This window comes from Mauremys mutica, chromosome 1 (genome assembly GCF_020497125.1).
Source record: "Mauremys mutica isolate MM-2020 ecotype Southern chromosome 1, ASM2049712v1, whole genome shotgun sequence".
Taxonomy (NCBI): domain Eukaryota; kingdom Metazoa; phylum Chordata; order Testudines; family Geoemydidae; genus Mauremys; species Mauremys mutica.
In genome coordinates, this window is record NC_059072.1 from 241,242,549 (window position 1) to 241,501,584 (window position 259,036).

The 259,036-nt window shown below is 44.0% G+C and overlaps 5 protein-coding genes across 18 annotated transcripts; 1 reads left to right on the forward strand and 4 right to left on the reverse strand.

The window, feature by feature from the left end:
• Positions 1-6,845: 6,845 nt before the first annotated feature.
• LOC123363564 (cohesin subunit SA-2-like) lies at positions 6,846-110,316 on the reverse strand. The gene is made up of 33 exons (XM_045004689.1): positions 110,211-110,316; positions 108,779-109,470; positions 98,174-98,258; positions 97,186-97,335; positions 94,115-94,211; positions 91,388-91,464; positions 89,084-89,155; positions 87,173-87,377; positions 85,126-85,277; positions 83,613-83,686; positions 82,820-82,943; positions 71,600-71,698; positions 70,242-70,321; positions 55,769-55,876; positions 46,545-46,656; positions 45,522-45,633; positions 44,004-44,107; positions 43,396-43,488; positions 43,222-43,311; positions 41,112-41,315; positions 39,545-39,621; positions 37,550-37,637; positions 35,281-35,361; positions 34,367-34,459; positions 33,093-33,249; positions 30,087-30,238; positions 29,286-29,387; positions 27,858-28,003; positions 27,633-27,761; positions 21,308-21,498; positions 18,925-19,099; positions 17,708-17,795; positions 6,846-16,654 (listed from the first exon to the last, which is right to left on the reverse strand). Exons 2-33 carry the CDS (start codon positions 108,820-108,822, stop codon positions 16,415-16,417), a joined length of 3,801 nt encoding a protein of 1,266 aa, XP_044860624.1. The 5' UTR covers positions 108,823-109,470; positions 110,211-110,316; the 3' UTR covers positions 6,846-16,414.
• A 233-nt stretch (positions 110,317-110,549) lies between these two features.
• GTPBP6 (GTP binding protein 6 (putative)) lies at positions 110,550-123,883 on the forward strand. Of its 4 annotated transcripts, none has more exons than XM_045004710.1 (10): positions 110,550-110,969; positions 113,671-113,808; positions 116,101-116,171; positions 117,659-117,789; positions 118,583-118,653; positions 119,689-119,805; positions 120,359-120,567; positions 122,024-122,172; positions 122,587-122,739; positions 123,312-123,883. In XM_045004710.1, the coding sequence occupies exons 1-10, from the start codon at positions 110,645-110,647 to the stop codon at positions 123,433-123,435; spliced, it is 1,488 nt and encodes a 495-aa protein (XP_044860645.1). In that variant the 5' UTR covers positions 110,550-110,644; the 3' UTR covers positions 123,436-123,883. The 4 variants fall into 4 exon arrangements, with proteins under 4 accessions (XP_044860645.1, XP_044860664.1, XP_044860654.1 ...); XM_045004729.1 differs by having other exon boundaries at positions 110,551-110,969; positions 120,497-120,567; XM_045004719.1 differs by having other exon boundaries at positions 110,552-110,969; positions 119,689-119,847; positions 120,497-120,567.
• A 623-nt stretch (positions 123,884-124,506) lies between these two features.
• PLCXD1 (phosphatidylinositol specific phospholipase C X domain containing 1) lies at positions 124,507-163,199 on the reverse strand. Of its 6 annotated transcripts, none has more exons than XM_044984313.1 (9): positions 158,811-159,030; positions 156,767-156,846; positions 152,561-152,703; positions 146,601-146,737; positions 143,705-143,833; positions 142,511-142,666; positions 134,400-134,583; positions 126,565-126,864; positions 124,507-125,078 (listed from the first exon to the last, which is right to left on the reverse strand). In XM_044984313.1, the coding sequence occupies exons 3-8, from the start codon at positions 152,670-152,672 to the stop codon at positions 126,584-126,586; spliced, it is 999 nt and encodes a 332-aa protein (XP_044840248.1). In that variant the 5' UTR covers positions 152,673-152,703; positions 156,767-156,846; positions 158,811-159,030; the 3' UTR covers positions 124,507-125,078; positions 126,565-126,583. The 6 variants fall into 6 exon arrangements, with proteins under 6 accessions (XP_044840248.1, XP_044840241.1, XP_044840253.1 ...); XM_044984306.1 differs by lacking the exon at positions 124,507-125,078 and adding an exon at positions 157,206-157,397 and having other exon boundaries at positions 126,246-126,864; XM_044984318.1 differs by lacking the exons at positions 124,507-125,078; positions 158,811-159,030 and adding exons at positions 157,206-157,397; positions 158,228-158,240 and having other exon boundaries at positions 126,246-126,864.
• A 21,299-nt stretch (positions 163,200-184,498) lies between these two features.
• LOC123378848 (regucalcin-like) lies at positions 184,499-211,288 on the reverse strand. 5 transcript variants are annotated; one of them, XM_045033084.1, is made up of 12 exons: positions 210,968-211,288; positions 206,334-206,491; positions 205,725-205,827; positions 205,502-205,586; positions 204,833-204,883; positions 198,995-199,059; positions 198,541-198,706; positions 196,534-196,716; positions 194,554-194,769; positions 192,737-192,868; positions 187,174-187,328; positions 184,499-185,186 (listed from the first exon to the last, which is right to left on the reverse strand). In XM_045033084.1, exons 7-12 carry the CDS (start codon positions 198,701-198,703, stop codon positions 185,136-185,138), a joined length of 900 nt encoding a protein of 299 aa, XP_044889019.1. In that variant the 5' UTR covers positions 198,704-198,706; positions 198,995-199,059; positions 204,833-204,883; positions 205,502-205,586; positions 205,725-205,827; positions 206,334-206,491; positions 210,968-211,288; the 3' UTR covers positions 184,499-185,135. The 5 variants fall into 5 exon arrangements, with proteins under 5 accessions (XP_044889019.1, XP_044889005.1, XP_044889039.1 ...); XM_045033070.1 differs by lacking the exon at positions 198,995-199,059 and having other exon boundaries at positions 210,968-211,287; XM_045033104.1 differs by lacking the exons at positions 198,995-199,059; positions 206,334-206,491 and having other exon boundaries at positions 210,968-211,287.
• A 5,041-nt stretch (positions 211,289-216,329) lies between these two features.
• Positions 216,330-239,155, reverse strand: LOC123363586 (regucalcin). 2 transcript variants are annotated; one of them, XM_045004739.1, is made up of 7 exons: positions 238,981-239,155; positions 234,865-235,030; positions 230,566-230,748; positions 229,160-229,375; positions 226,275-226,406; positions 218,158-218,312; positions 216,330-216,663 (listed from the first exon to the last, which is right to left on the reverse strand). In XM_045004739.1, exons 2-7 carry the CDS (start codon positions 235,025-235,027, stop codon positions 216,613-216,615), a joined length of 900 nt encoding a protein of 299 aa, XP_044860674.1. In that variant the 5' UTR covers positions 235,028-235,030; positions 238,981-239,155; the 3' UTR covers positions 216,330-216,612. The 2 variants fall into 2 exon arrangements, with proteins under 2 accessions (XP_044860674.1, XP_044860679.1); XM_045004744.1 differs by having other exon boundaries at positions 238,859-238,993.
• Positions 239,156-259,036: the final 19,881 nt, after the last annotated feature.

Consider the following 259,036-nt stretch of genomic DNA (forward strand, 5'->3'; position numbering starts at 1 on the left):
AAAAGCATTTGTAAACATAGGCATGCTTCTAATGGCCTAGTTCTCCTCATGAGCTGCTATTCCTACACTTAAAGTGCAGCTCTAGTCTGAGAAGTGGCAAAGTATAGTAGTATGAGGTTCCTGTGTTAGACCTCACAGCAGTGGCTTTTTTATTTTTGTAAATGGCAAGTTTTACATAGAGAATCCGTCATTCTGGTAGTCTTTCACTGCCAGTAATCGAGGTTCTTTGAGTTTTTGGCTGTGTGCACACCTAATGTGGAGAACCCATAGGGACGTGCACTCTTGATTGGAGATTTTTTTCATCAGCAGTGTTCATTGATCCATGCCTGCACGCTATACAGCCTCAGACAGTGTGTATATAGGGTAAGGCAGATATACTGCTGCTCCAGTTCCTTCTTAACCACTTGCAGCTTAGCTGTCAGACACTACATCAGGGATCGGCAACCTTTGGCATGCAGCCCATCAGGAAAGCTGTTGGCCGGCCAGGACGATTTGTTTACCTGCAGTGTCCGCAGGTTTGGCCAATCGCAGCTCCCACTGGCTGTGGTTTGCCGTTCCAGGCCAATGGGGGCTACAGGAAGAGGTGGCCTGGTGACTAATTCTATAGAGGACTCATCAAGTGGAACAGTGAGTACCCCAGGACCCTTTTCTCCAGGAAGATGCTTCTGTAGAACAGGAGCTAAAGGCAGAGGAAGAGGCACCCCTTTCTAATGAATTCTCTCCTACTATGCAGTTGATTTTAGTCTTTCAAGAACTAAGGAAGAGTGGTTAAGACTTTACAGATCCTCCTAGAGAAGACACAGGAACCTCACCATTCATTAGTAGATACTGTGCATATCTTATTAAGGCAAGAGAGCAAATAGCAGAGTCCTGGGATCCGTATTTGGACCAATGCTATTAAAAATTATTCATGAATGATCTGGAAAAAGGGGTAAACAGTGAGATAGCAAAGTGGCAGATAACTATCTTGAGTGATTTTGTAAGTCCAAACCGAACTGTGAAGAGTTGCAAAGGAATCACAATACGTGGTGATTGAGAAAAAAGAATAAAAAAACAGATGAAATTCAATGTTGGTCAATGCAAAGTAATGCTCACTGGAAAACATAATCCCAACTATACATACACAATGATGGGGTATAAATTAGAGTTACCACTCAAGAAAGATCTTGCAGTCATTGTGGATAGTTCTCTGGAAACATCTGCTCACTCTCCAGTGGCAGTCAAAAAAGCAAACAGAATGCTAGGAAAGGGATAGAAAATAAGAGGAAAATATCATGACATTATATAGATCCATGGTATGCCCACACCTTTAATACCATGTGCAGTTCTGATCCCCTGAGATAAAAAAATATTACAAATGGAAAAGGTACAGGAAAGGGCAAAAAATTGATATGGCACAGCTTCCACGTGAGGAGAGATTAAAGAGACTGGGACTATTCATCTTGAAAGAGACAACCAAGGTAGGATATGATAGAGATCTATAAAATCATGAATGGATGGAGAAAGTAAATAAAGTGTTATTTACTCTTTCACGTAACTCAAGCCCCAGAGGTCACCCAATGAAATTAATAGGCAGAAGGTTTAAAACAAACAAAAGGTACTTCTTCACACAACACCCAAACTGTGGAACTTGTTGAAGGACAAAAGTATAACTGGTGTGATAGACCCAGGCCAGCTGGGTACAGCAGAATAGCAGAAGGCAGATATACTGGCCACTGGATTAACAGTTTTCTGTTCCATGACTGACCAGAGCAGGGGCTGCTCCAGGCTAATGTGACCACCTGACTCTAATTAAGGCCCTGCTGATACTATAAAAAGGGCTCACTCCAGTCAGGCAGGGGAGTCAGGGAACCAGAGGAGAGGAAGTGCGGCTGAAGGGCTGGTTACTGAAGACACCCTAAAACATTGTTAAAGGAGCCCTAAGGTAAGGGTGAAGAAGGGAGAAGCAGGAGAGCTGTGGGGAAGTGGCCCAGGGAAATGTAGCAACTCTGGCAGTGAAAGGTTGGCTGCCAATAACTGTTACCATTAGGGTCCCTGGGCTGGAACCCGGAGTAGAGGGCGGGCCCGAGTTCCCCCCCAACCCACCACTACAGGAACATCTCCTGGGAGGGGAAGTCAGGTCCCTGTCAGGACAGAAGGCTGAACAGAAACTGTGGGAGTTCTCTCACCAACCTCCTTGCAGGCCTATGATGAAAAGGGCTCAGTGGACTGTAACCCTGGCCCTAGAGAGAGAAGGGCTACATGGAGGGTCACAGTGAGCTACTGAGGCTAAGCATAAACCGCCTAGAAGCGCAGGACCCACAGGAGCAAGGTCAGAGCTCTGCCACACTGGGTTCAAAAAAGAATTATGTAAATTCATTGAGGACAGGTCCATCAATGGTTATTACCCAAGATTGTCAGGGATATGATCCCATGCTCTGGGTGTCCTAGGCTTTGACTGCCAGATGCTGGGACTAGATGACAAGGAATGGATCACTTGATTGCCATATTCTGTTCATTCTCTTTGAAGCATCTGGTATTAGCCACTGTTGGAAGACAGGATACTGGGCTAGATGGACCATTGGTTGCACTCAATATGGCCATTCTTATGTGCTTATGACTTAAGAGCACAAGGCAAGTGGACTTGCCAGTAGCTGTCACTTCACAGCAAACTCCTTGAGGTCAGGGCAGTTTGGTACACGTGTTCATTTCCTACCCAAGATCAAGGACCACTCAATAAGGGGCATGATGGACAGTAAGGAGAAGCAAGATCCCAATCTTTATGTGCAGAGGTAATAAAACTTGGGAATTACAGCATAACCCACCAAATCAGCATCTCAGCAATGTACATACCAGGTCTCCAGAACACCTGAGCAGATTTTTCAGTGAGGATCATGAGTGGGAGCTAAGCAATCCTACCTTTCAGGAGCTCTTTCACCTGGAGCTCCCCAAAAGATACACCTCTTTACGGTGCTACTCAACATGAAATGCTGATGTTTTCTTTGAGGGAAAGTCTCAGGCATAACTTTTTTTTTTAAGAGATACCTTCCCCAGACCTGGTCTCGAGCTCTACTAATATTTATCTTCTAACACTGTTGCTATGCTGGGTCCTGAACAAACTGGAACAGGAGAAAGCAGTAATTATCCTCATAGCATCAACCTGGCTAAGACAGGTATGGTTTCCAGATATCATTTCTGCAATGTGCAGATCATCAGACTATATCATGATGGTCCCTTCTGACCTTAAAGTCTACGATTTGCCTGTCTCTGAATCCATGCCTTTGCCTTCCTTTGGTGGTAGACCTGCTGACCCAAGAATCAGGCACCTTAGCCCACCTATCTTTCCTCCCCATCCTTCAAAGCCATGGCTCTTGGGTGTAGAACAGGAATTGTTCTATTGTTACCACAAGAAAAACTTACCTGCAAAAGAGGACTCATTTCCAGAAATCAATCTCCTTCTGAGTCTCACCTTTCTTATTTTCTTGACCAGCTGTTGAACTTAAAACCTGCATTTGTCATTAAACATAAAATCCACCTTGCTGCCATTACAGCCTTTCATCTACCAGTTGAAGTTTTTTCAGTATTTCTGCATCACACCACTGTAAGATTAACCAAGGGCTTATCCAACCTTTTTCCTCATGAAAGGGAGCCCACTCGACCATGTGAGCTTAACTTAGTTCTCAATGCCTTGAGGAAATCTCTCCTTGAACCCATGGGTTATTGTTCTCTGTGACACTTAGCATTCAAAACCCCATTTCTTGTAGCCATCACTTCAGCCAGGAACATGGGAATTGGGAGCAGTTATGGCTGATCCACCATACACATTATTCTACCATGACAAAGTGATTCTACATCTCCATCCTTCCTTCCTACTGTCACAGGGTATAGTCCTCATTGACAGACTGGTGCCTCCTCGTGGTCATGCTGGGGATTAGCTCGAGGCCAATGCCCACATCCACGGTCTGCACACCATCACTTAGTCTCTGCTCTCACCTATGGCATTTCTTTCAGCTCCCAAAACTGCAGCATCTGCTTCTTGACTCAGCCATCCAGGTAGGTCGACATCTGTATTCCCCCTTCCGGGGGAATCTGTCCAACAGTCTAACCACTTCCCCAGTGGCAAGTGGGGGGGACCTAGGACTGCCCACTCCTCCCTGCCCCAACACAGGGACCCTCTAAATCGCTGCCTCCTGCTGCTCCTCTGTAACCTTGGTCAATGCTGCTCTATTTCCCTGGGCCAGTTCCCCATGGCCCCAGGACCTTCTTTGCCCTTATCTCAGGGCACTCAGCTGCTCAGTTGCAAGAACCAGCCACTGCACTTTCCAAAGTGCTTACTGTTCTCTCAGCCCTCCTGGCAAACTGAGGCTAGGGACCCCTGAAGCTGGGGACGAGTGACAGGATGGATCACTTGATGATTACCTGTTCTGTTCATTCCCTCTGGGGCATCTGGCATTGGCCACCTGGGCTAGATGGACCTTTGGTCTGACCCAGTATGGCCATTCTTACGTTCTTTTGTCGCAGTCCTTACTCCCTGGACTCCCAGCAGGAACAGGCCCTGCTCTGCCCTATGGTTTTTTATGTAGGCCTGCTGGGCCCCGATTGGCTCTTCCTCACAACCCCTTTCCTACTGGCTGCTTCCCACACAGCATCTACAGCGCTCTATTAACTCCTTCTCTGCCAGTGTGGGGCAGACAGCCTATCACTCCTACCTAAAGTCTCATCTAACTTCCACATCAATGAAAACATTGGATTACCAGGTCTTTACCCCAAAACCATATGTGAAGGAAATAAGCCAGTCTCCATACTGTGGATGTGCCTTCTATCCTTGATAGGACTAAACCCTTTAGATCCTCCCCTAGAGTCTGTCTCCTTTGCAGGAAGAATGAAGGGAGCTTAGAAAATCTATGTGGAAATCAATCAGGATGCATCTTAACGTGTTACAAAGCTTCTGATAGCCCATCCCAAGAGGGTATAATCCACCTTTCTAGCCCTACTTAAGAACATAACAATTGCAGACATTTGCAAAGCTATCACCTCATCATCTGCATATCTTTTCCTAGCATTATGCTATCCTTCATGCTTCAGGAGCAGATACAGCCTCTCATGCAGATGTTCTCCAAATTCTGCTGAATGTCTCAACATTCACCTCCATAATTGGGGTGCTCCATTACCTGCCTTCCTTTCCCCTCTGCTTCTGAGTCCTCCTCTGTCTGGACTGCGTGGTTGAGAAGGAAATGGAGTGATAGTGGGTCCCCCCTTCCAATATACTGTCTGGCATGGACATGTGGATGCTACTAACTAAAAATCTCCAAGAAGGCACAGCCACAGTGAACATCCCTACGGACAACGTATTTTGAACTCCAACTACTGGATGGGTAAGTAACCTCTCCTCCTATAGGCCAAATCCTACTTTTAATTATATTTGTACACTCAGTTCCCATTCTCTTCAATGAGTCTATACAGATGTAACTGAAGGTAGAATTTGGTCTTACTGTTGGAACTTATTTCTAATAATATATGAACCAGAATAAAAGTCAGCATACTGTCCTATAGCTATGGAAACTTTGCAGGGCTACAATGAACAGTAGGGATAAGATACTGAGTCCACACAATGCAAATCTTTTCCGTAAGGATGCTTTTTAGTTTGCCAATTAATGTGTCTGAACATGTCTTGTGCAGGGTGGGCCTAGCAAGGATGCTATTTCTAGCTATAGTGAATTATCTAGTTCATCAGCTAGATTCTTGTGGTGAGGTCATGTTTCTTACTGAACTGAACCTGATCCACCAGCTCAGAATGGAAGACTGCCCCAGCACAAAAGGATGTTATGTAAATACTTGCCTCATAGTACTCACCTGTGTGTTTTCCTTAGGAAGGTAAATCTGTTTTGGGCTGATATTTTCATGTTTGTGAAAGCAAGTCCAGCATGGACTATGCAATCAGTGAGGTGACTATACCAAAATGCCTGCCAGATGTAATTAGGTGTATAGTGTAGTCTTGCCTTTGCTAAAGCATCAATTACAAAAACTCAACTTGTTAACAGGTGGCCTGAAAAAAAAATTTCTTTTTGGTTACATGTGTCACTTGTAGGGTAAAGTAGTATGCTGAGGTTGCTAATGTCTCATTTTCCAGATTTGTTGCAGAAATGGCTAATGGACTGTTCTGCACCCTGTCGTGCTATGTAAACTTAAATATATGCTCTAGAAACAGTGCCCCAAAGGGGACAGGCAAAACCACCAACCGGCTCATCTCCATAGCTGTATTTCTCCTCATACATACCTTGGAATAGCAACTGCTATCTCCTAAACTTACACAGCCTGAGCAGCTGTTTCACTACTTCAGAGGTTTGGCTGGAGTAGCCTTATCATAACAAATGCCATCCGTGGCCCACACCTCCTCTAACAATGGGGATTTGGACCCTGAAGGCTTCTACAGCTACATGTGTATCCAAGAAGAATAAAGTCCTGTTGCCCAAGAGAGTGTGGAAGAAGAGAATGTGACAGAAGTTAAATGTATAACTCACCCTATACTTGAACTAAGCTATTGGGCTATACGAAGGGCTATGCCCTTCTGTGTTCTAACCTGCTCTTGCTGAACATGGCAGCACCCTGGAAAGCCAGTGGCAGGTGCATTCAGCAATGGGCAGAGGGTTAAATTTCTATCTTACTGACCTTAAATTTTCCATTTTAAGGTGCTTGCATTGATTACAGAAGTATTCTGGGGGAAGGAGAAATAGGAGATGCAAGCCAGTGGGTTTTGGCAGTTGACTAGGAGAGCGGAGGCTTTGGGCACTGGTTCACTTAATTCTCCACTGCAAACATGCTTCATTTAAAGAGTATTGTAACTTAAAAAAAGAAACAGGGACCAGTTTGGTTTTGACACTGTTTATTTTTACTGTTAACAATCAAACAAGAAAAAAACAAATCTGAAATTAACAAAGCTGGTCAGAAAAACACAGTGCAATTTAGAGAGCACTGGAAAGATTATGAAGGTTCAAGAGCAACTGGATCTCCCAAACTGCCTTTTAGGGATAAGTTCACCTTTCCAATGAACAGATAAAAAATCTGATAGCATCAATGACCAAAACAATTTTAAATACTCAGTGGAAAAAAACTTACTCTTTAAAAGTCTATAGTCTATATTTACACTGTATTCACCTGTTTTTCTAGTACAAATCTGAGAAACAGCAAATTCCATTGCACATAAATGTTCTCCTGGCATCTTCCCTCTCTCTCCCCATCTCTCACATGCCTGTCCAACCCCCATGACTAGTTACCTTGTTCTTCTGGAACAGGAAGGCAGGATACAATCCCTAGGAGTAGGCATGTTGTGTTCCCTCTGTAGTAATTGCGCATTCTGCCACTTGTGGATAAAGGATTTTGGAATTGACTTGGGTGCCTCAAAACTCTGAGTTAATGCCCAGCAGAATGTTGCCCCACCCAAAATTTTGATGAAAATTGTCTTACAAGCTCTGCATTTAGTGACTATATTTAAACAAGCCTGATGTCTTATAACAATTCCCAAGTTAATAAGTAGAAAAGAGGAAATCAGTGAAGTTCAGTCAGAGTTCCTAACTCCCATGTTACCAGAAGCCTCACAGTAGCCATGTCAGAAGTAACACTAGAGCGATTTACCATAGTAACAACTGCTTCCAGTTGCATGGCTAAAGCTGGAGATTTGGCTTGGATGTCATTTGCTATTTAGCTATTAAGTATCCAAAGATCTTGGACCAGTTGACTTGGAGGCCAGTACCAGGAAGAGGAGGTACTTTTGAGATGTGTGGTCCCTATTTGTATTCCAAACATGGGGGATGCGCATATGTGCTTCACACCTGAGCCAGAAGGTTTTCTTAGTGTTCGTTGAACCACACATGCACTGTGCATCCCATCGTGCTCAGAGCCCAGGGTATAATAGGTCGTGTGGGTCGACACCTCTGTGTCCCTCTTACCACTGAGTAGTCCAGTCTGCAGTAGAAGTGATGGAGAGCGGGTATTGGAATACAAATAGGGACCACATCTCAAAGAACCCTGAGTTACAGGTAAGTAATCACTTCTTCTTTGAGTGATGGGCCCTACATGTGTTCCAAAAGTGGGTGAACAGCAAGCAGTGATCAGGGTGCGAGAATGAGGTAGGAAGTGCCATCTGCAGTACGGCATGGTGTACTTCCGCAGCCACTGCTTGGGTGATGGCATAGTGGGATGTGAATGTGTGGCTGGAGTGCCATGTTGCTGCGCAACAGATAGCTTGCCAGGAGACATCCACGAGGCAGGCCGATGTGGCTGCTTGTAGAGAGTGACTCTGTCTGGTGGCTGCACATTGGATTGTGTGTAGTATTTGCGGATGCACCTGGGGACCCCTTTGGAGATTCGTTGGGAAGAGAAGGGTTGGCCCTTGGAGTGATCAGCAGTAGCCAGAAACAGTTTCAGCAATGTGCGGAAGGAGTGAGTCCTGCATAGACAGAATGCTAGTGTGCGGCAGACATTGAGGGAATGCAGGACTCGGTCTGCATGGGAGATGTGTGGTTTGGGACAGAAAACAGGTAGGTGGATGGACTGATTGAGGTGGAACTCCAACACTACCTTTGGAGGAATTTAGGGTGTAGGCATAAGGAAACTTTATCCTTGTGGAACACTGTGTAAGGGGGGGAGGGGGTCAGTCATCATGGCCACCTGTCGAGCTGAGATGATGGCAACCAAGAACATCACCTTCATGGAGAGATGGAGCACGTTGCCAGCAGTTCAAAGGGAGGCTTTGTGAGGGCAGAGAGAACAGGATTAAGGTCCCACGGGGGAGTGGGCTTGAATACTGGCTGGAAAGTATTGAGGAGACCCTTCATGCAACGGACAGTGGTAGAGTGTGTAAACACAGAGGTGCCATCTACTGGGAGGTGGACCTGTATAGTGCCGAGGGCAAGGCCTCATGTTTTGAGATTGAGAAGGTAGTCAATGATAAGAGGTATGGATATTGCACTCAGTGGTGATGTAGGTTGCCCATGAGGTGAAGTGTTTCCATTTAGCTTGGTAGCATGCTCTGGTGAATACTCTCCTGCTCTGAGTAAGGATTTGCCAAACCAGGGTGGAGCACCCCCATCCAAATACCAGATTGTGAAGTGAAAAGGGCCCAGATTGGGATGGTGGATTGTCCTCCGATTTGTGAGAGTAGATCTGGCAGCAGACAAAGGCAGAGTGGTCTGCGGGTGGAGCGGTCTCTAAACAAAAATTGATGGGGCCAGAACAGGGATATGGATATTATGGAAGCTCAGTCCTGGTGGACCTTGTGTAGTACTTGCAGAAGGAGAGGAATGGGGGGAAAAGCGTAGCTGAGGTCATCTGACCAGGGGAGGAGAAGTGTATCACCCTGCAAGTCTTTCCCTAAGGCTTCCCTGGAATAATAAAGGGGCAGCTTGCAGTTCTTGTGAGTGGCAAAGAGATCCCAGCACAGGATGCCCCATTGGTGGAAGAGATATTGGAATATGCCATCATGTAGCTCCCAATCATCATTAAGGTAGAGAGTCCTGCTGAGCGTGTTGGCCAGGTAATTTTGAGTGCCCGAGAGATAGGTGGCTTGAAGTGTTATGTGGTGTTTGATGCACCAGTTCCACAGGTGGATGGACTCGGAGCAGAGGGAGAGAGACTTGATGCCACCCTGCTTTTTGATGTACACAACTGCTGCAATGTTGTCAGAGAGGAATTGAACGTGGCATAAGCGGAGGAGAGGAAGAAATGCCTGGCAAATCAAAAGGACTGCCCTCAGTTCTAGCATGTTTACATGAATCCTGACCTCTTGAGGCATCCAGACACCCTGGGCTGCGTGATGGTCCAGGTGTGCCCCTAACTCGCAAAGGAGGCATCTTTGGTGGTGATGGCATGTGGGGTAGAAGGGTGAAGGGGGTACCGACCATGACTTTGGAGGGGCTGGTCTACCAGGCGAGGGAAGCCAGCACTGCGGCACAAATGAGTCTGGCCTCCAAGCAGTCCCTGCTGGGACTGTAGATGGAGAGGAGCCACATCTGGAAGCAACGCAAGTGCAGATGTGCACACGGTGTCATGGAGGTACAGGCTGCTGTACCTCCAAGGAGGGAGAGAACAGCGAACCATGATGCATGCATTGTGGCGTAGGTCTGTAATTATGGCCCTCAGCATTGCAAAGTGTTCTGCCAGAAGGCAGGCTCGTGCTGTGATGGAGTCAAGCTGTGCCCGAATAAAGTTGATCGTCTATGTAGATATGAGCACCAACTTCTCCTTGTTGATGTAAATACCTAAAAACATCAGGACTGCGTGAAGGGCTAAGACGGCAGTGATAAGTTCTTGTCATGATAGCACAACAAGGAGCCAGTCATCCCGGTAGGGGTACACCAGTAACAGAGGCAGTGTATCTGTGCCACGACAACAGTGAGGACCTTTGCGAAGACCCAGCGAGCTGCCGCTATGCAGAAAGGGATGATCCAAAGTTGGTAATGGTGGTGTCCTACATGGAAACAGAGAAATTTCCAGTGGACTGGATGAATGTCAATATGGACGTAGGCATCCTTCATGTCGAGAGCCACGAACCAGGTCCCCTGAGGGAAAGAGGGGATAAACGATGTCAGCATCACCATGCGTATTTGGATTTCCTGATAAAGATGTTCAGTAGTCAAAAGTCAAGAATAAGGCAGTGTTTCTGCCCTTTGGGATGAGGAAGTATGGAGAACAGAAGCCTCTTCCCAGGTAGGGAGGTGGTATTTGCTCTATGGCTCCCTTCACGAGAAGGAAGTCTGCTTCTTGCTGGAGAATGCATTGCTGGGAAGGAGCCACTGGGGCAGGTGAGAGGAAGGGCTGATGTGGGCAAGAGAGAAATTCTAAGGCGTATTCGTGGTGGATGATCTCCAGTACCCAACAGTCCATGGTGATCTTGCCCAAATTGTGGGCAAATAGGGCAAGATGGCCCCCAAAAACATGGAACACCATGGGAAGAGGTTTGAGTCTCGACAGGTTAAAAAAATGGACATTAACCTGAAACTGTTCTCCTTCAAGATGTTGCACGAATCTATTCCACTGTAGATGTATACATGCCCCAAGCACCGTCGCTGGACATTTTTCCCTTAGCAGCACCCATTGGGGCAGCTCAAACACCCTCTTGTGCCATGCACTCATAGCACCAGTGTAAAGCATCCTGCTGACCCCACAATCCTTATTTCCTTCTTTCTGTCCAACTCTGATGTAGAGGAGTAAGAGGGCAGGCCATGGAATGGAGATGTGCAACCCATCTCAAAGAAAACAGTTACGGAAGGTTAGTAACTGTTTCTTCTTCTTCGAGTGATTGCACATGCGCATTCCACTGTAGGTGACTCCCAAGAAGTTGCATAGGTGGTGGGATTGGAACTCATGAACATGCTGACTGCAAAACAGCTCGACCAAATTTGGCATCGTCCCTGACTGTTGAGTGATGGCATAGTGAGAAGAGAATGTGTGTACTGAAGACCAAGTTGCTGCTTTGCAAATGTCCTGAATAGGGATCTGTGCTAGGAATGCCACTGATGGTGCTTGCGACCTCATGGAATGAGCAGTCAGGTTAACTGGTGGCGGAACACCAACCTGATCATAACATGTGCAAATGCCTGATGTAATCCAGGACAAAATTCTCTGAGCAGACATAGGGAGACCCTTCATCCTGTCAGCTATGAACAGTTGGGTGGATTTATGGAATAGTCTAGGGCTTTCTATGTAGATACTAGGGCTTGTTTAACATTCAATAAGTGAAAACACTGCTCTTCCCTAATTGCATGTGCCTTAGCTGTCCTTGTCCTTTGTATCCGGGACCCCAGCTGAGGGCTGATAGGCCAGATACTAAGGACAAGGATAACTGCGGTCTTGAGAAGCGTATCCCCGCACATACCATGTGCCTGTCCAGACACCATGTCAGTGAGCTGAAGACCTGGGCCGGAACCATGAGCACTGAATCCAGGTGTGGGGGAGTATACCATGGCTACCTAGGTTTGGAGAGGTCTGAGACATAGCCTTGCATGTTGCACTACATATGTGCATGATGCCATGTGACCAGGAGACTCAGACTCTTGTATAGTTATGATCAGATGCGCTTGCAGGGACCTTATCAGGGATGTAATTGAGCAGAACCAGTTTTACAGAATCAAGTACCACACCAATGAACTCTATCCTTTGGACCATGATAAGGGTGAATACCCTTTCTCAGTTGGCAGGATTGGTTCTTGAAATTTGGCACCGGGTTTAGTACTGGAGTTTGGATCAGGTGCTGGCCAATGGGGTAGTGGTCCTCTTCTTTTGGAGGCCACTGCACTGGAGTGTCTTTAAGACCCCAAAATTGGGGGGAAACCCTATGTGTTCCCACAGGGCCACTCCATTGGCATAGGTCCCCAATGACCTTTAGGCCAAGCACTCAATGGCACCCCTGTGCCTAGATCGAGTCGGAGTCTCTGGGAGAGTGGTGGGAGCAACTCCTTGGATGACAGGAGTATGATCCACTCTCCAACTCAGAAGATGAGTCTTGATCTAGTGACCCAGTGATCATTAATTGGCAAAAGCAAATGAGACAAATGCCCAGCTTTGCCAAAAAGGGATAGTGAGGCTCAGGCCAGCCCTGTTCGGGGGAGGATAGGCTCAAACCAGCTCTGTGGCAGGAAGGTGGGATAGGGTCCCACCACCACAGCTGGCTCTGGCTTCAAGCCTGGCCAGGGGACAGGGCCTCAGGGAGAAGAGGAGGCACAGGGCAGCAGGGCTCTGGGGGGGAGAGTGGGGGCAGGGCCACAGTTCTGGCACCAGGAACCCTTCCACTTCTATACAGGTTCCAATACTCCTGTGAGGTTCCAACTCGGGCCATGCTGTGATAAGTGAGAGCTGGAGACCCATCGACCTGCACAACCTATCATACCCTCAGCTGCCAGCACAAGGGGATGCACGACACATGGGCGGTTCTATGAACACTGCTAAGAAAACCTTCCAGCTCAGACACCTGGTGCACATGCGCACACCCACATTTGGAATACATGCAGGGACCATCATTCAAAGATGAAAAAACAAGTTTTTTCAGCTAACCAGATGTCCAGCTTGCATAGAAAATGGCAACATAGTCTTAATCTTTCATTTCTCCCATCTGCTGCTCCTCAACTCCATGTAAACAAAAATGTTCAAATAAGTCACGTTAGTAAGAAAACATTCTATAGAATGCAAGCTTGATGTTAGAACTATGTGGTGGTGGGTCAGATACGTCCATCCAGGGTGAGACAATAGAACAGCTGGGGAGGACTGGACTAAGTGTTGCAGCTGCTGCTGTTGCTCTCCACTAAACTCCCATCTGCTGGATATTGTTGTTGACTCGGGGGGGAGAGGGGTCAACAGTATTGGCCCCAATTCTGGTTTGGAGGGGTAGGGGACGATCAATAAGCCCTCTTGGGCCTTTCAGGCTCTTAAGAGGTTGACATGGTAGACTCGAGTGCTTTGTCATCACCTGGGTAAGAGAACTTCATAGTCTACCGGCCCAACTCTTTGGGTCACCTCAAATGTTCCCTGCCATTTGGCCCACAGCTTGGACTTGGAGAGCAACAATAGTACTCAGTTGCCAGGTTCTGAGGGCCAGAGATGGGTCCTTCAGTTGTATCATTGCTCCTCGGTCTGATGGGCTTTTATCAAGTTTTTGTGAGCCAATCCTCAGCCTTCTATAATATCTACAGGACCGACCCTCTGATCTGAGATGACGACTCCTCCGAGGGCTCTCAGAGGTGGTCCAGGATCCCTCTGAGTTGCCTCCCATATAGCAGTTCAAATGGAGAAAATCCTGTAGATACTTGGGGCACCTTCCACGAACTACAACACAGGTAGCAGTTTGTCCCGGTATCACAGGTCGTCATCGATGAACTTATGGAGAACGGATTTCAAAGTCCTGTTAAACCTTTCTACTAAACCATCAGTTTGTGGGTGGTAGACAGAGATCTTCAGGGAACGAATGTTCAACAGCTTGCACAAATCCACCATTTATTGCAGTGAAAAGTTGATTTCCTGGTATGTTAGTATCTCCCTCAATACCATGACCAAGGCAAATATTTTCAGAAGTTCCATTGCTATGGTGTGGTAGTTTACCCCAAAGCCATGCTGCTGCGGTCAAGAGTCACGAAGTCTACCACTACCAATATGTGGTGGAACCCTGACCCACTTTTCTCCAGAGGTCCCAGCAGGCCCATACTGATCCTCTCAAAAGGTACTCCCACCACTGGGAGCCGGAGTGGGGTGCCCTTGGGGATTCATTTAGGGCCAGCACATTGGCATTCCAGACACGAAGCATAAAAATCACTCACCTTCTTGTGAATGCCAGGCCAAAAGAATCTAAGGGCCATTCTGTGTTAAGTCTTCTCTCGTCCCAGATGTCTGGCCCAGGGCAATGAGTGGGCTAGCTGCAGCAGACCTCATCGGAACCTCTCAGATACCTGCAGCTGTTGGAGTAACTATTGGGTTTGTCGATCTCAGATTATCCAGTATAAATGGTCATTGTGGACCTCGAAGCAGAGCCCCTGGGGTAACTGTTGGTTGGTGCCCCCTCCTCCTCGGGGTTGGTCACTTGTTCCCATGCATGACTCAACGTGGGGTCTTCTCTCTACTCCCTCATAAAATCTCCTTCAACAATTAGCCATTGTCTCAACGGAGTATGATTCAGGGCCTTCCAATTGGTCAGGGGGCTCTCCCTCCAGTCTCCTTTTGGCCTAGGAGCCCCCTCAAATGTGGTCTCTGATTTGTTTCCGCTGACATTTGGTCTCCCCACTCATGCATGACCTTCCCAAACCATTGCCAGTCCCATCCCAGGATCATGGTTTATGCTACTGTCATGGCCAGACCGACCAGGCATGTTTCCTTGTGACAGTCAACCTCCGGCTTTACCTTAGTGGCAGGTATGACCGTACATCCCCATGCACTGGAGATATACAGGGGCCTCTGTCCAGTCCAGTGACTTCCCTAGGTTGGCCTGTATGATGTCTAGCTGTACCCTGAGTTGACCAGACCTGTTACTGGAGTGCTGTTGACCAGCACAATGATCAGAAGTTCGGGCAGGCTCTCTTCGGGTCCACGGGCCTGTGCTTTGGCCGTCGTTACAATCCATAAAAGAGCAATCGCATCTGAAGTGACCATCCTAGGCACACTCAGAACATCTGTCCCTCGTTGTCTCCATTGCAGAGTTGTGTCATGATGGTCCAGGCCTGCCGGGTGGGGTTTCCCCCTCCCAGGGTCTCATGCTCGGGTTCCGGGCAGCTCCAGGGTTTGGGGCTACTATACGCAGCCCAGATCTAATCCTTTTTTGGATTTGTACTGTCTCTTGTACGGGTCCCTCCTACAACTCCCAGATTTAGGTGCCTGTAGTCCAGGACCCTCTGCGGCTAAGTAATCGTCCATCAGAGATACTGCCTCCGCAAGAGTCGTCAGACGGGGTCGATGTATAAACTCCTTCCCCACAGGGGGAAGGATCTGCGTAAACTGTTCCAAGATGACAGCCTCTGACACTCACGTTCCCATCAGCTTCTCCGGGTCCAACCATAGCCAGCAGTAGTCCCCGAATCGCTGAGCCACTGCCTGAGTTCAAGCTCTGGGGAAGGTATCTCTCCCTTCGAAATTGCTGATGGACTGTCTTGGGGTTAACTCTGGTGTGGTCCAAGATGACTGCCTTCACTTTGGCTTAATCGAGTGCATCAGTAGGATTTAGGGTTCTGGTAGACGGTCTGTGCGGTCCCAGTCAAGTATGGGGCCACTAGGATAGCCCAGTGCTCAGGAGGCCAGCAAACCATGGTGGTGACTCACTCAAACATGACCAAGAAGGCCTCTGGGTCATCCCCGAGCCCAATGTTGGCAAGTCTCACGGTAACCCTGACAAGTGTTCTCTGTCCCTCGGCCTGACGCGGTGGCGCTGGGCAGCCCAGATAGTTGTAAGAGCACCACCATCTGCTGAACCAGGCACTTCTGTTGGACTTGGTGCTGTGCTGCTAACTCCTTGAACTGCTGTTCTTGGTGCTGGGCCATCTGCTGCAGCAGCTGGGCCTGTTAGGTTGCCTACTGCTGCTGGTTTTCCAGCACCCATTTTGGTATCCATACTGGCCATGGACTTTTATCATCGAGTGCTCTCCTTCTTGGTCCTCTTAACAGGACTCAACTGTTAAGGACAGTCAGAGGCTCTGGCCCTCTGGGCAGGACAGAGTGAACAATCAGTCTAAATCAGGAGTCCCTGGTAGCCACTCCTACTGGTCAGTGCGGGGCTAGGGAAACCCAGGCCCATCCTACTCCACCAGGTTCCAACCCGGGGCCCTGTGAAGCCAGTAAACTCCATATTAAGGGTTCAAACCACGGCTCCTAACACATTCCTTGGGTCACTTTCCACCATAAAGTCCATCTCGAGCATATCCTCAGCTGGCAGCGGCTCAGCATCCTGGTCAGGCTCCATGGCCAGCTAGTCAGCAGCATAGTCTGAGCCCACGGTCCCAACAGCCTGGTAAGTCAACAGTTCCTCTGCAGCAGCCAGCAGCACACGTCCTTCCTTCTCTTCCGCCAGCCCCGACTGACCTGCCCTGCCTCCTTTTATCTGTCCCTTCCACCTGGAGCCTGTGTAACAGGGGTGAGGGTGTGTGGTCTCCAGTGATTGGTCAGCACCTGTTGGCCATGTGCAGGGTTGATACACCCCATCACGTACCTGAAAGTCAAAAAGTCCCATAATGAACATATCTGTGAAGACTGGAAAGAACCACAATGGAAAAAAGCCATTTACAAATCAATTCTGCCTGAACCACCTCCAAAAATGGGGTCCAATACAGCATCTAAAAGGAGCCCCAGAAGGGTGAAGAGGGTTATAATGATGACAGCCTAAAGGAAATGCACATCTTCTACACCTGCTGACCTCACTAACCCTTAAAGCAGAAGTCGCCAAACTGTGGGGCACCCTCCCCCAGGAGCGTGCAGAGGAACGTTCAGGGGGGCCTGGCGGGCCCAGGCCAGCCCCCACAGGGGGAGGGAAGGGAGCATCTCCCGGCCCCCTTGCCCCTGTCCACATCCCCCCCACTCAGACCTGCAGCCCCGCTCCCAGCCCTGGAGGGCAGGGGGGCACAGACAGGGGTAAGGGGGGGGGATGCAACCTTCACAAGTTTGGGGACCACTGCCTTATAGCAAGGCAGGGAAGGTAGTTTTCTGACCTGCTTCAAGAGGTTAGTGAGGTTAGCAGCTGCAGCATGGGAAACTTGATAGTCTCAATTCATCTTGATAAAGAAATAGGATTAAATGGGATTTTCTGAAAGGCAATGTTTATATTTAGGGGGCTTGGTTGGACATTACTCTGCTGCCCTAAAGGGTAAAATGTGTCCCTTTTGTAGACCAGGAAGAACCATCTGCTCATAAGCAAGTGCCTTCCAAGTATGTAGGCAGGGAATGAGTGCCTTCTCTTGCAAGATCTTTGACAGCTGTTAATGTATGTAACAGGGCCTAGATGCTACCAGGAGAGGCTCCATAGACAAGCAAGAGAAGGAAGGACCCATGTCAAGCTAGGGTTGGGGGGAAAATGCAAAGTCTTCCCTCCCCCCCCCCACTGCCCTTCTAGCAGCTGTAAAGGGGAGTAGGGTACACAGTAGAGCGAAGACATGAGCTTGACAGACAGGCTTGTTGGGTTATGTACCATCACTTTTCTCCCTATCCACACATCAGCCCCTGAGTACAACTGGCCAAATTGGATAAGCCCAAACTAAATGACCATTACCTGGTCTGCGCCAACAACATCCACTTCTTCGCCTAAGTCTTCTGCTCCACCCTCAGCTGAGAAGTCTTCTGCCTTGATCACATCTTCACTGGAATGAAAAGCCGAGCAGTTTAGTTCCTGGCCTGGAAACACACTTCCCTTTGACGGAGGTTCTACTTAGGAGGTGTTTTGCTTGCGGTGCTAAAAGGGAGGGCAGATTTTAAAGACTGCATGCACATGATACAAGTTGCTTTTAGGATTCTTGCATACAGTCTTTGGCCCAAAGTGGGGGAAGAGTTTCATTATATTCTGATAAAAATGAATTTTGATTCATGCAACTTGGCATCAAACAACCAAAAAGTGTAAAAAAAAAAATAAATAAATAAAACAAACCACCTCTGAGTGTGTCCAGTAAATCCACTTAAAGAGAGTGGGCACTGTCACCCTGAAAATTGCATTTCTGGCTGGAGTTTGTTTTTTCCCTTTTAACCTGGCAAGTGACATCTCAGATTTCTGTACCCGAGATATTACAGAGAAGATGTTGCTTTATTTGTCTGTTTCCTTGGTGCACTGGATGGCACATAGAGTCTAGCCAGAAGCCTTGTTCTGTTGACTGTGTTGGGCACTTCCTCCATTATGTCATGTTCTGTGTGGAGCTCTCCCACACCTGGCCTCAGACCCTGCAGGAAGGAATTCACCAGTAACACAGCAGCCAAGCTGCTGAGGCCAAAATGGTGTCTCCTTCTCCAATTCCTCTCCTAGGAGTAAAGAGGAGCTGGTGGCGGGTGGTGTAGAGAAACACCCTTCTTCATTCCCAAACCCAGAGCTGGGTAGTAACTGGTACCTGGGAAGCCCCCTTTGCTCCCCACAAAGGGGTGGAGAGTGATTCAAATCTGAGGTGAGGGAGCTGGAAAGCCCCATTCTTCCCTCTGCAGTCCTTTCAATGGGACCGGGAACTATAGAAATCAGACTGGAAGCCTCCTCTTCCTTCTCCAGCTGCCTATAGGATGAGGGAAGTCTGGGTGGGTAGGGGGGAGGGTTGTTCACTCTCTGTAGGTCCAAGAGGTGAACACAGAAGTTGGAAGATAGAATCGGGAGGAGTGAATCGCCCCAGACAACTGCTCTGTGGCAGCACTGAGAACACAAGGAGTTTCCCAAGGCGGGAACTGTAAGACACTGCAGCAACTACACGCAGTTTTGCAGCTCTCGTAGGGGTTTGTAAACCATTTTTCCCTCACCTATGTCTTCTGCTCAGTCCAACTGGACAAAAGAATGGCAGGCATTCTTGGAGACTTGTATCTTGAGACTTTAACTTCTTTCTGCTTTTGCCTGCTGCAGCAGTGAGTTCTGGAGTGCAAAGGAAGTCTGGAGTCTTGTTTGTTGTCTCAGTGTGGCTGGTTTCAGGCAGGGACCCTGTAACAGACAATCGTAAGAATGGCCGTACTGGGTCAGACCAAAGGTCCATCTAGACCAGTATCCTGTCTACCAACAGTGGCAAATGCCAGGTGCCCCAGAGGGAGTGAACCTAACAGGTAATGATCAAGTGATCTCTCTCCTGCCATCCATCTCCACCCTCTGACAAACAGAGGCTAGGGACACCATTCTTTACCCATCCTGGCTAATAGCCATTTATGGACTTAGCCACCATGAATTTATCCAGTTCTCTTTTAAACGCTGTTATAGTCTTAGCCTTCACAACCTCCTCAGGTAAGGAGTTCCACAAGTTGACTGTGCGCTGTGTGAAGAACTTCCTTGTATTTATTTTAAACCTGCTGCCTATTAATTTCATTTGGTGACCCCTAGTTCTTGTATTATGGGAATAAGTAACTTTTCCTTATCTACTTTCTCCATCACTCATGATTTTATATCCCCCCTTAGTCTCCTCTTTTCCAGGCTGAAGAGTCCTAGCCTCTTTAATCTCACCTCATATGGGACCCATTCCAAACCCCTAATCATTTTAGTTGTCCTTCTCTGAACCTTTCCTAGTACTAGTATATCTTTTTTGAGATGAGGAGCCCACATCTGTACACAGTATTCAAGATGTGGGCGTACCATGGATTTATGTAAGGGCAATAATATATTCTCCGTCTTAGTCTCTATCCCCTTTTTAATGATTCCTAACATCCTGTTTGCTTTTATGACCGCCTCTGCACACTGCATGGACATCTTCAAAGAACTATCCACGATGACTCCAAGATCTTTTTCCTGACTCGTTGTAGCTAAATTAGCCCCCATCATATTGTATGTATAGTTGGGGTTATTTTTTCCAATGTGCATTACTTTACATTTATCCACATTAAATTTCATTTGCCATTTTGTTGCCCAATCACTTAGTTTTGTGAGATTTTTTTGAAGTTCTTCACAGTCTGTTTTGGTCTTGATACTAAACTGCTCAAGATAGTTGTCCGCAAACTTTGCCACCTCACTTTCTACCCCTTTCTCCAGATCATTTATGAATAAATTGAATAGGATTGGTCCTAGGACTGACCCTTGGGGAACACCACTAGTTACCCCTCTCCATTCTGAGAATTGACCATTTATTCCTACCCTTTGTTCCCGGTCTTTTAACCAGTTCTCAATCCATGAAAGGACCTTCCCTTTTATCCCATGACAACTTAATTTACGTAAGACCTTTGGTGAGGGACCTTGTTAAAGGCTTTCAATAGCACTATTCCTCATCCTCACTCTCCAAGACATTGAGAGAAGAATACTTCAAACAGCCCAAGAGAGAGGAAAAAGCAGCATTCGTTACAATGGGTGCAGTCGTGGAAGCTAAAGTCATGGAGACAAAGCATTCATTTTAAAATTCCACTGTGTTGAATGACCCAGCTAAAATCTAAACAAAAATAACGGCCAGATCAGTGTCTGATTTTGCACAGCGTGCATGAGACCTCCATCTTAGATTTTGGCCCTGACTCTTCCTTCTCCACACCAGTGGGCACTGTCAGTGCTGCACAAACTGTGCACATAGCCCCTCTGGAAAGGCAGACCACCTTTTTGACATGCTGCTGCAACACCCGATGTCCCCATAGATACTGGGCTCTGCAGTGAGTCCCATCAACTCCTCAGATGAAGGAAGGTGTGCAAAGCACAGCCCTGAGAATGGCTGTAAGCCAGAAAGGAGGAATTAAAGGATGCTCTGGAGAGGATTCCCTTTGTTTCTCCTAACAGAATACATCCCAAAAATGGCAACACTAAGAATCTATCCTTAGCACTTCTATAAATAACTTTTCATTATCATAGGGCTTCATAAAATGTATCTAATCCTCACAATACCACTGTGTGGAGTCAAGTAATAATATCCCCATGTAGACATGGAGAAACTGATGCAGGGAGGTTAAGTGACTGGCTCAAGGCTACAGAACGCGTGAATGACAGCAGGGACTAGAACAGAACTCGAGAGTTTCTGGCTCCCATGTCTTGGAGCCAGATCACAGGACCAAGCCTCTCTCTAGTGAATGACGGGGAAAAAAAACAACTCTGAAGGGAAAAATATAGGGTTTAGAATGGCAAGTCTACAACAGCCCATGCACCGCAGTATATTAATGCGATATGTTAAGAAATCCATTTTTACTGAGGACACAACCAATCAGATTTAACAAGCTGGTGGAACTTTCATACCATTCGACAGTTTTCTTTTAAAAGAAGATGTCTTAGATCTGCTTGTGGGTGACCATTCTCTTAAACTGCTGATAACAGAATTCTCCTCATCTTCATTTGCCAGCAAAGAGTTCCTGTACCAAACCAAGGGGTGCCATTCATCTCCTCTGCAAGATGCTGGCTCTGTTATATACCTCTGCAGGTAACTGTACCTGGAGAAAAATGAGAAGTATAAGAAAAATCAAGTCTCTTCTGTAGCTATCTAGGCTAGGCTAGCCCTTCCTACACTTGTGCAACCCCCAAGGAGATTACCTAGATTCCTGGAGCTGTGTCTGCTAGCAGCTCAGGGAGGGGGAGCCAAGGCAAACTCAGAGTCTGCCCGGCAACCAATAGGGAGTGAGATGCCCCTCCCAGGGAGTTCAGGAAAGAGGAGAAGCCATTTTGGAGTCAGTCTGGAGCCAACCAGGGTAAGGGCAGGACTGGCTGTGTGGGGAGCTGGGGAGTCCCAGGCCTGCATGCACGGTTCCCCCTGAGAACAGGCCTTTAGGGACCTGACAGCAGATCCCTCAGCTGGGTCTAACCTTCCCCACTGATGATTCCCAATTTGTAGCATTTGCTGGGAAATTTTCCCCGCCAGGCTGACTTCACCCTCCAGCTCCCTAGGGGAGACCAATCACCACCTGGTCAGCTCTGCTCTGGCTGCTAGTCCAGGGAAGCTGCCTGCTGAGTGTGTGACTGGAGGCTGGGCTAGGAGGCTACAGTTTGGATGTTAGTTTAGTTGTATAACCTACACCTTGAGCCCTGCACCCCTTTGTGGTGAGGGGAAATCCTGGGACTGACGCAGCCTGATTCCTGCCTGAGGAGGATCCCTGCCAGCAGACTGCAGCCCCTGTGCAGTGACTGAGTCATCCAATGTCATCTTCGAACCTGAGGATCATTCATGGAGTTTGTGAGTGCACCAGCTTTTAGTTAGCTAGTCAGGAAATTTGTTTTGGCGACCCCGACCTCCTACTCCCTGAACTGTGACCTCAAGCCAGGGAGTAAGGGTTTGAGGATTTTATAACCTAATGCATATTACACCTGTGGAGGGAGTTACCACCTCCTCCCACTTGTGAGTCCTTTGGGCTGTACTGAACCCAGTCAGCCACACGGCTAAACCACTGCAGAGAAGAATTGTATAGGTCATCAAGGGCCCCAGCAAAGTACGCGTACCAGCAGGACACTAATTTTACATTTGCTACATCAAGTCACGGGTATTTTCAATGTGGGCACCGGTGACCCTAAAAATAGTGTTTCACCCTGTTATGTTGTATTTGTCTCCTGTTTAATATAATGATTGTGTTTGTGTTATTTCTTGGAAGTCTCCACTATCTGGCGAGCAAGTGGGGATTATTCTGTTGTTAGAATTTTCCGCCCAAGCTGCCCTGGTGAGCCTGCCAGGAAGGAGCGAGGGGGGTGGAGGCACCGCCAAATAATTTCATAGGGAAAAAGAAAGAAGATACACCCTGTTGAGTGGGTGGCGGGATCCAAAAGAACCCAGACCTGTCTATCAAAACCTGTAAGCAGATTGGCATTAAAGGAGGTAACCAGATGGAGAGGGGTGCTACACTCAGGGCCAGCTCCAGGCACCAGCGCAGCAAGCAGGTGCTTGGGGCGGCCAACAGAAAGGGGCGGCACATCCGGCTCTTCGGCGGCAATTTGGCGGCGGGTCCCTCAGTCCCTCTTGGAGGGAAGGACCTGCTGCCGAATTGCCGCCAAAGAATGAAGCAGCGGCGGTTGAGCTCCCACCAAAGTGCCACCGATCGCGGGGGGGGGGGTTCTGTTTTTTCCCGCCGCTTGGGGCAGCAAAATGCTGGAGCTGGCCCTGGCTACACTTGGGTTTGTTTTGCTCTGCTCTGCAATTGGGGAGGCAGAACCAGATCCATCAAGCAACGGAAAGAGGGAGGGCCTGGCTCCCCCTTCCGGGAAAACAAATCAGTGCAAGTGCTTCCGAAGCTGAAAGATTGCTCAGAACATTACAAACAACTTTTGATTCCCAATAATTAAAGAGCCACATCCATCTTTTAGTACAATTTCCTACACTCTAGCACAGGGAGAGTAACTGCTTATTGCTGCTGCCAGGAAGCAATTTACTGGATTGTTCTCTTGCAAGATGACCTCTCCCCAGCAACTGAAAGGTCTAGTCCTGCCTCCTCAACGGCAGAATGGAGGGAAACCCAAAGAGGCATTCCCTTTGATTTTTCAGCAACACAAAATGTTGCATCAGAACTCAGAATTGGCCGGGGGGGCTCGATCCCTTCAAGCTACAGCTCATCACTTCCAATCCACCCAGCCTTGTGTGACGTTATGAGTCTGATCTAATATCTCATTGAAGGATGACAGGGCCAGAAAGAGTTAATTAACTCACAGACTGACTTGAACCATGGCCAAACTTTAGAGACTTGTTAGGAAAATATGTAAATGAATAGAGCTTTGAAATGCAAGTCTGCATTGTTAGAGGTAGAAGGGGAGATGTTTGCTCAGGACTTGTGATGTAAGCAAATAAGTCTTGTCTATACTATGGCTTTAATTCAAAGATCAAAAAGGAATATTAACATTTAGGAAGATACTTGAGTGAAATAATATTATTGTCTATGTGTCTCTTTGAAGGTTGTGGTAACTTGTATCTGAACTGTTTAATGGATAAATTATCCTGTGCTAATTGCCAGGATGTTTGGGAGAAAACAAAATTAAGCCTATTGTTTTCTCAAGCCAAAAGGCTGCTGGAAATGTATAAGAACCCTGGGACATGATCCTACTTCATCTCAGATCTGCTTTGAGTTTCAAGAAGGGGAAACCTTAAGCCATAAGGATTGAGATCCCCAGTCATTGACTGGAGTCAGCCTGAATATGGACATTGGACTATAACCTATGGACTATTTCTAAAAGGACTTTTGGAAACTACAAGCTCATCTCTACTTGAGGTATCTGAACCTCAAGAATTGAATTCACGTCTGTATGTATACTGATCTTTTAACCAACACACTCTCTCTTTTCTAATACATTTTAGCTTAGTTAATAAGAATTGACTAAGTGCATATTTTGGGTAAGATCTAGGTTATAATTGGACCTGGGTATGGGGCTGGTCCTTTGGGATTGGAAGAACCTTTTCTTTTATATGAGGAGATGATATGATGCTGATTACTGAAAATCCTATCTGACGTGTGCGTCTGGACAGAGGTCTAAGGCTGGGCACTTTACAGAAACTGTGGTGTTTGAACTTCAAAGTAACCTGTGAGGTACTGTAGAAGCTGTTCTGTGCTGGCTGGTAAATCTAAGCACTGGAATAACCACCAGCTTCTGGGGTTTGTCTGCCCCATTTTGTTTGCAGTTCACCCTAACTGAGAGACCTCAGCTGGCTCCCATGGGCAGCACCGTCACACCTTGTTAAACCAGATCTCACCTTAGAACACACACACACAGTGAACATTTTATAAATTTTAATATAAGTAATTATATAATAATTATATTAATTATAATTTTATATTGTTATTACTACTCTAATTCGGAAGGCAGCCTGGAAAATATCAGAGCTTTCATCAAAACAAGAAAAAGACAGTTCTGGGAGGACAACTCATATGATTAGAGTCATGCATCCTGGAGGCAATGGAGACTCAACATGCTGATTATGTAATATGTTGGTTTCAAATAAGTGTGTATTGTAATTAATATTTTAGGGTCTAATTCAACTCCCATTGATGTCAATGGAAACACTCCTATTTTCAGGGATCAAGACCTTAGCACTGTTTTTTATGTAATAAATTGTTTCTAGGTATATTTTGTGGCAAACACCAACTGACAAGTAAAATATTTTACCACTAAACTCCATATACTTAGAACATGTTGGCTATACTCCTTTCTAACAAATGTCCTTATTCTCTATATCATGCGTTATAGGTGCATTCACAAATGTTATGCAGGTCTGTACACCAGTCCTGTGCCTGATTAATAATAAAAATGAAAATAACCAGATGTTTATTTTCAAAAGTTCATGTTGACTTAAAACATTCCATCCTGTAATTTATGGTGCAACTAAACCTAAATATTTCTAAAAGGAAATATAATCTCCAGATCTTGCAAGGCATTTTGAGCCTCCCAGAATAGAAACTGTTACTTTACAAACATGGCTTGAATGTAGAGTTATAGATAAAATTGCAATTTCCCCTCCTTACGAACTTTGTTTTTCATTTAATTCCAACATAGGTGGGCAAGTCAAACAGTTGAAGGTAAATTCTAGGAATGTTTCTTGCTTGGTTCCTCACAAGAGTGGTCAAAAGATGAGCAAACCAGTAGTAGGGATATTCCTGCTTTCTTGGAATATATTCACTGGAAAAAAATTAGACACAGCCTTGGAAAATCATCATGAAAATTTACCAGCCTGTCCATTCTGCTGATGAAATATTTTCCTTTATCATTTAAAAAAAAAGTTACTCTCCTAATACAAATTGGGAAATGGATTAACAGGAATCCACCTGGGGGTGGGAAAGATCACCACATGGAAGAGAACAATTGCTTAAACCAAGTCCACATTGTGATGGCGGAGTTAAACAGAAGTTTGTGGAAGGTTCAATCTAGTGGTACACACAAGAGATTCTAGCTGGCAAAAATAGAAAGGGTAATTACTACTAATTATAGACTGATCTAAATCACACAATCAGAGGTCAGAAAAGGGAATCTGCACACTGCACATTTTTCTCCTGCACATTGCATTTTTATATCTTATTCATTTCTCAATATGCATTCTATGTGTAACTGAATCCTGAATACATTCTGTTTGTCACGGACTAAGAGTAGCATGAGGTTAAACATCTTACCACTCTTAATCTTTGGCATACATGAGTCATTTGAAGCGCTCCATGAAAGATCAGTTCTAATTGAACCCAGGCTGATGCTATAACCAGTAAACTTAAGAATCCAGTAGTGAGCAAGTTACACAGGGCATGGCAGGATGCAGGCAGCATGCTTTTTTTCCTACTTTCTGCCTGGTTTCTTCTCTGTCATGAAACTTTATCTATTGGCACTATTGTAAATTGCCCAGAAATTCACCATCGTTTATTCATATTTAACCATAAGCATCCAAGTCTTACAAGATACTTGCTTCTTTGAAAGTGCAAGAGGGGTTTCTTTTATTTTTACTGATTTTACAAGTCAGATACATAAACTGCAGCTGCAGAAGTCAAAGTTGGAGTTCCACTGACTAAGGAAGAAAAGAGTTCCTTCTATTCCATTCCTTCTTCTAAGGGACAAAAAAGGAGAAAGGAGCTCCTACGGTACTAGAGATAGAGAAGAGCAGAGACTGAGGAAGCAGAGTCTATGGGTTTGTCTACACTTAAAACGCTGCAACAGTGCTGCTGTAGCATTTAGTGAAGAGATTACCTATGTCGACAGGAGAGTTTCTCCCGTGTAGGTACTCCACCTCCCGAAAGGAGAGATGCCCTCTTGTCAACATAGCGCTGTTTACACTGGGGTTAGATCAGTCCAACTATGTTGCTCAAGGGTGTTCTGATTGGATTTTCCACACCCCTGAACAACGTAGTTATACAGACAAGTTGATTGTGTCCATTAGGCTTGGTATACACTATCATGTTCCTCTGTACTAGGATACAAAATAGCCAGAGCCACAAGAATAAATGGCCTGGTGTTATTATTATTTTTTAATATTTACTTTACAATAGCATCCAGAGGTGCCAATCAGAACCAGAATCCCACGCTGTCAGGGACTCTACAAAGATACACCGAGACATTGTTCCTGCAGTGAAGAGCTCCATGCGACACATTTTGTACCAGAATCCTCAGAGAAGCTAGTCTGCCCCAGTCATATGGATTGTGGTTTTGGCTTCTTCCAGTCCATTGTCACAGTATTAGCTCGATCTCAACCTCTTCTGCTTTGCTCGAGTACAGAACTGAAAATAACACTTGAGACCACCCTTAAAAAAATGTTCTATTTGCCTGCCAGCAAATGTACCTCCTTCCCTCATACATAATGTTAACACCATTTTCCCTCAGGGCCTTTTGTTTTTTATTCAGTTGTAATTATGGCTAAAAACTAGATTTGGTATGTAGATGCATGACCCCAAAAAACTGCTAGCATAGACTGAAATAGAGAAGAAATCAAAACTGAAAAAGTGTCCAATCATCCACACTTCTGATGGGAAACCAAACGGATTTCCAAAGTCGACCAGACAGAGAAGTGCTTGAGCAATTCTTCCAACAATGCAGATCAAGCGATCCATTATTCAAAGATACACTGTACAAAAACTATCATCTAAGTTCACTTGTCTGGCAATAAGCAATGAAGGTAACTTACACTAATCTTTTGTCAGGCTTTAGTAGCTTATTGGAGAATTCACTGATGATTAACAGAAAGTTTAAATTTGGAGGCAGGCATTTCCCTTCCACTCCAGCAGCTCCTTGAAAGGCAAATTCAATCCCTTCTCTATTAGAGGGGAAAAAATAAGAGAGACAAGGTAATTTCACAGAGAAAACAAACAAAGGCAATGCCATGGACCATATATGGTTATGTGGCACATACTTGTGTATCATGGCTACTGATTCTCTGGATTTCACCTGATCCCAGCCAAATGTCAGTGAAAAGCGACGAGCAAGTTCTTTAATGTTCGTGAAAGAAGAATCCATGCTGTTGGTACTACCATGGGTTTCTGTATGTTTCTGAAACAGCTGCAAAACCACAAACACCAATGTAAACTTCCAGGCAACAAAAGCACAAGAAGAACACAGCAGCCATACAATACTTACCTCATGTAGAGAGAAGCTTTGCAAAGGAAACAGACAAGCGCAAAACACACTCACTTGGAACAAACCTCAGAGGTCTGAGCACTGCACAGGGAAATATCGGCAAAGGATGTCACTCTGTTTAGCAGGTCGGATGCCCTCCCTACACCCATAGGCCTCTAGTCCTGCAAAGTGATGAGTGCCTTCAATTCCCACTGAGATCAGTGGATCTGGTCAGAGGGCTTAATCTCACCCTGAGGGTTAGAGAAAATCAGCATAGATACACAGCGGCTAGTTTTGAAAGAGAGGCAGCAATGCTTGCCCATGTAGTTGAGGGCAGGACTGAGCCAACAGAGAGATGCAGACTTTATTACTAATTTTTTTTCTAATAGAACATGTAGGTAGTTTGTTCCCTTCAACCTGCAAATTTTGAAGGTCAACGAAAGACCAACCTGGGCCAGTTGTCTATGTGATATGTAACAGGCTTTCTGACTATGTGGGCAGAATATATGTGGCCAAATGCAGCTCACCCTCACTTTATCTCGTATTTCAGGGGTTGGGTTGTGGATCTAAGCTCCGGGCGAAGAGTGTGAAGTCAGCAGAGCTCATGTATCAGCCACTCTAGGAGGAGTCTGTTCTGCAACTTAAGAGTATGACACGGATGCTGGGAGAACAGATGTCCATGAGGAAACCAGGCTAGAGCAGTTTCTAAAACAGATTATCAGGCTCGATGCTGCTATAGCTATAGCAAAGTTGGTGTAACTAGAGGAGCAGGGGGCATCATCACGTGTGTCCAATTTCTTCAGAAAACATCTAATTTAAATTCTCTAGTCAAGCATGGAAACAATGGGGGCCAGATCCCAGAAGGCACTGCCCACCTCTGGAGAAATGCCAACCACCCCCAATTTCAGTGGGAGTTGTGGCTGCTCAGCACCATGTAGACAGAGGCCCTTAATCTGAGTCTTGCAACACAAGACATTTGCCATAGTCCATGAATATTAACAATCCTAAAAGATCAGGTATTTGGCAAAAAAATAATTACATTTTTACTCTTAGGCCAAAGGGCTCATAAGGTGCTCTGACAATGAAAAGCACTTACATGAATTCAAGAAAGTGACTTTTTCACTACCTATTTAAATTAGTTTGAATAACTATGACAAGGTACATGGAAAAGTATAGTGTGGGGATGGCTTTCATTAGAGTCCCTTTCCTTCTGCATTACTCTTACCTGCTGCAGGCAGAGAATCAACGTCCTGGCACTCTGGATTTTGTTGTTATGCCTCGTCCTGCTCAGGGTTTCTTTAATTATATCTCCAAAATCATTGTAGGTCTATTCATGCAAAAAATACGTAAGAGAAACATCACTACCTTACTACAGCTTTATGAATACACAATACCTGGGGTACACATCTGATACACAGGAAAAACAGAAACTGCTAAGGAAAACTGAACAATTCATAAAATATACCAGATCCTAGGTATCTTGCTAAACAGAACTTTTAGTACATGTTTTCACAAGAATAATTTTATGTATGCTCCTTTGTAAAGTACTGTGAGATCTATGGATGAAAAACAGTTAAGTATTATTCTGACAGGAGGACTGAATCTGTGAGTTGGAAACAGAATATGTAGCTTTTCACACCTAACCACTGATTCACACCCAGCCCTGGCCACATGGAGACCAAGTGTCATCACCAGCTGATGGCTGTTGAAACCACTCATTTCACTCAAGTTTAGAGTGATCCTAGTGACCAAGTGTCACCGTCACAAATGGCACCTCTCTGGCAGTCTGTACAGAAGCCAAAGAGTTAATGAATGGGGAACTAAATTATCCTCTTAGTAATCATTCATTCTACTCTGAGATACATTAGCAGAGCACTGAGGAGAAGCCTGCACTGCTACTGTTCATTTCTGCAATCATTTTGTGCATAAACAGATGACTCTGGCCTCCAAGGCTGCTAATCCAGCATCTTCACAAGCACTAGAGTCACTTTAATGTCGTAAATGCATTTTCAAGGCTAAGTGTTACCTTCATATAGTGCTTATAGATCTCAGCAGCCGCAGACATCTCCACCACGGTAAACACAATTAGCTTGCAATAGACTGCAAGAAGACTCCGCCTCCTGTGCAAATCATTCAATTTGTAGCTCTCCTTTTCCCTCTCCTCCTCTTCTGTCAAGTCTAGGGAAATAAGCATGCTAAGGCTTTGTTCTAACGTTTTACTCAATGTATTTTATTTTTAAGGCCAACTTTAACCTGAATAACACAAACTCAGCTGTTCAGCCAACTCTCTAAATAACAGACACTATCCTTTCCAAAGGATATAGGTTTATTTCCATTTAAAAGCTCACAGCTGATGATAGTGCAAGCTACTCATCTGCATATCCTTTCTATTCTGATCTTTGTAGGGATTTCACATTTCTACCAGTCAGAATTTCCCTGTAAGATCCTGGCTATAGCCGTAGGACAGGACCAAAACACGGAACACAGAACAAAAACCAAACACATATGACAGAAAAAGACCAGCGAACCATATCAACATATTTTCCTTAAAATAAATCAATGCCAGCGCCCAGCACTCAATGCATGAGTAACTCCACATAAACAAACCAGTACGCACAGCCTGTGAGAGAAGAATTCAGTTGCAAGTTTCCAAGTGGTTATCAACACTGACATTTGACATTTACTTAGCGTGTAAACTCTCTAGGGCAGGTCATTTTGTTCTTTGCGTGTATAGTGCCCAACACAATGGGGTTCTGGTCCATAACTGGGGGCCCCAGGATTACTTCAGTACAAATAATAATAAATTTGGGAACCAATTGCTTTTACGGTTTTTGCCAGCCTGGTTGCTGGAGGTGCTTGGAGAGAGTTACCTGCAGAAGGAAAGCCTGGGAGGGTTAGACTCTTGCCTGGAGTGAATTCTCCCTCCTCGCTGCCAGAAAGCTTCCCTGATCTCTGGCCTAGGAATCCCACATGACCTGTTTCTGCCACTCAAACCCAGCCTTTGGCCTAGGAACCAATGAGAGGCAGGTAGGCTGACCAGGAGTAAATGACTGTCAGGGTCAGAACTGACATTGGGCAGCTGCCAGATAACACAGGCAGATGGGCTCATGGGAGAGAAAAGACAAGGAATCGCTCCTGGATGAAGGAGTTTGTTGAGTTTATTGTAGGGGAGACAGTAAGACAGTGAGTTTGGAGGGGGAAGTTGGGATCCTTTGTTGGGAGGACTGAGGAATTGAAAATATGTTTCTCCGCATGTTCAATTCCTCAGAGCAAGTTGCTGGATGAGTATCATAGAACTGTAGGCCTGGAAGGGACCTCAAAAGGTCAGCTAGTCCAGCCCTCTGCACTGAGGCAGACCAAGTAAACCTAGACCATCCCTGAGAGGTGTTTGTCTAACCTATTCCTAAAATCCTCCAATAAGGGGGTTCCACAACCTCCCTTAGAAGCCTATTCCAGACCTTAACTACCCTTATAGTTAGGAAGATTTTCCTATTAGCTAACCTAAATCTACCTTGCTGCAGATTAAGCCAATTACTTCTTGTCCTACCTTCATGGAGAACAACTGATCACAGTCCTCTTTTTAACAGCCCTTAATGTATCTGAAGACTGTTATTAGTCTTCTTTTCTCAAGACTAAACATGCCCCGTTTTTTCAACCTTTCCTCAGAGGTCAGGATGTCTAAACCTTTCATCATTTTTGTTGCTCTCCTCTGGATTCTCTCCAGTTTGTCCGCATGTTTCTTAAAGTGTGGTGCCCAAAGATGGACGCAGTACTCCAGCTGAGGCCTCCCCAGTGCCGAGCAAAGCGGGACAGTTACCTCCTATGTCTTAGGTACAACACTCCTGTTAATACACCTTGGAATGATATTAGCCTTTTTCACAACTCTTACTCAATTTGTGATCCACTATCATCAGTGACCAGGGCGTGGGTGGGCATGCTTAGTGGTCCAACCAGGAGTCTGGCCTAATGGATAGAACAGCTGTCGGTGCCTAGGGTCAGAGGTCAGACACTACAGTAAGAAATCGGATCAGAGGAGTTAGAACCGGGTTACCTGGAGTGAGGCAAGGCTGGGTCCAAGGCAGGGTCCCAGGCAAAAGCAGGGCTGGAATAAGGCTGCGAACAAGGCGGGAGCAGGACTGAAATCAAGATGGGAGCAGGAGCTATATATCGCAGTTGTGGGCAAATGGTTTGAGCAGCTACTGAACTGTTGCTTAAGAGCTCGTCTGCTGACCCTTCCAACTGATCAAGTGGTGTAGCCAACAAGGCAGCCTACGACAGGCCGGCTGCATTCAGTACGGTGCCCAGAGACTGGCCCTGTTGCAGGCCCCAATGCCTGATCCACTATAATCCCCAGATCCTTTTCAGCAGTACTACAACCTAGCCATTTATAACCCATTTCGTAGTTGTGCATTTGATTTTTCCTTCCTAAGTGAATTTAATCTTGTTGATTTCTGACCAATTCTCCAATTTGTCAAGGTCCTATCGCCGCATTCTTGGTGCCATAAAGAATTAGCAGCATCTTTTCAAAACCATTCACAACATAACCTAATATTTGCATTACTGTTCTAAATCTGTTTGAAAATGATAGAAGAGCAGCAAATACCATAATATTTTCTGCAAAATCAAACTCATTCAAATAATATATACTAACCCCTAGTTTGATGGCTTGGAACTATTATACATCAACTAATCCACAGTTCCTCACCTAAAATCCCTCCAGGAGCATGGTTAACAGAATAATTCTAAGCCATTAAAATCTATCTCAGGGTTTTACAGTGCTACCTATTAATGTACTATGTACCTCAGCCCCTTCCATATAAAAATCAATTAGCAATACCTCCTCTGGTAAAGCCACAGCAGACATAAATCTGTGTATACTAAATGATCCATTTTGTTTGTATTTATATGCTACAGCTCTATTTGTAAAGAAATAAAAAAAATTAGCAGCCCCTCAGCCTGGCAATGTCAAATGCTGCAGATGAATGACATCAGAAAATGTTAGTTTACTTCCTTGCTGAGGACAGTGGCTGACCTTTGATTTCTTCTTTGTCCTCTGTGAAAACATGATCCTGGATAAACAAAAGCATTTTTGACTGAAGGGATGCGCTGGGAAGGACTCCTACAGCTTCATCGTCACGTGAAGATTGGTGACTCACAATCATCAGTAAATCACAGAGTATCATGAAGGCCTGTAACATACACACATGCCAAACGAGGATTTAGGAATTTGGGGAAAAGCTGTCAGAACAATGATATTTTTTCATCTCCATTATCAACTATTATTTCTACAAGACCAAAGTTACATTCTCAGCAATTAAACCCATTTTTTCAGGCATTTATAAACAAACGAGAGCCGTAAATACACTCATAACAACGGTGAGTGTAGTGATTGTTAAAAGAACTGCAAATGCAAATAGGAAAATTCAATTTACTTCAATAATATGTGCTGAAAGTGCCCTGCCAACTACCCATGGTAGAAGGAGCCTTCACAGCACATCAGCAACATAAAGAGCAACCTTTTGTTTCCTCTGCCACCACCCATTTAAGGTTCCTTGAGTCACAGATTGCCAACTCCCAATCCAGGGTGACACCACAGCACGTACCATGCTGTGACCTCAGTTTATATAATTAGGTTAATACATTTAGTCTTCAAATCACCTGACAAATATTAATCCATCCCAACAACACCTCTTCAAGGTAAATTTTGTTATCTCCGCTTTACAGATGGAAAGACTAAGGGAGTCAATGGCAGAACTGCAATTAGAACTCAGGAGTTCCTAGCATCCAGTCCTGTGCTCAAACCTCTAGACATCATCTGTTTCTTCCCTCCTCAGTGCCAGAGACCTACATTGTAGCCCAGAGGCTGGGAAAGTTGTGGGGGGAGGAGGAAAGTAATATTACATTGTGCATTTTAGTAGTCTTATCATTATTTTACATGTAAAAGTTAAGAATATTTTGCAAACCCTTACAATATATTTTATTAATGAAGAGCTGGCTACATCCGCTCAAGGATTTTACTAGTGGTAGCATTTAGCACAAGTTATTGTTGAGGAGAAAAAAATCTTATTTACATTTTCAGTTCAGTTTTAATTAACACTGCAACTCAGATTTAGCCCCCAGTCCTTCAACTGGCTCCATGCAGATGCATTCCAGTCCTTGCACAGCACGCCGTGGTAGTTCATTAACAAGGACACCACTTATTTTAAAATAAGACTTTTAGAAAGCAAAATAAATGAAGAAAAGGAGTTAAAGGAGGAGTGAGCAAAACACACCATTAAACAAACAAGCCCCTACAGAGCCACTCACCTTTTCACTTAAATCTTGATCTTTATGGCTGAGGTAGCACGCACAAATCTGGCAGAAAAATCTCAACTCTCTGTTCAATGCCAAAAGAGTCTCCTAAAAATTTATGAAGGAAAAAAAACAAAGATTAGACAAATGATGGGCATGGACACCTAGCCAAGGACAGGAGTAGAGCACCAAGACATGTATATCTATTGAATCAGTCTCTAAATGGTTAGCACCCTTCTATCACTTCTGAAACATCAAAAGATGCCAGTTCCATGTCAGTATCTTCTATATACAGGGACACAAAAGAGGAAGAGGACAGACTGAAGAAAGCAGCAATACTCAGTGTAACCAGAAATCTCTATATAGAGAAACTACACCGTTGTTTTTATTTGCATATGGATCAAAATGTAGGAGAGTTCTCATTCTTGTAATTTAAAACTAAAACACCCTATGAAATGGTTAGCATGCTTTTGGTGCTGTGTAAATAATAATTATAACAGAAAAGTGATGGTCAGATTGCCTAACACTTTCCCTGGGCATTCTTCATGCATACCATAGTGCACTAAACACAAACAAATATATGTAAAGACTGAATTCTAAGGGTTTTCATTGAATATTGTATTTTCACTGTTTTTTGTTTAGCAAGCAATCCTTGTCTCCACCATATGTCAGGATTCAGAAGCACGGAACTTTGCACTGAACACAGATGAGCACTTGTTTAATTTAATTATGCCCTTACGGAGATTTTAAAAAGTCTCCAATATTAAAACTCAGAAGAGATAAATGCCTAATCCTACTTTGGTTTCTCCAACAAAATGTTCACAGCATCATTTTGGGAAAGCTTGTCTCTCCCAGGCATCAAAGGACGCAAGTGAATGTGAACCTTTAAAGTGCACCACTTGGTTTCAGAATTATTTGCACTGGCCAACCTTGGAAGATGACCTCTCCACAACTGAAGCTAGCTGCCATAAGAGAGCAAAGTATGTGCACTGTAGAGCTGGTAGGATCATCTGCAAATAAAAGTACATATCTTTTAATAATGTGAAAGGCTTTGTAGTGAAAGCAAAGAATCAACATCTCATATTCTGTATGCTGCTTGTACAAGTATTTCTGCAGCATGAGACATTTAGATCCCAAAACCAGATTCAGGAGGTTTGCAGGCAACTAAGCATGACTTCCTCAGAACCTTTGTCTCTGGATTAAGTTCCTGATTCAGTAAAGCATTAAGGCTCATTGACTTCAATGCAGACTAAGCACACGCTTAAGTGCTTTGTTAAACTTGCACTAGGTAATCATGGCCAGTGGAGGCTATCAGCCTGTAATGCTGAGCAGTATTTCTACCTCCAGCAGCATTAAAGCTGAACAGACAGCTTGAGGTTTGTAGTTTAGACAATAGTTAAGGCCACCTTTTAGTCAGGGGTATTTTTAGTAAAGGTCATAGACCGGTCATGGGCAGTAAACAAAAATTCATGGCCGGTGATCTGTCCATGACTTGTACTATATCGCCCTGACTAAATCTTGCGAGGGAGGGGAACTGCGGGGGCGCCACGGGTGCTCGGGGGTGCAGCCCGGGACCCCCGCAAGTGCTGGGAGGGGCAGCCCGTAACCCCCTCAGGTATGGGGGGTGCAGCCCAGGACCCCCTCTGGTGCTGGGGGTGGGGGTTGGAGGCGCTGGCAGGCTCCCTACCTGGCTCCGCACCTCTCTGGAAGCAGCGACATCCCTCTCCCTCTGCTCCTAGGCAGAGACGTGCCAGGCAGCTCTGCACGCTGCCTCCGGCCTGAGCACTGGCACCGCTGTTCCCATTGGCTGGGAGCCACAGCCAATGAGAGGTTCATGGGTGATGCCTGCAGACAGAGGCAGCATGCAGAGCCCCCTGGCTGCACCTCTGCCAAGGACGGATGTTGTCACTTCTAGGGAGCCTCGCCGAGGTAAGCGCCACCCAGAGCCCTCACCCATGCCCCAATCCCCAGCCCTGAGCCCCCCCTCACACCCAAACTCCTGCTGCTGCTGGGGGAGAGGGGCGTGGTGGCCTGAGACTGCCCCAGCAGTGGCCAGTGCAGCTGGGCCAGGGACTGCCCCGACTGCTCAGGCAGCCCCCTGGCCAGCCGCACCAACCACTGCAGAAGTCACAGAGGTTCCGGAAAGTCACGGAATCCATGACCTCCATGACAAACTCGTAGCCTTAACTATAGTTAATAAGCAAATTGGCTTCACTATAGTAATTTTTGCAAGTAACAGGTCTGAAATAGTTTCACTTCTGGTTAAATTCAATCTGCGAGTGACAAGGAAATCCCTGGATTATTTGTTCTTTGTTCAGCGCGACATTGCACATTTGAGAAAGAGAAATCCTGTCTCTGATTCTAAGCAAACAGCTAATCCAGACTCAGACAATAACAGCATTGGACAATCTTTGCATTAAATTAATCCATGTCCTAATTCCACTGACTTCAACAGGGTTATACCAGAGATGAAGTTGGCTCTCTGTTTCTCAGTTTCCCAAGCTGTGGAATGGGAATAACTACATCCATCTCCCTCACAGGGTGCTGTTGTAAGATAGAACCCTGAAGCGGGACTGGGATCCCATGGGTCCCACAGGACCTGCTGCCACAATAACAGGAGCAGGTAAAATATATCTTGTTGTGGGTGGGATTGGGTGGGGAAAAAAACAGACTGCAGTAATTTGTGAGAAAATACTAAATCTCTTGTCAGTTTGTCATAAATGGAATTTCACCAATGTAAAGCAAGTTGTTTGTTTTGTTTTTTTTAAGTAAAGGTTTCAATACTTAAATTTAAGTGAGGGATAGAAAGATTTGGTGTCTATTATAACAGGAGTTAAAGTATTTTTACATGCTTTAAGCAAGATACTTTTAGTGGTAAAAACTGTGTCTGAATTCTGTTTATCTATACACAATATATTAACCGACCATTTTCTTTTGTTGTGTTGGGGGTTTATTTTAGTAGCATGGAGGAGTCTCTCTCTCTTGTGGGATTTGCAGGATCTAAGGCTTTTGCAGGTGTGAGCAGGATAAAAATGCAAGAAACAATGTGCGAGTGGGTGAAAGTGGATATTGTGGGGTGGGACAGGAGCAAGATTAAAAAATAGTCCCATGCAGGGCTCTAATGTAAGGTTCAGTAAATGATTGTAAAGTACTTGGATAGAATAAATGCTTTATTAGTGCTCAGTATCATCAATTTACCTGAACAGGTAAACTCCCATACTCCATCTCAAAAACCAGCAGCTTTGAAGTCTTCCCATAGAGATTCCATTTGGTGAGATTGTGAGCACTGCCAGTCAAAAAGGAAATGAAATACCACGCTAAAATAATCATAAAGAGAAGAGATAAAAGCTACTGTTTTTAACAGTCCCATTTCTCCCTACATGCAACCTGTTCCTAAAGAAATGATCACAGCTACCAAAAAGATTATACTTTTATTTGGTGAAGAGAGGCTGATTACCTTCACAGTGATACCTGAATTTATTAGGGGAAGTAAGAAAAATCTCACCTACAAATATAAAAAGTAAAATGTATAATCTTTTTGCCAGCATCTAATGGATATCAATGACTTTCAGTGAAAACTAATTGACAAACACTCCACACAAAAATTAAACCAGTTTTGCATGTGCTGGATCCATTTGTGCCCTATGATCCATATAGTTAATTTGGAAATAAACGACCTCCATCTATGCCGACTCTATGTTGGCAGGTAAAGCACAAGGATCTTCCTAATGTTTGATGATAAATGTTAAAGCTGGTCATGATTTGTTTCCTCTACAATGAAATATGCTAAGAAGAGATACCTGAAATCTTCCAGTATAGATAGAAAAAGGGAAATACAGTTTACTATGGCCTAATATTAGTTTTAGCCTTTAGCCTATTGTTTCAGTAGTTATCACAGAATCTTGTTCCTACTACAAAAAATGCAACTTGTGTGAGCCAAAGGAATGAGAATATGCAGAAGGAAACTGAACTTCGACACTTTTTCCACACAAACCAGGAATGCTCTCTCTAAACACTCATCCAGTAGAAGCTCAGAGTTATGAACTGACCAGTCAACCACACAACTCATTTGGAACTGGAAGTACACCCTCAGGCAGCAGCAGAGACAAAAGCCAAAAAGCAAATACAGTACAGTTCTGTGTTAAACATAAACTACTAAAGAAATAAAGGGAAAGCAGCATTCTTTTTCTGCATAATAAAGCTTCAGAGCTGTATTAGGTATCAGGGGGTAGCCATGTTAGTTAAATCTGTTAGTCTTTAAGGTGCCACCGGACTCCAAAGCTGTATTAAGTCAATGTTCAGTTGTAAACTTTTGAAAGAACCACCATAACATTTTGTTCAGAGTTATGAACATTTCAGAGTTATGAACAACCTCCATTCCTGAGGTGTTCGTAACTCTGAGGTTATATTGTACTTCCAAAAAGAGATCTCAGGATTCATGCCTTAAACAGTATTTGGAGCAACAGAGAATCTCAGCAATGCAAGATGAAGGGAAAGCTACTCCTAACCCATGGCCCTATTCTGCCACACTCAGTAGTATCTTACTTGATGAGGAGTCTCAATAAAGTCATTGGTAAGATCCTATTCAAGGTATGTAAGGGTTGCAGAACTGGGCCACTAGTGAGCAAGCAAGAGACTCTGCACTACATGAGAGCAGGGCTTCAGAGACTTGCTCTTTGAGAGATGGAGACCTGACAAATTAGAGTTAACATATTGTGCCTGCTATCAAACATAGTGCTCTTACCCTACACACTGATTGCCAGTCTCGACACTAAGGTGTCTCAAATAGTATCCAGCTAAGAGGGAGGACACAGAAACAGCCCAAAGAAAAGGGCCTATATGCAGACAGTGATATCCCAATCCCGTAAGCAGTCCATGTGCAGACCTCTGATTGACTTCATCACTGCCACTCAAGCCCTACTAGTAAGTTCAAAAAGAACTCTCTGCTCAGAAAGCCTGCCAACATTTAGGAGAGTCTAGAAACTGACAGGAAAAAGTACTTGTGATAAAAGGAATTCCACCGGACCGTTCTATGCACAAACATCACACCTAGTGACTATTTTGATTCTTTTATGTAAACTTGATTAGCCAGTCAACTAACAGCAATTCCTGCTTTTATAGCAGTTCAGTGAGGTTACAGTATGCTAACGGTATAGGAGAGGAAGGCAGTAATCATGTAAACAAACATCTCACTTATGAAAAGCTGCTATTCTTCTCAAAGTGGAATATATTCGGCAAACTCCTTCTTCATCTGTGCAAAGACCTTCTCCCTAAATCACATGAGTTAGGAAAGAGAACAGAATGAACAGAGGTGTTGTGGGCCAGCTGCTAGCTCCTCTACTAACCACAGGCTTGAATTAGACTTTGTCCCAGTTTCGGGAACCATTTACCCCTCGGCTATGTTCCCTAGACCCCTCTCTAAGATAAAGAATAATGTACATGGGATGGAAAGAAGTTATATGTCTGGGAAATGCCATGCTGCTGCTCTCACATTATAACATCCTCATAACTGAAGACCCCACAGCTGCCTCTAGCATCTTGGTAATAAAAACTACAAAGCAGTCTAATGCAGACGTTCTCACGTTGTGGTGTGTGGTCACTGTTGACCCATCAAGCACCTGCTTGTGGTCTGCAGAGAGCTAGCTGCTCACATGGTGCTGGCTTTTCTTGTTTTCAGCTGCCAAGTCACAAAGACAGCTAAAAATACATTAAATACTTTCCTAATATTACTTGCCCATATATGCAATTGCTGTAGTTTCCACAAGGATACAACAGAATCACAAATGGCAAATGAGGTACTCCTTCCAATAAAGAATTAGAAGAGAGGGGTTCCATGAGACAACCTCTTTATTTAGCTGTGGTCCACACTACACAAGTGTTCAAGAACCCCAGTCGACCTCTTAAAAGCTTATTTCTAATTTAAAAAAATACTCACACATGGGAATAGATGTCTATTTAAACTACCAAAATTAATCCAGTGTGGTTTTTTTTGGCCTGACACATTTACAGTATCCCAGCTCCCAATAAAAATCCACTTGTCTGAACTCCCATACTATGGGACACCTGTTAGCAACGGCACAGTTCATCAGCTACAGGCTCCTGTTGTTGAAATCAGCCAGCAAGCTATTCATATCTCCACCGGCTGTTTCTGCTTTTGAGAACTAATGAAAAACTTGGAGAGAGAGACAGCAGTCCTCCTTCCAAAAAGCAAAAGCTACTTTCAAGTCACAAAAGCTACTTTAATGTAATCTAATAATACCTACAGAATTATCTTTAAAAAGAACCTCAAAACAGTAGCAAAGTTATAAAGAGCTTTTTGATTACTGCCAATATGTACAAATGTAGAATTATACCTCCTCTAAAATACTCTATATCTAACAGATCCACCTAGTGCTTCTCATTAGCGCTTAGATGGGCATTTTCAAATAGCAACATTAACCCTCTGTAGCTCAGGGCTAGATTATCCATTGGTGCTCCGGACATAAGAATCCACATGATAGTGCATGCCCAGAAATCCCATTCCGTAGTGCCATAGACTATACCATCCCTTCTCTTCCCCTTCTTCCTGCCAGAACACAATTTTCACTCCTTTAAAATGTAAACAGACAGCCCTTTCAGAGTATTCAGACTGCCTCTGTAAGCTTTGCTCTCCCCAAGCAAAGAAAAACCAGTATATTACCAGTCTTCACATCTCTCCCTTGTATTTATTTCATTTTGATCTTGAAATGTTTCATGTATTTCTACTTCCAGTCATACGCACCTCATGCCAAGAGTCATCCAGCAGCTTATTAAGTTTGTCCACCAATTCATCTATCAGCTGAGTTCTGGCAAGATCCGCCGTCCTGTGGATGGCCAGTTCTTCATTGCAGAGGACATAATACATCCTGGAGCAAGCCTCGAGGACATCCATGTCAGAGTGTTCGGCTACAATGCCTTTCACCACGCTCAGCAAAGCATCCACGTGCTGCAAGTGATCATGATGATACAGTCAAGTCAAAGTTATGCCTATTTATGTTTATGCCTTTTTACTTTACACAACTGAAAACAAAATAAATGCCCGTTTGGGGAGGACAGGCAGGGATTACAGGACAAGATTTTGTTTGTTGCTCTAGGTCTTATAACAGACCTTTTTTTTACTGTCACATAAGAACGGCTATACCGAGTCAGACCAATGGTCCATCTAACCCAACAGTGGCCAGTGCCAGATGCTTCACAGGGAATGAATAGAACAGCAATTATTCAGCAATCCATCCCCTGTCATCCAGTCCAGCTTCTGGTAGTCAGAGGTTTAGGGACACCCAGAGCATGGGGTTGCGTCCCTGACCATCTTGGCTAAGAGCCAACAATGGACTATTCCTCCCTCACCTTATCTGTCTTTTTTTTTTAACCTAATTATACTTTTGGCCTTCACAACATCCCCTGGCCACAAATTCCATAGGTTGACTGTGTATTGTATGAAGAAGCACTTCCTTATGTTCGTTTTAAACCTGAGGCCTAGTAGTTTCATGAAGTGACCCCCCCCCCAGTGTAAATAACACTCCCTGTTAATTTTCTCCACACCAGTCAAGATTTTATAGACCATTATTATATCCCACCTCTGCACGTCATATCTTTTCTAAGCTAAACAATCCCAGTTTTTTTAATCTCTCCTCATATGGAAGCTGTTCCATCCCCCTAATCATTTTTGCTGCTCTTCTCCATACTTTTTCCAATTCTAATACATCTTTTTTGAGATGGGGTGACCAGAACTGCACATAGTATTAAAGATATGTGTGTATCCTGGACCTATATAGAGGCATTAAGGTATTTTCTGTCTTATTTTCGATCCCTTTCATTCCCCTAACATTCTATTAGCTTTGTTGACAGCTGCTGCACATTGAATGGATGTTTTCAGAGAACTATCCACAGTGACTCCAAGATCTCTTTCTTGAGTGGCAACAGCTAATTTAGATCCCATCATTTTGGATGTATAGTTATATATCTTAATATCTTCCTAAAACCTTAATTACCTATTTCAGCCCCAAGTCTAGCAATACACATGACTCTAAATAATAACAGTAGACGAGGCTGAGGGGGAAGAGGGCAAAGAAAGGGCCCTCTAGACCCAAGGCTGCCTGCTGCAGTAACAAAGATGCAGCATGTTTCAGAGCTCCCATCGTTCTGTGGTGGGCTTATTCCCATCACTGGGCCACTGACAGGATTGTTACACAAACAGAAACAGATAACAGCCCATTTCTGCCAAATTGCTACTGCTTTATCGCCCCCTCAGCTAATTTTTTGTGCTGGAAGTACATGGATATGATTTTTCCCTTGCCCTGTTATGGATATTTACAGGGGGGTTAATTTGAGCAATCCACTCCATTTACGTATGGGCTTTGCTATTTCAAGGATTTCATCCTTCCATTCCTGAATTCCCCTCCTCCACAAACAGATATACTATCCCCATTCTTCTCTTTGCAGTTACTACCCTCCCTCGGCAGCTGATAAGGGAGACAGTCTCCAATGAGAATGCAACTTCTTTCTGCAGTAAGCTGCTGGGAGATGCCAACTTAGATACATGTTGTAACTCCCCTCCTCTCAACCCAACAAGAGGTCAAGAAGCAAGAAGTAGTTTATTCCCAAAGCTGGGCCTCCTGCACGAAGCCATAAACCATTATCCACCATGGCCTTAGGCCAACCTTGCTATATCCATACAGACAAATGTTAAAGCATTTCCCTGGTGGCCTCAGTTCAAATATGAAGGGTTTAAACAGGGTATAAGTATTTCTTCATGTCCCAACAGTCTCCTGGCTGTAACAAGGTCTCACTGTAAATTGTCTCATAAATTTGTTATATTTCACACACATCCAACTGCCCCAATTCCTATTCACCTTCTCCAGACGTCCAGTACTGTAAACATCTAAATCATAATACTGGGGAATTTGCAGGAGGTTCGCCACTTTTTCAGCATCTGCTGAATACTGCAGAGGAAAACAGGATATGAGTGTGCTGCAGGAATTTTAATGAAATATTTAACAGGCGCTCATGGAACAGCTGCTAGTTACCTTTGCCAAGAGCTGAGGAAGCACCACAATAAAGTGCTCAGTAATTTTGGTACAATCTTCCAATTGTATTTTCTTCTCTTTCGCTGACAGGATCTACAGACAAAGCATTCTGCTTCAGTAATAAAATACTCTTGGAGTTGGTTGGAATTTTACACCTACCCCAAGGTTAACTTTGCATATTAATATACCTTTAACTAACACAAACCACCAGGCTAAGGCAAAGATTTTCCCCCCCCATGGGATTTCTCTCCCTTCCATCCCTTTTTTTTTTTTTTAAATAAAATACTTGAGTTAATGTTGAACAACCAGAGTACTGTTTGGATGTAGGCTGCTTTATAACGACATCTACTGATGGATAAAATGGTCGCTGTGTGTCGTTAGCATGCTTCCACAGAGCTGAGCTTCCTCTAAAAGCTCATCTCATTCAATATCCACTGATAAGATGTTTTGTCTGAAGGTCAAAAGGCATCGTGTTTGTCTTGTAAAAAAAAAATGCTGCTCTCTTTCTGCCGACGTACCTGTGGCTAGGAAAGTGCTTTTGGCAGAGCACGTAGGGAGGACCATTTTGATTGCAACATAATAAATATATCAGAATAAAACCCACTGACCTTCTTGGCTGCTCCTCTGCCCACAGGAGGGTGACCTTCAGCGGCTTCTCGAACGGTCACTAAGATTATTTCAATGAGGGCGCTTTCCTGGGCATCACTCAATGCTGTAAGCAAATCATCATCTCTTCAGTGTCTCACAAAAGAAAAGTGAAGATGCAGGGATGACTAATGAGGACAGTTGACTCATTCCTCTAAACAACTTTGAAGGGGCAGGGAGAGAGATACTGTTGAAACTAAAACTGCTGGAAGTTTGCTAAGTCCAACCTGAATGGGAACTGAAATTATTTTCTGTTATACAGAGTAAAAAAAGCAACTATTTCTTCTATGGCACCATTGGGAGATAGGTTCCTAAAAATGTCTTTAAAAATCTAGGCCTATGTGCTTTGATCCCACAGCAAAGAACTGCCTCTAGTTCTGCCACAATAAACAGTGTTCAAGGGATTTTCTACATAAAACTAAACCCTCTAACATATTTGATTTCTGAAAGTGGCATTAAATTCAATTCAGCATCTTCCTTTCCAGTGGTGAATATCAGCTCCACGCTACTCTGTTTCAATGAGATCGGCGCATTTAGGTTCCTTAACTCGGCCATGAAAACCAATATGCCCCTTGAAATGTAAAACATAGATTAAGATTTCTGAATACAAAGGAACCTTCGTGTAGTGAATTCTTTTTTCTTCTCACCTTGTAGTGAAGTTATTCGGTGTGATTCACTACAACCACAGCTACAATACACACATTGTGATTCACAGAAACTATTTGGAATTTTTAATTTACTTTAGAATAAAATTAATTTTCCTAAGTTTGTTATGAGTGGATCTCACTGCATTTGCCAAATAAAGCAACAGGTTCAGTGTCGCAGAAATGACATTTCCCCAGAAGAGAACAGGCCAAATTCAGACCTAACTCCAATGAAATTTCATCCTCTTCCACCAGACCTGAGGCTCATCTTCTGGGGAACCTTTAGCAGAATGTGACTCTAGAACCACATATAGCAACACAGGGCCCTATATGTGCCTCTTTTGCAATCCAGGGATGTTACTGGAGATTCTCTCCTCCAGCAAGTAGAGAACCATTCACCACAGTGCTCCCAAAGCTGCCTGACACACACCTGACTGTTGAGGCAGAAATAGTACAGAACAAACACACTGCGGCCCCTGGAATCCCTTCTTCACCCTCTGAGTAGCCGAGAGAGAAAGAGAAGAAACATTCTTCACCCTCTGGCCCCCAGCAGACAGGCAGGAAGGAGGGAGAAAGAAGATAGGAGGGAGGAGTCACTGAGAGGCATAAATATTTAGGGCATAAGTGGTGGATAGTGTTTCCCCAGGTTTTCATAGGAATACTGCATCAATATTTGAGGGCATTGAGTCATGGCAGGACACTGAGCCAAAACTGTTTGGTGGCTCTGTGCAACCAAGAGGCTCTCCAAGTGACCTTGCTATAGTTCAAAGTGAAGGAAGTTTCTTCTAGTAAATAAAATGAGTAATTTGGGCAACACTAAGGTTTTAGCTCACCTACCTTCTTCTTCAGCAGTTTCCAATAAAAGAGTGGTCATGCACTCCCAGTCCTTCAGCAAACTGCCTGCCCAATCCCACAGGCTGTCTACAAGGTACGTGACGTGTTTATGTAGCTAGGGATTAAAAACATAAGCCTACAGAATCAAACGTTTACTGAAATGTGAATACAGCTTATTACATATTTCACCCTCTTTCTCTCATTATAGAACCGTACATGTGTATATATTTTTTTCAATGTGTGTATTTTTTGACTAGACCCAAACTAAATAATAATTCTTCAGTTTGATATATGGGGAACATCATAAGAGAAAAAGATATCAGAGGGGTAGCCGTGTTAGTCTGGTTCTGTAAAAGCAGCAAAGAATCCTGTGGCACCTTATAGACTAACAGACGTTTTGCAGCATGAGCTTTCGTGGGTGAATGCCCACTTCGTCGGATGCAAGAGACAAAGTGGGCATTCACCCACGAAAGCTCATGCTGCAAAACGTCTGTTAGTCTATAAGGTGCCACAGGATTCTTTGCTGCTTTTAAGAGAAAAAGAGTTACTTAAAGGACAGAAGAAAGATTTCCTAAAAAGACTAGTCTCCCCAAAGCTGTCCTGAATATCGCTATTTGATTGCTGTTTGTAACACCTAAAATGCCCATTCCCATTCAAGAGCTTGAAAAGAGTTACACTTTAGTTGCTATCCCTGGCTGAGCAGTCCCAGTTTTTTCAGAAAGCCAGTTCAACACCCCCTCTCTGCACTGATACAGCTGTAGAATAAGAGGCGTGGTACAACCAAACACACGTGTACAGATTTACTTTACTGAAGCTCATCCTAGAGTTGAGAAAGTATCAAGTTCTAAGATCAACAGTTCTGAGCATGCAACCAAAGAGACCTTTCAAAAGGAAGTCTCCTTCCTACTCACCCACTTCTCCCTCCAACTTCCAGCAGCACCTCAATACCAACTCTCAGCCAGCTGCACTGGTTTGAAAAGGCTCCTCCCTCCTCTCTTTGTCTATCACAATCTACATTTTCCTTACCTCACTCTCCAAGAAAAAAGTTATTAATTTTCTTATGTAGCAGGTATCAGCCCCAAACTTCCCTCTTGTTTTGGGTGGGACTTCCTCTTCAGTTCCCTGATAACTAAGGAGCCTGCCAATGGAAAAAAGAAGTCAGTCCAATTCTGCTGTGCACCTTTAGATTACTCCGTGAAGCAGCACAGATTCTGTCAGGATTTCAGGCAGTTTTGCTTCTTTCTTTTAAAATCTATTCATCCATTCAGCAAACATCAAGTTCTACTGTCAGCCGGAAGGAGAGGCACTAGATTATTTTTAGCTAGAAGTTCTCTCTGTGAAAGCAGGGGCTCCCTGCAGCAGCTAATACTGGGGCCCTACCAGTTGTCTGGGCAACATACGTTGATCCCATGGCAGTGAGTACACCAAGCATTAGGCATTTATTTATCCTGTAAAGGTGCCCACTGTAATTTAGAGAAAATCATAAAAGAGAAATATCCTTCCTATAAAAATCTTACTGCCCAGCAATATTTCATAATATGGTACATCTAGTCTCTGAAAACCAAGCCAGGCTCTTAGGGTACGTCTACACTGTAATGTAAGCCCAGGGTTAGTGGGACTCGAGTAAACTGACCTGTGTTGGAAAACTCAGGGCTTGAGCATCCACACTAATTCTTTACCCTATGTTATAAATTTTCTAGCCCGTGCTCAAATCTGGGGCTCCACACTGCAGCATGCAAATCCAAGTCAAACCTATCATATCACAGACTCCCTAGCTCCCTCCCAAAATGTGGCCACTCTAGACCTTTAACCATGGTGCACTGTAGTGCACCCACCCTGCACGTTACAAGAAGTAAGAACAGCCTGCCAGCACAGCCTGCCAAGTAACATGAAGGAGACCCCTTTTCAAGAAGTTCTCTTGCTTCCGCTTTCACTCGTGTGTCAGAAAATGGGCAGAGCTTCCGCGAGGCGCTGGTGGACATTTCAGTGGCATTTTTTGACCCATCAAAGGAACTAAGAGAGCTTAAGATGGAGCAGGATAAGGCAGAGGAGGAGGAATACCCAGACATGGAAGACTCACACTCGCTGATGCTGCTTAGTACACTCAGAATAGCCGCTGGGGCCCCCTGTGTAGACCGGCACTTCTAGTGCAGGGCCACAAGCACAGACTGGGGGGAATCGCATCATCATGCAGACCTGGGATGACCAACAGTGGGTCCACAACTTTCACATGAAGAAAGGCACATTCCTGGAGCTTTGTGAGTAACTTGCCCTGACCTTCCAGCATAAAGACACATGTCTGAGGGCACCCAGGCAGACCCAGAAGCAGGCTGCTATAGCCATCTGTAAGCTAGATACCTCAGACTGCTACAGGTCCATTGCCAATCAGACTGGTGTTGGAAAGTCGACCATGGGTAAAGAGGTGGTGAGGTTTCTGAGGCAATCAGGCGTGTGGTTTACCCAAGTGTGGTGGGCATAAAAGATATTCCTGAGATAGTTGCTGGCTTTGCAAGGATGGGGTTTCCAAACTGCACAAGAGCCACTGATGGGTTCATAGTCTGCCTTCCTCAAGGAGCACGAGTACATAAACTGCAAAGGGCACTACTCCATTGTTATGCAGGCCCTTGTGAACCATAGAGGTCAATGTGGACTGCAGCGGAAAATGTCTTAATGCCAGAGTTTTTTACCGATTGGGAGTCTACATTCATGGACAGGCTGGGACACTAGTTGCACCAAATGATATTATCATAAACAGAGTTACTGTCCACACCATTATTCTGGGCATACCCACTTTTACCTTGGCTTATGAAACAGTACCTGATTTCAGAGGCCCTGGTAAAACCAGTTTCATTACATTCTCAGCAGGTGTAGAATGGTTGTTAAATTTGCTTTTGGCAGACTGAAGTCTTGTTGGAGATGGCTACAGACCCATTTGGATTTGTGTCATTAATGCTGTGCACATCACTGTGGCTGTGCTCTTCACAATCTTTGTGATGCCAAGATAAGCCATTTCCTCCTGAATGGACCTATGACAGTGAGGGACTGCCGAATCGGTACCCTCAGCCAGAAAGTGCAGCTACCACAGCTGGAGCTGGATGCACTTGGGCAACAGAAGTCAGGGATGCTTCGTGTTCCCACATTATGGACTTGCATGGCCCAATGGAGGGGGCGGGGAACAGTACCTCTATGAATGTGGTTGTAGGAGATGGGTGGGGATGGGGTTCTTTGATTTGGGGTGTGGGGGAGTGTTCAGCAGTTGGGGAGGAGTGATTGCCCTGTAATGTACTTATGAATAATATGATTTATGAAATGGGGGAGCTGATTCACAGCATGGATTCACATAAGGAAATGACTGAAGTGTGGATTGCTGTATCCAACTGTAGAAAGAAATAGCATTTGCTTACTATTTCCTAATTGTTTCTGATCATGTATTTAGTTTTATTATTTCAAAAACGGATTGCATGAAGAGATGCAGTGACCACAATAACCTTTCTTGATGATATAAAAAGCTTTATTTGTAAACATGTAAAAAACAGTACAACAGTCACCCAGTGCCAAGCAGGCCAGCTGCTATTACAACACCCAATCACCAGTTACTAAAGAACATTTCCAAAATGAAACAAAAACAAAGAGTGTAGCAAGAAGTGCAACCATGACAAAAATCCCTACTGCTGCATGTTGCCTAGCCCCCGTTCTCCTTTCCCGTCTTTCCCCGTTTTCTGCACACTTGGTGCCAGGGGAGGGGAATAGAGATAACCACAGAAGAGTGGGGTAAACACAGAGGGCTGCATGGGATTTAGTTACCTTGCCCAGCTGCTCCTGCAGCACAATTGCACTGACCACCCCGACATGGAGTTTTCCAAGCTGTTTCTGGCCTGAAGGTATGTTGCAGCTCATGGTGTGGGAGAGGCAGCAGGAGCTGGTAATCTAGCAACCATGATTGAGATGAGCCGATCAAACAGTTTTCTGCTGAGCTCTGTCCTCCTCTTCCCTTAGCCACTGTTCCTGTTCCTGGCAATGTATAACAAGTGCCTGCTCCTATGCTGAAACCCTGTCCTCAAGCTGTGTGGCCAGCCTCAGCCTTTCCCTGCCTCTCACTATGCCTCTTCTCCAATCTTACGTCCCTCTGCTTCTGGTACTGGACTTGCTTGTTGGTCCTCTCAAGAACTTCAACCATGACTTCATCACGGAATCACTTCCACTTGGAACAGTCCATGAAGGTACATTGGGCCAAGCTTACTGCAATAAGGTTGAGCTGTGGAAGTACAGCAGCCAGCAGAGGTAGAGGGGCCTGCAACAGGACAAGAAATAGAGCGTTACTGTCTCATATAGCTCAGTTGAGGAGCGCAGAAATAATTCTTGTGGAATTTCAAGGACATAAAATGTTACATTTAAAAAATGAACTGCAATATATTGTGAGAGGGATGCCTCAGTCCACAGAATCTCCCTGGACAAAGCCTGGTTAATCCCAGCTAAAGTCGTGCAGAGACAATGAAAAATTAAAAATTCCAGCTATTTCTGTTTTACCAAAATTGCATAACTACTTGGGTTTGGCATGAGGGGAAGGGCTGGTTAGTGGCCTTGCTACAAAAGCTTTTTCTATCATTTCAGGCTTTTCATGCTTTGGAGGACATAACTGTTCTTGCGATGCCCTATCGTCAGAAAGAGATATTATTCCAAGCTGCTGGTGGGAAACCTGCAGTGTATTCAGCCACAGTATTCAATCGTATAGTGACCGAACACACACCTATTGGTGGAGTGGGCTGGTCAGCTACTGAGCCCTGGGCAATACTTCCCCAAAATGTGACTACCTATGTGGAGCTCCTGCTTTAGGAAAAGTTTACAACTATCCACACCTGGGCTTGAGTCAGAATTCATGAGAGAATCAACAGGATACTGTGTTAGTTTTCACATGCTTACACTGTGTTATGGCTGCATGCAAAGATGCAGAACTCCACAACCAGCATCTTCCCTGCCTCCGGCACATTTTTGGACAAAAATTCTAACCCCAGTCATTCCTGGGAGAAATGCTTTTGTCACCTATGGACTGCATGAGTTGCCTCTAACTGAAATGGACTAGATTTGGAAATGGAACATATTTCCCCAATCACATGCAGAGAGTTCACTGTAGATGGCTTCATAGACTGTTCAGCAATTACAGAGCAGAAAACAGTCACAAGAATGTAATGTTGTTATTTTTAGGAAACAGGAATGGCACAAGCAAAAATCTGTGCCTTTCCAGTAAAAATATTCCTTACTGCTTGCATTTCCCGGTTGTCATTTTGAACTGCACCGGGGAGGGGGGAGATGCCAAGACGCTATCATACAATCCACCATTAATGGATACATGCTGCTATCCAGGGCCTCTGATTGCTTGTGTATTGGTTTATAGAGCAGAAAATCCTCCCATTACTGTATCAATAAATATTAAAATGGATCCAAAACTTACCAGACTCAGGTGATTTATGCCTCTTCTGTGTCTGCTGCAGGCTTGGCAGTGGGCTGTTCCTGAGAGAGGTACATCAAACAGCTCCTCTGAGCATGGACCCAGAATTTTCTGCTGATCCTTTTTAAAAGCCCGCTCCGGGACCAGTTTCAGCAACATAGTGATTTCATCATCCTCACTCAGTGCCTGCTGGTGGCTCCCATCAGTCCCCAGGCTGGATTCTGGGGCCAACAGGGTACCGTCGCACCTGACCAGGTCATTGTGCACCATAGTTGGACCTGAGGTGGGTGTGGTGCCCAGGAACCAGTCAAACTCCTCATAAGACAGACATGATGTTGGTGAAAGCATAGGATCATGCTCTTGCAACACGTGTTTTATTCAACTTGAAACATACATTGGATGAGGTGCTTTCCCTCCATTGCCTGATGTACGAGGCATATCATGATATTTCTTTGCAATTTCCACTTTCTCCCTCCACTCCAAAAAAATTTTAGTGTGAATTTATTGCTCATAGAATCGCAGGATTGGAAGCGACTTCGCAAGGTCATCTAGTCCAGTCCCCTGCACTCCTGGCAGGGCTAAGTATTGTCTAGAGCAGTGGTCTCCAAACTTTTTTGATCGTGCACCCCATCAGTAAAAAAATTTTGATCACGCACCCCCAATATATGTATATTTATTTATGTATAAATTATATACTCGTACTACTGTACTAATATATTATGTACATTATAAAACATACACAAAAAATAGAAATTAAAAAAGGATGAGATAAAGATTAAATAAAAAATATTTTTAAATAATTATTTTATTTATTAAAGGTGCAAAAAACCTTTTTTCTCTCACCAAAAAAAAATTATTAATATTTTTAGTGAAAGCAATGTGATTGAATATGCTTCATTATTTCTGAAAATCTTGGTTTAACACTTTGTGATACAGCGATTCGAAGGTCTGGATTAGGTTTAGGGTGTGGGAGAGCGCTCAGGGTGGGGGTGCAGGTCTGGGAGGGAGTTAGGGTGCGGGAAGGTGCTCAGGGTGGGGGTGCGGGAGGAGGCTCAGGGCTGGGGCAGGCAGGAGGGGCAGAGCACTTACCTGGGGCAGCTCCTGTTTCGTGCAGGGGGTGTGCAGGTGGCTCTGCACAGCGCGGCACCACCTCCATGGCCGCGATTCTGGGAGCTGCCCCTTCCCCCTTCCCTCCCCCGCCAGCAGGGCCACCCGGAACGCAGGGGCTTTAGGTGCTGCAGGCGCTTTCCCCTTCAAAGCCGCTTTCCCCTTCAAAACCCCGCTTTCCCCTTCGAAGCCCCGCTTCTCTCCCAGCCGGCTTTGAAGGGGAAAGCGCGGCTTCTTTCCCGCCGCTGGCTGTATGGCTGCCCCTGCTCCTCCAGGGGCCGGAGGACTCAGGGCCGCATTCCGAAAGGGGCTTTAGAGCTGCAGGCCAGGGCCCCGGGGCCCCATTAGCCCAGGGCCCTGCAGCCCTTAAAGCCCCTGCATTCCAGGTGGCCCTGCCTGGCTCCGGGGGGGGGGGGAGAGGCCTCCCCGCTCCCTCCCTCCTCGGGCCGCCCCTTTTTTTTTTTCCCTCGGCAACGCTCCTCCCGCCGCACCCCCGAATGGATCGTCTTGCGCACCCCACTTTGGAGACCACTGGTCTAGACCATCCCTGACAGGTGTTTGTCTAACCCATTCTTAAAAATCTCCAATGATGGAGATTCCACAATCTCGCTAGGCAATTTATTCCAGTGCTTAACCACCCTGACAGGAAGTTATTCCTAATGTCCAATTTAAACCACCTTTGCTGCAATTCAAACCCATTGCTTCTTGTCCTATCCTCAGAGGTCAAGGAGATCAATTTTTCTCCCTCCTTATAATAATCTTTTGTGTCTGAAAACTATCATGTCCCCTCTCACTCTTCTCTTCTCCAGATGAAATATACCCAATTTTTTCAATCTTCCATCATAGGGCGTGTTTTTTAAACCTTTTCTGTTGTTCTTCTCTGGACTTTCTCCAATTTGTCCACGTCTTTCCTGAATGTGGCGCCCAGAACTGGACACAATACTCCAATTGAGGCCTAATCAGCGGAGAGTAGAGCAGAAGAATTACTTCTCGTGTCTTGCTTATAACACTCCTGGCTAATACATCCCAGAATGATGTTCACTTTTTTTTGCAACAGTGTTACACTGTGATTCATATTTAGCTTGTGATCCACTATGATCTCCAGATTCCTTTCCGCAGTTCTCCGTCCTAGGCAGTCATTTCCCATTTTGTATGTGTGCAACTGATTGCTCCTTCCTAAGTGGAGTACTTTGCATTAGTCCTTATTGAATTTCATCCTGTTTACTTCAGACCATTTCTCCAGTTTGCCCAGATCATTTTGAATTTTAATTCTATCCTCCAAAGTGCTTGCAACCCCTCCCAACTTGGTATCATCCACAAACTTTATAAATGTACTCTCTATGCCGATATAAAAATCAGCGGCTCTCAACCTTTCCAGACTGCTGTAACCCTTTCAGGAGTCTGATTTGTCTTGCATACCCCCAAGTTTCACCTCATTTAAAAATTACTTGCTTATAAAATCAGACATAAAAATACAAAAGTGTCACATCACTATTACTGAAAAATTGCTTACTTTCTCATTTTTACCATATAATTATAAAATAAATCAATTGGGAAATAAATATTGTACTTATATTTCAGTGTATAGTATATAGGGAAGTATAAACAAGATATTTAATTTTTGGTCTGTACTGACTTTGCTAGTGCTTTTTATGTAGCCTGTTGTAAAACTAGGCAAATATCTAGAGGAGTTGATGTACCTCCTGGAAGACCTCTGAACACCCCAAGGGGTACACATATTCCTGGTTGAGAACCACTGATCTAAATCATTAATGAAGATATTGAACAGAACTGATCCCTGCGGTACCCCACTCAATATGCCCTTCCGGCTTGACTGTGAATCACTAATAACTACTCTCTGGGAACAGTTTTCCAACCAGTCATTCACCCACATTACAGTAGCTCCACCTAGGGTGTATTTCCTGAGTTTGTTTATGAGGACATCATGTGAGACAGTATCAAAAGCCTTACCAAGGTCAAGATACACCACGTCTACTGCTTCCCCCATAGCCTCAAGTAACCCCTGTCAAAGAAAGCTACCAGGTTGGCTTGACATGATTTGTTCTTGACAAATCCATGCTGCTACTTATCACCTTATTATCTTCTAGGTGTCTGCAAACTGATTGCTTAATTATTTGCTCCATTACCTTTCCGGGCACTGAAGTTAAGTTGACTGGTCTGTAATTCCCCAGTTGTGCTTATTTCCCTTTTTACAGTTTGGAACTAAATTTGCCCTTTTCCAGTCCTCTGGAATCTCTCCCAGCTTTCCATGACTTTTCAAAGATAATCATTAATGGCTTAGATATCTCCTTGAGTATTCTAGAATGTCTCTCCCATCAAGATTCCTCCTCCTGGAATGATGGTCAGCCATCTTGGCCAGTGCCAAGAAGAGATGGTCAAGGAGGTCTATCCACAGACACAGGTAAAGCATGGGATGCAGCAGTGAAATGTTTACCACACTCCCTGCCTATGTTCCTCAAACCTGACATGGAGAGGCCACTAGTAGCATGAGGGTAGGTTAGCCTCGGTGTAGATTTAAGCCTGTGCTTTTTCTGCCAACAAAGTTGTCAACTAGTTCCATGTGTGGTGGTGGTTTATGTGATGTAGACCCTTGTGCACTGATAACAGTACAAAGATCAGCAGCTCTTTTCACACTGACCCAGTCAGTCATTTGCTTGTATTCCAATGGAATATTAATGAGATGCTGATGCTACAAGTCCGATTTTTATCAAGACAGCACCACCAATAGATAAGAGTGACACTGTTCTGGGCATAAATCACTGATTTATGATAACATTAGTCCAGAGAGTTGGGGAGCTACAAAACAAAGCAAGATAGGGCTAGGAGGTGTGACTAGGGACACATCAGAGAAGGGATTTTTCTTTTTTTCCTCTATTTTGGGCCTGGATCCACAAATCCTAGGCCTTATATAATTTTTCTGGGTGAGTGTGGACAGCAACGGAGGAAGGTGACAAAGAGGTATGAATAATCATGGTCAGCTTTTAACATTGGCTCTCCAAAGCCTTGCCAAAAGTATTTTCACCCATTTTTGCTAAACACAATACAGAATTTCATCAAGCTGTAGATACAGAATATTTATTAATTCCCTTTGTAGCATGGCAGTGCCATTCATTGCCCACATCCATTGTCATAAAGGCCCATTTATAAAAGTTACTCCTGGGAAGTTAGATTGTATATTTCATTAACCTGACTGAAAACTGGGAGGATTTTTTAATCTGTGGGCTCTCTCATTATTCAAAAGCTTTTACAGTGTATAAGGCAACTTTCAAGGGGAGAAGAGGCCACTTTTGCAATTAATCATAAACAGCTACAAAAAAAATCCAACAGATGCCAGGTGATCAACTGGCTCATCGGAAGCAAAGCAACAGGGAAAAAGTAGAAAGGAAGGCTGCATGGTCCTTGGCATGATACAATACTGGTGGACTAGTCAGTTGTTTTATACTTTATTATAGTCTTGTACCTTTCTCATGCTTGTTTAACATGCCGGGGCTGGGAAGTTAAACAAACAGTTAGCCCCAGAGAGCAGCCCTCCACTTATTCAGCAGAAGAAAGGACATCTGGTATCCGCCAGAGACAAGCCACCAATTGGAAGATAAAGGTTTCATGTCCCTCTTAAACAAACCCATTTTCACTCTGAAACAATGAGAATATGCAAAAAGTAGCCAGGCAGAGATACCTTTTATAAAGGAATTCCCCAGCTGCTACTGCTAGAGGTCTGTGCGTGGTATAAACAAACTGGAATAAGGTTTCACAGTCTTCAGATGATAACGCGTCCTCACAGTTCCTAGGCAAAGATATAATACAAGTGATTATGCATATTTAGCTAGAAAGAATTATATGTATCCTAATATTGGACCTGATTCTATACCTAATATTGGACCTGATTCTCCACTGCCTTGCAGTTCATATAGTCAGTTACACCTCTGCAAATTGAGTCTTGATATGCTACCTAATCAGAGCAGTAGCATTTTTGTATTCACCTTGTAGAGATGGAACTGTCTACATAACATACAAGGAATGAAGAATTAGGCTCTTTTTGCGGGCATAAATATTCACATAAAAGTGTGGGTAAGGCTGTTTGGTTCTCAAGGCAAAAAAAAAAGAATTCCCAAATTAGTTACAAAAAAGGAAAGTCATAAACACAGTATTTTTAAACTTGGATTGTTTGCCACAGAAAATTATAATATAGATCAAATATCCTGTATTTTTCTAAATAAAATTGTTTAAAGCTATTTAATCAAGAGGTTAAAACGGATACTCAATTACAATGAGCTTATATAGAAACCCATTTTAAAAATCACGGCAAAAGCGTGCTCAATAGGAAGCTGACCAGCATGTCAAAGACCAGAACTATTTCTTGAAAAACCTGAAAGTCACAGTTTTTGCAACAAGTATACAGCCTCAATAATGACATTTCTCATCTACATAGCCCTTTACACCTTCAGAGCACCACGTCAATATTAATCAATCCTCCAACACACCATTATCACCATTTTACAGAGAAGAAAACTGAAGCACAGAAGGTTGAGTGACTTGCGCAAGGCTACAGAGGGAGTCAAGATCAAAGCTGAGATGAGAATTTAGAAATTCCAGGCTCCTACTCGTGCTTGCATGCCATTGGATAACACTATCAACAGAACAAAGAGCAATGAGACCCTTCTACTTCTGGCATAGTATGGGAGGGGAAAGGTGAGCTAACTATGATGGGGTAGAGATTATACTTGTAGGGGTTTTTATTTATTTATTTAATAGTTCTGCTATCAGCCCCTAAGTGGTTACATCCTTTAATGCACAGCTCTCTGTCTATATATGTGGCCTACTACAACTACTAAAAACAAGGCTCTCACTTTTGCAGCTGCTGGGACTGACAACCTAGTTGCACATTGCTCCTCTTCTATAATGGCTACCAGCTCTTTTGTCACCAGCACTGCCTTACCTCTTAGCATCTTGACAAGTCCCAAATTTAAAAATACAAAGCCTCTGGCACCCTCAAATCCTAGTCCCTCCCAGTTAAATATTAAGCAGGAGTGTCTCACTGACTACTTGAACTAACACTGGGTAAAGGTTTGTGGGAGATTATAACAAAAAAAAAAGACAAACAGCTCATAAACTAATCTACAAACTTTGGCTGTGGTTTAAAACAGTAGGACAGTAGTGGGTTGAAAGCCCCAGGGTACTTGAACAGAGGGCATGCTGTCTGTTGGCTTTTCACTTCTGCGAGCCAACAAGGTCTCAAAAGTCATAAATTGATCATTATGGATTATTTCCCTGTGCGCTCCTTGCTTATTTTTGCTGAAAAGTTCCCTGCTATTTTTAATGAAAGTTCTCTCTCCTGCTAGGTTGCACTCAGTAAACTTGCTTATAATGATCACTGGCACAGTAAACAGGTCTTTATAGTGAAAATGTTGATGATGTACCAAGTAAATATTGACTGGAACTAGTCTAATAGTAATTATGCACTACATAAATGTCATGCCAAGTGTGGGAGGGTGACACAGAGGGGGTGGCAAATAAATATTACATTATTATTCAGCTATCTTTAGGACTGGTGAAATAGTGAAAAAAATATATTTATGGATAAGTTACTCAGTGATTGATCTGAAACATTTAAAATGAACTACATACAAATATGATTTCAGCAGCTCCTGTGTGGAGTTCTGTACAGTATATGAGCACCCAGCTATGTAGCCTGTGGAGCCTGGACTAAAATTTTAATTACAAGGGCTGACGTAGTTGAGTGGTATTCACCTTCCATTTACTTTTGCATCCCATATTCATGCTGAGTAGTGTCAAATGAACATACCAAATGGCACTTACAGAAGTAAGGGTTACTCAACCAGCTTTGTATCAGTAAAGGTATGGAGAACTGAGTGAAATAAGCCAATTTTTATTCACTGTAATATCAATACAGCGTAAGTCCTCTATAAACACTTCTTTTCTAGGAAGCTGTCCCATGCACATTCTCTACCTATTTGCAACTCTTTCTCACCCTCTTTTTAAAAGCTGGGATCAAACTGAAATGGCAGTTCTAAGCGACGGTGTTGTAGGGTACGTCTACACTACGGGATTATTCCGAATTTACATAAACCGGTTTAACAAAACAGATTGTATAAAATCGAGTGTGCGCGGCCACACTAAACACATTAAATCGGTGGTGTGCGTCCACAGTCCGAGGCTAGCGTCGATTTCTGGAGCATTGCACTCTGGGTAGCTATTCCGTAGCTATCCCATAGTTCCCGCAGCCTCCCCCGCCCCTTTGAATTTCCGGGTTGAGATCCCAGTGCCTGATGCGGCAAAAATCATTGTCGCGGGTGGTTCTGGGTAAATGTCGTCAGTCACTCCTTCCGCTGGGAAAGCAACGGCAGACAAGCATTTTGTGCCTTTTTTTCCCTGGATTGCCCTGGAAGATGCCATAGCATGGCAATCATGGAGCCTGTTTCGCCTTTTGTGACTGTCACCGTATGTGTACTAGATGCCGCTCACAGAGGCGATTCAGCAGCGCTACACAGCAGCATGCTTTTGCATGATAGCAGAGATGGTTATCAGCCATATTGTACCATCTACCATACCATAAATTGGTAATAAGATGATCGTGGCTACCAGTCCTTTTGCACTGTTCCATTTGCTGCTGTCATAAGTGCCCCTGGCTGCTCTTAGCCAGGGGCACAAAAGCCAAAATTGGGAATGACTCCCTGAGTCAATCCCTCCTTTTTGGTATCTAAAAATAGAATCAGTCCTGCCTAGAATATGGGTAAGTGTACTAGAGAACCACTGTATCAGAGAACCAGAGAGCACAGCTGCTCTGTGTCAGATCCTGCAGAAATTATGAGCTGTATTCTATTCACAGGGGGTGCTCCTGCAACAACCCCACCTGTTGATTCCGTTCTTCCCTCAGCCTTCCTGGGCTACCGTAGCATTGTCCCCCCACTTGTGTGATGAAGTAATAAAGAATGCAGGAATAAGACACAGTGACTTGTTAGTGAGATATGAGTGGAAGGCAGCCTCCAGCTGCTATGATAGTCCAGACAGGACAGTAAGGAGTGTGTAGGAGAGGAGCCCAGCATCCCTCTGCTAGTCCAGGGGCAATTGAATCTTTTCTTTACACATGAAGGGTGGGAGCTGATGGAGCTCAGCCCCCTGTTGCTATGATGACGATGGTTATCAGCCATACTGTACCATCTACCAGGAAAAATTAGGACCAGGCGCCCTTGATCGACCTGACGGATGCTAGTCAGCATGGTTACCAGTCCTTTTGCACTGCCCCATGTGCCAATAGGCTGATGATGAGGACGGATACCAGTCGTTTTGTACCATCAGCCATCCATAGCGTGGGGGGAGCAAGGATGTTGGTGTTGAGTGCTGCACCATCGCGTCTATCTGCAGCATTCAGTAAAGATAGGGTGACATGTAAAAGAGTCAAGAGAGGATTGTTTTCCCTTTCACTTCTGGGGGTGGGTGGGGGTGTGCGTAAATTGCCTAGCTATGCCCTGACCCACCGCGGACACTGTTTTTGACCCTAGAAGCATTTGGAGCTCAGCCAAGAATGCAAATGCTTTTCAGAGACTGCAGGAACTGTGGGATAGCTTCAGTCCTCCAGTCCATGAGCGTCCATTTGATTCTTTGGCTTTCCGTTAGGCTTGTCACACAGCAGTGCGCTGAGTCCCTGCTATGGCATCTGTCTGGAGATATTTAAAAAATGATTTTGAATTTCGTCTTCTGTAACGGAGCGCTGATAGAACAGATTTGCCTGCCCTTACAGCGATCACGTCCGCATCGTCCATGCGGGAGCTCTTTCTTTATTTTGATTTTTAACTGCATCACCACCCGTGCTGATCGGAGCTCCACGCTGGGCAAACAGGAAATATTCAAAAGTTCGCGGGGCTTTTCCTGTCTACCTGGCCACTGCATCCGAGTTCAGATTGCTGTCCAGAGCGGTCAGTGGTGCACTGTGGGATACCGGCCGGAGGCCAATACCGTCGATCTGCGGCCACACTAACCCCAATCCGATATGGTAATACCGATATTAGCGCTACTCCTCTCGTTAGGGAGGAGTACAGAAACCGGTTTAAAGAGCCCTTTATACCGATATAAAGGGCCTCTTAGTGTGGACGGGTGTGGCGTTAAATCGGTTGTACGCTCCTAAAACCGGTTTAAACGCGTAGTGTAGACCAGGCTCCAGTCTGGGACACCTGTGGACGGAGATGTGCACAGTTTTTGAGACGGGGGCTATTTCTTGTTCTTTACATCAGTTCTCTCTCTTCACTATATTGCAAGGTGACAGACAGCGACAGGTATTACATTCACTGCAACACGTCTTTCTTTTTCTAAACCCCTTTGATAAGTGAAGTGCTTGGCAATATGTGAATAGTTATAAAAAGCCTCCCTTTGGGGACAAGTTACAAGATTTCATACAAACTATTTCTAACCATGGGAGGGAAAGGCTAAAAATGGGGTGAAATCCAGTTTTGTCACTGTCTTCAAAGGGACCAGAATCTCCCCCAGGTATTTTACCCTGTACTCAGTTTTCCCCTCATTAAGGAAGTGTTAGGTAAGGTGTGACCTCGGCTCCTTGTACAGAATGCTCTCTGGTGGCACAGGAGTTCAGCTGGGAAAAATGAGCCGCCTCTACCCGATATGAGCTGCCAGGCGGGCATAACATTCTTTTTTTAAAAAATCCATTAATTAAGCAGACAGAAGATCTGAATGTGCATATCTGTTCTCTCGTCTTTCACACAGTGGTCAGCAGTTACTCACTTACTGTAAGATGTCAAGGTTTCCACTTGAAAGACACCTGACCAGTTCAGAGACTACGTACCTCTACAGAGGGCAATACCTAGCTACACCTACTACAACGGCGATTTTAGAAGTATTTCCTCAATAAAAGGAGTTCCTTCTTTTGTACATATAAGCCAATAATCACACATTCAAAGAATACTTTATGTAGTGCAATACTACTGCTGCAAATTTACAGCCCTTCAAATGCCAAGTGACAGATAAAGGTTAAGCCAGAAGTGCCTGCCAGTATTTAGATGCCTAAAAATAAGCATGGCTTTCCACATACCAATGCCATGATATATCATTTTCTCCTCGCTTCAGTGTGAACAGGCAAGGAAGAAGGAAGATGGGGTATGCCAGGGAGAGAGCAAAGACTCCATTTGTTCTGGATGCCAAACATTAGCTGGGAAATCTCACGTCTTCTCTTTTGTTTTACATTTCATGAGATGACCTTGGAAGAAGAAGACCCACTGCCTTCTCAACATGAGAGGGGAGATTGAACAGGGGCTGCCTACACCATCTCATTTGTGTGCAATTTACTTATATTCCAAGATTTATAAAAACACTACATCTAAGCAGAATTAAAATATCAGTAACATAAGGGTAAAAAACCAAAAACAAAACAAAAAACACCCACCTTACAAGGATGTTGTAATTATCCCAAACCCAAACATTACATGCGAAGAAAATTCAGAGAAAATATCACACTTAAGAAATCCAAGCAAGAATGACAATGCAGAGTTAAGGTATATGAACAACCTTAATGCTGCCCCTTGGCATCACCATCCAATAAGCATGATTAAGGCACTTAAGGGTTTGTGATCTCAGATTAGATTAAACTGATTTTTGAGGCTATTAGGGCAGGTGTTTTTGTTTTCTTCATATGTTTCCTCTCTTGGTGTCAATACTGGCACGGCAGTAAAGTGTCATCTGCATACACAAGACAAGAGGTGAAATCCTGGCCCCACTGAAGTCGGTGGGAGTTTTGCCACTGACGTCAAATGGGACCAGGATTTCACCTAAGATCTATGATCTGACAGGACAGGGAAGATGTCAAATATTAGAGAGGTGCTAAAGGGCAAGGGCTTCAGCACTAAAAGCATGGGTTTGTTTTGGTTCCAGAGCACACACTGGAGCGGAAAGCAAGCTCTTTTCTCTTTTTAAGTGGTCTCAAGAAGGGAAAGAGACTAGGGCTGGCAGGCGTTTTGAAGCCAGATGTTAGCAGAGGTGCATGATGGCAGGAAGTTGGCTGCAGGATATAAGGGATAACAGAGGGAGTGATTAGCTTATGCCATCACCATCATGAAGGAGGAGAGGGGTCTTTGGCTTTTACATTGTTTTGGACAGGCTTGATTCTTTCTTCAGGGAATCTCAAAGCATTCTCATATCTCTACATTAATGGTGTCATGGGTGCTGACTCCGTGGGTATTCCGGGGCTGGAGCACCCATGGAAAAAAAACAGTGAGTGCTCAGCACCCACCAGCCACAGCTGTTCGCCGCCCCCACTCATCAGCTGCTGGGGAGCACAGCACACCCACCAAACAGCTGATGGGGGCGGCAGCAGCGCCAAACAGCTGTTTGGCAGCTCAGGGAGGTGCCTGGGAGCAGGGCCGGCTCCAGACACCAGCATTCCAAGCTGATGCTTGGGGCGGCAATCTGCAAGGGGCGGCAGTCCCTGCTGTTTTGCTCCCAAGCAGCATGCCGAATTGCCGCCGCGGACAGCGGGGGCAGTCTGTGTGCCCTTAGAGTGGCACACGCGTTTCCGCGGTGGCGGCAATTCGGCAGCAGCTTCTATGTTTAGCTGTCCGCGGTGGCTTCAGCTAAACAAAGAAGCTGCCGCGGAATTGCTGCCTCCGTGGAAACGTGCCTGCTGCCCTAAGGACACACGGACTGCGCCCGCCGCCCACGGCGGCAATTCGGCGCACTGCTTGGGGCGGCGAAAACTGTAGAGCCAGCCCTGCTGGGAGAGGGCAGAGAGCAGTGGTCAGGGGCCTTGGGGAGGGGACGGAGTGGGGGTGGGAAGAGGCAGAGCAATGGCAGGACCTTGAGGAGGAGGCGGAACGAGGGCATCGCCTCAGGAGAGGGGGGCATAGCAGAGGCAGGAAGAGGCAGAGCGAAGGCGGGACCTTGGGGGAAGGGGCAGAGTAGGAGCAGAGCCTCAGGGCAGAGCAGGGTGGAGCACCCCCGGGGAAAAGGAAAAGTTGGCACCTGTGACTGGTGGTGTCCCAACAGAATCACAGAGGCGCCATTAATTTGCATTGTACTCTGCTGCTCCTCTGTCCCCTTTCACTAGTGCAGGATAGGTTGTGAGTTCAATCCTTGAGGGGGCCATTTGGGGATTTAGTTGGGGATTGGTCCTGCTTTGAGCAGGTGGTTGGACTAGATCTCCTGAGGTCCCTTCCAACCCTAATAATCTATGATTCTATGATTTGCCACCAAACTGTAAGCCTCAGACATCATCCATTAGAAAGAATCCAAAATGTATTGGGCTAACTTATAGCAATAAGAAAGTTTTACAGACACGCACAACCCCTTCATCTAATTTTAGCAATTTAAAGAAAATCAAGTAAACTTCTGGGTTCACATATCCCTAAAGGAAAGAGTCTAAGGGCCACTAACTTAGAGGAAGGCAGATAATTTCCTTATTTGCATACAAGATGTCTCTCTCTTCCCCATCTCCTCTAAGTCACATGAAAATGTTTTTCACAATAGTATTTAAACAACAGATATAATCTAATAGGTATGCATAGGTTTGCTAGCAGGTGGCTTACCTGATCTTCTTGTTAGAAATAATGCATTCACCTATCAGATCTCAATTTCTTCAGAGCATAGGAGTGACATATGGAAAAGCCCTACTGAATTATCTAGTTCAGTTCCCGGCCAAGGTGACATTATTTGCTATGGTATATTTACTAGAGCTTTTCCAGTTCTAATTTTGAAGTGCCTTAAATACTGAGGCTTCTACTACTTCAGTTAGAGTCAATTTCACAGTCTAACAGAGAAACAGGAAGGACAGGAATGTTTTTAAAGCACAAGCCTAGGCAAGCCCAGCTCTAGGCACCAGCGCTCCAAGCATGTGCTTGGGATGGCACTTTCCAAGGGGCGGCACTCCGGCTCCTTTTTTTTTTTTTTTTTTTTGCTTGGGGCGCAAAAAGCTGGAAGCCGGCCCTGAGCGGAGGTGAGCTGCGGCGGTGGGGGGCGCGGGGAGGGCCGCAGGAAGTAACCCTGGGAGGGGAGGGACAGAGGACCCGGTTCCCCCCCACAGCTCACCTCCGCTCCACTGCCGCCTGCTCCCATGAGTGTGCCGCCGCTCCGCTTCTCCCCCATCCCTCCAAGGCTTGCCGCAACGGAGCGCAGCAAGCCTGGGAGGGAGGGGCGAGAAGCGGAGCGGCAGCAGCGCGCTCAGGGGAGCAGGCGGAGCAGAGGTGAGCTGCGGCAGTGGAGGGTGCAGGGAGGGCTGCAGGAAGTAACCCTGGGGGGGGCAGAGGAACAACTCCGCTCCTCAGCTCACCTCCGCCCCCCCTCGAGCACGCAGCCGCTCCGCTTCTCCCCTGTCCCTCCCAGAAGCGAGGGGTGCGGCGCGCCCAGGGGAGGAGGCGGGGCCGGAGATTTGGGGAAGGGGTTGGAATGGGGCGGGGAAGGGGCGGAGTTGGGGTGGGGCCGAGGGGGCCAGGGGAAAATTTTTTTGCTTGGGGCAGCAAAAAACTTGGAGCCGGCCCTGAGCGTAGGATCTCTCTACCTAATTTCTGGCTCCTGCCAAAGACTGAGTGTGAAACCAGGGATGCTTAACTTCTGAGCCTCAGCTTCCCTCTGTAAAACACTACTTACCTACCTCACAGGACTGTAGTGAGAATTACTTAATTTATTAAGCCAGTAAGGTATTTTAATTAGAGGGCACTAAGAATACAAAGTATTAATAGTTCACATTGACAAGCAGCTTTTCCTGATGCCAAACTTAAGTTTTCTCTCTGATCTTAGACCATGTCTACGATACACAGTTTTGTCGACACAAGACAGCTTACGTTGTCCTAATTACACACTGCAATTCTCCTCCCACCAGTTTAACTCGCCTGCTACTCTGACCTAATAAAACCACTTCCATGAGAGGCGTAGAGTTTAGGGCGACGTTAGAGTGATGCATTGCAGTGACACTGCATTGCTTACGTTGCCCTAAGTGGCCTTCAGGAGGTGTCCCACAATGCCCACCCTGGCCACCCTTTTGAATTCCACTGCCCTGCAGCCAGGTACACAAGTGAACGCTCCTCTCCTGTTAAAGCCCTGGGAAGTTTTGAACTTGCTCTTGCTGTTTGCTCAGCATGGAGAGCTCACATAGCAACTGCGCCCGGCTGAGTATGCCGCCTCCATGCAGCAAATACCCTCCTGCCTGGAGTACACCAGAACTGTTGGATCTCCTGGGTCTGTGGGGCGAGGAGGCTGTGCAGTCATAGCTCCACTCCAGCAGCAGGAACTTGCTCAGGGCATGGAGGAGAAGGGCTGTGATAGAGACACATAGCAATGCCATGTAAAAATCAAAGAGGTGCAGCAGGCATAGCAGGAGGCAAGGGAGGCAAATATTAGCCTCTGGTGCGGAGCCGCAAACATGCCACTTCTACAAGGAGGGGGCTGAGGTCAGGGTGGTGGTGAATAGTCCCTCCCCCCCAATGAGCTCCTTTTATAGCCTTGTGTTCATAACGCACAGCACTGAAGAGCAGTGCAGGATCCATGCTTTCTGACAGAGATGGCTGGCTTGCAGGTAACCAAGGCAGTTGAAAAGCGGCTGGAAACCTAGTAGGACGCCCATGGAATGATGAGATTGAGAAAACTGCATCATGAGACGCTGTACCTGCACCATGTGGCATTGCAAACCCTTCCCAAAACACCCTGCGGCCAGTTGCACAGTGGGATAGCTACCCACAATGCACTGCTCTCTGTGTTGATGCAAGAGCTGCTACTGTGGATGCGCTCCGCCAACACCAGGAGCATAGTGTGGGCATGCAACAGCAGTTTAATTACAGCAGTGGTTGGGTGTCAGTGTAACTTAAGTCAACTTAACTCTGTACTGTAGACATAGTCTTTGTCTCATCGTTTCTAATTATAACCAGATCTGTATGAGACAAAATAATTTTCCCCCTCCTTGTTATTTACATCCTCCAGCTACTTGTAGACTTGTGGACACCCCTTCTAACCTTTCCTCATCAGACATTTTTGTTCCTCTTCTCTGAACTCTCTCTACTCTTTCTGGTAGTGAAGAGGCCAGAAGTGAACACATTAATCCACTCTCACTGAAGCACTATAATGAGGGAGCATTGTATTCTGTTCCTTGGTCACTATACCGCTAAACAGAATGCCCCAAAGCCCTTTTTACTGACATCTCTCATTGCAATCTCATATCTATTTGCCATCCACTAGGATTCCCAAATCTCTTTCAGAATTACTGTTTTCTCACTTCTTCCTTCTACCAAATCTTTGTGGCTCACATTTTTCCTCACATTTTATTTCCTTTTGATTTCTAATGTAAGGAGCTTGGTATCACTGCTCTGTCCTCATTAATGCTGACAATTCCATGACATTTTGTAGCATCATTTATGTTACTATAGCACCTAGAGTCCAATCAAGCTCAGTGCTGTACAAACAGCAAAGGAAGTCCCTCACTCAGAGAGCTGACCATTTAATTAAGACAATATGCAAAAATGGATATATACATCTGAAGGAATAGGGAGGAGGATAATAAGAACATGCATTTACACAGGCCAGGTATGTGCACAGCTTGAGGGTTCTGCATTAGAGTAGAGAAAAGAAGCAGTAAAAAGCCTCATCTCAGAGGGGAGGGCTAGCTCAGTGGTTTGAGCATTGGCCTACTAAACCCAGGATTGTGAGTTCAATCCGTGAGGGGGGCCACTTAGGGATCTGGGGGAAAAATTGGTCCTGCTAGTGAAGGCAGGGGGCTGGACTCGATGACCTTTCAAGGTCCCTTCCAGTTCTAGGAGATTGGTATATCTCCTATTATTATTTATCTCATAGACCAGTGTGTGACCAGTTCAAGTTATACTCTAAAAAGGGCATTGTGAGGATTGGTGTTAACTTACTCTGTAATTCTATACTAAATGTATGTAGTTTAAAGGTTATGCAGAAGGCGGTTTACTGGCAGCACTGAAAACTCAAACTAGTATCTGAAAAGACTTTTAGGCCTCACCAGAAGTATATCCAGTTAGAACTTAGTTGAAAAATTCTGCTGATGAAGAAACCAGAGGAGACTCCTGCTCCCACAGAAAAGCTGGAACTGCCTGACGAAAGGAGGTGAAGATTTTTTGGCCAAGTAAGCAAGCAACTATGACTGAACACACAGAGGAAGCAGATCGGTTGAACAAATCTAATCTTTACAGTCGTTCTTTTGTTATTACTCGCTTTGAGGAATTTCACAATTCCCAACCCCACCTAGTGCGTTTCTACATGTATTAAGCTGCAGTGCTTAAGACCAGATACTGTCTATGAGCCAAGATATGCTTCCCATGCTATCCTAGGTACAACACCCTGGGTCTATGTCTATACAGTGAAGGTGTGACTGTAGCATGAGTAGGCATACCCGTGCCATCTTAAACCTAGCTAGCGTGGATAACAAGAGTAGTGTACATGTGGTGGCATGGGCTTCAGCAGAGGCTAGTGTCCAAGTATGTACCCAGGGTCCACAGCAGGGGTATGCTCAGGTTGTTAGCCCTTGCTGAGCCCATGTCACCACATCTACACTGCTACTGTTATCCAGGCTAGCATGGGTATGCCAACCTTTGCTACAATCACACCTTCACTTGCAGTGCAGACATCCATCCATCCGAGTGCTTCTCTGCTCCTGGAGTGACAGTAATCATTTCTGAAATGGCTCCCCTCCTGGAAAGGCATCTTTATACAGGCTCTTAAAGCAACCTGATCAGATATCAGAGGGGTAGCCGTGTTAGTCTGGTTCTGTAGAAGCAGCAAAGAATCCGAAGAAGTGGGTATTCATCCACAAAAGCTCCTGCTGCAAAACGTCTGTCAACCTTATCAGAGAGAGTTTAGCTCAATTCTTCACCCTAAATGTATAGACTGGCCAGTGCTAATTTTATAAGCAAAAGAGATAAGATTCTTGGTTGGCTTTGTGGATAATTCATTTCAGTCCCCAACTCCCATCTTCATCTTCCCAATAATTAAACCAAATCAGCAGGGCTCAGAGTGAATAGGAGCGCTGTTGGTTCTGCAACAGATGGAGCAGAAACAAAGACAACAAGTATGCGGTTGTTGGACCTCTGCCACGGCTTAATCAACAAAAACATGCACTCATTTTATTTACGAGGAAATATGTTTTAGGATGGACAAGTGTTGTTTGGAAAACTTCTTAGGAGGAACTGCGCAGTGCTGGAAATCTAATTTTAAACTTTGTTTAGACAAGGCTTTCCTAAAAAAACAGACAATCGATAAACTTTTTGACTATAGTTAGCATTCATGAGTTTAGTGAGAACATGAACCCAACAATACAGCCAGAGAAGCTAAACAGCTGCAGTGCCAATATAGCACTTGTTGGTTCAGATATAGAACAAGAGCAACCTTAACTGGTTTAAAGAGTCATTGTATTTTAACAATGGTGTGCTACTCTTCCTAGCACAAACACATGTTATGCACATAGATGCTATAACAAAGTACAATGCAATATCTATGCAATATGGAGAAGCAAATGTCATACAAAGTGGTTGTTGTGTTTATATTAGCAGTGGTAACCTACCTACTATTAGTGTTACTTAAACAATGATACTGCCTGTAAAAAAGCAAGTTATATCAACAATGAACATATACAATGGGCCCAATTCTGTTCCCATATATAGGCTGGTGTCCGCCTGAAGTAATACCACTTAAGTGTCAAGTAAGATAATAATCACTTCCTGTAATTATAAAGCAGCACCTCAATGCTCAAGAATATTCTGGTACTGTAATGCAAACAAAGGTTCAGAAATTAAACAGTTACTATCCGAGTTATGCAGATTTCACCTCTATGGCCTCATGTAATTGTGGATATGTCTATCCTCGAAGCTAGGGGTGTGATTCCTAGCTCGCACAGACATACTCATGCTAGCTCTCATCAAGTTAGCATGCTGAACATAGTGTAGCCAGGAAATCACAGGCAGTGACAAGGGGCAGCAGAGGCTAGCTGCCCCAAGTACAAACAGCCTGGACCCCATGCGTATGTACTCGGGTGGCTAGCCCATGCCCCTGCTCCCCACTGCCTATGCTACCACAGCCACACTACTATTTTTAATACACTAGCTCGATCAGAGCTGGCGCGAGTATGTCTACACAAGCTGCGAATCAAACCCATAGCTCCAAATGCAGACATACCCTAACCTAAAACTGCTTGCAGGTACCAGTGTCTGTAGATAGGCAGGAACAACAGTTACTTTCACACGAATGACAAGTGGAGGGGGGGGGAAGGAATACGGACAGTGGGCCTGGTCTACAGTTGTAATATAAATTTGCCTAATCACTGGACTAATGTGCCTATACAGAAGTGGTTTTAAGTATGAACAAATAAAATCCCTCTTGACTTTAAATTAATATAGATACAAAAGAGCCTTGATCACTTTATAGGGGAAAAAAGCGCAGTCCCTTTACCAGAATGGTATTCACTCCCTTGGGCAGAAGGCCGAGGCTTATACTGCTCTGATCAGAAACACAACAAACGGGGGAGCGGACATGAAGAAACAGGAAAAGCAGCTTTATAAGGACATATTTACACTTGCTATTTCAGTAAGTTTCCCAGTGCAGACAAACCCTATGGAACTTCTGCACACACTGCTCATTCTGAAGACTGACCTCAGCAAGTCACAAATTCAGTCAGTCAGTCATTCAGCACTCAGGATTTCATGTCACTGGTTCAGAGTAAGATTTACCATATCCAGGTCAGATTATTGGTTCATCAAGTTCTACATCCTTCCTCTAGCAGGAACCAATACCTTGTGCTTCAGAGGAAAAGCAAAGCCCACAAGGCACCTGGTCAGCTGTGCAATGTTGTATATGGATGGAAGCCATTTCCCCCTGGCCACATGCAGGACTCAGCTTATACCTTGAATCACCAAAGGCTTTGGCTCCTGCAGGATCTTAAAATTTGACCAGTATCTGCAATGGGACGCAGAATCTTAATACAAATTTTTAAAAAGTGCAAAACAAAAAGGGACAAAGAAATCTCCCTGTTCCCACGTTTAAAAAAATACCATTTATAAAATAAACATGATTCTCCAGAATGTGTTATAATGGTATAACCATACTTCTTAAGTACCACTTCACATGCACTTCACAACAGACTTTTAGCTTGCAGTTATCCTGTTTATAGAACATTAAAAAAAATTATTTACTGTGACATAAGCATCAAGAGTTTCATGGCTTGAACTGCTACTTCATGGTCCTTGTCCAGAGTCATGGACACAATTCGATCCTAATGGATGTAAAACGACAATAAAAAGGATGTAACACTTTTTGTTCTGGACAAATATTTATTTTGCTACAGTTAGATCCTCTCCACTAGTAACAAGAGACTTCTTTGTATTGCAATGACTATTTCCTAAGAGACGTAAGAATTTGCTTACCGCCAAGTTGTTCCATCATTATGTTACATTTTTCTTTGAGTTAATTGACTAATACGAAATTTGTGTAGATTCAAGTATGTCTCCACAAGAAACTGACTGCAGCTCACAAATTAAGAATGATTGGCCACTTGTTTGTAAATGAAGAACAATTAGTAACAATTTGCTAAATCAGGGTAAATTCTAAGCTACAATGTTACATAAATAATTTCTCTACTCAAATGTGAAAATATTCTGGAAGCCATAACCCTGCTAAAAAGGTAAGTAGATTTTGGATCACGTGGCTGTTGAACAACACACAGCAATACTACACAGATTAGGGCAGAAGTACAGAGGGCTGCTGTAAAACTGTTTAAAATATGGGTTGAGTTTAGATAGGCAGAATTTATTTACTAGATTGAAACTTGGCTAAAACATGAGAATTATGGGCCTCCTCTTTCAGAAAGTGCCATGGGATTTTTAGTTACTATGAAGAGCCAAATCCTTGGTTTTACATGACATCCAAAAAACTGTATCTGCAGGCCTCAACAGAAGAGTATGCACTAACTGGGGCATTGGTTCAGTCCTCCAAAGGAAGAGTGCCACCTATGGAGTCATAATACCACTTCCTGCAGCACCGTGGGTTTTCTTATCCAAGTACTGACAAGGCCCAACCCTGGCTAGCTAGTGACAGTTGCTGTCACTTGATGAAGGTAACTGTCAACCAAAGGTAACATTAAAAAGTAGAGTGCTGACTGCCTGCAAGATTCACAGAGTCATGCTGGTTCAACACAGAGTCATGCTGTACATTCTGATAGCAGTCTATGCAGAATCACCCAATTCAACATCTAACATACAAACCCAGCTTTGAGGGGGATAAAGGGGCTTTGGGATGCCCAATACTCCTTGCCAAAATAATGCTGGCCAAGAAGCTGGACATGGCTGTCTGCAGAGCCTGCCAACACCGCTTTGTTCGTTGGCCAAAGCAAAAACAGAATGTTCTCATGAATGAAGAGCAACATCCCACAAACTCCCCCACCCAACAATCCTAGCCCATATAAGGGACCAAGAGCCAACTCTGCTCAAAATATCAGATCCTGTGTGGCTAGCCAAACCAGATTTTAAAAATAGAGAATGGTATTTCCATTTACCTTGAATCTGCTAGTAAAGAGATCCATTTTGGATACCAGCTCTTTTCTGTCATAAATTCCTTGCAGTCCCAGAAGACACTTCAACCGCACTTCAGGTTGCTATAAAACAAAGTAGAATCTGCTAAGTGACAAATCTTTGGCACTGATGTTATTTACTGATGATCTGGTGGTCATCCTATGGTAATTGGAGCCCTATAAATGCCTACGATAGAAAAAGCAAAAACTGCCTCAATCTCCATTACCAGACAGATCTACAGTTATGTCACATATGCCTAATAGCATACAATGGGCCAAACTGAGAGGTGATCTCTAAGCTCATGTTACACTCCCACAGAATTTACAACCAATTACCAATGGGAGTGCAAGGAGTCCACGATCATGTAATTCCAATGCCCAGGGTGTCAGAAGGTAAAAGTTGGGGGTGGCCTTCTTATATCCTTCTGCTATTTGTTTTTCTTGCAACACTTTCCTCAGATATTAGTCAAACCAACTTACAGTCCCAAGACTAAGTGGGCCAAATTCAGAGATAAAATGTATGCATGTTATACAATACTAAACTAGTCTAAGTCTAAGTCAGTATGAGGGAGTTTGGGTTGACCCTGGGGCACCCAGTGAAAGTTTTATGTTACACCATCTAGACTCCCTCATGCCAAGTCTACACTGAGAAATTATTTCGGATAAGAACACTCACAGTAGCCATGGGCTGTCCTGTTTGGCACATCACATTGACTGGCTGTAACTAATCCTAGAATCCCCTCTATTCCCTCCTAGGGTATATTCCCACAACCTGCTGACATGTTGGTAAACACAACAGTCCTTACCTACCCTGAGTGCTGAAACACGTCTGAGCTCATGTTGGTTAAAATGTATCCTAACATGATACAATTTTCCAGTGTAGACAAGCCCTCAGGCTCCCTTCTGTGTTTGGCTAACAAATATAGTTGGTTTATACCAAAAATATTTATGGGTTTTATAAAGATTTACCTCATTTGTTTTTCTATAAGCCAATACTACTATTCACAATGGTTCTATAAAAAGAGTGCCCTTTTCCTAGACTTTGAAATGCCTCAAGTGTAATGCTGCAACTTTAAAAGGTCAAAACCTTTAAGAATATTAAAAGACAGTCATTCTGAGGCTCTAAAGCAGAACTCACTGAGCTCTACTGAACTCTTGTGGCAAGGGGTGTCTGCAGAGCCCCTGCAATAAATTACAGCCTTGTATCCACTATCATCTCCTTCATGCTCTTTATTTTTTTCATTCTCCCTCTAACATGGCAGAAAAATAAAAGAAACCCAAGCAGTGCAGATCTCCTACAAGGAGGCTATCCATTACTGCAAACTTCCCATTCTCCTACTTAAGACGGAACGCAAATGATGCCATGCAGCAGCAAGCGTTGACTAATGAGTCTGTGTAAGATGCTCTTTAGTTAGAAATATAAAATGAAAGATCACCAAAGAATACGGACACTGATTTTCAAATTGTCTAATTTATCCTTCTGTACCTTCACATTCATCAGGCACATTTCTTGAACTTTGCTCACCTCTGTAAAATTTTAAGGCCCTATTTCCACAGACTGCTGCACCTGTTGAAGCTTCTTGCAGGATGAGAGCCCAAATTTGTTACTTACTGCTGACTTCTACCTGGCATACCACAGACAAGAGCTGTGCAAACTTATAAAGACACTCAGAAAAACCATTGTACCTCAATACTGGCTTGTGCCACCCCACATATTCCATTCCTGGGGTGTAATGCTGAATAGACTACATCTGTGCTAAATTTAAGTAGTGCTGGTCGTGTCAAATGGTCAGATATCGACTGGAGCAGAGGAAAATCATTGTCATTTGCACTTGTCAGTCAGGCAATATTTGAGCATAGGTCTGCAGATAGGAAAAGTTAATTCCTAAAACCATACCACCTGCCTTTCCTAATCTCCCTTCCCACCTCAAATCTCTCAGTCTTAACCCTGTATGTATTTTATGTGTTAAGGAAACTACAGCTAGGAACTAGAAGTGAACAATCCATTTACCTTCACTACCTTTATTTTTATTGTCTTCTTTACATTTCTCTCCTTTGTTTTAAGCCACATTTCCTGCCCCATTTTCCTGTTCCTTCGAGTGAGTGTTTACTCATCCCCCACTGCTTTTTCCATTATTTAAAATTCTTCCCAAATGACCTCAGCAGCTTTTTGCTACAAATAAAGCCCCCTTTTCTTTTCCCTCACCAGAATCACCATTCTAGTCTCTCTGCTTCTGCAACAGGAACTTCCGGTAGTTTAAAATACTGCTGATCTGTGAAAAGAACCCAGCTCACTCTCCCCACAGCACTGCCAAAGTAAAACATAGTGAACACTTTTTTTTTTTTTTAGAGAAATCAGAGAATAGGACTCAGAATACATGCAGGGAGTAGATATGTTGAATAAGAAGATGGTACTTTTACAGAGACACTGTTGCAGGAGGTACATGTGAACTGTCATGACATCTGAGGGGCAGTTTCCATAGAAAGATGGTCAAATGTCCTGTCACGGACAACTTCTCAAACTTATTTGAAATTAGACAGGAGAAGGATGATCTTGTGGTTATCTCCCAGGACTTGATGTCAGGAGATCTGGGCTCTTTTCCCACCTCTGCCACGTTTCCCTTGAAAAGCTGCAAGAGAATCATTTCATCCCTGTGCTTCAGCTTCCTTCACAGTACAGGGGGATCTACCTACTTAGCACTTCTCTAGCGTCTTACAGTAGAGGATCTCAAATCAGTTTTGCAAGGCTCACAAGATTGGTTTTACTCTTGAATCTTTTCTTCTGCCATGTGAACACATTTTGTTCCAAGAGGGATTAGATTTTTGTAACATTTTTTTCTAATGAAAATGCTACATTCTAAAAATAAAAGCGTCACACAACTCCCTACACAACTCAAAAGCGAGGCTGACACATGTGGATGTCCCAAGCATGTGTGCATGTAGTACACCTTTTATTTTCTTTAGAAAATCAGTCATCCTTTCTACTCCCTTCACCTACCCCACCTCTGCTCATCTCTATTTTTCAGCCTCCGTCCCTCTCACCTCCCAGAGGAATTTTTTTTCCCTAACCCTTTCTTTTCTTCCACATCTAATTGCTCAGATCAATACGTAGGTAGCCAAACATCCACTGTAGGCATCAAAGTGCCACTCTGAGTGTCAAAAAGCCCTAAAATTATTTGGCAAATGTCTCTGGAACTATATTCCCAAATGACACTGATCTGGGTACACCCTCCCCGACAAAAATGGGAAGGAATAGCTTGCAGTAGGTTTTTTAAAGCCAGTACCGCAATGCAATATTGGTATTGTAAATAGTCAACTGGATGGAGATGAAATCAAGAGGCCTTCTCATTTTATCTCACTTGATTTTTGCTGCACGATTGCTTCCAGTTAACAAGCAAGCATTTTCTTTTTCTTTTTTTCTTCTTTTTTTTTAAAGCAGCTGTTTCCAGTCTCAAGTAAAAGACAGCAGATGGGTTGTATGCTCTAGCCAAAGACACCAAATTTCTATAATTTTCATATTGTACTGCACTGACCGCAATTCTAAGGAAAAAATGGAAATTCTATGTTTGTAATTTGAAAGATCTCTTAACTGGCCATACCTTAAAAAATTGCTGTGATCTGATCTAAGAAACTTCTCTAGATTATGGCTACACCTACACTACATACCACCTTCAGTGCCCTGTAGCACACATCTAGCTACACGCCGCAGTGGAAAATGTCCACACTGCAGTGTGTTGCTACACATGTCAGAGAAAGGATCCAGCAGAGGGGAGGCAGCAGGGAAAGGCTTCAGCTGCTTCCCGCTGCCAGAGCCTTTCACTACGGTGAGGAAAGGCTTTGGCAGGGGGAGACAATGAGGAAAGGCTGAGCCTTTTCTCCACTGCCCCCTGCCTCTCTGGGGAGCAGGGCTTCAGCAGCAGGGAGCTGACATAGCCTTTCCCCACTACCAGAGTCTTTTGCTGAGGAGGAGAAAGGCTGCAGCAGCAGGACACTACTCTGCTAAAAAAGCAGTGTAAATGGAAGGCAGAGCTTGGGCCAGTAGAGAACGTGTAGGGCACGTACTCAGCTTCATACCCACACCCTTCAGGCATATCTTTATTCTATTGACTTAATCCACGTCTCACCATTTACTCACTCTGCTGTGTATATCCAAGGGAGAGGCGTTATGTGGGTATGTATACTACATGCTGCCAAAAGAATCCTGCAATTTAAATGCGCCCTAAAAGTCTTTGTGGGAGAGGAGGTTGTTATTGGTAAGTTAGTTTCCTTTTAAAGACGTTTAACCACTGCTTGTATAGTTATAGCATGAAACACAAACAACGTGATTTGTGCGCCCTCTGCTGGCTTTGCAATTAACTAAAGTTCTGTTCAAAGAACTATGCGTCATCGTATATAATCCTGATGCAAAAGAAAAGACATCTTGGCATTTATACAGCAGCTATATAAACTCATTTTATTTATTTTAAAAGATGCCCTACAAAAGTAAAGTACCATTCCCAGTTATAAATCATTCACAGCAAATAGTGCCTTTGCCAGCTATTAAGCACACACTGGTAAATTTGAGAAAAATATGTTTACAGGTTAACTTTATAAAAAGTTGGACAGAATACGTTCATCTCTACTCTAAAACAGGAAAACTGCTAAACAGAAGAGGACAAAAGCCTTGAGGGTGCGGGGGAAAGAAAAGATTATTTGGAAGATTTTAAGAATATAAGAGGTAATTAAAAGAAACTGAACTATAACAAAATAGTTGAGATTTTAAATAATATTCTCCAAATGTTCTTATAGCTCCACTTGTTTTCCAGTTCAGAAATAAAGAGTATTATTGTCTCTCTCTATGAAATAATATAATTTAACAAATTGTCAATCTTAAGACAGTTTACCCTACCTCTAAAATTGTACATACTCATAGAGGATGTATTCCATGTCACCACTTAGCAAGGATAGGTTTCAAAGTCAATCTACCCAATAAAGTAAAACATTGCTCGAGGTCACATACATATACAACCAGCAAAGCTATATGGGGGGAGGGATAGCTCAGTGGTTTGAGCATTGGCCTACCAAACCCAGGGTTGTGAGTTCAATCCTTGAGGGGGCCACTTAGGGATCTGGGGCAAAAATCAGTACTTGGTCCTGCTAGTGAAGGCAGGGGGCTGGACTTGATGACCTTTCAAGGTCCCTTCCAGTTCTAGGAGATGGGTATATCTCCAAAGAGAAAGTTACTCACCTTGCAGTAACTGAGGTTCTTCGAGATGTGTGTCCCTGTGGGTGCTCCACTCTAGGTGACGGTGCGTCCCGGCGCTGTCGATCGGAGATTTTCGGTAGCAGTGCCTGGTTGGGGCGCACGCACCCAGATGGTATCTCCCGTCTAGTTGGAATCTTCCTGAGTGCGTGCGCCCCACACCCTCCTCAGTTCCTTCTCTACCGTGGAGAGTAATCTTAGTACTCCAAAGTAGAGGGGAGGAGGGCGGGGAGTGGAGCACCCACAGGGACACACATCTCGAAGAACCTCAGTTACTGCAAGGTGAGTAACTTTCTCTTCTTCTTCGAGTGCTGTCCCTGTGGGTGCTCCACTCTAGGTGAATGTATAGCAGTACCCACTACAGTTGGTGGGACTTTGGAGATACGGCAGGGAGTAATGAAGATAGTACTGTATGACCTACTATTGTGTCTGCCGTGGTGTTTTGCGTTAGAGCACAGTGTTTTGCAAACATGTGTTCAGATGACCATGTAGCCGCTTTGCAGATATCAGGAATGGGAACATTGTGTAAGAAGGCAATGGATGCCGACATGGCTCCAGTGGAATGAGTTCTAACACCTTCAGGCGGTTGAAGATTCATCGCACGGTAACAGGATCTGATGCAGTCAGAGATCCACTTGGACAGACGTTGTTTAGAGATAGTCATACCGTTTGATTTTCTTCAGTAATGGAAACAAAGAGTCGCGGAGACTTGCGAAATGGTTTAGTCCTGTCTAAATAAAAGGCAATTGCTCGCCTGACATCGAGAGTATGTAGGGTTGCCTCTTGTGGAGTCTTGTGAGGTTCGGGATAGAAAGTAGGTAAGTATATAGGTTGGTTGAGGTGGAAGGTAGATACCACTTTAGGAAGAAATTTAGGATGTGGTCTCAAAGTGACTTTGTCTTTGGAGAAGATTGTGTAGGGAGAGTGGGCCATCAGGGCACTCATTTCACCTACTCTCCTTGCCGATGTTATGGCAACTAAGAAAGCCACCTTCATGGATATATGGAGATGAGAGGAGGTAGCCAAGGGCTCGAATGGAGGCTTCATGAGAGCGTGTAGAACGAGGTTAAGATTCCATGAAGCAGCTATTGGGTGAATTTCAGGGTAGAGGTTTTGCAGGCCTGTGAGAAATCGTTTTAGGGTTGGGTGAGTAAAGAGTGAATAACCTGCTAAGAGGTCATGGAAGGTGGTAAGTGCCACCAGGTACACTTTGGTGGAGCTGAGCGAATGTCTGTCTTGTTTTAGTTCCAAGAGGTAGCGTAGAATGATAGGGAGGGTTACCATATTGGGCGCTAAGTGCTTACGTAAGCACCAGAGGGCAAAATTCTTCCACTTCTGCGGGTAGGTTTTATGAGTGGAGTCTTTCCTACTGTGCAGGAAGATATATCGGACTTGCTCAGAACAGGCTAGTTCATGGGTTTGGAACCATGAAGGAACCACGCTGTGAGGTGGAGCTTGAGGAGCTCAGGGTAAAGAGCCAGTCTATTGTTCTGGAAAAGGAGATCTGGCCTGTTGGGGAGAGCCTGTGGGTGACGGGAGGACATGCAGAGTAGGTAGGGATACCACGTCTGTCTCAGTCAAGCCGGGGCAATAAGTATGACCCGGTCCTTATGGTCCACAATCTTCCAAAGAACCCCGTGTAGCAGAGGGATTGGTGGAAGGCGTACAGGAGAGAGGTGTTCCGCGGGATGAGGAATGCGTCTCCTGGGGATGGAGTTCTGAGTCCCACTCTGGAGCAAAACTGGGGACATTTTCAGTTCTGGGTTGTGGCAGAGAGGTCTACTGACGGGGTGCCCCAGAGGGAGAAGAGCTGTTGAAGTATTGTGGGGTGCAGTTCCTATTCGTGTTCCGTCGAGAAGTGCCTGCCGAGTGCGTCGGCAATAGTGTTGTGGCAGTCTGGCAGGTAGGAAGCGGTGGTCTGTATTTGACGTTATATACATCAATTCCATAGACGGATGGTTTCCATGCAAAGAGAATGTGAGCGTGCTCCCCCTTGTCTGTTGATGTAGTAATACATGCTATGTTGTCTGTTAAGACTCGCAGGTATTTGTTCTTTATGAGGGGAAGAAAATGAAAGCACGCTCATCTCACAGCTCTGAACAATAAGAGATTTATGTGTAGGTGGGACTCTGATGCAGACCACTAGCTTTGTGCCCTGTGTCCCTCTAAATGCGCTCCGCAACCAATTAGGGAAGCGTTCGTGGTGAGCACGAGTGCTGGGGATCAGTTCTGGAAGGAAACCTTAGTGCAGAGGTTCTCTGGTCTTGTCCACCACTGTAGGGAAGCTAGAAAGTTGGGAGGCGGAGTTAACAGCATCCGTAAGGTGTGTCTGTTGGGTTTGAAATTGGAATTGAGCCAGCCCTGAAGACATCTCGTGTGCAGCCTGGCGTACTGGAGTATGAAGGTAGTGGCTGCCATATGACCAAGGAGCTGTAGGCAGAGTCTTGCCTGTGTCCTTGGATGAATAGAGAGCGTGCGTTTGAGCTGCGTGATAGCGGGGAATCTGTGATATGGGAGCAAGGCTCTGCTCTGGATTGAGTTGAGATGAGCTCCGAGGAACTCAATCTGTTGTGTAGGTGTCAGGTGGATTTTTGGGCATTTATTTGGAGGCCTAGGCTGTGAAAGAGGGCGATAGTGAAAGAGTAGCTTGGAGAGTCTCGCCATAGGAGTTGCCCTTGATGAGGCAATCGTCCAGGTAGGGGAACTGCGTGACCCCATGTTTGTGGAGGTGAGCCACGAGTACAGCTAGAATTTAGGAAAAAAACTCCTGGCGCTGTGGAGAGGCCGAAAGGAAGAACTCCATATTGGAGATGGTCGTGACCGATTGTGAAGCTTAGAAAGCGTCTGTGAGCTGGATGAATTGATATATGAAAAGAGACGTACTGTGGGTTGAGGGCTGAAAACCAGTCCCCTTGATCTAGTGCAGGAATTAATGTGCCCAGTGTGACCATTTTGAATTTTTGTATCCTCGCGAATTTGTTCAGTTGGCGTAAGTCTAGTATAGGCCTCCAGCCCCCAGTCCTTTTCTGGGTCAGGAAGTAATGGGAGTAGAAATCTTTCCCTGGATGTAGCATTGGCACAGGCTCCACTGCACCTAGCTGTAAAAGATAAGCAACTTCTGCGCGAAGCAGGTGCTCATGAGAGGGGTCCCTGAAGAGGGACGGGGAAGGGGAGGAGGATAGGATATGAATGGGCTAGAGTAACCGGACTGAACTATCTCGGGGACTCAGCGGTCCTGTGTAATTTGCTGACAGGCATGTTGGAAACTCTGGAGGCGGTGGCGAAATGGGCAAATAGGCTGTGGAATCAAGGAGTGGTCGCACAGATCCTGAACCAACCTTTTAAAATTGTTTATTCCCAGATGGATGGGAAGTGGTTGCTTGAGCTTGATCTTGTCTGCGCTTAGGGGGGGCTAGCGCGATTCCTATTTATGTGGTAAGGTTTGGGTTGATATCGTTGACCCCTGGGAAGAGATGGGTGAATGCCCAGGGTGCGCAGTGTCGCTCTAGAATCTTTCATCGTATGAAGTAGTTCATCAGGTGTGGTTTTTTTTTTTTTTTTTTTTTTTTTTTAAAGAAAACAGTTTATGTTTATCAAAGGGGAGGTCCTCCACTTTGTTCTGCAGGTCTTTAGGGATGCCAGATGCAGAAAGCCATGAAGATCTGCGCATAATCACAGCCGGTGCAGTTGTACGGCTGCTGTGTCTGTCGTGTCTACAGAGGCTTGTAGGGCTGTTCTGGAAATCAATTGGCGCTCGCTCAGAATTGATTTAAAGCCCGGTGTCCTGTCCTCTGGAATGTAAGAGGCAAATTCAAAAGTTTATTGTAGTCATCAAAGTCATGCCTGGCAAGGAGTGCAAGGTAGTTTGCGATCCAGAATTGTAGAGTGGAGGATGTGTGAACCTTGCGACACAATACGTCAAGGTGTTTACGGTCCATGTCCTGCGGGGTGGACTGATATTGTGGCTGTTTCGTTCTTTGTGCGACTGCATTGATAATGAAAGAGTTCAGTTGTGAAAAAAAAAATAGGAAGTCAGCGTCCTTAGCAGGAACATAGTATCTATGTTCGGCTTTTCTGCAGGTTGGTAATAAAGAAGCTGGAGTTTGCAGAGAGCGTCAGCTGGTTCCAAGAGTGCCTCATTTATAGGGAGCGAAGTAGGGAAACTGAGGCTGGAGGCTGCGGACCTTAGCCTGAGGTGGAAAAAGGCTCCAGTGGGGGAGGAGATGGAGGTGTGGCGAACTCTGCTTGCCGTTGTAGATCAGGTTCGCGCTCAGTGAAGGTAGCCAGTTCAGGTGGTGGGACTGCGCTGTCATGTTAAAAAGCGAAAGTGAAAGTGTGAGCGGTGCAGTGGGTCGGTTGTTGGTGCCCTGCAGGGGGTCTGTTGTTGGTGCAGGGGCAGAAGGCAGGCTCGGTGCCGACGTCCTACCTGGCACTGGGGCAGAGCACGCGGTCGGAGCCGCGGCTTTTTTTTTTTTTTTTTTTCCCCTTCCCTTCTTCCGCCCAGAGGCTTGCGGTGCCGACAGCTTTGTCGGCACCGTGGCAGAGCGCGCAGCCGGCTTCGCGGCTTTTTTTTTTTTTTTTTTTTTTCCACTGAGGCTTACGGTGCCGACGGGTTTGTCGGCACCGGGGAGAGCGCATAGCCGGCTCCGCGGCTATTTTTAGTCCTCAGGCTTGCGGTGCCGACGTCCTTGTCGGCACCGGGGCAGCGCGCGCAGCCGGCTTCGCGGCTATTTTTTGCCCTAAGGCTTGCGGTGCCGATGTCCTTGTCGGCACCGGGACAGAGCGCGCAGCCGGCTCCGCGGCTGTTTTTACGCTGAGACGCTTGGTGCCGCGGAATCCTTCTGTGTTCGCCTCTACGGTCTGTGGGAGCCGTTGTTGAGGCGTGATCCGGGGCTGAGGCGCCTAGCTTGGGCGCTGTCAGCACAGAGGGTAGGGATCTCCCAGGAGACCCCTTACCCTTGTTAGAGTCTCTCCTATGAGACTGCTCTGCTTCTTGCCTCCGCTCCAGGGAGGGTGAAGCAATGCTCCCCACCGGTTTCGATCTGGCTGGGGAGGATGTGGGAGTGGGTTTAACTTTCCCCATCTCCGAAAGCGGCTTCGGGGATTTCTCCATGAGAAGCATTTTAAGCCGGAGGTCCCTGTCGTGCCGAGCCCCCGACTCGAGGCTCATACAGTAGAGGCACTTTGCGGGGATGTAGGCTTCCGCGAGGTACTTCACACAATGTGAGTGCCCATCCAACCTTGGTATGGAGTCGTGCCAGAAAACACACCTCTTGAATCCTGAAGCCCCTGGCATTGTAAATTAGAAATGGCAGGGGAGAGTGTCTCAGTGAGAGACAAGTCTGAAGTGATTTTTTATTTTTTTTTAAACTAAGTAACTAACTATGTAACTATACTAAAGGAAGGGAAACAACTGGGAAGTAATTAATAATTATTTCTATGTTCTTTGTTACTGTTTCCTATAGATACCAGGGAAGAGAAGGCAGCACTGCTCCGAGTCCCGTCTTCAGCCGAGGACGGTTGAGAAGGAACTGAGGAGGGTGTGGGGCGCACGCACTCAGGAAGATTCCAACTAGACGGGAGATACCATCTGGGTGCGTGCGCCCCAACCAGGCACTGCTACCGAAAATCTCCGATCGACAGCGCCGGGACGCACCGTCACCTAGAGTGGAGCACCCACAGGGACAGCACTCGAAGAAGAAGCTATACATACACGCACCATGGATCAGTGCCACACACTTCCACACAGCTTTGTACTTAGGATGGCTAAAAGTAAGTGCTCTCTATTACTTAGTGCTGTAAGATGAGTTTTAAACAAAACATAGTATTGGAGAAGGGGAGACTTTTTGTCCATGTAAGAATATATAACTCTAAATTGTTTTAACTTTTAGAATAATGTTAAAAATCTTGAGCTAACTTTCCTTCTATGGGAGATAAAGGGAGGAGGAGGAGAAAATCCTCACCTTATCATACAGCATCCATCCAATATATTTCAAGTAACTATCATTTAAGAATGTATCAGGGTACATTTTCATCCAGCTGCCAAGTTCTTCAATGCAGATAGCCCTGATCTCAGGAATCACATCACTGTAAAATTACAAAACTGTGTTATAAACACATTTATAAATACCCAAAAGATATCAGGTTAATTATTTGCTTTTCTCAGCAAGAGATCAAGAGTTGCAGATATACATGCAATCCTGAGTAGCATCTTAAGTATCCATTCAGTAACTTTTAAACATGTCTTTAATCTACAAATCCCCTACAAAGAATTTGTTAGTGTGTTGAAAAAATCCTGTTAACTACACAAGTTCCATATTACAATTATTTTGAGGGTTTGGAAGGCCTTTCAACCATAAACGTATTACTCTGTAGCCAAGAGGAGGAAGCAAACAAAGCAGTGGAGAATGAGTGTACACAATGAAGGGGTTACTTTCTAAGCCTAGGTGGGTTCTTTCAAATAATTCAGTATGATGTGCTTTTTCAGAACAAATTTCACTGACCCTTGGATATTCATCTTGATTTTAACCTGGACACTTTGCATGAGATTTTCTTATGGGCTGCACGTACGCTGTACAGACTTATTTTTATTCCTTTCTATTCTTTTTTTCAGCGAGGGAAGTTAGATTGTCAACTCATCAGGGAAGGGACAGTGGGCTCCTATGGGTTAGTACAATATGCAGCACACCGGAGTCCAGTCTTGATTAAGACCTGTGGGTGCTATTTCAAAAGCAAATCAATGATAAATATTCTTACCGATATCTCTGTAAGAATGTCCCTTTGAAAATAGCATTCATCATATTCTCTATTTCCAGCGGTTTCTGTTCATACTGAAAATACCAAAAATATTGAACGTTCCAAGTACAGAATATGACAAGTCCCCTTTATATTACAGGAAATTCATACCAAGGTAACCACATTCACATTATTACACTGGGTGCAAACCCCTAATGTTTGCACAATTCATCAGTACAAAAAAAATGAGCCTGTCTACGTTAGGGATTTGATTTGGCGCAGCTACATCAAAAAGAAATGTCACTGGATTTCAACTATGAATCCAAGTACTAAGACACTACACATAATATATTGGTTGAGGAAAAGAACCTGGTTCTAGCAATACACAGAAGGAATAATACATGCCATTACACAACTGGTTTGCATGTGTAGGTCTAAGTTGTCTTTGTAATATACTTGGACATGTGGTAGAAGAAAAGTCAGAAGCTGGGAAACCCCCACAATACCTCTGGATGAAGTAGTCCAGTGTGCACCTTTACCAAGCCCTGAAAACTTGGTAGAGGTCTTCAGAGACAATAGATCATTTAGTCATAATCTATCATTTCTGTTTAAGAAAGATACCATGAAGGTGACAAGTAACTTCCCACCCCACCCCACCCTCCTTCCCTCTGATTTGCCCAAGAGACCGGGATCAGGAAGCTAACACTAGCCCTGGTCTGTCTCTCCTGTCCTACCCAGCCACCTTTCACCATTTGCCTCTTCTTACAAATACAACAATTGTACCCATGAGGGAGTTCAAAGATTACATCCGAGTCACTTGGTTGCAAGCTCAGTGGGGCAGGGACACTCTCTCACATTTGTGCAGCAAGAAACTATGCCAGCACCTAAAAGATAATTTTCCATGGTGCAGGATGCTGCATGGACAGTAGGAGAGTCACAAGAGGCTGTTTGGGTGACAGGGAAGGAATAATGGAGTCTGGGCAGCAGGGGAGAGATGAGCCATAGTTTAAATTGCCGTCACATGGCATTTTAAGAATCCTTTGTTCATACAGTAACAAATTCCAGTATCTTTGGTCAAATTCCAGAGTACAATCTGAGCAAAGACCAAAGAATTTGGCTCATGGTTTGTGGGAGCCCAGTTTTGTGTGTGCATGTATGTGTATGAATAGACACGAAAAAATTACCAGATGGGCACAAAAGAGATGCCAATTCACCAGCTAGCCACATCCCCAGTTTTGAGAGGCTATCATCAAAACAGAGACTTCAAAGAATACTACGCACTCTACTGCTGCATAATGGCTACAGCAAGTAGTAATACGCAGATCAGTTGTGTGCGGCATGTCTGGAGTGCTTGTCAGTGTAGCACCGAAACTGTAAGTGAGAACTGCTTTGCAATCTATCATTGATGATGCTTAGCAAATACCACCTCCCCCTATTTCAAAAGTGTCAGAAAAACATGTGTAAGTCAGCAGCCAGAAAAGAGTCACCTCTATTACTACATCTTCACCCAACCCAAATAACAAACCTGACCCACCTCTTTCCTTTTTCTCTCTAACTGGTCCAGTCTCTGATTGGTCCTCTTGACAGAAATCCTGTTCTTCTCCACTTGATACTGCCTTTGAGCGTTACATTTGCTGACATCAAGATTTAGATTTACTCTTACAAGTGCTGTCAGAAGCTTCACCGCTGAAAAGGAAGAGAAACCAAGTAAGTATATTCAACATGTTAAAACACACAAGTCTACTGGTCAACCCCAACCCCGCTTAGGTTGTAAGATCACAATCCAAGGTAGGAGCAGCAAAAAGACAGATGTTGGGGTAATATTTCATTGAAATTTACTACTTGGTTTTGAAACAAAAGGGTTTTCAGAAGGTGTTTTATTCTACTCCTGGTGATACACTTCTTTGGTCCAGGTGATGTTGCATGTTGCAGATTTCCTCCTTAATTTTGGACAACAATCTAGAGCTATGGGATAAGTGCCTTCCTCAGATGTGAAGAAATATAGCTAAATCAGTGCAAGAGTTCAAGACCACGTGAGCCAGAGTCTGATGGTCTTTATGAAACAGTATAAAGTGTGTCTACTTTTGTGGATTCAGACCAACAGCTAGATTTCCATTTGTCAGTGGGCAGGGATGGCAAAGGCAAAAAAAGGGGGGAGGGGCTGTGCTGTGACCAACTGTTGGCTTTTTAAAAAGTATAAAGTCACTTAGAGACTGTCATGCTGTGCGAAATAAGCAAGCTACAAAGGTATTTATTTTAGCAGGGGTATCATAAAAAACCTCTTAAATGACACGTTTCTTAGGACAGGCCTCATAAGTTTTAAGATCCTCCCTTTTATACTAATTATATTCACTCAGTGGGGGTGGAATGAAAATTAGTGACAGAAAACTAACAGTGAAAAGCAGCTACTGCTTATGCATAACTTCCAGTACACAGCAGAATTCTGAAATTAATTATCTCAGCTGTTACAAAAGATTTTGCTAAATATTAAAATGTAACTAATCTACTTAACCGATAATCTACATTCCAAGCTTCCTCTTCAAGCAAGAATTTTGGGGTGCCGGAGAAACTCTTGAACGTATTTTAAATATCTCTGCTTTTCTTAAAGCCAACAGGATACCTACCATGTCCAGTGCTTCCAAATTACATTCACACATGCTAGGATATAGGCTTGTTTGTTAGACTTGGATAGAATTTTGGGTTTGACCTTTAATACTTTTATATTTTATACTAATATGTGTACAACAAAGGACAAAGACTGTGTATGTTGCTTTCACCTAGTCAGATGGGTTTATTAGTACAATGGGAACAGATAAGAGCAGTTAAAGTGTTCCTCAAGAGCACACTTTAAGATTGTTTAAACCCCTATTTTAAGGCAAGGTTACACAACCAGTTGGGAGGGGCAAAGAGGGGTGGGGGGAAAGGTATAAAACACTAAAAGACAAAAGAAATGCCTGTCCCTGACCGTAGCACAATCTCACTCCTCACCCCTCCCATGGGATACAAAAGAGGTGGGTCGAAGACCACAGACCCACAACCCCCCCAAAAATGGCATATTACCATAACTTGTAAGGGGTGGACTGTGGGTGTGCACTGCAGGTATATTTGGGCCTGCTAAGGAGGAGGAGGTGGGAATAGGGAATGGGAATGAGACACAGGCAAGGATCTGCAGCGTCAGAGCTGGGAAGGGGGACACGGGGTAAATGTTCTGGGAATGGGACACTGGGAAACAGACTCTGCCAGCATGTAGAGCGATGGATATGCTTGCTTGGAACTAACCCCAATAAACATCGCACTGCCTGCACCTCAGACTTACCGTCTTCTGCTTTCTGTCTGTGTGACAAGAACCAAGGGAGAGGGTGAAGGGAAAGCCCTCTAACAACACATAAATGCAGAAGGAGATTATTAATACTACAGTAGCATCCATAACGTGCTAAGCACTGTTAATGTACAAAGGAAGACAATTCCTGCCTTGGAAAGCTTACAGTCCTTTTTACATTTGATCAGTTTTGTAAACACACGAGTCACCAAAACCCACAGTCTCTGATGCAAACTGTGACAGCAACGTGAGTTGGATTTACCTGCTAAAGTGCTGGTGTGCCTGAATGCTCTAACCCTGGAGTCTGCTAGCCCTGTAAGCAGTGAGATGACAGTGTCCATCAAGTAACTATCATAGAGGATGCTGTACTGGCACTGCTGGATTAGCACTGCAGTGAACTCGCAGAAATTGGCCTTGAACTTCTTCCAGTAGGGTCCCGGTTTGATGAGTGGATAGTCTCCATTGTCCTTTATTAGAGGAAAAAATAATTATAAAAACTGAATGTCTCGTTTATTTTTCATTTGTGCTGCTGGTTTACTACCTGTATTTCTCCCACCTGAAACAGTGAAGAAATGTCAATTTCACTTTGGTTTCAAGTGAGATTCTCATCAGTGCCACATGGAGATACTCATGCTCTAGAAAGTCCTGATGCTAACCTTTAACACCATCAATGGGCTGCAGCCTGACCATCTTAGAACTTACTGTGACATTCCCCAGAGTGCAATAATGCTTCTTTTGTCTTTCAAGTGATCTAGCTATCATCAGTAGAGATGGAGGGGAAGAGGTGATGTGGGGGTCATGGTCTCTTATTTTTATAGCCTCCTCTCTTTGAGGATTTACCTCCTCTCCCCCAGCCAGAGTGCAGACACACAGTCCCCGGTGTATATAAGATTTGTACCATCTCTGGGATGAAATGTAAGTTTCCTGTTTATACCTTCTCCCCAACTGGTGAATGTCCAGTTGAGTAGGTCATAGCTTTTTAACAGCTTGCTGGCGTGCCAGTGGGCCTTTGTCTCTGAGAAAATGGTTTGTGGGCATTACCCAGAACAACAACATATTTCAGTAACAATCATATAGCAAAATCTCATAATTTTACACACATTTCAATAGGATAATAATATTTAGCAGATTATAAATTTTTGAAATTATACCTTACAGGGCATACTTTGTACACAATATATCAGAACCCTATAAAAGTGGTGAATGTGGAGTACAGATTGTCACAGATTCTTCCCACAATCCAGTAGATAGTTGCAGTCAAGAGGGACACTGTGGTTAATAGAGAGTAAAACTCTCAGGGGCGAAGCAATCTATTATGGAACTCTACCATTGCAGAGCAGAGAAACACAAATCATGCCATGGTTAGGATACTATGTAAGACTTTATGCATACAGTGCATGCAAGTCTTTGCTGAACAACCATCTTTCCTGGAGACATAACAAGAAAACCAATTCTAAGAAAGAGGTACAGATGATGGAGGGCCTGGTCCTTTGGGATGGAATTGCTAATATCTGTGTACACGTCACTATGGCGATGGGCACATTACAACAACATATATAGCACAATGGTGCAAGCTATTTCTGATATCAAACATTGAAGATAAATAGTTTTTGTTTTTATACATCCTACTGCAATTTTCTTTTTAAAGTTGCAGAAATCTCTATTAGTCTTCAATTTTGTAAAAGATTATTTTAATGAAACCTAAGCTTTGAGCCAAATTTCACTTGACAGTGGCCCTTCCAAAATATTATCTAAAGAAAAGAATTTTTTAAAGGTGTGCATGGAAAGAACACACACATAAGTAAAGCCAAGTAGGCTAGTGGGGTGATGGAAGAAAGCACAGTTGGATACTGTTCTAGATCGACACATTCCATTCAAACAGATGTTTGAACATCATATGCCTACTGTATCTCACATAGGGCTCAATCCTGCAAGGTACTGAGCACTTTCAACTCTTGTAAAGCCATTGTGTGCTCAGGTTCTTGCTGAATGGGGTCCATCATACATCAAGAACATTTATTTATTTAAAGCAATGCTGCAGTCACACAGCCAACAACACTGCACTTGATTTTCACCACTGTACCATTGGACTGCACCATTAAGTACAATTTTCACATATATGCAGCATTTGAAATCTTTACTTCAAGGATATTCAAGAAATGCAGCTATTTACCATGTCCACTGGCCAAGTAACAGTCAGAATCCAGGGATAGGCCATAAATTTCTTGTATTGCAATCCTGTTTCCTAGAATGCAAGAGACAACATTATAAAAGCTTTTGATGAAACTGAATAAGTGATTCTGAAAGATTTTACATACATAAAAGTATCAATTGTGTATCATGTTTTAAGGTATCATTTAAACTTGAGACTATATACATCTCACACACATGCACACAATCTAATCCCCTTTTATCTGGCTTGGTTTTAGCTAAAACCAATGTGTACTTCAATAAAAGACAAATGCAGTTTTTATTTAAAAACTGGTACTCTTGTAATAACAAGTAGTCAGTGCCAAGTTTCATTTAAACATCATGCACCAAAGTATGCAAGCTATAATCTTTACTGTTTATTCTGAGAGACAGCATCTGCTTCTCCCTTAGAAATTTAAATATATATCTATCTGCAACATTCAATTATTTGCTATTGTGAAATAGCTGACCCCCAGGAAATGTCCCAATTCAAGGGTAGGCAAATATGCTCACGTTTTCAAGTCAGGGCAAGCCATATTTCAAAAACCTAACAGCTTTATCAGTCAATCCCAGTTTCACATGAATTTAGGCATTCTTTGGGGATTATCATCTTTAAAAATACAGCTAAATTAAATTTTGAAAATTCGCCACACTCTGGATTCCAATGTCCTTTACACAAGGCAAAATCCTCATTGACTATTGTGCATTTCAAATTGTGCTGAAAAGCACATCTGTGGTGGATCTGAAATGGTTTAAACTTGTTTTAATGTTCTCAATCACATTGTATTTTGAAGTTGCTGGGCAGCCCCCTGAGCACTTTGCTGGAAAGAGGAAGTGAGCATTTTGGCCCTAATCCTGCAAACACTTGCTCACATGCTTAACTTTACTACCATTAGTAGTCCCATCATTTCAGTGATTGAACAAATCGCTTAACATTGTCCTCGTCCTCAGACGTGTTATCACGTTGAAATATTTTCTCCATTTCAATGGGACTACTCAAGGTAGCAAAGATAAACATGTGTGTAATGCCATGGGTACACTACAGACTTCACATGGCATAGCTATGTCAGTCGGGGCATGAAGAAGTGTGATCCCCAATACAGCTGTGCCAGCAGAAGCCTCTGCCATGTGTCTGACGAAGTGGGTATTCACCCACGAAAGCTCATGCTCCAATACATCTGTTAGTCTTAAAGGTGCCACAGGACTCTTTGTCATTCTGTCATAGATGTTGCTATAAGGCAAAACTGTGCTTTTACTAGTATAGCATGTTTCACCCAAAGGGGTTTGGGGATTACTATATTAGTGCAAAGTGCAGCTTTGCTGGTATAACTGCACCAAACTAGGAGTGTTCTGACAGTACAGAATACTGGTATTCCTGTACTGGTGAATTGTTCCTCTTGTAGGCATGGCCTAGGTGTTTGCTAGATCAGGGTTATTATAAAGTAAAGCACAGTATTCACTCCAGGACAGTAAAAGGTCTCAAATCCAAGATGGATAAAGTCAGATTTTTCAATGTACTGGTATCTCAGAGCAGGGGCTTAAGGAGAGATACGAATAAGATGAGGGTGGCAAACTAACTCAGAGAGCAAGCATGGAAAAAGGCACTCGAGGACTGTGAGATAAGTGGCAAAAGAGAGTGGAGGTTGGCCTCATTAGCCAGGCAAGAGTGAGGGGTGAAAGTGGCACTTTAAAGATACAGTTTTTCTAATAAACTTCCGGGAATATAATATCCTCTCTGGACCACGATCGGACATCATTAATGCATGTTATTATTGCTCTCACATCAAAAGAACAGCAATGTAAATTGATATCAACAAAATGGGAAGGGAAAACAGTTTAAGTTCCAACTGACAACTAGTTTCAACAGCAGCTCCCCATCCATCCACATTATGTATTTTTAAAGGCACCTATCAATGAGGTACCAAAGCATCATGTTACCCACAGCCATGCCAGACTGTATTTATCATTAGTAGAACATCTAAAGAGGAAAAATACTATGCTATGCCCACAATTTATTTTATTTTTTTACTGAGAAAGAGCTAGATGCAAGACTTGGCAAGGACGCAGGGAAGTAGTATGAAAACACTGAAGACAGAAATACTCTGTTTCAGCGACTGCTTCTCATTCCAGATGTGCATAAAATCTTTCCTACAGGGGAAAAAAGAGGGAATGTAGGCTTCAATGAGCGAGAGAGAGGTACTAGACAACGTACTATCCAATTTTTATATTAATAGCTATTGCTTATTCAAATAAGCCATATGAAGTGATCGTTTCATGTTGCAATTACCTCATCAAATGTCTCCGTCATTTTTTGCATGACATCACTGTTGCACAAACTTTGGAACATCTCAGCTGTCACCATTCCTAGACAGATGAAATTGAAATATTTGGTAATTAAATGGAAATATTTTGCCATACCATACATTATTTTTGAAATACATTAAAATTTCAAAAATAATCAAGTCCGTACTATAGTAGTGGCTTTGACCTAAATCCGTAAGTGCCAAAAAAAGTAACCCAAACTGTTCTACTTGTTTTGGCATTAGTGCAGGTTCACAAATAAATAGGTTATTTGCAGCTGATAACAGTGCACCAACATTCAGCTTCAGCAGAGGGGCGGATTCAGTTTGGTGTCAAACTGACACCAATTTCTGTTTGTTCACCCACTTGTATACCTTACATTCCTGAGTTGGCAAGATTTTATGACAGAGGTGCTTAATAAACCATTTAACAGAACAGACTTTGTTCCGTTCACTGAAGCAGATAAAGTCGACAAGATTCCAACCTGTGTATCCAGAGGATATGGGAAACAGACTAAGTTGCCATTTGTTCTGTAGCCGTAGCACCAGAAACTAAGCACACAATTCAGTACTTGAAAGGGAGATCACTAAGGAACAACTGAGTGCTGCAGAAAGTAATGTTGGTGCTTCAATGGATGGCACCATTCTCTCCGAATCATGGCTGAAGAAACACCTCAATGTGGTATAAGGTGACACTGTGCTGTGGAAGGTGCTAGATTTCAGATGAGATGTGAAACTCTTATCCATTGATGATCATGGGTCCCATGTCACTTTTCATAAGAGCAGGGGTATTAGTCCCTGCTCAAGGAGAAATTTCAGCTGCAGAAGTTATATTCTACATTGCATTCTTCTTCACTTCCGATCTGTGACTCTGAAGCTTTCAGCTAGCTACCGAGTTGTCTCTAATAGCAGTTGGTGTCTCTATGTCTGCTTTGGAAATAATTATTACTTAGACTCACAATCACCCTGTAGCAAGTAGATAGAAGAAAGAGAGACACATTGTTCCTCAAACAACTGAAATGTGAGACTCAATTTGCAAGTACTTGTAAAGTACTTTCAGAGCCTCAGATGAAAATATTAGGTGAGTGCAAACTAGTATTCTGAAATCAACAAAAAATTTGAAGTCATGAAAAATATTTTTCTCAAAAATCAGTGATTCTGAATAGACGTGTGGACATGTTTCAGAGTATTAGAGTACTTGTTACACAAGAAGGTTGAATCTGCAGCCATTATATGCACATAACGTTCAATGAAGTTAAGAGGAGTTGTGTGCCCAAAGGCTGAAGAATTTGGCCATTGACATCCTCCATCATTAATCTTGATATGTCTAGAGCCCATTAAAACAAACAATCCACTTCTGTATAAGTGACCTTGGGGGGAGGGATAGCTCAGTGGTTTGAGCATTGGCCTGCTAAACCCAGGGTTGTGAGTTCAATCCTTAAGGAGGCCATTTAGGGAACTGAGGTTAAAAAAAACCAACAAAACAGGGGATTTGTCCTGCTTTGAGCAGGGGGTTGGACTAGATGACCTCCTGAGGTCCCTTCCAACCCTGATAGTCTATGATCTATTATCAAGGTAATAACTGTCCAGCAAAAGGATATGCCTATTATGACACTCTGTACCTCAGGGGAACACCCTGCACCCCCATGTTCATCCTTATAATATGATTGTGTGGTATCCAATGCAAAGTTTGTCATGTTGGGGGTCTTCAGAAGGCTCATGATGCACTGAGCATTGTTGTTATAATAATGTTATGTTACAGGTTGTAATTTCATGTATGTAGTTATGAGGCTGAAAATGTGTCCTCATGGCTTAAAACAAGCCCAGGCAAAACTCTCTAGGAACAAAAGGGCAGTTCACACCTCATCAGGGCAAGTATGGGACAAACCCAGCCCAGCCTCACAGGAACAAAGGACACTGGCCTAGGCAGCAAAAAAGGATCTGTTGAACTCTCGAGTGAGTCACCCCCGTTCCCTTGGTCAGTCAGGGACTACGATGAGGTAATGCTCACCTGGACCCTGAAGGGGGGAGCAAAGCCAAGAGGGAAGAAAGAACATGATAAAAGGGAGAGAGGTTTGCCATGCTCTTCCGCTCTCTTCCACCTCCATCTACAGACACCACCACCAAGCAACTGAAGCGCTGATCGAAGGGGAGAGCCTGGCTGAAGGGCAACCAGCCAGCCTGTGGTGAGAAGCATCTAAGTTTGTAAGGGCACTGAAAGTGTTAAGATCAGTTTATAATGTGTTTTGCTTTTATTTCATTTGACCAAATCTGACTTCTTGTTCTTTGACTTATAATCACTTTAAATCTATCTTTTGTAGTTAATACATTTGTTTGTTTAGTCTACCTGAAGCTGTGCATTTGGTTTGAGGCGTATCAGAGACTCCCCTGCGGATAACAAGCCTGGTGCATACCAATTTATTTGTTAAATTGGCAAACTCATAAGCTTGCAGTGTCCAGCAGGCATAACTGGACACTGCAAGACGGAAATACCTAGGGTTGTGTCTGGGACCGGAGATATCGGCTAGTGTCATTTGGTTGTACAATCCAAGCAGCTTACATGCCAGAGGCTGTGCGTAAACAGCCCAGGAGTGGAGGTTCTCACAGCAGAGCAGGGTAAGGCTGGCTCCCAGAGTCAATGATTGGAGTGACCTAGCAGATCGCCAGTCCAGATAACACATGGGGAACATCACACCTATATGATACCGAATTACCTTGACAGCCTGAGCACTGAATGTAGAAGTTGATCAGATCTAGAAGTGCCACATCTCGATCTTGGATATAAGCTTCAACCCAGTCATCTACCACAGACTAAAACAGATTACAGAAGAAAAAAAAAAGTGATCAAAGGCTAAACAAGGTGTGATATGCTCCAGCCTGGGAAATTCTTAATATAGTATGTCTTACACTATTCTGTCACTAATAGTTATAAAAAATAGATATCCAGAATAAGTTGTCCACCATTTGGTTATGGCCACAACATTATGTGTGCACGCATCTCCTTCTGAAGTAAACTGTTAGAACACTATTCCCAGAACTGCACACTCCCTTATATCCCAGCTAGAACAAACTGAGGGTATGGCTACACTTGCAGGTGTGCAGCGCTGGGAGTTACAGCTGTCTTCGTACAGCTGTGTAGGGAAAGCGTTGGTGTGTGGCCACACTCACAGCTACCAGCGCTGCAGTGTGGCCACATTTGCAGCGCTGTTGGGAGTGATGCATTATGGGCAGCTATCCCAGCGTTCAAGTGGCAGCAACGTGCTTTTCAAAAGAGGGGGGTGGGGTGGAGTGTGACAGGGAGCGGGGGAGAGAGAGAGAGTGGATTTTTGGAGCCGACACTGTGTATCAGCTCCCTGCCTAGCAAAATCTGAAAATTTCCCCGACCCCTCATTTACTCTTAACTGCAAACAGCCTGCAGACCAGATAAGCAGCTGCTCCAACGGACTCCCTTTCTCCCCCCCGCCCCCGCTGTTTCTCTCCTCAAGCAAACACTCATCCCCCTGCCTGCCTCATTCACAGCAAGGTAGTGGGTTATCTCAATTGATTGTTCACAGTCAGTTACAGATTGACCACAGCAAACAGGAGCTGTGTTTGTTTTTTAGATAAGCAGCTCCCGAAGCCCCGAGTTCACAACAAAACAAAGAGAGTAATTTAGTTAAAAGCATTCTGGGATATCTCCTAATACCCTGGAGGCCAATAACAGCGCTGGTGTGTGGCCACACTTTACGAGCAGCGCTGCAGCACCAGCGCTGCAATCGTTATACCCCAAGCAGACCCAGGTGTACAGCCAGCGCTGCAGCCAGGGAGTTGCAGCGCTGGATGTGCCCTGCAGGTGTGGACAGTTACTAATTGCAGCGCTGGAAAGCCTCCACCAGCGCTGCAACTCTCAAGTGTAGCCATACCCTCAGGCTATGCTAGAACAAAACAAAATAGCTGCTCTCAAAACAACAAAAACCCCAATGTTTATATCAAAATTCTTTCTTAGAGTTTCATAAACAAAAGAAAATAAAAAAGGCAGTTGGGCACCATCACTAATCAATATCATAAATATTTTACAAGATTCGTATCATACAAAAATGGTTACCAAAATGTATTTGAGTTTACATATACTGTATCAGCCATTAGAGACAGGGTATATTATAAACACTGGTATTAAAGAAAAAACATCAGCTTTTTAAAAAAACAAACAAAAAAAAAAACTTCTATCTAAAGTTTGCCACCTGTTGTTGTTACAGACAGCACCTAAGATGACTTTAACTTAAAGAGATGAGGAACGTTTTACTTTCATTTAATTTCATTCATTCCAAGGCCAGAAGGGACCATTGTGACCATCTAGTCTGACCTCCTGTGTAACACAGGACATAAAACTTCCCCAAAATAATTCCTTTTGAACTAGCGCTTACCTTAAAATAAATCCAATCTTGATTTTAAAATTGCCAATGATGGAGAATCCACCATCACCCTTGCTAAATTCTTCCAGTGGTTAAATTACTCTCACTGGTATGAATGACAATGAAGAGTCACTGGGCTAGGGAGAGTGAGAATGATGCTTTAGCCTGGTGGTCAGGACTCTCACTTAGGATGTGGAAGACTCAAGTCCAAACCCTATTCCTGGGACTGCATTCAGTGAAACAGCTTCAACAGAAGAGACTGAGACCCCCTTCCACACAGCTCTGTGGGTAGGGCCCTGATCTGAGAGGTGGGAGATCTAGGTTCAAATCCATTCTCCAAATCAGACAGGGGGGGAAACTGAACCCTGGTCTCTTACATCGTAGGTGAGTGACAAACACCGGGCTGAAAGTTATAAGGAAAGTAGCACCACCACCTTCCCACCCCATTTTGTGAATCTAGACCTCTAAGAAAAAGCTACAAACATGTCTTTCGATCCAAAATGGATTTTTTTTTTTGGATTTGCCAAAAAAAAATTCACAATTTTCAGATTTAGTTAAACCCAAACCAAAAATTTTTTCAAATTTTTTCTAAGGTCAATGAACAGAATGTAGTTTATTTGCCCAGTTCTAACTGTAAATTTAAAAAGTGGTGACCCTAAAGCCCTGATTCTGCAAGATTATTAACCTGTGTGGACCCTATGCCTGAAGCCGCCCACTGAAGTTAATGAGGCTCTTCATGGGAACAGAAGTTCACTTTCACAAAGCACCTTGCAAGACTGGGGCCTACAGTCCAGAATATATATTAATTAAAAAGGGTGTGGGGGAAGCACTTCTTTGATTTCATAAGGATTTCTTCAGCACAGAAGAAACTTACTGACTACACAGGGAAACTGACTACTTACAAAACACTGTCAAACTGGGAGGGCAGGGGAAATAGTAGCCAAGATTTCCTAAAAGGGATGCCTAAAGTTAGTCTCTTACAGCCACATTTAGGCACTTAAGTGGCTTGGTTTTCAAGAGCCCTGAGCTCCTAATAGCTTCCACTGAAGCCAATGGGAATCACTAGGTTTTGAAAAATCAGATGACTTTTTAGGTGCTTAAATATTGCTTTTGGGGCCTGGCTTTAGGCACCTTTTGTTGGAAATCCCTGCCCAAGTTTTCTCACTCACTTCTTTCACAATTACAGTAACCTTGTTACTTGTAAGTCTAGGAGTCAAAAAAAATTTCAGACAAGTGTCATTTTTCAAGTTGACTGGATAACAAAGACTACACAAAGACTCAACAGATTTCAAAATTAAACCAGAAATTCTTGAGATGTATTTAACAGAAATCATTGTGTGTCCATTTCCCCTCCCAGAGGTAGAATGTCAATTCAGTCCAGGAACTGAAAGTACCTGCATTGCCCTCTTGCCCATGCTGACCACTTCAAACAATGTAACTGCTTCAACCACTTCTCCATTCTGCGGCTGGCTTGGCCTTCTCCTGCTCCTGGAAGAATTTCTTCGTATGCGTGCACACTGTTCTTGGACCTTCCTTTTCCCTCTCTAAAATCATTCAAGAGAAGATGTGTAACCATAAGACAAGTAATGGCCATCCAGACAAATGCAGGCTCCCTAGACGTACAGTGTTCTGTCCTCTAGCAATATGTGCCTGTTACTCCCATTACAACATTTTCCCAGGATTTCATAGAAGATATGTGTAAATGTTGTCTGACTGCCAGTGTAGGGTGACCAGACAGCAAGTGTGAAAAATCGGAAGGGGGGGAATATGCGCCTATAGAAGAAAATGCCCCAAATATCGGGACTGCCCCTATAAAATAGGGACACCTGGTCACCCTATGCCAGTGGCAAGGAACTATCAAGTAGAGCAGAATGGGGATGGGATAAAGAAGAGGATATGCCAGGTGAAGATTCCTTTTGCAAGAACATCCTTAAGTAGGAGAGTGTAACTGGTGAGCAGCTGCCAAGTGGTTGCCTCTGAAAGGGCATGGGGCAACAATGATAGTTATTTCTGAATGGGGGTTTGGTAAACAAACATGGAGACTTGCCTATTTGCTTGCAGGATAAGCACTGCATTGGCATTAATGTCAGCTGCACATACTGTGCATTTAAGGAAGCTTATATCCCAAAGAGGGTTGCCAACCCTGCAGGATTGTCCTCTGATGAAACCTCCAGGAATATGTCCAACCACAGTTGGCAACCCTAATCCCAAAGTGACCTGATTGTGACTCCTGATGCCAACAGAATTTTGGATCAAACTAGCCAGGGAACGAGCGATGAGAGGCTCTTTATCCCCATTGTCAATGCCATGCAATATCCCACCTACTTTTCTCTTATTCAGTGTAACAGGCTACCAATTTGCATAATGAAAGCATGAACTCACTGGGGTTTGCAAGTTGCCATTCCTCAGACAGCTGCCACTCTGTACAGTGGACTCAGGCACAGTCTCATCATGGATAGCATTTTCTCTGGAGCACAATAAACAGAAAATATTGAAGGGTATATAGGACTTCTCCTGTGAACAAACTCATCTGCACCCAAATAACAGATTTTCAATGTCTCCACAATAGGCCAAGTGGCTTTCAGAGCTCAGGAAGTTAAATATTAGGGGTCAACATTTAGGAGGAAGATAAAGCATACTCATGGCCTATTTTACCTCTGCATAATCCTGAATTTTGAAGCCGTTTGATTAATCTGCTATGAAATGACATCTTTTCTCAGCATTTTCCACACTGAACAATATGCTTTAGCAAAGGCCATTTCTAAGCTGTCTTAAATGAATTCATTGCCTACCAGCAGACAAGAAAAGATGGGAGAAAAGTTAATAGGTATGGTAACCACTTTTCATTCTATAATTATGCCTAATTTGATATTCACTTTTAATCATAAAGAATAGGGAATCCAATTATTTTTCACAACTATCTACACAACAAAAAGGCGAACTAAGAAAAGTGACTACTTAATGGGAAACAACATTCATGGAGAATATCACATCAGTGACACAGTCACTATCAGTGATATGTGACAAGAGGCCCATCAAAAGTATCTGAAATTTTAAAGATTCATGGATTTTTAAGGCCAGACAGGACCATTAAATCATCTAGTCTAACTTCTTGCATAACATGGGCCACAGACTTTCATCCAGTTACTCCTGTATTAAGTGAAATAAAATACAACATTGAAGCTTACTGACTTATCAATTTCCTTAGAACCCTACATGGGGCAAATTTGCTCCCTGCTCCTTCAACTAAATCTGCAGTCTGCAGAGCAGACCCCTGTAACTGCATAGAGGCAGTTGAAGAATTGAGGGTCCAGTGTATTTTATTGGTGATAATAAATGGCAGGTTTTGTTGAAACACTTAAATTTACTTCTTTGGACCTACTGGGCTGCTCAGTATCAGCAGAATTAGGACCTCAATGGCTGTCACATAGTTTAAGTATCATTCTGCATAACACCCATGTCCTATAAACATTTTTGCACGGGCTTAAGTGTGTAGCTACATTGGTTTCTATGTGACGTCTCACCATACACTTCAACCCCGATATAACGCAACCCAATATAACACAAATTCGGATAGAACGCGGTAAAACAGCGCTCCGGAGGGGGGGCGGGCTGCGCACTCCGACGGATCAAAGCAAGTTCGATATAACGCGGTTTCACCTATAACGCAGTAAGATTTTTTGGCTCCCAAGGACAGCGTTATATCGGGGTAGAGGTGTAGTAAAATTAAAAATGTACATAAGCGTTTGAAGGATTGAGTGCTAAAACAGGAATCCAGGGTGAGTAAGATCTTAGGTAAATTTTACTAATTTAGAAGACGTTTGACTGTAGAGAGATGGATTATAGGTAATAGCTAAGTCAGGCTGCTACATGCAAAAATTATTAAATGTTTCTCTTTATTATTTTCTGAGCTGCAGACAGTAAGTGGCTCAGTCATATGCTGTTTAAACCATTCTAGTTCAAACCTGCAGAAGTTAAAAACATTTAGCTTGTTCTTCCAGCACATACTCTTTTCCTGATCCCAGACGGATCTTCCCAGACATTAATCTTTTGTAGCCCACTAATTAAAAAGATTCAGGATAGTGTACTTTGTTTTGTTCTTCTACATAATTAATTTCTGTCTCCCTTGGTTTTGAAGCTGGGTGTAACATTACATAGCTAGGCTAACACGTTCTTACCTGTGCTGTTTTACTAGAACACCACCACAGGGCATAGCCAATCACTTCACTACTTGCCCAACCCTACTGTCACAATTAAAATACTTGTTATAATGCTCACTACAATTTTGAACTCTTGCCCCCCAGTTCTTCCCATATAATGTACATCAATATATTTGTACCATTCTATGGTACAAAGATGCTAGGCACATTTCACAGCTGCTATAATCAAATCCACAAGTAATACAGTTCTTAAATTATGGGAAAAGTAAAGATCTCATTGTAGGACAACTCAGCCCAGGTCTTGTCTGAGCATGCAGATTACTACTTATAAGAACTGTTTAGTATTCAGTTCAACTAGAACTTTATATCATGCAGATCTTTCCCAGGCACCGCACGGAAGCCTGAAAGGTGATCTACAAATAAGGCTCATATGGGAAAATCATCTCTGAATTCAATAGTGTTACACAAGCGATGAATTTGGCCAATGGCATTTACTTGACAAAAGTGCCATAGGCGCCTTCCACTAACTAGGCCATGAGGAGCAGCCATGCAAAAAATACTGAAGCTCCAACATTTTAGATCACTTGAAATATTGGGTTGCCTCTGCACTGTGATGCCAATGAAAGCACCATGCTGTAACATAACCCCACCAACCTAGAAAGAGTCAGTAACGTATCTTTGGGCATATTGCTCTGTTTTTTAAAAAATAATTTGACAAGAGCAAATTACATGTTGCATACTTTTCCTTCCCTCCTCCTTTCTATTATCTGTAGGGTTTCTATTTAGATTAGAAATTCTTTGGGGCAAGGACCCATTATCTTGTATGTACAATAGGCTCCTTACAGATCTCAACGCATTATACAAATGATAAATTTTAAAAACACATCCAAAAAACACACAAGGAGAGTCTTACACATGAGTCATATTAGGAGAGTACCAACTGGCCACTGCAGAAGTCAGAAAGAATACACCTCAGGATGAGGTAGGAAAACACCCTCTCATTTAAACAGCAACAGTAAGTGTTCACCATCATACACCAGGTACAGATTGGTGTTAGTTCCAGAAAGATGATAGCTTATGTTCAAGCTCCTCTAATCTGTTTCCTGCCTTTCTTTATCCTTCAAGGAGGCCTGGAAAATCTCTCCCATTAAACACAATGCCAAGCAAATTCTTAAATATAGCACGATGAACTCTGCATCCTGGAAGACTATAAAGCAACCGAAGGACGCTGATCTAGGTGAAGCCCTTTATCAGTGGTGAGAGAGGAGAGCATTCCTATTAGTGATCCTTTACTATGTGAGAAGGCTAAGAGCTTTAATCAAGCTTTAGGAGGAGATGCTGGTTTCTCTGCTAGTCAGGGATGGCTCAGTCAGTTTAAAAAGCATGACAACACCCGGCAACTAACAGTCACCAGGGAAAAGCTGTCTGCCGATTTGGGAGTTATTTCTGACTATCAAAAAAAAATTGCAAGATATCTTAGCCAAGCACAACTTGTTACCAGAACAAGTTTATAATTGTGATGAGGCTCGCTTGTATTGGAAGATATTGCCATCAAAAACACTTAATACCAGAACGTAAAGATCTGTGCCTGGCTACAAGCAAAGCAAAGAATGTTTAACAATCCTGGCCTGTGCTAATGTCAGTGGCACATACATGCTCCCATTAACTGTCATTGGTAAAGCGAAGAATCCATGTGCACTTAAAAATGCACTCATGGATGCTTTGCCCGTCATCTACAAATCACAGGGAAAAGCACGGATGGACAGTTCTTTGTTTCGTGATTGTTTTTTTTTTAAACTTTTTGTACCAAGCATATGGGTTCATCTGAATGAAGAAAACATCCCACCAGTCTTACTGCTGGACAACACACCCGCTCACCCTGACAATGGAGGGCTTACCTCCCAAGATGACCCAATCTTCTGTTTTTTTCTCCTTCCAAACGTAACATCTCTTGTGCAGCCTATGGACCAAGGAGTGCTGGAGAGTCTAAAATGGCACTATAAATGGCATCTTCTTAATCAACCACTGATATCTGATGAAGCATCTGAGAATGAAGACAACATGTTGCAGCACTGGAAAAAAAATCAGTATCAAGAATGCTATATACGGGGTTGCAGAAGCCTGGAAAGACATCCCTGGGTCAAGCTTACAAAAATTGTGGGAAAATATGTGGCCTGCAGTTATTGCTAACACTTAGGACAGTGAACTTGCAGCTGCAACAGCAACATTAGCAGCTGAAAAAGAGACCAATGCATTTGTTGACCTCCTCCACAGACTTCCTGGCTGCACAGAAGTTGACAAAGATGATGTTACAGATTGGCTTGAAAATGATTGATGCTAATGACCCTGGCTATCAGTTACTGGATGATGCCAAAATCATGCAGACTGTACACTACAGGCAGACAGAGAGTATGAAGCTGAAGATTCTGCCAAGGAAGAATTGACAGAAAAAAATTCTCACTGCAATGCTACAAGAGCAGGAAACCTCTTCCTTCCGTACTTGACGCAACAGCCCGGTATCGACCCCACTGAACTGTGGTTAATGAAGCGACTTTGTGATTGCACAATGAAGAAGAGAACCTCTCATCTAAAAAACACTGTAAAGAAGGGGGCTGTATTTTAAAGCTTGAATTTATCATTTTTAAAAACGGGTAGTCTTCACTAGCAATAACTGCAGGCAGTAAATAAAGAAGGGAGCTATGTTTTAATGCTTTGTCATTATCATTTTTGCATTTTTTATAAATTGTACTGTTTGCGATGTTACGAGTAAACATGCAAAACAGAAATGGTGTCTGGTGTAACATTAGACAGACTTTGTAGACGGTCCCTATAATGTTCAAGATTAATGACTAAAGAGTGTAAAAATGATCAATACAACTTGTTAAAAATTCATGCCAGTTTTCCTGTTCATAAATTAACAAAACACTGTTTGTAAGAACTAACAGTTTGTATATTGTTAAATAGATTAAAAGGGGGGGCATGTTTTAATGCTTTTTCTGGCAGGGATCAGCTGGTTTAAAAACAACTCTGCATCTTAAAATAATGGCATGAAAGCTCTTTGCCCATTCTCCTGATTATCTGAATTTTTGATTCTCTGATTTGGTCCTGGTCCCAATTAGATAGTTACATTTTGCTGTTAGTTTTTGTGTCTTTTGCTAGTTACTTCTAAATGGATATCTGCTCTCAGATACACATGTGCAATCCCCATTGATTTCAATGAGGCTGCATAGGTGTAACTGTGGGCAGATTGTGGTATGACATATTATGAAAGTATAATATGTGCCATACCTTCTGAAGTGCCCACAATATCTATCATTCATTTCTACCTAGGTTTCTACTCCAGACAGGAATTTACTGGAAGGCAACAAGACCTCAAATTCTTATCAAGGAGAGGTAGAGATGAGTAGTGCATCTCCGAGCTCCTGTAGAACCCAAATGAGATGACAGCACCCTGGAGAAGACCTGTTTTGGAGGTGGGGAGATCAGCAAGTAACTGATTAAAATTTAGGTTCAGCTTAGTGAAGATGCAAAAAAACACATAAGAACTGCACAAAAGTTTTTCTTCTGAATTTAAACAATTTTGCCTGTTTTAGTCTTGTTGTTTCATGTATCCATTCCCTATATATTCCCTGACTAAGGTTTGTAATGGTTTTAAATATTGTTACAAATCTAGTCTGCATTTTCTCTTACACAGTAATAGTGTTGCTTGTAATATGAAACAACCTAAGAACTGCCATACTGGGTCAAACCAGTGGTCCATCTATCCCAATATCCTGTCTCCAACAGTGGCCAGGCAGAGCTTCAGGTGGAATATCAAGAACAGGGTAATTCTGGAAAAAGCCTCCCGTCTTCCCCTCCCAGCTTTTGGCAGTCAGATTTAGGCCACCCTGAGCATGGAGTCATTGATGGATCTATCCTCCATGAACTTATCTAGTTCTTTTTTTAACCCAGTTATACTTTTGGCCATCTTAACATTCTATGGCAATGAATTCCATAGGTTAGCTGTGCATTGTGTGAAAAAGTATTTCCTCTTGTTTGTATTGTATTTAATTCCTCTTCCTGTTTGTTCAGCACGGAGAGTTCACATAGCATCTTTCCAGCTGACCATGCTGGCTTTCCGCAGCAAACGCTCTCCCGCCTGAAGTACACCGCAGTTATTGGATCTGCTGAGTCTGTGAGGAGAGGCGGCTTTGCAATCACAGCTCTGCTCCAGCCATAGGAACTTTGATACCTATGGGCAGATTGCTCGTGGCATGGAGGAGAAGGGGCATGAAAGGGACATGCAGCAGTGCCATGCTAAGATCAAGGAGCTGAGGCAGGCATACCAGAAGGCAAAGGAGGCCAATTGTCGGTCTAGTGTATTGCCAAAGACATGCCATTTATTTACAAGGAGCTGCATGCCATCCTCAGAGGTGACCCCATCTTCACCACCAAGAGCCCCATGTATACATAGAGGGGCTGGACACAGCAGCCAGCAGGTTGAACCCTGAGGATGAAGTGGTGGATGATGAAGTGGAGTTGGAGGAGGAGATGGGACAGGCAACTGGGACATCCATTGGCGTGGGGAGCCAGGGCCTCTTTTTTAACTTTGGAGGGGTCTAGCCAGTCTCAGCACTCCAGCTCTGGTGTGCATAACACAGAAAAGGGAAGCTCCAGTAAGTATCCCTTGTGCTTTGATACTGCAGGGAGACATGATGTAGCCCTCTGCTTTTTTTCCCCAGAGTAGAAGAGGGATAGAAATAACCAATACAACTTTTCTGGAGGTACTTTGCAATCCTCTGCTGAAGGTTCCCTGGGAGGGCAGCCTTGTTTCTTCCCCCACAGTAGAAAAGTTGCTGCGCCAATCAGCAATTACCTGTGCAGGCATCAAAGCAGCACACAGGCAAGCAGCATACAGACCCAGTCTGCAGTTCCATGCATGCAGGAGCTGCATCCTTGGTTACCCTCAAGAGTGAGGTGTCAGCTGCTATCAACCTCGACTGTATAAAATGGTGCCAGTATTCATAATAGTGGCCCTAAGTGTTTGTTTTGATACCCTTGTGAACCCCACCCTTTCTCCCAGCTTGCCCCTTCCCCCTACCCCAGGCCAAACTCATCATTACGGCTCTTCCTGTGCTGTATACCTGCTAAGGGAAAGAAAGAAAGAAAGAAAGAAAGAAAGAGGTGTATTTAACTTGTATGAATCAAGGCTATGAGTGCACTCACAACAGTGCCTCTGTCTATCGTTTCTTTAGCTTTTGCAGATGTTCCCTTGAGAATCTCCTCCTGCACACTGGCTGAGCAGCTCTCTCTGATAAGACAAACCAGGAGGAGTAAGGAAAACATTCAGGGAGATGTTGCAATTATTTGATGCTACTTATAGCGAGCAGAGAGCATGGAGAGAGATTGAAAAACTGAAAATGGATAGCCAGGAGAGGAAACGGGCAGGAGCAGATGATACACCTGCCGGAGGACCAAACAGACATGCTGAGGTCCCTGATTACACTGCAGGCGGAACACATGTGCTCGCCTCCCCCTGCAGCCTATACTGAACTTCCTTCCATTCCCTCCCCAAACTCCACACACACATTCCTTGCATGTTCCTTGGCTGTCACAGTACCCCATGCATTCCACCATTTGGGACATGTTTCACAATGACAGCTGGACCTAAACCCAGTTGTGAGAGCTTTATTTCAAAAAGCGCTCTTCAGAATCATGTCCCTTGTGGAAAACAAATGTTTGTATAGCTGATGTATAAAAATGTACATATAAAAAGAAAATGAATATTTATTTGCCTATAACACGTGGTGGTTGCTGCTGAAATTCATACACAGTAGCAATCGGTGCATTAGCAGACTACAATTAATGCACCCACGGAAATCATTAAAAGGCTCATACTACAGTGAAAGAAAGCAATGCCTGGCTCAATGCATTAAAGAAAAACACATTACTGGGGCCCCTTCTCAAAATGCTCCTGCAAAGTCTCCCTGATTCAAATAGCCCCCCTGCTGAACCCCTCTACCAGCTCTGGTATTTGGCTGCTCAAAAGCAGCTGCCAGTTAATCTACCTCAACGCTCCACCCCTGCGGAAACTTTTCCCCCTTAGCTTCACAAATGTTATGCAGAGCACAGCAGGCTGCTATGACCATGTGTATTTTCCTGAGGTCTAAACTGCCAAAAAGGCAGCACCAGTGACCCTTTAATCTGCCAAAGGCACATTCAACAGCCATTCTGCACCTGCTGAGCATGTTGCTGAAGTGCTCCTTGCTGCAATCAAGGCTTCATGAGCCATTGGAAACAAGAGGTAGGCTGGGTCTCCCAGGATCACAACTGGCATTTCCACATCCCCAATTGGAATCTTCTGGTCTGGAAAGAAAGTTCCTGCTTTCAGCTTTCTACATAGGCCAGCAATCCTGAAGATGTGTGCACCATGCACCTTCCCTGACCCGCTGCGTTGATGTCAGTGAAATGACCTAGGTGACCCACCAACGCTTGCAATACCATAGGAAAGTAACCCTTTCTGTTAATATACTCCATCACAAGGTGGTCTAGGGCCAAAATGGGGATGTGTGTGCCATCTATCACCCCACCACAGTTAGAGAATCCCATTGATGCAAGGCCATCCACTATTTCCTGCACATTGTCCAGAATCACAGTCTTTCATAGCAGGAGACGATTAATGACCCTGCACACTTGCATGACTGCAACGCCCACGGTGGACTTTCCAACTCCAAATTGATTCGTGACTGATCAGTAGCAGTCTGGAGTTGCCAGCTTCCACACAGCGATAACCACTCACTTCTCCACCCTGAGGGCAGCTCTCATTTTAGCGTCCCTGTGCCGGAGGACAGGGGTGAGCGCCGCACACAGATCCAGGAAGGTGGCTTTGAGCATCTGAAAGTTCTGCAGCCACTGCTTGTCATCCCATACCTACATCACAATGCAATGCCACCACTCAGTGTTTGTTTCCCAAGCCCAGTACTGATGGTCCGTGTGCAGCTGCTCCATGAATGCCAACAGAAATCTTGATGGTTTCTTTCCATGGCACGCAGCAGGGCAGACACCACGGTGTCATTATCAGATTCACAGTTCATGAAATACTGCAGGATCAGCTGTGTTATGTTCATAACACTTATCACAAGACTGCAGAGCAGTATAGGATCCATGCTTTGAGACAGATGGCGGGCGTGCAGTTTACAGGAGTGGTTGAAAAGTGGCATGAAACATAGTCAGAAGCCCACAGAATGATGGGACAGAGAAAACTGCATCATGGGACAGTAAGCCTGCCCCCTTAAGGCACTGTGATCCCGTGCCAGGGCACCCAGGGGCAAATGGTGGCGAGTTGTACAGTGGGATAGGTACCCATGGTGCATTGCTGTCTCTGTCAATGCAAGAGCACCAACTGTGGACACACTCCACCATCACAAGGAGCATTGTGTGGATGTGTAAAAGTAGTTTAATTACAGCAGTAGATGATTGTTGACATAACTTAAGTTGACTTAACTTTGTAGGGTAGACATAGCCTAGCTCTTCAGACTTAACTATCTTGAATAATTTTGTATTATCTACAGACTTTGCCACTTTACTGTTCATTCCATTAATGATCTGGAAAAGGAATATGTTGAACAGCACAGGTCCCAGTGCAGATCCTTATTTCCCTTTCTCCATTCTGAAAATTAACCATTTATTCCTATCCTTTGTTTCCTATCTTTTAATCAGTTACTGATCCATTCAAGGACCTTTCCTGTTACCCCATGACTACTTCACTTCCTTAAGAGCCTTTGATAAAGGACCCTGACAAAGGTCTTCTGAAAATCCAAGTACATTATACCAACCAGATCACCCATGTCCACGTTTTTTAACCCCTTAAAGAATTCTAATAGATTGGTGATGCATGACTTCCCTTTACAAAAGCCATGTTGATTCTTCCCCCCAACATATTGTGTTCATCTATGTTTATGATAATTCTATTCTTTACTATAGTTCCTACCAATTATTTCATCTGGTGCTGAAATTACACCCAAAGGCCTGTAATTGCCAGGACTGCATTGGAGCCCTTTTTAAAAATCAGCATTACATTAGTTAACTTCCAGTCATCTGGCACAGAGGCTTGTTTCAGCGATAGGTTACATATTACAGTTAGTAACAATACAGTTCTGCAATTTCATATTTGAGTTCCTTCAGAACTCTGTTGAATACCCTCTGGTCCTGGTGATTTATTAATTTTTAATTTATCAATTTGTTCTAAAACCTCTTCTATTGACACATCAGATCTGTCACCCAAAAAGCATAGCTTTAATGTGAGTATTTCTCCCACCTCTTTTGCAGCAAACACTGTGCCAAAGAATTCATTTAGCTTCTCTGCAATGACTTTGTCTTCTTTGAGTACTCCCTTAATATCTCAGTTGTATAGTGGCCCCACTGCCTGTTTAACAGGCTTCCTGCTTCTGGTGTATTTTAAAAAACTCTTAATATTAGTGTGTGTATCTTATGCAAGTTGCTTCTCAAATTCTTTCTTGGCCTGCTTATTAGGGAACAATAAAGGGAACAAATCATTTAGCTCAAGATTCTGCAAATTTTCAGGGCAGGCAGACTCCGCCTGAAATCAGTGAGGGCAAAAAGTCACGGAATAACTTAGGCAGATCAAACTAGACTTTGAATCTTTCAAGGAAAGGAGGATGTAATCAATGAGGTAACAAAAGTAGGAGTTAGTACAGTATATAATCAGTAGAGAGAATCCCCCAAAGCTATGGATCATGGATCCACCCAGTGACTGCAGGAGTCATTAGACAAGGGCAATTCACCAAAATACCAATGTATTTTAGAAACTCCTCATTGTCAGACTTACTTTTGGCTGGGGAGGTTACTGGCTGTGTTGGGCTTGGCTATCATTTCCGTTACATCATTTCAGCAGAGTAAAAAGCAAGTTAACATGATCCACACCACTTTCAGGAAACTTCACCAGGAATGGGAAGAAAAGTAGGGTTACCATATTTCAAGTTCCCAACAAGCAGACACTGCAGGAGGTGGAGGCAATGGGAGGGAAGGGAAGCCGAAGGGGGAGTACCTGCAGTAGGGGTACTCACAGGAGATGGGGGGGGCAGTGTCACTCCCTGTCAACAGTGGCAGGGAAGCTGGCACAAGCCCAGGACACAGTGACAGTCGTCAGTCAGCACCTCCCCATGGGATCCCTTCCCCAGGGCTGAGCAGAGCAAGGGGGCATGGGTGGGCAGGATTCAGCAGCTGTGACTTGCAGGGGAAAGGACCAGTCAGCTGCGGATGCAGGGGAATGGCCCAATCAGCAGTGGATACAGTGGATAGCCCAATTGGGATTGGGAAGCTGATCAATTGTGGCTCTTTCTCAACTGCAGCTTCTCTGCTCTGCAAAATCCTGGACATTTGCTGTTATTTGAAAACCCCGCTGGGTCAGGGAAAGCAGGCTCAAAAAAGAGGCTTTGTCTGGGGAAACCAGGACTATGGTAACCCTAAATAAGAGCAGCAGAAACTAAACTTCACTTCCTTGGTTCTTGTCAGAGAAACCTGTCAAAGAAAAGAATGGCTAGAGGTTAGCAAGGCAAATCTTCTATAACCAAGTTAAAAAAGCAAGCCAAAAAAGCAAGCCATTTTAAGGGTAGTAACTTGGAAATAAAAGAATAATGGATTGTGAGGGTAAAGTGGAGATAGTAGCATCTAGCACCTATGAACAGGCCTACAGAGCAAGCGGGGTTTTAAAAGGTAACTAGAGGACATACTGAGGGTTCATATTTATCACTGCACCATTACAGAGAACACAGGAAATATGCAGGTATCCCCCCACTGAATGAGACACGATCCTTTGGCATTGCAGATAACATGACCAATTAGTCATTTTGGGGCTGCAATGATATAATACAAAGAAAAGGTTACAACTGACTGTAAAGGTGGACCTCAGTGCAGTGAGAAAGGGTGCAATACAGCATAGCAAAGCCGGGGTCAAAATGCATGACAGGGCGCAGTAGTAGTCTGCAGTGTAGAAGGTGCTCACTGTGCCACAGCTGGCTTGCAGTGCAAGACGGATATGGTAAAGGGTTGCACTGTACCGCAGGAGGGTGCAAGGCAGAAGGGGTCCAGCGCAGGACACTGCAGCACAGGGGCAATGCAAGCGGGGGTGCAGCGCAGAGTAGCACCGGGGGGTGGGATGCGAGAGAGGCGCCGCGCCGCGCAGGGGCAATGCATGGGCAGGAGGTACGAGCAGCCCCCCCCCGGGAGGGGGGGCGGGGAGCATTAAGGACAGGACTCACCCCTGACGCTCTAGGACACCCGCGCGCTCCCCAGACACTGCGCGACCCCGCGCGGCGCGCGCCCCGGCCTCAAACACGGCGGCGACCCCCTCACGGGGCCCCAAGCCACTGGTACCCGAGAGCGCGTGCGCCAAATCGGGCCTACCGGAGCGCGGCTGAGTATCACGTGACGCAGCCGAGCCGTCACTCACTACAATTAATAAGTTCCTCTTCCCGCGGGCCCCTCCCCGGCAGTCAAAACCCCGCCCACAGGAAGCCGGGAGGGGGCGGAGCTTGGGGCGCGGGCGCGCTGCGGAACGCGTCTGGCGGCGGCCGTGGTGGTTTCCTGTAGAACCTACGTGGGAGGCGGGCGCGAGCGCGTGCCCCTCGCGCAGGCCTAACGGCGCCCGAGCGCCGGGCTCTGCCCCGCCCCTCTCGCGGTACCGGGGCGGGCGATGGGGTCCGGGCTCCTGCTCCGAGGGGCCGCCGCGCTGTGCGCCCGGGGGCTCCGCGCCGCAGCGGCCGGGCGGCTCTGCCCGCTGCTCCCCCGGCCGCCCGCCCGGCCCCTCAGCACTGGGGGCTGCTGGTGCCTCCGCGCCGCGCCGGGGCCGCCGGGCCGGGGGGAGCCGCCCCGGAGCGTGGGGCGCGGCGCGGAGGAGGCGGTGGCTGAAGAGGAGCTGGAGGAGCTGCTGGCCCCGGGGCCGCCTCCCGGCGCCCAGCGGCTGCTCGTGGTGCACCCGGCCGTCAAGTGGGGGGCGAAAAAGCCCCAACTCACCACAGGTGAGGCGCGTGGGACTCCCCCACCCCCACGGTGCCCCGTGATCGGGGCACCAGCCTCGGGCCCCTAATCCTCTGGCTCCTCGCTCCTTTCCCTGCCGCCAGGTCCCGCGCAGGGAGCTGGCTGCTTCCTTGGGGGAACAGCCCGGTGCCGGGAAGGCACAGGCAGGGTTACCCGGGCGCCGCTGCCTGACCTGGGACCCCACTCCCCCACCTGGGATTTACCTTGAGTCCTTTCCTCAGGGTGCAACCTGCCTGTGCCTTGCCTTGGTGAGGCTTTTACGCTGAGGCAGCTCTCTTGAAATACAGCACACGCCTTTTTGTGCAGTGGAGACGGGAACCTCTCCCAAGCTAACTCCTCAAACACTCACACTTGACGGACACTAGCACCGTAGATTTACTAATTTAGCCGCTGTATAATCAGAAATGCTTGTGTGTCCCTCCTATCCCGTCAGTTGTTGCTCAGTTCACGCTTAAAGCTTCTTCAGGATCTTTATGAATTAAATAAATCTTCAAGTATGTTAAGTGTTGTTACAAAGAGAACAATGAGCAATTGTCCTCCATCTCTACTGGTGGTAGGACAAGAAGTAATGGCCTTAATCTGAGCCATGAGAGATTTAGGTTAGATAGTAGGAAAATCTAACTCTAAGGGTAGTTAAGCTCTGGCATGGGCTTTCAAGTGAGATTGTGAAATCTCCATCACTGGAGGTTTTTAAGAACAGGTTGGACAAACACTTGTCAGAGATGATCTAGGTTTACTTAGGCTTGCCTCAAGGTAAGGGGCTAGACATGATGAGCTCTCAAGGTCCCTTCTAGTCTTACATGTCCATGAGTCTATAATTCTAAATATAAACTTTAACTTGGGAGGCAAGCAGGAATGTTTGGCAAACAACCAGAGAACAATTTTATCTTTTTAAGAAGTTTGCTGTATGTTTCTTTCACATTATCAAGATACAAAGTCAAAATGGCCAACAGTTCTAGATCAATACATGTTCCCCCTTTTAAATACTTAATGCCACATTGACAATGATTTGTTGCAAACTTAGGTCTTGATTCTACTAACTCTTATGGGCATGATCAACTTTATTCAGGGCTTGTCTTCACTTCAGTGTTAGCTCTAGTTATCTGCACTCAAGTTGATTGAGATAGCCTAGCATGAGTTGAGTGGTTATGCTGCAATCTGCTGCAAAACAGCACTCAAGCCACACAGAGTAACTGAGTCCCCATTACATTATTAGCTCAACATCAGCGTCACTCGAGTTTCAAGACACATGTTCCAGCAGTCTAGTTAGTTCAAGTCTAAAGTCAACTCATGCTACAGATTTTTGTGTGTGCACAGGTGTCAAGTTAGGGGCAACACTCAAATTATACCTCAAGCTAACAGGGCACTGAAGATAAGCCCCTACATGAATAGTCTCATGGGGTCGCTAATGTGCTTAAAGTTAAGCAAATGCATGTTTCCAGGATTGGGGCCTTAATAAGGCATACTGAGTTGTCTCTAGTTCGTTTCTCCACCACTGCAGCTAATTATAGACATGTCAGTCTCTCTGGGATAGTAAGGAGTTTTGTCTTGGGTGACACCACTCCAAATGCTCCTGTCCTGCAGAAATCTGTAACAGAAATCACTAGAGATCATATAGTTTAGGGTATTTTACATTTGATTCCTTGTCCTCTTTTTTACCAGTCTTATTAATGGGACTGTTTCTAATATGGTCATAACAGCTGTTAGTGATTTTCAGATATCATCCCTTCAATGCCATTGTAGTAGACTTGTGCCTTAACCAATGCAGCCAATTTGATGAGGAAACTGTTTTGTCCAGTATAACTTTAAGGCACAAATTATGGGATTTCCACCACTTTCTTTGGGAGACTATTCTTCAGCCTGATTTTAATTTATCTCACTCATAGGAAGTTTATCTAAATTTAATTCTAGTTTGTCAGTGTTTCTGGCCACAACCTGTGTCGTGAATTGTTTTAGGAAGTGCTGTTTTCAAAACTACTAGCTGTACTAAGATACACATGAAACAAACTGGGACAGTGGTTCTCAACCATTTCTGTATCATCTCATGTTACAAACAAAAGAAAGTTTTGCACTCTCTTCCTTGTGTCTAGCCAGAAAGACAAAGAGGATGGTTGTGAACTGTTTGAAATCTATTTGTTTCTATTTATGTAAAGCAGAAGTCAGCATGGCTGCCTGTTGTTGGTCTGTCTATGAACCAGCATCACTGATGATGTCAGGAACAATGTGAACAACTCTAGAAGTTCTTTAAATATTTCTACAAAGCAGTAAGGAGTTAACATTGTTTTGCTGTCACAATTTTCCCACCATCTTTCTGTAAGTAGGGTTAAACAAAAAATATGATAGTAACTCTTTGAGGACTGAAATACAATGTTGATACAAATAACTATGTAATGTCCTTGTTAATTTGTGCAGATTTTTTGCCAATATAGTTTATACCAATTCCTCAAATGAAAAGGACTTTTTTGCTGGTATAACTACATCTAATCTAGGGCTTTTGCTGTCCTATCTATGTTGGTGAGGGCTATAATTTGTTCACATTGCTAACGAACAGAGCTATGCTGGCAAAACTTTTTTAAGTGTAGACCAGGCCTCACTGTTTATGTTCTTATTGCAAATGTTGGAAATCTGTGTGCAGCATTAGGACTGTATACTATAACCTTTTTTCTTTTTCCAATACTAAAGCTGAATTACAGATTGCTGAAGCTGTTGCTCTAATAAACACCCTTCATAATTGGACAGTTTTAGATAAAATAATTCTGTCTACAAAAACTCCTGACAAGAAGTTTATTTTTGGCAAAGGAAATTTTCAGATTCTGACAGGTAAGAAGAAAACCAAAGATTTCTTAATTCAATATATCATACTAAGTGAAATATTTTTACCCTTCTTAAGCTAATTAATGATTATTGCAGACAGGAGAGAGCTAAGGTTTTGTCTACTCCATAGGCAGGTTTACAAACAGGCTTCAGAAATGTTGATTAAAAACATGAAAGATGGAAGTAACCAATACTTGCTGTAAGGGCTTGTTTTCACTGCAACAGCTAACATGAGTTAGTACACTTAAGTTACTCTGCTGGACCTAGTCTAGCTGAGGTGAGAATGATCATGCTGTGAAACAACATTTGCACTACAGAATGATTGGATGAGCTATATAACTCCAGCCATTGAATCCCCACAGCACTGCTGGCTTGAGCATCAGTAGCACTTGATTTCCAAACCACCTCCCTGCCAGTCCAGCTAGCTGAAGCCTAAAGCACTTAGTCGAACTAGAGATTTGTGTGTGTGGATGAAAGTTGGGTATGGGTCAAAACTCGAATTTTAACTTGAGCTAGCAGTACAGTGAAGACAAGCCCTAAATGTGTGATATATAGTATGATTCTAAATAAATTACGTAAAGATATGCATAAAATAAAGTGGCTGACTTAAGTAAAGGTGACAGTTGCCTTTGACCCAGGTCAGTAGGGATCAACACCTGATGACTGTTCAATAAACTATGTGAAGTTCATAGTCTTAGGCCCAGATCCACAAAAGGATATAGGCATTGGAATGCCTAACTTTTAGGGGCCCAGCTACTCAGCAGAATCCACAAACTAGCCAGTAGCAGATGCCAACAAGAGGAATGCGTCCTGAGCCCTGCCTCTCAGGGAGTTAGGCACCTCAATCTAGGCTGGAGGGAGACAAACACCAATTTCTTCTCTACCCAGGGGGTGCTTGACTCCCCCCCTCCTCCCAGGCCTGCCCACACTCCATCCTTTCCTCCAAGCCCCGAGCCTGGGTCACACCCCCACTTCACCCCCTTCCCCTAAGCCCTGCCTCTTTCTGTCCCCACTCCACCCCTTCCCCTAAGGTCGCACTCCCACTTCTTCCCCTCTCCGTCCCACCACCTCCTGCACTGGAGGAAGGGGGGAAGATTGGCTGCTGATGAGTTCTAAGCACCCACTAATTTTTTCCATGGGTGCTCCAGCGAATTGGCACCTATGGAGACACGTATCTCTGCTTGGGATCCACAGCCGTGAACCCTCTCTTGAAGTCAGTCACCTAAGCTGTTTCTTGCAAGAATGATGGCTGTACATGCCTAACTCCACACAAAATTGCTGGTGCAAGTGGCTCTCCCTTACAACCTTTAGCCCAGTGGTTAGAGCACTCACCTAGGATGTGGGAGTCCTTGGTTCAGTTCCCACCCCCACCTGATGAAGTTAAGGGATGTAAATATGGGTTTCACACCTTTCAAGTGAATGCGCTAACCACTGGACTATAGAGTCATTCTCATGCTTTCTGGTCCAATGCATATTTAAGTAGTTCTACAAAGTTGACTTGCTTAGTAGGAGAGATTGAGAGAGACCAATGTCAGACTATCCTATAGCCCAGTGGTTAGGTGGGAGACATCTGTTCAGGAAGAGGGAGGACTTGAACCAGGATCTCCCATATCCTGGGTGAGTACCCTTTAGCCCACTGTCTAGAGAATCAGGGAGAGCTGCCCCCGCTGCCATTTTGTATGTACAAAGTAGGAGGGGGAACACCTATCTTCACCTGGTTGGAGGAGTGCATTGGGGCTTAGGTGTGATAAAGGTCCAGGCACTGCCTAAGGCAGCAATGTGCATGCCTAGAGGCAGAAATTTAGGCACATAAGGGACTTTCACAGGAAAAATGTACAGTGAGGGAGTTTGGGCCCCTACAGGGTAAGGTGACAGCTGAACAGCGATTTTGAGGATTTCATTTTCACCTACATTTTACACTTAGGCACCTAAATCCTTTTGTGGATCTGGGCCCTAGTACTCTTCTTAGTCTCCATGTGACAGCAAGAAGCATCCTAGCATGTTTGTTGACAGTCTCAACAGCCCATAATCCATGGACTGAATGGGCCTGGAAGCAGAACTTTATCCTCTCATCCCTTTTGGTAATCCTTTAGAATACAGTTGAAACACATAGTCGCACAATGTGAAAGCACGTGCTGCTGTGCCTGTTCTGTGAACTAAGAGTGTACTTTTGTGTGCTGTCAGTCTATTATTTCATGAACACTGCATTCACATTTTAACATACAATTAAAATAGCCTTTTTGCTCTACTTTGGCATGAACCATTACAAAATTAAACAGTGCAATCCTCTTTATTTAGAAAAGATTAAAGGATTACCGCACATAACGGCTGTTTTCGTGAATATAGAAAGGCTCTCTCCCCTGACAAAGGTAACTTTAAAAACAATATATGTGTATTTTTTATGTTCTACATCAGTGGTGGTCAATCCCATCAGGGTAATCCAGCCACTGAGAGCTGCAGGTGGCCGTGCAAATGTAAACAAACTGTCTGGCGGCCCACCAGCGGATTACACTGATGGGCCACGTGCAGGCCACAGGTTGCCCACTACTCTTCTACATCCAAAGACTGTTTGGAATGTACTGATGCTCTGAAAAGTAAAGACCTACTTTTGACTCAAAAGCTGCACATGACATTTTTTTAAGGCAATTTGGCCAAATTTATGCCTGGTGTAAGCAAACCTAGTTCCATTGACTTTATTAGTCATTATGCCTCTTATTTCATGGCTGAATTTGGCTCACCGACATCCTAGTAGTCTTTTAATCTGGGTTCTACTCCCAGCTCTGCCACTGATTCATTGGTATCTTGGACAAGTCACTTAACGTTTGTGCCTCAATATCTCCATCTGTAAAATGCGGGGAAACACAGCCTTCTTTGTAAAGCACTTCAGGATTTTGGGATGAAATGTGCTCTATGTAAAAATGCTAGGCATTAATATTTGACATGAAATTAGTTATAAATGCAAGCTACCCATATATTTGAATTTTCATGTACTACTTTTCTTTACCCTTATCAGTGTCCCTTTAAAACAGACTTTAAAAGTAACAATTTATAAATTTTAAAAAACCTTAACTTAATTACTAATGATTCCTTAGATGATGAAAACAGGAAAAAATTAAAAATGAATATGCTTTTCACTATTTATGCTGTGCTTTTATTTTTTGCATTTCATTTAGGGAAATAGAAACCACTGGTACTTGTGCTTTAGACAGTGTAGTGATAGGCAATTTTAGAAAAGCACTGAAAATAGTGTCACTTTCTAGTTCTCATGCATAAGCAGCATCCTGCACTGTTTTGGTTGCAAACTCTGCAATAGAATATTATTCTTTACAAGTTGGTTTTATTTAAAGTGTTTAGATGATTATGGATAGAGTTTGTGAAAAGATTTTAAGTTACATGTTTTTTGACAAAAAAGACACATTTTTCCCAAAAGTTTACCAGTTTATCATCCTCCTCTCATTTGTGGAAATCTTTCTATTCATATTAGGTTTTGTAAAAGCTTGTTTTACCAAACTTAAATCTTGGACATAATTTAACATGACAGTGACCATGATCCAACAAGGTATTTAAGAATGTGTGTAACTTTAAGCACATGAGCAGTCCAATGAACTTCAGTGGGACTACTCATACTTAAGCATCTTACTGAATCAGGGCCGAAGAACCAGCTTATAGCAGAAAAGGAACTCTATGTAAGATCGCAAGTTTGTCTCTCTCACCAACAGAAATTGGTCCAATAAAAGAGAGACCTCACTCACCTTGCCGCTCTGCAGTTTAATTTCTTCACCCTGCTGCATGCAAATTGACTTACCTACATTGTCCTAAAAAAACTCTCAGGTTGTCTTATCTTATGTTTTTAAAGAAAGAACTGGAAGATGCTTGGGGAGTGACGGTTTTTGACAGATACACAGTTGTACTTCATATTTTTCGTTGCAATGCTCGGACTAAGGAGGCAAAACTTCAGATCGCGTTGGCTGAAATCCCGCTTCTCAGGTACCTCCGATTGTGCAAATAGCAGATGTTAGTATTTCGATATAATATAAAGGCATTTTCTTCCCAATCACTAAAATGTTAGTAGTATTCTTGAGGGGGGCAAGTCAATGGTTCTTTTTTATATAATATGCTTTATAGCGTTTTATGCCATAAACTGACAAGAACTTTTCACCATTGACTAGCAAAAAACAAAACAAAAAAACTGTTCATGAGATATCCCTACCAAATAAATTTCTCATGTGAATTTCTAGTTCATCCCAATCCCGGTAATCTGCCAGGAACAGCAACAGCAATTTTATTCTTAGAAAATATATGGCAAATTTATAGTATATAGGATTAGAATTTTAGCTCTCAACAGAGGAGTTGAGAATACCAGATTAGAGTCTGGTTGATTTATGTGTGTATCCCACATCAAATACTGGCAAGTTTAATAAAGTATATGGTATATTTTGTATAATTACCATTCCTATACCTGACTGAAGTCAGTGGGAGTTATGTATGTGCATCTGAGAGTATGATTGACTCTCTGAAATTTTGGATCAGTCATTTTTTCTGCAGTTATTATTTGCTAACTGTGTTGTCTGTTGGGGAGCCAGGAAATTTGGATTCCCAACAATGCCACTTAGCCATCATATGGCCTTGGGCTAGTCACTTAACTTCTGTGTCCCCAGTTTTCCCAGCTGTAATATTAAGTTATTACTACTTAGCCATGTTTGTGAAGTAATTTTAAGATCCTTTAATTAAAGTCACTGTATTTACTTTGGTACAAATGTTACTCTTCTTCCATTGCCAGAACAAATCTGAAAAATGAGATGTCTCAGTTAGATCAGCAAAGAGGTGGATCAAGATACATCATGGGTTCAGGTAAAGTGTAAATATTGATGTAAACTGTTGGATTATCCTCTATAATCTACGATCAGGTTTAATTGCTCTTTGGAAGTCGTGGTAGTTGTGACCTGGATGGATTGATTTAAGAAAAGGCTATTTAAATCAATTAAAATAATTATTTAAATCACCAAGTGGAAAGTCTTGATTTAAATTATTGATTTTAGTCAGCTTTTCCATTTGTACTTCAGTTGTTTTCTAAAGAAAGGTGCATTCTCATTAGTTGATATAACCATTAAAATATGTTGATTTACAACTAAATAGAGCCTTTATACTAGATTTGGTACATCTGTTTGCTATCTAGTAAGGTACGCTGACTATAACTGTATACGTTTATTTAAGCAATTATATAGCTTAATATTTTCAGATTCTTATTGTATATTTTTAGTATGTTAGAAAATGGTGAAATGATATATTGCTTATTTACTAGATAATTTAACTGTTTGCTCGTGGCTTGTGTCAAACTGCATTAGGTTGGTAACAAGAATTTAATTAAACACATAAAACAGCCTATAAAATGTATTTTTATTAAACAAAACTACCTTAAATATTTTGGATTCATAAATTGCTGTATTTTTCCATGAGTAAGTTGCCCAGGTGGGTGGAGTCATAAATACTCATGATTTGAGAATTGAGCCAATCAGAGCTCAGGTAGGGAGAAGCTATAAAATGGGAGTATGAGACCACCCGGTGCGCTTAGTGGACCATCCTGATGACATACATGACGATATACATGTACACAGATCACATTATTAGTATTTTTAAAATGCCTAGTGTTAGTTGCCAGAAAGGGTAATGAGCAGCCTATATGGTTGCTCTGGTATGACACCTTTAAAAGTCAATTGTAACTTTGTCTTGGTTCTGTCTTAGTTAAGCAATTGATTTCATGTATTCTTAAGACTGCTTTGAATTTGTATTGTCAGTTCTCTATCACTGTTTTAAGTAGTTTCATAACACAGCTTGATTTCCATCTCTTACTGGTTGTTCAGCCACTTATTAGTTTATATTCTTTAGGTGAGACTTTCATGGAAATGCAGTATCGTCTCTTGAAAGAAAAAGAATTTAAAATTAGGAATGCCCTGGAAAAGCTGAGACGAAAGAGGTCTGTACTCAGAACTCAGCGTGAAAGGCGTGAGTTTCCAGTTATCTCAGTAATGGGCTACACTAATTGTGGTAAGAAAAAACTCCTGAAATTATAACACAGAAGAGCTTACATTTCTAATATTTAATTAGAAGCACTAGCTAAAATCCCATTTCAGCATGCATGGGCTTTGTGTTACAGAATTTTAATTAGTTTTCTGATTGACTAATGAATACATGTCAATGAGAATTTTGCTGTTTGTTAGTGAGATCTGCTGCAGTTCTACAGCCATGTTTTGCCCTGGATAATTTCTCATTTCCCATTATTGTCAGTAGGCATTCTGCATACTGTACAAAGGGAGATTATGCCTCTTAATATGTATCACTGGTCAAAATGGGTACTAGGTTAAGACTCCATTCTAACTTTATAACTTTCTGTAGACAGCCAGCAGATAGTAATTATTTTCAGTCAGTACCAACACGAGCTGGCTTTACACTGGTGATCTAGGGGTAAAAGTTCCTGTATCCCATTGAGCCATGTATGTTAATTTTACTTGAAGCAGTCTGTTTAAATTGTGTTTTATTCAGCTCTGATTTCTGTTAGGAAAAACCACTTTGATCAAGGCATTGACTGGAGATGAAGGACTGCAGCCCCAAGATCAACTGTTTGCCACTCTTGATATTACAGCTCATGCTGGCTATCTACCCTCACACCTGACAGTTATTTATGTTGACACTATAGGGTTTCTCTCTGAATTGCCTCATGATCTCATTGAGTCCTTTTCAGCTACATTAGATGATGTGGCTTACTCAGTAAGTAATTGATTCTAAAACATATCAATGTCTGGACTATTGTCTTTGGGACAGACTTCACCTTTGCAGAGGGGTGGGAGTTAACTGGCTTGCTGTTTATAGTGGCACATCTGACTAGTTTATTGCAACATTTGGTTGGTGGTGGATACTATTGTCACTATTGCACAATATCTTGTCATAAGCCAGTATTCCACTTTTATGTTTTGTGTATTTTTAAGTTTGACAAGATTTCAAAAATAAAATGTATACAAAGTATCCATGTCTGTTCCAATAGAATTGTATAAAAATCTAGATAGAGGTTTACAGGTCTTTGAGAATAGCTTTTTTAAAAGAAAGGTGTAGGGAGAAACTTTTTAGAAATTTGTTTTAAAATTAAATTTATTTCAGTACCATTAACAGCCCAGTAGGTGTGAATAATCATGAAATTAATTTAAATATACTTTCCAAAGACTTCGCTATTAAAATGAATTTCAAATATCATGAGAGCCATACAGTTCATATACACACCCACAGATGTGTAAACACCAAGTTAAGATATAAAACTCACAACAATGACATTTTGAAAGCTAAGACTCCAACTGTCTTTGTCCTTTTCTGCCTAGTTATTGCAGTTTATGCAAGATGTTACTTTTGGACCTCTGTGTTTAGAAATTTTTACAATAATGTGTAGACCCGAGATGCTTAACTATTTCGAGTCAGGTGCTAAAAATAAAAGGTTGCTATATTTTGGGTGCCTGTAGTGTGTCACTTGCAATATGCTTCTCGCCCACATCTTTGGTCATGGGTGCACTAAGGCCTAATACTGTTTTTACAGTTTGTGCCAACAGATTTATTGCATACCAGAGGTTCTCCATCACTGACACAGGTGTGCTAAAGGCTACGGGAAAGAATAAAGTTCTAGAGTGTTTTATAGCATTACAAAAAGCATGTGTTACCTAATATCCCAGTTTCTGGTGGCTAGGAGAAAAATCACTGCCTGTCTTACAAGCTTTTTGAAGTGGGGTCTGAGTTGTTCCTTCTTTACCTCCCCAAAATTACACAAGCAGTGTTTGGGGTTTTTTTGGTGTTGGATTTCTTCAGGGATATTACCTCTCTTTCCGCTGTATTTTTCAAGTCCCTGTCTTTGCTCAACCTTGGCTTGGAAGGATGAGCCAATTTCTCCTTGAAACCTAAGAAAATCATAACTAACTTGGTTGGGAGGGTTTGTTTTGAGGCCATATGAGGCAGTTGCAACCCTTTATGGACCAAGCTGCAGACCTGATACACCTCTAGCCTTCCACTTTGGAGTAAACATTTGTTCTTGATTTGAAATTTGTTCCAGAAATACAGCTTAATTTGTTAACCTGTCTGTGTACTCTCCACTACAAAGGAATGTGTCTCATGAAAAAAAATGCCAAATATTATTTTAAAACAGCCATTATCACCAGTAATCATATTGTGTACTTATATTTGCTAGGATTTAATAGTTCATGTGAGGGACATTAGTCATCCTGAAACTGTCCTCCAGAAAGCAAGTGTTTTGTCTGTTCTGAAGAATCTTAATCTTCCAAGCCATTTACTGGACTCAGTTGTAGAAGTTCATAACAAAGTGGATTTGATAGAACGGTAAGAGGAAAAGTACAGTTCTAAAACTGTTATTGCACTTTAACTCATGTTTCCTAGTTGCATTGTAGCATTTACAAGTATTTACAAAAACTTGCAAAGAATCTAGTTTTCCAGGCCTGCAAGGAGCTTCCAGCCACCTTTTGTATACACTACTAGGATACTGGTTCCTCAGTCCTTTCCTTATGTAAGGATCTGGAGAGCCTTGTCTTTAGAAGTAAAATAAGATCAGAGCTCATTATCATCTGCAGATAAAGATGTCTGTGTAGTCAGACACCTGAACCTAATATACAGCTAAATAGTCTTTTTGGAACACGTCCAGCCTTTACTCTTTTTAGAGGTACAACCCCTCATCTGCTGTTAAATTCCTGCATCTCAGTTAAGTCACATCTCTAGCTGACAGTTGTTGTCTTCCAGGTATCAGTCCCTTGAAACAAATGCTATAGCTGTTTCTGCTCTTCTTGGATATGGATTAGAAGAACTGAAAGAAGAGATTGAGAGAATAGTTTTGAAAACAACTGGGAAAAAGATTCTGACAATTAAAGTCAACTTAGCTGGACCTCAACTAAGGTAAATAATTGTGATTTCTACAGTTAGACTTTTTGAAAGCAGTGGTGGGTGTGTGTGTGTATAAACTTTATTTTCTGAGAAGTTGACAAATTGTATTAATTTTGGTTTCAATCTGTGATAAGAATGGGGAGACAACTTTTGAAGTTTTGTCTGACCAAACTCAGATGAAATATCGCCTCCCAAAGAAGTCTAGATTCTGCTTTTTAAAGTGTTCTTTTGTGGAGGACATACGAGAAGTGATTTTTCTTTATTGTTTTATTTACTATTTATATGCATACAAATATATATTTTTTCAAACGAACAACCTACTGGAGCTAGAGCCACAGTCGAATCCAATAAAAGATCACAAATCTTAGACGTTTTGTGAAGTATTATACCTCTTTTCAGAACAGGAGTAGCTTATTTTGGGAGCAAAAATAAGAATGTTTCCCTTTGTTAGGCTTATTTGTTTCAAAATGTGGACTTACTTGCATTTAAAATGTATATAAATGTCATGTACTTGATGTAAAATAAAGGCCTTGTTTTGTGCATTATTGAAAGCCTGTAAGATGCTGATGAGTTTTTCTTTTTAGTTGGCTGTATAAAGAAGCAACAGTCCAGGAAGTGGATGTTATGCCTGAAAATGGCACAGCCAATGTGAAGGTGATCATAAGTAATTCTGCCTTGGGCAAATACAAAAAACTTTTCCCACAATAACAAGTTAGTTATTCTGTGCAATACTCTTTGGAAAAAGAACTAATCAGCTGGCAGTAAGGCTATTTGAAATGAAGGTAATGATCTCTGTGTTCATATGCAGTAGAGATTGTGTCAGTCCTGCTCACTTGAGTTTTTTGGACACATGACATCGAGCTGGAGCTATGTGAAATGGTGTCAGTGCTTCCTAAATGCCTCTGCATGGAAACGTTACAGACTTCCAGCCTCTTTCCATTAACAAACACACACCAAGGAAAGCACTAATTTCAAACTATGAAGCATTCGTCAGTGTGTATTGGAACTGCACAAAACAACTGCTCTAAACTCTGGCCCTGGCAGATTTGTGAACCACTGTGTGGTAACCAAATTCAATTTCAGCAAATTGCCAAGTTTATTAAATCATGTATACTAGTTTTTATGTAACAGGTTTAAGAATAAATGTTGTTTATTACTGCTGGTCCTGGCCACTTTTATTTCATGATTGGAAATTAGAAACTGTAGAAGGAAAAGAGAGATTGCTGGCCACCACACAGTTGCTTAAGCATCTTGTAAATCATAGAGGTTGCTGTGTTCATTAAGCATTTTGTTTACTAAAAGGTTAGTACAAAGGATTTAGTTAATTATAGGAAGGTAAAAGTGCATGTTTCTTTGGAGTTTTAAGCAAGGAAATAGAAAAAACAAACTTTTCTACAACACAAATCTCCAAACAAAATAAGGAACTATTACCTATCCTTGAATACTGTGTTTTAAATATTATAGAAGATGTTAAGGGTGAAGTTAAATCTTTCCTGCTTAAGAATTGATATTGCAGCGTGGGCCAGAGCTATTGACAGAACTCAGCTGACTGTAAACATCAATAGGGATTTCTGCATCAGACCTGATGGCACAATATGTTGTAGGCCTATTATGAGCTAACCAGAGAATTCCAGTACAAGGAAGCCAAGGAAATTATATCTCAAATTTAAACTTAGAAGAATATAATATTTTTTTAAAAAAAGGAAAGGAAAAAAAGACTATGAATGAATAGGAAACAGAAAATGTAGCAACACGAGAGAGAACTGTGAGGCAAATAACTCTGTGTGTATCATAGAAGTGAAGAAAAGTTTACTAGGCAAGATAACACTGTGCAGAAAAATCATATCTAAATACATGTAATACAGCATTTTATGTAAATGACACACTGAAAAAAATTATTTACACTCTTATAAATCCAACAAAATACCTCACTGCTATATACTAACAGTAAACAGAGAGGACATGGATAAAAAATGCCATGACAGACTGACAGAATTGTTTTTAAACAATGTTTGGGTTTCCATTGACACACCACCCATAAATCAGTGTGAAGTTTCACAAAGAGGCAATTTCTTTGCCATTTATTTCTGGAATTCAAATATGATTTGGGGTCAAATAACATTTGAGTTCAGTCTTGTCTCTAGTGGATGTTTGTTCATCTTAACAACCCACCGCTGGCATAAAAAGTGTGTTGTGCATCTAAAGAATGAGGTATACTGACAGAGCTGCACAATAAAGCTTATGCTACATGATGAAGTTTACACAACACTTGCCTCCTCTCTTCCTGGCTCTTGCCAATGATTGGGCCTCACTTTCATGGTTAATAAAAATGCACCTACTTTATCCAAAAACTAAAACAGAAAAATAGTATTAACAATCCATGCATGGCATAAACCCCATGATTTGCAATGTACAAATAAGTCCAGATAACAAAATAGCAACTAAAGCAGATATTGAACAAGTAAGAGGGGGGGAAAGGCTGTTTTCAGTTATATAAATATTAATCTAGAGTATAATTTAGGCTGGAAATTGGAAGATTTCTAACCATCAAAGGAGTGAGGTTCTGGAACAGTCTTCTGCTAGGGGTAGTGGGGGAAATAACTAGTTTTAAAATGGCACATGATACATTTATGAAAGGGTTGCCTACAATAGTAGGGGACTGGACTTGATGACCCAGGTGGTCACTTCCAGTCCTATGAACTTGGAACTCTACTAAAGATGCTCTAGGTTTACATCAGTGTAAATTAAAGTAGACTTTAGTCCATAGCGTATTATAGTTCAGTTGAAGTGTGAAAAACATTTTAAAAAAATCTTGCTTGTATTTTACTGGGCACTACATAACAGCCCCTTAGTTGAAGACATTTCAAGCTAAATGGGCAAAAATCTACTCAGAGGGTCCAGTTGTGCTACCTTGAAGTCAGAATTGGAATGACTATAAAATGGGGGCAATTTCAGGCCTTAGGAATATGTAGTAAACAGTAGTATGTTAGCATAGAGACTGCTGATGAACATTGTAGTAATAAACTTACCAGGGTGTAAGACAGACACTAAATGATCAGTTCAGCACCCTCTTGGGTACAGTATTGCCATTTCCCTCCAAGATGCCAAAATGCCCACCTGATGACCAACTTGACATATTCCAGAATAATGCCAAGATTCTTTACGAACAGTCAGTTTTGATAAATTTACTTACAGGCATAGTAATAATGCCTTAGATTATCAAAACAATGTATTCTAAAAATCTAATTTTCCGTTTCTAATTATGTTGTGTACTTTTAACATTTCACCCACCTTGGCCCATGAAAACAAACTAATCAGTTTTACTGTCTGGTGCACATACTGAGATGTTTAGGTTGCAAACACACACAGACAAATATTTAAATCCATAACTAACATTTTTTATTGAAATAAAACTAAGAATATATTAAGAATATATTTAAAGAAAATGAAAATATAATATATTTAAAGAAAAAAATCAACAGTAAACAAATTTATTTTCTAAGTTTTGTGAAAGATGAGTAAGGTTCTTAGGATATTCTCCAACACCAGTTACTGCAATATTTATGCTCTTCCCAGCTAAATTGCACCTACGTGGCAAGGGCTCTAGAAAACTTAAGGAGAAGCCTTCTTGCTCTTCTCCCTCCCCTAGTTATAGGAAGTTTTGCTTGCCGTAAGCATTGTGTATTTTAAAGTCTGATTTTGGTACGACAGCGTCAACCAATGAATCTTCACAACATCCCTGGGAGGAAGAAATGTCATTTATATACACACGTGATGTATCTGAACCAGGAAAATTGCCTTCCCTGTGAGAACTGATCAAAAGCTATTCAATCATACCAAGTTATGAAGCTGAAAGTCATGAAACATGCTTTAATCCAGTCTCATTACCATGATAATGTAATGGAGGGATGATTTTCTTGTTAAGTTCTATCACGTCATTTACAAAATCATAATTTCCTATGAAGTCTCCAGCAATGATGTTGATACAGTCCCTCTTTGGTCCTGGATACTGTTGCTTTATCCAGAGTTTCAAGTATGGAAGGCTAGGAAGGGCCATTTTCTTCAAGGATCCAAATGGATGTGCCAGAATGTACTTTAAGTCTGAAGTAAGGTTAATCCCTGCAACAAAGAAACAGTCTGGGGGGGAAAAAAAGAAGGAAACATTAAATTGGTATCTGTCATTACTGAGCATTGATTCAGCCCCACATCTAGTGTTTTCTCTTGAATAATTAGCAGAGGAGCTTCCTCCAGAAAATTAGGTACCTTTCCAGTAACTGGAGTTGTCTCAACAGCTCACTTTCTCTTAGAGTTGTAAGCTATGCTATGCAGATATGGAGCAATTAAAACCAGTTAACCTATCTCAGGCCCACATGCTTCAATATATAGGCCTGGTCTACACTACGCATTTAAACCGGTTTTAGGAGCGTTAAACCGATTTAACGCCACACCCGTCCACACTAAGAGGCCCTTTATATCGATATAAAGGGCTCTTTAAACCGGTTTCTGTACTCCTCCCTAACAAGAGTAGCAGCGCTAATATCGGTATTACCATATCGGCTTAGGGTTAGTGTGGCTGCAAATCGACGGTATTGGCCTTCGGGCGGTATCCCACAGTGCACCACTGACCGCTCTGGACAGCAATCAGAACTCGGATGCAGTGGCCAGGTAGACAGGAAAAGCCCCGCGAACTTTTGAATATCATTTCCTGTTTGCCCAGCGTTTGATCAGCACAGGTGGCGATGCAGTCCGAAATCAAAATCCAAAAAGAGCTCCAGCATGGACCGTACGGATGTAACCGCTGTATGGTCAGGCAAATCTGTTCTATCAGAGCTCTGTTACAGAAGACGAAAGTCCAAAGCATTTTTAAAAAATCTCCAGACAGACGCCATAGCAGGGACTCAGCACGCTGCTGCGTGACAAGTGTAACAGAAACCCAAAGAATCAAATGGATGCTCATGGAGGGAGGGAGGAGGGACTGAGGACTCAAGCTATCCCACAGTTCCTGCAGTCTCCGAAAAGCATTTGCATTCTTGGCTGAGCTCCCAATACCTGTAGGGTCAAACACATTGTCCGCGGTGGTTCAGGGCATAGCTCGTCAATGTACCCCAACCCCCACCCCCGGAAGGAAAAGGGGAAAAAATTGTCTCTTGACTCTTTTAAATGTCACCCTATGTGTACTGAATGCTGCTGGTAGACACGATGCTGCGGCACTGAACTGGAGCATCTTTGCCCCCCCCCTCCTTGGTGGGTGATGGTACAATATGGCTGATATCTGTCGTCATCAGCCTTGTGGCAGATGGTATAGTGCGATAGGACTGGTATCCATCCTTGTCATCATCCCATAAGTGCTCCTGACTGGCCTCCCGGTCATTCCCAGTAGACGGTACAGAACGGCTGGTAACCGTCTTCATCATAGCAACAGGGGGCTGAGCTCCATCAGCCCCCGCCCTTCATGTGTAAAGAAAAGATTCTGTACTGCCTGGACTATCATAGCAGCTGGAGGCTGCCTTCCCCTCATTTTATTTCACTAACAAGTCACTGTTTCTTATTCCTGCATTCTTTATTACTTCAGCACACAAACAGGGGGACACTGCAACGGTAGCCCAGGAAGGCTGTGGGAGGAGGGAAGCAACAGGTGGGGTTGTTGCAGGAGCACCCCCTGTGAATGGCATGCAGCTCATCATTCCTGCAGGATCTGACACAGAGTGGCTGTGCTCTCTGGTTCTCTGATACACTGGATCTCTAGTACACTTGCCCATATTCTAGGCAGGACTGATTCTATTTTTAGATACTGTGGCAAGGCACCTTCTCAGTCTCCCCAGCCTCTGCTGCTTTTAGCCCTGGTGAGACAGGCTTGGGTAACGCGGTCCCCCTTAGGACACAGGGGAAGTCTGCTCCCCGTCTCTCCACCAGTCCTTTTTAAAGTATTTTTACTCCCTTGTGGAAGAGAGTACTGCCTCTCCTCCTGGTCTTGCTGCTCCAGCACTCCTGGCAGCAGGGCTCCTTCTCTCTCTGCTCTCTCTCCTCCTTCCTCCCAGGGAAGGGTTAAAAAGGTCTCAGGCAGCCCCAAGTTGGAATCAGCTGATCCTAATTACCCTCAGGTAGCTCCCCCTCAGCTGATTCTAATTTGCTACCTTGGTAACCCTTTCTCAGCTGAACCTGATTGACCTGTAGTTGTCTCCCAGTTGATAAGGGAGAGGGCCTTTTAACCCTCTGGGACTGACTCCTACCGCTCCCTTGCAGCTGTCTGTCCTGAGTTTATCACAATACCATAAAGGAGGGATTGACTCGGGGAGTCATTCCCATTTTTGTCTTTTGCGCCCCCGGCTGATCTCAGCCAGGGGCACCTATGACAGCAGCAGAAGGTATAATGCAATAGGACTGGTAACCATCATCTCATTGCCAATTTACAATGGCATGGTAGATGGTACAGAACAGCTGCTAACTATCTCTACTGTTATGCAAAAGCAAATGAATGCTGCTGTGTAGCGCTGCTGAATCGCCTCTGTCCGCGGCATCTAGTACACATACGGTGACAGTGACAAAAGGCAAAACAGGCTCCATGGTTGCCACGCTATGGCGTCTGCCAGGGCAATCCAGAGAAAAAGGGTGCAAAATGATTGTCTGCCGTTGCTTTCCCAGAGGAAGGAGTGACTGATGACATTTACCCAGAACCACCCGCGACAATGATTTTTGCCCCATCAGGCACTGGGATCTCAACCCAGAATTCCAAGGGGCGGGGGAGACTGCGGGAACTATGGGATAGCTACGGAATAGCTACCCACAGTGCAATGCTCCAGAAATCGACGCTAGCCTCGGACCGTGGACACACACCACTGAATTAATGTGCTTAGTGTGGCCACGTGCACTCGATTTTATACAATCTGTTTTACTAAACCAGTTTATGTAAATTTGGAATAATCCCATAGTGTAGACGTACCCATTGTCACTTAATTTACTCATCCTGTAAGAAAATGTTTCCTGCTTGCTAATCTCTATCAGTCAAGAAAAATTTTCATAAAGGTGAAACCTAGGGCCTGGTCTACGCTGGGGGGGGGGGAGGGCAATCGATCTAAGTTACGCAACTTCAGGTACATGACTAATGTTGCTGAAGTCGACGTACTTAGATCGACTTACCGTGGAGTCCTCACCATGGTGAGTCGACTGCTGCCGCTCCCCTGTCGACTCTGCCTGCGCCTCTCCCTCGAATACAGGAGTCGATGGGAGAGCGCTCAGGGGTCGATTTATCATGTCTAGACTAGATGTGATAAATTAACCCCTGCTGGATCGATCGCTGCCCGCTGATCCGGCGGGTAGTGAAGACATATCGTAGGTCACTTAACAGTAACTGGAGTTCCCTATATAGGTATAGGGCCATATTGTGCCTTGATTTGGCAATTTCTTTTTTATGAACAGTATTGCACAATATCTGTGGCAAGATCCAGTCATAGGGTTCTCCATAAGAGTTGCCTCAACTTCTACAGGCTAACAAGCAATGGCTTCATTGAGGAGTCCACTGTAAATATCAGTTATCTAATATGGCCCATTGTCCCCCCTCTCCCCCCCGCCCAGTCATCACTCACCATCCCTGCATATCTATTTGAGGAAGAAAATGAAGGGTTGACATGCCTCCTTTTACATCTGTATCAGTACTGAGGGTGTACAAGTTGAGGCATATAACAAGAGTTAACTGTTCTTTAATGGTTAATTGTCCCCATAATATATGGCATAATGCCCAACTCTAAAGGAAAGGTATCCATTTGAAGGCAATTTCCATGAAAGTAGTACATCACTAACAGGGAGGAGAAGCAGATCGATGCAGAAGATGAGCTGAGGCTTTTAAACCCCATTAATTACATGAAAGGCAAAAAGTGAGAAAAGAAAGAATGTGGAAGGCAGGGAGAGGGAAAGAGGGGCAGGTATACAATAGCTCTCTCCCTTTTACCCCCCTCACAATGCTTGGATACACCTTAATTTGTAGAGATCAACTGAATAGATAAAACACTTCTCTGTTGAGGCAGCAGCACTCCTGTGACACACCAAAGCATAAAGTCAAGCTGTAAAGCTTTCACTTTCACAATTCTTCCATCGTATGTTAATCACCCATTTATGCTACGCTCACTAATATCAGAGAGAGTTTACGCTTCAATATATATTCACTTAATTTGCTCATTGCTACACTTACGAACATGAAAGGCCTCTTTTTGTTAGTGGTAATGCACTGGCTTGCATACACATGGGTGCGTCACTGCCTGCTATTTGAAAAATCTTAGACCTGCTGAAGTGCTTACAGGTTTCACTTTACTGTCTGAGTTAATGGTGCTGGTGTAGGCTTGTGGGTTTGCAGTGAGAAGTGATCAGGAGTTTCAATGTCACAGGGTTGTGGTTAGCTGATGGTCATCATGTTTACATGTGGGTAGCCATGGACAATGAGAAAGTGAAATCAACTTCTGAGGGCTAGTTTTAGATGTGAGCTGAGTCTGAGAAAAGATAGTTTACTTTATAATGGGTTTGAAAAATCAGTGAAAACCTCTCCTGTCTTTTAATATCAGTCACCCATGTTTCTGTTTTTTCCCTGCCTTAGTTTCCTTCCCAAAATTTAGGTTCATGTCACAACTTTAAGCAAATAGCTGATATGTCAAAGAGAAGCAGAGAGCTGATCCATTTTTGGAGCCATCATGAGGGAAGATGAACTTCACACTGATCTAACCAGCCATGTAGAGTCACACCCATTCAGTATCATGGACATTTAAAGCAAGGTAACAGCTATTGCATACAGTATAACAAGCAGGACATTAAGGCCCAGATTTATAAAGGGACTTAAGCACTGTGATCCTGGGCCCAGCAACACCTAACTTTTAGGCACCTAGAAAATATCAATTGGATTGACAATGCCTGATTTATGCACTTAGAGTCCCAATGCAATGATGCATTGAGAGAAATAGGCACCTTACAATGTGATCCAAAAAGTCAGCATGCTATACAGGGAGCCACCTAAGCTAGCTAATGGGAGATGCTGATGAAAGGGATACATATATATATATATAAATTGGAGATATACCTATCTCCTAGAACTGGAAGGGACCTTGAAAGGTCATTGAGTCCAGCCCCCTGCCTTCACTAGCAGGACCAATTTTTGCCCCAGATCCCTAAGTGGCCCCCTCAAGGATTGAACTCACAACCCTGAGTTTAGCAGGCCAATGTTCAAACCACTGAGCTATCATCCCCCCCAGGGTGTAGCCTAAGCCTCCTTGTTCTGACAGAGATTGGTCCCTCCCTGCAGTCTGGATTTCAGCCTATCTCTGCTAGCCCTCCATGAATGGGAATCCCTCTCATGGAGTCAGGGGGGTTAGGTGTCTACATTGTTTCTGATGAGACTGAGTTAGGCATCTGCCTCTCTCCACACAGAAGAAGGGGGCACCATCTAACTTCTAGGGTACTCACCTGAGATGTGGGACACCCACGTTCAATTCCTCTTCTACCTGCAGCGGCAAAAGAATTTGAACAAGAGCATCCCAAACCTCAGGAGAGGGCTCTAATCACTGAGCTATGGAATATTCTGGTGTGGGGCTCCCTCAGTCTCTCTTGGTGAAGATGTTCCACTGTGAATAAAGAATGAAAGTGTGATTAGCGCAGGGGAGTTTGATCCTGGGTCTCCAAGGTGGGTATCCTAAGCACCCAGCTAGAGTCATTTTCACTCTCTCTGGTCTGGCCCAATGACTGTTCAGAAACCCACCCACCCCCCAATCCCCTGTTTAGAACAGTCATTGGGCCAAAGAGAGACAGACTGGTGGTTAGAGCACCCCCCTGAGAGGTGGGAGACCTAGAGTTCAATCCCCCTGCTCCCATTGCTCTCACTTCACCCACAGTAGAACAGCTTCAACAGGAGAAATTGAGAGCCTTCTTCAGACTATCCCATAGCCCAGTGGTTAGAGCTCCCTGCTGAGACACAGGATTCAAACAGAGGTCTCCTTTCTCCCCCTCTGGTAGAGATGGGGAAATTAAACCTGGGTCTCCCACATCCCAGGTGAGTGTTCTGACCACTCGGTTAAAAGTTGTAAGATGCACACCACCAGCCAGATTTTAAGTGGGACCTGATCTGGTAGGCAGCTTCAGAGCACACTTGCCAGATCAGGACTCATATGCAAGATAAGCATCCAGATGCCTAGGGAGAAGCAGCAGGGCACATGACCAGAGGCTGAAGTTAAGGCACCTACAAGGTTCAGCAGGAGTTTTGTGGATCACCATGGAGCCTAAAACTGGGACTCAGGCACTTACGTATCTTTGTGGATCAGGCCCAAATGCATATGTTGGCAATAAGTAGTTTGGGGGATTTACTCATTTCTTGTTCCTGGGTGTGTTCCTAGTTCCTGTAAGCAGTACTGGGTTTACCATGGTGCCGGGCCCAGAGTCAGAAGGGGCCCCGGCCAGCCTGATCCCCCGGACAACTGAGCCAGCCAGGAAATCTGCCCCCACTCCTGCTCCACCCCCACCCTGCCTCTTCCTGGAGTCCAGCATGCAGTGTCCCCTTGGCAAAAGCTGGGGCTCCCCTGTTAAGCAGGCCCATCAAACCCTCACCCTGACAAGCCCCACCTCCCCTGCATCTGTACCACCTCAATGACACACCCCCAGACACCCTCCCCACTGAGCCCCAACCACCTGCACCTGGACCCCCACCTAAATGAATCCCACCTCCCCTGCACCTAGACTGCCCCCTGCTGAGCCCCAAACACCGTCACCTGGATCCCCTGCAGAGTCCCATTGCCCCTGCGCCTGGAACCCACCAATGAGCTTCTGTGCATCCAGATCTCCCACTGAGCCACCCACACCAGATTGCCCCACAGAGATCTCTCATACCCCCACGCTAAGTCCCTCTGTACATGGATCCTGCTGCCGGGCTGGTGCGTTTGGCACAGAGCGGCAGGATCACAGGATGTTTCTGGAGCAGGCCTGGCCCTCGCACTGTGTCAGGGTCAGGTGCAGCCTCGCTGCTGAGTCCTTGTCCGGGGGGAGAGCTGCCCAGTGATCTCCCATCTCCATGCAACCAGTGGCCTGTGCTCCCCACTGCCATTTTGGAGCCTCCACATTTATTTATTGACAAAATTTCCAGAATTTTAAAATACTGTGCACAGAATTTTTAACTTTTTGGTGCAGAATGCCCTCAAGAATATGGGGTGCTGTGCAGCTGTGATGGTGGGACTGTGAGGAAGGTGGTGGATAGGTCTATGGGCAGGCGGGGGGCGCTAGGTGAGCGGTGTGGTGTGCAGGGTGCTGTGTAGTTGTAGTGGGAGGCCAGCAGGGGAGGTCTCTGGGAGGGGTGGGGGCTGGGCATAGAGATCTTAGTGGAGGTCTCTGGGCGAGGGGGCACTGGGCATAAGGGTGGGGCACTGGGCGGGGTGGGGGCCGGGCCTGCTCTCAAGGGGAAGGGACATGCTGGCAGCACAGGGCTGGGCAGGCCAGTGTGTGTCTGGCAGCTGCAGGTTTGTAAACAGTGCCCTCCTGCTGGGCTGCGCAGAGCGGGGCTGCTTCATTGCCCCCAGCCCGCCCTTCACTCTGGAGACTGACCATCCCACCCCCCCTGCACCTTGCCCCATGGGGGTCCACAAATATGTTTGGCACTGGGCCCACAAAAAGTTAATCCGGACCCGCCTGTAAGTGGGTGTGGTAGGTACCTGGGCGCCCATTCTTTTTCATACGTTCCAGATACTGGATAAGATCTCGGGCTGCAGTCTTGTTTCCCCACCAATATGGAATTGCAGGCCATAGTTCACGGTGATTCATCACTTCAGTCACATCCTCATAGGAGATGATAACCTGGTACCGATATGTCCACATGTTCCGTAGCGTTGGAACCACCTGAAAGGAATGACAGTTCTACTGTTAAAGTTGACAGGAGCTGGATGACTAGCTCCTGGGCAACTCTAAAAATTCAAATGCTGACACATGAACTTGCTCTAAAATGAAATAGATGCAGGCTCAATTCAGACAATGCTGCTAAACCTGCCAACAAAAAGGGCTGGCACCAGGTGAATTAGAAGCTGCTTCAAACGGAGAGAGCTCTGTGATGGTAATAATAACTTGAGATCTTTGGGGAATCAGGAAGTCTCCATCTTTTTGGCAGTTCTATTTAGAGCACACATTACAAGTTCTCCTTCCTCCTCTCTAACAGGAAAGCAACCACAATTCCCTGAATGCCTTCCGCAAACACACACCAGCTCTAGACAAGGGTGTTAATAGTACTGCAAGAGTGGGGGGCAGGGTCGGCAAACAACAACTCCCTCCCAGAGCCCTCAAGGAAGCATCCTCTCACCAGACCGACTCTCCTGGACCTGTCCAGGGAGAATCCTTGTCACCAGCCTGACCCTCTTCTTCCCCTCTCTCACAATCCCCATCATCCCAATCTCCAGTGCCTATGAATCGGAGCCAGTTCACCTATCCTTAAGAACAAGATGATTTGTGGGATGCTTCAGGCGATAAGGGATGTAATTTGAAACGTAAAAGTCACAGTTACTTAGAGATCATTTCAATGTATTGGTCCCTCTCTCTGATTCCTTGATAGACTAGATGTGATCCATCCATGTTCTTTAAGTAATGTTTACCTCATTTCTTATTCTCAAAGGCTATTTAGCCTGTGTCTGTTTCATGGCTCTACTGCACATGCACCTCAGACTGTTATGCTAAGAACCCTGAATGCTTAAAGAGTGTCACTCTTCTACCCTCGCCCTGATTTGCCAGTGTTTGCAACGTAATCCATTCCTGCTCTTCCCTGAAGCAACCTCAGTGTGGTGGGGCAGTGGGCAGAGCAAGGAAAACACCTTCCTATCTCCATACTTCTCTCCCCAGCTCTCCACAGAGAAAGGGAATATCTCCCCACTGCACCATCATTGAAATGGGAAGGGGCAGAGAATCCATTGGGGGGGCCTAAAGAAATGTGCAATTTTAAAGCAGGTTGAGATCGAACGCCGCACCTGCTATAATTACCTTGGTCACTCATCCCAAACTTGGCACCACAGTCCAGATTTTTGAAATCTTCCCCTCCAGTAGAACTAAAAGGAGTTTTATACCATTTTACCAGAACTAAGGGCTGGCAACATGTCAGGATCAGCACCATAAGTGGTAGAAGCAAGAATCCAGCACTGAAAGCTACAGCACAGTATGATAGCCCCATCACGCTCCAGTTCTTTTATTATTTTGTATCAAATATTCCTTTTGTGGTGAGGGCAGTTTAATTCATCCCACTCTGGCTGGCCATTCTGAATACAAGTAATCTATTCCATTACCTTCTCTAATATTGGTTCTGTTAATCCAGACTTTAGGTCAAAGAGTGCTTTGATTATGCATCCGATGAAGTGGGCTGTAGCCCACGAAAGCTTATACTCAAATAAATGTGTTAGTCTCTAAGGTGCCACAAGTACTCCTGTTCTTTTTGCGGATACAGACTAACACGACTGCTACTCTGAAATAAAACAATGTCACTCATGTTTTCAGCTGAGGCCTTGAATATTGAGGATCATCTAATTTTCCCCAGAATTGTTCTATTTTAACTCTGCTGCATAAACCTCTTTGAAATGGTAATCTTGAATGGTTACCACTACATACAGTAACTTCAAAGACTTAATTCAAATAGTAAACAGGGCCATCATTATTGTAGCCCTCCAGTCTCCAGAGAAGTCTCACTGTTCATGTGCCTCTTTGAAATGTTAATTGTTTAACTGCTCAAAGCTCTTGTACCTTGTAGCTGGTTTAAAAAAAAAATTGAAAATTGTAACTCTTAGAATTTAATCATTAAATAATCTCTGATTATTAAATCAAACCCTTTCTGGAGGGCTGATGGGTTCAAAGCAATGGAGTAGGATGGCAAGCCTCTCTCACCTCTAGGTTGGCAGGTCAAATCCAGCCTAAGTTCAATAGAGAACGTCATTACCACCTGCTGGCTGTTGTGTGAAGTCAGTATGTGGTCCCAGTCCAGTCCCTAGTGGAGAAGCCCACATCACAAAAGCACTAGCACTAATTGGTGTCTTGTTGGCAGTTGTAGCAGAGAGGTCCAGGATCAAAAAGACAAACCAGACTGCTGTGTCATTCCCTACTACTGTCCCTCTGGAACACAGCTGACATGCATTGGTGGAGCAGTGTGAGGAAGCCTGTACTGCTGCTGCCATTATGTATCAATTCTATCAGAGAACTTTAGGGCCAGAGTTGTCAGGAGAGCACTAGCACTAAAAGTTCACTAAAAAAACCACCTCCACAGACATTCCCAGTACTACCTTAAAAGTGCATTTAACATCATCACTCTGACTAGGCACGCTAGGGGAGTGAATTGTTTTGAATGCCATCAGTGGAACCAGGTATGAATCAATCTATTAGGTGCCAGTATAATTCACAGGTGCAATTACAAAGTTCACCTAATTATCAAACATCTTATGTACCCTCAGGATGACCAGATGTCCCGATTTTATAGGGACAGTCCCAATTTTGGGTCTTTTTCTTATATCGGCTCCTATTACTCCCCACCCCCGTCCCGATTTTTCACATTTGCTGTCTGGTCACCCTATGTACCCTTTACTGGACTGCAAAACAAGAGATTTTACATGGGGCCATTTTAGGCATGAAGAGAGGGGAGAGGAAAAGGAGATGTGTATATTTTTAAATCTGTATTTATAGACTCTATTGCCTTGTCCACATTAGCAAACTTTTAGCCATAGCAAAATGCAGCTCTGCTAGTGGTAGCAATGGTGGAGAATTACAGGTCTAAAGTTTGCTACTATAGATGCAGCCTATTTTCCATTTTGCAAAAATTTCTAGTGAACTGAACTAGGAGGAAACCAAACAAGAGTCTTCCAGAAATGTATCTAACTTACAGAAAGTAACAGAGAATGATACACTCTTTATAGTGTTTCTAAGCCATCCTATCAAATGTAAGAGTATGTCTACACTGCCCATGTTACAGTGCACCCACAGTAGCACTGTGACCTGGGCAGCGTAGACACACTATCGACAGCTCTCCTGGCGATAAAAAACAACCACCCTGAACCTTTCTCGCCAGGAGCACAGCTCATGGCAATAAAGTGCTGTCTATACTGGCGCTTTTCAGCACTAAAACTTTTGTCACTCAGGGGGGTGTTTTTTCACACCGCTGAACGACTAAAGTTTTAGTGCTGAAAGTGGCAGAGTATACACAGCCTGAAGCGATTTATGTGCCTGCTATGAAATCTAATAGTGTCTTAAAAATTAAAAATGTTAAATTCTATTAGGGTTTTTAATTAATATCTAGAGAATCTCATTTAATTTCTGTGGCCCAGATTGTGAGCTCCTTCCTCATGGTGATAAACAGTTACTCATACAATAATCCCATTGCCTTCAATGGAATTGTAACAGATATTGCAATCCCATGCAATATCTATGTGTGATTGTATTTTACTCCATGGGGGAGGGTTACCACAGCTCCTCCAGGAACTAAAAGCAGCAGGGGGTGATTACCCTGAGGATTGTAAACAACTCTAGATAAGCACCACCCAAGGAGTGTTTGTATGTGATGCTTTAAAATGGGTTTTCCCGAGACTCAAAGAAAGAAAGGGCTTTTGGTATAAAAAAACTCAGCTTGAACTGACACAGGTCACACAGGGCCTTCATTTTTATTCAGCAAACGGACAGAACCCTCTGTCCACTGGCAGCCCCAACCAGAAGCGGCACCAGGGTTTTTGCCGCCCTAGCCAGCAGTGCTCCTCCTCTGAGCATTCAGCGGCGGGGGTCCTTCCACTCTGTGTCTTCAGTCCGCCACTGAATTTCCGCCGAAGACCCGGAGCGGAAGGACTCCTCACCACCGAATTTCCGCTAAGGATGGCAAAAGGCCGCCCCCCAAATCCTGCCGCCCTAGGCAACCGCCTAGGGTCGCCTAGTGGAAGCGCCGGCCCTGCCTCAACCCTTGTGCAAGGGTAGGAAACACTTGGGCTTACTAGGTGCCTTAAGACTGATGGGTGGTGATCTCTGATAAGCTTTTAGCATGCATACAGGAACCTCTGTATGTTCTCTCTGTAGTGCTTTTAGCTCAAGAATAAATGTATTTTGCTTTCCTAGTGGTAGCCATGGTAGCCACAAGTACTCCTTGTATTTTGCTTCGTGAAGGCTGGTTGATAACTGGTATGTACCCATATAGCTAAGGCAGCAGTTCTCAACATGCAGCCTGTGGGCCACATGCAGCCCAATTAGCACACAGCCGAGGCCTGGCTGTGTGCTAGAGGCCGCAGGGGTCTGGAGTTACTGGGACTGCCATGCCCTGCCCTGCACAGCGAGGTCCGGAGCCACCGGGCGCAGCGGGATCCAGAGCCGCTGAGGCTGTGCTGCCCTGCCTTGCCCTACCCTGCCCCATACTTCGGGGTCCAGAGCTGACCTGCCCCAGGCGGTGGGGTCCGGGGCTGCCAGGGCTGACCTGTCCCACGCAGTGGGGTCTGGGGCCGCCAGGGCTCTGCTGTCTTGCCACATGGCAGCATCTGGAGCTGCCCTGCCACCCAGCCCTGCAGTGGGGTCCACTCCTGGCCCTATTCTGCGGAGAGGGCTCTGGGCAGGCACTGGGCATAGGGGTCTTGGCGGGGAGAGGGGCGCACAGTGATTCACAACCTGCAGCCCAAGTAACACGTTGTGGCCCACAATGATAAGTAGGTTGAGAACCACTGAGCTAGGATGACCACCTTTTTAAAAGGCAAAAGTGAGACACATGCAGAAGCCCTGCCCTCTCAGTGGCCCCACTCCTGTCCCTCCTCTTCTCCCGACCAGCTCCTCCTCTCCCCCCAAGACCTTGCTCCCTGACCAGGCCAGAAGCCAGTGCCAGGCCATGGTAAGAGCCACCCAGGGAGCCTGGGCTGCTGAGAGGAACCCTGGATCCTTCAGTTGCCCTGGGCAGTGGGCCTGGGGGCCTGAGAGCAGCCCCCGGCCTGTGTCCCCACCCTCCGGGGTGCCGCCCAGGGCAGGGGGAGGGTCTGGACCCCAGGATGAGGGAAAGAAGCCTGAGCCCGCCCAAGCCCCACCACCCTCAGCCGGGGAGGCTGAGGGGAAGCCAAAGCCCCACCTCCCTAGGCCAGGGGGCCAAAGCCCAAGGGCTTCAGCCCCAGGCAGGGGGCCTGTAACCTGAGCCCTGCCGCCCAGGCCTGAAGCCCTCAGGCTTGGGCCCCAGCAAGTCTATGCCAGCCCTGGCCACCCCATTAAAACAGAGTCATGACCCATTTTGGGGTCCCGAACCCACACCACTGTTCTAGTCCTTAATCAAGTAAAACTTCTATCACTACCAGCGCCTCCACTCACAGATATTAACATGTGCTTAATAACCGTATACTTCATACTTAAATATCCGAGCCATCTTATCCAGGGCTACACATTTCGTACACATTGGCTCAGGGACTACATTTTCTGAACAGTGCTGAGCACATAGATGGCGCCCAGTGAATAATACATATAATGACAATAATCGTCAACTTTATGGACTCTGTAGATGCAATTTCTGTTCTTTGTTCTGGTATTGGCCTGGATACAGCTGAAACCCTAAGAATTTGAGGCATAAACACATATGATACTTATATGACACTTTCTGATTCCTTCCTTTTCTCAAACTCAGAACCAAAAATGACGACAAAATTGTTTTCAGTTAAAATGTAAAATTGCACAGCAGCCATTGCTCTACAGCCCAGCATGTGGCAGAACCTGCCACCCCTTGGGAGTTAAATGATCTCCTCTCATCTGATTCTCATTCTCCATCCTTCCTGATCTCTGTGCTCTCACTATGACATCCGTCCCAACTTCCTGGGACTGTTTGCTGGAGTCTCATAGAACTGGCTACCTTGGTTTTGTTCCCATCTATCAGAGTCCTCTTTTTTTGCAGCATGTAGCAGAGCGAGAGACTGGTCTGCTGGATAGGGAGCTAGCCCTGAGGGACCTGCGATCTACTCCCCCGCCCCCCATGGACTTCCTGTCTGACCTCAGGCCAGTGCCTTACGGACAGAATTTCAAAACCTTTTAGGGACCCAAAGATGCAGCTTGGCATCTAGTGGTGTTTACAAAGCACCAAACCTTCTAGGCACTTTTGAAAATCCCACTAGGTGACTAAATACCTTTGAAAATCTGGCCTTTGGTCTGTGTGTGCCTCATGGCGTCATCTGTACAATGGGGATAACAGCACTGCTCTACCTCACTGAAGGGCTGTGAGGAGAAGTAGTTTAGACCTTGTGAGGTGGAACCACATAAGTACCACAGGTAGAGTGGGAAACTTTCTATATCACGACTAGCCCTTTCCTTGGTTTTGGCCCCTTATTTTCACCTACGCCCCCAAATCTCCCCCTTTTTCTGAATGTAACCTTGGCTCAGAGGGCTTGGCTGTATTTTTTCTGAGTCTCCTATGTTCTCTCTAAAACAACACACACACACAAGATTCCTGTTTTACAGGCTAGACTTCCAGATACTTAATTTAATCAGCAGCCCTTTCTTATCTGAATCACCCTGCCAAAATACTGACTCCCTGCCCCAAGGACACCTCTCCTCTGCAGAACTTACATTTCACACCATGCTGTGCTGTAGTTAAGAGCTCCACCTAGGAGCTCCCACACCTCCTGTACGAAACTCAGAGGTGGTCCCGCCCCCGCCCCCCGCCCCCCGCTGCCCTCAAATGGTGCCCTAGTCTGAGCATGCTTACCAGATGGGGCCCTGGATTGTGGATCATCCTGGGGCTTAGGCAGGGAATTTTTGCAGAGGAAATGTAGGTGTGGAGTGAGACTTGAGTTAAGACATGACACCATAGGGTTAGATTGGACCTGATTGGGCGCTTTGTAGATCCCAGTGGATCCTAAATCTGGGACTTAAGCTCTTAAATCTGGGGGTTAGGTGCCTGAGTACTTTTGTGGATCTGGGCCTAAGTGACTTGCCTAAGGTCACACAGGAAATCTGTAGCTCAGCAGGAAATTGAACCCAAGTCTCCCAAGCCTCCAGGCTAATGTCCTAAACCTTCCGTTAATTCTTGCCTCGGTTTCCCCTTCTTGGGCTTTTCAGTAACTGTCCCCACAGCTCTCACACAAGTCAAATAAACACCCCTTCTTGGGTTCTGGTTTATTAAGACAGCACATTTAAATGTCAAATTAAATCAAAACAAGTCTTTCCCCAACTCCGTAGTTTCTTCAGCGCCTTGCTGGACTCAACAGTATTTTCCCCCAAACCCAGGTCCTGCTGCCCAGCATATCCTCAAGCCTCTTCCGCTTAAGGCTTCTACCCTCATGCCAGGTAGCTCCAGTCAAGTCTTTCCATCTGGATGATATGGAAAGGCCTCCCCAGTCCTCTCTGGCCATGGGTCAGCAGCCTCCCCACCACCTCGCTCTTCAGTTATCCTTGTGTCAGGGCTGCAAGCCACAGCTCTCTCTTAGCTTGCCCTCCAACTCTGGGCTTCTTTAGAGTATTTCCCTGGTCTTCCCCTCTCTGACAGAGCAGGCTCATTCTTATAGGAAGCCCTGCTCCTGGGATACCATCATGGGATGCCTGGTCACCTGACCCAATCACAAGCCCAAATCCAAACCCATTACTTGGGATTGGATGACACAGCACAGGTGGAGCTGAGTCAGTTCCCTTAGAGGGCCACTCCACACTATGACATCACTTATGTGATAACTCTCTAATAACTGACTCCCACTTATGTTGTTTATAATAGAACAGGTGCGTTTCCATAGCTTTAAAGAACATAATGATAACGTAAAGCATATAACAAATCAAAGAACTACTGTATCATTCTAAAAGAAATTATGTCTGCACTTACATCTTTTGGACACAGTTTAGATTGAAAAATCTTTTTTATGCAGGAGATAAGATGATGATGAAGTTCCTTGGTCAATCCATCAAAATTCCTGCAGGCAAGGATAACGACCTCCTGAGGATGGGCCTGCAACCACTTTAAAATTTCCCGCAGAATATCCTACAAAAGTAAAGTCAAATCAACTTAGAAAAGCCTGTCTGATGGTAAGGGAGAATTAAATAAATCATAAACTAATGATTTATGATAGGCCAGACCCTCAGCTGGTGCAAATCAGCATAGCTTTATCATGAATGACAATATGGGACATTCTGCAGGAAGTTTCATAGTGGCTGGAAAGCCATCCTTTGGATTTTAATTCAGAAGAGCTATGCTGATTTCACCACCTGTGGCTCTACACCTTATATACCAATGTATATAAGGTATACAGTGGCTTTGCATCTTCAGTGTCTTTCATCTGAGGATCTCAAAGGTGGAAAGTAGAATCCCCATTTTTCTGGACTAGTTCAAGGTCAAAGAGTGAGTCAGTGGTAAAATCAGGGATACAACCCAGGTCTCCTGACTCCCATGGTCTTGCTATAACAAGACAGGCATTTATTATCCCATTCGTTGCTGACACATCTCATTGAAGTCATATGCAACTAACAGCATGGCCAGGCCCCATGCGTGCCAGTACAGGAATACACCAATCAAAATGTGACATTTTAAGACCAAAAGACTGAGTCATTATCTTTTCAATAAATATATTTTTTCTTGAAAAACATTGTACCTGTATTACACTTTAAATCGCATCTTATTTTTCTGTCACTTATTCCTCAAAGCAGTCAATTTGTGCCCACATCACAGAATGATGGGCTGGCTCAAGATGAGATACTGGGATCATCACAAAACACACCTTGGAAAACGGCAATCATTTTTTTACGGAGAACAGTGGATGAGAATTCCAACTCACAGGTGGCTGCATGGAGGTTAAGCCTCGTTGACAACTGTAGAAATTCATTTTAGTTCCAACAATCAACCCTGCAGTATATTTAATTCCTTATTTGGAAGTTCCCATGTTACTGAAGAAAGAATAACCTGTTCAGAAAATCTTGGGGTCAGTGTTCCTCACCGCAGTTCTTACTCAGAAGTAGTTGTTGGTTCCTTAAAAAAAAATTAAGCAGCACTCCTTTCTGAATGCTGCAGATTTAAGAACAATACCTCTACTACAGCCGTTGTGTATACCATGTGCACAAAGTACAAATTCATAGAAGAGTCATCAGGCTTGTGAGCAATCCTAAAATCCAAATATCTAATCCCGGCATCCAGTTGTTTTGACACATTTAGTACCTGAATGGTTAAAAACAACAAAAGAATCCTAAATTTTTGCAAGGGACATGTGTTCCTTTCTTTTAAGAAATCTAAAGAAGCTTATAAAATTGTCCAATCTTATTTATCATATTTTTAGGATTACAAAATCTATTACATCTTTCACCTCTAAAATAATGCTGAAAGGTTTGTGTGTGGTGCTGACAGTTTGCTCTGAAGTTACAGAAACATCTGACATGAAGAGTTTTTATTTCCTTATGAAGTGGACACTAAACCTATTAGTTTAAGATCTTTTAAAAAGGACTTCAAATTGTCTACATAATAAAAGCTTAGGAGCCAACCCAAGTTCAACCCCTACGCATGAGCAGTTCTGATTCATACTGAGTTCAATAATATTCCTATTGAAGTCATCTGGACTGCTTGTATGAGAAAAGGTTGCAGGATCAGCAACTTAAAATGTCTGCATTCATTTTCCTCAGATCAAAGACTTTACAGAGATTTTCTTTAGGGAGCTCCCTGATCATGTTCCCTCAACAGAAATAATAATCCCATGGATACTGGATTTTTATTTTATGTATTTATTTATAAAATTAAAGTCTTTAAGAAGGCTGAATCAGTTTCTGAATTCCTACAGACAGAGGCCTTCTCTACTCTTTCCCATAGCCTTGTCCTAATCACTCTGCTAGGACAGTTGGTGAATGTGGCTTTCTGGGGTGAAAGGCCTTAAAAAACACATATATTTTGATCTAGATCAGGGATCGGCAACCTTTGGCACATGGCCTGTCAGGGAAATCTGCTGGTGGGCCGGGACGGTTTGTCTACCTGCAGCGTCCGCAGGTTCAGCCAATCGCAGCTCCCACTGGCCACTATTTGCCGTTCCAGGACAAGGGGGGCTGCGGGAAGCTGTGTGGGCTGAGGGATCTGCTGGCCGCCACTTCCCGCCACCCCCATTGGCCTGGAACAGCGAACCGTGGTCAGTGGGAGCTGCGATCGGCCGAACCTGCGGACGCTGGAGGTAAACAAACCGGCCCAGCCCACCAGGGGCTTTCCCTGATGGGCTGCACACCAAAGCTTGCCGATCCCTCAGCTAGATAGAGGCCTTACCTATAATAAATGTCATACCTATCTAACTAAGCAGTCATGGGATAAGAGGGAAGGTCTTCTCATGGATCAGTAAATGGTAAAAAGGCAGAAAACAAAGGGTAGGAATACATGGGTCATTTTTCAGAACAGAGAGATGTAAATAGTGGTGTCCCCCAGGGGTCTGTGCTGGGACCAGTCCTATTCAACATATTCCTAAATGATCTTAAAAAACAGGTAAACAGGGAGGTGGCAAAATTTGAAGATGGTACAAAATTATTCAAGGTAGTTAAGTCCAGAGCGAACTGCAAAGAGTTACAAAGGGATCTCACAAAACTCAGTGACTGGGCAATAAAATGGCAGATAAAATTCAATGTTGATCAATGCAAAGTAATGTACATTGGAAAACATAATCCCAACTATACAAAATAATGGGGCCTAAATTAGCTGTTCCCTCTCAACAAAGAGATCTAGGAGTCATTATGAATAGTTCTCTGAAAATATCTGCCCAATGTGCGGCCCCAGTCAAAAAGCTAGTGGAATATTAAAAACCATTAGAAGAAGGATAGCTAATAAGACAGAAAATATCATAATGCCACTATACAAATCCCTTGTACTCCCACACCTTGAATACTGCATGCAATTCTGGCTGCCCTATCTCAAAAAAGATATATTAAAATTGGAAAAGGTACAGAGAAGAGCAACAAAAATGGTTAGGGGTGTGAAACAGCTTCCATATGAGGAGAGATTGAAAAGACTGGGACTATTCAGCTTGGAAAAGAGACATCTAAGAGGGAATATGATATGTCTATAAAATTATTACTGGTGTGGAGAAAGTGAATAAGGAAGTGTTGTTTACTCCTTCACATAACACAAGAACCAGGAGTTACCCAATGAAATTAATAGGCAGCAGATTTAAAACAAACAAAAGGAAGTACTTCTTCACACAACATACAGTCAACCTTTAGAACTCATTGCCAGGGGATGTTGTGAAAAGTATAACTGGGTTCAAAAAAGAATTAAATAAATTCATGGAGGATAGGTCCATCAGTGGCTATTAGTCAAGATTGTCAGAACCTGTGGACCTCACAGGTGCTAGGGGATGTTGTGAAGGCCAAAACTATAACGTGGTTCTAAAAAGAACTAGATAAATTCCTGGAGGATAGGTCTATCAATAGTTATTAGGCAAGATGGTCAGGGATTCAACCATATGCTCTGATTGCCAGAAGCTGTGATTGGATTACAGGGATGGATCACTTGGTGATTGCCTGTTCTGTTCATTCCCTCTGAAGTACCTGGCATTGGCCACTGTTGGAAGACAGGATACTGGGCTAGATGGGCCATTGTTCTGACACAGTTTGGTCATTCTTACATTCTTAACTAATTCAGATTAGAAAGTGGTATGTGGGGGTTTAGTTAACAGTGTCCCTTTAACTATTGTCTTTATTTATGAATCCTCTATCCCTAAAATATCAGCCTCTCCCACCAAAAATATCTTCCCCGTAAACAGAAACTTGGTACGTACACCATGTTTTTGTCTTACTTCTCTACCTATGGTATTTAGAATTTGCCAAAAAATGTTATTCACATATCTAGGCACCGATGTATTCCTTAATTGAATTGAAGAAAGTATGAACATTCAATACTATGTAACAAATTTCAAACAAGACAATTAATTCAAGTTTGAGAATGTTAGATAATTGGTTACCTGTGTTATAGACCACTTCATAATAATAGGATGTATGATGCAGGGCATACATTTATCTATCACCTGCAACAGCTTTGATTCATTGACACTTATATCAGAGTTTTTATCCAAACAGTAAGTCATAGTGTCATGGCTCCCTGTAGAATAAAAACAAAGGTTAAGTTTATTTCAATCATTTGTTAGTACCTCAAATACCATTTTCCTTTGTATTACACGATAGCAAATAATATCACATATGCACACCTAACCTTCTAACTCCCAACCTACCCCGAAAACATAAATGTGTATTGACAAAAGACATGTGTCTTCACTGCAAAACAGATGTGTTTTTACACCAAGATAGCTAATTTGAGATCACTATCTCAATGTACAATCCTAATGGAGAAAAGGCACTGTCATTTTTGTCTTGATGTAGCTAGGCAAGGCAAACCCTATTACAAAATAGTTAAATCGGTGCAACTGCTAGTGTGGACTTAGTCATATGGTGTCAGTACAAGTTCATAGATTTCAAGGCCAGAAGGGACCGTTGTGATCATCTAGTCTGATCCCCTGTCTAAGACAGGCCATCGAATTTCCCTAAAATAATTCCTAGAGCAGATCTTTTAGAAAAACATCCCATCCTGATTTAAAAATTGTCAGTGATGGAGAATCCAACACCACCATGGATAAATTGTTCCAAAGGTGAATGACTCTCACGGTTAAAAATGTATGCCTTATTTCCAGGCTGAGTTTGTCTAGCTCCAACTTCCAACCAATGGATTGTATTATACCTTTTTCTGCTCAATTGACGAGCCCATTATTAAATATTTATACCCCAGGTAGATACTTACAGAGTGTAATAAAGTCACCCCTTAACCTTCTTACACTATCACTGGCAAACCAGCATTAATACAAAATAGACTGAAATTTCTTCACCTACCATGAAGTGTAACCACCTCTCTGGTAAAAAGTTGCAATTCTTAAACTGTTGTGTAGTGTTGCTGAGTGTAGTTAATGGCATCAGTAAAGCATACTATATTCAAATGAAATGTAGAAAGACTGTGTTGCCAACTCTCATCATGAGTCTCATGATATTTGATGTTTTTCTTAAAGTCTCAGCACCTGGAGTTCCATGATTATATGAGAATTTCAACTTTTGTTTACAAAAAAAATGTTTTTAGCCATTATGGTCATGGAGAAAAACTTGAAAAATGTGACCCTTAAAGCTCAAAAACCAAAAGACTAATAAAAATATCCCAAATTTATTATTTTGTAAATGTCATTATTTGGGGGCCTGATTCATGATTTTTAAATGCTGGGGATTGGCAATACTGGGAGAATGTGTCAAGGTTACAGGGCTAGCTGAAGATTTGTCCCCTTGATGGTTTCTGTGAGAGCAGCCCTTCAGGAGTCTGGCTTGATGCATTTACCTCTCTTGGGGTGGAATTCTACTATTCGTCCAGTCTTACTGAGCTCTGGGATATAGCACCCTGTATATCAGCGTTGCTTTCCCAGAAAGTCTGAGTGGGTTTGTCACCTGCTCAGATGAACTTTGAGTATCTGTGACCAGTGCCATGCAGTGATCAGACAGCCTTTTTAAAACCAATGTATTGTTTATTTTAACAGTGGGAACAAAAGATCTAAAGAAAAGGGATTTGAAAACGGACTACTGCATGTCTATCTTACCTAATGGCTGTCCATCCCCAAGGATAACCTAGGCAGGGTATCATATGGCTCAAACACTCCCAGCTGGGTATTGTGTGGCTCAGTTTGGTTCTCTCAAACAACTTCCCTCTTCTCAAAAGACAGAGAACATTCTTTTTAAACCTGCCACAATTCTTTTGAGCTCCTGTGTTCACAGGCCTTTTCCTGTCTTGCCTCAAGCCAGTTTTGTAGGTTAGCTGGAGAGGAGGCAAAATCTTCAAAGCTAGTAGCTCTGGCATTGTCCCGTAAGAGCCCTCCAGTGTTTGCTGAGAGGCAGCTTGTCTTGAGTCTTTCTTTGCCTTCATGCATATTTTTTCAAACTATTGCCTGTTGGGCTAAACCAATATAGTGATATAAAATACATCCTAATAAGAGAAGCAGTGTGGCCTAGTGGATAGAGCACTGTACTGGGACTCAGGAAAGCTAGATTCTATTCCCAGCTCTGCCACTGGCCTGCTGGGTGAGTTTGGGCAGTCATCTCACCTGCCGCCGTTTCTCCATCTGTAAAACAGGGATGATACTGACCTCCTCTGAAACCTACTGAAAAGTGTTATATAATAGCTACTTATTATTACTGGAACAAACTGATAAATTAAAGAGTAATAAGTCACCAGAATCAGGTGGTATTCACCCAAGAGTTCTGAAGGAACTCAAATATGAAATTGCAAAACTACTAACTGTGGTGTGTAACCTATCACTTAAATCAGCTTCAGATGACTGGAGGATAGCTAATGTGACACCAATTTTTTTTAAAGTCTACAGAGGCAATCCTGGCAATTACAGGCCAGTAAGCCTAACTTCAGTACAAGGCAAATTGGTTGAAACTATAAAAAAGAAAAAATTATCACACACTTAGATGAACACAATATATTGGGGAAGAGTCAACATGGCTTTTGTAAAGGGAAATCATGCTTCACCAATCTACAAGAATTCTTTGAGGGGGACAACAAACATGTGGACAAGGGCGATCCAATACATATAGTGCATTTGGACTTAGAATCATAGAACCATAGAGTTTGAAGGGACTGAAATGGTCATCTAGTCTAACCCCTGCCAAGATACAGGATTTGTTGTGTCCAAGACAGATGACCATCCAGCCTCCTTTTGAAAACCTCCTGTGAAGGAGCTTCCACAGCCTCCCTAGGCAGTCTGTTCCATTGTCCTACTGTTCTTACAGTTAGGAAGTTTTTCCTGAGATTTAATCTAAATCTGCTATGCTGTAGTTTGAACCCCTTGCCTCTTGTCCTGCCCTTTGTGGCAAAATAGAACAACCTTTCTACATCTTTTTAATGGCAGCCTTTCAAGTATTTGAAGACTGCTATCATGTCCCCCCTTAATCTCCTCTATTCCAAACTAAACATACCCAGTTCCTTCAGCCTTTGCTCACATGGCTTGCATTCCATTACTTTGGTCATCTTTGTCACTCGTCTCTGGATCTTTTCCAGTTTCTCTACATCCTTGCTATACACTGGTGACCAAAATTGGACACAGTACTCCATCTGAGGCCTAACTTGTGACAAATAGAGCAGTACTAACACCTCCTATGATTTGCATGCTATGCCTCTGTTAAAGCAACCTAAAATTGCATTTGCACGTTTTGCAACAGCATCACACTGTTGACTCATGTTGAGGATGTGATCCACCACAACTACACAGATCATTCTCAGCAATGCTGCTGCCATTCCAGTGAGTCCCCATTCTGTATTTGTGCTTTTGGTTTTTCTTCCCTTAGTGTAGCACCTTACATTTGTCTTTGTTAAATTTCATTTTGTTGTCTATAGTGCAGTTCTCCAATTTATCAAGATCTCTCTGAATTTTAGCTTTATCCTCCAAAGTGTTTGCAATCTCTGATCCTTTTGGAACTCTACTCAAGACCTCCTTCCAATGTGACATCATTCCATTAATAGTTATTCATTGTTTGCAACTATTAATCAATTATGTATCCACTTAATGGTAGTTCCACTGATCCCACATTTCTCCAACCTACATATCAGAATGTCATGTTGGACTGTGTCAAAAGTCTTGCTGAAGTCCAGATATATTATGTCCACTGCATTCCCTCTATCCACCAAACCATAATGATAATCAGAAAGCCTTTGACAAGGTCCCTTACCAAAGATGCTTAAGCAAAGTAAGCAATCATGGGATAAAAGGGAAGGTCCTCTCACGAATCAATAATTGGTTAAAAGACAGAAAACAAAGGGTAGTGGTAGGAATAAATTGTCAGTTTTCAGAATGGAGATGAACACAATATATTGGGGAAGAGTCAATATGGCTTTTGTAAAGGGAAATCATGCTTCACCAATGTACTAGAATTCTTTGAGGGGATCAACAAACATGTGGACAAGGGTGATCCAATACATATAGTGCATTTGGACTTAGAATCATAGAACCATAGAGTTTGAAGGGACTGAAATGGTCATCTAGTCTAACCCCCACCAAGATGCAGGATTTGTTGTGTCCAAGACAGATGGCCATCCAGCCTCCTTTTGAAAACCTCCTGTGAAGGAGCTTCCACAACCGCCCTAGGCAGTCTGTTCCATTGTCCTACTGTTCTTACAGTTAGGAAGTTTTTCCTGAGATTTAATCTAAATCTGCTATGCTGTAATTTGAACCCCTTGCCTCTTGTCCTGCCCTTTGTGGATCTGTACTGGCACAAGTGCTGCTCAACAAATTCATAAATTATCTGGAAAAAGGGATGAGGTGGCAGCTGCAGATGATACAAGCTACTCAAGATAGTTAAGTCCAAAGCAGACTGCAAAAATCAAAGGGATCTCACAAAACTGGGTGACTGGGCAATAAAATGGCAGATGAAATTAAATGTTGATAAATGCAAAGTAATATATACTGGAAAACATAACCCCAACTATACATACAAAATGATGGGATCTAAATTAATTGTTCCCACTCAAAAAAGATCTTGGGGTCATCGTGAATAGTTCTCTGAAAACATCCCCTGAAAGTGCAGCAGCAGTAAAAAAAAAAAAAAGCTTAAAAAAGGGATAGATAATAAGACAGAAAATATCATAATGCTACTGTATAAATCTATCATACACCCACACCTTGAATACTGTGTGCAGTCCTGGTCTTCCCATCTCAAAAAAGAGATTTGAATTGGAAAAGATACAGAGAAGGGCAACAAAAATTATTATGGATCTGGAACAGCTTCCATATGAGGAGAGATTAAAAAGACTGGGACTATTCATCTTGGGGTAGGTCTATACTTACCCGCCGGGTCGACGCGTAGAGTTCGACTTCTCGGAGTTCGAACTATCGCGTCTAATCTAGACGCGATAGTTCGAACTCCGAACGTGCTCCCGTCGACTCCGGAACTCCACCACCGCGGCGTCTGGACAGGTAGGCAGTTCGAACTAAGGTAGTTCGACTTCAGCTACGCTATTTGCGTAGCTGAAGTCGCGTACCTTAGTTCGACCCCCCCCAAGTGTAGACCAGGCCTTGGAAAAGAGGTGACTAAGAGGGGGTATGATAGAGGTCTATAAAATCATGAATGGTATGGAGAAAGTGAATAAGGAAGTATTATTTACTCCTTCACATAATACAAGAACCAGGGGTCATCCAATTAAATTAACAGGCAGTAGGTGTAAAACAAAATAAAGGAAGTACTTCTTCATACAACATACAGTCAACCTGTGGAACTCATTGCCAGGGGATGTTGTGAAAAGTATAACTGGGTTAAAAAAAGAAGTAGATTAATTCATGGAGGATAGGTCCATCAGTGGCTATTAGTCAGGACTGTCAGGGATGCAATCCCATGCCCTGGGTCTCTCTATGCCTCTGACTGCCAAAGGCGGGGACTGGACAACTGGGGATGGATCACTTGATGATTGCCTGTTCTGTTTATTCCTTTTGAAGCCTCTGCCATTGACCACTGTTGGAAGACAGGATACTGGGCTAGATGGACCATTGGTCTGACCCAGTATGGCCATTCTTACGTAATCAGACTAATAAATCTGTCCCAGAGAGTAATCGCTCCCACTGTAATTCACCAGCACAGCAGGACTACCTTGGTGACTCTTGTAAAAAGAGTCATGCAATCATTAATAATCAAGTGATCAGGATCTTGGTTTACATTTGATCCAACAGATAGCACCTTCAGTTACTCCCACTCAATCTATTTAGACTATTAGCTCCTTGGAAAATAAATGGTATTTTCTTCTATCACACAAACGCTGACCACTCTGTTGGTACTCCAAGGATCTGATGCTTAAATGTTTTGACAACAAGATCAATATCTAGAGGAGAATGTTAATATTTACCTGGAAGGGATAAATTATGGAGAGGAACATCCCAGAGATTTTCTGGCAGGTGTGACATCCAGTCACCATTTTCATGGCACAGATGACTGGACCTTTTCGAAGTGGCTTCCATTAGTTGCAACAGTGTGTTCTCACAAGATGTTCTGAAAAGAGTTGAAGTATTTTGTACATTATAAATAGTTTGAGTGGTCCGTGCTCCCATTGTATAACTTACATTTGGTCTGCCTGATAAGCTGCAGTCCTAGGGCCTGATGTCAAGTGCACTGAAGTCAGTGGAGAGGCTCCCATTAACTTCAGTGAGCGTTGGCTGAGACCCCTATACTCTGGAAAAGGAGCCAATTTACTACTCAGCTGGAGGACATGTCTTAATGGTCTCTAAAGTTTAAGTTTGGCATCGTTATCCTCCTTGGAACCACATGTTCATAACCCAGCAGGGTCACCTCAGTCTTTCCTTCTGAGGTAAATAATCTAAGCACCATGCAACTTACTGTGTGTGGCCTTTCAGGCAAGGGCACAGGCTTGATAAGCTAATTAAAGATCCCACTGCACTATCCCTAGTCACATTTCTTTCCCCTTCACTATTGTTCTGTACATCAGTCAGCTGGTCCCCTCTTCTCCCAGCGTACCTGCATTTCAGTGATGCTGTGTGTACTGTATATTGAACAGAGGTGCTATGTAAGCTTAAAATAATATTTTTAAGTGCTAAACATTTGCAAGAAATTGGATAGTCTCTCTTTCCCTTTCTATACAGCCAGTGGAAGCTCCTAGGTGTGCGGCACTTCTGAATATCAGGCCACTTATGTAGGTACCTAAATTATGATTATGGGGCCTAACTTTAGGCACCCATTTTTGAAAATCTTTGTTTTGGACTCCACACCACTTTTCATAGGGGTTTCTTGGGCTAGTTTTTTCCACACACGTGTCACCCCACTGAGTTGCAGCCTCTGAACTTGAGGCCAGTCTCCAAATTAACCTTATTAGCTACGTTAACTAATGAAATCTGCCTGTGCAATTTACATTCAAGCTCTTTAGGATGATGCTGTAACATCACCAGTCAGTGTTCCTCCCTGACACATGGCTAAAACTCCGAGGGGCAGCTCCTCAGCTGGGGGAAATTGTCAGAGTTCTATTGAAGATAACAGAGCTATGACAATTTACATGAGCTAAGGATCTACCCTTTGTGTGGCAATGACTCTCCCTACTGCCAAGGAGGACTTGATGCAGCTCTCTCTCAAGACTGTGAAAGTCAGGCTTGTGATGGAAACTGAGATTCATCTGCTATAAATAATGCAATGAAATTTTGATCCTAAAAATAACTACAAATATTGACTATATGTGTAAGCAGAGTCAGGATGAGCTAACTAGTGAGGAGCCAATACATTTAGCACACAGGCTTGTGGAAGCTAAAATGGGCTACCTGAGGCCCTTTGGGGGGAACCAGTGAGTTGGTATAATAGGGAGTGTGATTTGTCTTGATGACAAATTTTCGGCTTGGGGGAGGATGTAAGCAGAGTCAGGATGAGCTGTGAATTGTGGAAAAGACCTTCAGTGGCTGATCTTGTTTGCATAGGCCCACCCACCCCACATGAGCCCACAGCAGCCACCTGGGCTGCTGTAGGATCCCCAGTTTCTCTGTTATTGGGACAGGAAGAATAAAGTGTTGTTACTCTGATTATGTGACTCAAGGACAATGAAACTGTTTTATGACAAAGGGACTCACCATCAACTAAGTAGCACTCGCTAGACCAGGGACATGGGTTCCAAAACCCAGTGAATTAAGAGAGGTTGGGGACAGGTATTTGTACCCAATAGTATGGGCCCAAAATACCAATTGCACCTCCTTGTCTCTCTACTGTGGAATATCAGTGCTAATTTTAATTCCATTAGGAGTCTAGTTACAGGCTGCTGAGCGGAATTCACTTTGGGCCAATGGTGCACCAGCACTGAGGCTCCCCTACTACAATCTGAAATCACTAAAGAGCTGAAATCACTGAATGGTGTGGGGGGGCCCTGAAGATATGTTACTGAGCAGCCGGCAGATCAGTTTGTGGGATGACTGGAGTGGCTTGCGGGACAGCTGGCAGAGCGGAGCAGTTCGTGGAACAGCTCTAACAGCTTATGGGACGGCTGGTGGAGTGGCTCATGGTGAAGGCTGCAGCAGAACCCCATGGAGAGGCGGGGCAGTCAGCCTCAGACCACTTAAGGTGCCCCTTAACACTGCTGTGTGCCCCACCCCCGCGCCCCCCGGGCTGGGAGGTAAAACTCTGTAGATAAACGTTTGAAGTCTGAGGCTGCACTGACCAGGGACAGAGACTTTTGGGTTGTTGGACTTTTGGGTGATTTTGGGGTTGCTGGACTTAAGACCCTGAGGGGAAAAGGATACTGCCAAACTTACTTGGGGGGCGGATCTTTTGCTCATGGTTTGTGTTATGAATCCTGTTTATGGTGTTTCCCCAACATAATGCTGCATTGTTTCCCTCCTTTATTAAAAAGATTTTGCTACACTCAGACTCTGTGCTTGCAAGAGGGGAAGTATTGTCTCTTAGAGGCGCCCGGTGGGTGGTATGTAATTGTCCCAGGTCACTGGGTGAGGGCTCAGGCCGGTTTTGCATTGTGTTATTGAAACGGAACCCCTAGATACTGAACCCAGCCCTTGTTGCTGCCAACTCAGATGGGCAGAAGAATTACATATGTTTTCACTCTTCCCCGCTTCCTCTGTTGCTTGTCTTCTTAGACCACGATCCTGCATAAGGGTCTAGCAGTACAGAGTCCCACTGAAGTCAGGGGAACTTTGCACAGGTGCAGGAGTTTGTCAGCCTATGAGCAACACATGGCAGAATCAGGGCCCTCCTCCATTGTAGGAACTTTGAGGCAGAGATTATGTCTTCCTGTAGATTTTAAGGCCAGAAGGGACATTATAATCTAGTCTGCCCTCCTATATAACACAGACCATAGAATCTAACCCAGTAATTTCTGCATTGAGCCCATATGCTCTGTTTGAGCTAGAGCAGGGGTGGCCAACCTGAGCCTGAGAAGGAGCCAGAATTTACCAATGTACATTGCCAAAGAGCCACAGTAATACATCAGCAGCCCCCCATCAGCTCCCCTGCCCTGCTCACAAGGCCTCCCACCCACCAGCAGCCCCACCGATCAGTGCCTCCCCACTCTCCCTGCACCTCCTGATCAGATGTTTTGTGGTGTCCAGGAGGCTGGCGGGGAGAAGCGAGGGCATGGCAGGCTCAGGGGAGGAGGCAGGAAGGGGTGGAGTGGGGGCAGGGCCTATGGCAGAGCCAGGGGTTGAGCTGTGAGCACACACACACTCCCCACATTGGAAAGTTGGCGCCTGTAGCTCCAGCCCCGGAGTCAGTGCCTATACAAGGAGCCGCATATTAACGTCTGTGGAGCTTCATGTGGCTCCGGAGACACAGGTTGGCCAGCCCTGAGCTAGAGCATATCTTTTATAAAGAGATCCAGTCTTGCTTAAAGACTGGAAAGCAATGGAGAATCCATCACACCACTAGATAAGTTGTTCCAATGGTTAGTTACCCTCACTGGTAAAAAAATGTCTTATTTCTAGTCTGACAGGAGAGGTGTGGACAGTGCCAACCAATTTGTGGATGTTACCATAGTAAAAATAATAAATATTAAACCCAGTGACTAGGTAGTATACAATTGCATAGACATAATGGACAGTTTCATTAATATTTTAATATCTGTATTAAACATCTGTAATATGCATGATACATTTCCAAAAACATCATAAATAATGCAAACATACCAAAATATAATACAGAGTATTATAATTTTAGCTCGTTGCCTTCTAAATTCAATAGGCCAAAAAAGATGGTGCGGCATTTCACTGGTGTGGGGTACTTTATATTGGAAGTACATATTATATGCTTTGACCTGTGAAATTCCTGATGAAACAATGAACATGAGTTCACCATTCCTCTTAGGAACAAACTAATACTGTAGTGATTGGGGAAAATATGTTTAAATAAACTAAGTGAACTGCCACTTAAGAATAAATTGTCTCTGGAACACGCAAGCAAAAGCATCCACATCTAGAAAGAATCTAAATAATTCAGAATCCAACTCACAGATTGCTTTTAAAAGAAGTATATATTCAAATAATTCCAGCTCTTTGATTTAGTTGCACTATACTTTTGTTCTCAAGGGGAAAGGGATTATTTTAGTTTTACTTACTCTTATGAAATCATTTGGTTTTCATTTCAGCTGTTCATTTCTTCAAAATGATTTCCGCTTTTCTAGCAGCTAGTCTTCCCCTGTGAAAAGACTGAACTGAATCTCAGAGACTACAGCAGAAAATAAATGCAAACAAGCACAGCACACTCCCTGCTATGGGATTGGTCAAAGTCTGCAGCACACTCTCAGATCAAGTGACACCCAGCTTTATGAGAGGAGGAAGAATAAAAGTTCCTCACGTTCGTGGAGCTGTCTAACATGTAAGAACGAGACACTGTATTGCTTCATGATTAATGTACATGCAAGGAATAGGGAAAGGAAGTCCAGAAGCACACAAAGTAATAATATTTAACAAAATTTTTGCAGCATTTTAAGATGTAAGGATGAAAAGGACTGAATAAGAGCTAAACTATATTATTTTTCTATTAATTATTATCACCTTTATCTTCCAACAGCATTTCCAGTCTCCATTTCAAGCAGAAGAACTAGATGACCTAATATTTCCTTTCCCATCTCCAACTTCTACAATGTCTACATTTAGGACGGACGTTATCATCATTTATCCAGGTATTGTACAGCCATAGGAAGTGAAGGTCCCATGCTCTAAGAGCTTACTGTCTAAATAGACAACCTATATACAGATAGTGGGTGAATGACATGTACTGACAACCAGTTTGATTCACCAGTAAAGTTTAGCAACCACCATGCTAGTTACAAATGTGTTTCTCACCATTTCTAGAGACACTGCGATATCAGCTGTATGCAATGGAGTGAATACAGTAGCAAGCTCCCCTATTCAAAAAATACATTTAATGTCTAGTCCCCAGATGAGGGAGGTGATCTTAACGAGTTATTCAGAGCTTTTGTTATTTTAATTTAGAAGCACATTTCTAAAAGTGCCTCTACTTCACTGTTCTAATACAATGACATTTCTTTTTATATAGCTTCCTTTCTACAGAGCATTACAAAATGCTCCAGAGGCATGGAACAGAGACATAGCCCTTTTCTAAAGCTGGGTAAGGAGACTATCAGCCAGGGGTGAAAGTAGGCTGATATGGGCCGGTACAGTGTACTAGTAAGAAGTGGCCACCAGTACCAGCCCATACGCAGCTGAAGTTAAAGTGCTACCACAGCAGCACTTTAATGTTGTTGCCCCTTTTGCCTCCCCCCACTCCCCAGGCCTCCGACAGAGTCCCGGGGGAGGGGCATGAACCAGGCAGCATTGATGGGCTGGCTGGGGGAGACTGACCCCCAGCCCCGCCTCTTCTGCTGAGGCCCCACCTCTTGCAGGGTCCCAGAGCCAGGCTCCCATACCGGTAAGTGCTTAATGTTACTTTCAGCCCTGCTATCAAAGGCAGAAAGTGGAAGTTAGAAGGGTAAGAGTTAAAAAAAATAAATGTTTAAAAGCAGTAAAGATACAAGTTAGTGTGTCACAGTTCTTGGGTTGCTTATGGGCACCACCTGCTGTCTGAGGCTGCAAAACCTATAGCCACCCCCCGCCCCCCCCCACACACACACACCAATCTGCATAAACAGGAGTCTCTGTGATGCAAAATTGAGGCAAACAGTTTGACTGCATTTGAAGAGGACCGGGCTCCTGGCTCTCACTCTCCAAGTCCTTTCAGTACAATCCAAGATTCCCTACCCCTGGAAGCAGGGCCAACTTTAGGCCTATTCCACCAATTCTCCCGAATTGGGCCCCGCGCGCAGTGCGAATCCCATCCTTGGCTAGAGGCGCCTTTTTAATTTTTACTCACCTGGCGGCACTTCGGGTCTTCAGCGGCACTTCGGCAGGTCCTTCGCTTGCTCTGGGTCTTCGGCGGCAGGTCCTTCAGTGCCGCCAAAGACCTGGAGCGAGTGAAGGACCCACTGCCAAAGTGCCACCGAAGACTCAGAGCACCGCCCGGTGACTACAAGCCCCACGTGTTTTTTTTTTACATGTGTGGGCCCCGTCAAAACTGTTTGAATTGGGCCCCGCACTTCCTAAAGCCGGCCCTGCCTGGAAGGAGTAGAGGAAAGTGGTACCGACTGCTTAACAGCTCACCTGAGGCTTGCTGAACCTATCCTGCCTGTCCAGTATATCAGCCTCTGTTGTCTGCTTGTAGACGCAGGGGAGATCAGTGGGTGAGCTTCTCAAGGGCAGTTTCTCTGAAGCCTTCCAGGAGCCCCTCTTCAGAGCTGCTGTTTGCTTTCTCCCAGAGCTGCCCAACAACTGTCTTGGGGCTTGGCTACACTTGAAAGTTACAGCGCTGGTCGTGCAGCTGTGCAGGGCCAGCGCTGGTGTGTGGCCACACTCACAGCTACCAGCGCTGGTGTGTGGCCACATTTGCAGCATTTACAGCGCTGTTGGGAGTGCTGCATTATGGGCAGCTATCCCAGCATTCAAGTGGCAACAACGTGCTTTTCAAAAGAGGGGGGTGGAGGGGGGTGTACTGTGACAGGGAGCGGGGAAGATAGAGAGAGTGGATTTTTGGAGCCAACACTGTGTGTTAGCTTCCCTGGATTGAAAAATCACAAAATGTTCGCGAACCCTTAGTCTTAATTGCAAACAGTCTGCATCCAACGCTGTTTCTCTGTCAAGCAAACTGCTTGCCTCTCATTTGATCGTTCACAGCCAGGTACAGATAGCTCCTGTTTGCTGTGATCAGTGTTTGTTTTTTAGATAAGCAGTTCAACGGAGCTCCGATCGGAGTTCACAACAAAACAAAGAGAGGCTGCATAACAAAACAAAGGAAGTAATTTAGTTAAAAGCATTCTGGGATATCTCCTTATTCCTGGAGGCCAATAAAAGCGCTGGTGTGTGTCCACACTTGATGAGCAGCGCTGGAGCAATCGCTACACCCCAACCTGGCCAGGTGTACAGCCAGCGCTGCAGCCAGGGAGTTGCAGCGCTGGATGTGCCTTGCAGGTGTGGACGGTTACTAATTGCAGCGCTGGAAAGCCTCTACCAGCGCTGCAACTTGCAAGTGTAGCCAAGCCCTTGAACAACGGCCTTTTAAACTGTTATTCCACCCCTGACATGACTGACAAGGCTAGAGAGGAGGGGCCAACCTTGCCCACAGTAGCCCGTTAACCAAATTTGTCACTAGTGGGGGGGTTTATACACCCTGTCACAGTATGATGGAAAGCAGATGAACCCAACAATCGGGAGGGTAGTGCAGGGTCCATCGAGCACAAAAGCAAACGGGAATTTTTTTAAAATAAGGTTTGAAACTCAGAAATCACTAGGGGAAGAGGAGACAGATGGGAAAGGAGGAGGTGAATGTATAGTGCGCAGAGAGATATGAAGTCAGCGATACAGGGGGAAGGAGAGTCCGTGGAGAGTTTTAATAATCAGGAAAAGAAAGTTAAATTTGATTCAGAGACTTCATAGGAAGGCACGTTGATGGAGGATGGGTGAGAAGAGAATTAGTTGGCTCTCAGACACAACTGTGATGAGTGCATTAGAAATAGACAGCTAGGTTCCTCCATGCTAGAGCAAATCTGGCTACAGCTGTCTGGACACTTTCAAATTTAAGAAGTAAAAGGCATGAATTCTCCTCTCTGGAGTGACACTGGTGATGTCAATGGAGATACTTCTATTTAAATTGCTATGAGTGAGATCACAAACTGGCCCTAAGGATTTAGAACAACCATAAAAGAAGGAATAATAGGAAACTAATCAGCAAGTGATTAAGCAATGACAAAGTATTTCAACAGAGCAAGGGTCAAGGTAAGGATGAATTCTGGTAATATTGCAGAGATAATGATAAGCAGATTTACAGATGAGGAAGCTTTGGGAGGAAAAAAGTCCAGATTCTTGGCTTTGGTTGCAAAAAATGTCTGACTTAAAGTGATTAATAGTGGAATTAGAAATACTGGACAAAAAGGAACTCAGGAGGAGTTGGTGACTTTTTGAAGCATTCAATAACAGGAAGTTATGGCGCTGACAGACAAGACAGGGAGCTACAAGGGGATCAAAGAATGAGTTGATGGACACAGAAAGATGCTTTATGTCTGTGTATCTGAGTGAAACGTTTCTATTTTGTTAGTTATGTAGGCATCCATCACGGCTCCATAGTTAAGGCTGATTTGAGTTTTGCACTTAGAGCAGGAATTCAACCATTTTATTGTGCGTGAAGAATACACTTTATTTTCCTCCCCATTGCACCACTTACTCTTTGAATTATGAATGGATTTTCTGAAATTTTACAAGTAAGTCTGTCCCAGTTAAAAATAATTTAAAAGGGTCCCTTAATAAAGTATGCTGCTGCGTGAGACCTTTTTTTGTCCTGAATGATCTTGTCTCGGACACTGTCAAGCTAAGCGAAAAGTGGCAAAGAAGCAACTTTTAATAGATGTGGTGCAATGGGTAGGTTTTTAAAAGAAATGTTTAGGATTGATGGTCCTTTTTCCATGCTATAAGGCAGGGTTGCTCAAACTTCCTTGCATCACGACCCCTGCCCCTTCTGCCAACGATTATTACTACCCAACCCCGGGAAGGAGGAGACCCCGAAGACCGAGCCCCTCTACCCTGGGCAGGGGGACCAAAGCTGAAGCCCGAGCCCCACCCCCCTGGGAGGGGGCACCAAGCCAAAGCTTAAGGCTTCATCCCTGGGCAAGTGGAGACTGTAACCTGAGCCCCACTGCCCAAGGCTGAAGCTGTCAGGCTTTGGCTACAGGCCTGGGCAGTGGACTTTTGACTTCATCCCCAGGCCCCAGCAAGTCTAACGCCAGCCCTGGTGACCCCATTAAAAAAGGGTCACAACCCACTGTGGGGTCCCCGACCCACAGTTTGAGAACCGCTGCTGTAAGGTATGGAAATGAAATATTAAAAAATCCAAACAGTCTTTAACTGTGAAGTTCTGGATTTTGCAAAGCTTGTGTTAGGTAATACGCTGTACCTCAGAGAACCACCCTGGAACCCATATTCACCACTGGCATACAAGTATGACATGTTTTGTACAAAGTGTGCCTTGTGAGGTATCTTTTTAGAAGTTTTGAGCTGTTGAACATTAATATCCTGTTAGATTGTATGTGCTACCCTTGTATGGGCAGTTATGACGTTTTGCAGTGTGTGTTACTGAAATATGTTTGGAGTGGGGAGACGCCCACAGCCAACCTTTTAATTGCAACAAAGGACCAGCCAGATGTGCTGATGGCCCATTAAAGGGAATCCACTCTCAAAACAACAGCCATCCCAGAAACTTCTCAGAGAGAGCACGTATATACAATGGAGACTGCTTGACCAGTGGGGACTGCCTGATCCCCACATCACAGCAAAAGATCTTTTCAGCAAGCTGGAAGAAAATATAAATTAGGGAAAGTGACATCATCATTTGGCCTCACTTCCCCCCCCCCCCCCCAACTCAACACCTGGAAGAAACGTCTGGAGGACAAACACTTTGAACTGGGGAAGGGTGGGCCCAGCCTGGAAGGCAAGTCCCAGCCCATATATTGAAGATCTGTAAGCTGTTTGTTCCATCTGTCAGGCTGAGACATTGCTTGATTCCAATCCTGCTTCGTTTGTAGAACTTAGACTGTGAATTTATTTTTATTTCTTTAGTAACCAACTTTGATCTCTGTGCTTGCGACTTATAATCACTTAAAATCTCTCTGTAGTTAATAAACCCTGTTTTATATTTTACCTAAAACAGTGTGTTTTGGTTCAAGTGCTTGGGAAATCTCAGCTCAGTTGACAAAGGCTGGTGCGTTGTCGTCTCCATACTGAGGGAGTGGTGAACGTACACGGGTCAGGCTTCTGTATAGTTCTGGGATGCAAGGCTGAGGAGTTGGGGGGAACTAGCTGGAGTCTCCCTATTGATGGTTCATGAGTGGCTGGGAGATCATTCATGTAACTCAGTTGGGTGTATCCCTGCCTGTGGATGTCTGTGCAAGTGCAGTGCCTGTCAGAGGATTGTAATTTGACAGCAACATCACAGTGTGAGAGGGATATCCCAGGTTGGTGGGACAGAGGGCTCAGTGCTCCCACAGTCCTGGTTGCACCCCAGGTACCCCATCACAGTGGCACAGCGAGCAGGGTGAAATGCACAGCTTGTTGATCTGAGTGAGATTTGCTCTTCATACGGTGGTGTAGAGATTTTAAGTGAGACTTTAAGTGTGCTGGCTGAGAACAGTCAAAGAGAAAGTTACCAGTTTGTTACTTTCTGTTTGCTTATTTTGGGAAAGGAACGTAGGAACAGAAAAAGCAGAAAGATGGGTTAGAGTGATGGAATTGCAAAACTAGAGATGTAGAGACTGCATGTGGCAGAACAAGAGAAACAACATCAGCGAATCTTGGAGTTAAAGGACCTGGTGATAAAAGAGAAAGAGAAAACTGATGAATTAGCGCATCAGTGAATCCTAGAACTGCAAGCCTAAGCAGCTGAGCATAGTTTGTTTGTCTGGGGATAAATGAATGGCTTAGTACTTCCGAGGTGAAGCAGTAACCCTAAGATGCTTAGCGTACTGGCTGCAATGAGTTTTGAAGGGGGAAGGTTCTGTGGCAGTTGGGAGGGTGGTTAGTGAGGAGTGGGTCACAGAGACAGAGCGTCTGGGGGCCAAGGGGAAAGGGTATTTGGAGGTAATTATTGGACTGTTTTGGGGGACCCATCGGTGCTAGAGCTCATTGGGCCCAGCAGTTGAAGCACCTTTAACACTTGCCTCTGAGTTGTAGGTACAGCTGGTGCCCTACCAATTCCAGTACTAGAAAACAGATTGATGACCAGAGCCCTCCAGCAATCACGGGGGAAGACAATTACACAAAAAGGGTTACTCATCTGTGTCATTATTGGGACAATGTTCTTTCAAGTAGCCAGACTTAGTAAAAGAGAGCTGCAGATGGTCCACTCATATAGCAGGGATCAATATCCATTGACAGCAGTGGCTATTGCTACATCATATCAGCAAATACATTGACTTTGACAGTTAACATTTGACTTGGCCTAGTTCTGGTAATTAAATTTTTCTGAGGCACTGGACTAAAGCTGATGGGCTCAGGTGAGGTCTACACTCAAAAGTCAAGTCGACCCAGCAACGTTGCTCAGGGATATGAAAAATCCACACCCGAGTGATGTTGTTAAGCCATCTTAATCCCCAGTGTACATAGGACTAGGTTGATGGAATAAGTCCTCCGTTGACCTAGCTACTGTCCCCCAGGCAAGTGGCTTAACTACACTGACAGGAGAACCCCTTCTTGTCGCTGTCTACACTGAAGTGCTTCAGTTGTGCCACTGTAGTGTTTCAAGTGTAGACAAGCCCTTGGAGGAGAGAACCAAACCGGGAGAGGAGGAGGGCAGGTCACTCACTCATAAGATAAAGTAATCACTAGGCCTAAGGGAATAGCATCAACTTGATCTTTTGTTTTCCAGAGCTTTGTAGCTTATCAAGGAGCTCTGAAGTCACAGTGAAGTGGGACTCTCCCTTCTTACACAGCAGCTCTGTTCTACTAGGGCTTGGCTACACTTGAGAGTTACAGCGCTGGTGGTGGCTTTACAGCGCTGTAACTTACTCCCCGTCCACACTGGCAAGGCACATACAGCGCCGTATCTCCCTGGCTACAGCGCTGGCTGTACTCCACCTCGGCCTGGGGAATAATGACTATAGCGCTGCTCTTGCAGCACTGGGGTGCCAGTGTAAACAGTGATTAATCTTACTACGCTGTAACTGACCTCTGGAACCTTCCCATAATGCTTTTTAAGTAAAGATAACACTCTTTGTTTTGTTGTGATGCCTCTCTTTGTATTGTTGTGAACTTGGGGCTCCCGGAGCTGCTTATCTAAAAAACACACACAGCTACTGTTTGCTCGAGCAGAGGCAGGCAGAGGGATCCCTTTGGAATGTCCACCGCTAGTGTTTGCTTGAGGAGAGAAGCAGCCCGGAGGGGGGGTCCGTTTTGGAGCAGCTGCTTATCTGGTCTGAAGGCTATTTGCATTTAATGAATGAGAGAGGGGTGGGGAAAGGGGTCGAAACTTTTAAAATGATTGAAGGTTGGTGCTGTGTATCTTCAAGTCCTTAGCACTTGCAAGGCAGGGAGCTGACACAGTGTCAGCTCCAAAAATCCACTCACTCTGTCTCCCCCACGCTCCCTGTCACACTCCACCCCACCCCACTCTTTTGAAAAGCACGTTGCAGCCACTTGAACGCTGGGATAGCTGCCCATAATGCACCGCTCCCAACACCGCTGCAAATGCTGCAAATGTGGCCACACTGCAGCGCTGGTAGCTGTCAGTGTGGCCACACTGCAGCGCTTTCCCTACACAGCTGTACGAAGACAGCTGTAACTCCCAGCGCGGCACACCTGCAAGTGTAACCAAGCCCCTAGTCTATACAGGTTTTTATACTGCCCTCATCACTTTAGTATCTGAACACCTTCAAGTAGTGCATTAAGCAACATGACTAACAACTGTCACAGGTGGGCTGCTCGCTTTCTCTAATCCCAGGGGAAGAGTTGTATGTGCAGCATAGTGTTGTGTTTTGGTAGGGTTTTGGTTTTAGGTTTGTTTTGTTTTTTAAAATACACACTGTTCTAGGTTTGATAGAGAAGGCAAGGTTGAAAAAGTGTGCCTCACACTTGAGGAGAAGGTGGGGAGGTCTGTAACAGTCCTTACTTCCTGAGGAAGCTCTTTCTACAGCCTCTGAGAAAGCTCTGTCTCATGCACAGCCAAGCTTTATTCTTATGGTAGAAAGCTCCATTGTGCCTGAGGAGCAGAGCTGTTGACCATGGTCTCTATCTGGAACTTTAGGCAATTGTTTAAATATCTTGGGCCCAGGGCTTTGAGTGCCTTGAAGATAAGGACTGGCTTGACTCAATATTTTCAGGGAAGCCAGTGTAGAGAATGAAGGACAGGTCTGATGTTCTTGCAGTAGCCTGTGTTGCTGTGGAGAAGCACTGCTGCATTCTGTACTAGCTGGAGTTTCCTAAAGGCTGGTGGCTTCATGCCCAGGTATATTGCATTGCCGTAGTTCCAGCCAAAAGGTGTAAATAACCACGGCCAGGTCATTGTTTGGGATGGAGTTTCCTAGCCAAACGGAAAGGGTAGAAAGCATTACTTGTGCATGCTACTATGTGAGAGCTTAGCATCAGTGAGGAACCCAGAAGCACTCCTAAACTCTGGAGTGAATTGACCAGTTGTGGGGGTGTATCTTCAACCAACAGCTGCAAGCTCTTCAAAGTACTTTCCTCTGCCCACCAACTGTACCTCTGTCTTCACTGGGCTCACCTTCACTTAGCTGTTCTTCATCCAAGAGCTGATCTCCTGCAAGCACTGGGTCATGGTGGTGGTAGCGGTGTGGACATACGTGGTGAAGGTCAGGTAAACCTGTGTGTCACCTGAATATTGCTGGTACTTAACCCCATGTCACCTGACCAGTTCACCTGCTTGTAGAAGTTAAATAGGACTGGAGAGAGAATTAGTTCTTGTGGATCTCCACAAATGAGGGCTCTAGTGGTGGAGGTACAGTTTCCCATCACTAGTCATTGATTGTGTCCTTCCAGGAAGGACTTAAACCATTCTGGCATAGTCCCTTGGACCTCTGCCACTCTCTCAGGTGGGACAGCAGTATCTCATAGTCAGCAATATTGAATGCTGCATAGAGGTCCAGGGGATGAGAATGAATGTCTGCCCTCTATCCATTCACAGCAGATCATCATCCATCAGCACGAATAAAGCCATTTTCATCCCATGTCCAGTTCTGAATCCAGGATGTGCTGAGTCTAGGATACTAGGTTATCCTTCAGAGAAACGCAGCATGAGAGAAGATCCTTTCCGTCTCTCAGAATAAAGGGCAAATCAGAGGAAAGAAAGTATCCACCAAAATCCACTCTGAATGCCACGAGGAGATTGAAAAAGTATCACTTGCTACACTGACATCCAGTGGTAGTTTACAATATATAACCACTTACAGGCTGCTGTGTTTATGTTACCTTGTATGTTCAGCAAAGGCACCAACTCCATGAGTGCTCTGGAGCTGGAGCACCCACGGGGAAAAATTGGTGGGTGCTCTGCACCCACCAGCAGCCAAGCTCCCAGCCCCACCCCAGCTCACCTCTGCCTCCTCCCCTGAGCGTGCCACATCCCCACTTCTCCCCCCAGCTCCCAGCGCTTGCTGCCACAAAACAGCTATTTCGCGGCGGCAAGTGCTGGGAGGGAGGAAGAATGCAGCGCACTCGAGGAAGAGGCTGGGCCGAGATTTGGGAAGAAGTCCAATGGGGCAAGGAGAGGGCGGAGTTGGGGCAGGGACTTTGGGGAAGCGGTTGGAATAGGGGCAGGAGGGGGCAGGAGTGGAGTTGGGGGTTGGGCCAGGGTGAGCAACCACTGACACCGGGAAAAGCTGGCGCCTATGTGTTTGGATGGTTATTGCTAAGAACAGCGTTTCTCAAATGCGGCCACTGTGGCCACATGTGACCACCCAGAGCTTTTCTTGCAGCCACAGCCTCCTGGGCAATGATTGAGGGGCAAGGCAGGGTTGGGCCTGCCCCCTTTTGGAGCCACAAGTGCCAGAGGAGCAGACAGCTGGAGCGAGTTCCCCACCTTCCCGGGGACAGTGGGGCTCAGACTTCCAGCTACAGGCCTGGGGTGGCGGGTGGCAGGTGGCAGGCTCCAGCCACAGGCTCTGACCATTGGGCTTGGGCTCTGGGTTTTGGCAGTGCAGTGGTGGGCTCTGTTTCCCCAGCATCTGGGCTCACCACTCCCTTCATCACCACTGGGCCCCACTGCTGCCCCCAGCCCCTCACTCATCCACCGCATCACCCTTGACCCCCACTGTCTCCCTACTCACCTCCTCCAGCTTGCCAAGGGGTGAGTAAGTCTGCTGTGAAAAGTGGTATGTGTATGTTTGTAAATATCACTCATCACTGCCTCAGCACTAGATAACAAGTCTGCTGCTGTGAAAAGTGATATTAACAAATATACAAATATCACTTGTCATAAGAGCAGACTTACAAGCTAGCAAGTCTAAAAACACCCCCAAAACCACAACCAAAAACGCAAAAAAAACACCACCAACAAAAAAAGACAAGAACATGCAAAACCCCTTATTTGTGTTTCTATTCTGTTTAGGTCCAGTAAAGAATAAAGACAACTGTACATTATTATTATCATTGAGTGTGCAAATAAAAACCCTACATAAATAACTTTTGACCATGTATATGTGCATATTTATTTGTTTTTCCTAAATTAATTATTTTAGGGGAAATTGTCATAGTGGTCACCAGCAAGATTTGGAGGCCGCACTCGGAGGACACCAAAAAAATTGTGGTGGAGAACCCCTGGCTTAGAACCAGTCAGTCTTTCTGTGCTGTTCTTGACATAGATGCTATTGATGTTCCCAATTAGTATTCATTATGTGTCGGAAAAGAACTGTAATTGGTATCCAGAATAATCCAGAAATCATTAATTTTTCACATCCCTAATACTTATTGAAAATTTATGGGCATGCAAAGTTGGGCAGAAAATTGAACAAGTACACAGGAACTCACATGCTATTTCCAGCTTCACTGCTTCCAGATACGGTGTTAAAAAAAATACAGTTGACATTTTTAAGCCATAAAACAGGTTCATTTCAAGTTTTGTTTGAAGTTTCAGGCTGGCTTTTATTTTGACTGTACTGATGCCTAGATGTGGCATAGTGTCTCTTGCACTAAGCAAAATTTATTAAATAAGCCATTAACAGTTCTCCCATTATTCAAGTACTATGGGGAAAAGTCCACTAAGAGAAGCTGCAGTTGTTCAATATACCAATTGGGGGTCATACAGGTGCTGGAACAAGGGTACCTGGCTTGAAGTAGTAATAACATGGTTTCTGCCATCAGAACCCCCACTATAAAAACTGTTCCAGCACCACCGGGGTCATAGCTAGGAGCAGACTCTTGTACTCTGGCTTGAACTCAGCCCAAGTGACTGGGAGATGAGCTAAGGGACAGAAATCAACGTGCACAGACATCTGACTGACTCATGCTCCGTCTCCTACATATACTATCTTGAGCTGATTTACTGTGTATTCAGCAACAGTCGTAAAAATGATACCACTGTTCTTTCAACGCAAACCCTAAATGCCCAATTCTGGTTGTGTGTGTTATTAGAAGAGGTCTTACAAAAACTGCTCATTGTCAGCATTTTGCACATTTTGCAAAACTTTGTAGCATAGCTCTAATGACTTAAGTATTTGCACATATATTAAAATTAGATAATGCATATAAGAAGTATGCATCTTAAATCTAGTGAGCCACAAGATTTTACAGATTTCCCCCTCACTTTTTCCCACATGCTCTCTCTTAACTTCATATCCATATCCCTGTACAGTGGATTTACACTCTAGTGTTCATTACACACAAATCTGCATAGGTTCAACAGACACCACCTGATTCTATCATATTTATTCACTCCAACAAATTAACTTTCCCAGACACTTGCCTTTTAATTGGACTGATCTGTACAATACAAAGGAGTTTCTGAGCATTCCATCCTTTTCCTGTAGTACCGGGAAGATTTCTTCACTGGACAGATTTCACCACATTCTGATAACGATGGGTATTGTTTATAAATAAATTTAATCCTAGATAATGATTAATATACACACGGTAGAATGATTTCATTTTCTATTCTGGAAAAACCTGATCACATTTTTCCTGACTTTTGAGTTATACTGGGGAAAGATCATTTGTTCATACATCTACATCTATTCAAAGTGCAAAGTGCCTTGGCAATATTCATTATAAAGTTTTAATTGGCAAAACTAAACGCAAACAATAAGCAAGCAACTGACAATTCAAAACATAGGCAATAATAATACTGATTTAAATGAACACGTCAGCACGTGTTATGCTTTTATACTGGCACATGTGAGGAGCTACAATAAGGCCAAGCATAACAAGCTGAAGGGCAAGTTTTTCTAGTTCCCTGGATATGAATAGAAGACGTGCTGATGGCACACCCATGTTTCACTGTTTTGCTTATAAAGTATTTTTGTATAATTAGTCCATTGGAATCAGAGTAGGTCAGTAATGTATTTCTCAGCTCAACTAATTAATTACCCCTAAACATTCAGAGCTCCCTGTAAATATACTACCACACTGATAGCCAGATCCTGAAGCCCTTACTCATGCGAGGAGAATCACTGACCTCAGTCACTGGCTCCATGAGTTTGAAAACTTGATGGGCATCTCAAAAATATATGACTGGTCAGTGGGGAATAGAGTCCAGGCATCTTCCAAGTGGGCTTCCTTTTTGCCCCTGTGAGGGTTCGGGATTGAGGGAATGGATTCTCCTCCCAAGAGCACTGGAAGGTATTTCTAGTCTTGCCCCAGTATCACTGGCTAGGGTAAGCAATCTGCAGCTCCCACCTGGAATCAGCCCTCCTGGTCCGCTACCTGGGAAGAGTTAGTAGATTCAAAGACCAGAAGGGACCATCCACTCTGACCTCCTGTATAACACAGGCCATAGAACATTCCCTAAATAATTCCTGGAGTAGATCTTTTAGAAAAACAGCCAATCTTTATTTTAAAATGGTCAGTGATGGAGACTCCACCACAACCCTTGGTCTCTTTGGGCCCGTGTCAGTGACAGCACCATGGAGTCTTAGGGAAGGCCTTCTCAGGGGTTGGATTTTGGCAAGGGACCCTCCCAGCAGCCCAGAGACCCTGGAAAAGTGCTGTGCCAACATGTACCACTGTGTTCACATCCTACCCACTATTCTAATAATCTTTGTGCAAAGTATGCCTTGTGAAATGTCATTTAAAAACTCATAATTTGCTGATCAGTAATATCATGGCAAAATGTACATAGCAGCGTCATATGTGACATTATAAACATAAGCTGAGATCATGACTAAAAGTCTGTTTTCAAGAGAATTCTGGGGAGTGACCAAACCAGATCCTCAGAGAGAAAGAGCAAGCTGGTGCCTCAGACAGGTGTAAACAAGGCTGATGGACCAGTCTTTGGCAGGAAAGGGGACAGGGGCAAAATATCTACATTTTAGCAAAGAAACAGCATGGCGTTCCCTTCCACATAGACTGCCTGTTGCCTTGCTCCCAGCTGGAAATGCTTCTCAAAGGGGGGACAGGACTATAAAAAGAAGGGACAGACATCCCATGGCACTCCCTTCTCCATCTCTCTCTGGCCATCGATTCAATGCACGAGAAGGGACAAAGAAAGCAGCCAGTGACCAGAAGAAGGGATCCTGGCCTAAGAAGTTTGGCCACTAAGACTGTTGAGAGCATGTGGTGAGAAAAACTTTGCTTTGAATTTAACATGGTTTGTTAAGTTAGGCACTAGTTGCATTTTATCCTTATTTTTCTTGTAACCATTTCTGAGTTTTATGCCTCACTACTTGTACTCACTTAAAATCCCTCTCTTTATAGCTAATAAACTTATTTTGCTGTTTCATATAATCCAGTATGTTTAAATTGAAGTGTTTGGTCAGTTCCATTTGGGGTAACAAGATGTGTGCATAGCATTTCTATTAGTAAAAACAGACTTTGTATAAGCTTGTATTGTCCACAAGAGGGAAGTACAGGACATATATTTCTAGGGGGAAATCTAGGACTGGGGGTGTGTTGGGGTTATCCTACAAGGCTAGTAAGAGCCACGGTGTGGCTGGCTGGCTGCAGCACACACACAGACAGAGCTGGGAGTAACTTACATGCTGGAGACTGTTTGTGAGCAGTCCAGACTGGCGCCTACAGCAGTAAAGCCCTGTAAAGGGCACCCCAGGTTAGAGAACAGGGGTGACATAGTGAATGGATGAAGATGTTGGGACATCCGGTGAGTGCCCAACAGGTCCACTCAAGATGGGGAGGTATGTGAAGGAGTGTACTACCCCTTTAAGGACCAGTCTGGATCTCACAAACAGAACAGCCTGGGTGAAATTACTTGTTCCACCCTAGTGGCCTATTTAAACAGAAAGAAGAAGCAGAGCAAGGTTGGTCAATATTCAGGGCCTTGCCAGGTTGTTTACATTAGGAGGAGAAATTGATTATAATGAGTCTGGTATTTCTTTGGAGCCTGTTTATTTACAAAGAAATGTACACAAAGTCCTGTTTCCCCAAACACAGGAGGAACAAACAACAGCAAGAAGTTTCCTTGCTCACAATTTCTAAGCCTGCCTCTCTAGCCTAGTTCTGAGCCCCAAGGAGTTCTGTCTCTGCTCCCACCTAGGGCCATGTTCACAACAGCTTTTCTGGCTTTCTGCTAGCTTTGTCCTGCTTTTCCATCTCTGACACACATACCCTCAGCACCAGCATTTGCAATCAGTTCCCAGGGAAACCCCTCAGCCCATATGACTTAGCTACTGATTGGCCCTGCATGCAGCCTAGTACCTTGGGCAGTGGCACCTATTTTTTCAGCTATCTTACTCTCTAGAGTAGCTTAATTGCTTCTTCCATTTACCCTGAATGAAGGGTGGCCAGCATACCTATCAATAGGGCCCTACCACATTCACGGTCCTTTATGGTAAATTTCACACATCACCTCCATATTGGTGCACATAACAAATTTCATTCTGCACATGGATGTAAAAAATTAGAGGGAACATTGGTTCCCAGAGGTGGAGGTGGGTCTGAGCTCGCCCCAACAGTGGCTCTGCAGGGGATGGAAAAGTCCTGTCACTCTCCAGCCCAGCCAGAGCGAGGAGCCCCCTGGCTGGGGCACTCCTAGCAGCAGGGGGAGATCAGATTTCATGGGAAAGAGCTTATTTCATGGTCCTGTGATGCATTTTTCTCAGCTGTGAAATTGGTAGGGCCCTACCTATCAGCTTTAATGAGGTCTGTGATTGCAGATTGATCAACGATACATTTATTTGATGGCAGCCTTTAACATCTTCCAGCATAACATTATACATATTGCATCAGCTTCACTTAGCTCACCATCTGATGCACAACGTTTAAATTGTTTGTTGGACTAATTACAGAAATCCTCTCTAGTAGCATTTCCCATTGTTGAAGCAAATACAGAAAAATAGAAGATAAATTACCAAAAAAACCACAACCCACCCAAACCTTGTACAGTTAACTGCCATGGTTTATGAATGCACATAAACTTGAATTGCCAGAACCCTTTATTTTACTTGACAAATACTGGGGTTTACTCATCAGTCCCAAAGGCAGAATGTAATTATATCATACCAAAGTTGCTATTAAGATGGAACATCAGGGTTAACATAGTTGCTCTTGAAAAAAAAAAATCCCTGGATTCTTTTAATGACCATGAGTGAGGAGGCCCTTAGTTCTATGACAAATCCAAAAGAGAGCACCTCTGGCAGCCCAGAGACCCTATCATGGACTTGGATGTGGGTGGTCAGCCCTAATGGTTGGACAATGGCAGCCAGGTCTAGTGGTTGGAGCTTTGGAGTCAGGAACCAGGAGTCCAAGTCAAGGGTCAGAGTCGCGGTCAGGAGCAGGGCAAGAACAAGGCTGGGAACAAAGCAGGCATAGAAGCGATCACAGCTATGGGCGTAAATGTTGAGCACCGTTGGGCAAGTGCTACTGCTGGGCTTAACAGCAGTCCTGGCAATACCACTTGGACCATCTGGCCAAGTAGGGGTTTCTGCTGCAGCTAGCTAGCTGATCCCAGGCCCAGCTGCAGGCCCACATTCCTGATAGACCCATAGTATCATCCAGAGGTAATTGGCTCAATACTTTGGCATCTGTTAATGATTAATTCCAGACCACTCCTCCCACAGAAAATCCACAGACAGGATCCAGGAGGAAGGAAAGTTCCACAAGGTTCTCCTTGCTGAGTTTTTCCTGTTCTGTTGGGGGAAGGATGGATTTTCCAGACTGTTCCATTGCTGGAAGGTTGCAGCATAACACTACTTTATTTCTTAGAATTCAGAATAATGCACAAGAACCCCAAAACAGAGAGAGAGAGAGAGAAACAAAAGAGGCTGCTCCCTAAGTCAGAGTGGTACCATTCACCCACCTTGCTTTAACCTGGCTCCTCCCATACGGCCTGTCTGCTGACTGACTCAGGTAACCCAGAGAGCTTCTCTCAGAGCCTTCCAGCCTGCAAGCAGAGCTAGGAAAGCCTCACACGTAAAGTGATAGTTTGTCATTTTTAACCAGTTTCCAATCCAGTCCTCAACACACCATTCCCACAAGAAACAATGGTGCCCAGTTAAGTATCAAATCTATTTCTCATTTACCTCTTCCTTATTGTTGCATTTCTTTAAAAAAAATCCAGAGGGTTAGTCTGAGGGAAATGGATCCAGCTTCCCTTTAAATAACACACATAAAGATTACAGCTGTCACAGATGAAAATGCTTAATTCACGCCTCATTGTAATCCATTAATTACTTAGTGGTCCAAATTTCTCTAGGGAGTGTCCTAAATCCATATAATTCTCCCAAGAGCTATATTTTGCATTTAGATTTCTGATTTGGCTGACAGATGTGAAAAAATGGATGTTGCTACTAGACAGAAAACTCCCACATGATCAGTTTCCATGTGAGCAGATGCCAAAGAGGGTCTCCTATTCCAGCTAAGATTAATTAAATTAATGTGGATAACATTAATTGAATGCTTTTCATTTTTCTCCTCATCTGCCTTTTTCCGATGCTATAATAATGCCTTAATATAATATTTTTATGATACCATTCACTTTTGGACAGATCCCAGCCTACTTGGAGATTCTCCAGTGCAAACTTGGATGGTGTGAAATTGGAAATCAGCTCTCTTTGGTGGACAGCAGCATAATGACAAGGCTGAAAATTGCTGCAGAAGCTGTTGGTCAGATTCAAATCTCCACAGTGCAGCTAATAATGGTATCATATATGCTTTTGTGTCAAGAGAGAATTATTTAGTGATCTCATTCATCCTTGACCATATACAGCAGTGGTGGGCAACCGTGGCCAGTCAGGGTAATCCACTGGCAGGCCGCAAGACAGTATTTACACTGACTGTTCGCAGGCATGGCCCCCCACAGCTCCCAGTGGCCGCAGTTCACTGCTTCTGGCCAATGGAAGCTGTGGGAAGTGGCGCGGGCCACAGGGACGTGCTGGCCACCGCTTCCCGCAGCTCCCATAATTGGCCGGGAATGGCAAACCGCGGCCACTGGGAGCTGCAGGGGAACGTGCCTGAAGACGGTCAATGTAAACACTGTCTCGCAACCCACCAGCAGATTACCAACGGGCCGCAGGTTGCCCACCACTGATATAGAGCATTTGCTCACCACAAAATTTGGCACATATTTCAGGCTCTCTTCAAGAGAAATCAGGCAATTGAATATCAGAGAGATCACTGGTCAGCATAGTTTTCATAGAGATGCGGAGAGAAGATCAGTTGATTATGCAGCATCTACCCACAATCAGTCCATTGGCTTCAACGGGACAAGAGCAGCCCAGATTGTGGTTCTAGCCAGCCCTCAACTCTGACCCATCTTCTACTTTCAAAAGCACCAAACTCAGACAGTTTTTTTAAAAAATAAAAAAAGCTCCTCTTATCCATCCATACTATTAGACACAACTTCTCATAGCCATAATCAGTGAAAATTGTTTTAAGACATGGCAGCCATCCACTCTTGCTGAGCTTGTGGATGATAACCTCTTTAAATGGTGAACTGAAACACCTTTTGAAAATAAATATAAACATACCTTTAAGATCATAAAGGTGACTGTCCGGTCTAATTTAAGAAGATCAGGTTTGTTTCTAACTGTTATGGAAAGATTGGTTTAAAAAAAATTCCCTGCAGTCTTTGCAACCCAACTTCTGCAGCATTTTGTAACTGTATTTGGTCCAGCAAATGAAAGGGACTTCTCTGTTTTTATTTTCCAGAGATAAATGTCAAAGTAAACAAAAAACTCATAGTAGATATAAAACACCCAACCATTTTTAATAATCTAAGTTATTATTAGTAATATAGGTAAAGAATTTTTTAGAAATGTTATTTAAGCTAAAAGTGTCCCTATAAATCAATAACAAGAACACATGTGTAGCCTTGAAATTACAAATAAATGCATTTGTTAAAGTAAATCAAAGTTTTTTACCTGCTATCCTGTTGACAGACCTCTAGTGACAGGCTGTAGAAGGTAATGGTTCTTTGGTGATGACCTGCTTCCCAAATAAACAAGTTTGAGTGTCGTTTGGATTCTGCACTCCTGTGGGCAGGAACCTGTCAGTTGTATTTGTATAGTATATACCCCTGTGATGCTGTATAAATAATAACAATATAGAGCTTTACTAAGAGGTGGGAACACAAATGGGCGTGTTAGTTACTCCAGCTCACTATTGTGTAAGCACATGGAATCTGGTCTAATTACACATTGCGCCAGGAAGGTGCGTGGTGGAGCAGGAAAAGCAAACTAAGGAGGAGAGAGGGTTTCTACAGGGTCCTGAAAGTTGCTTTTTCCGCAGCATCACCCTTTGTGTATCCTTAATATATATGTTACTCCTACCTATATCCATTTACTGACGTGTAATTTACATCACCATTTATGTCACCCTCTCCATTTTGATCTAACTCTTTAAATGCCATCCACATGTGCTACCAAAACCCAATAGACGTTAACTGAAATCTTGAAGAATATCAGTTCTGGAGGTAGTGTCGTAGAAGAAAGTTTAAATAACCACGTGACATTTTAAGAGGAAAGATGGTCCTGTGGTTAAGACACTGGAATGGGACTCAGCAGATCTGGAGTCACCTCCCAGGTCTCCCACACATTTTCTGTGTGGTTTTACGCAGGTCACTTAATCCCTATGTGCCTCTGTTCTCTATGGGTAAAATGGGAATAATGATACTTCCCTTCTCCCACCCATTATCTATCTTCCCTACTTAGCTCTTTGGGGCAGAGACTCTCTCTTATTATGTGTTTGTACAGTGCCTTGCACACTGGGGCCCCGATGTTGGGTGAAGCTTCTATGTGCAAATCGTATTTTGAATGTCAGCAATAGCCGTAGCAAAGAATCCTGTGGCACCTTATAGACTAACAGACGTTTTTTGCAGCATGAGCTTTCGTGGGTGAATACCCACTTCGTCGGATGCAAGAGTTCTTGCATCCGACGAAGTGGGTATTCACCCACAAAAGCTCATGCTGCAAAACGTCTGTTAGTCTATAAGGTGCCACAGGATTCTTTGCTGCTTTTACAGATCCAGACTAACACGGCTACCCCTCTGATACTTGAGCAATAGCAGTGATAACTATTAATCAGTAAGAAAAGAAACTGAAATCAATAAAGTTAACCAGGTGGATTTGAATGCTGAGTTACAGTGTCATACAGCTAGAAGGACTTGTTTGCCAGTGACATAAGAGCAGAATAGATTCTTCTCTTGGATGGTGCTTACAGAAAGCCATCTGATGTCAGGAAGAGTCAAGAGAACCGCCAGTGTTGCTATCATTTTTTAATACAGTATTCCAACTGTCAAAGCCAGACACATTCAAATCAGAAATAGGAGACACATTTTTAACAGGGTGATTAACTATTAGAACAAACTATCCAGGGAAGTGGTGAATTCTCCATCTCTTGATGTCTTCAGCTCAAGTCTGGATGCCTTTCTGGAAGATACGCTTTAGTCAAACAAACAATTCGGCTCAATAGAGGAGGGTAGCTGGGTGAAATTCTCTGGCCCGTATGATACAGTAGATCAGACTAAATAATCTAATGATCCCATCTGGCCCTAAAAAGCTCTGAATCTATAACTAATGTACCTGTAAGTATTATTGTTTTCTTTTCTATAGTTCATCTGATGTATAAAACTGTTTTCCCCTCTAAAATGAAAAGATTTTTTTTGAAAGAAAGAAAACTTCTGTTACATCAAAAAGAAATCCAGAGTTATAATAATGCTAAAAAATTTTGGAAGCAATATTACACCTTATGCTTCACAGCTTAAGCCAATTTCTGACTACCTTCCTCTGACTAGGGCTCTTGAGTACTATGGTAATACCGTATAAATCAAAATAATGACTGAACTAGCTGGACCATAGGTCTGATCCAGTCTGTCAATTTCTATGTATGTTCCTAAAAAGAGTCCAAAATTTTACTATTTCCAGGCCTGTGACAGTAGAGAGACATATGAATAACTCTAGTGACAAAATGAGAGTTAACTATGACTTTAAGCTGTATTATCTGAATTTGGTGTGACCTTGAGACTAGAGTGAACTGGTTTTAATAAGGACATATATAAACAAGTCTTTCAGTAATGACAATAAAAGGTTTTAGACTGTCTTGAAAGAAATAAGAAGCATAACTGAGCAGGGTGTTCCTTTCCCACAAAAAAAACAATAACAAAGGAAACTTGTTAAAAGACCTCTCTCCATTATGAGTAACAATACTTTGCGGAAAAGAAAGATGAGCCAGTTCTGAGCAAGCGTGAGGTGCTATACGTTCAGTAACTGGAATAGGGAGGTAGCTTCAAAAAGATACTTAGACTGAAAGCTTCAGCTGGAATGAAAGATTCTCCTTAGGCCATGTTCAGCAGAACATCCAGTGATGCTTTGTATTAATGAGTGAGTATAGATTTTTTGTACCATGGTGCTTTTGATAATTTGGTAATTTCAGATCAACTCATTTCCCTTGTGCATACGAAACCCTTAAATAAATTAGCCTTTATCTACTTTTCTTGCTCAGGAAATGTTGTATTTCACTGATTATTGATTACTATGTACAGTGCCTTAACTCACTTCATTTTGCAAGAGTCCACTCAGTTCAACAAAAATTACACTTTACTCACAGGATGAAAGCTGGGAACTTAGGCCTGGATTCACAAAACGACTTAGGCATTGCAGTGTTGAGTGTTGCGGCACCTAAAAAAAAAAAAAATCACAGGAACAACACTGCAATCCACAAGGCCTAAGTTAGGTCCCATGGCTCCTATATGATGCAGGGAGAGAGACAGGCACATTAGACTGTGATCCACAAAAGCCAGCACACTAGACAGGGAGTTGCCGAAACTAACCAATGGGATATGCTGACACAAGGCGTGTGTCCTAAGACTCACCCCTCTCACAGAGATAGGCACCTAAATCCAGGCTGCAGGGTCATGACCGGGCTGCTACCCTTGCTTAGCGATCCATGAATGTGAACCCCTGACCTAGAGTCAGGAGGCTTAGGCACCTAAGTAGTTTCTTACGGGAATGAATTAGGCCCCTGTCTCATTCCATACAAGATGGCCAGTGGTAGTGATTGCTAGTGCCCATCTTATAACTTTTAGCTTAGCGGTCAGAGCGCTGACCTGAGTTCAATTCCACCGCTCTGCCATGGGGGGATGGGGTAAAGGATTTGAACAGGGGTCTCCCATGTCTCAGGAGAGTACTCTAACCACTGCACAATGGGCTATTCTGATGTGGGGCTCCCTCAGTCTGTCCTGTTGAAGCTGTTCCACTATGGATAACTAATGAAAGAGTGATAGGAGCAGGGGGGCAGTCTCCTGGGTCTCCTACTTCCCAGGTGGGAGCTATAATCACCAGGCTACAGAGTCATGCCTACACTCTCCCGCTGTTTTTGGCCTAATACTATTTAAGTATTTATCCACAGGAGAAGGGCTTCAACAGGACAGACTGAGGGAGTCCCACATCAGAATATCCCATAGCTCACAGGTGAGAGCACTTAATTCCATGTCAAGCAGAGAGGGGGAAATGAACCTGGGTCTCACACACCCCAGGTGAGTGCGCTAATGACAGGATTGATATGGTCTCCCACAGTATTCTTGCCAGCAAGTTAAAGAAGTATGGATTGGATGAACGGACGGTAAGGTGGATAGAAAGTTGGCTAGATCGTCAGGTTCAATGGGTAGTGATCAACGGCGCAAAGTCTAGTTGGCAGCCAGTATCAAGCGGAGTGCCCCAGGGGTTGGTCCTGGGGCTGATTTTGTTCAACATCTTCATTAATGATCTGGATGATGGGATGAATTGCACCCTCAGCAAATTTGTAGATGACACTAAGCTGTGGGGAGAGGTAGATACGCTGGAGGGTAGAGATAGGGTCCAGAGTGACCTAGACAAATTGGAGGATTGGGCCAGAAGAAATCTGATGAGGTTCAACAAGGACAAGTGCAGAGTCCTGTACTTAGAATGGAAGAATCCCATGCACCGCTATAGGCTGGGGACCGACTGGCTAAGCAGCAGTTCTGCAGAAAAAGACCTAGGGATTACAGTGGATCAAAAGCTGGATACGAGTCAGCAGTGTGCCCTTGTTGCCAAGAAGGCTAACGCATATTGGGCTGCATTAGTAGGAGCATTGCCAGCAGATCGAGGGAAGTGATTATTCCCCTCTATTCAGCACTGGTGAGGCCACATCTGGAGTGTTGTGTCTAATTTTGGGCTCCCCACTACAGAAAGGATGTGAACAAATTGGAGAGAGTCCAGTGGAGGGCAACAAAAATGACTAGGGGGCTGGAGCACATGACTTATGAGGAGAGGCTGAGGGAACTGGTTTATTTAGTCTGCAGAAGAGAAGAGTGAGGGGGAATTTGATAGCAGCCTTCAACTACCTGAAGGGGGGTTCCAAAGAGGATGGAGCTCGGCTGTTCTCAGTGGTGGCAGATGACAGAACAAGGATCAATGCTCTCAAGTTGCAGTGGAGGAGGTCTAGGTTGGATATTAGAAAAAACTATTTCACTAGGCAGATGGTGAAGCACTGGAATGGGTTACCTAGTGAGGTGGTGAAATCTCCATCCTTAGAGGTTTTTAAGGCCCGGCTTGACAAAACCCTGGTTGGGATGATATAGTTGGGGTTGGTCCTGCTTTGAGCAGGGGGTTGGACTAGATGACCTCCTGTGGTCTCTTCCAACCCTATTCTTCTATGATTCTGTGATTAAATTTACAAAATGGGCCAGATTTTGAATAGGACCCGGTCTGCCTGCTAGATCGGGTCCCACACACAACTTAGGTGGACAAATGCCTGTCTTTCCCTGATTCATTAATTGTGCTTAGACTTAGGCAGGAGAAAAACAGCAGGACACTGGCCCTAGAATGAGGTGGAACTATGCATGCCCAGAGGCAGAAACATAAGTGCTGAGGGAACTTTTACACTGAGAACATGGGTGCCAAATGAGTTACAAGGTTCAGCAGGCGTTTTCTGGATCGCTGGGGAGCCTAAGTACTTTTGTGGAGCTCACCCTCAGTGCTTAATTCAACTGGATCACAACAGAGTTGGGGAGGAGACTCTATGTTACAAAACAGGAAGTGAGGGGTGGGGCATGGCTCCAGCCCATAATACTCTGTGTAACTAACTCAATCCTATTATGACCATTTTACTAAACATCACACCAATTTTTGTTTTAAATTGAGGATGCCGGACACTGACTGGCGTCTGAATGCCCTGCCCTAGCATTCTTTTTCAAACTAGGTAAGCAGGAATCCTTGCATAATTTTCAATGCGCTTTATTGCATCTTTGCATATGTCCTATGCCACAAGGCATGTAACACTTTAGCTTCATTAGTATTCGCAGCAGATTACTTAACATTGGAATTATTGCTGGACAGAACACCGACCACCTTGCTGACCAAACGTTATGAAGGGGCTGAAGATGTTATTTCTCAACTGCGATTACATAAAGTATTTTGAAATATGGTGGCCCTTGCATACATACACAAACTGGGGAGGGTGCAAACAGCTATATCCTGGGGCAGAATGATGGTCTGTGTCCCAACAGCCCCTGTACCAGCGAACAGACCAATTAGTAGTAGAGGCAAGCGCTTGCTGCTGCCCTTAAGGCGTGGTATAGTGGCAAGTTTTCCTTGTGTGCCAGATACCTCTTCAAATAGCAGCTGGCGCGTCTCCTGAGACCACACAGCTCTACACTGCCCCCTACTGTGGGCCAGAGCCCAGTGGGCACAATCTGGTCCAAAATTATTAGTACATATAAAAAATTATGACTAATAGGCACAGCTGGTCTTTACTTAACTTGTCTTTTTTTTTTTTTTTGGCATTGTATTTCCTGTACCATGGCTAGATCCTGCATCTAGGAGAGTTGACTGTGGTGTAACTGTGGGAGAGAGGGATAGGTTCTTCTCTTGGATGGAACATATAAAAAGCCATCTGATGTCAGGAAGGGCCAAGAGAATCCCCTGGGTTGCTATCATTTGTGTTACAGTATTCCAGCTGCCAGAATTTTCCTGGGTGCATTTCACCAGCCTGATACTCCTGGGGTGCAATTCACAATTTATGGAATCCTGGGAGCCCTCGGCTAATGCTACACTATAGCAGTGCCAGAGAAAACAATCAACATTCTTTCACAACGAGTAAGACCTGCTGAGAACAAAAAATGGTGTCATCCCGTGGTGGCTTTGTATTAATGAGTGAGTACAGATTTTTGTACCATGGTGCTTTGATGTGCGTGAGAGGGCCTTGAAATAGCTCATGACAAACAAGGTCAGTCAACTTCATAGCAAAACATCACTTCAATATCTGTGCTATGTATAATGAATTATTATATCGTGACATTTTGATGCACATTTGGGAATGGAAAAGTGATACAATAGCACAATCAAGTGTTTGTAATTCACCCAAGCCCAGGTTGGGACACCAGGCAGCCAGGCTGATGAGCGGATTGATTTTCTAGGGAGTGGGGTGGATTGACCTGCGAATGTTGCGTGAGTTTTACGGGGACTGTCTGCATTGGTGATGGGGATATCAGGGTGTGACTTCACTTGAGGGACGATACCTGAGCATGTAACCTGAGCCCAGGAGAGAGATTGGGGCCAGGTGACACCTTTGCCCAGAAAACTGGACAAAGGCTGGAGGAGGAGCCGGGGAGAGGCTGAGTGAGACTGCTGGAGCGGGTTTCAGTTTGGAGCTGCCTGGGGAAACAGAGGGAGCCCCAGGGCTGGTGTCTAAGCTCCCTGCCCCCCAAGATGGACCTGACTGAGGGGTCCTGTTGTCTGTACCTACAAGCTCTGTTTTGGACTGTGTTCCTGTCGTCTAATAAACCTTCTGTTTTACTGGCTGGCTGAGAGCCACGGTGAATTGCAGGAAGTGGCGGGGTGCAGGGCCCTGACTCCCTCACACTTCCTGACAGTCTGACTGAATGTGCATTACTTCCCCATTCCCTCCCTTTGCAATCCTGGCAATGGAAGCACATGCAGGAAAGAAAAGGCATGCTGCTCCTGCACACATGCCCTGCTCACTCCAGGGAGGCTGAGGGCTGAGCCTTTGCCTGCATGGAAAGAGAAATCCACTGCTCAGTCCGTCACCTCTGGTCCTTGACAGCCATCACTGGGGATAGAGTGAAGAATCCAGAAGTCCCTCTCATCCACGGGAAGAAGAGAAAAAAAAATCTGACCCACATTTTATTGATATGGATTTCCAATATGGAAGAGACCCCTCTCTGTTCCCAGCCCCACTCCCAAGACTCCTGGTGCTGAGTTTCCAAGTCCCCAACCGTCCTTTCTGTGATGAGTAGCAGTCTGAGGGACGGACTGGGGGAATTGTTATTTATTCTTTGTATGGTGCCCACTTACATAATAGGTTCCTCACAGTGACATTTAATTAAACAAGGTTCTTGTCTCAAGGATCTTACAACCTACAATTAAGACATAACATAACAGTTGAGGGTGAGAACAAACAACAGTGGGCTAGGAGCCAGTTGGACAGCATTAAATAAATAAGATTATGCCATGACTCAGGTACCTGAAGCAGACTTCGTACAGACAATTATTCTTCTCTCCTCCTTTTTCCTTATGCCTTGTGGCAGGGGCAAGATTTTAGGAGGGATTTTAATGAGGTCAGATTCTGGGAGAGCATTCCAGGCGTAGGTGGTGGCATGGAATAAGGCACAGTGATGTTTGTGTGGGAGAAACAGGGAGAAATCAGACAACTTTAAAAGAGTGAAGAGGCTGGGGTAGTGCAGTGAGAGACCTGGGCAGAGATATAGAGCCTTGTAAACAAGGACAAGAACTTCAAACTCAATATACAATGTGATGAGGATCCTTTAAAGAGAGACAGAGGAATTGTAAAAGAGCAAAATTAGTGGAATGGAGAGAGAGAGAAGGCAGGAGGAAGATAACAAGGCACAAGAGAAAGAAAGAAAGAACATGGAATGTTGGGATGAAGGAATAGACACTAAGCAATGGAGGAAAAGAGGTGCCACATCTGCAACAGGAGTGAAGGGAGGGAAAGAAAGTATAGCAAAAGCAATGAAGAGAGTGAGTGAGTGTGTGTGTGTGTCTCCATCCATGGATGTGGAAAAATTGGAAAGAGTCCAGCAGAGGACAACAAAAATGACTAGGGGGCTGGAGCACATGACTTATGAGGAGAGGCTGAGGGAACTGGGATTATTTAGTCTGCAGAAAAGAAGAATGAGGAATGATTTGATAGCTGCTTTCAACTACCTGAAAGGGGGTTCCAAAGAGGATGGAGCTAGGCTTTTCTCAGTGGTAGCAGATGGCAGAACAAGGAGCAATGGTCTCAAGTTGTAGTGGGGGAAGTTTACATTGGATATTAGGAAAAACTTTTTCACTAGGAGGGTGGTGAAGCACTGGAATGGGTTACCTAGTGAGGTGGTGGAATCTCCTTCCTTAGAGATTTATAAGGCCTGGCTTGACAAAGCCCTGGCTGGGATGATTTAGTTGGGGATTGGTCCTGCTTTGAGCAGGGGGTTGGACTAGATGACCTCCTGAGGTCCCTTCAAACCCTGATATTCAATGATTCTAACCTTCTTCCCTCTCTCTATACCAGAGAGATTGTATAGAGCATCAGCCAGCAATATAATAGGGTAAGCCTGTATCTCAAGGCCTGCGTGTACGCGGACTGTGTGTGTTCACATTCATACAGCATTCCCAGGATCATTTTTGTTTCAAAAGAACTTTTTCAAAACACACTTTGTAATATGATCACAGTTTATTTTCAACTGCACAGAATTTGGCCTCAACTAAAAAGACAAGACAGAAATAAAGACAGTGAAAGGACAAAAGGTTCAGTAGAGCAAAACAAATAACTAAAAATGGAGAAGTATGACTGCCAAAAATAGACCCTTATGGGAAATCCAAAAGCAGAAGAACTGTCAGGTTCAAGTTAGCACATATGAAAAAGTAAAGTAAATCAGAGCATATCTCATTACAGTTACATCATTGTAACATGAAAACATAAATCAAATTCTGCGTTCAGAACTACATAAGTAGGCCAGGGCAGAACTGGCCATAAGAATTTTTGTTTTAAACTAGGAATGCTGGACTAAATAATAAAGAAGGCTTATGCAAGAGCATAAGAAATTTTACAAGCCTACGCATTCTGAAAATCTGTTTTAATTTCTAATGTTACCTCATTTATCTGCTTCTGCTAAAGTTCCACTCTGGTACCATGCTGTAGAGACAAACATGGAGAATTAAAAATTAGTTCTAAGCTCCAAAAGGTGCACAGAAGACTCTTCAGATAGATAGTTTTGCAATTCAATGAACGGTTCCTGTTCAAAACTGCTCCTGCACGGACCATGCATTTATTTTGTTTGCTATAAAGTGTTAATATTTAAGCAGCATATGAATATTGTGGGATTCCTTTCACACCCAGGCCCGTTATCTGTTTAAAAAGAAAAAAGAAAAAAGGTCAATCTCTAACTGATTGCTTTGGAAGCATTCATATCTCATGCAATCAGAACACACATTATAATTTATTAAACTCTACTCCCAAGTAGAGCTCACTATAAGCTGAAAAGGGAGAAGAACCACCTGACTGCATTAAGTTCAGGAGGGACTTTACAATTGCTAATATTGATCACAGTGATTGGCAGCAGTACAAAACCCTAAGGTTGATTCCAGATCATAGAACACAACTCAGTAATTCTCCTGTTCTACAAACTATCTGTCTTAGGGTTCGTATGGCCCCTATTACCATAGGGTCTGAGTGCCTGGCACTCTTTTTACTGTATTTATTCTCACAACACCCCTATGAGGTAGAAAAGTACCATCTCAGTTTTACAGTTGGAGAACTGAGGCACAGAGGGGCTAAGTGACTTGTTCCAAATCACACAGGAAGGTTGTGGTAGGGCAGGGAATTGAATCTGGGTTTCTGGTATCCCAGATTCATGTCCTAACCACTGGACTATCCTTCCGAAGTGTCTCTAGACTGATTATATACTTTTATTTGACCCACTATAGCACAGTAACTACCCTTTCATTTCATGCTATTGTCGTTCTCATTTGTGGTGGTGCATAGAGTACAGATACTGCGTCTCCACCTAGCATGGGTATACATAGCAGTGTAGATGGGGAGGCACTGCTTAGGTGAGCACAGTACAGACCCGCCTGAATAGTAGGGTACATATTGTACACAGCTCTCTGCACACCCAAGCTGTGCCTCCCCATCTACACTGCTATTGTTAGCAGTGTAGTGTCCCACTGCCAAAGACTTTCCTGTCCACAGTGAAGGGCTCTGGCAGTGTAAGACAGGGCTGGCCTTAGGGGTGGGTGACATTGGTGACTGTCCAGGGTGCTGTGATTTTTGGGGGGGCGGAGGGAGGAGGGAAGACACTGTGATCAAGAGGCACGGAACAGGGCAGGAGAAGAGTCTGGGGTGCGAGGCCATGGAAGGGAACTCTGGGCAATGGTGGGGGAGGCAGAGGGGCCTAGGGACGATAAGGAGGAGCCCAGGGAAGCAGCAGGAGCCAAGGGTAATGGGGGTGCATCGTGGGGAGCCCAGGGAGGCATCGGGGATAGAGGGGATGGATGGGGAGCACAGGGAGGAAGCAGGGGCCAGAGGGGATGGCTCAGGAGCCTGGGGAGGCAGCGCGGGCCAGGGGCAATGGAGGAATGGATGGGGAGGCAGCGGGGGCCGGGGTACCAAAATACAAGTTCGCCCAGGGTGCCATTTTCCCTTAGGCTGGCCCTAGCAGGAGAAGGCTTTCCCTGCTGCCTTTCAGAGCCTTTCACTGCCACGTGTAGCTACACATCTTAGTGAATTTGGATGCAGCCTACCTTTTACTGTGGCATGTAGCTACATGTAACCTACATGCCACTGCAAGCATTGGCAAGGTCTAAGGGTTGACTCTGACTGCAATCTGTGAATTGTGTTCTATTCTCCCAGCAAATATTTTTTCAATACATCTGAAGGTGAAACAAAATGACCAACAAAGAGAGAGTAGTTTTGAATTCACTAGCTATAGCTAGAAATATAATAATTAATTATCTGAAACATGTCACTCACTTGTAAGGGACTAAACAAACATTTCTTAATAAGTTTTTGCCCTGCTGTCATTGGGTTTTAATAAAAAAGTTTTAATTGTCTTATAAATATGTAGCTACCCTGGGACAATTCAAAATGAGAGACCTAATATAATTGATGACAGTACAATAGACAAAAAGGGTGATGTTTGCAAAACTGATACAACATATAATAAGAAATAAGGGCCAAAAGGTTGAACAAACAACTATAAAGGACATAAAAGTCCAGAATCATAAGGATCACAGCTGTGTGTTTAAATCTGAGGGCAGAGGTGCCAGGTTTGAACCAGCACTAACCAACCTAGAATGTTTAAATCTTTTAACTGAAAGAAACAAAAGCCAATCACCTTGAAAATCTCCCCTGCCCGAGGTTCCTTTGCCAACGCTGCCTTGTCTAGCCCATCATAGGCAGAAGTCACGTACATTTCTGAATAATCTTTTCCACCAAAGCAGCAGGAGGTGATCCTTGAAGCAGGCAGCTTCACAGTCTGGATTCTTTTCCCTAGAGGAAAATATATTTACTTACTTTAAACTTTCTGGGGAAAATGTAATTTTCTGTTAACCAACTAGACAGCCAGTACTGTGATTGTCAGACTGAGCCTTTTACAATATGAATATAGTGTTTCCCCATCAGAAAGAAGCAGTTTCCGTAAGGACTGTCCATGGGGAAATGTGCTGAATTGATTCGACGGCATCATCTCTTACATTTTACTTTTAGCAAAGCTTCTGTCCTCTGTCTCCACGCTGCTCCATTTCCTTTTTCACATGCAGGCAATGCTAGAGTGTGTGAGGCAGTGAGATCAGAAACAGACAGGCCACGTGTTGACTGAAGCACTAGTCTTGAAACAGCATGTCATGAAGGTGTTTCAGCACTGAAGAGACTCTTAAATCAATTGCAAGTTTAAAAAGCAAACATAATGGTCTGTACCGTAGAGCACCCAACAATTGGGTCAAATTCAGAGGGGGAATAAATGGGAAGTGGATGTTACACATCAGTAAATCAGCATGAGCAAGTGAGTGAGTGTAACTTATTTGCCAAGGGGCTTGGAGGGTGGGGTTTGCAGCAGGAGAAGCAACAAACAGAAAATAAAGGAAGTGAGTCTGCTTTTTCCTCACACCTTCTTACAGTCTCCTGCTGGTTGCCTTTCCTGCAGCAATCCCACCAGTCTGCCCCGTTGGCACATACATTATGCCATCTTACTGAAATTTAACCATCTGCATCATTTCTGACTTTGACCCAATGGTTTTGTTTCTCTTAACTCTGGATTACATCACTAAATCCCTGGTGATCTACGGGTTAGGATTTGGCACTCTCAGTGCCACAGCCTGGGTTTGATTCCCCATCAGGGAAAGGTGACCTTATGGGGGGAGGGGTAGCTCAGTGGTTTGAACGCTAGCCTGCTAAACCCAGGGTTGTGAGTTCAATCCTTCAGGGGGCCATTTAGGGATCTGGGGCAAAAAAAAATAGTTGGGGATTGGTCCTGCTTTGAGCAGGGGGTTGGACTAGATGACCTCAGGAGGTCCCTTCCAAGCCTGATATTCTAAGTGACCAAGGATACGTCTACACAGGGATAAAAAGCTCGCAGCATGGCCGTGGCTGCCCCAGGTCAGCTGATTTGGGCTCCAGAGCTAAAAATTGCTGTGTAGACTGGAACCTGAGCCATGGGACCCTCCACCCTTGTAAGGTCCCAGAGCTTGGGCTGCAGGCCAAGCCTGGATGTCTAAACAGCAGTTTTTCAGCCCAAGCCCCACAAAGGCAAGTCAGCTGCCCTGGACCACTGTGGGGTTTTTATCCCTGTGTAGACATGCTCATAGATAAACAGAGTTATACTGGCAAGTAATCAAACACATATGGAATCAGAATTCTCAGCTGGTGTAAATCAATATAGCTCCCAGAAGTCAATGGAGCTGTGCCAATTTACACCAGCTGAGGGCTTGATCCAAGATGTTTAACTCAGTATCCAATTAGCAGCGATAGTACCTCTACCCTGATATAACACGGGTTCACATACAACACGGTAAATCAGCGCTCCAGCATGCCAGCTCCCAGCTGGGGTGCTCTGCTTCCCACCACCGGTGAGTGTGGGGAGGTTGGGGAAAGGACGCCCCCCTGTGCTCACCGGCAGCAGGAAGCGGAGCGCTGCGGCTGGGAGCTGGCAGAGTGGAGCGTGCTGTGGCCGGGCTGCTCCGCTTCCTGCCGCTGCCGGTGAGTGCCTGTCAGGGGGCAGGGAGTGTGGATAGGGATCGGGGAAGTCAGGGGACAGGGAGCAGGGAGGTTGGGTGGGGTCCTGGGGGTGATTAGAGATGGGGGGTCTTTGGAGGGGACAGTCAGGGGACAAGGAGCAGGGTGGCCAAAGCAAGTTCGATATAATGTGGTCTCACCTATAGCACGGTAAGATTTTTTGGCTCCGGACATGGGTGGCTCTAGGAATTTGGCCACCCCAAGCAGTCATGCCTGCGGGAGGTGCACCGGAGCCGTGGGTCCAGCGGAGCTCCCGCAGGCATGACTGCGGAGGGTCCGCTGGTCCCACGGCTCCAGTGGACCTCCTGCAGCTGCGGAGGGTTCACTGGTCCCGCGGCTCTAGTGGAGCATCCGCAGGCATGCGTGCGGGAGGTCCACCCGAGCCACGGGACCAGCGAACCGTCCGCAGTCATGCCTGCAGGAGCTCCGCTGGACCCGCGGCTCCGGTGGACCTCCAGCAGGCATGACTGCGGAAGGTCCGCCGGACCCGCCTGCCGCCCTCCTGGCAAAATGCCGCCCCACGCGCACGCTTGGCGCGCTGGGGTCTGGAGCCGGCCCTGGCTCCGGAGGACCGCGTTATATTGGGGTAGAGGTGTACTATTATTTATTAAGCGCTGGCAATGATCTTAGCTCTTAACAATGCACAACGGCCCAGATCCACAAAGATATTTAGATTCCTAAAGTCCAGTGATTTCCAAGATGGCTACAGTCCCCCTAGTACCTTCAACAGTTTACCATCTAATAAGCAGAAGGAAGACAGGATTGTTCAGGCCTGGAAAATGTGTAACTTAGACTTTTTTTATTTAAGGTTTGATTTTATTCCCTTCCTGTGAGTTTTTAGGAGGGACTTGGAATGTGAGAAGACAGGAGAGTGGTGGATTGTGCCAGAGTAACAAAAAGTAATTGTGCGTGACGGAAAGGAAATATTCATCCCAAACCTCAGTTCATGCAGATGATCTCTTCTAATCCCTTGGGTACAGCAACACCAACATTCCAAACTCTTCAGAATATCCCACCAACCTCAGCTTCTCAATTCTAAACTTGTCTTTCATGGAGCCAAGCTTCATTTTTACCTTTTCAACCTGCTTCATGATTTCAGTATTTTCTCATGGCCTTTGGAAGCCACCACAAAACCATTGTGCCATTCACAGATAATTAAGGTTCAATTTCCAAAATTTCTCATTTAAAGCAAAATTTTACAAACTCCAATTGCTTTGGTCCAATTCAACAAGGCACTTAAGTACATACTCAACTTGAAGCACATACGTGAGAGCTTTGCTAAATCATGGCCTTTATCCAGTTTCCCATCTTCTTCTACAATCACACCCAACATTCATTGTTTGCAAACTGAAAATACAGCATTGTATCCATGGCACAACCGAACTTGGGCTGGAAGGATTCCACATTTTACTTGTTATTATTCATTCTTACTATTCATTATTTGTATTATCCTAGCATCTAGAAGCCCCAGTCCTGGACCAGGACCCCATTGTACTAGGTGCTGTACAAACACAGAACAGTCCCTCCCCCAAAAAGCTTACATCAATATAAGAACTTAAGAATGGCCACACTGGTTCAGATTAATTGTCCATCTGGCCCACTATCCTGTCTTCTGACAGTGGCCAGTGCCAGATGCTTCAGACGGAATGAACAGACCAGGGCCTGTCATCCCATCTTCTGGCAGTTAGGTTTAGGGGCCCCCTTAGCACGGGGTTGCATCCCTGACCATCTGGATTAATAGCCACTGATAGGCCTGTCCTCCATGAACTTATCTAATTCTTTTTGAACCCAGTTATACTTTTGGCCTTCACAACATCCCCTGGCAATGAGTTCCACAGGTTGATGTGCGTTGTGTGAAGAAATACTTCCATTTGTTTGTTTTAAACCTGATGCCTTTTAATTTCATTGGGTAACTCCTGTTCTTGTGCCATATGAAGGGATAAATAACACTTCCTTATTCACTTTTTCCACTAATGATTTTATAGACCTCACTCCTATCCCCCTCAGTCTTCTTTTTTCCAAGCTGAACAGTCCCAGTCTTTTTAATGTCTCCTCCTATGGAAGCTGTTCCAGACCCCTAATAAATTTTTTTGCCCTTCTCTGTACCTCTTCTAATTCAAATATATCTTTTCTGAGATGAGGTGACCAGAACTGCATAAGACAAGAGATAGACAGGGCCGGCTCCAGCTTTTTTGCCACCCCAAGTGGCAAAGCAAAAAAAAAATGATAAAGCCGCGATCGGCGGCACTTCGGCAGCAGTTCTGCTGTGCCGCTTCATTTTTCGGCAGCAATTTGGTGGTAGGTCCTTCACTTCGAGAGGGACTGAGGGACCCGCCACCGAATTGCTGCAGAAGACCTGGACGTGCCGCCCCTTTCCATTGGCTGCCCCAAGAACCTGCTTCCTTGCCTGGTGCCTGGAGCTGGCCCTGCAGATGGAGACAAACAGAGCGGGGAGTACGAGGAAACAATGAGATGCTGTTGGTCAGCATGATCAGCAATGGACTCAGCACATCAGCAGTCTAACTGTTGCCAAGTGTTTTTTGTAGACATTATGGCAAAGGAGAATTTTAAGGAGGGATTCGAAGGAGGATAATGATTTGTGGATGTTGACAGGTTGATTATGAGTTTATGGTTGTTGCCATTTTCTTGTGCCTACTCCCCCGGGAAAGCGATCTGTTATCAGAGTAGGCCACAAACAGAACACTTAATACAAAATAAGCCAACCCCAATAGAACAGAGGGAGCCTGCCTCAAGCAATGCATGTGGCACAGGCAGAGGTGAAAGTAAGCCGGTATGCCCCGGTACGACGTACCAGCAAGAGCCGATGCGCCGTACCGAGGCGGATCGTCTTCTCCTGGCAGCAATTTAAAGGGCCCGGGGCTTCCAGCAGTGGCTGGAGCCCCGGGCCCTTTAAACTGCCACCAGAGCCCTGCCGCCAGAGCCCTGGGGAAGCGGCGGGGCTCGGGCAGCGATTTAAAGGGCCTGGGGCGCCTGCCGCAGCTACTGCCCCGGGCCCTTTAAATTGTCCCCAGAGCCCTGGGGTAGTGGTGGCAGGGCTCCGGTGGTTATTTAAAAGATCCGGGGTTGCGGCAGACGTTACCGCCCCGACCCTTAAAATAGCCACCAGAGCCCCGCCGCCGCCTCCCCAGGGCTCTGGCAGCAGGGCTTCGGGGACAATTTAAAGGGCCTGGCCCAAGCCCCGCTGCTGGAGCCCTGGGGTAGCAGATTTAAAGGGTCAGGGGCTCCCAGCTGCCGCTACTGCAGTGGAGCCCCGAGCCCTTGAAAGCTCCACCAGAGGCTGGGGCCCTCTCTGATGGTGATTTAAAGGACCCAGGGATCCACTGCGGTAGCAGCAGCTGGAGCCCCGGGCCCTTTAAATTACCTCTGCGGCTCCCAGCCGCCTCTGCAGCTGGTAGCTCCGGGGGCAATTTAAAGGGCCCAGATCTCCCAGCTGCTGCTACCACAGCCCCAACCCCGAGCTCTTTAAATCCTGATTTAAAGTGCCTGGGGATTTAAAGGCCCCGCCTCTTCCAGTTGAGGCCCCCGCCCCCTCCTAAAGACTCCAGAGTAAGTCCTTTAAGTTACTTTCACCCCTGGGCACAGGTAATTCCCAGCCTGAAATTGGATTATTTAATACAGAATTCCAGTTCACCTTTGTGAGGGCTTACCTGTCTCAGGATCTATACGGATCACTCTCCCTCCATCAATACAGGCCACCCAAAGTTTCCCTTCTGCATCAATACACATTCCATCAGGCATTTGTTCCTCCTTTTCTAATTGGTACAAAACTTTACAGCAGGCTGTAAAAGGAATTATGAAGTCAGCACTGAGTGTGATAGGTTAGCCCGGACACTATACCATATACTAATTTAACAAATTCATTGAACATCTTCCACAGTCTCCTAAGCGCTCTTACAAACAAATCAGCTCATTTTTGTGATGAAGGTAGACAACAAAAATTTGATTTGCACATGTGCCTAGAGATGGCTGATGGGGCACAGTTAGACGGATATACATAAACAGCCATTAGAACTGTTCTCTGAGACTATACTGCATTCAGATGCCTGTGCTTTTACGAAGCATGGAGTACAGATCTTTGCTGTTGAAGAATTTGTTCTATCCATATTGCTCAACATATGAGCCCTAGGCCAGTTTAGGACTATCACAGGCACAATGACTTTACTTTAGGTACTCACCACTGATCTCTGCCTGTGTGTTTTTTTCATATGCAAATCACAGAACTACTTAATTTAAATGTAGGTAATACATAATCTCTCCCAAAGACCAAGAAGCCACTTTAATACAAAGAGATACTGGCTTCTTGTTGACCAACTAAAAACTCATCATTTATTTGGGCTTTGGACACCAAGGACATGATTGTCAAAACTAGACACAGATAATTACATGCTTAAACCACAATCCAGTGTGGTGTTCTGTGCAGATTGCTGTGCCCACATGGTGTCCCATTGACCCAGTGAAGTCAATGGGGCTCTTCCCAGGTGCAGCAGTACACCTGTTTGGATTCTAATGTAAGACCAGGACCCTAATTTGCAGCCATAATGGAGATTTGCCAGTATAAAATCAGGGTGAAAGGAGATTCAGGCTCACAGTGCTTTCATATTTTGGAAAGATAGGTGTCATGAAAAAAATCTTCTCACCAAAAATGTATAAAAATAGGCAGAGAAAAATCTACCTAGTTGTATTCCACTTTTAAATACTTCATTTATATATGCATAAAGTCTGCACAGACTAGTGTACAAAGGGAACCAATTCAGTCATTTGAATCACAACTGAAATGGCATAATTAGTCTCAGTTGAATTGCTGCTATGTGAGATGGGCCAAAAAAAAGTTTCAATTAATGTTTGTTCAAGTCTTTAAATGAATTTGTGTCAGTTGTACTCACACTCCAGTCTCCTTTCTGCAATGACTATAGTAAGCAAGGAATATTTGCCCAAGCCATGGATTTTACATGAATGCTACAGAACATTTGTGGAGAATTGTAAATTTATAGTTGTGAGCATTCCTCCTGGAAATCTGATTTTAAAAATATGCTTCTGTAATCAGGGAAGAGAAACATATGGTATGATCTTTTATGAGAGTTAATAGAAAGTGTGCCAGTAGATGGCACTCAAGAATATGTAGCAATGTTTATGGGTTTTGTAGGATAGATACAATCTGTTGTGATTGTGCACTGCAAATAGCTTCCGTTGTGCAACTCTTAACATCAGCTCTTAACTTGACCTAGCTGTCCAATCAAAACAGATTCTGAATTCTCACAATGAACTGTTCATTAACACACTAGAATCCAAGAAATGTTCACCAAATAATTTTGTGTCATAGATTGTGAATTTCTTTTTCTATTGACAATTTGTGAAAAGAAAAATTTATAATTTGTCATCTGCTTCACTGACAATTACCCACCCGGCTCTTGCTGAAGGAAATCAAACTACATTGATTTAACTGATTTAAGAAAAGCATCTGTACCGATTTTTCCTGTGTGCACATCATAGTCAAAGGCATGGACAGCATACGCCAGGCTATCAATATGAAAGAAGGTTCTGTGATCCAGTGACCAATCCAATCCATTAGAGATGTCCACCTGGTCTAACTGCTTCACTACGAAATAATCAGGAAAGAGCGTGTAGAGGGCACCTTGGCGTCTCGCTCGCACACCAGGTTCTGTCTCCTCAGCCATGGTACCTAAAAGGATAATGGGATCAGTGGTTGGAAAATACAGCAGCCTGGAGAATCTTTACACTCTGGTAACTACAATAATGACCTCCTCATGTTCTCCTTGGGGTATATGAAGCTCCCACTGAACTCAGTGGATGTTTCATGCATGGAGGGATTGTAAAATCAGGTCCTGTGACTGAGGTGAAGACCTAGGAAAAAACAGCTAGATGGAGGAAAGGGGAGGGGAAAAAAATTACACCAGGAACAGAAAGAGAAGAGGTACTCTCAGCCTGAGGGAAGGTTGAAGAAGGATCAGGTCTATCTTGGGGAAGTGATCCCCATTTACCACCTTACAAGCGTCCACTAATCTAATGTGGTTTAAAGTTCAGACACAGCCCTTAGAAGATCACAATAATATAGCAAAGAGATGAGGTTCTACCCACAATCCTCTGGTAGTTAAAGCAAACTTGAGGGCAAATGGCACACACCCTCATGTTTCTCACTGTTTCTCAATATAATGTGGTTTCATCTATAACGCAGTAAGATTTTTTTGGCTCCCGAGGACAGCGTTATATCGGGGTAGAGTTGTACCATAAACGTATTGTTACCTAGGTTATTAATTAAGACTTAGAATAACAGAAATGAAAGATTTTTATAAATCCAATTTACATGTCATCATTAAAGCTACTTCACTTGTTTACTTTTTGCATGTCTCCACTTGAAAAATGAAAGTGAAGCCAGTTTCACTGTTTGCTTGAGGTTTTGGTGGTGGTGTTGCTGTGGATTTTTTTTTTTTTACAGTCACTTGCTAGTTGCTGCAATAATTGAGTTTTTAATGCCCCAGGGGAATATTTAAGTTTTGTTTTTAATTTGTGGAAATCCTTCTATTGGTCTTAAATTTTATAAAAGCTTGTTTTACAATATTTGAGCCAAATTTTAAGTTGGGATTGTCCTCTCATCACATACAGATATGAACAGCATATATACAAAAATAATATTTCTCTTTCATTTTTCTAACTTTAGGCTGCTGCAAGACAAGGAAATAAGAATAAAGTTAACACCACATCAACCCTTAATATAGTAAACTCCAGTCTGAAATTAGACTAACTATTGTTGATAAATATTGAATAATAAACTGAGAGACTATAGTTGACATAACACAGTTGGACCTGTTTCTGGAACCACTGCCAAGCATAGAAATTACTGTCACAACTCTGTGGATCTGCTCCCAGTAGTAACTGCTGTGTTTGGTATCAAGTGTTTGTAGAATCAGGCCTTTAATTTGAATCTATAATGTAAATCTGAGGCGGGGCGGGAACCAATGCAAGAAATCCTGGCTCCATTGAAGTCAATGGCAAAACTCCCATTGACTTGAAAAGGACCCAAGATTTCACCCAACAACCAATACAAATCACTCACTGGCCTCTTTACATGTCTAGTAAATGGCTTGTATTTTTGCCTGGCTAGGCACAATTAAAAAAACATGTCCAGCCAACAAAAACATAGGCCACTTACCAGACAGACCAGGCTACCTGTCTTCCCCTGCTACGTCCAGGCCAGCCTCACTTTAGACTGTGAGTCCCAACTCCTGACCTGTCTCACAATCAGAGGCATCCAAACACCACTTTCCGAGTCCATGCTTCTGCAGTAATAGAAGTACCAATTCTCACACACTTCACCTATTGCTGAGTGAAGCTCAGCTGAAGAATCAGGTTCCCAGAGAATAAAAGTACTATACACATTAAAAATAGTCCTACTTCATTGAGAGTGAAAATCCTGTCAGAAACATACCAGCAAAAAACCTCCCCTTTGGATCCACTTTGCCATCATTGAACCTGTTGTTTGGCTTATCCTGTTCAAGTTCTGCAATAGTGGTTACTGACTCCGTTTCCCAGTTTAAAAAGGCAAATCTGGTTCCCAAGGCAATGACGTAACCCCCGCACTTTCGAAGGGCCACAGAGCCAACGCGAGCATCTGCAAATGAGAGAGAGGGGGAATGGGAGAAATTCAGTGAGTGTCAGATCATGTTATTTCATAGGCTCTATATCCAGCTTGACATCACCTTCTCACTAGATGTGCAGTGCCATTTCTTAGCTCTCTAAGGACATGGCTGAGATCAGTAACTGGATGGAGAAAAACTGGTTGAAGCTGAATCCAGGAAAGACTGAGATAATGTGAGTAGGAGGAGTGAGGCACTCTGAAGAACTTACCACATCTATAACATTACCTTCCATTCAGATCATTAACATAGCTTGTAGTCTTAGTGTTCTCCTAGGCTCCTCACTATTTCTAAACACTCAAGCACCCAGAGCCAAGAAGAAAATCCATTTCACCTGCCACTGCCGGGAAAACTGTGCCCTTTCCTGTTGACTTTGGACTTAGACACAGTGATCCTTGCATTTCAAACCGCCACCTTGATAACTATAATTCTGTGTCTTGTTGACTTGGGCCACCTACTAAACAATTGATTGTAGGAGTGCAGTTCACTGGTTTCAATAGAAAGTAAAATGATGGCATGAAATACTATAAACTACTTGTGGCTCTGTATAGGAATAAAGATGACCATATGTATACTAAGATATCACCACTGATGTAGCATCACTGTTGCACAATTGCAATAAATCTTATGCAAAGTATGCCTTGTAAGGTATCATTGGAAAGGTTGTGATTTGTTGAACAAAGTTATCCTGTTTATATTTATTATCATCGTGTATGAAGTTATGGATCTTTGCTGTGTGTTTGTATCTTGAACATGTTGTGTTCCTAGGTAACACCCACAGGACAGATTTACATCAAGACCAGCTAGCCATGGTTGATGGGCCATTAAAAAGAATCAGCTCTTCCAGTGGACCCCTCTTGAGGATGTCTCCGAAAGCATGTAGACAATGGATGCCTCATGACTCAGCAAGGGCACATAGAACATGTGATCCCTGACTCCATCTTTGAGACAGTAACTTTCTTTACACATGGGTTGGAGGGGTGGGGGCTATCAATGGGAGAGTATGACATCATCCCTTTGCTTCTTTCCTGCTCCACATCTCTGAATTATGATTTCTAAAAAAGAAGAGCTTTGAACAATGGACTGAGGACCCCAATATTTGAGATGGAACAGAGAGATTTATTACAAACTGGCAGATTTAACATCACTGCTATTATCCTGATCTACAAACTTTGAAATCAACTGTAATGGATATGATTCATAATAACCTCTTAATAACACTCTTCCTTTATATATTATATTATATTATAAATTAATAAACTTTTAGTTTTTAGGAACTAAAGGATTGGCTACAGCGTGCTTTGGGGGTAAGAGCTGAAGTATATTTTGACCTGGGGTGTGCGTCTGGTTCCTTGGAATGAGAAGAATCTAATAGATGTGATTCTTGATTTTAATAATCATTTATCACAGAACTCTGGTTTGTCTGGATGGTGCATGAGGGGCTAGAGGGCCTGAATGGGACTGTCTGTGGCTACATAACAACTAGTATAGCAGTTTGGAAGTACACATTTGTTACTGGCTTAGTGAAAGCTTATGATACACTATACCACCAGTTTGGGGAACATGCCCTGTTTTATGGCAGTCTGACCTGAGATTGGCATTCTTAGCTGTGTCCCATACTAGGCAGCATGACACTACTAACTGACAAACGACTAACCTGGGTACGTGGCTACAATGCCAATGCATACAAATGATATCAGCAGAAATAGATCAACTATAACACAGGGGGGAAAACAACCTAAAAGGTACAGAAAGAAAGTAGCAAACAAGTTTTAAGACTTAGCGTGGCACTGCCTTACCCACAGACACACTGTGCACTTCGTTGGTGACTGAGTTCCAGCGGCAAACTTTCTGTGAATTAATATCCACATATACAAGTGCATTTTCCCTTTCTTCCCATACTGGGCACTCTCCCATCCTGTTCTTCTCCTTCACAACAGACTCAATCTTAATAGAACACATGGCCTGAGAGGAGGAGAGCAAAAGATGAACCACATGAAAAAATCATTTTAACAAAAGAAGGCTTATTGTATTGAATTTTTATAGAAACATCATATTTAGAGCAGGAATTAGGGAACTATATGGTCCCATAGATGCCACGTAGGATTAGTGAATATTTGGGGAATCCAATACATCTAGTCTCCGGTACTTATATGGGTCCCATTATTATCTTATCTTAGCACCTCACAATCTAGGACTTGAATATTGAGACTTACAGTGTGAGGATCCCAGATTTATAACTGGACAAATTACCTTATGCTAAAACTTGATAAAACTCAAGGTGATATTTTCAAGCCTCGTATTTGCTAAGCAGGCTTCTGGAAAGAGAAAGGGAAAATAGGGAATAAACAAAAAATGAGGGGTGAGGAGGAGCCAAACATGAAAAAGAGCTAAACTTTATAGTTAGACTAGGTGAGTGAGGTGATATCTTTTATTGGACCAACATCTGTTGGAGAGAAAGACAAGTTTTTGACCTTACACAGAGCTCGAAAGCTTGTCTCTCTCACCAACAGAAGTTGGTCCAGTAAAATATGTTACCTCACCCACCTTGTCTCTTTAATATCCTGGGACCAACATAGCTACAGTTACACTGCATACAAACTTTATCATTAACATTCATTTTTCTACATGTATTTTCTGATGTTTCCCTGGAGTAATCCCTCCTTCCCCCAAATTCTAGGACATGGGTTTAATATTTTTGTGGTGTTGCCAAGCGTTAATTCAATATTTGAGCCAAATTTTAAGTTGGGATTGTCCACTCATCACATACAGATATGAAGGTGATTGTAGTGTAGGAGTCAGGGGAGCAGTGTTTAAAAGGTAATAGGTAAAAATAGTATTTCAAGAACATAAGATCCCTCTCATTAATTATCAATTAATATATATATTAAGGAAAGGGATATTATGTATGCACCCACCTTATAGTAGCTTCATCCATCTACCAGTAGATGAAAGCCTGCACTATCACACAGGTGTAATATGTAAAGTCGTGGTAAAAAAGCCAAAAATGGCTAAGAACTTAAAAGAGGGATGGTAGCAGACTGTGAAACCCAGTGATGATTCAACCTGATGATATTCTGAACAAAAAGAGCTTGCAACCATGCTTATAGCTGTTTCTCTTGCTGCACACTGACAAAACAGGCATCTAGGCTTCAGAGTGATGTTTGGGGTTATTGTGTGGGTGGTTGTGTTGATTTGGGTCTAGGAAGGTTGTGCTGGGAGATTTGTTTTGATTTGTTCAGGTGCCAAATGAGGGGTGTGCACTACCATGAGGGGTTCTGTGTGTTTGGAGTTATTGTGTATGCTGGCTGTGTTGTTGTGGGGGGGCTTGTGTTGGGCAGGGAGAGTTGTATGGATTTTGATGGGTGGCAAATGAGGGGTTTATAGTGAGGTGAGGTGCTGTGCGTGTTTGGGGTTATTGTGTGTGCTGCTTGTGTTGCTGTCTGGGTGATAGTGTTGATTTGTGTCTGGGGTGGTTGGTTGTGCTGGAAGATTGTGTGGGTGGCAAATGAGAGGACTGTATTGTGGTGAGGGGCTGTGTGTGTTTGGTATTATTATGTATGCTGATTGTGTTGATTCGTTTCTAGAGGGAGTTGTGCTGGGAGATTTCTGTTTATTTGTGCAGGTGGTGAATAAGGAGTGTGTGCTGCGGTGAGAGGCTGTGTGTGTTTGGGGTTATTGTGTGTGCTGGTTATGTGGTTTGGAAGTGGGGCCAAGTAATCTGCCATTTTTGTAGTCTCCCTCATACAACCAATTAAATGGTTGCATGCAAATTAGCTACAGAGTAAGGATGGTGATTGGCTGAATAACCTCTGGTCCCACAGTGGTCTAGGCTTTTGGGGTGGCACAGATACATGCCTTGATGTTGCACAGATGCAGTTTGTAAAGCTGAAAATGGCTGAAAACTTTAAAATTGGACAGTAAGAGACTGTGGACCCCAGGGATGACTGAACCTGGTGATATGCTTGTAGCTCTTTCTATCACTTCACACTGACTCAACAGACATTCCAGGCTTCAGAATGACACATAGTGCTTGACTTTGCAACCTGAATAAGGTTCTTGTAACATATTTTGTGTGTGTAATTTCCTAGCTTTTTAAAAAAGCAAACTGAAAAAAAATGAAGCTCCATTGTGTGGTATCACAGTGACTAGAGCTGGGAAGAGAATGTTTTGCAGAGGATTTTGAAACTTGGTCTTGTTCCAATTCAGAAAAAGTTTGACATTCTCTGTGAAAATGGAATTACTGTTCTCCTCCCAGCTCTACGGGAGCCTGGACTCTGGGGCAGTTTGTAAGCCACAAGAGCCCCAACTCCGAGAGACCCCACTTGGCAGACTATCCTGGAGCAGCGGATCCTGGAGGCCTGTGCTACCAAGAAGCCTCAAGGCTGGGAGCTAGGGCTCTCAGGGCTTCCGGGCTCCCGGCTCCTCATCAGCCCACCTGATGGCCTGATGAGGCGCTGGGAACTTGAAAGCCGGGGTGCTCCAGCAGTTTGCCAGGCAGGCAGGAGGCTGTGTAGACATACCCCTAGAGGTCTCCATACATCTCATTTTCCAAAGGGTTTCACATTTAACATGCCTAGTCTTAGTTATGCGGGAGAATCTCAAAAGCACAAATGGCAATTAGGTGCCTAACGATCATTGAAAGTCATTTGTGTTTTTTAAAGTTTTCCCCTTTATGTATTCCTCTGTGTTTTGTACAGCATTCCACAGACATTATTTACTAAATCCCTCATATGGATCACCCCTGAGGTGAATAATCAGGAAAGTTAACATTCCAAAGAGAAACCAGTGAATCCTAACATACTTTCATGAAAATAACAACATCTGGTTCACTTTTTATGAAGGCATTATACATAATTATATTGACATTTTAGTCCCTTGAAATCATGCCTCAGCCACTTTCAGAGCAGACGTGGCCAACATGTATCATCAAAATCCTTTGCATATTGAAACATCTCAAAGTTACCATTGCTTTGAGGAGGCAAGAAGTATTTCTGTTTAGGAACTAAAAGCCATATGACATCAAAACATCCATTGTGATGTAAAAAAGAAACTGTATAATTAAAAATCTCTTTCCAAGAGTTCTCTTAAAATAGTATTTCTGAATTTTAAATATTTTGTGTCTTTAAAAATCATTGTTGTAGCAAAATTTGTGACTTCAGTATCTATTAGATATATCCAAAGAATCTATATTAACCACTGGCTACTAAGTGTCCTTGTCCATCTCTTTCTCTCTCACACACACTCTCAATTTCAACTTCAGATTGAAATCTTGAACAAGGCAACAACTGATACTTTAAGTTTCTGTCCAACTGAACAATAGTCTGTGAAAGATAATTAAGTAATTTTGGGAACACGCACAATTTAAACAACACTGCAATTTTAACACAGACAAAAAGGCAGAATATTCAAACCAAGCTATGGGGCACAAAGAGGAAATGTGATACTATTCAACTAATAAGGACTAAGTAAAGAACAGAGCTCCAGCAGCTGAATCCAAGAACTGTGTTGGTGTCTTCTTTCCTATGCTGACCCAGTAAAACTGACAGCAATTTCAGAGATTAAAAATGTGTAATAGTTGATGTTATCTATACTTAGCAGTTAGCTGTTTACATTTTCTGTGCAGTCAGCAGTCACATGAATGATGAGGCATGAAACAAGGCCCTGAAAATGGTCTGTTTCACATTGCCAGCAGCATCAGGACAATCTGAGAAGTGGAAAAGTCTTGCTCAGCATTTTTCTCTGAGTTCTCATTTGGAGCAAAGGAGGAAAATCCAGATATTTCACCATTCATATCCCCCAATGACTAGCCCAGACTTTTTAAATGTAGACACAAATGACTAGAGGGATAAAATGAGGGGGAAAAGGATTTTGTAGTACAATGTCATGTGAGACCTCAAGGAAGGATAGTCGTGTGTGTAAGATACTGGGTTCTTTAAAATGGTGGTTAAAAAGCCATGTCAACACTATAAACACTTAGCCAGCACAACTATACTGGCAGACCCCCCTCGTGTAGTGTATGCCAACAAAAGGAGTTTTTCTGTCAGCATAACACTGTGAGGTTGCACTCCATATGTTTTATGGAAATATGCTTATGAGTGTGAATATGATGTAACTGGAATATGCGTTATGAAAAAATTTCTTGTAAGGTTTGGAATCTTGATGGCTCCCATTGACTAGGACAATTGGTTGTAAATGGTTTATTTACCTGCAAACCTTCTTGTGTATGTGTGTGTCAACCCAGGAAGAATGGAGACTCGGGGTCTAACAGCGACATGTGATCATGTCACATGATATTGGAATCCATCTTAATCCTTGTACTTTTCCATTGATGAGGCAGGGGTGGGGATAAGCACAGACAAAAGATTCCCACCTTGTGCTAAAGCTATAAAAGAGGGTGGAGCAGGACAAAGGAGGCTGCCAATCATGAGAAAACCCCTGCTTATCACCTGAGATGTCTGCTGGATCTAACAAAGACTGTACCAGAGGAACAGATTGGGCCCAGACTAGGAAGGAGTCTAGTCTGTGAAAGAAGCTTATTGGAACATCTCTGAGGGTGAGATATTACCTGTAATCAGTTTCTTCATGTATTAGGCTTAGACTTGCAAATTTTTGCTTTATTTTGCTTGGTGACTTACTTTGTTCTGTCTGTTATTACTTGAAACCACTTAAATCCTACTTTTTATACTTAATAAAATCACTTTTATTTATTAATAAATCCAGAGTAAGTGATTAATACCTGAGGGAGCAAACATCTCTCTCTATCGGTAATATAGAGCACAAACAATTTATGAATTTACCCTGTATAGCTTTATACAGAGAAAAACAGATTTATTTGGGGTTTGGCTCCCATTGGGCACTGGCCATTGGGCACTGGGTATCTGGGTGCTGGAGGCAGGTAACTTGCTGAACTGTTTTCAGTTAAATCTGAGCTTTGGGGGCATGGACCAGACCCTGGGTCTGTGTTGCAGCAGGCTAGCATGTCTGGCTCAACAAGACAGGGTTCTGGAAGTCCCAAGCTGGCGGGGAAAATGGGCTCGGAGATAATTTCAGCACATCAGGTGACAGTCCCAAGGGAATCTCTGTGACCAAACCCGCCACAAACACCACCACCTCCCCTAATGACATAAGCTAAAACAGTGTTTTGTCATCAGGCCCAAACAGGGGAGCCGCAGAATTTTTGTGTTTGTGTGTTTCACGAGCGTTTGTGCCAGGCTCCATTTCACAGCATGGAGCCTACCGGCCTTTCTTTCTTACAGCAAGCTGACTGAAAAATTTTTAACCGAAGTTTTTTGCTATTAAAAAAAAATGCTTTTTTGACTAAATGCAAGTTTTTGGGAAAAAAATTCTGTTTTCATCAAAAAAGTGAAAACCAAAAGAATTGTTCATTTCTATTGGTCAAAAGCTGAAAATTTGTCATATTTTAAACAAGCCTCCAAAAATCCATTTCATCAAGAAATTTTCATGGGAAAAACACATTTCCCAACCAGCACTACTTTTCTGTTGCCAAAACTAGCGTGGCCATAAAGTTTAATACCATAGTGCCAACATGAAATGAAGCAATGCAAAGAAGTGAAGTAATAACCATAACAACAAAAATGAATGCACTGTTTTCTCACAGAGCAATCTGGATGCAATTAGTCAGTCAGTCATCCAAGCTGTGAGGCAGCTATGAAAACAGCATCACAATGAAAAATTACAACTCACATAGAGCTAGATGGTAAATGCTCTGTGAACATGCAAACATGGGGGAAGGAGGCTGTGAAAAACTCATCTTCACCCTGCCCAACAGCCAGGCACAGTTGCTGTCCCTGTGGTCCCCAAAGCACATGAAGTACCTCTGCAATGTGCTCCTCGAGGTGCAAGACACTCCAAAGCAGGGCCCAGGCTTGCCACTCATATGCACCAGCCCGCAAAGGTAACCCAGTATGCAGTGAGATGCATGTTTTACCCATTAAATCTCAGAAATTCTCTCAGGGTAGTGCATCTCTCCATCCCCCATCCCCACCAAAACAGGACTGTATCAAAACATGATTGAACCCACAATTACACAAGCGCGCGCACACACACACACACACAGTAAAAGTTTACCTCAACTTTTCCGTCTTTATCTTCAGTTAATTTGCTTCTTGTCCTATTGTTCTGTGAAATAGAAAAATTCTCTATTGAAATTGTCAGCCTAATGGTATTCATAGATCATGATTATATCCCTTTGCAACACCACCTGGGGTTCCTTGTTCCGTGATAGTATTTCCCCCTGCCCCCAACACCAAGATTACACACACATACAGATTGTTTAGTCTCTCCTGATATCTTACCCTAAAAATCCTTATGCAATGGCTGTTGGGTTCTTTTACTTCTAGTTTTCCTAAACTGAATGTGATAGTTAAGACACTGAATTGCTATACTAAGGCACTATTACTTCTCTGCATAAGATTCATATACTATTATAAATACACACACACACATTTTATTTACATATTACACACACCAGAGAGCAACATTGGGTCTGTCAATATGGCATTACAAATATTTACTAATACTCTCTCTATCTCACTCCTTTCCTCTTAACTGCCCCACTTCTTCCCTCTAGGTATCCAATTTTAGACCTACTAGAATCTCCTCTCTTTAGATGTAACCTGCATTTTGCAGTTTGACTCTGTCCTCCTTAGTATTTGCCATTCTCCCCCCTTTCAGAGTCAACAACAAACTTGTTTGAATTTACACTGTTAATAAACAGGCATAAATGCCACTACTGACCTCTGTGGTATCCCACTTGGCAATGTTTTCCAAAAGTCAACTGAAAAGTTATCTTCATGTAACTTCCTTCTCTTTCGAAGAATCCCTGTTGAATAAAACTTGGATCAGGAAGATTTTGGATCCCAAGGCAGTAATTACTTTATTGCTTATTTCAATAGAAACAATTTCTCAGGTAAAGGAGTACTTTGATTTTCCCAGATCAGTTGGAAATAAATACACTCACCCGTGACTATAGATTTAGAACATGAGTGAAAAAACCTTCAGGGCACAGCAGCTGCTCCTCCTGATATGGCTTTTCCTGTTGTTAAGGTCTTGCCCAACCCTACCTGAAATCAATGCAAGTAAGTCTCTGTTCAGGACATAGCAACAAATAAATGCATTAAAACAAACGTGAAGAAATTCCACTACACTGGATGAATGGCAGCAGGGAGGAAACATCAGGGGGAGGTGACTGCTGTTCTTTCTTTCAAATATGAATTGAAAAACATCTGTTTGAAGAAGTTGAGAAGTTCCATTTAAGGGATGGGTATTCACCATACCTCATGCATAAAAATCTACCAGGCAGCTATTCCCCACTGGACAAGGTTTGGGAGCTGAAATGAAAGAAGCAGCCAGGTCCTCTGGGTGGGATTTGAGGTTGAGGTAATACATTCCCACAGCACCTTACACCAGGCAAGTGGATGCGTTTTTTAGCAAATGATTCCTCATTTTCCACTGATTCCTTCACTGAAGTTCATCTGGTCCACCATATTTTAATAATGTTGAACACAGGCACGTCTCCATGCTTGTTTCTATTAACTTGCCAATATTAATACCAAGTAGCAGTGCTCACCTTTGTGAACCGCAAGCCCAGGGTCTAGCAGGCTTTGGGCATAGAAGCTGTTTAGGGCTTTATGTCAGGGCATCTGGAAGTATTTGTTGAGGGTATAGCTCCTTCCCATCACGACACATACATGGCATTGTGGTCAGGACAAAACGGCTGGAAGCAATCTTTGAAGAAATCAAATATACTAATATGTTGAACTGCAAATATGTATTCTTTTATGTATATAGGCACCTGCTCCCATGTTGTGTACCCTATCCAGGAGCTTTACGAGCAACTATGGCATACCACAAAGCTCAGGATGGAGAACGTGCTGCTTGTGGATGCACTGCACAAGTTTACAGAAACCAGTATGGTTAATATGGACACATAGTACCACTGGAGGAGCAAAGAGAGCTAGACAGACTTCTAATAGTCAGACACTAAGAAAAGAATTCATTAGCCAAGTTCTCATACAGTGGGTTGGGCATCTATAGAGTGTGTTTTGAACAGATCAAAGCCAAGTCTCAGAGCAAAATCACCAACAGCTCTTTTAGAGACGCCAAAAGAAGCCAAAGCCATAGGCACACATAACAATTATCACAGTTGTGACAGATACAACAATTTCATAGATTCTAAGGCCAGACGGGACCATTAGGATCATTTAGTTTGACCTCCTGTGTAACACAGGCCATAGAACTTCCCCAAAATAATCCCTAGAGCATGTCTTTTAGAAAAACAATCTTGATTTTAAAATTGTCAGTGATGGAGAATCCACTACAACCCCTTGGTAAATTGTTCCAGTGGTGAACTACTTTCACCATTAAAATGTACACCTTATTTCCAGTGTGAATTTGTCTAACTTCAAATTGCAGCGATTGGATTGTGTTATATCTTTCTCTACTAGGTTGAAGAGCCCATTATTTAATATTTATTCCCCATATGGGTACTTATCGATTGTAATCAAGTCACACCTTAACCTTTTCTTTGTTAAGCTAAGTAAGATTGAGCTCCTTGAGTCTATCACTATAAGATATGTTTTTTAATCCTTTAATCATTCTTGTGGCTCTTCTGTGAACCCTCTCCAGTTTATCAACATCCTTATAGAATTGTCACTGGAATTGGGCACAGTATTCCAATGGTGCCAAAAACAGAGGTAAAATAACCTCTCTACTTCTACTCAAGATTCCTCTGTTTATGCATCTCAGAATCGCATTCGCTCTTTTGGCCTGAGTCTCACACTGGGAACTCATGTGCAGCTGATTATTTATCAACACCGCCAAATCATTTTCAGTCACCGCTTCCCAGGATAGCGTTTCCCATCCTGTAAGTGTAGCGTACATTCTGTGTTTCTAGATGTATACATTTACCTTTAGCATATTGTTTGCTTGCACCCAGTTTACCTAGCAATTTAGATTGTGCTGAATCAGTGACCAGTCCTCTTCATTGTTTACCACTGCCCCAATTTTTGTGGCATTTGCAAACTTTACCAGTGATAATTTCATGTTTTCTTCCAGGTCATTGATAAACATGTTAAATAGTAATAAGGCCAAGAACTCATCCCTGCAGGACCCCACTTATGATTCCTTGCTTATAGTAACAGTTTGAGACCTATCAGTGAGCCAGTTTTTAATCCATTTAATGTGCACCATGTTATGTTCATTTATATCATTCTAGTTTTTTAATCAAAATATCATGTGGCACCAAGTCAAATGTCTTACAGAAGTCTAAATATATTACATCAACACTATCATCTTTATCACCCAAATTTGTAATCTCTTAAAAAAAAAAAGATATCCACAGTTTGACAGGATCTATTTTCCATAAACTCATGTTCATTTGCATTAAGTACATTCCCCTCCTCTAGTTCTTTATTAATCAAGTGTCATATCAGCCACTCCATTATCTTGCCCAGGATTGAGGTCAGGTTGACAGGCCTATAATTATGCAGATATCCCATTTTTTATAAAAAAAATTATTAAAAAATCCCCACCTTTATAAAAATTGGCAAAAAAGTTAGCTTTCTTCTAGTCTTCTTGAATTTGATCCAAAACTTATTGAAAATCAACATTAATAATCCAACACGTCCCTCAGCCAGCTCTTTTAAAACTCTTGGATGCAAGCTATCTGAACCTGCTCGTTTAAACATCTCTAACTTTAGTAGCTTCTGTTTAACATGCTCCAGAAAGATTAGTGGAATGGAAAGAGTGTTATCTTCACCATATGATGAGACTATATCATTTGTTTTTTCCTTCAAATACAGAACAAAAATATTTAACTCTTCTGCCTTTTCTGCATTTTTATGAATAAATCTACCATTTCCTTCTAGTAATGGACCAATACCATTGTCAGGATTCTTTTTGTTCCTAATATATTTTTAAAAGTCCTTTTATTGTTGTTAACTCTGTTGGCCCTCTATTTCTCCTTGTGTCTGCTGGCTTCCTTTATCAATTTTTTGTGATTCTTAACTTCTGATCTATATTCATTATTATCAACTTCCCCCTCTTCCATTCATTTTATATTATTTTTTACAGCTGCTTTCACTTCCCATCTACACAGCATTCTTCCTCAATTGTGAGATTGTTGCTTTAGGGTATCAAGTAAGGTATTCTTAAATGATCCCCCGTTATCATTCACATTTTTCTAACTGAATTCTTCCTCCCATCTGATTTTTCTCATAATTGTTTTCATATTTGAGAAATTGGCCCTATTAAAGCACCAAGTACATATATTACTGGTCTGGATTTCATTCTGCTTGCACATTATAAGTATGACCAAATTATGGTAATTTGTACCGAAGCTACCATTAATTTTTAGTTCTGTGATCAGTTCCTCTTTATTTCTGTAAACACTTTGTTTGCTTAGCCTCTTCCTTTTTTTTTTTTCTTTTTTCCTCCCTTATTTGGTGCAAAGTTGTGTATACAGTATATGAGAATCAAATTGTTGTATTGATTACTGTTGTGTATTTCACAACATTCGGTTAACGCATGCACAGCTTACTCAGTTTGCGTGTCTATTTTGGATTTTAGTGAGCGGTTGATCATAGATCATTTAGTTCTTGTTGTTCGATGCAAATAGACTGTTTTCAAGTTGTGTGCGTTTTATCTTGATAGTATTTCTAGTTGATAAATTACCTCCTCCCGGCCCAAGTTGTAACTTATCCCTTGTTAATAAATGGCCACGTGGTTTGAAATTTCAATCTGTCACATTTTGATTTTCCTCTCTCAATTAAATACTTGCTCGAACTTGCGTTTGTCTCGGTCAACATCATGGTCAATTCAGCTGACATTTCTGCATTCCTAGCTCTAGCACAAACCAGAGAAGTCTTGTAGGACAGGTAAGAGAGAGAAGAGTGTTGTTGCTATGCAGTGATGAAGCACAGTGCAACACTAACCCCATCTGGCATCCTCTCCCTCTTGCGCTCAAGATCTGCATTATTTTTTCAGCTAATTTTTTAATCCCCCTCAGATGCATGATAGAGTAAGACAGGACGGAGGACAGGAGCAGGTGGGAGGAAAGAGGCTACTAAACAGAAGTGTTGAGACAAAGGAAGGAACAGACAAAGGAACCAAGAGATGGAGAAGAAACAGCTACAGAAAGGTAGAGGAAAGAAGAGGGAAAAGTAATGAGAAAGATGGGAGAATAGAAGAAGAGACAAAGGCATGGTCTGCGTTAGTAGGAGCATTGCCAGCAGATCAAGGGAATAATTATTCCCCTCTATTTGGCATAGGTGAGGCCACACCTGGAGTATTGCATCCAATTTTGGGCCCCCACTACAGAAAGGATGTGAACAAATTGGAGAGTGGCCAGCAGAGGGAAACGAAAATGATTAGGGGGCTAGGGCACATGACTTATGAGGAGAGGCTGAGGGAACTGGGTTTATTTAGTCTGCAGAAGAGAAGAGTGAGGGAGGATTTGACAGCAGCCTGAAGGGGGGTTCCAAAGAAGATGGAACTTGGCTGTTCTCAGTGGTGGCAGATGACAGAACAAGGTGCAATGGTCTCAAGTTGCAGTGGGGGAGGTCTAAGTTGGATATTAGGAAAAACTATTTCACTAGGAAGGTGGTGAAGCACTGGAATGGGTTACCTAGGGAGGTGGTGGAATCTCCATCCTTAGAGGTTTTTAAGGCCCGGCTTGACAAAGCCCTGGCTGGGATGATATAGCTGGGGTTAACTCCTGCTTTGAGCAGGGGGTTGGACTAGATGACCTCCTGAGGTCTCTTCCAACCCTAATCTTCTATGATTCTGTATCAGAGGGGTAGCCGTGTTAGTCTGGTTCTGTAGAAGCAGCAAAGAATCCTGTGGCACCTTATAGACTAACAGAAGTTTTGCAGCATGAGCTTTCGTGGGTGAATACCCACTTCTTCGGATGCAAGCAGACTTCAAAGCTTAAAATCAAAATACAAAAATTAATTCCAAAAACTAAAATCAACAATTAGCAACATATCAAGTATTAGTCTCTAGTCAGGTATTTCAATGGGGCAAAATGCTTGCCCTATGTTCATACTGGCAGCAAAGAAACACTATTCTGTTCCCAACAGAGCTAAAAAATGAGCTATTATGCAAAAACAGCAGTTATAAATACAGCAGCAAACCAAGAACATTAAGCACAGGACACAAAAACCTTAATTTTGTGCTGTAACTAAACACAATTATCAAGATTACCCAGATTTTGTTGAAGGGTTCCCTGTCAAATCCAACTCATTCGGCAATTGGCTGCATCCTGAAGCTTAGCATTTATCAGACAGAAAAATAGCTTAATGTCAGCCTATTACCACCAGCTCCTCCACAAACAAATGTTGCAAAGCATCTTTCACAACACAGCACCAGTCTACTGCCACAAAAGTGTTTAAGTTCCTGACCAACTTTGTCAAATCATCTGTCACATAACGTGACTGCTGACACCCTTCCTTCTGCTTTTGGCTAGGATCAGCAAAAACAAAATGCTTTGTTACGAGGGATCATAAACTCAACTGTTATTTCTGAAAGGAAAGCATAAATGTTGATGAACATTCCTTCTCTTTTAATAATTCACTTGCTATTAGAAAAACTGCAAATTTGCTGCTGAATTTTAATTTTATTTAAAAAAAACTGAATTAGGGAGTGAAGTAACTTTTCACATTTGCACACTTTAAAGCAGGACTTCTTGAAGAAACACATGTATGCTTTGCCAAAAGTGGAGTACTTTTTTATAATGAAGACTGCCACGGCCTGTTCTGTACTATGTAACAGAATGGATACATCACACTAGAGGGGCGGACTGGATGGCAGAACCTACCCACCGAGGTCATCACTGCATGCTAACCATTGGTTAAGCAGTTGCAGGTTAGTCAATGTATGCAGGAGCCTCACCCACTACAGCACAACCATTGTCAAAATAAACACACCACCATTGTATTTGAGGATAAGTAATACAGTTATCTGGGCAAATAGTCCCAAGATTCATTGCAACAACTCATGTTCACAGGGTGCTGAGAGGCAACTCGTCTATTCTAAGGATTGTAGGAGGAAATGGTCTGAGGCCAGGAAATCCATTTTCTGGCAGACCCCATGGTATTGTGTGATATGTGGAAGATACAGATCCTGCTCACTCTAATAACCGACAGCTGCTGTTTTTTATGGAGAAGTTTTTTCATGCCTCTGAAGAAGTTGCTGCCAAGAGACAGTGGTGTGTGTTTCAGAGGCTGCTTTTAGCCTGGAGAAGATGGAGGCAGGGGATTACAAACAGAAGCACAAGAACAGAAGGGGACTGTGGGGAGATGGAGGCACGGACTGAGCTGATGATGTTTTTCTGTGGCCACTGCTTCTGGACCAAGGACCATGAGCACACACTGGTGGAACCACGTTGTGCTGGAAACATGGGATAAACAGCGGGTCCAGGACTTTTGTGGGAAAAGCCAGGGTCCACCTGGAGCTGTGGGAGGAGTTTATCTTGAGTAGCAAAACATCTGAGGAGAGAGCTCATAACCACTCTAGCAGCATGGTGCAGAGCACTGTGGAAGCTCACAACCCCAGACTGTTACCAACCTGTTGGTAATCTGTTCATGGTAGGCAAATCCATGATTGGCACAGTGACCATGGAGGTTTGTGAAGCAATTAATGCTGTGCTGTCTTCCAAGGTTTTAAAAATTGGACAAATTTCTTTAATTGTGGGGTTTGAATGGATGGGATTCCTGAGCTATGCAGGTGTGATCAATACCTATCCTATGCACCCATTTCAAGCAAGCAAGCACATTCACAGGAAAGGATACTCCTCCAGGGTTATGCAGGTCCTTGTAGAGTACCATGGCATATTCATCATGGATACCTCTATTGGATGTAAAAGTAGGGTGCCATGATGCTAGGATTTTCTGGAGGTCTGGCCTATTTCAGCATTGGCAAGTGTGTGTGAGTGGGGTGTGCTCTTCCTGGGGAGACCAGGCTGGGATGGAACAGAGACAGAGGACCGGCTGGAGTGTCTGAAAGCAGTTGGGCCCTTCCTGGTCTCAGAGAATGCTTGCCTTAGGAAAAGATAAGCAAACAAACAGCCTGTTTATTGTTTTAAGATCTGTTTTCTCTGAAATGTTTTGGTTCTAAAATAATACTTTGCTTTAAGAAGGCTGCCTGGGCACTGTATTAACTACTGGTCATGGCTCCCGGAAGGAGCAGCACTGCATGTATAGAGTCTTAGGCAGGCCTGGCTGAAGTCATCACAGTTCATGCACAGAAGACTGCAGCCCACATCTTGGTCTGAGAGCAGAATTGTGTGATCCCACTCAGAGAGGTGACAGGCCCGAGGCCTGAGAGAGGGTGCACTCAAGGAGAGCTGGAAGGGTCAAAGGTGGTTAGCCCACAGCTAACAGGAAAAACTAGACTGACACCCCCTCAAATTAGGGTTGCCACCTGGGCATTTTTCATTCTGTCTGGCTACTTAAAAGATTTAATGTGACGGGTTTTTTCCCCTACTTGGGAGGGGACACGTTGGAGCAATCTGATACACATCTCCATAATCCAGACTGTGACACTGTCTTAGGCTAAGGTAAGAAAAATGATAAACGTACACATATTGTAGGGCTTTTTGTGTGTAAAATGGTTCTCAAACATTTTAGTAATGAGTAACTGTAGTCAGCACTAAGACCCGTTTTGTTGGTGAGGGAGTGACTTACGGCAGGTTTTTCTGCATCTCAGACACTAGTTGATTCAGTTCTGTTGCTGTAATTTAAGAGGAAAGCTCATCCAATTTAGCTTGTACTGAAGTGTAAGATTAGATGAGACTAAATATACATGCATGCTGTTGCTTTGAAATCCCCTCTAACGCTTTACTCCAACTACTAAACAAAAATCCTTTGTTTTAAGAAGGCTGTTGGTCATTTTATCACTGGTCACAGGTTCCTGAAGGAAAAAAGTGCAGATGTTCAAACCCAGTCTGGTCTGCAGGCTGCTACGTGGTTGGTGTATATACACACACAGGAGTAGCATACTCAGGTCCCACGCTAAGAGTTGAAGGATTGCGAGATTCCACCCCAAGTCAGGTAAGGGCAAGAGCCCTGCCTCAGCGCATCCCTTCAGATGATACTGAAAGAGGGACAGATGTGCAGCTAGCTCTACTGTTGTCAGTAGCTACCGGTGTCAAAGGCCTCATCTTACTACATTTATAATGGAGAGATATGCATAATAAGAGCCACTGTTGTCTGCTAGTTAGTGTTCAGATGTTATAACCTGCATAAGGTAAAAAAAAAAAAAATACATCACACAAAACCAGTTAACTTATACCTTAACTCTACTGAACAAAAAAATATCTTTGACTACAAATTCACACTGCAGGCATCAATTGTTGTATTGATTGCTGGTAGTTTAATAGATAAACTGAATAGTATCAGCTTTACTGTATTCTCATAACATCCGATTTTGATGTTAAAATCTTCTGTTCTTGTAATTGATCAGGAGATTGAGAAACTCAGACATGTAATCCTTTCCGGTAGTTTGGTAGCCCCAAACCATAGCGACTGGCATCCTGTAAATACACAGCTGGTGTGCAATTATCTGGAAAGAGAGACACGCACATTTCATTCTGCCACTTACAAGTTTGGTTGGCCTTCTTCATTGCAAAATATTGTTGGGCTCCTGAAAAGTGAAGCAAGTAATAATTATTGTCCCTTCTCCCGGATCTGAAGCAAGTGATAATTACTGTCCTTCCTCCCTGACTGCCATTAAAATCTGTAGCCTATCTGGAATAAAACAGATTGCTTCCAAAACAGATGCTGTTGTTAACCCAAATGGGGAAATTTCAATACCCAATCCTTATGGGACACTATGCCAGCGGTTCATCTTTAAAAATAGTGCTCCAAATATTCTAGATTATCCTCTTATCTATCCAGGTTCTTACAGTAATGTCCATTCAACACAGTATCTCAAATTCCTCCAAGCCTTCTACGGATAAAATCTCTGTTAGTCTCACATATTTATGATAAGCTCCCAGTAATCCTGATATGGTCAATTTCTGTACCCCAGTTGCCCTGGAACATGCAGCATTTTAAGGGGACTTATGCTCCTTCCGAAAGTTTTGGTCAAAATTGTTTTTGATTAAAACTGAGGTTTTCAACTAAAATTTTTCATGCAAGAAGTGTTGGCTTTCTGGGGAAAATTGATTTTTCATCAAAAGCTAAAAAGCCAAAAAACTAAATATTACAATTTGGAAATGCTGCCGTGGAGCTTCATGGGAGTTTTAGTTTGTTTGCCGTATGTCCCCATTCTCCTCTATAGGCCAGGCTCTTTTGTCAGACTACATCTCCCATGATACATGTTGGCCCGGGACTCTCCAACGGGGAGACCATAGTGCCTCGTGGGAGATATAGTCTGACCAAGATGCCTAGCGTATGGTGGGGGGAGGGGGAAGGAGTATGAGTCACTGTGACAGCATTTCCAAATTGAAATTTTACAGTTTTCAAAGTTTTCCTGTATTTGAATTTTTATTGAAAAACTGAAATCCACTTTTTTTTTTTCTGGTCACCTGTCAGTGCAGCAGTTAGGAAGAACCGTGATCGGTACTGTATAAAAACCTTAAGTGGATAAGATAGATTTCATTGTTGAATGGAAAAAAACAAGATCAGATGTTTGTGCAGGTGGAACTATATTAATGCCTCAGAACATAAAAAGGAACTTGAGAGGAAGACAGCTCCTCTCCTCTTTACTGCTCTGAGGCTAAGAAAAGCATAACCCCTTCACCCCCAATGCTTTTACAGGTGAACTCGCGTGAGATGGACGGACGGACATGGGAGATGTATGAAACCAGGTTCTTGAAGGTGAAGGGCTATATTGCCTGGATAGTGCAAGCTAGTTTGCATTGCCCATTGTAGTTACTGGTCCTAGTCTGAAGTTACAGGGGTGGCTATGTTAGCTAATGCAGTTAGTAGACACCTTTCATAGGCACTAATTTAACAATAAAAAAGTCTTAAGTTAAAAACCAACTATATAAAACAAGCTGTTTAAAATTAAGCATCCCGGGCTAAGTTGTATTACAGTAACAAATATTTTCTTTACTGTGAATGTACACTGGATAATTTATGTGAAGCTTTGAAAGCAAATGAATGTAAAAAAAAATGTTTAATCAGTGACTCAATACGGTATAAGTAAGGCTACGATTATGTCCCGGAATCTGTGACTTCCACTCACCTCCGTGACATTTTCTACCACCGGGCTGGAGCTCCCAAACAGCCGCCCAGCCCTAGGGGCAGGAGGACCCTGTAGTTCCCATTCCCCACAACAGTGGGAGACCCCAGAGCTCCCACTGACCACAGCAATGGGGGACCTGGGAGCCCCATTAGCAGTGGATGCTGAACCGGCCTCCCTATTTTGTCAGGTATATTTTTAGTGAAAAAGTCAGGGACAGGTCACAGGCTTCCATGAATTTTTGTTTATTGCCCGCGACCTGTCCCTGACTTTTACTAAAAATGTCCCTGACAGAAACTTGGCCTAAGCTACAAATAGAAAGGGGATAGTAGAGCAAACAATATGAAAAAAATATGTTAAAGGCAAAAAAGTACAACTGTTCAAGTTATATTCCAAAGTTTATTAAGATGAGAGTGATTTTAGTGTTATAGAAAATTACAAGAGATATTTAAAGTTACACAGGAGTCCAAGAAAACAAAGAATTTTTAAAAAATTTGATGCATTTCAAAAGTTGCCTCATTTATCCATTTCTGCCAGAAGTCTACTCACAAAGCTGTGGTTTCAAATGCAGGAGATGCAGAATGCAAAATACTTCTGTAATATGTTTCTTGCTTAATCTGTTCCTGCTTTTGGAGATGTACTTTGTTCTGAAGAGAGAATATTTAACCTGCAAATGAATGCGGTGGGACTCCTTTCACCCCAAGTCCAGTTATCTATTTAAAAATAAGGGAGAGAGAGAAGATAATTGTGATGATTCACGTATCTTTTCACAGAGTCATTTGTTTTAGAAGACTGCGACTGACTTGATATCCTGCAATTTTCTACATTACAGCCCATCACCAGATATTAATTTCAACCCACTGCTGTTTCCAAAGAACTGTAATATCTAAGCCATGGTCCATTCTCTTGACAACCCTCTTTCAAACACACTTCGGTGGTTTGAGCACTGGCCTGCTAAACCCAGGGTTGAGAGTTCAATCTTTGAGGGGGCCATTTAGGGATCTGGGGCAAAAATCTGTCAGGGGATTGGTCCTGCTTTGAGCAGGGGGTTGGACTAGATGATCTCCTGAGGTCCCTTCCAACCCTGATATTCTATGATTCTGTAATTGTGTACGGCTACAGGGGTGTGCCTGCATACAGTCAATTGCAGGATCAGGGCTTTTAATCCACAAGGTCTGTGCAACAGGCTGGCCAGCCCCTGCAAGAGCCAGGAGGCCTGGGGCTAGCCAACCTTGTTCAATCAGCCCTGCCTGTGCAACAATTAGCTGCCTGCCAGGCTAAGGACTCATTGCAACAGGGGACAAGGCTGAAACACCTGGGACCCATAAAAGGACTGAGAAAACTCAGTTTGGGGAAGGAACCACAGGGAGCAAGATGGGCTCCTGTGAAAGGCCCTGAAGTAGGGTCTGGAAGAAACAAGGGATTCAGCCCTCTATCCTAGGGCAGGGAAGACTAAAAGGTAGCCCAGAGGGGCTGAGTCTGTGAGGGGGGCTCCAGGGAGTCAGTGCTCTATCCCAGAGCAGAGACTTAAAGGTGGCCCAGAAGGGGCTGGGAACTGAGCCCAGAGGATAGGCCGAAGAGGAGCCCAAGCAGGGCAAAAGAACTTTGTTTGGGCTTCTGTTTCGCCAGAAGGGGGCTGAACTCAGAGTGACCCAGCCGCAGAGCTGAGTCACATGAATCTCTGGGAGAAACAGAAAACTTAGGGGAGAGGCAATTGAGGCAGGGGGCAGGCGCAGCACCACACTTGGTGAGCAGAGGGCACTACAAGGCATGTGTGCCCTATGCCAGTCACCAATTAAAAAACAAACTAGCAAACAAAGTTATAAATAACTGTTTGGTAGATAACACATTGTCTCCTACTTTGTCACTGATTAAAACAAAAATTCTCTACAAGTTTTTGCCCTGCTAAAGTTGGGAATTTTTTTTTAAAGTAGAGGTTTTTTGGTACAGAAAATGCTGACTGTACAAGATATTAGATATGTCAGTATTGTTACAAGTTTAGAACCAGTCTACCAGGTAAACATGAAAAGACTCAGCAATTTTCTAAATACAGCAGTAGGGACCAAAAAACTGAAAGTCAAAAAACCAAGAACAATAGTTTTAAGTGATATGGTATGTTCAGACTGACCCCCCCACCTAACTTCAAATCAAAATGCATAAGAAAATTCTTTCTGGCCTTCTAAAAGAAAGGAAATAATTCAAATCACCTTGAAAATACCACCAGCCTGTGGTTGCCGTGAAAACGATTCATCATCCATTCCTTGACAGGCAGAAGTCACATACATTTCTGAATAATCCTTTCCACCAAAGCAGCAGGAAGTTGTCTTGTCAACAGGTAGCTTCACAGTCTGGATTCTTTTTCCTGGAGGGGGAAAAAATAGCTTTTTATCGGTTTATTTTCTACAAAGAATTTAACAAAATTGCCAGTAACCAGCATAGAACCTATGTTGCACAGAAATACAGGGTTTGGGGTGGAGGGAAAAGGAGGACTTGTAATTTAGCAGGCTGAGTGTAAGATTAGGAAGAATTCTGAGTTCCACTCTTATTCTCTCACTTACTCCCAGTATAGCCTTTGGCAAGTCACTTAATCTCTGTGCCCTTAAATGGGGCCTGAAGTCAGTAGGTGTCTTTTTCCATTGTGTTAATAAATATTAGCCTTTCATTATTTTTGTATATTAAACTCTCAAAATTCTGTTATCTGTTACCCAAAATCCTTTTTATGTTGTGTGCCTATAAATACAGTCCCCTGTACCTATGAAGGTGAAAAATTGTATCCTTAAACTGAACTTAGTAGGTGTAGGAGGACAGGGAACCACGGAAGATTTTGTTATGGCCTAGCTTAGGCAGTTCCGCTTTCTCAGCGCCCGGTCACTGCCGTAACCGGTTGGAACTGCTGCGTGGAAAGCCCCTAGGCTGGTGGCCAAAGAGGCGGTCCCGGAGGGTGGAAAGTCCCTATTGCATTATGTATGAGCTGGCTTGCTGCTGTTTATATAAATATGAGCATGCTTTGTGTTTGCTTTTGGACTCCGTACCAGGCCAAGCTCCGGGGCGCTGGGTTCCCAGCCTCTGTGACAGCAACGCTTGGAGTCCCCATTGCGGGTGTGTCACTTTACCTTCATTAAAGCCAATAACGCACAGTGTGTGTGGGCCTCGTTCTTGCAGAGCACCTGGGGAGGGCCTACAGCCTCCATAGAACCTAACAATAGGTGAGCAATTCTCAGGAATGTATCTAATTAAATATTGGGATGTACCTAATTATTCCCTGAATCTCTCAGTCTGAGTGAGTCCAGATGATCAGGAAGGTACCCCTCAAAATTAATGAAGGGACCCTACAGAAGTAAATGTTATAATAAACAAGTCTGGGTATTTGATAAGGGGTTCTTATGATCCAATTAAGTTCTCTGATTGGTAAGAGGTTTTAAGTTTTAACTCATTAAAACCTGTGGCCACAGCTGTCAGTAATAACAACTGGGTCAAAAATCCCTTTGGGTTATCAATCAAGACTGAGATACCATAAAAAGACATTATATAAGTAATGAGGTAAACTGAGAGATCAAACTGTACACATTGTGAGAAAGTAATTTTTCACTCCAAAAAGGAATTTCTTTGTCTCACACCCTATAAAAGGAAAGATTCTGAGAGTTAGATTGCAAATGAAAACTGCCAGCATTCCACCACTTACACTTTGCTTCTGTATTCTGCATAGTGCTGTATTAATCTTTGATAATCTTTAAATAATTCCATCTAAGCCTGTTATTTTGACATATTATTAAATTCAAACATGCAACAATAGGCTTCAATGGGCTTTGGATCAGCCCCACATAAAACAGGGATGATAACGCTCATCTGAACTTTGTAAAACACTCAGATGTCTATATAATTATTACAGACACTCAGGATACTGACACACCAGTGGTCCATTTAGCCCAAGTATACGGTTTCTGGCAGTGGCCAGTACCAAATGCTTCAAAAGAAGTTTCAAAAACTTCATAACAACATGTATACAGGGGGAAATTCTTTTTAATTACAGGCAGTAAGTACTTGTCTTAGGCCCTGAATCATGAGGATTTATACCCATTAGATATTTTATCCTATTTATCACATAGATATTTCATACTTTTCTTGAATTCTGCTAAGGTCTTGTGTTTTCTTTAAATACATTTCCTCTCTCTCTCCCTCGTAATCCTTGCGGATAGAAACAATGTAATGATGTACTGAAAGTTTAAAATTCACCATAAAATGTTGTAATACTTCAGGAGTGAAAACTCCTAGCTCCACTGTAGTCAAAAGGAGTTTTGCCATGACTTTACCAGGCCAAGATTTCACCTTTGTGTTTTAAATGAACAGATAATTTTGTTTACTATTTTAGTTGCCAACAAAGCATTTTTGCCTCACCCCACAAGCTACTCTGATTTCCTTTTCTAAATGAAGTACCAGCACAAACAACAATGGTTACTTGGTCCATGTTTGATAATCAAGTCCTTAAATGAGATTTCAAAAAAAGGATGAGTGAGATTTTTCCATGTCTCATTGAAACACTTAAATTTCTTGTCACAAGAGTTAGATACATTAAAAAACTGCTTTAAAATTAATCCCACAAAGATAAGTCTGCTTCAGTAACGGACAAAAAAAGATTCCCGTGTATATCCTGAATAGTCCATGTGGTTTGAGAAGCATCTTGGGTTCCCTGTATCTATATAATAAATAGCATCTTACATTTTTACGATACCTAAAATAATCTGAAAACTGAGGGCATGTCTACACGTCCCCACAGTTCAACTATGGGGGTGTGAAATGCAGCACACTCTACTGTGCTGCGCTGTAACTGCAAGTGCAAACTAAAGGTTCCTATTTTGTCTGAACTATGCAAACTAGATATCTTTTGGTTTGCGCTTGCATATACTATAATCCCAAGGGCCATCTCACCACTATGTAATCCAGTTATCTCCAAGAATTGCTTTAAAAAAGATGCTAGATAAACAAGTTTCCTTGTCTATCCACCCCCACCCAAGTGCTCCCAAATCCAAATTTCACGGAATAAAACCCGAAAATCCCCTTTCTAAAAATGTCCTATCTTCACCTTAGCTGAATTGTTTCATGATTTTTTTCTGCCACTGGCTAAAAATAATATAAGCCATAGACTTTTGCATCAGCCAGTTTGCAAATAAAAAGCCATCAAGTGAAGTGGCCATTGACCGCCCAAACCATAGAAGCGAAATATATCTTTGCTTAGTCCAAACCGACAAAGGTGAGAATATTAGTAATCAAAAATAAACTACGTGATATGTACAGACTAAATATATCAGGTTAAATCCCTGGGCTTTCAAATGTGTAGTCTGAATAAGACAGTAACACCATACTCCTTTCACTGAGAAGGACAAATAGTGGGGAGCATCTATTCAAAGAGAGAGAGCAAGAAAACGAAACTCTACAATGGAGTGAAAAACCCTCAGAACAAAAATGAACCACACACAAACATATTGTCAAGTGTCAAACGTCCAAGCCCACATCAGCCAAGAACATTTTGACTCCAGTTTTCCATTGACCTAAACACCCTATAACTTTCTCCAGAGAAGAAAAACATAGGAATTGCCACTCTAGATCACAGTGGCATCTAGTCTGATATCCTGCCTCCAACAATGCACAGCACCGGATACTGCAGAAGAAAGTGCAAGAAACACTATAATGGATAATTGTGGAATAACCTACTAAAAGGGGAAGTTTCTTCCTAAAACCCATCAGTTAGTGGTTTCCTTATGCTCTTATGTGTGAAGTTTTACTCTCCTTATTAAAAAGGAAGCCTCCTATCTATATGCTTAATCCATTCTGCTCTTGGACTCAATTCGATCTCATGTCAGAGAGTTCCTCAGGTTGTGTTTAGGTAGCTTTTCTCAGCTTTCAATATGTTACTTTCCATTTTCATTGAAAATCCCTTGTACTTGTGTTATAAGAAAGGGTAAACAGGAGCAGCCAACTTACTTTTTCTATACCAGTCATTGTTTTGTACACCTCTACCATGACCCCTCTTATTCATCCCTTCGGTAAACAACCCCAATCTTTTCAATCTCTTCATTACTTTTAATTGTCTTCATCACACATCACTGAATGGTTTTTACTTCTGCTATTTTTAACATAGTTTGAACAGAACAGAATACACTATTTCACGTGTGTGCCAATGATTTTTATTAACATTTTCAGTATTATTTTCTATTCTATTTCCTGTGCATTCACATTTGGTTTGCATTTTTGACAGCTATTGTGCATTAGACAGATAGGTTTTCATGGAGGTGTCCACAATAATGCTCAGATCTTCTTCGTAAGTAGTCAGTTAATTTAGAATCAAGCAATATGTATAGATAAATTTTGCAATTAAAATATTCCATTAAAATACGTACTACCTTGTCTCTGTCAAAATAGAATTTCATAGGCCTTCATGCTGCCCATTCACTTAGCTTTGTTAGGTCTCTCTGTAGTTCCTTAGTCTTTTCTGGGCTTGACTAACTTAATTATACCTCTCAACCTACCAAGTCTCAAATGTGGGAAGTTACATGTGACAAATATTCAAAATGAGGGAAGCAAATACCTGAGTGTGCACGCATGAATTATTCATGCTGGAAAGTTAAAATGCTGTGGGACTCTTTAAAGAACTTTATAACTTCCGTTCCATGATTCTATATTTATGGTATAAATAATTTAAACAATAAGAGTGAGTGGAACATAGGTAACCTTTGTACATATGTCAAAATGGGGCACTATCTAAATACATTTGTGTCATCAATCATTTTTGCCACTTCACTGCTTACCCCTTCTTCCAGACCATTTACCAATACAGTAACTCCTTACTTAAAGTCATCCCAGTTAACATTGTTACGTTGCTGATCAATTCGAGAACATGCTTGTTTAAAGTTGTGCGATGCTCCCTTATAACGTTGTTTGGAAGCTGCCCACTTTGTCCACTGCTTGCAGAAAGAGCAGCCCATTGGAGCTAGCTGGTGGGGGCTTGGAACCAGGGTGGACCGGCAGCCCCCTATCAGCTCCCCGCTACCTTAAGTTCTCTGTGCAGCAGCCTCCCAGCCGGCTATCAATTGCTGACAGTTCAGCTGTCCCTCCCCCCACTGCCATGTGCTGCTCCTGCCCTCTGCCTTGGAGCTGTTCCCTGGACCCTCCTGCTTGCTGTGCTTGGGGGGGAAGCGAGGGCTGTCAGGGTGTCCCCCTCCCCCCACTCCAGCACCTCCATAGAGTGGGGTGGGAGGGCAGGACACGACAGGGCTCAGAACGGGCGGGAGCCTGCTGGCAGCAGCTTCTGTCTCAACTTGCTGATCTACTTAAAAAGGCAATGTACTTACAGTGGGGTCAGCGTACTTAGAGGGGCAATGCATCTCACACACACACACACACACACTGTGTCTCTGTCCCTCGGGAACAAACCATCCCGATGTGCAGAAAGAACAGCAAATACGGCAGGCGACCAGCTTGGCTTAACAGTGAAATCTTCGGTGCAGTTAAACTCAAAAAGGAAGCTTACAAGAAGTGGAAATTTGGACAGATGACTAGGGAGGAGTATAAAAATATTGCTAGAGCATTCCAGGGTGTAATCAGGAAGGCCAAGGCACAACTGGAGTTGCACCTAGCAAGGGACATGAAGGGTGACAAGAAGGGTTTCTACAGGTATGTTAGCAACAAGAAGGTGGTCAGAGAAAGTGTGGGACCCTTACTGAATGGGGGAGGCAACCTAGTGATAGATGATGTGGAAAAGGCGAAGTACTCAATGCTTTTTTTGCCTCAGTCTTCACAGACAAGGGCAGCTCCCAGACTGCTGCACTGGGCAACACAGCATGGGGAGTAGTTGAGCAGCCCTCAGTGGTGAAAGAACAGGTTAAGGACTATTTAGAAAAGCTGGACGTGCACAATCCCGGATGATTGGAAAAAGGCAAATATAGTGCCCATATTTTAAAAAAAGGGAAAAAAAGAGAACCCGGGGAACTACAGACCAGTCAGCGTCACTTCAGTCCCCAGCAAAATCATGGAGCGGGTCCTCAAGGAATCCATTTTGAAGCACTTGGAGGAGAGGAAGGTAATCAGGAACAGTCAACATGGATTCACCAAGGGCAAGTCATGCCTGACCAACCTAATTGCCTTCTACGATGAGATAACTGGCTCTGTGGATATGGGGGAAGTGGTGGATGTGATATATCTTGACTTTAGCAAAGCTTTTGATATGCTCTCCCATAGTATTCTTACCAACAAGTTAAAAAAATTTGGATTTGATGAATGGACTATAAGGTGGATAGAAAGCTAGCTAGATTGTCAATGGCTCGATGTCTAGTTGGCAGCCGGTATCAAGCGGAGTGTCCCAGAGGTCGGTCCTGGGGCCGGTTTTGTTCAACATCTTTATTAATGATCTGGATGATGGGATTAATTGCACCCTCAGCAAATTCACAGATGACACTAAGCTGGGGAGAGAGGTAGATACGATGGAGGGGCGGGATAGGGTCCAGAGTGACCTAGACAAATTGGAGGATTGGGCAAAAATTGGAGGATTGGTTCAACAAGGACAAGTGCAGAGTTCTGCACTTAGGAAGGACGAATCTCATGCACTGCTACAGCCTAGGGGCCGAATGGCTAAGCAGCAGTTCTGCAGAAAAGGACCTCGGAATTACAGGGGACAAGAAGCTGGATATGAATCAGCGGTGTGCCCTTGTTGCCAAGAAGGCCAATGGTATATTGGGCTGCATTAGTAGGAGCATTGCCAGCAGATCAAGGGAAATGATTATTCCCCTCTATTCGGCACTGGTGAGGCCACACCTGGAGTATTGTGTCCAGTTTTGGTCCCCCCACTACAGAAGGGATGTGGACAAATTGGAGAGTTCAGTGGAGGGCAATGGAAATTATTAGGGGGCTGGGGCACATGACTTACGAAGAGAGGCTGAGGGAACTGGGGTTATTTAGTCTGCAGAAGAGAAGAGTGATGGGGGATTTGATAGCAGCCTTCAATTACCTGAAGGAGGGTTCCAGAGAGGATGGAGCTAGGCTGTTCTCAGTGGTGGCAGATGACAGAAAAAGAAGCAATGGTCTCAAGTTGCAGTGGGGGAGGTCTAGGTTGGATATTAGGAAACACTATTTCACTGGGCGGGTGGTGAAGCACTGGAATGGCTAGTGAGGTGGTGGAATCTCCATCCTTAGAGGTTTTTAAGGCCTGGCTTGACAAAGCCTAGGCTGGGATGATTTAGTTGGTGTTGGTCCTGCTTTGAGCAGGGGATTGGACTGGATGACCTCTTGAAGTCTCTTCCAATCCTAATATTCAATGATTCTCTGCTATGCTGTCTCCGCTCCCTCCATTTGTGCTGCCTTGTAGAGTGTGAGGCTACATTAACAACCAGGTGTTAACCCTTGAGGACTCAGCCGAGTGCTAGTTCATCATTTAGCAGCAAGGCATTCCCTGGGAAAAACCCACCCACTTCCACCCTCTGATTTTACCACCTCAACCAAGCTTCACAATCATCATTGCTGTGTACAGCATTAAATTGTTTAAAACTTATAGAGTGAGAGAGAGCGCGCGCATATATACACATATACACATACATATATATATACATACACACATATATACATACACACACACACACACACAAACAAACAAAAAAACCCAGTCTTTTGTCTGGCAAAAAAAATTTCTCTGGAACTTATCCCCCCCATTTACATTAATTCTTATGGGGAAATTGAAGTCGCTTAACATCGTTTCCCTTAAAGTAGCATTTTTCAGGAACGTAACTACAATGTTAAGCGAGGAGTTACTGTATATTAAACACTGGTCTCAGACTGAAAAAAAATGAAAGACACTTCTAATTCAAACAAATGTAATAATCAAAGGCCAACAAAAGTGGGGAATTATAGAAACAGTTCAGCTACACTACCATCTAATGGCCAAGCTGGAAAAATACTTGAGCAGCTTCTATACTTAATGAATATGTAAAAGCCATCTCAAACCCATCAAATTTGGTTGCTATCAGAACTCTTGGCAGTGAGTACACATTTGTATATGTTTAGCAGAAGCTAGCATGCTGATCACAAAGATTACATATCCATGACAAGAATAACTTTTCATTTAAAGTTCTTCCTCTTAAATCATCCCACATCATTTTTGTAGCCATTATCAAAGATAATGTTGATATATTTACAAAATTCATGTTGGAATGAGCATTTAACATAAGAGCTGTTCATCCACAGTAGATGAGTACAAACACACTTCCAGAAAAGCACATTATCCAACTCCCCCTTAGCTTATTTAATGCAAAATTTCAATTCATCCTCTGTGAGGACTTACCTGTCTCAGGGTCTAGACGGATCACTCTCCCTCCATCATAACAGGCTACCCAGAGTTTGCCTTCTGTATCAATACACATTCCATCAGGGATGCTTTCTTCCTTTTCTAGTTTGTACATACTCCTGCGATTGGCTGCAAAAGGAAATCAACAGGCATCGTACACTAAGTGAGATATTAAGTTATTGTGAGTTAACATTTTCCTAAGTCATACTCCTAGAAATAGCTAAGAAGGATGATTTTCTAATGCTGCACTGAATCCAGCTCCCTGCACTCTTGAAGATGAGAGAGTATATAAGATCAGTTTGTTTCTGCAGATGGTTATTATTCAGCTTGACAGCCTGCAAGTCAGTTTGACTGTCAAAAACACAACAATTATTTTTGGTGCTCTCTTCTGATGTGTCAAGCATTTTCCTCCCCCCCCAACTATAAATTAGGGAATTATTGAATATATTATAGTAATTAATAATTTGTGTATTCCAAATTTGACTCTTTTCCACCTGTACAACATTTTATACGCTGTCTTGGCCATTTCATAAATAGATTTTTTCAATCAAACTGAGAACTGGAGCCATCTCAATAAAGGGAGTCCCAGAACACACCACCAATTGTTCCAACAGAAAGCTGACATTCAAAGTTGGGAAAACCATTAACTCAAAGAGACACTGTCAGTTTAAAAAAAATTGCAATTTATATGAACATTTTGCCACCCACTATTATTACAAGATATTAACAAAAGAAAATCCAACTGTTCTAGCTTGTTTATTCTGCGTTTTGACAATTGACTGTCAGAGTCAGTTTGTTCGTAGGTTTCTGCTGCCTGCGTGGGGCTTTTTAAAACAGAAAAATGTGACTGTAAACCACCAATATGGCAATAGGACTTGGGGCAGACATCGTACCTAAAACTACTGAAACTCAATTTTAAAACTGACCAGATTTCAAACTGATGGCGTCCCTTTAAAACAAATTATTATGGCTCATGTCACTTTAAATCAAATTGTTAGAGTCCAAGTTGGTGGAGTTTTTCCATTTGCCCACGCCTGTGAAAAGACCTTCGGTTGTGGTGTTGGGTTTTTTCCCCACCCCCATAAATGGGGGAAGATGATGTTTGAGTTACTAGTTTTCAGCAGTTGGTTGGCTCTCTGGGATCTTCTTCAGTTAGGGATTTCTGTTTTAAAACAATATGAATGCACACACTATAAAAGTGTAGCATGCTTTATACTTTGAAAAGATGCACTACAAACTTCTCTGCTAATTCACCTACTATTTCATAATAACAGACAGCACAGCCATTGGAGTATAATGAGGCAAAAATGCTTCACACTTGGTAACACAGGAACATTAGATGTGAATTGAGTGTATAATCAATGAATGTACAATTTACAGGCTCAGCATAGACTGCAATAGATAAAATGAATTTTAACAATTATTCAGGTTACCGTATTGTCCCGAGTATAGGCCGCACTTTTTTCCCCTAATTTAAGTCTTTAAATTAGGGGTGCGGCCTATAATCAGGAACTTGAGGGAAAAAAAAAACTTCAAATCCCAGCCGCGGCCGGGACTCAGAGGGCTCCGGGCTGCCCGCCGCAGCGGGGAGCCCAGAGCCTTTTAAATCCCAGCCGTGGCGGGGACTCAGAGGGTTCTGGGCTGCCCGCCGCGGCGGGGAGCCCAGAGCCTTTTAAATCCCAGCCGTGGCGGGGACTCAGAGGGTTCTGGGCTGCCCGCCGCGGCGGGGAGCCCAGAGCCTTTTAAATCCCAGCCGCGGCGGGGACTCAGAGGGCTCTGGGCTGCCCGCCGCGGCGGGGAGCCCAGAGCCTTTTAAATCCCAGAGCGGCAAAGCAGGGGAAAAAAACAGTGCGGCTAGAGCAGGGGGGGGGAGGGGCACGAAAAACTGCACGGCTGAAACTGCAAAGGGGGGGGAGAAACAACAACAAAAAAACTTGGTGCAGCGGGAGCAGTAAGGTGGTGGCGGGGAATAAAAACGGTGCAGCTGAAGCGGGAAAGCAGGTGTAAAAAAAAAACCGGTAAAGCGGGGGGGAGAAAAGAAAAAAACCATGGCTGGAGCGGCAAAGGAGGAGAAGAGGGGGAAAACAGCACGGCTGGCAAAGCAGGGGAAAAAACAAAACAAAAAACCCTACAGGGCGGCCAGACCCAGGGTGCAGGGGGACTCCCTGTGCTACAGAGTGGACGCCTGGTCTAGTTGGGGGGAGGGAGAGGGAGGCAGCCAGGGGGAGCAGGGGGGGAGAGAGAGAAGGGGGGCGGCCAGCACTTCAGCGGGGAGCTCACCCCACGGCCCCAATTGCCGTGCTGTCTTCCGGGAGGGCTCCGCGCTGCGCCGGTCGTCAGGGAGGGAAGGACACGGGCTGCCCTGTGGAATTTGCTGCAGGGCGCTCCCCTCCTCCGCACCCTATAGGGCAGCCAGAGCAGCAAATAAAACCAAAAAAAAAAGCAGTCGTTCTACTAATGTGTATATTTTCTTTGTTAAAAAAGTTAAAAATTTATTTTTTTAAAAATAGCACCAAACTTTAAGGGTGCGGCTTATAATCAGGAGCGGCCTATACTCGGAACAATACGGTAATTATTTAAACCCCAATATATAATTCAATAATGTCCTAATATGAACCAACCCATCTAATTACTCTGAGCCAGGAACCTACTTAGATGAGCTGTTTTTTTAACCCAGTTTCTGCTAACTTGTTTTAAACAGAGTTTTGATGTCCAGCATGGATGAAGCCAAACCACATTTAAACTAACTCAAAAAATAATGTTCTAGGACCACAGGCATAAGTAGGGCCTGGGTCACAATTGATTTTTTGCTTAATAGTTTAAAGAAAAAACTGCACAGAAAGTAACTTTCAAATATTTTAGCATAAGAAAAGAATTCGTACAAATTTTTCCTGTTTGCAGGTCATAATCAAAGGCATCCACAGAGTAGGACAGGCTATCAATGTAAAAGAAAGTCTTGTGATCCAGTGACCAATCCAAGCCATTAGAGATGTCCACCTGATCAAAGTGCTTCACTACAGAATGATCAGGGAAGAGTGTATACAGAGCACCTTGGTGTCTCTCTAGCACAGCAGGTCGAATCTCCTCAGCCATGGTACCTACAAGAATGAGAGGGTCATTCATTAGAAAGCACTGCTCCACAGAAACCAAATGCACTCCTTATACAGTGGCGATGACTGCCTCTGACATAAAATTCCCTCTAACTTTGACTAGGTTTTCTTCTTAAAACATTAAAAAAAAAAAAAGAGAGTTAGTTAAAACCAAAAGGGAAAAGGCAAATTTGATTGTGTGCATTTACCAGAAGACGACAAATAAAATTAAAGATTTTTTTTTTAAACTGTGGCTGCAAAGGAGTTGAAGGCAATCATTGTTAATTATCTAGTGTTTTCAAACATTAAGATGGTCATCACAATTTAATGCCCTTCCTCCCCGAAAAACCCACAAACATAGGAAAAAACTGCACTAACTTTAGAATCAGGGCTACAGAAGTCTCAAAATCTTAAATGACAAGTTATACCACAAATATAGAGAAAACTGGGGGCGGGGGGGGGGGTCAGTAAGAGAAAATTAATATATATTTGAAATTTCAAGGTTTAACTTCAGACACTCTCCATGTTTTGAAAACACTTTGCTGTATGCTTAAATTGTTTTTACAAATATCTATATTCAGTGTATGGGAAACAAACAATAACTTGGCATCCGGGCCGGCTCCAGACCCCAGCGCACCAAGCGCGCGCTTGGGGCGGCGTCCCGCGGGAGGGCGGCAGGCGGCTCCGGTGACGTGCCTGCGGGAGGCCCACCGGAGCCGTGGGACCAGCGGACCCTCCACAGGCACGTCTGCGGGAGGTCCACCGCAGCCGTGGGACCGGCGACCGCCAGAGCGCCCCCCGCAACGTGCCGCCCTGCTTGGGGCGGCGGAAATCCTAGAGCCGCCCCTGCTTGGCATGGCAAGTTTTCCCACTGTAAACATATTTGCACTGGTATTTTCCAAGTTCATTCAAAACAAGTCATGCGTGCCAACATCTGAGACAAGAAAATAATTTTTATACTAAGCAAGTTCTAAATAAGAACGTCCCTTAAAAAAAAATTAATAGAATAGTGCTCTGGGGTGATACATTTTTAAAATCAATATTGCATTTAGAAGTAGATTTGGTGTGGTTTGGAAGTAAGAAGACTACCACAACTTGAACGACAGACACTTGGTGCATCTGCCAGGGTTCTTTACAAATTGTCCCTAAAATCTTGGGAAAAATTTACTGAAGAGGACTGGGAACTATGTCCAGCATACCTGCAAAAAACCTCCCTGCAGGGTCCACTTTCCCATCATTGAATCTGTTGTTTGGTTTATCCTTGTCAACATGAACAATGGTGATTACTGACTGGTCTTTCCATTTTACAGCAGCAAACCTGGTTCCTAGGGTAACAACATAATCCCCAGATTTCCGAAGGGCTACGCTGCTAACAGGAGCATCTAGAGACAACATAAAAAAATGGGGGTATGGGGACAAGTAAAATACTATAACCGTAGATAAAAGCAATCAGCCACCTGTAACCAACATATGATTGCTCATCACATTCATAATCAAGGTTGACAAATATTTCATTCATATCCAGATGCTACATTTCTATTGGTAATGGTTTTGGACAAGTACTGCTCAAGCACAAGCACGAATAATAATTGATAATTAATCTCACTTTAATTAATCTGGGCCTTCCTGGATGACATGGTCCATCTAGCATTCACGAGCCAAGTAGCATTTATCACGACACACAAGAAGCTTGTATTGTATGTACATGCTTGTGCACACTTATGGAATTCCATTAGCGAGAACTATGAACTAATACTGCATACACAAAACTATTCAAATTATATATTGAATTAATATACAGACTGCAAGCTCCTCGGGGAAGGCATCATATTGTCCTGTATAGCTATAGAAGTACCTAGCAAGGAAGGATAATTCAATGGTTAGGGCACTAGCCCTGGTCTTGAGTGACCTGGGTTCAACTCCCTGCCCTGGCACAGACTTCCTGTGTGACCCTGAGTAAGTCATCTCCTCTCTCTGTGCCTTAGTTCTGTATGGTGCTGTACAATGGGGATAATAGTACTCATCTCACCAGGGTGTTGTGAAGATAAATGCATTACAGATTGTGTGGTGCTAAGAATCTATGGTAACAATAAACTAGCAGGGCCTTTGGGGGCTACTACAATACTGCTAATAATATTGTTATTATTGTTTATTTATATTGCAGTAGACCCTAGAAGCCCCAGTCCTGAACAGAACCCCATTGTGCTAGGCACAGAACACAAAGCTTATATGAAAAACGAAGAGTTGATCAGATATGCTATAACAGGGATTGGCAACGTTTGGCAGGCCGGGCCGGTTTGTTTACCTGCCGTCCACAGGTTCGGCCAATCACGGCTCCCACTGGCCATGGTTTGCTGCTCCAGGCCAATGGGGGCGGCAGGAAGCGGAGGCCAGCACATCCCTCAGCCCGCGCCACTTCCCGCCGCCCCCACTGGCCTGGAACAGCGAACCGTGGCCAGTGGGATCTGCGATCGGCTGAACCTGTGGACGCGGCAGGTAAACAAACCGGCCCGGCCCGCCAGGCGGCTTACCCTGGCAGGCCACGTGCCAAACATTGTTTACAGCACAGGGATTGGCAGACAATCAGGATGCATAAAAATCAATTTTTTTAAATTAAATTTTATTTCAATTAAAAAGATGTTCTCTTTTAAAAATAAACCCTGTTTAAAATTATAACAAACTAACTATAATCTACTAAAATCACATAAATTAATTATAAAAAGATAATATTCAAGAAGTACATGTTCTCTGCTAAAAGTTTTAAAAGAAAGTCAAACCACTGAATTAGTGAAAGTGGCTGACAGAGCACTTGGAACTAGAGTTCACTGAAGTGCTAAACCAGCTTTTGAGAGCAGTAGCCTCTTTTGCAGGTGCACAGAGAATATTTTCTTAATTTCAAATTTATTCAACTAGTTCAGCTCAATGACTAGCTCAGTCAAAATTGAGAATTGAAATTTTCTTAAAGCAAGAATGCTTGTTTTCCTCTTCCACTCTATTAATAAAAATCAGGTGTGAAAAAATGAAATCTACTAATTCTAAAATCTTGGAAGAATGTGGTGACCAGAAACAGTCACTTGAACACAATAACTACAGATAACACTTCCTTTCTTTAATATAATGAGCTAGTTTTAAACGCAAAACATGTTTCAATAAACCTGTTTTTTTATGTATCAGAGGGGTAGCCGTGTTAGCCTGGACCTGTAAAAAGCAACAAAGAGTCCTGTGGCACCTTATAGACTAACAGACGTATTGGAGCATAAGCTTTTGTGGGTGAATACCCACTTTTATTTTTTTTTTATGTAAGTATCCAGTACATGTAAGTTAGTTTTATTTAACTAAGAATATTTTAAAATGCTGTTTTTGTGCACTTAAACTGAATTCCAATTTCTATACAAATGCAGCTTGACACAAATCATGAGTTAAAAAAAATCTAAGTAAATAAGAAATGAGCCATTCATCATTTTTAACAATAAAAAAAGGTAAAAATTAAGACTGTGAATAAATGCATGTTAAGCTATGTAAATGCTTAAATAACGTGTGTGCCTATATAGTGTATCCTACTGATTGGCAAAAAGTACCACATTATATCAACCACTGAGAATCATCCTTTCTTTAGGAACATAGCTAAAAAGTATAAATGTAAAACAAGATTAAAATCAATTATTTAAATAAGATTTCCCGGTTGTTGACTTTAAATCACAATTTTAACCGTGATTTAAATTGCTTTGATTTAACTCAATCCACCATGTTTATCGTAGTGTGAAACTGAGTTTACCAGAATAATAATAAAAAATAAATAAAAAAAAAATGTGCAAGGTAAGATATGTACTGAGTTTTCATTTACATACTACAGCTAGTTGCTACTAAACTGATGGGCATGTTTAGATAGCTAAACATAACACAGTACATAAAAATAGATATACAAAATGAGAAGGCAAGACAATTCAGATGCTCATTTTAAGAACTATTTCTGTAATAAGTTGGAAGCTAACTGTGTGTGAGAACATCCAAATACTGTTACTACATTTAACTAAACCTAACATGATTTTTTGCCCAGATTACCCCGTATTATGCCCCCTACCCCAGAGCACCCGTGGCGCCCCCAGGCCACTCCCTGCCCCAGAGTGCCCAAAATTTAGTCAGGAGTATATAGTACAAGTCATGGACAGGTCAAGGGCCAGGGCCAGGAATTTTTGTTTACTGCCCGTGACCTGTCCATGACTTTTACTAAAAATACCTGTGATTGAAACGTACCCTTAATCATGACACGGGATGACAGTTTTATGGTGTAAGTAAGCCTAAACTCACTGCCCCAGTTTAATTTTACAAGAGAGAACGCTTCATTATTATAAAACAGCAACTTGTGTTCACATGGCTTGAAATGGCTACAAACAGAGATTAAAGACGACTGGAGAAATCGTGTCACAAGCCTACCCTGGGAAGCTGGGGAAAAGAATGAGCTACTTACATAAAGAGAAACGTGGAACACAGACAGAAGCCAAAACGGGCCTGCAGCACAAAAAAAGCTCTCAAAATTTTTTAGAAAAATTAGGATAGCAAAATTGATTCTCACCTCATTAGGCTATTCAACTGACATGATCTCGAGGACAACATGGAGCTTACAGCTAAAATCCACTAACTGTAACTAAAATGTTTTTAAAAATAGGTCAGGCTTAAAGATCTTAAGGCTGTTAGGGTTCCAATAAAGCGTCAGAGGTGATAACCACAGAGTTCCTGTAAAAATACTTGAAGTGGAAAAATGACTAGATATATAAAAAGGAGTTGCTATTGTGACATTGCACTCCATGTGTTCATGGAAATATGCTAATACATGTGAATATAATGTAACGAATATGCTTCACGCAAAAGGTCTCTTGTAAGGTATCGTTACAAAGCTTAAAATCTACTGAGTGTGTTCATCCTATTTGTATGACTGTATTATTCTTGTATCTGAAATTAGGAATATGAAATATAACTCTGAGATCCTATTGTAATTATGTAAAGTGTGAGGCATTAATGGTGGTTTAGACTCTTGATGGCACCCATTGACTATGACAATTAACTGCAGATAGCTCGGTTTACCTGCAAGTCTCCACTGCATACTACAAAATTCAAAAGACAGGATCAACTATATGTAACCACCAAACAGCTGTAACTATAAACTATGTGTAACTAAATATTAAATGAAACAAAGCAGAAAAAAAAAAATAATGCTTAGGACTGGGTCCAGTCAATCATGAGTTTACTGGTCTTCAAGACACACTGCAAAGCCCACTCCTTTTCTCCAAAGGAGCCTGGGCATGAATTGTAGTGAATGTTCTTTCTTCCCCTAACACTAAATGACATGGAATTATTCAGTATTTATGCACTTTTAATTTCTTTATGCACATGAGTCTGAGCTTTATGTAAAGGCATATTTATCAATCCAAAGAAAAAAAATTACACTACAAGATTTACATTTTGGCAATCCATGGCATCTTTTAAAAGCAGCTTCTTACCCACAGAAACACTTTGCACTTGCTTGGTGAATGAATTCCATCGGCAAATCTTTTTACCACTTATATCCACATATATAAGTGAGCTTTCCTTTTCTTCCCAGACCGGAGATTCTCCAATTTTGCAATTCTCATTGACAACACACTCAATCTTAACTGATGACATTTCCTGAGAGAAAAAGAATTCAAAATCAGCAAAGCAAAACATGAATGTGTAAAAGGAAATCAGCTGAAATTGAATGTAAAACAATATTAATGTTTATTTTTTTCCCCTTTATGCTTTGAACATGGCAATGCAGGCTGCTCTGTACCTATTTTGGAGATTATCAAGTTGCTGCTATTCTTCCCTCATAATAAGCAAATGAAGTAGACAGTGACTTCTGATTACCATCCTAAAATCAGGAGGCAGAAACAAAAATCAACTTAACCCCGATTTTAGGTATTGAAGTCACATAGAAGAGGTTTACCCTCAGGAAAATAGGACAGCTGCTGAAAAAGCAAATTAATTGGTAAAAGTGTGACTCTACCGAGGGTACCCTCAGTTCCCCAACCTGGGGTGCTTTTTAATTTTCACTGCTTCGTTGTGAGAGCAACCACTCCTGGTCTGCTCTCACACAGCCTCCAGCATGTAAATCACTCCCAACAGTAGGGTATGAGTACTATAGCCTTACACTTCAGGGCAACACCAGCAAACTCCCAGTCCCAGGCTTCCCCCCAGAAATGTGCATCTTGTACAGTCCAGCCCCCTCCTGGACAATACAACCTCATATAAAGTCTGCTATTTCTTAATAGAAAATGATATGCATAAATCATCTTATCCCAAATGGAGTTTCCAAAACACTTCAGTCCAAACACACTCATTTAGATAAAACGACAAAACACATTATCTACAGAAAGATAGATTTTAAGTAACTACAAGTAATGAGGCACACTAAATCAGAATTAGTTACAAGGAAATAAAAGGTAAAACACAACTAACTTAAACTAGATCAGTGATCCCCAAACTTTTCAGGCTCACTTGCCCCTTACACCTGTCCGTGCCCCCCCTTCCCTGAGCTGGGAGCAGGGCTGTGGCTCCTGGGGAGGGGAGGCAGGCAGGGGTTAGGGGGCCGAGCCTGGGAGTGGAGCAACAGTTGGGAGCAGGGCCAGGTGCGAGGCTGGGAGCGAGGCCGGTGCGAGGCCAGAGACCGTGGGGGCTGACCCAGGCCTGCCACGCCACCCCAAATGTTCCTCCCTGCCCCCCTAGAGGGGCACACCCCAGAGTTTGGGGACCTCTGAGCTAGATGAATGCAAAGGAAAGGTCTCTCCCCCTAGATCAGGGGCGGGCAAACTTTTTGGCCTGAGGGCCGCATCGGGTTTCAGAAATTGTATGGAGGGCCAGTTAGGGAAGGCTGTGCCTCCCGAAACAGCCAGGCGTGGCCCGGCCATCGCCCCCTATCTGATCCCCTGCTTCTCGCCCCGATGCCCCCCCCTCTGGGGCCCTGCCCCATCCACCCCCCCGCTCTCTGTCCTGACCGCCCCCAGACGCCCCGCCCCAATTGCCCGCTGCCGCCCCATCCAACCCCCACCTCCTTCCTGACTGCCCCCCTGGAATCTCTGCCCCATCCAACCACTTCTTCTCCCTGACCACTCCCAGACCTCCCCACCCCTAACTGCTCCATTCTAACCTCCCCTCTCCTTCCTGACTGCTCCCCCAGCACTCCTGCCCCATCCAACCACCCCTTCTCCCTGACCGCCCCCGGAACCCCCGCTCCCATTCAACCCCCCTGTTCCCCGCCTTCTGACTGCCCCCCACCCCATCCACACTCCTGGCCCCTGACCACCCCGCCCGAACTCCCCTGCCCTCTATCCAACCCCCCTCTCCCGCTCCCTGCCCCCTTACCACGCTGCCTGGAGCACGGTGCGGCAGCCGCGCCGCCCAGCTAGAGCCAGCCACACCCCGCGCAGCACAGAGCACCAGGTCAGGCTGGGCTTTGCAGCTGCGCTGCCCCAGGAGCTTGCAGCCCCACTGCCCAGAGCATTGCGTGCTGAGGCTGCGGGGGAGGGAGGACAGCGGGGAAGGGGCCAGGGGCTAACCTCCCGGGCCAGGAGCTCAGGGGCTGGGCAGAACAGTCCATGGGCCGTAGTTTGCCCACCTCTGCCCTAGATGTTCCAGTGGTCTTACTGGCTGAAACTCTTTTAGTCAGGATCTCTCCACAAGTCCAATGTTGCTTCTTTTCTTCTGCAGGGGTTGATGATGATATGGGTAGAAAACAAGGGAGAGAAATTATTTGAGGGTGTCTGCCCTCTCCTCTTTCTCTTGCACAAGAATCTCCAGCTGATGTTCCAGAGACAGAAAGCCTATGTGTCCAGAAACCTTAAACTGCTTCTTTGTCAAAATGTAGATTTTTGCCACACCCTCTCCTGCCAAAGAGTGGCCACTTAATCAGGTGATGGTCTATTTGATTTCACCAACACCTGGCTAAGGTGTTGGCTAGCCTTTTGTCTATGAGGAACTTATCTGTGTGACTGCTCTCCAGAACATGTCTTTGATCATATCCTACAGTGGAATCCTATCTCTTTACATACAATGTTGCCACACACATTTTCACCAGGACAACTATCACCAAATGACTTGCATATCTTAGGTTGACACCCCCTCCCCCTCACTAGTGTAGACCTGGGCTAAGACAGATTCACAGAAGCATGGTAAAAGCCTAAATGACTGATTCAGCTGAGGACTCCACTATTAGGTTCTTCCTACACAATTGAAAAAGTTTTCATTTCGGACAATTTAGGCCTTTAAGTCTGAGTTACTCATACACCGTGCTTTGATTTTACTTCCCCCCATGGGGTTCTCTTTTTAAAAAAAAAAAAAAAAAAAAAGCTTACACCTCATAGCATAGTCAGACCCCAAGGAGTTCATGATGTTTATAACTGATGCTTCAAACACTTTGTATCGTTTATTTTCAAATATTCTCTAATGAACTTTAGTCCTCTAAATCCCACTAGTCACCTACACACTTGTATTGGTTTTCAGGAAAACTGATACTACTAATATAACTAGTGATAAGCACACATGCAAGTGTTTGCAGGATCAGATTTCTACATATATACAGAACATCTGTGCAATACAGTAACTTCAGAATTTATTTATGGGCATGAATTTTTCCTTTGTTCATCTAATTGTACACAATTCACAGCAACTCTTCTCCCTCTCATGGCAAAAACCACCCTTATGTAAATATGTTAGGTACTATACTGGTGCCTACATAAACAAACATCAGCAGCTGACTTGCTGAAAGTAGCCATGGAGTCATTTTACTTCATATCAAAGTGGGTTATATCTTTCATTAATTAGAAAACCAAGATTCCGTAGTGAACACCGTATTTCGGGCATTTAAGCCAATACCTGAGATCGTGAGACCAGCTGACTCATTTTCTCTACATAGCTATATAAATGTCTAGACATATGTTTATCTTTTGAAATTATGTTTCAACCACAGCGGGAGAATCTGTAGCACAATATTTGCATAAGATAAGTCTTCTATGTGTCAAGATCTCAAAGGTTGCCAAGGCAAATCAGACAAGAAAGAAGCTGGCAAAGGAAAATACTAAAGTTTCAGACATGTTTCAGAGAGGCAACGTTTTATGTCCTAACTCTGAATACAACATTTAATATCTTTCCAACTCACTGCTAGCCAAAGCCCTGCAAACAGTAATCACCGCATTCCGGCGGCACACGGCTGGCTTCCCCGTTCACCTTTCCATTTACTAAACGTCCAGCATCTGAGGCACTTGTAAGATTAACTTCCACCCAGCCACGGCTCGCATTTTAACCCCAGTCGCGCGAAACAACAGCCCGTTCAAGTGAAGAAGTCCCCTTGGGGGAAACACGCACACGAATGCAGTCGCTCTGCCTTGGCCAAGCACGCTGCCTGCTGCACTCAAACCCCCCCCGTCTGAAGGAGCCCTGGGCTAGGGATCGGCCCCTTTCCAGCCCCCTCTCCCCCGGTACCTGCTTCGGAGCAAGACACAAGCACTGGGTGGGTTTCTTTGCTCCGGCGCTGGCTGCAGCCCCAGCGAGGACTAAGCACTTATAGCCCCTGACTCTGTTACTGGTTAACGCGAGTCACTCGCTGCATTTTGCTACTCCCCGCCCTGGGGGCAGCGGGTCGGCTCGGCGCTTGTCCCAGGCCGGTGCAGGGCAGAGCCGGCCGGTCCGCGCCCTGCAGGCGGGGGTGGGCTGAGGTGAGCCGCCCCCAGCAGCAGCAGCAGCAGACCCTGCACGCGCCTCCCAAGGGCGCGCGCTCCGCACGAGGCTTCTCCACCCGCGCGCGCGCCCCCGAGATGGTCCCTAGTGCGTGCACGCGGCGCCCTCACCCTCACCCCCCGCCCCCCGCGGGGCCGCGCGGAGCCCGGGTACAGGGGCGCTGGGCCGCTGTCGCGCGGCGCCGCCGCGTCTGCGCTGCCTGCGGGGAGCGTGGAAGGCGAGGCCGGGCCTTGCAGCGGCTGAGCTAGTGCCTCTGCAGCCGGAGGTGGAAGCCCGCAACCGGGCCCAGATACAGAGGAGCCCGGGGGGGGGGGTGTCAGTGATGAGTGAGCACCCCCGCTGGCCGGGCTGTGGGGGTGCAGACAGCCCCCCTGGTATTCTGCAGGGCATGACCCAGCCCGGTGTCAGGGCAGCTCCGATCTTCCTACCTTCTTCACCCCGCTGCTCCCAGCCACACTGATTCTTAGCCAGGGGTTGGACTCCTCCCTCTCACCTGCTTTTTGCTTTCTTTGCCCTTCCCTGGTCGGGGCTCTTTGCCCTCTGGCAGCAAGGAGACGTTACTACTCACCTCACGCTAACTTGAGTTCTTCCAGAGGGTTTGGGCCTAGGGATGCCAGGCTGGAGGACAGACACACCCATGGGCAAAGTGGTGTCAGCAGGCCTGCACAGAGCAGCATCCCATGCCTCCAAAAAGGGCATATAAGGAGGCCCAGACGCAGCTCCACTCCATTCCTCCCTGATGCGAAGCAGAGCCTCCAGAGCCCAGGGGAAGGAGGACAGGAGGTAAAGCCAGGGGCACCCCCAGGAGGAGGTGGGAGACAGAGAGGGGCAAAGCCCTGAGCCCTCTCACCTCACTCTCACCACATTCAGTAGCATGTGTCCCCTGGCTAGTAGTGCTACTCCAGCCTCAGAGGTAGAGTGTTGCCGAGCTGGCAGATCTCCCCCTGCCCATAAAGAAAATGCTGCAACAGAGGAGGGAAGTGTGTTAATGGTGCCAGCTGGCAGGGGCAGCACTGCCTCATAGGTGGGGCTCCCCCCATGCTGCCTGTAGAGGAAATGCCAACTTAGGATGTGGAGCTGGCTGTGTGGGAGAAGGGATGCTGAGGAGCTGGCTGTGTAGGTGCTGGCTCCAGGGGGGTGGCAGCCTGGAAACAGCATTGCCCCTGCCAGGCCTTTTTTTACTTCAGAGCCTGCACAGGCCCCACACAGGAGCCTGAACTCTGTCACCATCTCTTAGTAACACCTGAGGCAGAATGAGGTGGGACCAGGCTGACTCAATACCAGGCATCTGCTGGAACAAAGGGTCCAGCCTGGCTCCGTGGGGGCACCTGTGCATAGTAGGCTGGATGATGCAGAAAAGTGCCAGTCCCACCCACCAATTCAACTTCATGTTTTAGGATTGGATCCAGTAAGGCCCTTCCCCATGCCCCCTTGACCCAGCCAGCTCAACAGTTGCCCTACTGCTGTCTCACCTCAGTGGTAGTGACTCTTTCCCCCCAAACCGCTCAACCCCGCTCCACATCCCTAGATATCCAGCCTCTAAACTCCACCTCTTGCCCCCTCCATATCAGGCCCTGATTCCAGTTATTTCACACAGCTGACACAATATGATAAAATTTGGGGAATCATTGGACTATTCAGTCACTTGAGACATTGCAAACCACCTACATCATAGGCTGCAATTCCTACCATCTCTCGTAGATGAAAGGATGCCAACAATTACTTTATACTTGATATCCCAAGTGATACCTCTGGCTAGAGTGCACCTAGGGGGGCAAAAAATCTCAAGGAACTCAAGTTGCTGTAAGGTTACCTTTACTTCTTCAAGAATCTGCCCCTATGGGTGCTCTACCATAGGAGATTCCCAACCACTAATTCAACAAGGAGGTGGATGCTGAGGAGGCAAGTCCAAGATGGTTTTGAAGGACTGTGACACCAAAGGTAGCATCATCCTGGCAAGCAGGTAAGATGATATAATGCATGGCAAAGATATGAATAGAAGACCAAGTTGCAGTCCTACACATTTCTGTTATGGGAATATCTTTGACTATAGCTATAGATGTGAACTAAGCTCCATTTGAGGGTGTTGTCAGAATATTTATAAGGAATGCTCTATTCTCTGCGCTGGAATATAGTATTTTATCTGTCTGCTTACAGGGGGGCTGGCTAGTGGCAGGTGTTTGCCAGACTATGCAAGCAGGTGATAACAAAGCCTTGTTGATTGGTAAGGCAATTTTCAGTGAACAGACTCATCCATCTTCTTGTGTAATAGATTGATAGTATCAAAGGGCAGATCTTGGATGGTACTTTGCACCTCTCTAGGGAAACCTGAAGGTTGTAAACACGATTGTCTCTCAGGGAAGATTGCACTTCTTTTCCCAATCCAATCCCAATTCCCTGGTGGAGGACTGAGCTAATGAAAGAAATTGACAAACCCACTTGTAAGGTATCATATAAAACCTCGTGACCCACTGGGCATGAATATCATTGTTTGAAGTACGTATGGGTTATGTAAAGAGAATTGTGTGTGCACACACTCTAATAATATGTTCTTAAAGTATGTTTTGGAGGCAGTGAACAAACAAGCATGCCTTAGACAAAGGAATGTGGATTTACCTGTCTGTGTCAAGGGTTGTAAACCATAGATAATGAAAATACATTTACATATAAGGAAAACAAAGCAATTAAGCTAACAAGCAGTGGAGGAAACAGCCTGGTGAGCACATCTGGGACACAGAAGAGTCTGAACCCCCAAGAAGTATTCCCGGCTCTTGAGGCAATGACATGGACTTTTGTCTTTTTTGTTCCCCTTCTGTTTCCCAGTCTGCTTATCTATAATTTAGGGGAAAATGGGGACAACACTCTGATTTTGTAAATGTTGGCGCCTCCTGGGTGGAGGGCAGGAGATGATAGTAGCTTGATGTAAGAAACTGCTTTAGGCAAAGAAATTAATTTTAAGCTCCAGAAAGCATGTTATTTTTATTTTGTTTGTAACCTTTTTCTCTTTTATTCTGACTGGGTGTCACTTAAATCTGTGTTCTTTATTAGTAAACCTATTTCTGTTTTATTACAAAACCATATCAGTGCTGTATATTAATGTATAGGACCTCAGCTAAACTAACAGAGTGGTGTAAGTACGGTCTTTTTGGAGACAGCCAACTTAATTTCTGTGAAGGCCCTGTGAGAAGGGCTGAATGGTACAGCGAGATGATCCTGAGGAACTCAGGAACTGGGGTTCACTGATTGCCTTTCTTAACCTTGCTTTGCAGGTAACAGGGTCTCAAGGACTTTGGTGGTGCTGTCTAAGCTCCAGCAAAGCTCTCTTGCTAAGGCAGAGAGGTGTAACCATGGCTCACGGGTTTAGGTTCCCAGAGGAAAGCGTTACACTCTCCATGAACCAAAAACAGAGGACTGAAAGAAAAAGAAAGAAGATAAATAAATAAATAGAGGAAAAACTATAAATCGCTATGTTAAGGAAAAAGAACAGGAGTACTTATGGCACCTTAGAGACTAACAAATTTATTTCAGCATAAGCTTTCGTGGGCTACAGCTCACTTCTTCGGATGCATAGAATGGAACACACAGACAGGAGATATTTATACATACAGAGAACATGAAAAGGTGGAAGTACGCATACCAACTGGAGGAGTCCAATCAATTGAAATGAGCTATCGTCAGCAGGAGAAGAAAAACCTTTGAAGTGATAATTGAGATGACCTATAGAAGGTGTGAGGAGAACTTAACATAGGGAAATAGATTCAGTTAGTGTAATGACCCAACCATTCCCAGTCTCTGTTTAAACCTAAGTTAACTGTATCTAATTTGCATATTAATTCGAGTTCAACAGTCTCTCTTTGGAGTCTGTTTTTGAAGTTTTTTTGTTGCAAAATTGCCACCTTCAAGTCTGTCACTGAGTGGTTAGAGAGGTTGAAGTGTTCTCCCACTGGTTTTTGAATGTTATGTTTCCTGATGTCAGATTTGTGTCCATTTATTCTTTTGTGTAGAGACTGTCCGGTTTGGCCAATGTACATGGCAGAGGGGTATTGCTGGCACATGATGACATATATCACGGTAGATGTGCAGGTGAACGAGCCCCTGATGGCATGGCTGATGTGATTGGGTCCTATGATGGCGTCACTTGAATAGATATGTGGACAGAGCTGGCATCGGGCTTTCTTGCAAGGATAGGTTCCTGGGTTAGTGGTTATGTTGTATGGTGTGTGGTTGCTGGTGAGTATTTGCTTCAGGTTGAGGGGCTGTCTGTAAGCAAGGACTGGGCTGTCTCCCAAGATCTCTGAGAGTGTGGGATCATCTTTCAGGATAGGTTGTAGATCTTTGATGATGCGCTGGAGAGGTTTTAGTTGGGTGCTGAAGGTGACAGCTAGTGGCGTTCTGTTATTTTCTTTGTTGGGCCTGTCCTGTAGTAGGTGGCTTCTGGGTACTCTTCTGGCTCTGTCAGTCTGTTTTTTCACTTCAGCAGGTGGGTATTGTACTTGTCATGTGTTAAGGAAGTCAGGAAGCTGAGAAACAGCAGACATGTAATCACTCCATCTCAAGCTGCAGTCAGTTCAGAAGAAACTGGGTGGTGGCCTGTCCACGCCTCCTTGTATGAAGCATGAACCATACTTTGCACAGGCCTGGGCCTACAGACACAGCTTTGTGTTCTGCTGCTGCGCCTGTCCCCTCCAGCACACTCAGCCCTGTCCCTGGCAGCCTTTCTACGGCTCCCCTGAGGAGAAGGGAGTTCATCTCTTGTTGTAGAATCTCATCAGAGTGATCCCTGAAAAGGAACTAGGATGGAGGTTTGTGGGTAGGAGGCATCAGAAAGCTACCATAAGTAAACTATAAGACCCATTTGTCTATAGCTATGGCCCTCTGTTTTTGGCAAATCGGATAAGGCGGCCTCCATATAGACTTGATGATCATGATGGCCCCTTCTGGCCTTCAAGTCTGACCTCCTACACATTGCAGGTCACAGAACTTCACCAACCCTCTCCTGTAATAGACCCAGGACCTCTGGCTGGGTTACTAAAGTCCTCAAATCATGATTTAAAGACTTCATGTTACAGAGAATTGACCATTTACACTAGTTTAAACCTACAAGTTACCTGAGCCCTGTGTTGCAGAGGAAGGTGAAACCCCTCCCCCGCAGGATTCTCTGCCAATCTTACCCGGGGTGGAATTCCTTCCCAACCCCAAATACGGTGATCAGTTAGACCCTGAACAGGTGGGGAAGACCCAGCAGCCAGACACCTGGAAAAGAATTCTCTGTAGTAACTCAGAGCCCTCCCCACCTAGTGTCCCATCACCAGCCATTGGAGATATTTGCTACTAGCAGTTGCAGATTGGCTATATGCCACTGTAGGGAGTCTCAACATACCATCCCCTCCATAAACTTACCAAGCTAAGTCTTGAAGCCAGTTAGGTTTTTTGCCCCTACAGCTCCCTTGGGAAGGCTATTCCAGAACTTCACTCCTCTGATGATTAGAAATCTTCATCCAATTTCAAGCCTAAATTTGTTGGTGGCCAGTTTATATCCATTTGTTCTTGTGTCCACATTGGTGCTTAACTGAAATAACTCCTCTCCCTCCCTGGTATTTATCCCTCTGGTGTATTTATAGACAACAATCATATCTCCCTTCAGCCTTCTTTTGGTTAGGCTAAGCAAGCAAAGCTCTTTGAGTCTCCTCTCAGAAGGTAGGTTTTCCATTCCTCTGATCATCCTAGTAGCCCTTTCTCTGCACCTGTTCCAGTTTGAATTCAATCTTTCGTAAACATGGGAGACCAAAATTGCACACAGTATTCCAGATGTGGTCTCACCAGTGCCTTGTATAATGGTACTAGTACTTCCCTGCCTTTACTGTTAATGCCTCACCTGATGCATCCTAAGACTGCATTAGCCTTTTTCATGGCTGCATTGTGTTGACAGCTCATAGTCATCCTTATGTTCAACCAATATAGGGAGGATAGGTTTTTCTCCTCTATAACATCCAACTGATAAATCCCCATCTTATAGCAAAAATTCTTGTTGTTAGTCCGTAAGTGCATGACCTTCCATTTTTCACTATTAAATTTTACCCCATTTCTGTTACTCCTGGATGACCTTGACAACTGATCTTCTTGTATGTATCAGAGGAGGGGAATGAAGAAACATCAATAAAGAGACGCAGGTCTTTACTGTTCTATCCAAAAAAACTTTTTTGGTTGGGGTTAGAGTTGTGTGGTGCTGCTGAGGATGCTGGTGGTAAAATGGCTGAGGCAGCAGTCTTACTTTATACCCCTTTCTATGGTGTTTTCTGTTTGAGGGAGGGGCATAAATTCTCAGTGAATGAAGCATTGTTTTCAAGCCTTTGAGGAGTGAAGAGACTCATCTGTCTTCTTACTTAATAGGTTGATAGTATCAAAGGTCAGATCTTGGATGGCACTTTGCACCTCTCTAGGTAAACCTGAAGATTGTAAACATGAGCGTCTCCTCGTAACAGTGACCATAGCCATCCCCCTAGAAGCAATATTTGCCACGTCCACCACAGCTAGAAGGGAAGTTTTGGTCACCAATCTGCCCTCGTCCACTAAGGCCTGGAAGCAGGCCCTATCCTCCTCAGGGTGCTTGTCCTTAAATTCCAACAACTTATTATAATTTGTAAAATCATATTTGGTCAAGAGGGCCTGATAATTTGAGACTCTGAACTGCAGGGAAGTGGAAGAGAAGACCATTCTCCCTTGAAAGTCAAGTCGGTTGTGTCCCTTATCAGAGTCTTTGAGTGCTGTTGCTTGGACTGTTCTATAGCTGCCTGTACCATCAAAAAGTTAGGGTCTTGGGTAAGGGAACAAAAACTTTATGCCTTTGGATGCAAGAAAATAACCATCTTTGACCCTCTTGGGGCAGGAGCACAAAAAGTAGGTATGCGCCAAACTGTCTTTTTTGTGTCCATGATGTTGATGGGGGAAGGCCACTGGACTGGGACTGGAAAACTACAGAATGTCTAGTAAATTGTGCTGAGGCTCCTAGACTTCCTCAGCTCAATCTGTAGCTCCGAAGCAACTCTGTGCATGAGCTCTTGATTTTGTTTAAAAAGTCATTTGGCAGAGACAGAAAAGAGAGTAACCACCTCAGCTGGTGAAGACGAGATTGCTCCCAGAACTAGCAGATCAGGCTCACCTTTCCCTTCTGAATATTCTTACAGGGCCCATTGTGAGTGTACAGGCAATGGCAAGTAGGACTCCTGCACCAATCCTGGGTGTCTATGGTAGGCCTCCCACTACCCCATTATTGCCAGTAGAATGGATCAACTGACAGAGGAGGGCCCCATGGCATAGGGTGGCAGCTATTTCTTGGCCAGTCGTACCTGGTCGAAGGTCAGAACCCCGCTCTTCTGGGCCTCCTGTCTTGTGCCACCTCCCATGTTATTCCATGTGTGGAATGCATGTTGGGACCATCACGCAAAGAAGTAGTAACACCTATGTCTGTAGACCTACTTGATTTACTATTTGAAAGTAGTTGCAAGTGATTATGAACAATTGAGGTTCGTGATTTCTGGTAACTTTATTCCTCTATTCCCCTTCTGAAGTTTTAGAAAGAGAGAAGAATGAAGGCTTCTGGTTGAGGCACTGGACCAGGACTTAATAGATCTTGCTCCTGCCAGACTTCTTGTATGACCTTGGGCAAACCACTATCTCTCTCTGCCTCTGTTTCCCCATGTATAAAACCGGTATAATAATAATGCTTCATTGCCTCATGAGGGGTGAAGATAAGTACATAGGATAGATCCACCTGCTGAGATTTTGCATTTTCTCCTGATGATTCACATCAGTACTGAGCCTTCATGCTCTCCTCCTGCATCAGTCATGGGATTCTTTTTCTAAATACTGTGATGTTTTGTTTTGTCTTGGTTCTGTGGATTTCAGTTCACTGCAGCCTCCTCCTCCTCAGTTTTGAACCTTGCTATTCTCCTGCATTAAGACACCCAATTAACAACACATTTCTGCCTGTAATTCTCCATCATGTTCCTTTTCCATACTGGTCACTATATACCAGCTGCTAAATCTCTCAGGCTTGAGAAGTTAGCCAGTGACAAAACAAAGAACATTTTAACTTTGCTGAGCTCCAGTGCCTGTTTGGGCAAGGGCAGTTCTCTCTCATTAGCATTCCACCATCAAGTACCTCGACTTGGATTCAAATATCATTGTAAACTTTATTTTAAATTTAACTTTGTTATAGTGTTCAGGAATGAAACTCTCCCCCCACTCCACCCTTTCCCACAAGTCTGTCCTCTAAACAGCTACTGGATTTCCTCTTAGAGATCACCTTGTTTTAGATCGGGGTTCTCAAACGGGTTCGGGACCCCTCAGGGGGTTGCGAGTGGTCAGCCTCCACCCCAAATCCTGCTTTGCCTCCAGCATTTATAATGTTAAATTAAAAACATTTTTTTAATATATTTATCGGGGGGGGGGGTGTCACACTCAGAGGCTTGCTATCTGAAAGGGGTCACCAGTAAAAAAAGTTTGAGAGCCACTGTTTTAGATTCTGTGCCAGGGCGCAGGTGCAGAGGATCTGTGTGACTGAATAGACAGAGAGGAAGCCTGTAGCTAAGTGAAAAGTGCCTCGATAGTAAAGCTTGCTTTGTATAGCTTATGCAAAGGAGAGGAGAAATATAGACAAGAAGGGAGTTCAGCTGGATGTGTTAACAAGGGTAGAGTAACTGCCATGTAGTGAATGACTGCTCATGACCCAGTAGTGATTTCACAGCAGCCCCAACCGGGCTTTGGCTGCTGTTCCCCTTTTCTTGCAAAACGTGAATCCCACAAATTTGCCAATCATTGTGGATAAAATTACAGCGTGCAAAAGTTCTTTAGTAGGAGATAGCTGCACCTTGAAACAATCTGGTCAGTTTCTTTACTCCTTGCAGTTGGGATTTTTTTTCAGCTCTTGCTGCTTTTTTTCTTTAGCATGGCTTGTAAACATTAAAACAAGCTACTGTTAGGGCATAGCCTAAGAGAAAATTAACAGCTCTTCTATGCTCTACTGAACTACAACACTAGGGCTGTCTTTTTCTAGCTCCCACATCAAATATTTTGAACTCTGAACTGTGGTTAGCCAGCATGATACTAAACATTTTTCCTGCATCAGTAGTTGTGGTTATAAAATGCTAATACAAGACTTTTAATTATGAAACAAAGGATGTAATTTACTGGTTCTTTAATGTTAAATACAAATGTTAAATGGATAAATGAAAAATTAAGGTACTTTAAACTAAAAAAGATTCACCACTGAGGACGTTTGCCTATGGAAGCACAGAGGGGAGTACCTAGGGTAGATCCACCCTCTGAGATTTTGCATTTTCTCCTGCATGCTTTGAGGTTTTCATTCATGCTAGCTGCTGATGCTTTAAACTAACAAAGATTCACCATGGAGGATTTTTGCCGATAGAAGCTTAGAGGGATGGTTCAGACAAGCTGCCAAACAATGAGCTGCAAGGGTGCTTCACCAGACAAGTGATCCCACTGGACAGACTGGTTGCAGTGCTAGTATGTTTACTGCACACACTCTAATTCCAAGAGATATGGAGCACACACTGATGCATACTAGCTGAGAGCTCTGTCGAGTTAATAGTTTACGACTACCGAAATGTCAGAATACCTCACCCTTTGTCTCAAGCAGGACGTATCAAAAGTTTTCCTCTCCTTTTGTTTAATGGAAAGCCTACTAATTCCTCTGAGCCACCCCCCGGCCCCCTTCAACAGTTCTGAACATTCTCCACCCTAAGCAATGGCACAATAATTTGGAGCCAGAAGAAGTCGGAGGTGGCAGGCTGGGTATTAGGGCTCATGGCTGAAGACCCAGATTTGTTTGCACCAACCCTAACAGAGGAAAAATGTTTTCTGATCTTCCTTGGGCATCACTTGCTTTTCAGAACCAACCTATTATATTTGAAAATTTGGATTAGTATGCCTTTTTCACGTTTAACTCTTCCTCCCTTGGCAATGTATGTTTTAAAGAGCAAGAGTCATGTTTGTTTAATACTGTTGCAACCATTAATAGCTGTCTACTCTTAGGAATTTGCCCATCGTAGTCAATATCCTACTTTAGAAAAAAATTAACTAGTCTAGCTGTTAGATGTAATTTAGATAGTATATTATCAGTACCTATAGTCAGCTGGCTATAGAGCAGGAATCAGCACTGCTAAGAAGTTGCTTTTACCGACAATGGTTCCTAGCACGAACATTGAAGCAGATGCTTTTTGATCACACTTACATTAGTAGGTGGCAAGTAGACCAAGGAGAGATCAAATTTCTACAAGTCTCTTTGATTTTCCATTTACTAGTCTGTATCATAATCACGTTTCAACATAAGTTTTCATGCGGACAGTCTGTCCTGAACAATGTATACCTACTTTACAAAAAGCCTTCCCTAAGGAGCTAAAAATGTTTAGATGGAATAACAAAGGCTTATGCCTGTGGGTAGACTTGATGCCACATCAAATTAAGCTCACATTTCTAGCATGGTTATACTACTATACGGTCAACATTTCACATTAATACAGAAACAGAAAATTCACTACCAAGTTTCACTGCTCAGCTGATATGATTGGCAATGACAAGACACTGAATTTTTGGCAACCCTAATAGCAAACTCAAATACATGTGGCCTCCCAACCCAAAGATGGATCCCCAACCCAACCAGCACTTGCCTCATGATCCACACCACATCCAGTAGAAAGTCACTCCATCTAGCACCCCTAGCCCCAAATCAGCCACCATTTTCTCCTGCGACCACAAGGGATTGTGAGACTGGATCATAAGAAGTTGCACCAGGTTTTGGAGTCCCAAGTGGGGGAAGTTTGAAAACACCTTCTCTAGGGACCACTGCACTGAATGATTGCTAAGATACATTAAATAATGTAAAATCAGCCTCGAAAGTCTGATTTCTCTTATAAAACGACTAGAAGCACAGAAGAGAGCTACCTGCAAGCTGAGATGCATGACATCGGACAGGGAACCCAATCTGAAGCCCCCTTGAGAGCAGAACAGGTGACATTTTCTGTTGTCCCTTATAGCAAACAGGCCGATCATTGAACACTCCAGGTTGCAAAGATAGGGTGGAGGATGCTGTCTTCAGAGACTACTCGTGACTCAGCAAAAAAATTCCTGCAGAGATGGTCCGTGAGATGATTCTAGACCCTGTGCCAAGTGGTCACCCATCGGAGCGATACTCTCCTCAATGCAAAACTGCTGCAACCTGATTGCCTCTTGGCAGAGCACTTTTGAGTGTGCTTCTCCTTGTTTATTCACATAGTACATTGTAGTGGTATTGTTGGTAAATATGAACCACTGCACCCCTAATATGGGCCCGAAAAGCGTGACACACGTTGTAAATGGCCTGACGCTCCAGCACATTGATATTCAGAGAGGACTCTGCTTTGATTAGACTTTATACTTTCAGCGACCCCAGATGTGCTCCCCTGCCCATCATGGAGGCATTGGTGACAACAGTCCTGGTTCGTAAGGGCCAGACAAAAAGAATGCCCTGACAAACAAACATTCTCAAGACGTGTCCACTCTGTAAGGAATCCAGGACCAGTGGAGGAAGACGGCCAAATCTGTTCAAGGAGTGAAGAGTGGTGGTAAACTGTCCTGAGCCACATTTGGAGAGGGTGAAGATGCAGCCATGTGAACTGGACCATCTGCATGCAAGCAGACATGCAGTTCAAAAGTCCCAGGCACATCCAAACTGTCATGGAGGGCTGAGATTGCAGACTGAGGCAGAAGTGGCAAATGCCTGAAAATTGTTGGTCAGCAGAAGTGCTCTAGAATTGGTAGAGTCTATTAGGGCCCCAATGAACTCTATTTTCTGAGTGGGAACCAAAGTTGACTTTCCATTGTTTAGGATGAGACAAGAGGGTTGAACAAGCACAGGGTGGAGCTAATATGAGAAATGAGTTCCTATCTGGATCTGCCCCTCAGTAACCAGTCACTAGTTACAGGAAGATGTGGATCCCTTTCTTCTTGAGATATGCCATGACGATGGCCATTTGGTAAAAATCTGAGGGGAAGAAAAGAAGCCAAAGAGAAGCACCGTACACTGGAAATGGCTCTCCGCTATGACAAATCAAAGGAATTTTCTGTGGTTTGGCAAAATTGCCATATGAAAGTAGGCATCCTGAAGGTCCAGGACAGCAAACCAATTGTTCTGAGACAACGGCGGGAGGATAGTCAATGGAGTGACCATTCGGAGCCTCAGGTATCTGATGTAAATGTTGAGAAAGGTCTTACTCCTACTTTGGATTTGGGCACCAGGAAGTACCAGAAACAGAAACCCTGACACTGGCGATCCAATGGAACTCAAGGAGCAGTATCTTGTGAGAGGGGTCCCTGAATAGATATAGAGAGAGAGGAGTAGAAAGGAACTGGATGGCACCGCCTGATCCGATGGTGCTTAGGACCCAGCTGTTGGTGATGATCAAACCCCAAACGTTGTGAAAGCAGGCCAGCCTGGCCTCACATGGAAGCGATAGGGTGGAAAGGAGTGACAACTGGAACCCTGCTGGTGACAAATGCCTGAATGCCCCCCCCCCCCCTCCAGGTCTCAGGCAGCTGATCTGTGAATTTAGACAGTCATCCAGGTGACAAAGTTGTACTTTGACAGTTGTGCCTGCTAATTAGCAATTTGCAAGGAAGAGGAGGTGTAAATCTGCCTGACCATCAGGTCCAGTCACCATAGGTACTGGAACTAAGGGGGCTGCCACACCCCCTGGCTTGAAGTGGTTTCTATCATATGCAGGATTTACTGTTTGGCTCAATGACTCTCAGCACCCACACTGTACCAAATGTTCCAACATCCCTCCCAGTCACTTAGAACCCTTCTTCATGGGAGTGGACTTAAACCTGCCCTGTCAGGCTCCATCATTCACCACAGTTATTGCCGAGGAATTTGGGGCTTGATGAGAATAAAAACCCACAAATCCATGCATAGGAATGAAGTAGCGCTTTTCCATGTGCTTAGCTATGGGCATTAGCCAAGCCAGGATGCTCCAAAGGACCTTAGCAGGCTCAAAGAGTGTATCATTAATAAAGAAGGCGACTCTCCCAGGGGCAGATGGCTGTAGGATATCCACCAAAAGAAGGTTGAGGGGAGATACGATTGCTCTTTATAAATATATCAGAGGGATAAATATTAGGGAGGGAGAGGAATTATTTAAGCTTAGTACCAATGTGGACACAAGAACAAATGGATACAAACTGGACACTAGGAAGTTTAGACTTGAAATTAGACGAAGGTTTCTAACTATTAGAGGAGTGAAGTTCTGGAACAGCCTTCCAAGGGGAGTAGTGGGAGCAAAAGACTAAGCTTGATAAGTTTATGGAGGGGATGGTATGATGGGATAACCTAATTTTGGCAATTAATTCGGCAATTGATCTTTGATTATCAGCAGGTACATATGCCCAGTGGTCTGTGATGGGATGTTAGATGGGGTGGGATCTGAGTTACTATAGAGAATTCTTTCTTGGGTGCTGGCTGGTGAGTCTTGCCCACATGCTCAGGGTTTAACTGATCGCCATATTTGGGGTCGGGAAGGAATTTTTCTCCAGGGCAGATTGACAGAGACCCTGGAGGTTTTTCGCCTTCCTCTGCAGCATGGGGCACGGGTCACTTGCTGGGGGATTCTCTGCAGTTTGAGGTCTTCAAACCACAATTTGAGGACTTCAGTAACTCAGACATAGGTTAAGGGTTTGTTATTGAAGTGGATGGGTGAGATTCTGTGGCCTGCGTTGTGCAGGTCAGACTAGATCATAATGGTCCCTTCTGACCTTAAAATCTATGAGTCTATGAGTGTTCTCCCACAGGAACGCCGTTTGAATACCCAGGGAAACGGCCATGCACCACAACAGGTCCTAGTACACCTTGAAATCCTGTGGTACCGAAGGGGAGGAGGAGCCTGACACCGTGGAATTGTCCAGGGATGAGAATGAGGCAGTTAATTGTGCCAGAGCTGAATCCTGCTCCAAGGCTAACAGGCCCAGGCAGGATGAATCTGGAGGCTCCTTGAGGGGAAGGTTCACCGGTACCAAGACTTGTGGCAGATCGATGGTCACTGCTACAGACCAGGTCAATGAGGAGTGGGATCTATATGTCCTGGTGGCATGAGGAGTGGGATCTATATGTCCGAGCAGTGGCCCCTGGAGGCCATTGCTATGGTTAGGGCACTGGTAGCCAGTAGGTTCCGGAGCAGGGGCCCGTTCCAACCACGAGACAACCACCAATCTTGATACCCATAGCAGTCCATGAACGCCCCTCACTCAGGCCATGGAAAGCAGAGGAATAAGATTCAACCTCAGACGCCGAGGAGACCTGGGAAATAGCCGTGGGGCCAGCCCTGAGTGTGCAAGCAGCCAGTCCAACTTGTCCATAGCCCGGAATGGTGAGGGGGCTGGCACCGATGATGGAAACGATAGCACCAGCATTGAGTATGCCTCTGTTGTTTCCAGTGCTGGAACAATGTTGATCCTGAAGTCATCATCAGTACCGAAGTAACTAATGGTGCCAAAGTGGAAAGTGGTAACTGTTGCTATGGCAACATTGGCATTTCCAGCCACAGTGGAGGGGAGGGTACCAAAGATGTTCTAGGTGCTGAGGAGGTCCCTCATGCCAAATACAGTACCAACCCCATTTCCACTGTGTATAGAAGGGAAATATTGGGGTGCAGCAGCAACAGATCCATAAGTTCAGCAGCCCACACCCAGCCAATGGGGGCCATAAAGGGCACAGCCCTGCCAAAGTCCTCAGCCAAGGGAGAGGTTGGGACAGACAAGTAGAGGTGGTCTGCTGCTGCCTGATACACCACCGGCATGGAAGCAGCTGGTGCTGGCATCGCCCTCATCAGTACTGGACTCAACGGACGCCCAGGGCTGGAACTGGACTCAACGGTACAGGGTGTCTGGCCTCTGTGCACAGTGCTGGGGAGTGGGTGATTGATCCTGCTCTATCCTACACACCAGTATTCACCCCGTGCTGATCCACGTGCTTTCTGGAGGGGGGAAGACGAGTCCCCATAGGACCTGGATCAGCCTCCGTTGGTCTTATGTGACTTTTTCCTCGGTGCACTTGATGAGGAACAATTCCAGCTCCAGGATGCAAAGCAGCAGCACTCTCCAAATCTGAGGGCGACCTGCAGTCTGATGAGGGCTACATGGCCTGTTAGAGCAGGTGTTGTTTCAGATGAAGATCCCCACCACTGGAGTCTGTTTTATGAACAATCTGCAAATCAAACACCGCTCTTTGCCGTGGGCTTTGCATAAGCATAACAAGCGCCATGTGTGGGGATTGTTGTTGGGGATCATTCCCCCACACAACAAATAATGTTTAAACCCTGGTGAGGGCATCACCAGGGAACACTTAAACTAAGTCTAACACACTTTACTAGGGATACTAATGAACTATATACAACTAGAAAAGTTGTCACTGAATAGAGAGGATTGTAAGGTTCAAAACCTCAGAGCTCCAACTCCAGTCACTGGTGGTAAGAAGGACCTGAGGGGGGCAGGGGGAGGGGTCAGGACAGCACAACCTCATATAGGCAGGGGAGATGCTAAAGCCATGAGGTGTGAGCACACTTCCCCCCTCCCCCCCCATGGGTACTGCTAGGTAAAATTCTCCAGCCCTGGCATGCTGGGTATGCACACACCTAAGTGGCTTAATTCTTCTTTGAGTAGATGCACTCTTCAGTTCTTTGTGTAGGAATTGCCTGCCCACAACAAAAAAGATTAATAGTATGTTTTTAAATATACATACCCCTGTATTTGTGTGGAAGTGATATTCATGTGATGTATTCAGTTCATTATGCACTTTGATCACATCTCCTGTTTTGCCAACCAATCTCGTCTCTCATTTAATGTATCTGAAGACTTATGAGGCCCCCTTCCAATCTTTTTTTCTTAGATTAAACATGCCCAGTTTTTTTTTTTAAATCTTTCCTCACAGGTCACGTTTTCTACATTTATGTTTTGTTGCTAACCTTTGGACTCTCTCATTTGTTCACATCTTTCTTAAAGTGTAGTGCCCAGAACTGGACACAGTATTTCAAGTGTCAAGTAGACCAGGAAAATTACCTCCCTGGTCTTACATACAACACTCCTGTTAATATACCCATCATGACGCTAGCCCTTTTTGCAGCTGCATCACATTACTGGCTCATATTCAATTTGTGATCTTCTATAATTCCCAGATCCTTCAGTACTGCCTCCTAGCCAGTTATTCCCCATTTTGTATTTGTGCATTTTATTTTTCCCTCTTAAGTGTAGTACTTTACACATACTGACTTTGTCACAGGGTGACCAGATGTCCCGATTTTTGGGTCTTTTTCTTATATAGGCTCCTATTACTCACCACCCCATCCCGATTTTTCACTTTGCTGTCTTGTCACCCTAATTTGTCAAGGTAATTTTGAATTCTAGTCTTGTCCTCCGAAGTGCTAAGAACCTTTCCCAAGTTGGTGCCATCCACAAATTTTATAAGCATACGCTCCACTCCAAGTCATTTGTGAAAATATTCACTAGTATTGAAGCCAGAACAGACCACTATGGGACCCCAATAGATACATCCCTCCAGTTTGACAGCAAACTGTTTATAACTATCCCAAGTATGGTCTTTCAACTAGGTTTGCACCCACCTTAGGGTAATTTCATCTAGACCTGATTTCCCTAGTTTGCTTATGAGAAAGTCACATAGTACTGTGTCAGAAACCTTACTAGTATCACATTGACAGCTTCCCTCATCCAATAGGCCAGTAACAGTCAAAGAAAGAAATTAGATCAGCTTGGCATGATTTGTTCTTGACAAATCCATGCTGGTTATTACTTAATATCCTATTATCTTCTAGGTGATTAAAAATGATTAATAATTTGTTCCAGTATTTTCCCAGGTACCAAAGTTAGACAACTGGTCTGTAATTCCCTGAGGTCCTCTCCTCCCCTCCCCCTTTAAAAAGATACATTGTGTTTACCTCTCTCTCTCTCCTAACAGAGGGATCAGAAATCAAAATAAAAACTTAATTATAAAAAAAAAATATTTGGGGCCATTTTTAGAAATTAACATTTAGAATTTCTCTCCCTCTGAGGTTTGGGATGCATGGTGCATAGGGACCCTGACATTATAAGTGCCAAGATAAAAAACAGAATCAATAATAGTTGTGAAACACTGAATTGTTCCCTCTGTAAATAGGGGGGCATAGCCAAGATACATAATACTGTGGGGGTAGGGTACAGATTTTATTGGCACTCGTTTGGGATAATCTGGGGTAACTCACTTGTAAGCATAAGTGGTGAAACCAATGTACCCATCCCATATTGATAAAACACATATTCTTAACAGTGGTGGTGCCCAGAATAAGTACTGGGGCTGCAGGTAGCAATCTTCAACCCTTCCCTACACCCTATCCTGGAAGTTTGACTATATTTTCAAAGTGAACATGAGGACACTGGTCAAAAGCGTCACTGGAAGCCCTTTGCTGGGGATAAGGTGAGGAATTGGGTAGCAAAAGGGGTGCACCTTCCAACTCAGCCCATGTCTCCTTATTTGTCCCACTAATCAACTCTTACCTCATTGCACTCAACCCATCCCCCTACCAGCTTAGAAACTTCAGGCTTCCTCAACTCAACTCCCACCTGCTTGGTGGTAGTACTCATCCTCCAGCTTATATACTACCTGCTTCACTTCTCCACAGGTCAGAACCACCCCTCAGCTCTGAACTCCTCCAACCAAACACTCATGCTAAGAATACACTGTTGCCCCTCTTCCCCCCCCCCCCCCACATGCTCCCTAACACACTCAAAATTCTTCCTGAGTCTGGAAAAGCAGGGCAAAACTAGAAGGAAGTCTGAGCAGTGACAGGGCAGTCTGGTGCTTTGTGGGGTATGTACTTTAGGGAAGGTTTCTGTCATCAGTTAAAAAAAATAAAACACATATATATGTGCTATGATTAAATTAGTGAATGTGATACAGATGGAGTAGGAAAGAGTTAACTTGTTTTGGGATTTTCCCTTTCCAGCTCTCTTTTGGGAATCAAAACAAGCAGATTCCTGACATTTAGGAATCAGTTGAGTTGCCTTAACCACCATTTGTCTAGAAAAGACAGGGGCTAATTGTCCTGATTTAATCCTCAACAAATCTTATGTGGCCTCTGAAGAAAGCAGCATCTGGTGCCAGTCAAGACCAGATAAAAAACAGTCCATGTCTTTGGGAGGGGAGCAAGTCAAAGGTTGGAAGCTGTTAGCTATTTACACCTCTACCCTGATAGAATGTGGGTTCGCATACAAAGCAGTAAAGCTCTGACACGCTGCTCTGAGCAGTGTGTTAAGGGTGCCGGGCCAGGGCTGAGGGGCTTGATAAGGGGCAGAGGGTCTGGGGGGTGGTCAGGGGCTCCCCCCCAGGGTCTGGGGGGGCAGGAGCTGTAGGAGGGCACTTTTGGGGGCCCCACAGTCCCAGAGTGGCCCGGATTAGCGGGGGGCCGGGAGCAGCCTGCTCTGCTTCCCTCGCCCCGGCCAGCCGTGTTGTTCAGGGGAGGGGGCTTGGGGGAAGGGATCCCCCCCGCACTCACCAGCAGCGGCGGAAGCGGAGCATCCCGGCCCCAGCCCGCTCTACTCCACCAGCTTGCAGCCGCAGCGCTCTGCTTCCTGCCACAGGTGAGTACAGGGGGTGTCCTTTCCCCAACCTCCCTGCACCCACCTGCGGTGGGAAGCAGAGCGCCGCGGCTGTGAGGTGGCAGAGTGGAGCGGGCTGGGGCTGCATCGCTCTGCTTCCTGCCGCCGGTGAGTGCGGGTGGCGTCCTTTCTCCAACCTCCCTGCACTCACCGGCAGCAGGAAGCGGAGCAGCCCAGCCCCAGCCAGCTCCACTCTGCCAGCTCCCAGCCGTGGTGCTCCACTTCCCACCGCAGGTGAGTGCGGGACCTTTCCCTAGGCACCCCCCCAGTGACACGGCTGGGGCCGGGGCAAGGAAAGCAGAGCGGGCTGGGGCTGCATCGCTTCCCTTCCCGCCGCAGGTGAGTGCGGGGGGGCATCCTTTCCCCAACCCCTCTGCACTCACCAATGGCAGGAAGCGGAGCGCCATGGCTGGGAGCTGGCAGGATGGAGCGGGCTGGGGCCGGGCTGCTCCACTTTCCGCCGCTGCTGGTGAGTGCCTGTCAGGGGGTGGGAGGGGAGGGGTGAGTGGATAGAGGTCGGAGCAGTCAGGGGACAGGGGGGTTGGGATCCTGGGGGTGATTAGGGATGGGGGTCTCTGGAGGGTGCGGTCAGGGAACAAAGAACGGGGAGGGGGCAAAGCAAGTTTGATATAACGTGGTCTCACCTATAACGCGGTGAGATTTTTTGTCTCCCGAGGTCCGCGTTATATTGGGGTAGAGGTGTACTTCCAAATGTGGGGACAGTGAAGCTACATATGCTGGGGTTAAGACCCTGGAGGACTGAAGTTGGAAAACCCCAGCTAGGGAATCTGAATTGTGACTGGGGAGTAGGGAGTGGAGAGGTTGGAATATTTTGGTATATTGGCTCTTCCAGTTCAGGGGAGAACAAATGAAAAATCTTTTCCACCTTAGAGAGAGAGAAGGAATGGACCGGTGACTATTTTCAGGACGCAGCCCTTTAACAAGCAAACAGCCCATCTCTTTTCCTTTGAGGGGCTAGCCCCTTGGAAACTGCATTCCTGTTCTGTGCCTTTGCTGCATGAAATTTCCTGAAGAGCCAGAAGTGACTCAACAGTAGACAGGTGTACTGTGGCTCCAAGCAGTGGCAGCAGGTGGTACTTCAGGGTGTTGTACTTAAGGAAAAAAAACCCACAGAGATATGGCTTAGCTCCATTAATCCCTAACAACCATCCACCTCATTTGTACCGTGCCACAGCACCACGTCTGTGTGTGAACAAGTGTACATGGCCC

Excerpts from the sequence above, each read along its gene's own strand:
- GTPBP6 (XM_045004703.1), top strand. The coding sequence starts at position 110,645 with ATGGGGTCCGGGCTCCTGCTCCGAGGGGCCGCCGCGCTGTGCGCCCGG. Across the intron at positions 118,654-119,688 it reads AAGATACATCATGGGTTCAG|GTGAGACTTTCATGGAAATG; the intron begins GTAAAGTGTAAA and ends TATATTCTTTAG. Across the intron at positions 122,740-123,311 it reads TTAGCTGGACCTCAACTAAG|TTGGCTGTATAAAGAAGCAA; the intron begins GTAAATAATTGT and ends TTTTCTTTTTAG.
- LOC123363564 (XM_045004689.1), bottom strand. The coding sequence starts at position 108,822 with ATGATAGCCAAGCCCAACACAGCCAGTAACCTCCCCAGCCAAAA. Across the intron at positions 98,259-108,778 it reads AGTAACCTCCCCAGCCAAAA|AGAAAATGCTATCCATGATG; the intron begins GTAAGTCTGACA and ends ATTGTGCTCCAG. Across the intron at positions 27,762-27,857 it reads TCAGTAGCCATGATACACAA|AGAAGGGATTGAATTTGCCT; the intron begins GTATGTGCCACA and ends CCCCTCTAATAG.
- LOC123378848 (XM_045033084.1), bottom strand. The coding sequence starts at position 198,703 with ATGTGTTCTATTAAGATTGAGTCTGTTGTGAAGGAGAAGAACAGGATG. Across the intron at positions 194,770-196,533 it reads AAAGGGGAGGTTTTTTGCTG|GTACCATGGCTGAGGAGACA; the intron begins GTATGTTTCTGA and ends TTATCCTTTTAG. Across the intron at positions 185,187-187,173 it reads GGGCAGGGGAGATTTTCAAG|ATAACGGGCCTGGGTGTGAA; the intron begins GTGATTGGCTTT and ends CTTTTTAAACAG.
- LOC123363586 (XM_045004739.1), bottom strand. The coding sequence starts at position 235,027 with ATGTCATCAGTTAAGATTGAGTGTGTTGTCAATGAGAATTGCAAAATT. Across the intron at positions 229,376-230,565 it reads TGCAGGGAGGTTTTTTGCAG|GTACCATGGCTGAGGAGATT; the intron begins GTATGCTGGACA and ends TCATTCTTGTAG. Across the intron at positions 218,313-226,274 it reads CCGTCTAGACCCTGAGACAG|GAAAAAGAATCCAGACTGTG; the intron begins GTAAGTCCTCAC and ends TTCCCCCTCCAG.
- PLCXD1 (XM_044984313.1), bottom strand. The coding sequence starts at position 152,672 with ATGGAAGCCACTTCGAAAAGGTCCAGTCATCTGTGCCATGAAAATGGT. Across the intron at positions 143,834-146,600 it reads TGAAGTGGTCTATAACACAG|GTACTAAATGTGTCAAAACA; the intron begins GTAACCAATTAT and ends TTAACCATTCAG. Across the intron at positions 142,667-143,704 it reads ACACAACGGCTGTAGTAGAG|GATATTCTGCGGGAAATTTT; the intron begins GTATTGTTCTTA and ends TTACTTTTGTAG.